This window comes from Pongo abelii, chromosome 19, assembly GCF_028885655.2.
Source record: "Pongo abelii isolate AG06213 chromosome 19, NHGRI_mPonAbe1-v2.0_pri, whole genome shotgun sequence".
Classification (NCBI taxonomy): Eukaryota; Metazoa; Chordata; class Mammalia; order Primates; family Hominidae; genus Pongo; species Pongo abelii.
The window spans coordinates 27,142,132-27,430,489 of NC_072004.2; the positions used below are offsets into that span (position 1 = coordinate 27,142,132).

At 47.6% G+C, this 288,358-nt stretch overlaps 2 protein-coding genes and 1 long non-coding RNA gene across 4 annotated transcripts; 2 read left to right on the top strand and 1 right to left on the bottom strand.

The window, feature by feature from the left end:
• Positions 1-12,258: 12,258 nt before the first annotated feature.
• LOC129051304 (uncharacterized) lies at positions 12,259-42,176 on the bottom strand. Its single transcript, XR_010138144.1, has 4 exons — positions 42,055-42,176; positions 37,008-37,142; positions 25,698-25,816; positions 12,259-14,826 (listed from the first exon to the last, which is right to left on the bottom strand). It is a non-coding gene; the product is annotated as an uncharacterized LOC129051304 (long non-coding RNA).
• A 17,632-nt stretch (positions 42,177-59,808) lies between these two features.
• LOC129051290 (tensin-3-like) lies at positions 59,809-217,565 on the top strand. Of its 2 annotated transcripts, XM_063718488.1 has the most exons (17): positions 59,809-61,691; positions 93,839-93,950; positions 115,720-115,757; positions 141,404-141,442; positions 169,379-169,431; positions 171,769-171,940; positions 174,103-174,153; positions 176,011-176,133; positions 183,010-183,074; positions 187,259-187,342; positions 196,287-196,399; positions 197,497-197,557; positions 199,684-199,759; positions 210,744-210,873; positions 211,201-211,266; positions 214,743-214,847; positions 215,784-217,565. In XM_063718488.1, exons 1-17 carry the CDS (start codon positions 61,293-61,295, stop codon positions 216,035-216,037), a joined length of 1,941 nt encoding a protein of 646 aa, XP_063574558.1. In that variant the 5' UTR covers positions 59,809-61,292; the 3' UTR covers positions 216,038-217,565. The 2 variants fall into 2 exon arrangements, with proteins under 2 accessions (XP_063574558.1, XP_063574557.1); XM_063718487.1 differs by lacking the exons at positions 93,839-93,950; positions 141,404-141,442; positions 169,379-169,431; positions 176,011-176,133.
• Positions 217,566-245,878: 28,313 nt separating this feature from the next.
• On the top strand, positions 245,879-265,568 carry LOC134759408 (protein FAM182A-like). Its single transcript, XM_063718489.1, has 3 exons — positions 245,879-246,078; positions 257,352-257,451; positions 264,253-265,568. The coding sequence occupies exons 1-3, from the start codon at positions 246,004-246,006 to the stop codon at positions 264,639-264,641; spliced, it is 564 nt and encodes a 187-aa protein (XP_063574559.1). The 5' UTR covers positions 245,879-246,003; the 3' UTR covers positions 264,642-265,568.
• The last annotated feature ends 22,790 nt before the right edge of the window (positions 265,569-288,358 follow it).

The window sequence follows — 288,358 nt, forward strand, 5'->3', positions numbered from 1 at the left end:
TATATATATATATATATATATACACACACACACACACACACACACACACAATTTTGAAGCAAAGTTTCAAAATCAATCAGTAAGCACCCCCCGAGGTTTATCCTTACGTAAAGTGCCCCCTCTGCACATGCAGGATTAAATGAACCTTGAAAATATGCTAAGTGGAAGAAGCTAGTCACGAAATATCACATGTAATTCCATTTAAATAAAATGTCCAAAAAGCACGAATGCATAGGACAGAAAGTAGATTAGTGGTGGCCCAGAGTAAGGAGAGTTTGGGGAAATGGAGGGATATGGGGTTTACTTTGGGGTAATGAAAATGATCTAAAATTTATTGTGGTGATGTTTGCACAACTGTGCAAATATACTGAAATCATTGAATTTTACACTTTAAATGGGTGGCTTCTGTGATATGTTAATATTTCTCAATAAAACTTCAAGGAAAAGAGTACCTGTGTGCCTCCAGAGTCCACATTTTTACACTTGATGAAGAAATCAAGATATTGTTTCTTCTTCTTCTTTATTTTTATTTTATTTATTTTATTTTTTGAGGCAGAGTCTCCCTCTCTTTCCCAGGCTGGAGTGCAGTTGCACGATTTCAGCTCACTGCAACCTCCCAGCTAATTTTTGTATTTCTAGTAGAGACAGTGTTTCACTGCGTTGGCTAGGCTGGTCTTGAACTTCTGACCTCAAATGAGTCCACCACTTTGGCCTCCCAAAGTGCTGGGATTGCAGGCATGAGCCACTGCACCTGGCTCAAGATTTAGTTTCCATTGTTTTAGATGCCTTAGGACCATTTTATTCAACTTTAATTTCTGATGCATCACCTCAGTGGAAAGTTTACATTAGTTCCCAAAGTATTTTACTCTGTTTAAGATTTTATCAGCTGGGTACACTGGCTCACACCTCTAACTGCAACACTTTGGGAGGCCAAGGTGGGAGGATCAGTTGAGCCCAGGAATTCAAGACCAGTCTCTGCAACATAGTGAGACACCTATCGCTACAAAAAAAAAAAAAAAGTTGTTTAATTAGGTGGGTGTATTGTTGCATGCCTGTGGTCTCAGCCAGTAGGTAGGCTGAGGTGGGAGGATCACTTGAGCCCAAGAGGTCGAGGCTGCAGTGGCCGTGATTATACCACTGCATTCCAGAAAAAATATTTTTAATTACATTTTTTTAAGAAAACAAAATATACGCTTAGTGACTTGATACAAATGAATGACTTTTGTAATCTACAGAAACCAAAAAATAACAATAATATAAACCCACAGCCATTCTTCTTATGTGAGTCTCTGGTGTCTCTGAGTTGTAAGAATTGTGAATTATGATTAATAACAAATATGCATGATGAGGACTCAATAAGGGATAGGCATTGATAAATTGCAAACCACACTTACTGAACTAAGCTCTTTAACGTTGTACAAGAAAAAGAAAAGGCATTGAAAAACTGCATTGGCTACCAAAATGCTAAAGTTCACCTAAGTCCATTAATCAGCACACACACACACACACACACACACACACACACACACACACACAATGGATGTGTAAAATGGTCAACACAGTCTCCCGTGAATGTATCCTCTTATTAATAGGTCTGTGAGGATAAGAGATGAGGTTCTATAGATCCTGGAATCAGGGATGGGGAAATTGTGGGGTCCCTGGGGTGAGAGATGAGGGTCTGTAGATTAGTGATGGGTGGTCTTTTGGATAGTGATGAGGTCCATGGAATCAATTCTTGTGGATATATAGGGTCAGTGATGAGGGAATCTGGTGTCAGTGATGGGATGTGTGTGGAATCAATCTGTGAAGGCCAGATTTGTAGTGTCATCTCTCAGGCTGTTGCATCCTGATCTGTGTGTCAGTGGTGGAAATTCTATGGGGTCAGAGTGTGACAGTCAGGTCCCTGCCACTGGGTGTTCTGGGTCCAGTCAAGTGCACAGATTCCCTTACCTGATCCTGGCTGGAGAGGTCCTTCTCACGCACTCCTCATGTGAAAGGTGGGTTGTCGGCAGTTTTTGCTTTTGTTTTGTTTTGTTTTGTGATAGGGCTGGGTGGGTTGGCTTTTTCTTTAGGGTTTGGTTTTGCCTCTTAGAGACCACAGACACATGCAGCTTTTAGGAAGACATTTTTGTCTGGGCGATCTCTAGGTCCTTTGGGCCAAGCCATCTAATGGGAACGAAGCTGACCATTTCCTCAGAGCAGTTCAGATCTAGACGGTCGCTTAAAGGTGTCCACAAGGGGGCCTGCAAGTGGATTGTGGCTTTGAGTGGCAAGTGAGCGGAAAGAAACAACTAAGAAAGACACACGAGCTGTCCTCAGGCTGCATCTGGCGTAGCTGGAAAAACAGCCTCCCTAACCCATCAGGCGCCAATAGGATGTGCCTCTGGGCTGTGTGAGGCTGCGGAGGCGGGACTTCCAGACCCAGAAAGTCTGGGCACAGAAGCCTATTACTGCCAGACACTGAGGCGTTGCCGTGGGAACCAAGGGCCTTTTGAGTCAGATCAGAGCCTTTCTCAGACAATTCTTTGGGTAACTGGAGAGCTACTGTCCAGCGCACTCCCCTGTGAATGCTTATGTGCCCTCTCGGGCAGAGTCTTCTTTGGTCTGAGAGCCACTTGTTTCTTAAATCCCTGCGCTGATCTTGCCGTCTGCTTCTACGTAGCCCAGGCATTTGCTGCATGCTGATCCTTTCTTTCCTGACAGGCGGGCTGCCTCTCCAGCTTCTGGGAGGACAGTTCAAATTATGGAGGAGGGAGAGGTGCAGGGCAGCAGTGCGGAGGGGAGTACGGAGGAGTTGGGGGAGCAGGGGCTCATTATTCTTTGTAGCTCAGATTCCCAAGCCTGTGACTTTGAGAATCTCTGTCTTCCTTGCAACGTTTCAATCTGAGGCTCTTGGGGAGAGGGCAGAGTTGGAGCCGGGTGGAAGAATGGTGGGGAGAGGAGTGGGTGGAGGGAACGTGGAGAATATTTCAGGAGGTGTCTTGATTCCTGGCACCTTACTTTGCCTACTGGAGTTTCCCAGTCTGTTCCAGATGCACTCTCTAGACCCTGAGGGGGCCAGAGGAGGCCTGAGGAGGCTTGTTAGTTGCCAGTGTGTGCTCCCCTGGACTCGATTGGAATTGGTCCCACAAACTTTTTTTTTGAGGGAGTCTCACACTGTCACCCAGGCTGGAGTGCAATGGGGTGATCTCGGCTCACTGCAACATCTGCCTCCTGGGTTCAAGCGATTCTCCTGCCTCAGCCTCCCTAGTAGCTGGGACTTCAGGTGTCCGCCACAACACCTGACTAACTTTTTTCTACTTTTAGCAGGGACAGGGTTTCACAATGTTGGTCAGGCTGGTCTCAAACTCCTGACTTCAGGTGATCCACTGGCCTTGGCCTCGCAAAGTGCTGGGATTACAGGTGGGAACCATCACGCCCCACCAATCCCACAAATTTAGACATTATGAGACATTGGAGCCACCACGCCCCACCAATTACACATATTTAGGCATTATGATATATTGCTACTTTTAGATCACTTGGTTTTTATATTGTGTTTTTTCCCCTCCATTTGTTTGTTTGTTTGTTTACTTATTTATTGAGACAGAGTCTCACTGTGCCAGCCAGCCTGGAGTGCAGTGCACGATCTAGGCTCACTGCAACCTCCACCTCACAGGTTCAAGCAATTCTCCTGCCTCAGACTTCCGAGTAGCTGGGATTACAGGTGCATGCCATCACCCCCGGCTAATTTTTGTATTTACAGTAGAGACAGGGATTCACCATGTTGGCCAAGGTGGTCTCAAACTTCTGACCGCAAGTGATCCACCTGCCTCGGCCTCCCAAAGTGCTGGGATTATAGGCATAAGCCACCGTGCACCGGCATCCCCTCTTTTTCATTCAGGGATTTTAAATGTTTTATTTGCTCCGTCGGTTATGTATGATTGCCTTGACGATTTCAGCTTGAATTAAAATTACATATTTTTGCCTGTGTTTATTAATATTTAAACATATTAAAATAATACATGTTCATAATGAAAATGAAACATTACAAATAAATGCACAGGAAAGGCAGTATTCCCCCTCCAGTTCCACTCTTGAAATAACCAGATAACAAGATGATGAACATCTTTCCATGATGTTCTCCAAGATTCATATAATTATTTGCGATCATCCAATGGCATATATGGGCCAGGTGCGGTGGCTCACACATGTAATCCCAGCACTTTGGGAGACTGAGCCGGGTGGATCATTTGAGGTCAGGAGTTCAAGACTAGGCTGTCCAACATGGTGAAAACCCATCGCTAAAAAAAACACAAAAATTATTTGGGCGTGGTGGCGGGCGCCTGTATTCCCAGCTACTTGGGAGGCAGAGGCATGAGAATCACTTGAACCTGGGAGATGAAGGTTACAGGGAGCCAATATCGCATTACTTAACTGCCACCTGGGTGAGAGAGTGAGATTCCATCTCAATAAATAAATAAATAAAGATAAAGAAAGAAAGATGAAAGAAACAAAGAAAAAAGAAAGAGAGAGAGAAAGAGTCAGAGAAAGGAAGCAAGGAAGCAAGAAAGCAAGCAAGCAAGCAAGCAAGCAAGCAAGCAAGAAAGAAAGAAAGAAAGAAAGAAAGAAAGAAAAAGAAAAATAGAAAGAAAGAGAGAAGTCGTGTGCTCAGGTTGCTAAGATCGATGGTAAGAACAAATCCTTTAATGGTGAAAGTGTAAGAAGGAAAAATAAATTTCTGTTAGTCTTGTTTGTTGCACCCCAAGCTCTAAAAAGTACAGCCATGTGTGTGATAAGTGCTTAGTTAAGATGAAAAAGGCATTAAATTTGTGCGTGGAAATCGTAAACAGAAATGCGCTCTGATTGACGGCAATTGGGTCCATGTGATCCAAGGTTCAGGCATCCACTGCGGGTCTTAGAACGTGTCTCCTGCAGATAAGGGAGGGCTACTATGTAACATTTCTTTCTTTTTTTCTTTAATTATAAAGCATTCTCTTTTTTTATACAACAATTTGCCATTGATATCACTTTAGGTATAAAGGTATTAGGATGTCTTTATAGTAGATAAAAAGCTAACTCATTATTTGTAAGAGTTAAAGTATCTTCAGCTTGACTCAGTTTTAAGAATCCTTCTAATCAATCACTGAAGTTTTGGGATCCCAAAACACAACGTTGTTTCTTCTTTAATTGAATTTTCCATGTTATGTAAGAAACCTATGTGCATAACTGAAAATCCCACACTAAGAAAGAGCTTTCCATGCAGTCTACTCCCCCACCGTTTCTCCAATGCTCCCAAGTCTACTTTCTGAATAATCAAATGTTTAAATTTTCTCAACTATTTATAATCTATATATCTGAGTGCTTATCTCTGTTATATAATAGGTAGATCCTCTTCCTTCTGTTTTTTATTTTTATTTTTTCTGAGACAGAGTCTTGCTATGTCACCCAGGCTGGAGTACAGTGGCGTGATCTCAGCTCACTGCAAGATCCGCCTCCCAGGTTCACTCCCTTCTGCTGCCTCAGTCTCCCCAGCAGCTGGGACTACAGGTGCCCGCCGCCACACCTGGCTAATTTTTTTGTATTTTTAGTAGAGACGGGGTTTCACTGTTTTAGCCAGGATGGTCTCGATCTCCTGACCTCGTGATCTGCCTGCCTCAGCCTCCCAAAGTGCTGGGATTACAGGTGTGAGCCACCATGCCTGGCCCCTCCTTCTTAATATATCAACTTGATATATTACCTGATGGCTTCCTGTTCTGATAGCTGATGACTTGGCTGACACTCACCCCTTAATCCAGTGCCTGAACCACTTTTCTTATGTGGTGCTCTCACTATTTTCTTTTTTCTTTTGTTTTGTTTTTTTTTTTTTTTTTTGAGACAGAGTCTTGCTCTGTCACCCAGGCTAGAGTGCAGTGGTGCAATCTTGGCTCACTGCAACCTCTGCCTCCCAGGTTCAAGTGATTCTCCTGCCTCAGCCTCATGAGTAGCTGGGATTACAGGCATGAGCCACCAAGCCTGGCTAATTTTTGTATTTTTAGTAGAAGCGGAGTTTCACCATCTTGGCCAGTCTGGTCTCGAACTCCTGATCTCGTGATCCACCCACTTCAGCCTCCCAAAGTGTTGGGATTACAGGCGTGAGCCACCGACCCGGCCACTGTCACTATTTTCAATGGCTCTGTTGGTTACCATTCACAACATTCAACAATTAGACATACCTCATTTATTTATTTATTTTTAATTTTTCTATTTTTATGTTTAAGGGGTACATGTGCAGGCTTGTTACATGGGTAAATTGCATGTCACTGGTGTTTGGTGTACAAATGAGATCATCACCCAGGTAGTGACCACAATACCCAATAGTTTTTTGGCCCATAGCCTCATGCCACCCTCCCCACTCAAGCAGGCCCCAGTGTCTGTTGATCCCATCTATGTGTCCATGTGTACTCATTGTTTAGCTCCCACTTATAAGTGAGACCATGGGGTATTTGGTTACCTGATGCTGCATTAATTCGTTTAGGATAATGGTCTCCAGCTGCATCCATGTTGCTTCAAAGGACATGGTTTCTTTTTCTATGGCTATGTTGTGTTCCATGGTATATAATTACCACATTTTCGTTATCCAGTCCACTGCTAATGGGAATAATATATGCACCTTCAAACTATACTACTAGGCTACAGTAACCAAAATAGCATACTAGTGGTACAAAAACAGACACATAGACCAATGGAATAGGTTAGAGAACCCAGAAATAAAGTCACACACCTACAACCATCTGATCTTTGACAAAGTCAACAAAAGTGAGCAATGGGGAAATGACTCCCTGTTCAATAAATGATTCTGGGATAACTGGCTACCCACATGCAGAAGACTGAGTCTGGGCCCCCTAACCAGACACCATATACAAAAATTAACTCCAAATGGATTAAAGATTTAAATATAAGACCTCAAACTATAAAAATCCTGGAAGACAATAGTCTAGGAAATAGTCTTCTCAACATCGGCCTTGGCAAGGAATTTTTGGCTAAGATTCCAAAAAAGCAATCACAGCAAAAACAAAAATAGACAAGTGGTACTTAATTAAACCAAAAGCTGGAGGCCAGGTGGGGCGATCACAAAGTCAGGAGTCTGAGACCAGCCTGACCAACATGGTGAAATGCTGTCTCTAATAAAAATACAAAAATTAGGTGGTGGTGGTGCACACCTGTAATCCCAGCTATTCAGGAGGCTGAGGCAAGAGAATCCATTGAACCCATAAGGCAGAGGTTGCAGTGAGCTGAGATCACACCGCTGCACTCCAGCCTGGGTGACAGAGCGAGACTCTGCCTCAAAAAAAAAAAAAAAAATTAAAGTAAAATAAAAGCGTAAACACAACAAGACAAACTATCAACAGAGCAAAACTACAGAATGGGAGAAGATACTCTCAAACGATGTATCCAACAAAGGCCTAATAATATTCAGAATCTATAAACAACTTAAACAAATGGAACTTAAACAGAACCCTTACTCTGTAGCAAGTTCTGTATGCATAAGCCTCTCTTTGTTCTTATTTTGGTGGCCTCTGTTTATTTACACAAAGAGAAAGGATTGCTATTCCCATAAATCATGGCTTTGAAAATGGTCACAGTTCACTGGGCATCCTTGCTCATGCCTGTAATCCCAGCATTTTGGGAGGCTGAGGCGGGTGGATCATGAGGTCAGGAGATCGAGGCCATCCTGGCCAACACGGTGAAACCCCATCTCTACCAAAAATACAAAAAAATTAGCCGGGATTGGTGGCATGCACCTATAATCGCAGCTACTCGGGAGGCTGAGGCAGAAGAATCACCTGAATCTGGGAGGCAGAGGATGCAGTGAGCCGAGATCATGAGACTGCACTCCAGCCTGGAAGACAGAGTAAGACTCTGTCTCCAAAAACCCAAACTGGTCAGGCTCGGTGGCTCACACCTGTAATCTCAGCACTTTGGCAGGCTGAGGCAGGTGGATCATGAGGTCAAGAATTCAACACCAGCCTGGCCAAGATGGCGAATCCCCAACTCTACTAAAAAATACAAAAATTAGCCAGGCACGGTGGCAGGCACCTGTGATCCTAGCTACTTGGGAGGCTGAGGCAGGAGAATCGCTTGAACCCAGGAGGCAGAGTTTGCAGTGAGCTGAAATCTCACCACCGCACTCCAGCCTGGGCAATAGAGTGAGAATCTGTCCCCCAAAAAAAAAAATAATAAACATGGAGAAACTCCATCTCTACTAAAAATACAAAATTAGCCAGACATGGTGGCACATGCCTGTAATCCCAGCTACTTGGGAGGTTGAGGCAAGAGAATCACTTGAACCTGGGAGGCAGAGGTTTCAGGGAGGTGGAGGTTGAGGTGAGCCAAGATCGTGGCATTGCACTACAGCCTGGGCAACAAGAGTAAAACTCTCTCTAAAAAAACAAACAAACAAACAAAACAAAACAAAGAAAAATACACACAACTTATTTCCTGGTTTGTGATAATCTGTGAAATATATTTTGAAATGAATTGGAATTCAATACAGTACTATTCACACTCCAAATACTCCTAGTATTTCCTTTCCCAGATGATGACCTTGCACTCTTCCTAGGGCTTGGCTTCTCCCTACAGGTCCCCAGTACAAGTATTTGTGATTCTGAGTCAATTCATTGTCTACATGTGTGACAATGCAATGCTCTTGTTGTAGAGTACCAAGACGAGTCAGGTCCAAACTGCACATTTGTAGAGAACATAGTATATGTGCAATTGAACTTGTATGTGGTTGTGATACTGAAAACAATACGAACATAGGCCAGGAGCAATGGCTGATGCCTGTAATCTTAGCACTTTGGGAAGCTGAGGCATGGAGATCACCTGAGGTCAGGAGTTTGAGACCAGCCTGGCCAACCTGCTGAAACCCCATCTCTACTAAAAGTACAAAAAATTAGCTAGGCATGGTGGCAGGCACCTGTAATTCTACCTACTTGGGAGGCTGAGGCAGGAGAATCGCTTGAACCCGGGAGGTGGAGGTTGCAGTGAGCCAAGATCACACCACTGCATTCCAGCCTGGGTGACAAGAGTGAAACTGCGTCAAGAAAAAAAAAAAAAAAAACCACTGGCTTTGGGTATTTCTTTAGGTTTGCTCCTGTGTTCTATTTATAGCATGCCTTTATCAGGGGGTTGGGGTGTGGGACTAAATCCCAACTTTCTGGCACCATAAAGTGTTTTGATTCATCTGGTATTTTCCCTGACCCAGATGTGGAATAAACCATTTATTAAAAATCCTTGGTTTCTTTTATTGAAAAGTATTATTTACAAAGCACCAAAATCTTGGGCTGGGTGAGGTGGCTCAGGTCTGTAATCTCATCACTTTTGGAGGCTGGGGCAGGAGGATCCCTTGAGGCCAAGGGTTTGAGACAAGATTGGGCAACACAGTGAGACCCCCGTCTCTATTTTTAAAAACAAAACAAAAACAAAATCACCAAGATCGGGGTGACACGTGTGCTCATTGCTATGGGTGTGTCATTGCTTCTAGGCCCTCTTAGTGAGCAGAACTAGGAAATATATTGTACGTATACTAACACACATGCCACATGCCTAATTTGTATATTTATTTAGCCTTACTGGAAGCATTCTTTTTTTTTTTTTTTTGTTTTTGAGACAGGGTCTCACTCTGTCACCTAGGCTGGAGAGCAGTGGCATAATCTCGGCTCAATGCAACCTCCACCTCCCAGGTTCAAGTGATTCTCCTGCCTCAACCTCCTGAGTAGTTGGGACTACAGGTGCATGCCACCATGCCTGGCTAATTTTTGAATTTTTAGTTGAGACAGGGTTTCACCATGTTGGCCAGGCTGGTCTGGAACTCCTGACTTCAGCGGATCTGCCCCCCTTGGACTCTCAAAGTGCTGGAATTACAGGCATGGGCCTCTGTGCCTGACCAAGCATTCTTAATGGGAGTGATATTGCCCCTAAGAGGGTGAACATTGGTTATTGAAGGTAAAATGAATTATAGTTGTTGCAATGGTTTGTGGCCTTCCACAGTTTTTTTTTTCAGAGATGGAGGCTCACTCTGTCACCCAGGCTGGAGTGCGGTGTTGCAATCTCTGCTCACTGCAACCTCTGCCTCCTGGGTTCAAGCGATTCTCCTGCCTCAGTCTCCCAAGTAGCTGGAATTACTGGCATACACCACCACGCTCAGCTAATTTTTGTGTTTTTTGTAGAGATGGAGTTTCACCATGTTGGCCAGGCTGGTCTAGAACTACTGATCTCAAGTGATCTGCATGCCTCAGCCTCCCAAAGTGCTGGGATTACAGGTATGAGCCACCGTGCCTGGCCTATTGCACAAAATTTTACTCCTTGGTATTTAATTTCTCTCAAATATTAATAATTAATATTTTATGGAAGCATTAATCATTTTATGGAAGATAAAAAATCCATGCAAGATCAGGCCATGCACAGTGGTTCACACCTGTAATCCCAGCACTTTGGGAGGCCAAGGAAGGTGGATCACTGAAACTCAGGAGTTCAAGACCAGCCTGGCCAACATAGTAAAACCCTGTGTCAACTAAAAATACAAAACAAATTACCCGGAAGTGGGGGCACCTGCCTGTAATCCCAGATACATGGGAGGCTGAAGCAGGAAAATCGCTGGAACCCAGGAGGCAGAGGTTGCAGTGAGTGGATCGTGCCACTGCCCTTCATCCTGGGTGACAGAGTGAGCCTCCACCTCAAAAAATAATCATTGCAAGATCAGTGCTACAAAATGATGGCAAATTGATGGCTATACCTGGAAGACTTTTTCTTAATTGAATGCTCTATCCCAAAGTTATATGAGAGGTGGTCTGTGTGTGTCTGTTGGCTGCCTTGTGGATAGTATTTATGATTGATCCTCAGTGCTTTGGGAATTATGTAAAATAGTTTATATTTTATATTGAAAGCATATATTATGAAATATATACTTTATTTCATATTATGAAATAATTTGAAATATTATTTTATTATGAAAGTAATTCAACCTAGCATTAATTGTTTTAAGTGTTGAAAATGAAAAGAGTTGACTACATCTGAATGAGTGAATATCTGGCCAGCTGGTTTTGTTTTTTGTTTGTTTGTTTGTTTTTGTTTTTAGAGATGGAGTCTCACTCTGTTGCCCAGGCTGGAATGCAGTGGCATGATCTTGGCTCACTGTAACCTCCACCTCCTGGGTTCTAGCAAGTCTCCTGTCTCAGCTTCCTGTGTAGCAGGGACTATAGGTACATGCCACCACAACCAGCTAATTTTTTGTATTTTAATAAAGACGGGGTTTCACCCTGTTGCCCAGGCTGGTCTTGAAATCCTGAGTTCAGGCAATCCACCCACCTCAGCCTCCCAAAGGGCTAGGATTACAGGCATGAGCCATGGTGCCTAGCCTAGCTTATGGTTGTATTGAAAACCCCATTTAACTCAAAACAGCTTGTTTCTTATGAATAATAGCTTTTATTTGTTTGTTTTTTGTTTGTTTTTACAAACAGGGCTATGAAATCATCAAGATTTGTGGATCATCAAAAAAAGAAACATCCTGATAAAGTCGAGAAACAGAATATTTAAAAAGTTTAAAATAGAATTTTGAACTGTAACACTGTTACTTCTTATTTAAGAAGGACAAGCCGCGGGGTGTGGTGGCTCCCACCTGTAATCCCAACACTTTCGGAGGCCAAAGTGGGTGTATCACATGAGTCCAGGTGTTGGAGACCAGCCTGGGTAATATGGTGAAATCCTGTCTCTACTAAAAACACAAAAACTAGCCGGGCATGGTGTGTGCACCTGTAATTCCAGGTAATCGGGAGGCTGAGGCAGGAGACTCGCTTCAACCTGAGAGGCGGAGGATGCAGTGAGCCGAGATGGCAGCACCATGCTCCAGCCTGGACTATACAGCAACACTCGATCTCAAAAAAAAAAAAAAAAAAAGGATAAGCAAACAAATTATGATGAAATAATTGCCTTATAAAATTGCAGAAATAGGCCAGGCGCGGTGACTCACACCTGTAATCCCAGCAATTTGGGAGGCCGAGGCAGGCGCATCACCTGAGTTTGGGAGTTTGAGACCAGTCTGGCCAACATGGTGAAACCCTGTCTCTACTAAAAATACAAAGTTAGCCGGGCGTGGTGGCACACGCCTGTAATCCCAGCTACTCGGGAGGCTGAGGCAGGAGAATCACTTGAGCCTCGGAGACGGAGCTTGCAGTGAGCTGAGATCATGCCACTGCACTCCAGCCTGGCTAACAGAGCGAGACTCTGTCTCAAAAAAAAAAAAGAAAAGATTACAGAAATCATTGTAAAACTCCATAGTGCTTTATACTTGCTGAAACTGTCATAAGACTCACATTAGAGACGGTAACTTCAATAGTGATGTAACACATTGCCACTATTTCACAATCACTCCTATTGAGCAATAATTCAATTCAAAGATGCATTAATGAGATGTCAGGTAATACCAAAGAGTAGCTGATTAATCAAGTAAGTTTCCTATTCAGATCAATGAAATCAGTTACTGAGAGTAAGGCCTGACAATAGGATTATGTTTGTTATTTCAATAATGACTGCAAACTAGAAGAAGAGATATTGTTTGTAAAATCTTTAGACGCTGACCCTACCAGAACATCTATTCTTGCTGCTATAAAAACTTGGTTTGGGGCTGAGTGCAGTGGCTCACGCCTGTAATCTCAGCACTATCATTTTCTCATATGAATTGGAAAATGCCGACCTCTGCATCCTAAATCTAAACTAATTTCCCACTCATTTGCTAAGCTTCAGTCACACCAGGCTGCTTTCTGTTTCCGGAACGCTCCAAGTGCTCTCTGATTTTTCAGGGTCTTCAGTGTAACTGTGCCTCTGCTTGGAATACCCTTCCACACTGCTGGCTCCTCACCACCAAAGCTCGAGGGTTCTCTCTCAGACACCCGTCCTATCAATGCTACGGGAAGTATCCCTCAAGTTACTGCTTATACCACCTATTGATTTATTTCATAGTATTTATCACAATATAAAATTACTTCATTTTCCCCTTTTAATTTAAAATCTTTTTTTTTTCTCCAGACTAGAATGTAAACTTCACGTGGGCAGCAGACACGTCTGCTTACTTTTTTTTTTGAGTCTCGCTCTGTCACCCAGGCTGGAGTGCAACGGCGCGATCTTGGCTCACTGCAACCTCCACCTCCCAGGTTCAAGCGATTCTCCTGCCCCAGCCTTCCAAGAAGCTGAGATTACAGGCGCCCAGCACCAGGCCCGGCTAATTTTTGTATTTTTTGTAAGGGAGCAGTCGGGCTCTGGACATTTCCCGGAGGATCCCGCAGGCCAACACCAAGTCTCGCGAGATTTCGGCTTCCTCTTAGCCAGGTGGCAGAATCTTTCGCTGGGCGCAATTAGCTGCTGCCGCGCCTTGGAGTCCGGAGTCACTTGGCCAGGCTGGCCCCGAGCGGAACTAGAGAAAGCTGAGGATGAGGAATCCCGCTCCGGTCCTTTTGTGTGTGGAGGGCTGAGGAGAGGAGTTTGCGTGTGTGATTGCGATGGTTGTCGTGGGTCTTCGTGGTCTGTGACTGTGGCTGTGTGGTGCTGACTCTGGGTGATCAGGTGGGCGCTTGTGACTGTGCGCGCTCGTAGTGGATGTGTGTGTCCTGGACGAGCCGCGTTGTGTATGCGGATTGGGACAACCGGTGACTGTATGGTTGGGGCTGCGTGTCCCAGGGTGGGTGTGTAACTTTGCGTGTGTGCAGTACTGTGTGTGCGTGAGTTGCAGGTCTGTGCAGGTGCAACTTGTGTGGCCCCGTGGTCTGTGTGAGAGAGGAGAGTGTGATTGGCTGTGAGGCAGAGGGTAAGTGGATGTGGGGAGGCATGTGTGCGATTGGAACTTTGTGTGTCCCCTTGAGAGAAAAAACCCTTTAGGGAGTTAGGGTGGGTCCTTGGTAAAACTCCTTTAAACAGAGAAACAGCCTGAAAAATCAGGCTGCAGGCACAGAGAAGGAAAACTAGCAAAGGGGGTTGTCCTAAAGACATTCTTCAGCTGCATTGATAAGGGACCGAGGCCCACCATAGAAATGCCTTTGTCCTTTGTGTGACCAGCGGGCTTCCAGGAAATAGTAGCTTTTTTGTGGGCATGTATACGGTGAGCTCTGTTAGATTTTGAAGGGAAGGTGAAGGTTAAAGAAAGAGAGAGTTGGCGGCTCTATGGAGGGAACCAACTAAATGCCAGAGCCCACTGCCGCTTACAGCCTGGAGTAATTATAGGCCTGGGCAGGAGGGGTCTGGGCAGTATGGCTTGTTGCCTGGGAGAATGTTGATAAGGATGTTTCTTGGGCCTTTTCCCAGCAGGATGTGATAAGGAAGTCAGGCGGTTGGGGAGGATGTTTCTCGCAACCCAAACCCCAGTGGAATGTTTCCCTCTGACCAGGGTCTGTGAAATGGTGGGGGCTTACAAAACGGTGCAGCTTGGATTAACAGGTTCCGGCGGCCACTTTCCTTTTCTGGACATGCTTTGGACTGTGAGCTGAACCTCAATGAATCATCACTTCAGCCCCTGATTGGTCCTGGGCCCAACTTTCACTTAAGCCACTGATTGGTCCTGGGCCAAGCTTTCACTTCAGCCGCTGATTGGTCCCAGGCTAAGGTCCCGGGCCCAACGAAGTAGTGCTTTCTCCAAGACAGCCCACAGACCAATGAACACATTCTTCCCCTTCCCAGTTCACAAAACCCCCAGATTCAGCCTCTTAGTTGGCAACCCTCTTTCGGGTCCCCTCTCCGCTGGGGAGAGCTTTCTTCTTTTGCTTCTCAAACTTCTGTTCCAACCTCATCCTTTGTGTCCTCCTTCCTTAATATTCTTGGCTGTGAGAGAAAGAAGGCAAAGACAAGAGTCTTTATCCTAACAACTCAATTGCTGGAGAGAAGATTCGTGCATATTCTATGTGGCATCACACGCCATAGCCCTGGGATTGAAATCCATGCAGTTTATGGGATGGTGCTAATCTCAGTCCAAATAGGTAATAAGATCTTTCACTTTGCTGTATTTTAGGCGTAGGAATGAGATTGGGAGTTTGATCAATAGTTTGTACCCACAGGACCAGGGATTTGCCCAGTCATCTGTGAGTAAATGCTTGGGCCAGTTTCCATGTCTGTATTGAATTAAATACTCATACGGTTCTGTGATTTTGTCAAATACAGATTTGGTCTTTGTCCCAATTTCCTGGCATACAACTCCTAAAATCCTTGGAATGTCCTAAGGTCTTGCTTTTTTTGTTGTTTTTTGTTTTTTGTTTTTTTTGAAAACGGAGTCTTGCTCTGTCACCCAGGCTGGAGTGCAGTGGTGCAATCTCCACTCACTGCAACCTCTGCCTCCTGGGTTCAAGCAATTCTTCTGCCTCAGCCTCCCGAGTAGACTACAGGCATGTGCCACCACACCCGGCGAATTTTTGTCTTTGTTTTATTTTTTAGTAGAGACGGGGTTTCAACATATTGGCCAGTCTGATGTCAAACTCCTGACCTCAAGTGATCTGCCTGCCTCAGGCTCCCAGTGTTGGGATTACAGGCATGAGCCACTGCACCCAGGCTTTGGCTTTTTATATGTTAGTGATTGAGCAATAGCTTCAGGATGTGGGCTGGTCATCAGAAAGACCAAGGCAGGATTAGAGGGTTAGGACTTTCAGCCCCTACCCTCCCACCCCTGGGGAGTGGAGGGGACTGAGGATTGAGTTGATGGCAAGTGGTCAATGGTTTAATCAATCATGCCTACGTAATGAAGCCTCCTTACAAACCCAAAAGGAGTGGATTCGGAGAGCTTCCAGAGAGCTGAACACGAGGTTCCTGGAGGGTCGTGCCCAGGGAGGGGATGGAAGCTCTGTGCCCCTTCTCCTATACCTCGTGCTAGGCATCTCTTCATCTATATCCTTTGGAATGTCCTTATAATCAAACAGTAAATGTGTTTCCTTGAGGTTTGTGAGGCATTTTATTCTAGCAAATTAATCAAACCCAAAGAGGGGGTCATAGGAACTCCAAATTAAACCCATCAGTCATAATTTCCAGAGGCTGGGACTTGTGACTGGTGTCTGAAAGGGGGGCAGTTTTGGGGGCTGAGCCCTCAATCTGTGGGGTGACACTATCTCATGGTAGATAGTGTCAGAATCGAATTGGTAGACACCCAGCTGGTGTCTGCTGCAGAACTGATTCCTTGCTTGCTGATAGGGAGAAATCTCATATTTTGAGGCCACAGAAGTCTTCTGGGTTGATTGTTGTGGTTTTGGTGTGAAGCAGAGGAAGAACACAGGTTGAGTTTTTTCCAAACGGGTACACGTTGGGGGTCTTCAAACTCAAGTCCATCAACTCCATCGCTGAATTTTTATTCATGTATTTATTTTTATTTTTGAGGTAGGGTCTCACTCTGTCTCCCAGGCTGGAGTGCAGTGGCACGATCTCAGCTCATTGCAGCCTTGATCTCCTATGCTCAAATGATCCTTCTACCTCAGCCTGCCAAATAAGCTGAAACCAGAGGCACACACTAGCACTGTGGCGTAATTAAAAATAATTTTCAGTAGGGAAGAAGACTTACTATGTTGTCTGGGCTGGTCTTGAACTCCTGAGTTCAAGTGATCCTCCCCCTCTGCCTCCAAAGTGCTATGATTACATGCATGAGGTGACTCACCTATCACTGATTTTCTTTTTCTTTCTTTCTTTTTCTTCTTTCTTTCTTTCTTTCTTTCTTTATTTTTTATTTATTTTATTTTATTTTTTTGACAAAGTCTCACTCTGCCTTGCCCAGGCTGAACGGCAGTGGTGCAATCTCGGCTCACTGCAGCCTCCGCCTCCCAGGTTCAAGTAATTATCCTGTCTCAGCCTCCTGAATAGTTGGGATTACAGGTACCTGCCACCACACCCAACCAATTTTTGTATTTTTAGTAGAGACAGGGTTTCACCATATTGGCCAGGCTGGTCACGAACTCCTGATCTCAGGTGATCCACTTGCCTCAGCCTCCAAAAGTGCAGTGGCAGGATCATGGAATACTGCAGCTTTGACTTCCAGGGCTGAAGGGATCCTCCCTCCTCAGCCTCCCAAGTAGCTGGATTGTAGGCGTATGGCACCATGCCGGGCTAATATTTGTAATGTTTGCACAGACGGGGTTTTGCCATGTTGCGCAGTCTGGTCTTGAACCCCTGAGCTCCAGCAATCTTCCCACCTGAGCCTCCCAAAGTGCTGGGATTACAGGGAAGAGCCACTGCACCCAGCCTATCACTGCATTTTTAAAGGGAAGGAGGACTATAGTGAGATTCACTAAGGCTTACAGAAAATGTAGAACCCTAGATAGATTTAAAGACAGAGATTTTAATATCCTTGAGATGATAATATCCAAATTTAGCTTTCATAGATAGGGAAATTTGAAGTACATCAGACTATAAGGTGGCATTTTGTGCAACTAATTAAAACTATGTTTGAAAGGGAGCAATTGCATTTTCATTACTAATATTAAGCAACAATGAAAAAAGTAGAAATAACCAAGAAATTGTTATATTTAAATCCTCCCTCCTTTTTTGGAAAGACAAGTATTGATATTTTTAGATTCTAATCAAAACTTCTCTTTTAAAAAAAAATTGATGATTCTATGGAGATGGGGAAGGAATAACCTATGTTTATTGAACACCTAATATTCCACTTACCCGAATGTCATTTATTCTATATTCTAGTTTTTTTGTTGAGACAGGGTCTTTCTCTGTTACACAGCCTAGAGTGCAGTGGGGTGGTCACAGCTCCCCGATGTATACCACCATGCCTGGCTTATTATTTTATTTTATTTTTGCAGAGACAGTGTTTCCCTATATTTCCCAGGCTTGACATGAACTTTTGGGCTCAAGCGATCCTCCTGCCTTGGCATCCCAAAGTGCTGGGATTATAGGCATAAGCCACTGTGCACAGCCAATATTATAGTCTTGATAGTAGAAGTGTCTCAGTGTACTGGAAAACTTTGTCTAAATTTTGAAAAAATATTTAAAAACACGTTGGTTTTATTTAGCCAATAGTGATTTCTTTGTTCCATCATTATTTATTGGCTTTATGAGCCTGTTGACTTTCAATTTCCTTACATCTCTTTCACTCCATTTCTTTTACTTTGTCCCCCAAATAGAAATTCTTTTTTTTTTTTTAGATGGGTTCTCGCTCTTGGCTCTTGTGACCCAGGCTGGAGTGCAGTGGTGCAGTCTCAGCTCACTGTAATCTTCACCTTCCAGGTTCAGGTGATTCTCCTGCCTCAGCCTCCTAAGTAGCCTAGATTACAGGCATGTGCCACTACACCCCACTAATTTTTTGTATCCTTTTCTTTTTTGAGATGGAGTTTCACTCTTGTTGCCCAGGCTGCAGTGCAATGGCACAAACTCTGCTCACTACAACTTCCGCCTCCCAGGTTCAAGCGATTCTCCTGCCTCAGCCTCCCAAGTAGCTGGGGTTAGAGGGTGAGCCACCACATCTGACTAATTTTTGTATTTTTAGTAGAGACAGGGTTTTGCCATGTTGGCCAGGCTGGTCTGCAACTCCTGATCTCAAGTCATCCGCCTGCCTCGGCCTCCCAAAGTGCTGGGATTACAGGCATGAGCCACTGTGCCTGGCTTTTTTGTATTTTTATATTTATTTATATTTTGGTAGAGAGTCTCGCTCTGTTGCCCAGGCTGGAGTGCAGTGGCACAGTCTTGGCTCACTGCCACCTCCGCCTCCCAGGGTGAAACAATTCTCCTGCCTCTGACTCTCGAGTAGCTGGTATTACAGGCACCTGCCACAATGCCTGGCTACCTTTTGTATTTTAATTAGAGACAGGGTTTCACCATGTTGGCCAGGCTGGTCTTGAACTCCTGACCTCAGATGATCTGCCCACCTTAGCCTCCCAAAGTGGCCTTGCTTGAGGCCATGAGTTTGAGACCAGCCTGGCTAACATGGTGAAACCTGCTCTCTACCAAAAATACCAAAAAAAATTAGCGGGGTATGGTGGTGTGTGCCTGTATTCCAAGCTACTTTGATGGCTGAGTCACAAAAATCACTTGAACCCAGGAGGCAGAGGTTGCAGTGAGCTGTGATCACCTCACTGCACTGTAGCCTGGGTAACAGATTGAGACTTGTCTCAAAAAAAAAAAAATCTTGGCAGGATGTGATGGCTCACACCTGTAATCCCAGCAATTTGGGAGGCCAAGGTGGGTGGATCACCTGAGGTCAGGAGTTTGAGACCAGCCTGACTAATATGGAGAAACCCCATCTCTCCTACAAATACAAAATTAGCTGAGCGTGGTGGTGCGTGCCTGTAATCCCAGCTACTCGGGAGGGTGAGGCAGGAGAATCGCTTGAACCCAGGAGGCAGAGGTTGCAGTGAGCAAAGATCACACCACTGCACTTCAGCCTGGGCAACAAGGGAGAAACTCCGTCTCAAAAAAAGAAAAAACTTCTTTACTTTGGATAAATACTTAGAAATGGAATTTCCAGGTCAGCCTTTAGATATTATTAATGGATTTAATATGAAAAACCTTTACTTGAGGATGTATAAAGCTTTAAAAGACAGGGTCCCTATTCTTAAGTTATAAATAAAGGAGCATTTGTAAGGTAATATTCAGAAAACATCAGATAATATCCTATAAAGTCCTCCTGTTCATGCTGATGACATTGGATGGCCAGTTAAGGATGACACTCCATTCTGTCCCCTGCAACCATGGTCCTGACATGTCTAAATGATACTGGCCCTATGAGAACACTGCGGATGTGAAAGCATTTCCTCAAGTTATCTTTTTGGCCTGTTGGTTTTAATCTAATGATGGGATATTGAAAGTGAATCTAATGGAGTAACATGATTGTCCATCTGTTAGGGGGAATGAGAGACAGCTAGAGCAAGGGCAGAGCTCTTGTCTTAAGAGCTGAAGCAAGCAGCAGTGTTACTAGCAGAGCTACTGCACATCTGTACACATGGCTCCAATGGCTCTGACCTGTTTTTTTCCCAGTATGAACCTGATACATGAGGCAAGTTAGAAAATCAGAGTTGGCCAGGCATGGTGGCTTATGCCTGCAATCCTAGTACTTTGGGAGCCAACGTGGGTGGATCACTTGAGGCCACGAGTTCGAGACCAGACTTGGCAACACAGTGAAACCCCATCTCTACTAAAAATACAAAAATTAGCTGGGTGTGGCAGCAGGCACCTGTAATCCCAGCTATGGGAGACTGAGGTTGCAGTGAGCCAAGATCAGGCCACTGCACTTCAGCCTGGTTGACACAGCAAGACTGTCTCAAGAAAAAAAAAAGGGAAAGGAAAGAAAATCACAGCTTGTTAGCCACTGGCAGCTAAACACATATGCACAAAAATTATTCAGTAAAAGCAAAACAGTTTTGGTGTATTTTGAGATTTTGTTTTATATCCAAAGGAAGACAATATCTTTTATCTATGAACTACTGTTTGGAAAATGCCTTCTATATAACAAATGTTATGGTTTTCTTCTAATTGGATCTTGAGGTCTCTCAGGAGAATGGCTATAAACTCTACCTCACTCTAATGGAGCTCTAGGGGAGGGGCCTGTGGGTCTTTAGAGTAGCCTTTCACCAGAAATTTCTTTTTCCTGGCCCACAGCCTAATGCTCAAGTGTCTGACCCATGACCAGGTGTCTCACAGGAAGCTTGTTTATACTGTCAGAGGCCCTTGTAACTTTTGTCTGACCTGTGTGCAGTTTATTCCTACCATGATACCCACACTTTTTTTTTTTTTTTTTTTTGAGATGCAGTCTCGATCTGTTACCAAGCTGGAGTGCAGTGGCACGACCTTGGCTCACTGCAACCTCCACCATCTGGGTTCAAGCAATTCTTCCTGCCTCAGCCTCCTGAGTAGCTGGGACTACAGGCACGCACCACCATGCCAAACTAATTTTTGTATTTTTAGTACAGTCAGAGTTTCACCATGTTGGCCAGGATGGTTTTGAACCCTTGACCTCATGATCTGCCCTACTCAGCCTCTCATAGTTCTGGGATTACAGGCGTGAGCCACCGCGCCTGACTTTTTTTTTTTTTTCTTTTGAGACAGGATCTTGCTCTGGTGCCTAGGCTGGAGTGCAGTGGCAGGATCACAGCTCACTGCAGCCTTGACCTCCTAGGCTCAAGCAATCCTCCCATCTCAGCCTCCCAAGTAGCTGGGACTAGAGGCATGTCCCACTACATCTGGCTAATTTGTATATGATATATATTTTTGTAGAGATAGGGATTTGCCATGTTGCCCAGGTTGATCTTGAACTCCTGAGCTCAAGCAGTTCACCTGCCTTGGCCTCCCAAAGTGCTGTGATTACACGTGTGGGTTACCACACCCAGCCAATGTACATTTAATTATCAAAGTACTATCTATACTATTTTATGGAAGTACTAATTATCAAAGTGCAATAGAGGTTTTGTTGTTGTTGTAATTGTTGTTTTTCTTTTGAGACAGAGTTTCACTCTTATTCCCAGGCTGGAGTGCAGTGGTGCGATCTCGGCTCACTGCAACCTCTACCTTCCAGGTTCAAGCGATTCTCTTGCCTCAGCCTCCCAAGTAGCTGGGATTACAGGCATGTGCCACCACACCCAGCTAATTTTGTATTTTTAGTAGAGACTAAAATGGTCTCTCCATGTTGGTCAGGCTGGTCTCGAACTCCTGACCTCAGGTGATCCATCCACCTTGCCCTCCCAAAGTGCTGGGTTTACAGGTGCAAGCCACTATGCCTGGCCAATAGAGGTTTTTAAACTTTTTGTAGATATTTTTGAAAGATCCTGTCTTCCTTTAAGAAAAGAGACAAGGCTGGGTGTGGTGGCTCATGCCTGTAATCCTAGCACTTTGGGAGGCCAAAGATGGATTGCTTGAGCTCAGGAGTTTGAGAGCAGCCTGGCCAAATGGCAAAACCTCGTTTCTACTAAAAATACAAAAAAAAATTAGCTGGGCATGGTGGCGCATGCCTATAGTCAAAGCTAATACAGAGGTTGAGGTGGGAGGATCACCTGAGCCTGGGAGGTTGAGGCTGCAGTGAGCTGTGATTGTGCCACTGTACTCCAGCCTGGGCAACAGAACGAGACCCTGTCTTAAAGTGAAAACAAAAACAAAAAAATGAAACGAGAAAAAAAAACAAGAAAGAAAATGGTAAGGGGGAAGTGCCTATTTATTAAGCTTTTGTTGTAAATAGTAACTTGCATATCAGATGTTTACTGTAATATTCTTGAAGCTTTGCCAGGCCTACAGCTTGCTGTGTGCTTTTCAACTCTATTTCATTTATTTGGGAAATAATATTATATATCAATGTACTTTATTCATTCTAAGCTCTAACCATGGAATACTGGGAATGTCCCATTCTATGAAGGAGGTTTGCTGGCCACAACAGGAATATTCATGAACACGGAGGTACTTTGTTGAAGTTACACTAATTTTTTTACTCTTCCCCACTCTCAGCCTAGCTGGTCCACTCACTATATTCTCTCCATCCTTCAGCACCTTTCCATCTCTTCCTTCATCTTAAAAACCTTTCCTTTAATTTCAACAGTGCTGCCTAGGTTTGTCATTTCAGGGGTTGGGCATGTTCCAGGATCTGTCTATAGACTTCTCTCAGGAGGAATGGGAGTGCCTGGACGCTGCTCAGAAGGACTTATACAGAGATGTAATGATGGAGAAGTATAGCAGCCTGGTCTCACTAGGTAAGGATGTCTATCCCCAAAGAACTCATGAATTTTGGGTGTAGCTTTCACTTCTCTGGGTGACTTTTCACCTGCTGCCTAGGGAATTGTTTTATGTTTTGTAGATTAATAGATGGGGAGCTCTTTGGGGTCACTCCATCTTCTCCATGCTTCAGAACTTTACACCTTTCTCTAGTCCTTCATGAGTACTAAGGGACTAACTGAATTCAGGTACAGCACGAGTATGTCTTACTTCTTTTCTTTCTTTCTTTTTTTTTTTTTTTTTTTTTTGAGATGAAGTCTCACTCTGTCAGCCAGGCTGGAGTGCAATGGCGCGATCTCAGTTCACTCCAACATTCATCTCGGGTTCAAGAGATTCTCATGTCTCAGCCTCCTGAGTAGCTGGGATTACAGGCAACCGCCACTAGGCCTGGCTAATTTTTGTGTTTTTAGTAGAGACGGGGTTTCACCATGTTGGTCAGGCTGGTCTTGAACTCCTGACCTCAAGCAATCCACCTGTTTTGGCCTCCCAAAGTGCTGGGATTACAGGAGTGAGCCACTGTGCCTGGCCATCTTACTTCTTTTCTTATAAACAGGTCTCTCTGTCCAAAGCCTGAAGTGATTTCCTTACTGGAGCAAGGGAAAGAGCCCTGGAGGGTTTCAAGGGATGTACTGGGAGGATGGTGCCCAGGTGAGTAAGGACTGAGAAGATGGGGAAGGCACTGCTGTTTAGAACCCAGCCCATCAGGGAGGCAGCACCGTAAAGGTATTGGTTGAGGAATCTCTTCCGCAAGGTACCATGTAAGAGTTGTGGCCTAAGACACATGGAGAAAATCAAGATACCCCCACCACACACACTTTTTAAAAAATTTTTTTAATTTGAGAGAGAGTCTTCCTCAGTCACTCAGCCTGGAGAACAGTGATGCTATCTCGGCTCACTGCAACCTCCGCCCCTGGGTTGAAGCAATTCTCCTGCCTCAGCCTCTAAAGGAACTGGCATTATAGGCACCCACCATGCCCAACTAATTTTTGTATTTTTAGTAGAGACGGGGTTTCACCATGTTGGCTAGGCTGGCCTCCAACTCCTGATCTCAGGTGATCCACCTGCCTTGGCCTCCGAAAGTGCTGGTATTACAGGTGTGAGCCACTGTGTCTGGCCAAGAACCCCCTTTTACCTCCACCTCTTCAGTCTGTGCTACCCTCTTGTCATAATTTCTTTCCATTTCAAAGAATAATGTTCCCTTTTCAGAAGCCATCCTGTTTCCTCTATCTCGGAGCTACTTCTTTCCCTTTAAAATTTAAACCCGTGTTGTTGCTTTAAAAACAAATCTTTTAAAATATATTTATTTTTCATACTGATCCTTGACTTTTTTTTGCCTTGTCTTTTCTTGGCTAGTTTTCCTTTAATGCAGCCATTTCATGCGTCAATGGATATTCATTCACTATTTTTTTTTTTTTTTTTTATACAGAGTCTCACTCTGTAGCCCGGGCTGGAGTGCAGTGGCGCGATCTTGTCTCACTGCAAGCCAATAAGAAGCTCTTGGGGATGACCTGCCTACAAGCGCAGCAAAACCTTTCCTGCGCATTTCTGCTCTGGAACGCCTACCCGCCCCACCAAACCAAAACTTTTCTATCACCCTTAGTGCCGTTTCCTGCACTTTCTTGCAGATTTGTACCAGGCACTGGAGACCCTCCCACCTGGTTCACGCCCACCGCCCGGTGAGCACCCAGACCAACCTTGAGCACCGCCAGTCTTGTTATCAACAAACAGGCTAGTAAATTATAAAAAATAAAATGAAGGAAATGTAGCTGGGCATGGTGGCATGCGCCTGTAATCCCAGCTACTCCGGAGGCTGATGCAGGAGAAGAGCTTGAACCCAGGAGGTGAAGGTTGCAGTGAGCCGAGATCGCGCCACTGCACTCCAGCCTGGATGGCAAGAGCGAAACTCCTTCTCGAAATAATAAATAAAATAAAGGAAATGGGGCTGGGTGTTGTGGCTCACGTCTGTAATTCCAGCAATTTTGGTGGCCGAGGTGGGCGGATCACTTGAGGTCAGAAGTTCGAGGCCAGTCTGGCCAACATGGTGAAACTCCGTCTGTACTAAAAATAAAGAATTAGCCAGGCATGGTGGCGGGCGCCTGTTATCCCAGCTATTTGTGAGGTGGAGGCACAAGAATCGCTTGAATCCCGGAGGCAGAGGTTGCAGTGAGCCGAGCTCGTGCCACTGCACTCCAGCCTGGGCTACAGAGCAAGACTTCATCTTAAAATAAAATAGGCCGGCCGAGGGTGCTCATGCCTGTAATCACAGCTCTTTGGACGCCGAGGCGGGTGGATTGCCTGAGCTCAGGAGTTCAAGACCATCCTGGCCTACATGGTGAAACCCCATCTCTACTAAAAATGCAAAAATTAGCCGGGCATGGTGGCGCATGCCTGTAATCCCAGCTACTTGAGAGGCTGAGGCAGGAGAACGGTTTCAACCCAGGAGGCAGAAGTTTCAGTGAGCCGAGACCACCACATTGCACTCCAGCTTGGACAAGAGGATTGAAACTCCGTCTCAAAAAGACACAAGTAAACAAATATAAAAGAAATAGACAAAGCAGACCTTAATGCATGAACTCAAACAAATGCTTTCACTGCCAGACTCCATCTTTGCAAAACTGAACCTAGGACAATGTGCACGTTTCTAACTAGCAATTCTGGAGGACAGATCAGGGAGGCAGCGTGAGCTTGCTTTTCTGCAATTTAATTGAATGGTCAGTAAAGTCAGTGTTCGCAGGCATTTTCGATGTTCTGTAGTGGGCTTCAGTTCCTATGGCAGTGTGGCAGGCCAGGTTTCCAATAGCAACCGGAACAGTTTCTACTAACCCTTTACTATAATTTTGATGAATGCATAAGTTAACGTTAAAGAAATGAAGAAACTGGTGCCTGAGTATCAGGGATGGAATGTGAAAACCAACCCATTGAGACCCCACCTGGGTTTTCTCCGACCCTAAATTCTGAATAGAATAATGATAGCATTCTTACACATTCACCTGGGCCTGTCTTAAGATTCAGAAACTTACCAAGACTCTAGAGAAATCTTTCCAGACGCTAGACCCGAGTTAAAAATTAGCTGCTGATTGAATGAAACACTCCTGCTTGTAGGTGCAATCCCACGTGGAGCTTAAGAAGTATATAAGCACTAGAAAAAAAAAAAACTTGTAACTTCGAGTTGATCTGGTGAGTTACTCGGTGCTTCTCCCTGTAAGTGGCTGCAGAAATAAACTTCCTTCTTTCCCAGTCTGTCTGTGTCTTGTTATTGAACCATTGCGATGGACCTGCCCAGCAAAGTCCTCTTTTGTGTGGTTATCTGGGACTCCTTTTGGAGGGAACATTTAAAATTTTCCATTTCAAAGCATTCTGTTGGCACTCTTCCACTGTTTTTCTCTGCCTACCCTGGGACCTGTGTTCTCCTGGACTTGAATCTCCAGCCACAGAGCCTAGAAGCCCATTCCTACACATTCTGTGACTGTTCCCCAAACACAGGGAGAATTTGTGGAAAATAAGCCTAAAAGTCTTGCCATTCTTTGCGATAAAACCCCACATTACAAACTGCTGAAAACAGGATTTTAGCCTGAATAGGTTTTTCCTCTATTTGAAACCAATCATTTCCCTTTAGAATTTTGGAGGGAAGTTTCCAAATCAATCAGTAAGCACCCCCCATCCCGGGTTTATCCTTATGTAATGTTCCCCCTCTGCACATGCAAGATTGAATAAACCTTGAAAATATTATGCTAAGTGAAGGAAGCCAGCCACAAAGGACCACATGTTATGTAATTCCATTTAAATAAAATGTCCAAAATAGACCAATACATAGAAACAGAAAGTAGATTAGTGGTGTCCCAGGGTTAGGGGAGTTGGGGGGAAATGGAGGGATATGGTGTTTACTTCAGGATAATGAAAATGATCTAAAATTTGTTGTGGTGATGTTTGCATAACAGTGCAAATATGCTGAAATCCATTGAATTTTACACTTTAAATCAGTGGCTTCTGTGGTATGTTATCAATATTTCTCAATAAAACTTCAAAGAAAATAGTGCCTATGTGTGTTTTTGTGTATTATTCCTCCAGAGTCCAGTCCATATTTTTTACATTTGATGAAGAAATTAAGATTTTGTTTCTTCTTCTTTTTTTTTTTTTTTTTTTTTTGAGACAGAATCTCCCTCTATTGCCCAGACTGGAGTGCATTGGCACAATCTTGGCTCAGTGCAACCTCCAGGCTAATTTTTGTATTTTCAGTAGAGACAGTGTTTCACCATGGTGGCTAGATGGTCTCAAACTTCTGAGCTAAAGTGAGTCCCCCACCTTGGTCTCCAAAATTGCTGGAATTAGAGGCATGAGCCACCGCACCCAGCCCAAGATTTAGTTTTTGTTGTTTTGATGCCCTAGGGCCATCTTATTCTACCTTAATTTCTGACGCATCATCTCAGTGGAAATTTTACATTAGGCCCCAAAGTATTTTCCTCTTTTTGAGATTTTGTCAGCTGAGTATAGTGGCTCACACCTGTAATCTCAACACTTTGGGAGGCCAAGGTGGGAGGATCAGTTGAGCCCAGGAGTTCAAGACCAGTCTCTGCAACATAGTGTGACACATATACCTACAAAAAAAATTTTAGTTAGGTGGGCATATTTGTTCATGCCTGTAGTCTCAGCTACTGTGTAAGCTGAGGAGGGAGGATCACTTGAGCCCAGGAGGTTGAGGCTACAGTGGCCATGATTATACCACTGCACTCCAGCCTGGGTGACAGAGTGATACCCTGTCTTAAAAAACATTAATTGGAATTTTTTTTTAGAAAACAAAGTATACGCTTAGTGACTTGATACAAATGAATGAATTTGATAATCTACAGAAACCAAAACAAATAAATAAATAAAAACCCAAAGCCATTCTTCTTATGTGAATCTCTGGTGTCTCTGAATTACAAGAATTGTGAATTACGATTAATAACAAATATGCATGACAAGGACTCAATAAGGGATAGGCATTAATAAACTGCAATGCACACTTACTAGAGTAAGGCCTTTAAAGATGTACAAGAAAAAGAAAGAAAAGGCATTGAAAAATTGCATTGCCTACCAAAACGCTAAAGTTTACCTAAGTCCATTAATCAGCACACACACACACACACACGCGCGCAATGGGTGTGCAAAATGGTCAACACAGTCTCCTATAAATGTATCCTTTTATTAATAGGCCTGTGGGGGCAAGAGATGAGGTTCTATAGATCCTGGAATCAGGGATGGGGAATCTGTGGGGTCCCTGGGGTGAGAGATGATGATCTCTAGTGATGGGTGGTCTTTGGGATAGTGATGAGGTCCATGGAATCAATTCTTGTGGGTATGTAGGGTCAGTGATGAGGGAATCTGGTGTCAGTGATGGGATGTGTGTGGAATCAATCTGTGAAAGCCACATTTGTGGTGTCATCTCTCATGCTGACACCCTGATCTGTGTGTCAGTGGTGGAAATTCTATGGGGTCAGAGTGTGACCGTCAGGTCCCTGACACTGTGTGTTCTGGGTCTGGCCAAGTGCACAGATTCCCTTGCCTGGTCCTGGCTGGAGAGGCCCTTCTCAAGGACTCCTCACATGAAAGGTGGGTTGGTGGTGGGTTTTGTTTTTGTTTTGTTTTGTGGTGGAGGTGGGGGTGGGCTGGCTTTTTCTTTAGGATGTAGTTTTGCCTCTTAGAGACCACAGACGCATGTAGCTTTTAGGAAGAATTTTTGTCTGGGTGGTCACTAGGTCCTTTGGGCCAAGCCATCTAATGGGAGTAAAGCTGACCATTTCCTCAGTGCAGTTCAGATCTAGATGGCCGTTTTAAGGTGTCCTCAAGGTGGCGTGCAAGTGGGTTGTGGCTTTGAGTGGCAGGTGTGTGGGAAGAAACAACTAAGAAGACCCAGGAGTGCTCCTTGGCTGGATCTGTCACAGCTGGAAGAACAGCCTCCCTAACCCATCAGATGCCAATGGGAGGTACCTCTGGACTGTGAGAGACTGGTGGAGGTGGGACCTCCAGACATAGAGATTCTGGGCACAGAAGCCTGTTACTGCCAGACGCTGAGTCATTGCCACGGGATTCAAGGGTGTTTCTGGTCAGATCAGAGCCTTTCTCAGATAATTATTTCGGTAACTGGGGAGCTCTTGTCCAGCGCACGCCCCCATGAAGGCCTAATGTGCCCTCTGCTGCAGAGTCTTCTTGGGTCTGAGAACCACTTGTTTCTTACATCCCTGTGCTAATCTCACCATCTGCTCCTACATACCCAAGGCATTTGCCACATGCTGGTCCTCTCTTTCCTGACAGGTGGGCCATCTGTCCAGCTTCTGTGAGGACAGTTCAAATTATGGAGGAGGGGGCAGGTGCAGGGCAGCAGTGCTGAGGGGAGTACCGGGCAGTTGGGGTAGCAGGGTCTCATTTTTCTTTGTAGCTCAGATTCCTAAGCCTGTGACTTTGAGTATCGGTGTCTTCCTTGCAATGTTTCAATCTGAGGTTCTTGGGGAGAGTGCAGAATTGGAGCCCGATGGAAACCTGGTGGGGAGAGGGGTGGGTGGAGGGAACATGGAGAATGTGTCAGGTGGTGTCTATTCCTGGCACCTTACTTTGCCTGCTGGAGTTTCCCAGTCTGTTCCAGATGCACTCTCTCGACCCTGAAGGGATCTGAGGGGGGATGTTGGTCGACAGTTTGTGCTCCCCTGGACTCGATTGGAATTGGTCCCACAAAGTGTTATTTATTTATTTATTTATTTATTTATTTATTTATTTGGAGGGAGTCTTGCTGTCACCCAGGCTGGAGTGCAGTGGGGCAATCTTATCTCACTGCAACCTCTGATTCCCAGGTTCAAGTGATTCTTCTGCTTCAGCCTCCCTAGTAGCTAGGACTACAGGTGTCCACCACCACATCTTGCTAAATTTTTTATTTTTAGTAGAGACAGGGTTTCACAATATTGGTCAGGCTGGTCTTGAACTCCTGACCGGTGATCGACCCACCTTGGCCTCTCTAAGTGCTGGGATTACAGGTGGGAGCCATCACACCCTGCCAATCCCACAAATTTAGGCATTATGGTACTTTGCTACTTTTGAATCACTTATTTTTTACTTGTGTTTTTCCCCCTCCTTTTATTGATTGATTGACACAGAGTCTCGCTGTGTCACCCAGGCTGAACTGCAGTGGCACAATCTCAGTTCATTGCAACCTCTGCCTCCCGGGTTCAAGCGATTCTCCCGCCTCAACCTTCCAAGTAGCTGGGATTACAGGTGCATGCCATCATGCCTGGCTAATTTTTGTATTTTCAGTAGAGACAGGGTTTCACCATGTTGGCTAAACTGGTCTCGAACTTCTGACCCCAAGTGATCCACCTGCCTTGGCTTCTCAAAGTGCTGACATAGGCATAAGCCTCCTTGCCCGGACTTCCCTCCTTTTCCTTCAGGTATTTTAAATGTTTTCTTTCCTCCATCTATTTAACTATATATGATTGCCTTGAGGATTTCAGCTTGAATTAAAATTACATATATTTACCTCTCTTTATTAATATTTAAACATATTAAAATAATGCATGTTCATAATGAAAATGAAACATTACAAATAAATACACAGGAAAAGCAGTATTCCCCCTCCAATTCCACTCTTGAAATAACCAGTTAACAAGATGATGAGCATCTTTCCATGATGTTCTCCAAGATTCATATAAGTATTGGCCAGCAAACAACAGAACGTATAGGCCAGGCATGGTGGCTCATGCCTGTAATCCCAACTCTTTGGGAGACTGAAACGGGTGGATCTTTTGAGGTTAGGAGTTCGAGACTAACCTGGCCAATATGGTGAAACCCCATCGCTATAAAAAGTACAAAAATTATTTGGGCATGGTGGCGAGCACCTTAATCCCAGCTACTTGGGAGTCAGAGGCACGAGAATCTCTTGAACCCGGGAGTAGAAGGTTGCAGTGAGCCAATATCACATTACTTCACTCCAACCTGGGTGACAGACTGAGATTCCATCTCAATAAATAAGTAAATCCATAAAATAAAGAGAAAAAAAGAAAGATGAAAGAAAGAAGAAAGAAAGAAAGAAAGAGGAAGGGAGGAAGAAAGAAAGAAAAAGAAGTCATGTGCTCAGGTTGCTAAGATCAATGGTAAGAACAAATCCTCTGACGGTGAAAATGTAACAAGGAAAAATAAATTTCTGTTAGTATTGTTTGTTGCAACCCAAGCTCTAAAAAGTACAACCATGTGTGTGATAAGTGCTTAGTTAAGATGAAAAAGGCATTAAATTTGTCCGTGGAAATCATAAACAGAAATGTGTTCTGATTGACAGCAATTGGGTCAATGCTACCCAAGGTTCAGGCATCCACTGCGGGTCTTAGAACACATCTCCTGCAGATAAGGGAGGGCTACTATATAACGTTTCTTTCTTTTTTCTTTAATTATAAAGGGTTCTCCTTTTTTAATATAACAATTGCCCACATATATCACTTTAGGTATAAAGATATTAGGATACCTTTATAGTAGATAAAAAGCTAACTCATTCTTTGTAAGAGTTAAAGTATCTTTCATTATATGAGCATTTTAAGATATTAAAGTACTTTTGCCACCAAAAATAGCGCTTCTGTAAATATTCTTCTACTTATATCTTTATTAATTTTTACTTCTGCTGAAACAAATTGCATGAGGAAACAACTGTATGTGTATAAAGTGTAATATAAGTATATATATTTAATATGTGTATATACAACTTAATATATACACATACATACAATAACATACAATTTTTTTGTTTTGTTTTTTGAGATGGAGTTTTGCTCTCTCATCCAGGCTGGAGTGCAGTGGTGTGATCGGCTCACTGCAACTTCCACTGTTTGGTTCAAGTGATTCTCCTGCCTCAGCCTCCTGAGTAGCTGGGAATACAGACATCTGCCACCACATCCAGCTAACTTTGTTTTTTTAGTGCAGATGGGTTTTCACCATGTTGGCCAGGCTGCTCTCAAACTCCTGACCTCAAGTGATAAGCCCACCTTGGCCTCCCAAAATGCTGGAATTACAGGCATGAGCCACCGTGCCCGGCCTAACATATACAATTTAATGTATATACAAATATAGGTTGGGTGCAGTGGCTCACTCCTGTAATCCTAGCTCTTTGGGGAGCTGAGGTAGGGGATTGTTTGAACCCAAGAGTTTGAAATCAGCCTGGGCATCATGGTGAAACCCTATCTGTACAAAAAACACAAAAATTAGCTGGGTGTACTTGCAGGTGCTTGTGGTCCCAGCTACTCAGGAGACTGAGGTGGGAGGATAGCTGGAGCCTGGGAGGTCGAGGCTGCAGTGAGTTGTGATCATGCCACAGCACCCCAGTGTGGGTGACAGAGTGAGACCCTGTCTCAGACAAAAACAAAAACAAACCAAATATAATGTTTATGTGCTACACACTTGATTTCTTTCCAAAGGGTTATATAACACTGTACTTTCACCAGCAATATATGCGAGTAATCATTTCCTACATACTATCACTTGTGTGCAGTCAAGGAAACTTAGTAGGCCTGAACTGCCCAAACCTGGCACACTCCAAAGAAAGATTTGGCTCTAATCTAGCTCCCGGGAAATAACCTCTAAGTCCTTGGAATCTTCTGCTTATCTGGGAGTTAACAACGTGATTTATTATGGGGACCTTGGACCATGCAGTGTCAGCTTGACCTTGGGAAGGGTGGAGACAGAGAAACTAAGGTCATCCAAGTGGGTGCTCTTGTCCATGTGACCAACTTCCAGTAAAATGCTCAACACCAAGGCTCAGGTAAGCTTCTTGTTGGGGAGTATTTTCTGTACTTTTTGCCACACATCGCTGGGTGAATTAAGCACTGTCCACACGATGTCACTGGGAGAGGACAACTGGAAGCTTGTGCTTTGTCTCTCCTGGACTCTGCCCTGTGCACCTTTTTTTGCTGCTGATTTTAATCTGTATCTTTTTGTTGTAATAAACTATGAGTATAACAGCTTCACTCGGTTTTGTGAGTCTTTCTAATTAATCACTAAACATTTGGGACCTCAGAACACAGTGTTGTTTCTTCTTTAATTGAATTTTCCATGTTATGTAAGAAACCTATGTGCATAATTGAAAAATCACAAACTAAGAAAGAGGTTTCCATGCAGTCTACTCCCCCACCCTGTTTCTCCAATGCTCCCCCGTCTACTTCCTGAATAATCAAATGCTTAAATTTTCTAAACTATTTCTAATCTCTATATCTGAGTGCTTATCTCTGTATTATATAATAGGTAGATCCTCCTTCTCAATATATCAACTTGATATATTACTTGATGTCTTCCTGTTCTGACAGCTGATGACTTGGCTGACACTCACCCCTTACCCCAGTGCCTGGACCGCTTTTTAAACATGGTGCTGTCACTATTTTCTTTTTCTTTTCTTTTCTTTTCTTTCTTTTTTTTTTTTATTTTGAGGCAGAATATTGCTCTGTCACCCAGGCTAGAGTGCAGTGGCATGATCTGGGCTGACTGCAACCTCCACCTCCCATAATCAAGTGATTCTCCTGCCTCAGCCTCTGGAGTAGCTGGGATTACAGGGGCACACCACCACGCCTGGCTAATTTTTGCATTTTTTGTAGAGACGGGGTTTCACACTCTCAGCCAGGCTGGTCTTGAACACCTGACCTCATGATCCACCCATCTCAGCCTCCCAAAGTGCTGGGACCACACCCGGCCACTCTCACTATTTTCAATGGCTCTCTTGGTCACCTGTCACTCGGGAGAGTAGCTGAGGCAGGAGAATCACTTGAACCCGGGAGGTGGAGGTTGCAGTGAGCTGAGATGGTGCCATTGCACTGCAGCCTGGGCAACAAGAATGAAACTCTGTCTAAAAAATGAATAAATAAATAAATAAATAAATAAAACAGAAAAGGAAAGAAAAGAAGCTCTTCCTCCATATACCTGTAAGGATCTTTGTCTTAATTTTCTTCATGTCTTAATATCATTCTTGTCTTGTCAGAGATCATCCTATCTGAAATTGAAACTATTTACCGCTTCCCTTTTTTTCCATAGCACTTAAAATTTCCTTTTTTTTTTTGAGATGGAGTCTCGCTCTGTCACCCAGGCTGGAGTGCATTGGTGTGATCTTGGCTCACTGCAACCTCTGCCTCCCAGGTTCAAGTGATATCCTGCCTCAGCCTCCCAAGTAGCTGGGATTACAGGCATCAGCCACCACGCCTGGTTAACATTTTTTTGTGTGTGTGTGTTTTAGTAGAGACAGAGTTTCATCATGTTGGCCAGACTGGTCTTGAACCCCTTACCTCAGGTGATCCAAACCACCTCGGAATCCCAAAGTGTTGGGATTACAGGGGTGAGCCACCACACCCAGCCCTGGCTAATTTTTGTATTTTTAGTGGAGACAGGGTTTCACCATATTGGCCAGGCTGATCTCGAACCCCTGACCTCAAGTGATCTCCCTGCCTTGGCCTCCCAAAGTGTTGGGATTACATGCATGAGCCACTGTGCCTGGACTGATTTTTGACAAATCATCTCTATTCTTCTATTATGTCCACTAGAATGTAAACTTGATGACAGCAGGAGATATTGTCAGTTTTGTTCAATGCTATTTGTCCCTAGAGCCTAGAACTGTACCATGCACATGGTAAGGAGACAAATATTTGTTGAATGAATATATTGAGCAGCTGTTCTCAGACTTTTTGGTCTCAGAAATTCTTTACTCTCTGTTTCTTTACTCCCGACCTCAGGTGATCTGCCCACCTTGGCCTCCCAAAGTGCTAGGATTATAGGAGTGAGCCACCACGCCCAGCCGCCCAACTAATTTTTGTATGGTAGTAGGCACCGGGTTTTGCCATGTTGGGCAGGCTGATCTTGAACTCCTGACCTCAAGTGATCCCCCACCTCAGCCTCCAAAAGTGCTGAGATTACAGGCATGAGCCACCGCACACGACTAAATAAACCAAAAACTTTAGATAAGTGAATTTGGAGGAAATATTTATAACAGATAAAATGGACTAACAGATAATTCTAATTTACTGTCTCTCTGACTTAATAAAATATTAGTCAATACCCTAAGAAGAAAGGAACAAAATCTAAAAATTCACCTTTCACAAACACAAATAGTTGGAAAACAAAGTCAAAACCTAAGAACTTGTTGACCACTTATCTCTCCGTTGAAATCAGCTCTTGAATGTTTTGAACTAGGATGGACTTCAGATTAGGAAATTTTAAAAATATTTTTTAAAGTTTCACTTTTTGGAATTTAAAATTAATCCAAATTATGTAATATACAACATTTGGAATTTACCAAACAGTACTCTATCATTTTATTTTTCACTCTTCAAATAATTTCTTGTTCAAGAGTTTAAAATGCTTTTAAAATTAATAGCTTCTGCAGGCTATAGTCTGTAGAGACTGTCTCTACAAAAAATAAAAATATATATACTTTTAAAAATATATAAATTATATATTTATTTAAATGTATATGTTTTAAGTATATAAAATATATTTTTAAAATTTCATTTTTTTGCTGGATCGTATGGTAAGCATATGTTTAGACTGGCAGGAACTTGCAAAACTGCCTTCCACAATGGCTGTCCCACTTTGCATTCTCAGCAGAAATAGAGATGAGTTCCTGTCACTCCATATCTTCACCAGCATTTGGTGTTGGTATTTGCATTCAAGCCAGTCTAAGAGGTGTGTAATGGTATCACATGGTTGTTTTAATTTGAATCCGCTTGTGATATATGGTGTTGAGCATCTTTTCAGAGGTCTAAGAAATGTGCTGGGCATGGTGGCACATGCCTGTGGTCCCAGCTACTCAAGAGGCTGAGGCGGGAGGGTTACTTGAGCCCTGGAGGTTGGGGCTGCATTGAGCCATGATTGCACCACTGCACTCCAGCCTGAGTGACAGAGATAAAACCTGTCTCAAAAAGATAAATAAGGCCAGGTGTGGTGACTTATGTCTGTAATCCAAGCACTTTGCAAGGCCAAGGTGGGTGGATCACGAGGTCAGCAGATCAAGACCATCCTGGCTGACACAGTGAATCCCCGTCTCAACTAAAAACACAAAAAATTAGCCAGGTATGGTGGCTGGTGCCTGTAATCCCAACTACTCTGGAGGCTGAGACAGAAGAATCGCTTGAACCCGGGAAGCAGAGGTTGCCATGAGCCGAGATCAGGCCATTGCACTCCAGCCTGGGTGACAGAGTGAGACTCCATCTCAATAAATAAAAATAAATAAATAAATAAATAAATGACTTAATTTTTAGAACAGTTGTAGGTGTACAGAAAAATAGAGCAGAAGGCATACTGAGCTCTAATATCTACCTCCACCATAGTACACACACTTCCTCTATTATCACCTTCTTAGTGTGGTAATTTGTTATGCTTGATGAGCCAATATCGATATTATTAAGTTCATGGCTAATATTAAGATTCACTCTCTGTGTTCTACCATTTATGGGCTTTGACAAATGCTTAAGAACATATATCCACCATTATAGCATCACACAGAAAAGTTTCACTGCCCTAAAAATCTTCTGTGCTCCACCTATTCATCCTTCCCTCTGCTCAAGCCTCTGGCGACCACTGAACTTTTTATAATACCATCTGCCTGGTTTTGCCTTTTCTAGTATTCCATATAATTGGAACTCTATACTATGTGGCCTTTCTGTATTGGCTTATTTCACTTAGAAATACGTGTTTAAGATTCCTCCATGTCTTTTCATGCCTTCGTAGTTCATTTCTTTTTATTCATGAAGAATATTCCATTGTATGAACGTTTCAGAGTTAGTTTATCCATTTGTCTATTGTAGGATATCTTGGTTACTTCCAGTCTTTTTCAGTTGTGTATACGCTGCTGTAAACATTCACGTGCAGGATTTGAGTGGATATAGGTTTTCAAATATTTGGGTATATACCAAAGAATGCAATTGCCAGATTGTATTTAAACATACAAGGATGCAGATGCCATACACACAAATATGTATGTCTATGTCATACTCATATACAATTTTAAATACATATATATGTTCTATGGATATGTAAGTATTTCTCTATTTTCACAGAAATGTTACTCTAAATCAGTACCTAGGGAGGGTCATCATTTTCTTAATCTACAAATCAAGACACAGTATGAGTGGCTGCACCCTAGTTTAATAAGTCCTCTATTATTGAGGATGTTTTCCTGTTTCCTTTGTCATTGTTGTTGTTGTTTTGTTTTGAGACAGAATTTCACTCTTTTGAGTCAAGTGGTGTGATCTCAGCTCACTGTAGCCTCCTGAGTAGCTGGGATTATAGGTGCCCACCATCACGCCCAGCTAATTTTTGTATTTTTAGTAGAGACAGGGTTTTACCATGTTGGCCAGGCTGGTCTTAGCTCCTGACCACAGGTGATCCATCCACCTCAGCCTCCCAGAATGCTGAGATTACAGGCATGAGCCACCACGCTTGGCTGCTTTCACCATTTCAGACTGAGCTTGGAGAAGAACCTGAGGAAAAACATGACTTTAAAATTTTGATGAATGGAGAAATCTCTTTCCATTCACCTTCCTTTCCTCTATTTCATTCTTATTTTAAAATATACAAACAAAGATATGGATACATCGTTATTAAATAAACATCTGTGTGATACCTATCCTGGTGAAGAAATAGAGCACTATCACCACGAGAAGTCCTCTGTATGCTCCTAACTGATCCTAAAGTCTTCCTTCCCCTTATTAGTAACAGATATAACAGATATCCACATTACCTGTGGATATCTGCCATCCTCTCCTTGGTTCTCTTTATAATTTTATTATGTATTTTATATCTTTTTTTTTTTTGTAGATGGAGCCTCACTTTGTCACCCAGGCTGGAGTGTAGTGGCATGATCTTGACTCACTGCAACCTCCACCTCCCAGATTCAAGCGATTCTCATGCCTCAACCTCCCAAGTAGCTGGGATTACAGGCATGGGCCATGTGCCACCATGCCTGGATAATTTTTGTATTTGTAGTAGAGATGGGGTTTTGCATGTTGGTCAGGCTGGTTTAGAACTCCTGACCTCAGTGCCTGGCCTTATTATGCATTTTTTATATGCCTAAAGTAAAGTCTGATTTTGCCTGGTTTTTTTCTTATATAATTGGAGTAAAAGTCTGTATCCTGGTGCATCTGGCCCCTTTTACTCAATATTAAGTATTTAGGATTCACAGTTAGCATTGTTTCTGCATTCTATTAAAACAGTACACCAGCCAGGCATATGGCTCATGCCTATAATCCCAGCACTTTGGGAGGCCGAGACAGGCAGATCACTTGAGGTCAGGAGTTCCAGACCACCCTAGCCATCATGGTGAAACTCCACCTCTACTAAAACTACAAAAATTAGGCCATGTGGTGGCTAATGACTGTAATCTCAGCACTTTGGGAGGCCAAGGCACGTGGATCACAAGGTCAGGAGATGGAGGCAATCCTGGCGAACACGGTGAAACCACATCTCTACTAAGAATACCAAAAATTAACCAGGCGTGGTGGCACATGCCTGTAGTCTCAGCTACTCAGGAGGCTGAGGCTGGAGAATCACTTGAATCTGGGATGCAGAGGTTGCAGCGAGCCGAGTTTACACCACTGCACTCCAGCCTGGGTGACAGAACAAGACTCTGTTAAAAAAAAAAAAGATTAGCCAGGTGTGGTGGTGTGTGCCTGTAATCCCAGTTATTTGAGAGGCTAAGGCAGGAGAATCAGTTGAACCTGGGAGGTGGTGGAGGTTGCAGTGAGCCAAGATTGTGCCCTGTACTCCATCCTGGGCAATAGAGTGACAGTCTCAAAAAAAAAAATACCCAGGCGCAGTGCCTGCCACCTGTAATCCCAGCACTTTGGGAGTCTGAGATAGGTGGATTACCTCAGGACAGGAGTTTGAGATCGGCCTTACCAACAAGGTGAAACCCCATCTCTAGTAAAAATATAAAAATTTACGAGGAGTGGCTGCATGCACCTGTAATCCCAGCTACTGGGGAGGCTGAGACAGGAGAATTGCTTGAACCCGGGAGGCAGAGGTTGCAGTGAGCCGAGATCACACCACTGCGCTCCAACCTGGGCGACTAAGTAAGACTCTGTCTCAATAAATATATACAAATTTATATTTGTATACATAAAATAAATATAAAAAAATAAAAATAAAAATACAGTACACCAGTGTGTATCCCTTCATTGTTGGTGGACATGTGGGTTGTGTTCATTTTTGTCAGTTACAAATGATGTTGTTGTGAACATGTTTGTATTTCTATTTGGTTACCATTAGTGAGTATTTATGTACAGTATAAAGCAAGAGGTGAAACCATAGGTTACAGGGTAAACATATCTTCAGTTTTACTATGTATTATTGGTTTCATCTCAATGTTAACACACCAACGGACAGTCTTACAATATCTGATAATTCCCAAATCTTTGCATTCTTCTTGACACTTAATTTTGTCAAAATTTTAATTTGAGTCTTTTGGTGGGTATGTGGCAATGATTGTGATATTAATTTACTTGGCCTTTTCTTCTCTGTAACAGGCCCTGTCAAGATACATGTGTGGCGTGGCAGGGGTAGGAGCCCCTAGAGGTAGCATGGGCTCTGGAATCCTTAATCATCCTATGTGAAAAAGTTGGTGGGGCTGTGATTTTTTTTTTTTTTTCGAGACAGAGTTTAGCTCTTGTTGCCCAGGCTGGAGTGCAATGGCACTATCTCAGCTCACTGCAACCTCTGCCTCCCAAGTTCAAGTGATTCTCCTGCCTCAGCCTCCCAAGTAGCTTGGATTAGAAGCGTGTGCCACCACACCCAGCTAATTTTTTGTATTTAGTAGAGATGGGGTTTCACCATGTTTGTCAGGCTGGTCTTGAACTCCTGACCTCAGGTGATCCACCCACCTCAGCCTTCTAAAGTGCTGTGATTACAGGCATGCATCACTGCACCCTAATATTTCCTGTGTGCAATGGTGTAGCCAGGGTACAAAGCCAGTTCTTAATGATTCTGTCATCCAAATATTATATCTTCTCTATTCCCCTTGAGATATGCTCATTCCTCCATACAATTAAACAATCTCAATTACTCTTTAAGGAGCATAAAATCCTCCCTGTCTAATCATGGGTCCTTCCAAATGATTTGTTGGCTTGTGTTTAAAATATAAAAAACAGAATGTAGATTTTGTTTTCTTCTTTCTGCTTAACCTGAACAAAATGTCATAGATACCTCTTAGCCTGTTGCTAAACCAAGAAGAGTCACTTGAATAATGAACAAGACTGGAGGGAAACCACATGGATAATTTATCATTACACTATCATCACATACATGGAATGCATCAATGAAGCTTATGAAAAAAATTGAGTCATTTGTGGAAAAGTGTAAAGAGAATATAGGAGATGTCTCAAGTGAAGAGAAAAAAGCTGCAGAAAATAATTACAAAAAAAAGAGTGTTAAGATGTAAATACAAATTCAGAGATTCAGGAGCATGAAGGGCTAAGTTTAGGGAAAAAATAGTTATCAATATTTTCTTATTCATTATGGAGAGCAGGATGAATTCTTAAAAGGTCAAATAATTGTGAGTCTGATATATCTGATGATAATTTGTATTTTGTATTTCTAATGTTGTAAATGGTTATTAATTCACAGTCATTATTCCTATTTCCTTTAGACTAGTGACTATGGGTTTGATTGACAAAAACCCATTGGGTTAGTATCGTTATCTATGTGTGTTCATCATGCTATGTGTTAAAATAAGTCCATCAATTTTTGTCTTGTGTTTGCTTTCATTTCATTTTAGTTTAGTTTCTTTGGACAGGGTCTCACTCTGTCACCCAGGCTGGAAGTGCGGTGGCATGATCAAAGCTCACTGCAGCCTGTATATCTCCAGGCTCAGGTGATCCTCCTACCTCAGCCTCCCAAGTAGCAGGGACTACAGGCATAAGCCGCCACCACACTTGACTAATTTTTGTATTTTTTGTAGAGATGGGGTTTTGATATGTTGCTCACGCTGGTCTCAAACCCTTGGACTCAAGTGATCCCCAGCCTGTTTTTATTTTATTAATTGGCTGATTCATTCAGACACATAATTATCAAGTCAAATCTCACTCTTTCCTTAGCATTTCCCTTCAGTTTAGCTGAGAAAATCTATTCCTATTTTAAAACCTATAGGATTATTCGAGTGTGGTGGCACATGCCTGTAATCCCAGGTACTCAGGAGGCTGAGGCAGGAGTATCACTTGAACCCGGGAGTGATATAGTGATTATATATAGTGTATAACTATATAGTGATTATAGTTTATAATTTTAACTATATCATGTCTCCTGCCTCATAAGTACCACTGGACAAGGTCCCTTTTATTTACTCAGCTTCTGTAAGAAGTAAGTGTATTTTGAAGTGGAGAACAAAGATAAGTGCAAAATTGTCATGGGGAACTAAAGTAATTATGAAAGTTCCAGATACAAAGAGAGAGGGCTCAATATGCCAGCAGTTCTCTACCAATCCATCCTAGCATTCTTCTTTTAGGATTGCCTAAATAATGCAGGAGATGGGTGCAAGACACACAAGTGTTCCAGAAACATGTAAACAAGGTACAGAGAAGAGGATAAGATAAAATAAGATGAGATAAGAATATTAGGAATGTCTTGTTCAGAAGATTGCCTACAGAGGCAAAAGGGACAGTTTCATTTTGCTGAGGGAAACAGGGTGGTAAGAACCCTCCTGGGGAAGACGCCCGCTTACCCTGATACAGAAAGAAGGTGTAAAATATCGTAATGGGAGAGCATCAGGCTGAGATAGCTCCCATGGCCTGGGTTTCTACATAGACAAAATGAAACAAGCTTAGCCCATCAAAAAGTGGCCCACTGAGTATTAGCTGTGTAATGAGAGACCTACCATCAGGATAGTTCAAATAATGCAACTGCCCAAATTTTTGCCAATCAAATAATTTCTCTACTCTACTTCTATATTCACTCTATAAAAGCCTTCCATACAAACACCTCCAGTAGATCCTCCAACCACTTTCAGTTTGGTGCTACCTAATCCATGAATCTCTGTTTGCTCAAATAAACTCTTTAAAATTTTATAGGCTTAAGTTTATCTATTTTTTTTCTCATTTTTAAAAATTGAGATGGAATCTTCCTATGTTGTCCAGGCTGGTCTTAAACTCCTGATCTCAAGGGATCCTTCTGCCTCAGCCTCCTGAGTAGCTGGAATTATAGATGTGTGCCTCCACACCCAGCTTACATTTATCTTTAAAGAAGGGTTTGACCGCTTTCTGAAATATATATCTGTGAAGACCTGTACCCTCAGTGACATGGCAGGCTCATTTTAGACCATGGAGCACTTTTTTCTCTGGACCACAATTTGCCCTTTGTGACCTGCTCTACTAAGAAATTCAAGTGTAATTCAAGTTAGTTTACCCTCTGCTGATCAGGGGAGATTGCTCTGGGTGCAAGTTCAAGACAGGCACTCACATCTTCATTGGTACCCAAAATCTCAGCATCACACAATACACCCATGTAATAAACCTGCACAGATTCCCTCCGGAATCTAAAATGAAAGTGGAAATTCATTAAAATTTTAATTTCACCTTATTACAAAACAAAGATAAATTTACTTCTTTCCAATTTTGATATATATATTATACTGACGTACACTCTGTATTCTATGATGAATTATACTGATTGAGTTTCACATTTTAAACTAACACTGAATTACTTTGAAAAACTCTATTGGGTCATAATGTATTATGTTTTTAATATATTTTAATACAATTTGCAAAAATTCTGTTTTGAAATTACATCTATGTTCCATAAATAAATAAATATGTAAAAAATAATAAATGTATTATTCAACTGAAGATTATAGCAATATTTTTGAATATCTACTTAAACTCAACTAGTTTTAATTCAGAAGTAGCAACTCCATAGAAATTCAACTTATTACTACCTTATTACTCATACTTGTCTCCTTGAAGAAGCTTCATTGCTATCATCCGATTTAGACTGGGATGCCATAAATCTCTAGACTGAGTAGTATAATATTCACTGTTCAAATAAAGTCAAATTATTATTATAATGTTATGACACCTCCAAATACAAAAAGCAAGCCCATGGATGTCAGGTTAAGGTATAGAGACAAGTATTCCTACTTACTATCTTTTAGGGCAGACATATCCCAGCCAAGCTGATTGCAAAATGAAATGGACACCATATGGTGGAAGGGGACTTGGGACTCACAAAGATTGGATTTTCATTCCAGCACTTACATACACAAGCTGCATGACTCTGGGTAGATTGCATATTCTCTCAGAGTTTTAATTTCCTCATTTGTGCAATGGCAGTTAATGCCTATGGGCTATGGCTGATGTGGGGATAAAAGAACCAACATGGATGCATGAGCAGGGCCTGGTCCATAGAGCAACTGGCATCAACAAATGGAAGACCCCTTCCCATCTTGTCTTTGCATGCCCTACAAAATCCAGAATATGTGGGTATAAAAAGTACCTTTAAAGAGACAGAAATGGGAACTCTTGCAAAAAGAGATTGGAAAGGTGTCACATCTTGTGGCATGAGGAGTTGTGGGCATACACTTGAACTTTGTGCTGTAAGGTATCCACAGAAATTCAGTAGCTTCAGAGAACAGTTTAGATGTCATTTTATTCATCTACCATAGAACTTCCTCTTCTTTTTTTTATTATTATTATACTTTAAGTTTTAGGGTACATGTGCACAATGTGCAGGTTAGTTACATATGTATACATGTGCCATGCTGGTGTGCTGCACCCATTAACTTGGCATTTAGCATTAGGTATATATCCTAATGCTATCCCTCCCCCCTCCCCCCACCCCACAACAGTCCCCAGAGTGTGATGTTTCCCTTCCTGTGTCCATGTGTTCTCATTGTTCAATTCCCATCTATGAGTGAGAACATGTGCTGTTTGGTTTTTTGTCCTTGTGATAGTTTACTGAGAATGATGATTGCCAATTCCACCCATGTCCCTACAAAGGACATGAACTCATCAATTTTTATGGCTGCATAGTATTCCGTGGTGTATATGTACCATATTTTCTTAATCCAGTCTATCATTGTTGGACATTTGGGTTTCTTCCAAGTCTTTGCTCTTGTGAATAGTGCCGCAATAAACATGCGTGTGCATGTGTCTTTATAGCAGCATGATTTATAGTCCTTTGGGTATATACCCAGTAATGGGATGGCTGGATCAAATGGTATTTCGAGTTCTAGATCTCTGAGGAATCGCCATACTGACTTCCACAATGGTTGAACTAGTTTATAGTCCCACCAACAGTGTAATAGTGTTCCTATTTCTCCACATCCTCTCCAGCACCTGTTGTTTCCTGACTTTTTAATGATCGCCATTCTAACTGGTGTGAGATGGTATCTCATTGTGGTTTTGATTTACATTTCTCTGATGACTAGTGATGATGAGCATTTTTTCATGTGTCTTTTGGCTGCATAAATGTCTTCTTTTGAGAAGTGTCCCTTCATATCCTTTGCCCACATTTTGATGGGGTTGTTTGTTTTCTTCTTGTAAATTTGTTTGAGTTCATTGTAGATTCTGGATATTAGCCCTTTGTCAGATGTGTAGGTTGAGAAAATTTTCTCCCAATTTGTGTTTAATTAGATCCCATTTGTCAATTTTGGCTTTTGTTGCCATTGCTTTTGGTGTTTTAGACATGAAGTCCTTGCCCATGCCTATGTCCTGAATGGTAATGCCTAGGTTTTCTTCTAGGGTTTTTATGGTTTTAAGTCTAACATTTAAGTCTTTAATCCATCCTGAATTAACTTTTGTATAAGGTGTAAGGAAGGGATCCAGTTTCAGCTTTCTACATCTGGATAGCCTGTTTTGCCAGCACCATTTATTAAATAGGGATTCCTTTCCCTATTGCTTGTTTTTCTCAGGTTTGTCAAAGATCAGATAGTTGTAGACATGTGGCATTATTTCTGAGGGCTCTGTTCTGTTCCATTGATCTATATCTCTGTTTTGGTACCAGTACCATACTGTTTTGGTTACTGTAGCCTTGTAGTATAGTTTGAAGTCAGGTAGTGTGATGCCTCCAGCTTTGTTCTTTTGGCTTAGGATTGACTTGGTGATGCAGGCTGTTTTTTGGTTCCATATGAACTTTAAGGTAGTTTTTTCCAATTCTGTGAAGAAAGTCATTGGTAGCTTGATGGGGATGGCATTGAATCTATAAATTACCTTGGGCAGTATGGCCATTTTCACGATATTGATTCTTCCTACCCATGAGCATGGAATGTTCCTCCATTTGTTTGTATCCTCTTTTACTTCATTGAGCAGTGGTTTGTAGTTCTCCTTGAAGAGGTCCTTCACGTCCCTTGTAAGTTGTATTCCTAGGTATTTTATTCTCTTTGAAACAATTGTGAATAGGAGTTCACTCATGATTTGGCTCTCTGTTTGTCTGTTATTGGTGTAGAAGAATGCTTGTGATTTTTGTACATCGATTTTGTATCCTGAGACTTTGCTGAAGTTGCTTATCAGCTGAAGGAGATTTTGGGCTGAGACACTGGGGTTTTCTAGATACACAATCATGTCATCTGCAAACAGGGACAATTTGACTCCCTGTTTTCCTAATTGAATACCCTTTATTTAGACTCCCACACAATAATAACGGGAGATTTTAACACCCCACCGTGAACATTAGGCAGATCAACGAGACAGAAAGTTAACAAGGATACCCAGGAATGGAACTCAGCTCTGCACCAAGCGGACCTAATAGACATCTACGGAACTCTCCACCTCAAATCAACAGAATATATATTTTTTCAGCACCACACCACACCTATTCCAAAATTGACCACATAGTTGGAAGTAAAGCTCTCCTCAGCAAATGTAAAAGAACAGAAATTATAACAAACTGTCTCTCAGACCACAGTGCAATCAAACTAGAACTCTGGATTAAGAAACTCACTCAAAACCACTCAACTACATGGAAACTGAACAACCTGCTCCTGAATGACTACTGGGTACATAATGAAATGAAGGCAGAAACAAAGATGTTCTTTGAAACCAACGAGAACAAAGACACAACGTACCAGAATCTCTGGGACACATTCAAAGCAGTGTGTAGAGGGAAATTTATAGCACTAAATGCCCACAAGAGAAAGCAGGAAAGATCCAAAATTGACACCCTAACATCACAATTAAAAGAACTAGAAAAGCAAGAGCAAACACATTCAAAAGCTAGCAGAAGGCAAGAAATAACTAAAATCAGAGCAGAACTGAAGTAAAGAGAGACACAAAAAACCCTTCAAATAATTAATCCAGGAGCTGGTTTTTTGAAAGGATCAACAAAATTGATAGACCGCTAGCAAGACTAATAAAGAAAAAAAGAAGAATCAAATAGATGCAATAAAAAATGATAAAGGGGATATCACCACTGATCCCACAGATATACAAACTACCATCAGAGAATACTACAAACACCTCTACGCAAATAAACTAGAAAATCTAGAGGAAATGAATAAATTCCTGGACACATACACTCTCCCAAGACTAAACCAGAAAGAAGTTGAATCTCTGAATAGACCAATAACAGGAGCTGAAATTGTGGCAATAATCAGTAGCTTACCAACCAAAAAGAGTCCAGGACCAGATGGATTCACAGCCGAATTCTACCAGAGGTACAAGGAGGAACTGCTACCATTCCTTCTGAAACTATTCCAATCAATAGAAAAAGAGGGAATCCTCCCTAACTCATTTTATGAGGCCAGCATCATCCTGATACCAAAGCCAGGTAGAGACACAAGCAAAAAAGAGAATTTGAGACCAATATCCTTGATGAACATTGATGCAAAAATCCTCAATAAAATACTGGCAAACCGAATCCAGCAGCACATCAAAAAGCTTATCCACCATGATCAAGTGGGCTTCATCCCTGGGATGCAAGGCTGGTTCAATATATGCAAATCAATAAATGTAATCCAGCATATAAAGAGAACCGAAGACAAAAACCACATGATTATCTCAATAGATGCAGAAAAGGCCTTTGACAAAATTCAACAGCGCTTCATGCTAAAAGCTCTCAATAAATTAGGTACTGATGGGACGTATCTCAAAATAATAAGAGCTATCTATGAGAAACCTGCAGCCAATATCATACTGAATGGGCAAAAACTGGAAGCCTTCCCTTTGAAAACTGGCACAAGACAGGGATGCCCTCTCTCACCACTCCTATTCAACATAGTGTTGGAAGTTCTGGCCAGGGCAATTAGGCAGGAGAAGGAAATAAATAACCTCCTCTTCTTTTCTGAGATTTCCAGACAGTAACTTTCACAGCTCTAATAATGCAGTTCTTCCCAATTGTTTGGACTATTCTAGTATGTACAAAGCAGTATTTCACCAGCAGATGCTACTGCAGTTCATATGATGGTTTCAAACTGAGAATCCCTTTAAAGTTATGCAATACATTTTTTGGAAATAGGGTGAAAGTAGTTTAAGTTTAAAATCCTATAAAATAGATTTACAGTAAATAATTACTTGTTGCAATATCTATCATACTATCTTATATTCACACATGTATTGGTGTCCTAATACATATGTATGAGAGTGAAAGTTACCTGAGGTCAGAGACTGTGCCATATGTTCCCTGCACCACTGGTGCCTACCTCAGCACATGATATACAGTAGATGCTCAAAAAATACTTTCACTTAAAAAACGCACTAAGAATAAATCTTATTAGACATCAAAATATGTATGAGTACAATCTGGGGACATGGTCAGAAGCTCAAAATTCAATCTTATTTATTTTTTATTTGGAGACAGAGTCTCACTCTGTCGCCCAGGCTGGAGTTCAGTGGCATGATCTCAGCTTACTGCAACCTTCCTCTCCCAGGTTCAAGTGATTCTCCTGTCTCAGCCTCCAGAGTAGCTGGGATTACAGGTGCACACCAACAGCCCAGCTAATTTTTTTGTATTTTTAGTAGACACAGGGTTTCACCATGTTGGCCAGGCTGGTCTCAAACTCCTGAGCTCAGGCAATCTGCCCACCTTGGTCTCCCAAAATGCTGGAATTACAGGTGTCAGCCACCACGCACAGCCACAAAATGTTTTAAAGTAGCTTCAAAACCCATTTGCAAATAGGTGTATTCATAACAAGATGAAAATAAGAAAACATTGAGCTTCATATAATAGAAGGGTTCTGCCTGGATTTGCATGTGGCCCCATCATTTGCTGTTGGGCCGTGGTCAGGTTACTTAGCTGCTCTCTGCCTCCACACAGGCTTTATGCCTGTGCATCCCTCATCTATAAAATGGGAATAATAAGAATATCTGACAATTAGAAGTGGAGAAAATATATGTAAAGGCCTTTGAAAAGAGCTTGTCAAAGCTCAATAATTGTCCTCAATAATTGCTCTCAATAAATGTCAGCTATTATTCAATAATAATCATAATCATAAAAATGTATGACTCAAAGAAAGATTCCTACCTCATATCCAGCTTCCCAAAAGAATATCAGTCATTGGACTTGTGAAAGGAATGACACTGAGACGTATTTTCACATTGCTAAGTTGGTTTTTTCTCTTTGCCTTTCAATTTCTGCAGTCCCTACTCTAAGCCCATGGTCCACCTTTTTATTTTTCCTCCTAAAATGTCTTCCCTTCTTGTGAGATTTACTTTTCCTTAAAAAGGGCCCTTTTCATCTACCCACTCTTTTGCCCTTCCCAGAAGTTGGTTAATGGGCACAAAAATACAGTTAGATGGAAGGAACAGAAGAATTTCTAGTGTTCAATAGCATAGTAGGGTGACGATCATTAACAATAACTTATATATTTCAAAATGACTAGAGGAAAGATGGGGGATGTTCTCAACACAAATAAATGATAAATGTTTGAGGTGATGGATATGCAAATTATCCTGATTTGATCACTACACATTGTATGCATGTATCAAAATATCACATGTACCCTAGAAATATGTATAATTGTCATGTATCAATAAAAATAAAAAGGCCTATTTCTCTTTCCTTCCTCCCCGCATTCCCTCCTGTCCCAGATATGTGTTGTTCCTGGTGCTCTCCTGCCCCATATTCAGCCAGCACTGAGCCAGCAGGAAGGATCTCACAGGTCATATCCTGAGATCAACCCTCCACTCCTTCAAGTAACAATCCTCCTGCTTTTAGTCATTTATATCCTTTGGTTCATAGATATTTTGAGTCAAGTGCCTTCTAACTACTGACCTACATAGCATCCCTTGGTTTTTAAAGATAATACAAAGGGGATTTTAGTAACAATATTGAGTCATCACAGAAGCTAATGAAGATGACAATGAAGTTTACGCATTGACTGACTCTTCTTCTCACAAAAGATTTCACTGCAGCATGCTATGCAGTTTGGTAGCACTTTACCCACAGTAGAATTTATATCAAAATTGGAATCAAGCCTCTCAAACCCTGCCACTCCTCCATCAACTAAGTTTATGGAATATTCTAAGTCTTTGTCGCTTTTTCCACAATGCTCACAACATTTTCACCAGTAGTGGATTCCATCCCAAGAAACTACTTTCTTTCCTCATTCATAATAAGCAACAATAATATATTATTTTATATGTATTATATATGTATTATTCTATAATATAAATTCTATTATATATTAATTATATTAAATTATATATTGTAATATATATTATATTATTATATAATATAAAATATATTATATTACATTATTATATATTATAATATATTATATTACATTATAATATACAATAATAGTCTATATTATAATATAATATATAATGATAGTCTATATTATAATATAATATATAAGATTCTATATTATAACGAAATATGTAATAATATTCTATATTATAATATAATATATAAAAATATTCTATATTATAATATAATATATAAAAATATTCGATATTATAATATAATAATATATTATTATATAATATAGAATAATATTCTATATTATAACATAATATATATTATAAGAGTCTATATTATAATATTCTATATTATATTATAATATTCTATATAATATTCTATATTATAATATAATGTATAATAATATTCCATATTATATTACAACATTCTATATCATAATAGAATATATATTACAACATTCTGTATCATAATAGAATATATATTACAATATTCTGTATCATAATAGAATATATATTACAATATTCTGTATCATAATAGAATATATATTACAATATTCTGTATCATAATAGAATATATATTACAATATTCTGTATCATAATAGAATATATATTACAACATTCTATATCATAATAGAATATATATTACAATATTCTGTATCATAATAGAATATATATTACAATATTCTGTATCATAATAGAATATATATTACAATATTCTGTATCATAATAGAATATATATTACAACATTCTATATCATAATAGAATATATATTACAATATTCTGTATCATAATAGAATATATGTTACAATATTCTGTATCATAATAGAATATATATTCTATATCATAATATAATAGATATTACAATATTCTATATCATAAGATAATAAGTATTATAATATTCTATATCATAAGATAATAAGTATTATAATATTCTATATTATAAGATAATATGTATTATAATATCTATATCATAATATAATATGTATTGTAATATTCTATATCATAATATAATATGTATTATAATATTCTATATCATAATATAATATGTATTATAATATTCTATATCATAATATAATATGTATTATAATATTCTATATCATAATATAATATGTATTATAATATTCTATATCATAATATAATATGTATTATAATATTCTGTATCATAATAGAATATGTATTATAATATTCTGTATCATAATAGAATATGTATTATAATATTCTGTATCATAATATAATATGTATTATAGTATTCTATATTATATAAGCAAAAATGATATCTCTTGGTTTTTAAAGATAATACAAAGTGGATTTTAGTAACAATCTTGAGTTGTCACAGAAGCTAAAGAAGTTGCAGATTCCATGAAGCCATCCAAGCATATAAAGCCCATTTCCCTGAGTCCCTTTTCCTTAGCTCAAGGCCACAAAAAATCAGAACATGAATTCCAGACCTCATTTGCAGTATGTCTAAATAATTATGAGTTACAAATAAAGCTAACAAATAGTTAAATATGTTCCATTCTCCTACTTTGATAAATATACTGCCATAATAACCCACAAGGTCAAAGTCGAGTGTAGAAATCTCTGATTCCTTGGTGCCCTGCAAGCTAATGTGGTAGTAAAGGGAGAGCTGATCCTGAGCCCCAGGCTAAACTTTTTTCCATCTAATTCCATTTATTTCCATTAAGATTGCAGCAATTTGGCCGGGTGAGGTGGGTCATGTCTGTAATCCCAGCACTTTGGGAGGCTGAGTCAGACGGATCATCTGCGGTTGGGAGTTCGAGACCATCCTAACCAACGTGGTGAAACACCGTGTCTACTAAAGATACAAAATTAGCTGAATGAGGTGGCATATGCCTATAATGCCAGCTACTCAGGAGGCTGAGGCAGGAGAATCACTTGAACCCAGGAGGCGGAGGTTGTGGTGAGCCGAGATCGTGCCATTGCACTCCAGCCTGGGCAACAAAGAAAAACTCCATCTCCAAAAAACAAACAAACAAAAAGATTGCAGCAATTCACTCACATCTTCGGGCTCCACTTATAATTCTAGTTCTCTTGCTATCTTCACCACAACTGTGGTTCCTTCCTCTGCTAAGGTCTTGAACCCCTCAATGTCATTTATGAGGGTCGGAATCAACTTCTTCCAAACTCCTATTAATGCTGCTATTTTTACCTCCTCTGGTGAATCATGAATGTTCTTAGCGGCATCTATCATAGTGAATCCTTTCCAGAAGGTTTCCAATTGACTTTGCCCAGATCCATCAAAGGAATCATGACCTATGGCAGTAACAGCCTTATAAAATACATTTCTCAAATAATAAGACTTGAAAGTCAAAATGATGCCTCAATCCATGGACGACAGAATAGATGGTGTGTTGGCAGGCATGAAACCAGCATGTGTTTCCCTGTACATCTCCATTAGAGCTCTTTAGTCACCAGGCACATTGTCAAAGAGCTGAAGTATTTGAAATGAATCTTTTTTTCTGAGCTGTAGGTCTCAACAGTGGGATTAAAATACTCAGTAACCCATGCACTAAGCAGCTCTGATATCATCCAAGTGTTGTTGTTAAATTTTTAGAGTACGGTTAGAGTAGATTAAGCATAGTTCTTGAGAGGTGCCCTAGGATTTATGGAATAGCAAATGAGCATTGGCTTGTAATAAGAAAGTCAGCTTGTCCTTTAAATCTTTTTTTTTTGTTGATATAAGGTCTCACTCCATTACCCAGGCTGGATTGCAGTGGCATGATCTTGGCCCACTCCATACTTGACCTCCTTGGCCCCACAATCCTCCCACCTCAGCCTCCTGAGTAGCTGGCACTAGTAGCATGCACCACCATACATGGCGTATTTTTATTTATTTATTTATTTATTAATTTTTGTTAGAGACAGGGTTTCACCATATTGCCCAGGCTGGTCTCAAGCTCCTAAGCGCAAGCCATTCTCCCACTTCAGCCTCACAGAGTGCTGAGATTATGGGCGTGATCCACTCAGTCTGTCCTCTAAATTCGTGTTATGGAGACTCATTTTCATGGTTAAAATGTCCTGAATTGACTGTGGCCTGTTGAGAGGTGGGATGGAGGAAACTACTTATGGAAAATGAAGAAGAAAGGGAAGCACACCAGAAGCAAGAAAGTGTCATCAATTTTTACATCAAGGACTCCATGATAAAGAGAAAGTACAGGTGGCCTGTTATCATGGGTGACCATTGGACTGTGGACTGCAACTGCATGTACCAGGTTCTTCTGGATAGTCCCATTTTTAAATTTTTGACCTGATATTCATGAACATAGTGCTACTGGTCAGACCTTTGTCCAGGTTTAAGCTTCAGAACATAATGCCTTCATGCAGTGGGAGGCCCGGTTAGGGTTATGATTCTGCCCTAGGGCATCTGCCCCTTCTGACCTGGAGGTAAACTTGGCATCTACCACTTACCTCCACACTTGAACAGGCAAGGATGGGCTGAGCACAGAGGCTCACATCTGTAACTCCAGCACTTTGGGGGGCCAAGGCAGGAGGATCACTTATGGCCAGGAGTTCAAGACCAGCCTGGGCAATATAGTGAGACCTCGTCTCTGTAAAAACAAACAAACAAAACTGAGGATGGGTGGGTGACAGGGAACAGTTCAACATGGGAAACCATTAATCTGAGAGCTGGAAGGACCCTTAGACCAGCCCCCGCATTAACAGAGGAGACTCTGCCCTGAGATTATAGCCTAAGGTAATGCATTGAGCTTTTCTAGAGATTAGAAAATAATCAATCCTAAAACCCCCAAGCATACTGCTACTGTTTGCTATTGAATAATGTTTTCTAGTCTGGGTGTGGTGGCTCCTGCCTGTAATCCCAACACTTTAGAAGGTTGAGGCAAGTGGATCACCTGAGGTCAGGAGTTCGAGACCAGCCTGGCCAACATGGTGAATCCCCGTCTCTACAAAAATACAAAAAATTAGCAGGCCAACCTGTTGTGCGCTGGTAATCCAAGCTGCTTGGGAGGGTGACACAGGAGAATCCTTTGATCCTGGGAGGCAGAGGTTACGGTGAGCTGAGATCACACCATCACACTCCAGCCTGGGCTGCAAGAGTCAAATTTCATCTCAAAAATAATGATAATAATAATGTTTTCTACAAGCAAGGAGTTACTTTGTACTGTGAACTAGTGTGAAATGATCCGCCATGTGTAAGCTTTTGGATTGATGACAGTTATTTCTAGATCACAGAGGTGGGAATGCTTGTTGATCATCTTCTATGTTGTTTGTTATATTGATTGATTTTTTTAAATTAGCATTTTTATAACAATAAGGTCATAAAAATAAGTAATTAAAATAAAGTAAAGTAACCTAAAAAGGTCAAGCGTGGTGGCTCACACCTGTGATCCCAGCACTTTGGCAGGCCGAGGTGGGTGGATCCCTTGAGGTCAGGAGTTCAGGACCAGCCTGGCCAACGTGGTGAAACCCCATCTCTACTGAAAATACAAAAATTAGTCAGGTGTGGTGGCAGGCACCTGTAATCCCAGCTACTCGGGAGGTTGAGGCAGGAGAATCGCTTGAACCCAGGAGAAGGTGCTTGCAGTGAGCTGAGATTGTGCCATTGCACTCCAGCCTGGGTGACAAGAGCTAAACTCTGTCTCAAAACAAAACAAAATGAAAATCTAAATGTAATTGAGTTGAATATTTACACTTTTAATCGACATTTCAAATTAGATTCTAATTCCATTTAAAAAAGCATGTTATAGAAGTAAATGTACTCAATTATATTAACTCTGTGGTTTCATTTAAGCAATTTGTTTTATGAAGGGACACAAATCCAACCAGATTTTAACAGTGTATAAATATATATATATTTATTTAATTACAATGACAATACTCTCAACTCCCCATTTGAATAAAGGAGAGCATCTGATCTGTGTTCTGGGACAGTGTGCACTATAGGTGTGTGGAAATACCGATGCCCTCAGCTGTGTGGCAGGCTCAGGGGGACCTGGAGTGCAGGAGCCCCTGGGCCATTCACCTCTGGCCACAAAAGTCATTGTTCATTTACCCCCACCTGCTATAGAAATACTATTTTCAGTGGTTGTTATGATGCAAAAGAAAAGAAGCAGGGAGATTTATTAAACGTTTACGTAAAAGATATGTTGGTAAATAAAGTCTACTTTCTTCTGGCTTGACTAAAAATCTATACTAGTATTTATGCCTTTTGGAAATTAGAGATGCCAATTTAAATATTATGAAGCAAAGCAACTGAGTATTAGGTAAGACAGCCAAGTACAACTGCAGAATTGGAGAGGTTATGGGTTACATGTATAAGAATATTTCATAGCAGTAATCTTTTAGAACTCTGTGAAAACACTCCACAGTGAAGCAGAAATTAGAACAGAATTAATAATACTGTGTATGCTCTCAGTCCACCAATTTATCAAAACCAGCTTCATGATTCAGGAGGGTGTCTGCTCTTTTGCAATTGGAAGAAAAGAAAGAATATTTTATTTTTTGACTCTTTAGATTTTCTTCACTAACAGTATTTCCAAGGCTATGTAAGGGGGTTGCAAGTAACACCAAGAGAAAAAACCAGTCTTGAGCAGCTTTTTAAAAATGGTCTTTAAATATGGAAAATGAAGCCAGGTGTGGTGGCTCACTCTTGTGATCCCAGCACTTTGGGAGCCTGAGGTGGGAGGATTGCTTGAGGCCAAATGTTTGAGACCAGCCTGGGCAGCATAGCAAGATCCCCATCATTGCAAAAAATAATAATTTTTTAAAAAATTAGCTGGATGTGGTGGTGCATGCCTTAGAGTCCCAGTTACTTGGGAGGCTGAGGTAGGAGGAGCTCTTGATCCCAGGAGTTCAAGTCTGAAGTAAGCTGTGATTGCACCACTGGCCTCAAGCCTCGGCAACAAAGTGAGACCTCTCTCTTTCTCTCTCTCTCTCTCTCTCTCTCTCAATATACATATATATATATATATATATATATATATAAACACACATATGGAAAAGGGAAGAGCCAAGAATATCAAAGACATTGAAGAAGAGGAAAGATTTGTCCTGCCAAATATCAGAACTTTTATAAAGCTACAGCAATTAAGACAGGGTGGTCCTCACTGATAAACTGACTAATGAAACAGAATAGAGAGCTCCCAGGCAAATCTACATAAATTTAATCTTCGATATGTGATGTAGGTGACATGGCAGATCAGCAAGGAAAGAAAGGACTTTTCAATAAATAGAATAGAAAAATAATGGTTATTGATATAAGAAACAAAGTGAAATTATATTCCTACTTCACTCTATATACAAACGTTAAATTCCAAATGGACAAAGACTTACATGTCAGAAACAAAACTTTAAAACTTTTAGTAGAAAATGTAAGTGAATGAGACACAAAAAGCCCCTTAACCATTAAAAAAGATTAGACATTTTGACTATCACAAAATTAAGAATTTTTTACATCAAAAAATGGAAAGATAGGCTGGGCACCATGTCTCAAGCCTGTAATCCCAACAGTACATCACCTGAGGTCAGGAGTTTGAGACCAGGCTGGCCAACATGGTGAAACCCCATCTCTACTAAAAATACAAGAAATTAGACTGGCATTAGTGGCAGACACCTGTAATCCCAGCTACTTGGGAAGCTGAGGCATGAGAATGGTCTGAACCCGGGAGATGGAGGTTGCAGTGAGCCACTGCACTCCAGCCTGAATGACAGAGTGAGACTCTGTCTCAAAAACAAAAAATAGAAATTAAAAAATAAAAGTAAAAAAGTCAAAAGATAAACTATAAATTATAGAAGATATTTGCAGTACCTATAAGCTACAAAAATTAATATCATATCAACTAAGTATAAGGAGCTCCTGTGAATTAATTTTAAAAATAGTAACCCAACACAAAATTGGGAAAAGACATTAATACGGATTTCACGAAAGAGAAAGCCTGCAAAACACATAAATTTTCTCAACCTCATTAGTAATCAGGGAAATGCACAAGATACTACCATCTATTCTCTCCAAAAATATTAAAAAGATTGACAATACCAAATGTATTAGTCCACATTCACACTGCTGACAAAGACATACCCGAGACAGGGAAGAAAAAGAGGCTTAATTGGATTAAGGGATCCACATGGCTGAGGAGGCCTCAGAGTTATGGCGGTGGATGAACAGCAATTCTTACATGGCAGTGGCAAGAGAATATGAGAAGGAGGAAAAAGAAGCAAAAGACAAAGCCACTAACCCATTAGATCTTGTGAGATTTATTCACTATCACAAGAATAGCATGGGGAAGACCAGCCCCAAAGATTCAACTACCTCTCCTGGTTCCCTCCCTGAACATATGGGAATCCTGATCAATACAACTCAAGTTGAGATGTGGGTAGGGGCATAGACAAACCATGTTATTCTGCTCCTGGCCCCTCCAAATCTGATGTCCTCACATTTCAAAACCAATCATGCCTTCCCAACAGTCCCCCAAAGTCTTAACTCATTTCAGCATTAACCCAAATGCCCGCTGTCCAAACTCTCATCTGAGACAAGGCAAGTCTCTTCTGCTTATGACCCTGTAAAATCCAAATCAAGCTAGTTACTTCCTAGATACAATGGGGGTACAGGTAATTGAGTAAATACAGCTGTTCCAAATGGGAGTAATTGACCAAAACAAAGGGGTTACAGGCCCCATGCAAGTCCAAAATCCAGCAAGGTAGTCCAATTTTAAAGCTCCAAAATGATCTCCTTTGACTCCATGTTTCACATCAAGGTCATGCTGATGCAAGACGTCAGCTCCCACAGCCTTGGGTAGTTCTGCCCCTGTGGTTTTAGAGGGTATAGCCCACCTCGTGGCTGTTTACATGGGCTGATGTTGAGTGTCCACAGCTTTTCCAGGCTCATGGTGCAAGCTGTAAGTCAATCTACCATTCTGGGGTCTGGAGGAGAGTGGCCCTCTCCTCACAGCTCCACTAGGAAGTGCCCCAGTAGGGACTCTGTGTAGGGGCTCTGACCCCACATTTCCCTTCTGCACAGCCCTAGCAGAGGTTCTCCATCAGAGCACCACCCCTGCAGCAAACTTCTGCTTGGATATCCAGGTGTTTTCAAACATCCTCTGAAATCTAGGTGGAGGTTTCCAAACCTCAATTCTTGACTTCTATGCATGTGCAGGCTGAACACAACTTGGAAGCTGCCAAGGCTTGGTGCTTGCACTCTCAAGGTCATGGCCTGAGTTCTATGTTGTCCCCTTTCAGCCATGGCTGGAGGGGCTGAAATGCAGAGAAACCAGGCCCTAGACTACACACAGCACAGTGAACCTGGCCCAGCCCAGAAATCCATTTTATCCTCCTAGGCCCCGGGCTTGTGATTGGAGGGGCTGCTGTGATGACCTATGACATGTCCTGTAGACATATTCCCCATTGTTTTTGGGATTCACATTCAGCTTCTTGTTACTTATGCAAATTTCTGCAGACAGCTTGGATTTATCCTCAGAAAATGGGATTTTCTTCTCTACCACATTGTCAGGCTGCAAATTTTCCAAAACTGTATGCTCTGCTTCCTTTATAAAACTGAAGACCTTTAACATCACCCAAGTCACCTCTTGAATGCTTTACTGCTTAGAAATTTCTTCCAGCAGATACCCTAAATTATCACTCTCAAGTTCAAAGTTCCACAAATCTCTAGGACAGGGGCAAAATGCTGCCATTCTCTTTGCTAAAACGAGAGTTACATTTGCTCCAGTTCACTACAAGTTCCTCATCTCCATCTGAGACCACCTCAGCCTGGACCTTATTGTTCAAAACACTATCAGCATTTTTGTCAAAGTCATTCAGCAAGTCTCTAGGAGGTTCCAAATTTTCCCACCTTTTCCAGTGTCCTTCTGAGCCCTCCAAACTATTCCAACCTCTGCATGTTGCCAAGTTTCAAAGTCACTTGCACATTTTTGGGTATCTTTTCAGGAGCACCCCACACCACTGGCATCAATTTACTGTGTTAGTCTGTTTTCACACTGCTGATAAAGACACTCAATTCTGAGAAGAAAAAGAGGTGTAAAGAAAAAGAACTGTAATTGGATTTACAGTCCCACATGGTGGGGGAGGCCTCTGAGTCATGGCAGGAGGTAAAAGGGACTTCTTACATGGCAGCAGCAAGAGAAAATGAGGAGGAAGCCAAAGCAGAATCCCCTGATAAACCCATCAGATCTCATAAGGCTTATTCACTATCATGAGAATAGCACAGGAAAGACTGGCCTCTGTGATTCAGTTACCTCACCCTGGTTCCCTCCCATAACATGTGGGAATTCTGGGAGATAGAATTCAAGCTGAGATTTGGGTGTGGACACAGCCAGACCATATCACCAAATATGGAGAGACTGAATCAACAAGATCATCTCAAACTAATACAGGAGGTGAGAGTTTAAATTAGAACAACCACTTTGGAAAGCAATTTGGATTATCTTATAAATTTGAACATTCTCATATGTTATGACAAAGTAATTCCTCTACCATAGGCCCTGGAGAAACTCTTGACAATATGTACCAGAAGTAGTTAAAAAAAAATGCTCATGTAATGCCATTCATAACAGCAAATATCTGCAAATAAGCCAAATGTTCATTAATAGGAGAATGGGTAAATTAATAGGAGAATGGGTAAATAAATTATACCCTTAAAAACTAAATAATATGTCATTTAGGGTAATCATATGTATGCAATAAAACAATGTTTTCTTTAAAGGAAGAGAATCCTAAACATAAATTCAGGGTAGTAGTTACCCTCGGGCTGAAGGGTGAAAATCAGGAAAAAGGACAGAGGAGGAGCAGATGTTAGGGTCAGAACCCTAGTTCTTTGGTTGTGTTGTGGGTTCACAAATGATTACCATATTGTTCAAATACATTTACACAGAGGCCCAGGCACAGACAAGGATGAAATAGGAGCCAAGGTGTGCTATGAGCCAAGGATTATGATTAATCCAATTTTGTGCACTTTAAGCCGTTTGAAAAACAGAAAAGCAAAACAACAAAATAATTTTTAAGAAATTGAATATACGGTGCTATGCTCTGAATGTGTCCCCCTAAAATTAATCACCAATGTCATAGGATTGGGAAGTAGGGCTTTTAGGTAGTGATTCAGTCATGAAGGGAGAGTCTTCATGAATGAGTTTAGGATCCTGACACAAGGACTGGAGGGAGTGGGCTTCCCCTGTTTTGCCCTTCCACCTTCTGCCATGTGAGGACACAGTGCATCTCCTCCTGAAGACACAGTGCACAAGATACCATCTTGGATGCAGAGACCAGGCCCTCACCAGACACCAGTCCTGCTGGCACCCTGATCTTGGACTTCTAGCCTATGGAACTGTGAGAAATACATTTCTGTTCTTCAGAAATTACCCAGCCTAGTGTATTTTCTTATATAGTAGCACAAACTCATTAAGGCATAATGCCTCTTATCATTTTCTTCTACCATTTTCTTTGTTGCCTCTTTAGCACTGGGTCATTTTATATTTGATCCTTCATAATATCTCTTACTTTTGGTTTTTCACATTTCTGTTCCAAGTGTATTCTTAGATATATATTTTCCACGATTAGTATCCAGGTCAGAAAGTCCAGAATATGTTCTTTTAAGGGTTCCATTTCTGCAACAATAAAGTATTAATGCCTCCTGTAAACTAGGTATTTCCTTTCCAATTGTAACTGCCATCTGGAAGCAAAGTAGAATTACAGTCCATGAGTGTGGAGGTGATTTTTCAAGTATCTAGAGTATGGTTAAATGCTGGTTTTTAATGACACAGATACATTGATTGCTTGGCACACTAGGGTATCAGTTGCTAGTTATCTCTGTATTTATCTATATTGTTACAGAGGGAAAGTACAGACCGTGAAGTTGGACCAGCTGTCATACCCACAACATTTGGGGAGCTTTGATTTTTTTTTAACCTTTAGCTGCTTAACTGTAACACGTAGCAGCTCAGGTGAAAAGCATCTTTATTGTGGGGACTTTCCCTTAGTGCTCTGTGGCACAAAAGTGCAGACCTATGTAGAAGCATTTAAGTATTTTGTGCATCAACAGGAAAATTAAAGGAACAAATTCTTATTGTATCCTTTAGTCCCTGAAGACAAAACCACAGTGACAGTAACTGGGTCATGGCATTGTATTCAGAGAGGGTCAGCCTTGGTCTTTGAGAGAGAAACCCCTTTACCCCACTATCAAGACTCACTGAGCAGATGGGAAAGTTCAGGTGGAACATGCAGTGAATAGCAAACATGGTGACAGGGGCTCACTGCCATGCACTGCCATGCCTGCCATGGTCAGCAGACCTGTCTTCTACTTGACAACAGGCAAGTGAGAAACATTTTCTTGGAGATTTTCTTGATTCTTCCCAGTTGTGGCAGGATGGACTGACTTAGAGGAGCTCAGGAAGGTTGTTAAACAACACAGAAACACAAGACGAATTGTACTCCTCATCACGCCTATGTTAGAGCAGCAGGTCCTTGAAGCCTCAGCCACTCCTGGACACAGCATAATGCCCCTAATGATTTGAAATTTGGCTGCTAATCCCTGTATCCAGGGACAAAAAGAGACATAAACAACAAAAAGTTATAAAATAAGTGTGCCTAACATCTGCTTATTGTGGGAGGTAGGGATTTAAGATATAAGAATTTAGCTGCATGTGGAAGCTCACACCTGTAATCTCAGCACATTGGGAGGCCAACGCAGGAGGACGGCTTGAGCCCAGGTGTTTGACATGAGCCAGGCAACATAGTAAGTCCCCATTCGTACAAAAATATTTTTGAAGAAGAGTAGTTGAGTGTGCGGGCACATACCTGTAGTCCCAGGTACGTGGGACGCTGAGGCAAGAAAATTGCTTAAGCCTGGGAGATTGAGGCTGTAGTGAGCTATGATCACAACAATGCACGCCAGCCTGTGAGTCCGGAGACCCGAAACGGCACCCTCAAGCAGGGTCCACCTCCACCAGTAGAAATCGGCTCAAGGAGGTCCTGAGGACAGGACTCCCGGGGTCTTGCCCTGGGGGGCCGGAAGCCCCCACTCCCACAATGCCCCCTACTACATCCCCGCTCCAGCCACCACCGCGACTGCCACAGAAACCCCCGTCCACGCATCACAGAACCTGTTTAAAAGGGCCGCAGCCAGACCTTGAAGAGCAAACCAGGCGTTGCCCTGGGAAATGCGCATGCGCGAGGCGCGAGCCCATTATCCTGTCACAGTTACTCCAACGGTTGGCTGAGGACGACTCCCTGAACCTTATCAAAGCAGGAGCCCTTCGTGGCAGTGAGTTGGTGTTGAGGCTCCAGCCTGACCAATCCTGTGGGTCGACAAAACAGTTTCAGGACACCAGAATACACGGAGAGTCGACCACGATGCAGAAAGAGCAGAGGGAGTCCAGGGAAAACAGCTCAGCCTCACAGCCTCAGGCCTGCACGGACAGTGTTCAGGTGAGTGCCCCCAAAACAGCTGCCCCCCGCGATGTCGAGGACAGGTCAGCCTATGTGCCCGTGGGCTGCACTCCACCCTAGGGTCGTACTCCTGAAGAGCAGAACCCCGCAGCCTCAGGGATTGCCTGGGGGTGTGCGTTTCTCGGCCACTGCTCTATGTCTGTGGACCTGTGTCTCCCACTCTCTCTTCTATGTCTCTCACTCTCTGTCTGTGTCTCTTGCTTTCTCTGTCTCTGTGTGTGTGCCCGTGTGTGTGTGTGTGTGTGTGTGTGTTGGGAACAATGTGCCCAGTGAGCTACGAAGAGGTTTCTTGCATGTCAGCGTGTCTTCATGCAGCCTCTTTCTGCATTTCTGCTTGGCTCATGTTGTCAGTTGTCCATCGTTTCCGGGGCGGTTCCACATTGGTTTCTGAAGGCCTCCACGATGTGAGGAGATGCGTCTTCCACAAAGACATTGAAATTTCATACCGATCCTGAGCTACCTCTTTTCTACGATCAACATGACCACACTATAGGAAAACAACAACAACAACAAAAGCCTCACTGGAGCTACTTGTCTTGCAGGAGGGGAGCAGACCGACTTGAAAGGAGACAGTGCTATCTCCTTGTGGCTCTTCTCTGAGAAAAGAAGCCCCACACCGAAATCTTACAGAAGTTGAGAACGGGACATGGCAGGATTCCGGTCAACGGAATCCTGGCCTCTAAGGACAAGTAACCCCTTTGGCACTCCTCCCCTTATGCGCGTGGCGGTGGTTTCCAGGTGTTCTTTGTCTTTCCCGGGGATTGATGGAACGGTCACCTTTACCCCCCTTCCAAGGGGCACATGCGTGGACACCATTGTTGGTTTCGCCATCGCACCGTATGCCCCGGTGACACACATTCACACCATCTGCTCTGGGATACACTAGTGCCACGCGTGATCGCATTGTCTCCACCTCGGATTCGCCCCGTCCCTGTTTGAACCTGTCTTAAAGCGGTGTCGGCTTGCAGGAGCACCAGGGCTTTTAGAAGTGGGGCACGCCACTGCTCTTTCAAAGGAGGAGGGAGGCAGAGGGATCACGGTTCAGTGAACTTTAAGCTGACGCCATGCCTTGAGGGCCATGGGATCATTCTGTGATGCAGGGAGGCCCTGTCTGCCTCACCAGATATGCTGAGCCCATTCTTTCTCACACGGAGGGGTCCAAACTCGGATCTGAAGAGGAGTTCTCAGAACCCAGCAGCCGCCCTGAAGCTCCCCTTCCATCGGTGGAAGTCGGCTCAAGGAGTACCTGAAGAAGGGACTCCTTGGGGCTTGGCCCTGGGACATCCGCGGCCCCCTCTCCAACGCCTCCCGAAACTGGACCCCGGATCCAGCCCCAGCCACAGCTGCAGCGGGAGCCCGCCTGCCGACGCGCAGCCGCCGTTATTTAAAGGGGAGGCACCCTGACTGCCAGTAGCTGAGCGCGAGTCGGCCCAGGCAGTGCGCATGCGCGAGGCGCGAGCGGCTTCTCCCGTCACAGTGCTTCCCACGGTTGTCTTAGAAACCAGTCCCTGAGGCTTGGCAAAGCAGGAGCCCTCCGTGGCAGTGCTTGGGTGTCGGGGCTCTGAGGCTCCGGCCTGACCTCTCTACGGGGTCGACGGGAACGTCTCCGGATAGCAGGAGTTGCAAAGGGCCGAACAGGATGAGGAAACCCCAGGCAGAGTCCGTGGGAAGCAGCACGGCATCTCAGCCTCAGGCCTGCCCTGACGGTGTTGTGGTGAGTCTCCCCAAAAGTCCTGCCGCCGTGATCTCGAGGACAGGTCGGCCTGCGTGACCCTGGGCTGCTCTCTCACCCGAGGGTCGTTCTGGTCGAGAGCAGAATCACGCAGCCACAGGGGTTGCCTGCGGGTGTGTGTTTCAATGGCTCTGCTCTATGACTCTGTGTGAGTGTCTGTGTGTGTGTGTGTCTGTGTGTGTGTGTCTGTGTGTGTGTGTGTCGTTTGTGTGTGTGTCTCCCATTCTTTCTTCTCTCTGTGTCTCTCAGTCTCTGTGTGTTTCTTTCCCTCTCTCTGTCGGTTTGTGTGTGTGTGCGCCCGTGTGCGTGTGTGTCTTTGGCCGAAAGTACCCTGTGCGCCACAAACCGATTTCCACCATGTCGGCCTGTCTTTGGTGAGCCTCTTTGTGCGTCTCTGCCTGGGTCATGGAGCCGATTGTCAATCGTCTTCGCCGCCGCGGATCCGCTTTGGGTGTGTGAAGACCTGGTCCACGTGAGGAGATACGTCGGTCCCGGAGCAATGGAAATCTCATCCCCGTCCTGAGCGGCCTCTTTTCTGGGATCAAGATGAACACACTGCAGCCAAGGACAAGATCCCCACAGGAGCTCTGAGAAATGAAGCCACACCACCATACAGTCTGGAAGAGGAAGCCGGGAATGGGAGATGGCAACTATCCCTGTCACTGGAACGCTGGCTTCTCTGGACAAGCCACCCTTTTGGGACCCCTCCCCTTATGCCCGTGGCGGTGGCACGGTTCTGTATCCTGCCTGGGCTCTGGGCTCTGGCCTCGGTTCTGTCCTCCCTCTTGCTCTGCCTCCCCTGTTTCTCAGGGGCCCGGATGCCTCTCGCTCTGGCCACATGTCTTCAACAAAGATGACTTCCCAGTCCGTCAGGGAGACACTTCCTGGGGATCCCTGTCATGATTCTTTCTCTCTCCAGACGTGTTTCTGCTTCATTGGTCAGGTCTCATGACCCTGAAGCTCTTGGCTTCCATACGTGTCTCAGACGGGGAAGCTTCCTTCTTCTCCACGATTCCCCTCATGGGTGGGTGGATTGCCTAGAATGAGCGCTAGGCGACCGTGACTGGCCTTGACTTCTAGGACAGGTGGTGTCGCGTTTCCTCTGCACTTCCTGTCTCATTCTGGAGGGACATCCTCTCCTCTGCTCCTGGGTGGACTGACTTCCTTGATGTTCGGGCCGAAACGAATGTCAGGGAACCAAAGGGACTAGGCTGGGGCTGGGGCTGGGGCTGGGTGCATGGGAGGTTTCGTCGGGGCTACCAGGACGGTGGAGGGTTGGGGATGGGGCGAATTTTGCAGAAACCTCTTTGCTCCTCTGGTAGGCATTTGAAAACGCGGCTTGGGTCAGGCACAGGCACCCCCACCCCCGCGGTTCCCAGGCGTTCTTTGATTTTCCTCGGCATTGATGGAAAGTCCCTTGTTCCCCCCTTCCACCGGACCATGCCTGGACTCTACAGTTTGTTTCGCCGTCGCCCCGCCCCATATGCCTCCGGTGACACACGTTCACACCGTCTGCTGTGGGATCCGCCAGTGCCACGCGTGGTCACATGGTCTCCACCTCTGAATCGCCCCTGTTCCTGTTTGCACGTGTCCCGTAAGGCGCGGTCGGCTCTCCGGAGCCCCAGGGCTTTTAGAAGCGGGGCAGGCCACTGCTCTTTCAGAGGAGGAGGGAGGCAGAGGGCTGATGGATCAGTGAATTTTCAGCTGACACTACGCCTTGAGACCTATGGGATCATTCTGTGCTGCGGCGAGGCCCTGCCTGCCTCACCAGGTGTGGTGAGCCCATCCTATTTCACTCGGAGGGGGCCGAAATCGGATCTGAAGGGGAGTCCCGGGGACACAGCAGGCGTCCTCAAGCTCCCCGTCCCTCGGTGGAAGTCGGCTCAAGGAGATCCTGAGGACAGGACTCCTGGGGTTTGGCCCTGGGACAGGACACCCGCCCCCTCTCCCACGCCGCCCCAAACTGGACCCCGGATCCAGCCGCCGCCGCGCAGCGGTGGCCTAATTTAAAGGGGACGCAGCCTGACTGCCAGGAGCGGAGCGCGAGTCGGCCCAGCCAGTGCGCATGCGCGAGGCGCGAGCGGCTTCTCCCATCACAGTGCTTCCCACGGTTTTCTTAGAAACCAGTCCCTGAGGCTTGGCAAAGCAGGAGCCCTCCGTGGCAGTGCTTTGGTGTCGGGGCTCTGAGGCTCCGGCCTGACCTCTCCACGGGGTCGACGGGAACGTCTCTGGATGGCAGGAGTCGCAAAGGGCCGACCAGGATGAGGAAACCCCGGGCGGAGTCCGCGGGAAGCATCACGGCATCTCAGCCTCAGGCCTGCCCTGACGGTGTTGTGGTGAGTCTCCCCAAAAGTCCTGCCGCCGTGATCTCGAGGACAGGTCGGCCTGCGTGACCCTGGGCTGCTCTCTCACCCGAGGGTCGTTCTGGTCGAGAGCAGAATCACGCAGCCACAGGGGTTGCCTGCGGGTGTGTGTTTCAATGGCTCTGCTCTATGACTCTGTGTGAGTGTCTGTGTGTGTGTGTGTCTGTGTGTGTGTGTGTCGTTTGTGTGTGTGTCTCCCATTCTTTCTTCTCTCTGTGTCTCTCAGTCTCTGTGTGTTTCTTTCCCTCTCTCTGTCGGTTTGTGTGTGTGTGCGCCCATGTGCGTGTGTGTCTTTGGCCGAAAGTACCCTGTGCGCCACAAACCGATTTCCACCATGTCGGCCTGTCTTTGGTGAGCCTCTTTGTGCGTCTCTGCCTGGGTCATGGAGCCGATTGTCAATCGTCTTCGCCGCCGCGGATCCGCTTTGGGTGTGTGAAGACCTGGTCCACGTGAGGAGATACGTCGGTCCCGGAGCAATGGAAATCTCATCCCCGTCCTGAGCGGCCTCTTTTCTGGGATCAAGATGAACACACTGCAGCCAAGGACAAGATCCCCACAGGAGCTCTGAGAAATGAAGCCACACCACCATACAGTCTGGAAGAGGAAGCCGGGAATGGGAGATGGCAACTATCCCTGTCACTGGAACGCTGGCTTCTCTGGACAAGCCACCCTTTTGGGACCCCTCCCCTTATGCCCGTGGCGGTGGCACGGTTCTGTATCCTGCCTGGGCTCTGGGCTCTGGCCTCGGTTCTGTCCTCCCTCTTGCTCTGCCTCCCCTGTTTCTCAGGGGCCCGGATGCCTCTCGCTCTGGCCACATGTCTTCAACAAAGATGACTTCCCAGTCCGTCAGGGAGACACTTCCTGGGGATCCCTGTCATGATTCTTTCTCTCTCCAGACGTGTTTCTGCTTCATTGGTCAGGTCTCATGACCCTGAAGCTCTTGGCTTCCATACGTGTCTCAGACGGGGAAGCTCCCTTCTTCTCCACGATTCCCCTCATGGGTGGGTGGATTGCCTAGAATGAGCGCTAGGCGACCGTGACTGGCCTTGACTTCTAGGACAAGTGGTGTCGCGTTTCCTCTGCACTTCCTGTCTCATTCTGGAGGGACATCCTCTCCTCTGCTCCTGGGTGGACTGACTTCCTTGATGTTCGGGCCGAAACGAATGTCAGGGAACCAAAGGGACTAGGCTGGGGCTGGGGCTGGGGCTGGGTGCAGGGGAGGTTTCAGGCCTCAGGCCTGCCCTGACGGTGTCGGGGTGAGTCTCCCTAAAAGTCCTGCCGCCGTGATCTCGAGGACAGGTCGGCCTGCGTGCCCCTGGGCTGTTCTCTCACCCGAGGGTCGTTCTGGTCGAGAGCAGAACCCCGCAGCCTCAGGGGTTGCCTGCGGGTGTGTGTTTCAATGCCTCTGCTGTATGACTATGTGTGTGTGTGTGTGTCTGTGTGTGTGTGTGTGTGTGTCTCCCATTCTCTCTTCTCTCTCTTTCTTTCAGTCTTTCCTTCCCTCTCTCTGTCGGTTAGTGTGTGTGTGCCCTTGTGCGTGTGTGTCTTTGGCCGAATATGCCCTGTGCACCACAAAGCGATTTCTGGCATGTCGGCCTGTCTTTGCTGAGCCTCTTTCTGCGTCTCTGCCTGGGTCATGAGGCCGGTTGTCAATCGTTTCGCCGCCGCGGATCCTCTTTGGGTGTGTGAAGGCCTGGCCCACGTGAAGAGATGCATCGGCCCCGGAGCATTTGAAATCTCATCCCCATCATGAGCTGCCTCTTTTCTAAGATCAAGATGACCACACAGCCACCAAGGAAAAAAGCCCCAAAGGAGATCTTTGTCCTGCAGTAGGGGAGCAGAAGCACATCAGAGAAGGTGGTTGTATCTTTTCACGGCTCTTCGCTGAGAAATGAAGCCACACCACGATACCGTGTAGAAGAAGAAGCCGGGAATGGGAGATGGCAACAATCCCTGTCACTGGAACGCTGGCCTCTCTGGACAAGCCACCCTTTTGGAACCCCTCTCCTTATGCCCCTGTCGGTAGCACGGCGCTGTATCCTGCCGGGGCACTGGCCTCTGCTCTATCCTCCCTCTTGCTCTGCCTCACCTGTTTCTCAGGGGCCTGGATGCCTCTCGCTCTGGCCAAATGTCTTCAACAAAGATGACTTCCCAGTCCGTCAGGGACACACTTCCTGCAGATCCGTGTCATGATGGTATCTCTCTCCAAACGTCTTTCTGCTTCATTGGGCAGGTCTCATGACCCTGGACTTCTTGGCTTCCATACGTGTCTCAGACAGGGAAGCTTCCTTGTTCTCCATGTTTCCCCTCATGGGTGGGTGGATTGCCTAGAATGAGCGCTAGGCGAGCGTGACTGGCCTTGTCTTCTAGGACAGGTGGTGTCGCATTTCCTCTGCACTTCCTGTCTCATTCTTGAGGGACATCCTCTCCTCTGCTCCTGGGTGCAATGACTCCCTTGATCTTGTGGCCGAAACGAATGTCAGGGAACCAGAGGGACTGGGCTGGGGCTGGGGCTGGGGCTGGGGCTGGGGCTGGGTGCAGGGGAAGTTGTGTCAGGGCTACCAGGGAGGAGGAGGGTTGGGGGTGGGGCGAATTCTGCAGAAACTTCTTTGCTCCTCTGATAGGCATTTGAAAACCTGGCTTGGGTCAGGCACAGGCCCCCCACCCACCGAATCCCAGGTGTTCTTTGATTTCCCTTGGCATTCACCGAAAGGTCACTTGCTCCCCCCTTCCACTGGCACATACCTGGACACCACCGTTTGTTTCGCCGTCTCCCGATATGCCTCCGGTGACACACATTCGCACCATCTGCTGTGGGATACGCCAGTGCCACGCGTGGTCTCATGGTCTCCACCTCGGATTCGCCCCTGTTCCTGCCCGCACGTGTCCTGTAAAGCGCGGTCGGCTTTCCGGAGCCCCAGGGCTTTTAGAAGCGGGGCAGGCCACTGCTCTTTCGAAGGAGGAGGGAGGCAGAAGGCTGATGGATCAGTGAAGTTTCAGCTGACGCTGCGCCTTGAGACCTATGGGATCATTGTGTGCTGCAGCGAGGCCCTGCCTGCCTCACCAGATGTGGTGAGCCCATCCTATCTCACTGGGAGGGGGCCAAAATCGGATCTGAACGGGAGTCCCCAGAACACAGCAGGCGTCCTGAAGCTCCCCTTCCCTCGGTGGAAGTCGGCTCAAGGAGATCCTGAGGGCGGGACTGCTGGGTGTTTGGCCCTGGGACAGGGAAACGGCGGCCCCCTCTCCCAAGGCGTCCCAAGCTGGACCCCGTACCGACACGCCGCCGCGGCTGCAGCGGGGGCATTATTTAAAGGGGACGCAGCCTGACTGCCAGGAGCGGAGCGCGAGTCGGTCCAGCCAATGCGCATGCGCGAGGCGGGAGCGGCTTCTGCCATCACAGTGCTTCCCATGGTTGTCTTAGAAACCGGTCCCTGAGGCTCGGCAAAGCAGGAGCCCTCCGTGGCAGTGCTTGGGTGGCGGGGCTCTGAGGCTCCGGCCTGACATCTCTACGGGGTCGATGGGAACGTCTCCGGATGCCAGGAGTCGCAAAGGGCCGACCAGGATGAGGAAACCCCAGGCAGAGTCCAGGGGAAGCAGCACGGCATCCCAGCCTCAGACCTGCCCGGACGCTGTTGGGGTGAGTCTCCCCAAAAGTCGTGCCGCCGTCATCTCGAGGACAGGTCGGCCTGCGTGCCCCTGGGCTGTTCTCTCACCCGAGGGTCGTTCTCGTCGACAGCAGAACCCCGTAGCCTCAGGGGTTGCGTGGGGTGGTGTGTTTCAATGCCTCTGCTGTATGACTCTGTGTGTGTGTGTGTGTGTGTGTGTGTGTCTGTGTGTCCCATTCTCTCTTCTCTGTCTGTCACTCAGTCTCTGTGTCTTTCCTTCCCTCTCTCTGTCGGTTAGTGTGTGTGTGCCCTTGTGCGTGTGTGTCTTTGGCCGAATGTGCCCTGTGCACCACAAAGCGATTTCTGGCATGTCGGCATGTCTTTGCTGAGCCTCTTTCTGCGTCTCTGCCTGGGTCATGAGGCCGGTTGTCAATCGTTTCGCCGCCGCGGATCCTCTTTGGGTGTGTGAAGGCGTGGCCCACGTGAAGAGATGCATCGGCCCCGGAGCATTTGAAATCTCATCCCCATCATGAGCTGCCGCTTTTCTAAGATCAAGATGACCACACAGCTACCAAGGAAAAGAGCCCCAAAGGAGATCTTTGTCCTGCAGTAGGGGAGCAGAAGCACATCAGAGAAGATGGTTGTATCTTTTCACGGCTCTTCGCTGAGAAATGAAGCCACACCACGATACCGTGTAGAAGAAGAAGCCGGGAATGGGAGATGGCAACAATCCCTGTCACTGGAACGCTGGCCTTTCTGGACAAGCCACCCTTTTGGAACCCCTCTCCTTATGCCCCTGTCGGTGGCACGGCGCTGTATCCTGCCGGGGCACTGGCCTCTGCTCTATCCTCCCTCTTGCTCTGCCTCACCTGTTTCTCAGGGGCCTGGATGCCTCTCACTCTGGCCAAATGTCTTCAACAAAGATGACTTCCCATTGCGTGAGGGACACACTTCATGCAGATCCGTGTCATGACTGTATCTCTCTCCAAACGTCTTTCTGCTTCATTGGGCAGGTCTCATGACCCTGGATTTCTTGGCTTCCATACGTGTCTCAGACAGGGAAGCTTCCTTGTTCTCCATGTTTCTCCTCATGGGTGGGTGGGTTGCCTAGAATGAGCGCTAGGCGAGCGTGACTGGCCTTTTCTTCTAGGACAGGTGGTGTCGCATTTCCTCTGCACTTCCTGTCTCATTCTTGAGGGACATCCTCTCCTCTGCTCCTGGGTGCACTGACTCCCTTGATCTTGTGGCCGAAACGAATGTCAGGGAATCAGAGGGACTGGTCTGGCGCTGCCACAAACCTTCAGTTTGTTAAAAAAAAGTCTCAGTATCTGCAAAGTTCAATAAAGCAAAGCACAATAAAACAAGGTATGTCTGCCTGTTTGTGTCTTGTTGATTTCTGCAACGGAGGCAGAGAGTGATTTTTTGTTGTTATGTTTCTTCTTCTTTCTCCAGGCAAATTGTTTCTAGCCTTCACTCATGTGCCATGCTCTAAACGGCTTCCTGGCTTGGCAAGATTACTTTTAACGCATCTCTAAGCATCCCTTTTATTTGTCAAATCCCTGTTATTCTCTTAGAATCTATCTTGCAGCCAAAATAGCCTCAGGAGAAAAATAATGAAAAAAAGAAATGAATTAGGTGTGCCAGAAGAATGTGATGGTCGTGGGGAGGTTTATGCAGATAAATATGGTGGGTAAGAATGTCGCTCCTTTTCCATGTCTGTTTAAATGTTTCCATTTTCCTTGTAAAGGCACTCTAACAGAAGAAGTGCATTTGCAGAGAGGCCAAGGATCGGTCCCCGTGGACACATGATTTTGTAGCCTCCTTCCCCACCCCACCCCTGCCCCGCTCCAGTTGTGCCTTAGCAGACGTCATTCCCTGTTATTTCAGTCTCTGCAAGTGCAAGAATTTAGGGTGATAACAACCATACTTCCATTCCACGAATTTGCACACTTCTTACTCTCCACTCATCTAACACTTATGTGCACAGTGTGAACCTTGGTCTGTTGACTTAACTTTGCCTGTCTGGGATGTTGTTTCTCTCCTGTCTGTGGACACTTATCGAGTTTAGATTCACAGGTGTGGAAAGAGCGAGGTCTGCAGTGCAAATGTTTTCGTAGTTCTCATTGTAGACTGTCCAATGACTTTTCAAAGTGCTCCTCAAGGCATGAATTATTCCACTGGGGGTCTCCTTGCCTGTAGTTTTGAACCCTGGCCTAGCCAAAGGCTCGCCTGCTCTTGGTGGCTATGCTGGAACTCTAGTTCCTTCCCTTTGGCCTGAGGTGGCCACACCCAGGGCTCCAGCCACATGACGTTTTGTGCCCTCACCCACCTCCTCCATGGTCTCCCCATTTGCTTAAGGAAACACCTGGATCGAGACAGAACCATCCAGTCCGTGGCTTGGCCCCACTGGGCCTCCACCTTCAGGACGTGCCCAGGGTCTAGCCACCTGCTCGTGCTCTGTTCCCGAGTCCAGCGGCAGGAAGTGGACACCAGGCCAGCCTTCTGCCCGGGAGCTCAGTTGCTAAAGCTTGTCTGCCCTCTGTGTGGCAGTGAGCCCAGCTTGCCCATTTGAGAAAGAAGCAGGGGCACTCCGAGGAAAAGCTTCCTGAAGGAACCGGGTGTTTTAGGAAGATCTTCCTGGCACTTCCCGCAGGTCTGGTGAATGGTATTCACCCAGGCTCCCAAGAGGCTGAGCCCCTCCTCACCTCTTTTCTGAGTGAGCTCATCTTCCTTGGCTGGGTGCAGACTTGGGAGATGTGCTCAGTCACTCCACAGCAAAATTCTGTCTCTTTGGGGTGGCGTGAATCCTCAGGAGTGGGATAAGACTGTTTAGGAATGACCAAAACTTAGGTTTGTTTTGTTTTGTAACTTTGTTAATATCCCATGGGTGTTTTCCGTATAAGTGAATATGGATGTGATTATTATTTTTAGTGACTTCATAGTATTTGAATCCCATTCTATGTTAGTACCATAAAATGACCAGAGCCCAGTTGCTGGCTATTAAAACTGCTTCCAGCTTTTTTTGTTGTGCATAATTCTATAGCCTGCCCTTCCACGTAGATCTTTCCAGGCATGGTCATTGCCTTAGAACACATTCCTTGAAGGAGAATTGACCATTGTGATAAGTGTTTTAAATGAGATCATAGAGATTTTGTTTGCATGTGCCTTGCCCATTGAGACCCTGCTGCAAATGTGTCTTTGTGCTTCTGTCTCCTGGTCCTAGCTGTCTTGCTGTGGGACAACTAGGGACAGCATAGTTGGGAAGGTGAAGGTCAGAGGGGCAGCAAGTCAAGGTTACTGCCTTCCAGGACAGATCCTATGGTCTGGTTGCTCACCCATTTGTTCTACAAGTTTATCTTTTGCAAAGGGCTGTGCAGTTCACCAAGCCCTCTCCATACATCCAGGCTTACTGTGGACATTGCTGGCCATGGAACCATGGGGCTGTGTTTCTATTCCTATTTCCCTTCTTCCTTCCTTTATTAATTCAGCAAACAGGCATGGGCCCCTTCTCATGTCCGGGCCTTGGATAGATGAAGGGCAGGGTGAGGGTGCAGGGTTTCTCTGTGATGTAAGAACTTTTGTGTGGCCCTGAGGCCTGGGGCCAGAAGACCTTGCTTGATCCTCCCTGAGAAGGCCTTGCAAGGGAGACCTCAGTGTTGCATTTGGGGACCAATGCTCAGCTGAGTGGGGATGGGTGGGAGGGATGGAAGAGGGGAAAGGAGACCAAGGCATGGGTCTGGCACCCCTGTCAAGAGCCAGACAAAGTAACGAGGTTGTGGGGATGGGGGTGGGAGGGCAGGGACGTGGGTAGAGTTGATATGGCAGTGTTCTGGTCAGAGCATGAAAAACCTGGAATGGCCCAGTAGGCGGTCTGTGTGCCAGGGACCATCAGGAGTATCACTCATTCATTCAGCAAATCCTTAGCTGTGTTCTAGGCAGGGGGATCTCTGTGAACTGGGTGGACAGATGGACTAGAGTTTATGCCCTCTTAGAGGTGAGTTTTTCATAGCCGATGACTATAAGACCAAGGTGGATGGACTTTTCCCTAGGGCCTCATGCAGGAGTGGCATAAACTGAGCAGGGATCTGGGGGAAGTGAGTCCCGTGTGCAAGGAACAGCAAGTGCTAATGTCCTGAGGCAGCACCTGGCTGAGGAAGTTGGAGAGCAGGCCAGAGATTGGCAGGGGCTAGATCGCGTTGGTCTGTGGGCTCATGAAAAGAACTTTTTTTTTTTGAGACGGAGTTTCCCTCTGTCGCCAGGCTGGAGTGCAATGGCGTGATCTCAGCTCACTGCAACCTCCGCCTCCTGGGTTTGAGTGATTCTCCTGCCTCAGCCTCCTGAGTAGCTGGGATTACAGGCACCCACCACCACACCTGGCTAAGTTTTTTTGGTATTTTTAGTAGAGACGGGGTTTCACCATGTTGGCCAGGATGGTCTCAATCTCCTGACCTCGTGACCTGCTCACCTTGGCCTCCTAAAGTGCTGGGATTACAGGTGTGAACCACCGCGCCTGGCCAAAAGAACTTTTCTTTATTTATTTTTTAAGGGTATAGATTCTAAAAGCTGGGAGAGGGTTTTGTGCTACGTTGTCATGTCCTGATTCCTGTCTTAAGAAGCTCCATTTGGTTGGCCTGTGGATGCAGACAGATGGTCAGTTCAGTGGTGGATGGACCAGGATGGTGAGAGTGGAGACCGGGGAACTGGGCCTTTTTGGGGCTTTATTTTGCGGGGCTTGCTGACAGATTGGCTGTGTGCTGTAAGAGAAAGAGAAGGAGCCCGAAGGTTGAGACTTGACTGTGTGGGGAAGTGGGTGCTATTTGTGCAGACAGAGCAGCAGGGAGGACATGTTGGGGAGAAAACTGGGAGTTCTTATTTGGAGGGTTGAAGTGAGCAGTGCTTCAGGGATGGCCCAGTGAAGGTGGGAGCAGGTGGTGCTCAGGACTCAGCAGGTCAGGGGAGAAGAAGCCTGGAGCGGTCAGGACCGTCAGCCGGCAGACAGGTGGTGGGAAGGGTGACAGCCCGCCTAGGGGTGCATGCACATAGAGGACCTTTAGGTCAGAGCCCAGGCACCCTGAAACTTAGAAGTACCCAAGGGGATAAGACCCTGCAAAGGAGACAAAGGCAGGACCAGTGAGGTAGGGCATGGGGTCACAGCAACCAGGGAAGAAAATGCGTCAGGAGATGGTGTGTTCAAATGCGGCTGGGATTGGAATAAAGTGAGGGACAAGTGTCCCTTACTGGGTCTGACAGGCTATGGCTAGGTGGTGACTTATGGAAAGTTGCAGTGAGATGGGTTGAACATGGATTCTGGAGCCCATGAGCCTTTGGGTAAGGGGCAGTGACTATAGTCAGCCTTTGAGGAAGGCTTCCTGTAAGGGGAACAGCAGAGAAACAGGCCAGGTATGGGAAGGCTGGGTGGGCATCCAAGGAGGGTTGTGTTTTCAAAGATGGGATGTGTTACAGCAGGCTGTATGCCACTGGGAAAGTTGGCACAGGCAAGAAAAACGTGAAGGTTAGGAGCTGGGGGGGCGGGGTGGGTGGTGACTCACCCCTATAATCCCAGCACTTTGGGAGGCCAAGGCGGGTGGATCACCTTAGGTCAGGAGTTCGAGGCCAGCCTGACCAACATGGTGAAACCTCAACTCTACTAAAAATACAAAATTAGCCGGGTGTGGTGGTGCATGCCAGTAGTCCCAGCTACTTGGGAGACTGACACAGGAGAAACGCCTGAACCTGGGAGGCAGAGGTTGCAGTGAACTGAGATCACGCCACTGCACTCCAGCTAGGGCGACAGAGTGAGACTCCATCAGGAGTTGGAGAATGAGAGCCAGGGTGGCTGGGGACAATGCTGGAGCCCACTGTGCATGTGCATCTGGGTTTGGCACTGGCAGCGATGCACATGAGCTGGTGAACTGCAGTGGTCTCCACTTTCTTCTGGGCTGAGGTTTGTTGGGAGGCTTTAGCTTGCGTGTCTTGCTGCACAGAGCAGCTATGCACTGATGAGTAAGGACTGTGGAGGGGTGGATGGCGGCGTAGACTCAGGGCCATGCTGAGGGTTCCTGGAATACGGTGACCTTGGCTTGCTGTCCCTCTGACCTTCATCTTCCCGACCTCATGCAGGGAAGATGCACAATGTGGACCTGCCCAGCTGATGGAACTATAGGATTGTCCCCAGTACCTTGTACTGGTGACTAACAGTGGACACCTAGAGGGCTGGGAGGAGCAGCTCCCGGAGCCGCATTGATACAAGTGTCTTCGTGTCCAGTGTGTGCTGCTGTCCCCTGCAATTTCAGCAATTTCAGCAGAAGCATGCGTGCAAACCTAATGTCCCCAGGGCTCCACTGAGTGCTGGTTACTCCTTCAGGTCCCACCCACGCTTGCCCTCCACTCCCCGACACAGGCCCCTTATCTCTCTTAAATTCTTAGTCCAGTTGAAGTCAACACAATTCTTCGCTTTGCCCTCCACCCCACTCCACCCTTTGCTCCTGAGCCTCTGCTTACCTGTTTTGGGCAAGGCCCAGTCTACACTGGAGCCCGACACACACTGCCTCCCTCCCTCCTCACCCTGGAGGGTCCACCGCCTCCTTGGCTTTATCTTCTCTCTGCTCCTTTCTAGGCTAGAAACTCAGGAATGAATGAATGGACAGATGAACCCTGCCAGTATAATTGTAAACCATCTAATCAGAAACTCAAAGGGCAGCAGATAGGAGGCCACAGCTCAGGGTGTTCCAAAGGCCCAGCCCAGGGCATGACTGAGGGGTGTGGTAGTCAAGTGGGTGACCTTAAAACGTGGCGTCTGACTTTGTTGGTTTAGCCATTCCATCCGCAGCGCCTTTTGAGTACAGCCGTGTCTTACCAGGCGGGTGCTGAGCGCACACACTGAGAGACCATGGTCTTGGCACACGCGTAGTTTATAGTATGAGTGGGGTATGCCGCAAGGCCATGTCTGTTCCCTGCTAGCCTGGGTGGACAGTGATGGCTGTCACTGCAGACACAGGATGAGAAGCTTCAGTGGTGAGGTGGGACTTGAACTGCCTTTTTCTTTGCTTGAATAACATTTAAAAACATTTTTTTTTTAATAAGGAGGATAAGAGGATTGTGAGTACTATGCTGTAAGTATACTTTAGTGATATTTAAAAAAAATTATGACAGCAATACATCGAACCTTTTAGGAAGCTGAAAACAGATGTGTAGAAATTGCCACAGGCTCCCAGCCTCAACACCTCATTGTCCTGGGCCACCTGGTGGTGGGGGAGGGGGTTTCCTCAAGCTCTTATGCAGTAGATGTGCACAGGGCTGGGACGCAGGAAGACTGTAAGGAAGGAGCTCTCCTGCAGTGATGGCAGGTCCTGGGAGCTCAGTCCAGCTCCAGAACAGCAGTGCTGCTGTGCGGTGACTGTATGCGAGGCCAGGGGGTGCCCAACGTGGACGCCATGTGAGACAAGTGGCTCAGGTAAGATGCTTAAGGTCTGAGCCTCAGCCCCTCATTAGAAGCTTTTGAGGTCGGTTGCAATTTGATCATCCGCTTTAGCAGATGAAGAAACTGTGGCCCATAATAATTAATAATAAACCCGCAGGCAGTGAGTAGAGGAGTGGGGTCAGGGTCCGCCGCAGCTCTTGGCCCACCTCGGTCCAGGCCTCCTGGGGGAGGCTCCAGGCTACAGGAGAGCAGGGAACTGCCTCTATCCCCAAATCTCATGGCTCTGTGCTTCTTAACCCAACTACAAATCAGAGCCCCTGGGAAGACTGTGAAGAAATATCACTGCCTAGGGTTCCCCCAAGTCTGTGGTGTCCCCTCACAGTGGTGTAAGTGGTAGGGGTGGAGTTTGTGTGATGTTGGTATGTTTTTAACCAGCTACTGCAGGGGATTTGAGGAGCAGTGTTGGCTGAGAACTGCTCAGGCTGCCCCCAGGGGGGATCCCCTAGGGCTTCATTACCCACAGTTCCAGATGTGGTCCAGTGGTCATTTTCTGATCTAAGTCAGGGAATGTTGGGGCATTTTCAGTCAGGAAGAAACCGGGGAGGTGTGAAAGGATGGGGGTCGATTAGAGAGGTTTCCGAAAGGACACTGGTAACTGAGATGGCTATCTGTGGGTGACCCGCCTCCCACTGCCCCAGCCTCCCCATGGGAGCCCCCCAAGGGAGGGGAGACCAGGCTGGGTCCTCTTGCCGCCAGCACCCTTTTTAAGGATCTGGCACAGGTTTTGAAGCTGAGCAGGTTGTTAAACTTGCTAGAGCCTTGGGCACCTTGTCCACATCAAACGGAGTAACAGAGATTTCTATGGGAGGGGAGTGTAGAAACCCCTCCCCTTTTGTGACCAGTGGCATGCACTACCATCTAGCTCTTCCTCAGTGTTCTAGAAAAGACCAGTCTGGCCAATATGGTGAAACCTGTCTCTACTAAAAATACAAAAATTAGCTGGGCATGGTGGTACATGCTTGTAGTCCCAGCTACTCGGGAGGCTGAGGCAGGAGAATCGCTTGAACCTGGGAGGTGGAGGTTGCAGTGAGCCGAGATTGCGCCACACTGCACTCCAGGCGACAGAGCGAGACTCCATCTCAAAAAAAAAAAAAGAAAAGAAAATGCCCTCTTATACATCTCAATGTATTATCACAGAAGAGTTTAAAAGGCCAGGCACAACACCAACAACTGCGTCCTTTTTCTCCACCCCCCTGGAGGAAGTGAACATACCTCTCTCTGATTTTAGTGTTCGAGGTGCTCAAAGTGGCAGAGTAAGTCCTAACACCGTGGATCTGGTCCAGGCTTTTCGTACAAACTAACTCAGCAGGGTTCTTCTGCTTGGAGTCAACTTGATGGTGAAGAAATGCTTGGCAAGGAGTGGAAAAGTAAAAAGTAAATCATGATGTCCTCAGCACAGGGCACCTCTTAACTAGACAGTTTCCTGTGTTCTCATTTTCGGTTAGAATAGGTGGGGCAGCTCATTTGACAGGAGGAAACTGGCCTGTCGGAAGTGCGGGGATGCTCTACTGATCCGTTCCTGGGTCCTGGGACACCCATTGGTAGCAGTAGGTCTGTAAGCTGGACCTGGGGACTTGGGCTTGTGGTTATTTAGCTCTGCGACCTCAGGCAGTTCTGGAAGCTATCACAGTTGGAGGCTGGAAGTCCAAGATCAAGGCTCTGGCAGATTGTCTGGTGAGGGCTGGCTCCTGGTTCATCCAAGGCACCTTCTGTCTGTGTCCTCCCATGGCAGAATGGGTGAAGGGTCTTGTGGGGTCCCTTTTTTAAAGGCATTAACCCCATTCATGCAGAGTCTCCCCTCATGACCTAAGCACCTCCCAAAGGCCTTACCTCCTAATATCATCACCTCGTGGGTGAGGATTTCAGTATATGGATTTTGGAGGCACACAGACAGCCCATTAGCTATGGGGGTCCGTTTTACCATGAGAAAGGCGTGCTCTGTGCTAGTGAGGGGTGGAGACAAATGGGCCCTTGTTTACCTCTCTGGCCGGGCACCCCCACCCCCGACCCATGGGTAGGTGAAGGAAGGAAGATGCTCCTCTTGGCACCAGCCCCTGACTCTTCCTGCTCCTCTGAAGGGAGGGAAGGGGGCAAAATCCTACCAGGGACTTAGCTGGAGGGGGCTGGGGAGCCACTTTAATTTAACAGTTTTTTTTGCTCTCCTCTGCACAGTCTGTAATGAAACAGCTCTGTTTTGAGCAAAGAAGAGGGAAGAAGCACCCACTGGAGGTGAATTTTGTAAGGAAAGCATTTTTTATTTACTTCTCAAAGTCGGGGGAAGGAACTCTGTGATGAGTCAGAGCAGAGGGAAACGGAGAACAAATGCTAGTTTCCCCAGGGCAGGCAAAAACACCATGCAAAGGATGTCAGAAGTCACCATCTGTTTGTCAGAAGAAGCCCCGAAGTGTGGCAGTCGCAGAATGACATTTCATTGACAGCCTGAGCCTGCACACCCCAGGGGACTCCCATGGGTGGGGACAGGCTGCGTGCCCGGGAACTTTGTAGCCAATGGAGATGTTTTGGTTAAACTGGTGGAATACATACACTCTCCTCTGTGGCCAGTGGACTCTCATTCATCACATATCTACTGAGTGTCTGTGTGATTTTCATGAGAAACAGTGTTGTGTAAAGGACAAAGCAGTACTGCTTTCAAGTGCTGCTTCCACCCGAGTGGATAACTCCGGCTTTGGACCATCTTGAGGGTCAGGCACTTCACAAATGGCATCTTTGATCATTAATACCACTCTGGGAGTTGGACTCCTCATCCCCTAGGATGTTGCTGGGTCAGTAAGAGCCTGGGTGAAAGCCCCCTCACCGCAGGGACTGGAAGCCAGCTCCCCAGCTCTCCAGTATTTCAGGTGCCCCATGCACATATCCTGAGCCCCTGGGACCTCATGTACCCAAAAGTCCTCTGCTGGTCTTCCTCCTCCCGCATGGTCCTGGGGAACAGGTGGGAAGATGTTTGCTGGATAGGTGAGATGCAAGTGTGCCTGAACACTTCCTGAATGTCCCAGAGGGTGAGTGCCCTGGGAGGCACACTGTTACACTGTCCCTTCTGGATTTCGGATGGAGCACAAGCTGGCTGCACAAGGAAAGAGACAAGAGGGAGGATTTTCCCAAAGTCTGTGTTTGGACAGGGCCCAGGTACAAGACCTGCCCCTAGAGACAGTGTCTGGGACTCCTGCTGCCCAGGGACCAGTGTTCCTGCCTTTGGACAAGGAGAGAGGGCCAGGCTCAATTTCTGCAGATGAGAGCTGGCAACAACTTGCTGATGTCAGAAATTCCTTAAACTGAAGGCAGTCTTTTTCAATATCCGAGGCAAAGTGCTTTTTTTTTTTTTTTTTTTGACAGTCTTACACTGTTCCCTGTGATTGGAGTGCAATGGCATGATCTCGGCTCACTGCAATCTCTGCCTCCTGGGTTCATGTGATTCTCCTGCCTCAGCCTCCCAAGTAGCTGGGATTACAGATGCCCACCACCACACCTGGCTAATTTTTTGTATCTTTAGTAAAGAAGTGATTTCACTATGTTGACCACACTCGTCTGGAACTCCTGACCTCATGATCTGCCCTCCTCAGCCTCCCAAAGTGTTGGGATTACAGGTGTGAGCCACCGTGCTCGGCCGTAAAGTGCTTTTAAATGTGCTTTAGGTGGCACATAGGAACTCCCTCACACTCGAACACCTTCAAGCCATGGAGCAGAGGGACTGGCCGTGTTACATTTCGTGTCGACGCACATGTAGTGGGTAGAGGAGAGCTGGGAGTCATCTGCCCAGAGTATCTGGTGGCCCCAACTGCAGAGCACTGAGGCTAGGAATCAGGAATCAGGGCTGGATCCTGCCAGGGCAGTGGCTCTGTGAGCACACATCAGAGGGACTAAGGATTTGGACTCTCCACCCCTCACTTGGGTTGTCTGGCCAAGGTGTGGTGAGGATTTGGTTTAGATGATGCCTCTCTGCAGAAACACCCAGTGGTAATGCATGTTCTCCTCTCTGAATCACAGGTGGTACCAACCATGGCTTGTCCCATCCAAGGTCATGGTCACCTTGACCCCTTGATTAGGTGGAGACTGAAGGCTTCTCTGTTGTTGACTTACTCTTTTCCCTTTTATAGTAAATAAAGGAAAATATTTAGAGACTATGTATTCTCTCTAAAGATCAACCAGTGACAGCCCATTAGATTCTGTCTCTCCACTGCACATAACTCCCGAGTCTCCCATCCCACGACGCATGGAAGCTGAGACCTTTACTCTTCCTAATAACCTGCTCTCAGACCTCCCATTGCCTCTTGGAGACTGTCTCTGTGGTCATTTGCTTTTTTTTTTTGAGATGTAGTCTCGCTCTGTCACCCAGACTGGAGTGCAGTGGCGCAATTTCGGCTCACTGCAAGCTCCGCCTCCTGGGTTCACGCCATTCTCCTGCCTCAGCCTCCCGAGTAGCTGGGACTACAGGCGCCCGCCACCACGCCCAGCTAATTTTTTTTTTCTATTTTTAGTAGAGACGGGGTTTCACCCTGTTAGCCAGGATGGTCTCCATCTTCTGACCTCGTGATCCACCGCCTCGGCCTCACAAAGTGCTGGGATTACAGGCGTGAGTCACTGCACCCGGCCTTGGTCATTTGCTTCTATCAGTAGGGACTCAAAGAGTCTTGGATTCATATTGTATTCAATGGGTCGTAATCCAATATTATCACTATTTTGACGTCCAAGTCGTTTACAGTTTGCCTGGTGGGAGCCTCTTCAGGCTGGCCCCTGTGTCTTTTTGTTAAAAAACCCATTGCTCTGTGAGCGCTGTCTTACTTTCTGGCTAAAAAGAAGAGATTTCAGGCTCATTGGGGGTGACTGTTGCTATTGGAGCCTCCCCACCCTCCAAGGACAGATCTGGGAGTATCTCTGTGAGTGTGTGCATGTGCACTGGTGCGTATACACACATTCACATCTACTTTGATTTCTAGATGTATCTACGTCTCTAGATTGGAAACTCTGAGTCACACCAATACCTGATTCCTGTCTCCCAACACAGGGCTTAGTATAATGTTCCCCTTTCTAGACTAGCAAGCTCCTCCCCAATGGAAAGGAAGGTGGCTCCCATTTTTGTTCTCACAGATCCTTATGCTCAATCTTCCTGTGCATGACCAATCTCCCGTCACCTCTCCACTGCTATGGCCGTCCTCTCCCCTGTACATTTATCTGTGTTTCTAGGGCTGTTGCCCAAGGCTGAGGTTCTCTTACCTAGAGTTTCCATGTCCACTCCTGCTTTCTCCTGAGTGTCCTCCCAGGACTGCCAGGGGTCCTCCAGGATGAACATACACCTGTGATGCTTTTTCCTTTTTTCCAGTTATAGCTCCCTGTGACGTTGGAGTCCAGCCCAGCTCGGTACTGGGGCCTCCTTCCTTGTCACTGCTTTGTGCAATCCTGCTCACCACCCTGTCCTTGCTTCTTGAGCCCTGTCTACCCTCAGTGTCCCAACACAGCTGTGCATTAGCCACCCAGCCTTTGGCCAGTTCACCAAAAATATGGCGCTTTACCACCCTTGCCTCTCTTCACCTCTTTTCCTGTCTGGAAAGTGTCTGCTTCTGCTTCAAGTCACAGCCCATTCATGGAGTTCTTCCCATGATCTGTGGACTCCGTGCCCCCTCCTAATGCTGTGTGTAGATCGTCCCTCTGGAAGGGGCGGAGTGAGCCAGCCGCTGTATTTCCTCTGACATCGAGCACACACGTTGTTCACATATCTGTGGTTGAATACATGATCGTGTGAGGGAATGGACACATAGAAGCAGCCTCCAGTTTCCAGTGACAAAACAAGGGCACGAGTGGCCCCTCAGCTCTCCCCCAGGGAACCTTGTACTTGGTGTTAAAGTCTGACTCATGGAGGGGCTCATGTCCCTAGTTCCAGCGGGGTTTCCAACCCAGGTTGAGATGTAGCCTCTCTTCCTGATGGCTGGTTTGCTGATGTCTGCCTTAGCCGTCTGGAATTCATCCTCCCTGGGAAGAACCTCATTTTGTTCCTGGGAAGAACCTTGTTTTGTTCCTGGGAACCAAGTGCAGTCAGAAGCTAGGGGGAGACAACCCGGCGAGTATAAAGCACAAAGGATTGTGGCAAAGCACGAAGAAAATTGGAAGCTGGGCAGCAGCACAGAGCTCGCTGTGGCCTTAAGATGGAGTGAGGCCAGTCTGCCACCCAAGTTTTGAGGTGAGGGTCTGTGCCTGGAGGAGTCTGTGCCCTGGCTTCTGAGTCTCTTCGCATCCCCAGACCCTCAGCTACAGCTTACTTCTGGGAGGACTCAGAAGGGTGTGGTCTGAGACAGGCAGTGAACACCAGTGTTGATGTGGTGGAAATACAACAAAGCAGAATGTTTTCATTCCTGCACCAGTGTTTATTGCTCCTGCTTGGTGCTGTGTGTAGAAAATCCCAGACAAGGTTAGGACTTCCTATTGGAGGCACAAGACTTATGACCACACTAGAGTGTCAGGGCCCCAACCATCCTTGGGTGGCTCAGCCATGGAGGATGATAAACCAGTCTGGGAGGTCCGATGGGAGGCAGATCTTCAACTGAGCCTAGGACAGCGGTTTTCAGCCAGAAAGGAGAATGGGAAACTGCCTTGGGAGAAACCCCAAGTGAGCCCAAGGGCGCAGAGCAGAAGGACCCTGGAGTGTAAGAGCCTAGATTGCAAGCCTGGCAGGAGGCGGTCAGAGTGGCGGGGCAGGGAGAGGGGCTGGAGAGGTGGCCTGCTGATGAACGCAGATTCGCCTTAGGATTGAGCACTGTTTCTTGCCAGTGAAAAATCAGTTTGTTGTCCTCACCGGGGAGGTTTATCACATGCATGTTATTTGTTACTAGTAATGAAGTGTGGGAGTTTTCTGAATGGCTACTCTTTTAAATAAGTAAGAGCAGATTCAGGGTATCCCTGTAATAAAAAGCCACCTTCAACCATTTGCCTTCCACTCTGGCTTGCATAGGCAGTGGGCTGGCCTGTGCTCCTGGCCATTGTTCCTGGGTGGACCCCAGAGAGTGTGAATCCTGGTACTCAGGTTGGAGGATTTTTATCCTGCTGGGGGCTATCTGTTCATTGCTGAATTCAGATTTCTTTGGCCGGTTCCTGTGGGCACCGTGGTAAGGGCGGTGGTAGATCCAGCTGACCTCTGGGCGTGTTTGCCCTGGGTAAACCATGACAGCAGCACATCTTGTTCTTAGCTGTTTGTAGGCACTGCTATGTACCTCGTATTGTGTCAGATGTGAAGGAATCTGGAATGAATACGATACAGATGTGTTCTCAGGGAAGGATGTTTGAAAAGACTAGAGTTTGGATATGCTATAGGAAAACAATGATGAACGAATACAGAAAAATAAATGAAGGAATGAATATAGAAAAAGGTGAATAATAGTGTCATTTGAAGGACAGGGGGAAATAAGAATGCCTGCTTGTCTGCCAGGTGATGATTTAGTGAGGAATTGGAACCCAGAATGGTGTGTTCTAGGAGGAGGTTTTTTGCTTTGTAGTTGAAAGTTGAAGAGCAGCTTTACTCTTCTACTGCAGAAGCAGAAAGATGGATATTTAGTGCCGGAACTTGAGAGGTTAACGTCGGCCAGTTGAATTGATGGCTGGAATTTGCACATATGTCAGCCATAAAGGCCACGACTTAGCCCACCCAGACTGCTCCCCACATCCAAGGCATGTGGAGTTGCAAGTGGAGCTGTAGATCTGAAGTTAGGGTGTTGGAGCCACAAAGGCTGAGCTCTGGGACACTTCCCCTAGGCTGGGCCTGGAGTGAAGGCCAGTGGTAGGAGTACAGGGTTAGCTGGCCTGAGACTAGAAGGCCCCCTATCCTGCTCTGAGGCAGGGGTCTCTTCCGCTGCCCCCCGTAGACCACAGGTAGTGGCTTCATCTTAAACATGTTCTTTTAGTTTTAGACTTGCCACAAAGCTTCTTGTAGACAGCCAAGATCCACTGCCCCGGGAAGGCTGGTGAAGTCCGACAGGCATTGAAAGGCGGGATCTGCCTGTGGATCTTGCCCGCCTCTCCTCCTGGCGTTTCTAAGTGACCCTTCCTTCAGGATCCTGGCTTGTCCATCTTCTGCCATCACCCTGTCATCTTCACCTCCTGAACTTCGGGTTTCTAATTTCCTTCTAAAATCGCAGACCCATAAAGGAAGAAGGCACTTCAGATGTGTTGTGAATTGTCCTGATTTGCCAGGAGCAGGATGGCGGGGGGTGGGGGTCGGGGGGGGTGAGGGAGGGATAGGCTGGGAGATAGGGAGGGGGGCAGGGAGGTGCAGCCCAGCCCCGAGGTGTGCAAGGCCCCGGGCGGTCCTGTGCTTTGACTTTTGCTTGAAATCCTCACCTGGTTAGGCGTGTCCCTCTCTGCAAGGCCAGGCTCCTAGTTTTTCTTAGTTGAAGAGGCAAATTAGAAAAAAAGCCTTTCTGCCTCGGTGTTTCCCTGCTTTCCACTCCAAATGCCCTGTTTGCTAGTTAGATTATCAGGGTAGTGTAGATTACTGTTCATTACAGATGCAGAGTTGACTGGATAATAATCAAGATTTAGAAATTCCGAAAGCCAAAGAGCTTGCTCGGTTTTGATTCTTTTAAGCACCTAGCCAGCGTTCTCGGAGCGGTTTGAAATCCTAGTAAAGCTGAACCCTGCGCCAAGCGCGGCGCGTCGGTAATTCCAGTCAGATGGCGGCTGCAAGACCCCGCTCCCCCCGCCTGGAAGGCGTTTCTTCACCCACTTTCCCAGTGTTTGGCGGCTCAGCCTGTGCCTCCGCGCTTGTTCAGAGCTGCGGTTGGGGCGGGCGGGGGAGGGAGGGCTAATTCGTGTCAGATGGAGGGACGCCGTGCGGGACCGTGCGCTCGCGCCTGGCTTTTGTTCCCGGCGTCTGACTTCTGACGGGCAGGAGTGGCTGTGGAGGCGGCGGCGCGCGGCTGGGACCTGGGCCGGCGGCCACGGAGAGCCCTTGGCCCCTCCCGTGTTGGCCATTTCCTGGGACTTGTGTCCGCAGGGGACTCGAGAGGCATCCTCCCCCCACCGATAGCCGCTGGGGAGGGGTCAGCGGCCGTCCTCGCCTGGCCGGACCCGGCTCCCCGCGGGCGGCAGGGGCGGCCATGCGGCTGCGCGCCCTGACCCCCAGGCCACCGGGAGGGTTCGCGCGCGGAACCCGGTCGCGCCAGCGCCGGCGCCAGGTGAGTGCAGCCCGGAGCTGGTGTGCAGGGCCAGGGGCGCGAGGCACGGGCGCCTTCAGGGCTGCATGCACGTGGGCTGCGCCGGGTGTGCACTGGTGCCCGTGGACGCTGTGCCGGTGTGTACCCGCTTGTGCTCATGTGTATGCGTGTGCCCTTGTCAGTGCGCGTATGTCGGTGTGTGTTTGTGCACCCCGTCTGCACGTCCACGCGTGTGTGCTTGTGAGCGCGCGTCTGTGTGTGCAGGCATGTGTGCGCTGGTCCGTGCCTGAGTCCTGGTGGGTGCGTGTGTACCCTTGTGTGTGCGCGCGCAGGACAAGGAGCGAGAGGGCCAGTGGAGCTTTGCCTAATGGGGGAGTCTTCTGGTAAGCGTGGAAGAGGGTTGGGGCTTAGCTCTTTCTAACCCAACTGCCTCTTGAAAAGGCTTCTTGGGTTCCTTTCCCTGCAATGGAATTGGGATACTGGCCATTGCGCAGACCTGCTATCCCTCGCGTGTTTCTTGCAAAGGTAAAGGGCATTTGAGCTCTGCAATGACGTGGGGGATGCGCTGGGATGTAGGAATCCTTACAGGTTCCCTGGGGACCGCATGGGTTCCAGCGGTGCTCTGTGGTCCACAAGACGGCCCTTCACGGTGTTTGAATTAAACAGAGCAGTGCTAGTTGGCTCCCCGCTAGGTTCAGCCTCCCTTTCCCCAAGTCATTGCATTTGTTTTTCTGAAACTTTTATAAGGTTCTGTGGAGTGAAAAACTGTCAAAATTTCAGCTGGTTACTTGAGGTGTACTGCGTTCCCTTTTAAAGTGTAGTGGTCAAACGCTGCTGCCTGGAAGTGTGGGAACAATATGTGCTGGATGTGGAGGGTGTCCCTCTTGCCCCAGATACCGCCCCCCTGTGGGCTGGGAAATATCCCCGAGGCCTGGAAGTGTTCCTGGCTGTTTAACATCAGAGTGAAGTTGGGCTGGGAATGTGTTTTTGATCAGTGTCTGCCTCTCCAGAATGCCTCTGAAGGTTTCCCAGGTGCCTGAATGCCCACCTAAATCCTCTTACTATGGTGGAGCTGAATATTTCCTGAAAGGAAAACGTAGCTGGGATTGTGCTGATGCAGCTTTGCACTTTTGCGTGTGTAACCATTTTGCCAGGGCGACCTTTAGCCGGGAGAACCTATCCGAGAGGTCCCTGCGGTTTTGCATTTCGGCAGAGTGGAGCATTCATGTGGAGCACCTCCCTGTTCAATTTTGCAGAGATTTTTCTTTCTCAAAAGAGACCTCACAATCAAGACCAGCACTAATTACTGTGTCCCCCTCAGGGAGTCCTTGTGGAACCAGCAGCCTGCTCTCTACCCTTCCAACATTTTGTTCCTAACAATTAAGTGCAATTTAGATTCCTGAACTGAGCCTGCTAAATGCTTCAGCATTGCTGCCTCCTCTCCCCCTTTGGGAGAAATGAAAGCACAGTATCAGGTGAAAACAAGGGCAGTCTAATCCCGTCTGGTCTCATTTCACAATAGAGATGTTATGTACAGATGAAGCGTGAGCAGATGTTATTACACTATCTTAAATGAACTCCTCAGGGATCCAGCAATTCAAATGGCTGAGCCCTCGCAACAGTGCTTATGCTGTTTCCCTCTTTAAGTTTTCTAGCTGTGGACCACTGGTCAAGAAAGCTGCAGGAAAACAGTGCCTCTTTCTCCCTGGTTGGAATAAAGGTATTTGTAAGGAATAAAAGGTCACAGTATCTTTCCTTGGCCCACAGACTGTGGCTAATTCATTTGGTCAACACGTATTAATTGAGGGTCCATGGTCCACTGTCTGCCAGGCGCTGGGCAGGGCCCTAAGAGGACAAAGGGGAAAGAGCCTGGTGTCCTGCATCTAGGAAACTGCAATCTAGCACAGGAGAGAAGGCATATAAACAAATAACTGCAATACGAGTGAAAAGTAAGTACCAGCTGCTGCATTGCAATAGAGAGATGTGTTTGTTAGGTGTTTGAATGCTACTCTTGTCTGAGCGTGAGACTGGGGCTTGAGGCATATGGGGCCTGAGTCCCATATGCCTCATCCATTGGCTGTGTGGTGCTGCATCTCGGTTTTGCATCTCACCATCACGGTTTGTAGACTAGTGGTGATTACAGTAATGACACAGAAGCACTTGGCTAGTGTTACCAACTGCATAATTAGCAGCATCATTATCCTTCTTTTGCAGAGCATTGAACACACAATCTCTGTTATCAGAAAGGATGCAATCTCTTTGAAAAAACCAGATACCGACATAGGAACAACTACATAACAACAGTGCCTTAAATGTATATAGATACTTATAGTATAGTCTGTTATATACAGTGGTGATTCTGTCTTGGCCGCAAATTGGAATCACGGGATGGAGTTGGGGTGGGGGGTTTGACAACAGTCCAGTGTTCTGATTCAGCCTCCAGGTAATCTGATTTAATTGGTCTGGGGTGGAGCCTGGGTCAGCTGTTTTAAAAGCTGCCCCAGTGATTCTTATGAACTGATAGATGGTATAGCATTTGGTCATTTACAATAGCTGTTAAGAGACAAGAGGGGGAGGATATCTTTTCTATTTAAGAGAGGTTGTGACTTGTCCTGGGCCACAGAGCTTGTAGTGTAGGTATCAGAACTTACATGAAGGCTTCTGCTTGGTTCAGGACCCTTTCCCTTAGTTTATTTATTTTTTCTTTTTTTTTGAGATGGAGTCTCACTCTGTCAACTCAGGCTGGAGTGCAGTGCCATGATCTCAGCCTACTGCAGCCTCCGACTCCTGGGTTCAAGCGATTCTCCTGCCTCAGCCTCCCGAGTAGCTAGGATTACAGGTGCCCACCACTGCACCCAGCTAATTTTTGTATTTTTAGTACAGGCGGGGTTTCACCATGTTGGCCAGGCTGGTCTTGAACTCCTGAGCTCAAGTGATCCACCCGCCTTGGCCTCCTAAAGTGCTGGGATTACAGGCATGAGCCACTGTGCCTGGCCATGAAGTTTTTTATTAGGTGATTGTATTAGTATATTTTCATGCTGCTGATGAAGACATCCCCAAAACTGGGCAATTTATACAGGAAAAAGGGCTTAATGGACTCACAGTTGCAAGTTCTGGGGAGGCCTCACAATCATTTTGGAAGGTGAAAGGCACATTTCACATGGCAGCAGGCAAAGAGAGAGAGCTTGTGCAGAGGAACTCCCTCTTATAAAACCATCAGATCTCATGATAATTATTCATTATCACGAGAACAGCACAGGAAAGACCTGCCCCCATGATTCGGTTACCTCCCACTGGATCCCTCTCACAACAGGTGGGAATTCAAGATGAGATTTGGATGGGGACACAGTCAAACCATATCAGTGATTAAATGTTTAGGATTGTTTTGTGTTCTTGATGAATCAGTCCTTTTATTGTTATGAGAGGACTTTCTATATCCTTGTTAATGTTCTTTGATCTGTAGCCTACTTTGTCTGATATAGCCACTCCAACTTCCCTTTGATTAACATCAGCAAGGTACCTCTTTTTTTTAGCCTTTGTCTTAAAAAAAAAAAAAAAAGACCAGGTGTAGTGGCTCACACCTGTAATCCCAGCGCTTTGGGAGGCCAAAGCGGATGGATCACGAGGTCAGGAGTTTGAGACCAGCCTGACCAATATGGTGAAACCCTGTCTCTACTAAAAATACAAAGATTAGCGAGGCATGGTGGCGGTTGCCTGTAATCCCAGCTACTTGGGAGGCTGAGGCAGAGAATTGCTTGAACTCGGGAGGCAGAGGTTGCAGTGAGCCAAGATTGCGCCACTGCACTCCAGTGTGGGTGACAGGGTGAGACTCCGTCTCAAAAGAAAATATACTTATATAATCTGATGACTTTTGTTAACTTATAATTGAGATATTTAGACTATTTACATAAATATGATTATTAATATGGCAAGGTTTGACTCTGTCATCCTGCTACTTGTTTTCTATTTCTCCTACCTATTATTTGTTCTGCTTTTCTTTTATTTCCTTTTGCCATTTAGATTAATTGAATAGTTTTTATTATTTCATTTTATCTCTCTTGTTTGTTTATTACCCACAATTCATGATTTTAGTGGTTGCTCTAGGGTTTATACTATACCTCTGTAACATCACAGGCTACCTTCAAGTGATATTATATCCACTTCATGAATACTATGAGAGCCTTATAATAGTCTTATGGAATCTTTGGGGTGTCCAATTTCTGACTGGAAACCTCTGTGGCCAGTGGCACCTTTGCCTGAGTTCTTGTCCTGTGTCCAGGAAGAATGAGATACGCAGACAGGGGAAGGGTGAAGAAGATGAAGATAAGCTTTATTAAGTGTTAAACAGCTCAGAGGAGACCCACAGTGTCCTCTCTGTAGGCAGGTCATCCCGAACTCTGCTGCTCTCAGCAGAGAGGAGGCCCTGGAGAGGGTGGTTCCGCTCTGCAGCTGGAAGTCCCAACATCTCTGCAGGTCTCTGAAGCTCTCGGCAGAGAGGGTAGGTCCTCTGTGCAGCTGGTCTCTTGTGGGCTCTCCATTCTCTCTGTCCTCTCTCTTGCTCTGGCTGAACATGGAAAAGCCCTTGGAGGGGAGGAAGTGCCTGCTGATTGGTCCATGGGCAGCCATGGGTGGGCTGGAAGAGGCACCATGAGTCCCCACTCCAGTCTGTGGGACTGGCAGCCCGTCCCCAGCCTACAGGCCCTCCCTTGCCTGAAGGTGGGGCCTTACTGAGGACCCACCCCGTTCTGTCCAGGACTTTGCCTACTGCTGCCATTCAAGGCCCTGGAACTTGTCCCCAATCCCGCTCTGAGATCAGAGGTGGGGGGCCGGGAGAGGAGACAGGCCAGGCAGCCAGAACAGACACTCCTGAGCCAGCAGGGATGGTGGGGTGGGGGGGGGCTTCCATGCCCCCGAGGGTGCAGGCCGCAGAGATGCCTGGGTCCTGTGCCTGGGAGGGTGGCTGCAGCTGCCTGCACTCAGGGAGCTCCTGCTTTTCCCCAGCTCCCGCCTGCTTGGAGTAGGAGGCCCAGGTCTGCAGCCGTGGATGGTGGCTGCAGCTGCACCCCGGGGGACAGATCCTGCCTGCTCCTGGCCCCACTCAAGAACACAGGGAGGATTGGATCTACAGCTGCAGTTTGGGCAGCTGCAGTGGCACCCAGGGAGTTCCCACCCCAACTCAGAAGAGGCGGCGCTCCCACCGGCTCCATGGAGAGTGCAGCCCCAGCCGCACCTCCCTGCTGCAGCCAGTGTGATGTAGCAACCACTGTCATCAATAGTATATTTCCTTTTCTTCTTTCCTGAACTTTGTGCTATTTTATCAGAAAATTTACTTTTAGATATGTCATATGTCACATTACACTATTGTTTAAACAGTTAATTATCTTTTGGTGAGCTTTAAATAATAAGAAAAACTCATAAATTTACCTGTGTAATTAGCATTTCTGGTGCTCTTCATTTGTTGGTGTAAAGCCGTAATTCCATCTGCCATGTCCTTTTTGCCCAAGCACTGTCTTTAATATGTCATATGTGTCAGCTGGTGATGATTTTTTTGGGGCTTTAATTGTATATCTTTTTTTGCATATTTTAAGAAGTTTTTGGTTCACTTTTATTTTTAAGAGCTATTTTTATTGGGTACAGGATTCTAGATTGACACATTTTCTTTCAGTTTTTTGTTTTATTTTATTTTGTTTATTTTTTTAACTTTTAGGTTCAGGGTACATGTGCGGGTTTATTATATAGGTAAATTTTGTGTCATGGGGGTTTGGTGTACAGATTATTTCCTCCCCCAGGTAATAAGCATAGTACTCGATAGGTAGTTTTTCAATTTTCACCCTCCTTCCACCCTCCACCCTCAAGTAGGCCCTGGTGTCTGTTCCCTTCTTTGTGTCCATCTTTCAGTATTTTCTATTATACTGCTGTCTTCTCACTTATATTTTTTAAAACAATGAGAAACCTGTTATCCTAATGGTTGGTTCCCTGCATGTAATGTGTCTTTTGGCCCTGTGGTTGTTTTTAAGGTCTTTCTCTTTGTTACTGGGTTTAAGCAATTTGATTATTGTATGCCTTGGGGGTAGTTCCTGTCACATTTCTTGTGCTAGAAATACATATATATATAGATGGAGTTTCACTCTTGTTGCCCAGGCTGGAGTGCAATGGCACGATCTCGGCTCACTGCAACCTCCACCTCCTGGGTTCAAGCGATTTCCTGCCTTAGCCTCCCAAGTAGCTGGGATTACAGGCACCACCGCCATGCCCAGCTAATTTTTTGTATTTTTAGTTGACACGGGGTTTCACCGTGTTGTCCAGGCTGGTCTGGAACTCCTGACCTCAGGTGATCCACCCGCCTCTGCCTCCCAAAGTGCTCGGATTACAGGTTTGAGCCACCGTGCCTGGCCAAGAAATTTCTTGAGTTTCTTGGATCTGTGGGTTTATAGTTTTCCTCCTGGTTTGAAAAAGTTTCAGCCATTATTTTTTCAAATATCCCCCCTTCCCTGCCCTTCTCCGTCAGTCTCCATTACACATATGTTATGTTGTTTAAAGTTCTCCCGCAGCTTACTGATGCTTGTTTATTTATTTATTTAGGTTGTCTCATCTCTGTGTGCTTTGTGTTGGGAGGTTTGTACTGTGATGTCTTCAAGTTCATTCACCTGTGCTTCTGGCAGGCTCTAACCTGCCCGTAATCTCATCCAGTGTATCTTGCATCTCATATTCTTACATTTTCCTCAATGAATGTTTGATTTGGATCTTTTTATGTTTTTCAGGTCTCTACTTAACCTTCCAGCATATAGAATAGTTATTATGATGGACATTTGGGTTATATAAAGCTGTTATGACCATTCTTTCTCTTGTGGACATAGGTTTTTATTTCTCTTTAGTGTAAATAAGAATGGAATTGCTGAGTCATAGGACAGGTGTGTGTTTAAGTTTATAAGAAATTGTCAAACCATTTTCTAAAGAAGTTGTACCATTTATTCCACATTCTAAATACCATTTCATCTTTTCAAATAAATTTAATTATTCCAGTGGGTGAGTAATGGCCTCAATGAATCCATATAGATATTAAGTACTGATGGAATACACGGTCACATATCAGCAAATAGATATGATTAGTGCTTGACTCTAAAAGCAAATTGAATTCTTACAAGGTTATCATATAGCTGGGAGCCTTGGCTCTACAAACATGAATAGGTAGCCGAGGGGTTAGTTTTTCCAAGTGCTAATGCTTGTAATTGTGTTTGAAGAAGAACCACATGTGTGTCACAGGCTGGACTGTCTCTTCTTCTGCAGGAGAGCTCAGAGAGGCTCAAGAGCTTAGTGGTGATTCTGGAACACCTTTGAACCAGGAAAGCCAGTTGACTTCCTCATAACATAATTGTGCTGTTTAGCTAATTACTTTTTCCAGAAGAAAAAAGGGTTGAGAGTCTAGAAGTGTATGTGGATTACTTTTTCACAGAAGTAGGTGGCTCTACGGCTCAAGTCTGGAAGGGAGTGCATTTTCACATAATGATGTTGGTTGATGTGATGTTTCTAGGCACCCCATGTGGTGATTGATGAGTTGGGTGAAAGTGAACGTCCGTCTAGGACTCTGGAATTGGGAATGCTAACAGGGTATCCGTGGGTCGTCTTGGGAATTTTAGCATCACCAAGATGGTTTCTTGTTCTGTGTTTGCTTGGTAATATTCCTGTTTTTGCTCTTTACAAATTCCACTAGATTTATTATCTCCCGAAAAGGAAAAAGAAACAAACTATGAGATGAAACGTTGACAATTTCTTCCTTTACTTTTTCAGCCAGAAGAATTAACCTCGAGTCTGCACACTTTTAAGAACAAGGCCTTTAAAAAATCCAAAGTGTGTGGAGTTTGCAAACAAATTATTGACGGTCAAGGTATTTTATGCCGAGGTAAGTCTGTGTTTATGATTCTCTCGCCGATTAATCCAAGGCAAAACAAACAAAAAACAAAACGAAAACTTTTTTTCGGGAGTTTCCGAAAGTTAAATCATGGAATTCCCCTTCTTAGTTTATATGTCCCCCAACCCCCCACCCCCTTACTTAGCAGGGGCCAACCGTATTTACACAGATAAGTGCTCTTGAGGACATTTTTACAGAAAGAGCAGAGTTCCCCGATGGGAGAGGAGGCAGCAATTTGTAAATTAATCATTTATTCTCGGGTCTGCTCTGAAGTGTCAGTAACTCAGGTAATTTAGTTTGACTTTCAGATCTCTTACTCAAGTTTGCGAATGAAATGTTTCTATCTTTAGAATTCAGGTTCATTTTGGTATGGCCCCTTTCAGATCCTGTCACTAAACTAAGCCACCAGCTTGGGTACTAGATATTTAGACGTCAAGTAATGAATGGAACTTGCCAATTCTTTTGTGACTGCACATTAATAAATCTAGTAAGAGATGTGTGACTGTAATGAATGTGGGAATGGTCGGGGGGCAGGGACTGCTGGGCAGACCAGTGGGGTAACCACACAGAGGGAGTCACTAGGAGGACCAGGCCCTTGGAGAGTGCGGGGGCTGCTCTTTGGCATCATTTCATCTGCGGGGTTGGGGATTTCCTCTAGAAAATGTGCAGAGTCTCAGCCTGTGGGCTTCTGTGGTGTTAGGACCTCCCCCTCAGTGCCTCCTTCCCTGCAGACCCCCAGCAGGTGGTCCCTGATGGCCACTTTAGACTAGGGTGCCTATGATGGAAAGATGCATGCAGTCAAACCTTAATGGGTTGAGGATGTGACCAGGGGCCTCTAAGGGGCTCTTGGGATTCTTTTACAGTTCAAAGGCCTGAGTGTGGGTGAGAAGACTGGGGTGCCCCTCCTCTGATTCGGCCCCTTGGAGAAGTCAGTGCTAAAGAATGTGTTGGATGAGTGGTGGGTACCGGCCACCCTGGTCGCTAAGTAGAAGCCAGAGACCAGGGAGCCATTTGTGTAATTCATCTAGATCGGCATCCAAGGCAGAGAACATGGGCTATAGTGTACTCTGAGCCAACTGATAGGACATCCTGTGATTCAAAACTTTTTTTTTTTTTGAGACAGGATGTCGCCCTGTCATCCAGGTAAGAGTGCGGTGGGATGATCAGGGCTCACTGCAGCCTTGACCTCCTGGGCCCAAGCCATCCTCCCACCTCAGCCTCTCCAGTAGCTGGACTATAGGCATGGGCCACAGGCCCAGCTAATTTTCTTACTTTTTTGGAGACAAAGTCTCATTCTGTTGTCCAGGCTGGTCTGGAACTCTTGGCCCCAAGTGATTTTCCTGCCTTAGCCTCCCAAAGTGCTGGGATTACAGGTGTGAGCCATTGTTATAAGCCCATATTTGCAAATGGCACTGCACTGGGTGATGTCTTGGTCATCTGTGAATGCTGTGGCCTGTCACTGGCCATTCCCCTGCATAGCTTGTCCAGTTCAGGAGGGCCATGTCAGCCAAATGTGGTGGCCCTTTGTGTTTGGGGCCTGCAGGTATAAAGTGATGAGAAATTGCACTGATGCTCTTGGACAGGCGTCCTCCATCAAGCTTGCTCTAAAATGTCTGTGGGCAAACATAGCAGCCCCTCTGTGTCCCACATACCCTACAGGGTCCAGTAGGGGCTTTGTGCCTTTCCAGGAACATGGCAAAAATAGAAGCCCAAGGAGTCTCCCCATCTTTGAATGTCATTCTCATAGAAATGCTCATATTTTTTTTATTTATTTATTTTTGAGATGGAATCTTGCTCTGTCACCCAGGCTGCAGTGCAGTGGCACGATCTCGGCTCACTGCAAGCTCTGCCTCCCAGGTTCACGCCATTCTCCTGCCTCAGCCTCCCCAGCAGCTGGGACTACAGGTGCCTGCCACCATGCCAGGCTAATTTTTTTTTTTTTTTGTATTTTTAGTAGAGATGGGGTTTCACCATGTTAACCAGGATGGTCTCCATCTCCTGAACTTGTGATCCGCCCGCCTCGGCTTCCCAAAGTGCTGGGATTACAGGCGTGAGCCACGGCGCCCGGCCAGAAATGCTCATATTTTAAAATTTTGGTCTCTAACTTTGACTCTCAAGTGTGAAAAGAAGGAAAAGGAAAGTCGTGGTTGAATTGGAACCATGAAACCAGCAGCCCAGAGAGCCTGGGAATCAGAGCTATAAGGGCCTGGTGTTGATCCTAGAGCCCTGGTCCTGTGCCAGCGGAGCCACTGGGCGATACTGGGAGAGCTGTCATGAGCAGCATGGCACCAGCAGGGACACCCTGGGCTTGTTCTCGGCTTCCTCATCCTGTGATGACATCTCAGGCAAAGCTGCAAACCAAAGGTTCCCCATGAACTGACTTCTGCCTGTCAGGTGCTATGTGGGGACAGGTCTGATTTGGGAGCAAAGGCGGAGGTCAGACAGAGCTGGGTCCTGGCCCTGCCCCTGACATGGGCAAAGTCTCCTCACTCTGGGTCTAGGACTTAGGGCTGTTCCAAGGGCAGAAGTCAGGCTTAAAGTGCACAGCCAGCGTTGTGGCACTTAGTTTTGTTATTGGTGTTAGGATTGCTCTGAAGGGAACCCACTGTAGGTAGCTCCATATGGCTGATGCCGCATGTGTGTTTGGTTAGCCTCTGCACCACACATCCTTGAGCTGTAATCCAGTGGGGGAGCTGCTTAGACACAGAGGCCTTTTGCACAACTTACCACAGTGGCTTGGGCTGCACTAGGTTGGTTATACTGCTTGAGGAGTAATTTTTCCTTCTTTGTATAAATGAAAACTGAGTTTACTGAAGAGTTATCTCAGACATCCTTTTTAGTACTTCAGTATTCTGTTCCTGCCATTCAAGTAGCATTGACTATTTTCAAAGTAAATGTAACCAATGAAAGAGAAGAGCTTGAAGAAAGCACGGCCTCCAGCTGTGAAACACGCAAGCGCGTCTTGGTCGGCGGGGAGCTGTCTTCTTTCTTTATCTGGAGGATCATCGTCTTAGTGCCTTCCCTGGGTTGGGACTTGTGTCTCTTCCTCTGTCCTGCAGTTGCACACTCAAAAGGGCCAGGGAAGGACCCCAGATTGATCATCTGGTTCCAAATGAACTCTGTTTTGTGGCATTTTAAATATGTGGTGTGTGAAATATTAGGGAGGGGTGAGGAGGCCTGCCAGAGTGGTATGTGCCTGAGTGTGTGGGTGCACATATGCATGGCTATGTGTGCGGTGCATGCATGCATGATTGAGTTCATGCATATGAGGACAAGCAGTGCACACACCTGTGATTGCATGTGTGTGCATGCGTGCATGCGTCTGAGTGAATGCATTTGCTTGAGCACGCAGATATTCCACATTGTGAGGGAACATGTGAGAGCATCCCTTCTGTTCAGACCACTTTGTAGAGTTCAGCTGCTCTACGACGTCCATTATCTTATCTTGAGGGAGACAGAAACAGAAAATGTGCATGCGCACAGGAGCAGCTTTTGTTCTTGAAAGAGAAGAGAGGGAATAAATAGTGCCCTATCTGGACAAGATGTTCAACAGGCTTATCTTGCTGTGTGTCATCTGGTTGTTAAGGAAGATGAAGTAAGGCATGCTATCTCCAGATAATGGTTTAAATTTCACATGCTTCTGGCAACATCCAGGCACTCATGAGAACAAGGCCCAGTGTGGTGGCCCCACAGCCCATCTACTGGTTTCTGTTGGTATTGATGCTTTCCCACCTCCTCTTGGAACTCTCTGGAGTTCTGCTTCGATGTGAGGCAGCGAGACACCTAGAGCATCACCTCTGAGGATTCAAGGCCCACTTTGGCCTGGAGGACCCCACACATACCCAACATGGACAAGCAATGGGGCTGCCAGCTCTGTCCTAGTGCAGCATTATCTTCTGTCCTGTTTGGCTAATGCTCCTCTACTCCAGGGAACCCAGTATAGCACTGGTTTTTCTCACTGGTGAAATAGATTCTTGGTCAGTGGAGGTAACAAGGGGAAAAAAAGCCATATACATTTTTTTATCCCTTGAAGAAAATCACTCATGGACAGGTATGATGTTAGGTGACTTCACCCCTCTTCTCATGCCTGGTTTATCCCTTTCTTCTTTACCTCCTCCTCCCCCACAGCTTACTTTCCACCGCAGGGACACATTGCTGCTCTCATTGCCTTTTTAGGCTGGTTCCTTTCCAGGGGCAGCCAGGGTGCAGGTATTATGGGCACACAGGCACCTGCTCCCGCTGTGTCCCTGTCTGTGACTCTGGGCCCCTCAGCTAGGATAGGATATCTTGTCTAGAGGCAGTAGAAAGAGATCAGGATGTGGGGTCAAGTTCTGGCTGTGCCACTCTCACTCTGGGCAGTTTTAGACAGTAGGCTTTTATGAAGCCCATTTTCTCAACCCTAAAATGGGCATGAAAATGCAGATCCAGTGGTGCAGAGCTGGGACTCAGGGAGGGGTGTACGTGAAAGGGCCTGGTCTGCCAGGCCAGTGAGGTGCAGGGCAGGACCACCACCTTCCCAGGGGACGGCTGCTTCGTGCTGGCAGGCAGTGCTGCACTGCACCCTGGATGTGATGCCTTTCAGAGGGCGCTGGTTCAGCCTCTCCCCAAAGAGTTGCCATGAGCTTGGTGGCTGTGAATCCTGGGGATGGTGTGTTGAGTTGTGCACACCTTTCCAGCCTGGGTGCCTGCAGTGCATGCATGTGTGTTCTTGTGTGTGTGTGTGTGTCTGAATTCCTCCCTCACTCCTTGCTCTCCTCTTAGCGGTCCCATATGGTGAAGCTCTTCTGCCTTGAGCCCTCTGGGCTGGTGGGCTTCAGTAGGGTCTGTCCCCATGGTCCCTGGGTCATTTCTTTGTGGTGGGTGATGGCAAGCACACAGCTGCTTTTTGCAGAGAGAACTGGCAGAAGCTGAGGATGTGGTAGGCTCGGGAAGCTGCATGTCCTGTTGAGTTCATGGCAGGAGGCCCATTATCAGGAGAAGGAACCAGGAACTGGCCCAGATGAAGGAAAACCTTTGCCTTCTGGAGAAAGGAGGGCCACTGCCCTTCAGGGAGCACTTGCAGGCTCCATCCCCGAGGAGGGACCCCCACTCAAGGCGCTTGGTGGAGGCATTGGGAGGAAAGAGCAGCCATGGGCACCGTTGGAGGCAGAGGCATTCTGACTCAAGGGACGGGCCCACCTCTGGTTTCTGGTGCTGTTGACTTAAGCACGTGGTGAGTGTTGTGCCCTTGGGCATGTGTGCACTGAGATCTTGAGGACTTCCGTTAGAGAAGTGTCTGTCTTCTTTCTGTGGGATAGTTTTTTGGAACTGCCTCACGTGTGCCCTGTGTTACGGTCAGAACGTTTGTGTCTCCCCAAAATTCCTATGTTGACATTCTAACCCTCCATGGGATGGTGGCATTATGAGGTGGGGCCTTGGGGAGGTGATTATGTTTTGCGAGTGGAGCCTCACGGGTGGGATTAGGGCCCTTATGAAGGGGACCCTAGAAAGCTCTCTCACCCCTTTGGCTAGGTGAGGATGCAGTAAGGAGACGCCATCTATGAACCAGGAAGTGGGTCCTCCCCAGACACCGCATCTGTGGTGCCTTGACCTTGGACTTGCAGCCTCCAGAGCTGTGAGAAATAAGCAACTGTTTATAAGCCACCTAGTTTAGGGTAATTTTTAAATAGCCCAAACTGGAGGAGACATTATGTTTTTATGCACATAGCTCTAGGAATTATGTTAATAAACAATAGAAACTCTTTTTTTTTTTTTTGAGATGGAGTCTCACTCTGTCACCCAGGCTGGAGTGCAGTGGTGGGATCTCAGCTCACTGCAAGCTCCACCTCCCGGGTTGACGCCATTCTCCTGCCTCAGCCTCCCGAGTAGCTGGGACTACAGGCTCCTGCCACCACACCCGGCTAATTTTTTTGTATTTTTAGTAGAGACGGGGTTTCACTGTGTTAGCCAGGGTTGTCTCAATCTCCTGACCTTGTGATCCACCCACTTCGGCCTCTCAAAGTGCTGGGATTACAGGCGTGAGCCACCGCGCCCGGCCTAGAAACTCTTTTTAAAAAACATACAGGATTCCATGTTTCAGAAGTCTTTTAGACATGATTGTTTTCATTAGCTTTTTCAGTTATGTTAAGTTAATGTGTGTGCTAGAGACCAGGAGGTGTTCGGGGATGCTCCCAAGCCTGAGGTGACAGGGGTGCTCCCAAGCCTGAGGTGCCATGGTCTGTTGAGGCCAAGACGCCCTGTGGACAGGAGGTGTCATGGTGTAGGCTGAGGCGGCTGAGATAAGCCCCCATCATCAGAGCAGGAGTACTGGGGGATGGGAAGTTACGTGGAGGCCATGAAGCTGGCCTGGGGGTGTGGATGGGACTACCTTCCAGTGCAGAGGCTTGGGGCTTAGAGGTGGGCAGATCTGAAATGCCTTAGGGAGACACACCAGGGAATGTCACCCGTTGAGAGCCCTTGGCCTGCAAAAGCTGCTGCTGCACAGAGGCTTTAGTTTTCTAACTTAACGCAAGCAATAAATCTATGATCCTGCTTGCCTCTGAGGAGGCAGGGGGATACGGTGTCCCCACTTTTGGGGGGCAGGCATCCCATCCCTGCTGATACCTGGGACCCAGATCCACTGAATGGGAGAGCCCCGGCCAGGCTCTGGCCCCCAGCCCTGCCTGCTGCTCCACCCTTGCTGGCCTTCTTCCTGGAGGCTGGGCCCCGGTCTCCATCACCCTGCAGACCTCCCATTCCTCCTTCCTAACCCGGCTTCCCTGGATCTGGCCCTTTGTCTGCCCAGGCTGGGATGCCCTTGAGATTCACTCTCCTGTTTGCCTCTCCGCTCCTCTCCTGTTTGTACTCAGAGAACGGCTCTGGGAAACTGTAAACCATCCAGCGGGAAGAACGTGTGCCTGCATCCTCATGGTGGCCCTTTGAGGCTGTGCCTGCCTTGTTTGGTCTCTCCTGAATCCCCCAGGTGCTTTGAGAGGCTGGCTGCACAGGGCTCATTTTTGACCTTTTGCTGGACTGTGCTGCTCTGCCTGCTGACCCTCATCCTTTAGGTTTCCGCTCAGCACCAGGTCCTCAGGAAGCTGCCTCCCTGCCCTGCCACTGTGTCCCCTAGCATCTGCCCTTTTCCCTCCAGAACTATCCATGGCCAGTGACTAGCCAGCCATCTGGATGTTCACTGGGGCAGTGATTCTCTGCCCTCAGCTGGAGCCCAGGAGGCATGAAGGGCTGGCTCTGTGTTGTTCACCAGGTGCCTGTGCACAGGGCAGACACCTCCGTCCCAAAGTGGAGTGCTGTCTTGTCTTGCAGGGTGAACCCTCACCAGCACACTTTTACTGAGCAGGTGCGGCGTCTGGTGCATTGCGATGCCCACAGTGACCAAGGCTTCGAAGGGCTCGGAGTCTAGTGGGCTGGAGCAGTGAGCACGAACAGGATCCCGTGTGAGGAGTGCTTTATCAGAGGTATTTGCAGCCGCCCTGGGAGCACAGAGGAGGGACAGGAAATTCTGGGGAGGTGGGTTGGCAGGGAGTGTGGGCATTGTCAGGACGATGGAGGAACTGCTGTATTCTGATCATTTGTTTATGAATGTATCTGCTCCCCTGGGCCGACTGCTCCCACTATGATGTGATGCACTGCTGTTACTTGGGTATCCTGAGTCTCAGCAAAGGGCCTAGAGCCCAGTAGGTGCACAGACAATGTAAGTTGCATGACAATCCAGATGAATTTGTGCAGATAAACACCTGGCTCATTGATCTGCTCTTGTCTGGCAAATCCATGTGAAATGGCTCCAGATGTTATTTCCAAAGTTCTTTCCAGAACAATTGGAGGTGGTGAGTCTCCCACCCTGAGGCCAAGCCCAGCCCCACCGTGGGGTTGACTCCCACCGGGGAACTGAGCTCAGCCCTCCCATCAGACTTGCCCCATCCAGAGAAGTGGCAACACGACAGAATCTTCCAGAAGCTCCCAAAGGGGAAGGAGGCACCCAGGTCAAATTTCATCTGAGTAATTTCTGGTCGGTGGTGGTTATCCCATGGGAAGCAGCACTTCCCTGCCTCTAAATTCTGCTCCTCTGTGGCAATACAAAGCCTTTCTCAGCCGCCTCCACACTGACTTTACTCTTGGATTTTGACTGAAATCCTTCCTGTTTTCTAACTCTGTGGCTGGGAAGAAGGCCTGGACCCCTCCCAGATGTTTCTCAACGGTCTGGGTTGTCAGGATTTGGGGTTTCTGCATGCCAGGGACGTCTGGGATGTGTTAGTTGATTGTGCTGGTGGATTTTGATTCTTAAAACTCACTGAGTAATGTAGACAAGCTCATAAATCCAAGTATTTGTTTTGCAGTAACTGGATTCCAGTAACTGGAATTTTATGTTAAGTTGTGGGGTTGTTTTCTGTCGGTTTATTCAGATGGATATAATGCTGCTCTCTGGGTGTGCAAGGTCTGCCTAGGTGTGGCAGGGGGACAAGGCCAAGTGGCAACTTCTGATTCCACATCCTCCAAGCCAGGGAAGAGGCAGTGCTGTGCTTCACGGAGCGCACGTGGGTATCGGCTACCCTGGGACACTAGCAGGCCTGAAGTGTTAAGAAATGTGAGGAGTGGCCGGGCGCGGTGGCTCACGCCTGTAATCCCAGCACTTTGGGAGGCTGAGGTGGGCGGATCACTAGGTCGAGAGATCGAGACCATCCTGGATAACATGGTGAAACCCCATCTCTACTAAAAAAAAATACAAAAAATTAGCGGATGTGGTGGCAGGCGCCTGTAGTCCCAGCTACTCGGGAGGCTGAGGCAGGAGAATGGCATGAACCCGGGAGGCAGCGCTTGCAGTGAGCCGAGATTGCGCCACTGCACTCCAGCCTGGGCAACAGAGTGAGACACTGTCTCAAAAAAAAAAAAAAAAGAAATGTGAGGAGCTCTTTTCCAGAGGATCGGGTCAAAGCCTGGCCTCTGCATGAGTCAGCCAGATGGCCCCTAACCTAGGGTGAGCATGGACAGGCAGGCTCCCCTATCACCCTCGCCCCTCCAACCAGCTCACTGTGGCTAGCATGGGTCTAGGAGGTGCCTACTGTGTCAGGTGCTGGCCACCCACATACAGGTGGACATCTGCCACCAGGCTGCTGGGCTATTGAGGGACAAAGAAGTCCTGGACAGTCACACCCATGTGTGTGGGGGACTGGGGTTCTTGGGAGGGTGCTCTTGGTTTACATGGTGATGAGTGGCCCCACCACTTGGGTCTGCTCACACACAGAGTGAGGTGGGGGACTTGTTTCCTTCCAAACGTGTATTTGAAGTAGACAATTACTAAGAGGGTTTCCTGAGTTAGACTTAAGATGTTTTTGAGGGATTGGTACCATCTTCTCTCTTTCCTTTCATTTTGCAATATTCTATATTATGATCCCTTTGAATATCTGATGGAGATGCAGAGACATTCTCCTTTGCACCTGTGCCTTGTGTTGGGGGGGATATCTTAAATGGGGGGCAGGTTGACAACAAGGTAAAGAGACAACAAGGTACGTCCTATACATAGATTATGTAAGTAATGTTAGGGATGGGAGCTGGCGCCCCGAGACGAAGCAGCAGGTGGGGCCCCAGCGGGTCTCACTGACTCTGGGCTTGATTCTCTGGACTGTGAAGTGGGCAGTAAGGCCTGGCTGGCCCTACTCACAGGCTGTTCGGAGGAACATGTGAGTCAAGGGACGTAAAAGGACTCTGTCAGCTCCTGAGTGCTTCATCAACATTAGTCAGTGCCACAGCTGATTCAGTGTCCTATTTGTGAAGATTAAGTCCACCTTGATTGATTTCTGAGAGGCTCAAAAGTTAAACCTGTGATCTCCAGAGCCAGGCTGATGTGAATTCAGACCTCAGCTCCACTGCCTCTCTGTGCTTCAGTTTCCTGGTCTGCCACATGAGGACAATAACTGAAACTCATCAAGGGGTTGTGTGAGGATCAGATTCATATCTGAGCACGTGAATCATGCCCATACGATAAGAATCCCTTGAGGGAGATAATGATTTATTTATTTATTTATTTATTTATTTACTTACTTACTTATTTATATTCTTTCTTGTAGAGATGGGGGTCTTACTGTTGCCCAGGCTGTTTTCCAACTCACAACCTCAAATAAGCCTGCCAACTTCGCCTCCCAAAGTGCTGGGAATTCAGGCGTCGGCCGCTGTGCCTGGCCCCAACGATAATTTTTCGAGAAAAGAAAATCATTACATGGAAAGAATGAGAGAGAAAGAGTAAAACTGAATATCTGGGGATGAAAACTTCAAGAGTTTTTAGGGGCTGTTGTCTTGAAGTGTGGTTCAGTGTTCTTGGGCAGATCTGGCGTGGGGAGGTGAGGATCTGTGAAGAGAGTGAGAACAGCAAATAGATAAGAGCATGGAGATGGCCGCCCTCTGACATCAGCGGAGGGACCATGCAGCGACATCGAATCCTACCTGTGCCACACGGGCACACAGAGACGGCTGCTCTGGCTCGAATGGGAGCATCTTGAGCCTTATCCCCATTCCTGAGTTCATGTTCAACAGAGGATGGTCTGGAGGGTTTAACTTCCCTTTTAGGAGGCACCTGGCTGAGGAAATGGTGCTGTGGGAGGCAGTCTGGGTGCAGCCAAGAGCCTTGGGGTCTCCGCAACCCCAGTCGACCTGCCACAAAGGCCTGTGCAAATACTGGAGTTTGTGAGAGTGACTATCTTGGTTGACTGATTCTTGATTGATTGATTATTGATTGTTGACTGATTCTTGATTGATTGATTATTGATTGGTTGATGCCCTCAACAATTAATTTTATAGCGCCTTTTGGGTGCTGGCCTCCCTGAGGCTGTTTGACCCAGCTCCCTGTCACCTTCTCACCCATTTGCTGCTATTTTTCTTCTTGTCTCTTCAGACTTTTCTTGACCCCTGATACAGAAATGAGTGTGGAACCCTCCCTCTGCCTTTAGGCTCCCTCTGCACCTTCCTGGAGTTACTTTCCTGTACCTCATGTCATCCTGATTGGATCTACGGTTCCTGTTGATTTTCCTTTCCTCTTGCACTGCAGTGTACATTCATGAATGTTTTCTGTGTTCCCAATTGTATCCAGGGCCAGATCAGTTTCTGCCCTGTTGTAGGTTTCCAGGACATATTTATAGGCTTACAAAATGTTTCAGCTCTGGGTATTAATGAATACCGGTGGAACTAATGAGGGAATAAAAGGCAGAAGTATTTAGTTTGGTGAGTATTAACTTGTGGTTAACTTTGCATCTTTACAAACATCTGGTTTGTTGGAGGTGGTGAAGGTCCCTGCGGGTGAGCTCTTTCCCTTCCCTTTCCCGATGAGACTTATCTGAGGCTTGCCCTGTGGGTGGCTTTTGCGGGTAAAGATTGGTAATGACACCTTTCCTCTAGGTTTCTTTTGTCAAGCATGGGGCTGCAGGATGCTGTGGCTAGTAGCCCTGGTAAGATGAGTGTGATTTGAAACGGGGCTTGTGGAGACCATCCAGGAAAACAGCACAGCAGGATTTCTATTGCAAGGTTGGACGTTCTTGTCTTCAGTCAACATTGGCCAGGCTCCAGTAGGACCATAGAATTGGCACGCCCCATGACACTGTGAAGGAAAAAGAGCCTGTGTAAGTACACCAGGCTGAACTGGGATACAATACATGAGCTAGATTTTTGTTTGTTTGTTTGTTTTTGAGATGGAGTTTTGCTCTTGTTGCCCAGGCTAGAGTGCAATGCTGTGGTCTCGGCTCACTGCAACCTCCGCCTCCCAGGTTCAAGTGATTCTCCTGCCTCAGCTTCCCAAGTAGCTGGGATTACAGGTGCCCACCACCACGCCCGGCTAATTTTTATAGTTTTAGTGGAGGTGGGGTTTCACCATGTTGGCCAGGCTGGTCTTGAACTCCTGACCTCAGATGATCCACCCACCTCAGCCTCCTAAAGTGCTGGGATTATAGCCGTGAGCCACTGCACCTGACCCACATGAGCTAGATTTTTATTTGTGTGTGTTTGTGTATCTTCACAGGAAATCATTTTAGCCCTTGCTCTTGTCAGTGTAGTAGGAGGAGGATGGACCTGGCCCATCTCCTTAGGTGCTGCCGCATGTGTAGATGGGGCATTAGCAGGGTAGGGGATGCTGTTTACTGAGTTGGAGCCGGGAGCCGGGCACAGTCACTGTGGGTGTAGATGGGGTAGAGGCAGGATGTGGGGATGCTGCAGCTCACTGAGTTGAGATGGGGTCCTGATAGTCACTGCAGGTGCAGATAAGGCAGAGGCAGGATGGGAAGATGCTGCTCACTGAGTTGAGATGGGGTCCTGGCAGTCACTGCAAGTTTAGACGGGACAGAGGTAGGATGTGAGGACTCTGCTCACTGAGTTGAGATGGGGTCCTGGCAGTCACTGCAAGTGTAGATGGGAGCCTGGCAGAGTCAGGGATGGGCTGCTCCACAGGAAGCTGTGGCCCTGGACAGTTGCACCCTATTTCTGTTCCTCAGTGCCGTGATCTTTACAATTTGTACATTAGAGTAGTTAATCTCTAGGATTTTCTCTTTCTTAATAGACTATATAGAGACCACTCCACAAATAGACAATTTCATAGTGTTCTCTAGTAATAATTCACATATGTCATACACTTTTGCATTTTGATCCCTTTGTGTACATGCTACCTGGAGACAACAAGGTATTCCCTTTACATAGATTATGTAAGTAATCATGCATCACAGTGATGTGACGTTTTGGTAGAGGTGTTCTTTCTTTGGCTTATTTCTGGGGAAGCAGTAGAGCATGGTGGAGCTGAGGTGGATGGTGGAGACAGTCTGCCAGCATTCCTGCTCTGCCTCTTTCTGCTTAGAGTCATTGTGAGGAATAGCAGGGTAAATACACATGAAACACAAACACTGAGGAGCTCCAGAAAGTGTTCAATGGTGTCAGTAATGACGACGATGATGATGATGTTGTTAGTGATGGTGATGAGGGTGACAATGGTATGCCGATAATGATGTTGTAATTGATGGTGATGACGGTAACGATGATGGTGATGGTGGATGGTGGCATAATTGATGATGATGGTATATTAGTGATGATGGTGTTGATGGGGATGGTGATGATGATGGTATGATGTTGGTGAAGACGGTGATGGTGAAGATGATCATGATGGTGATGGTGAGTGGTGATGGTGTAATTGATGGAGATGATGATGGTGATGGTGTGGTTGATGGTGACAGCGGCACTAGTGATTATGTAGACATGATGATGGTGATGGTGATGATGTTGATGAATGGTGACAATGATGGTGATGATGATGGTGAAGACAGTAATGATAGTGCTGTGACTGGTGATGGTGATAGTGGTAGTGTAGTTGATGGTGATAGTAACAATGGCAATGGTAACGATTGTGATGATGATGCTGATCGTAATGATACTGATGGTGATGATAGATGGAGAAGGGTTAGGGGCATATTCTGTGATGCAGGCCAGTATTTCTACCATTCCTTTTCTGGCTCATCCTTGGACTTTCAGGTCCCTGACTTTCACATTTTAACCTCCTATTTACATGCAAATTTCATGTGTGGTTAAGTTGAAAGAAAACATTTCATGTTTTAAAAACTGTTATGTTAACATGTAAGGGCCCTGTTATCTCTACTCTTGGAACTTTAAGTAAGGGAAAGAAAAGATAGAAATGACATTGAGCAATGGGGTTAAGTGTCCAGTTGTGGTTTTTCTTACACTGCTCAAAACCTTGCTGGTGTGCTCATACCATCAGTTAGGACTCTGAGGCAATCCGTTCTCACTACATGTCACTGAGTTCCCTTGGGTGGCCTAACATGGTCCAATTGCCACTGATATCCCAAACTGGTTGTATTTCACAGAGGACAGAGGAAGGCGCTGTTATGGGTGAGTCTCGGCATTCTGGAGTTGAGTAGATTCAGCCCCAAAAGTTACAAGTTTTGTGGGACTTGGTCCCTGGAAGAAGGAAGATCCAGGGAGGATCCAGGGTCAGACCACGCATAAATGCTCCCCATTTGAGAGATGGTTTTCTGGGATCTAATAGTGGAATCAGCGAGACTATCATGGAATTAGACAGGATGGCACAGAATAAAGAAGTGCTGCAACAAGAGAGACAGCTGTAGGGAAGGCCTAAAGGAGATGAGAGTTGAGAAAGGAAGCAAGGAGAAAGGAGAAAAGAAGCAAGGAGAAAGCTGAGAAAGGAGAAAAGAAGCAAGGAGAAAGCTGAGAAAGGAGACCAGAGGGAAAATGGGATTAAGGGAGTTTTGTAAGAAAGATTTGGTAATGGGTTATTCCACACGGTTAACCCAACATTATTAAGCACCTGCTAGGAGAGAAAGATGAGAGTTTTGTGTCCTGTCTTTGAGTCTGACAGAGTCAGCAATACACTAAGTGATTACAGAAAAAAGTTTGGAGATAGACGGGCAGGTCGGTAGGTGTGTGTTTTTTGCTTTGGGCCAGATGCAGTATTAGGACTCCAGGAGAACATGGTAGTTATTTAAAACTAACAAGGCAACAATGGGATCATGGGGTCGAGCAGTGAATGTGACTGCCTTGTCTGGCGGTCCCCCGCTGTGGGTCAGTCACTCCCCTCCTGCCTTGTGGAGCCTGTTACTGGGACACAGAGAGGCTGGCAAACTTGACAGTTGATGCTAGGAGAAGCAGAGGGTGACTCACAGGCTTGTTTATAACTTGGTCAATATGTGTCAAGTGTATAAAAGATTCTGACAACCCTGTAAGACAGTGGCCTGGATTCCCAAGGCTCGTGGAGACGTGAAGAATAGCAGTTCCAAGACAACATATAAAAATGTTGGGCGTTTGCAAGCCAGACAGCTCTGTGCTGTAACTGCTGTAGCGGGAGCCAGGATTCTTAAACATGAGTCTGGAAACCTCGTCTGACAAGGGAACTGATGTGTGGTTTGCAGACTGTCAGCTGTGGAGCTGAGTGTTCAGGCAAAGCCATGAGAAGGGGCCTGCCACACACCAGCTCAGATGCCAGAGGGTAAGCTGGGCTGGAGGAGGGACAGGCTCCTTACAGGAAAATGCTTTTGGTGGCGCCTACTTGCATGGAATGTCATTGACTCTCACTTGAGATTTTTCAGCTTTTCAGTTTTGCAAGTTGATGGATGAAAAGTGATGTCTCCTTTTTATTATGTTTTTCATTCATCTGGTGATTACATGAGGTTGAACATCTAAAAAGATACAGAAAAGCTGCCTGCAGCATTTCTGTTTACTTAGCAAAGCAGCCTTTCAAATCCTTTGCTCATTGCTTATTTAATAATTAGATTATTTTAGGGCGTGGTGAGGTGGCTTATGCTTGTAATCCCAGCATTTTGGGACGCCGAGGCAGGAGAATCGATTGAAACCGGGAGTTCGAGACCAGCCTAGGCATCAAAACAAGACCCCATTTCTACAAAAAATTTAAAAATCGGCCTGCACAGTGGCACGCGCCAGTGGTCCCAGCTACTCTAGAGGCTGAGGCAGGAGGATTGCTTGCACCTGGAAATTTGAGGCTGCAGTGAGCTGTGATCATGCCACTGCACTCCAGCCCGGGTGACAGAGTGAGACCTCATCTCTAAAAAGAAAAAAAATAAATAAATAACATTTTGAAAATTAATAAATTTAAAAATCATTTTTTTAAATTTCTAAGACTTCACTATATTATGAATACTAAATCTTATCTGTGATATTAGGCAGAACTTTTGCCAATTTCTGATGACATTTGTCCTCAGAAAAGGTCAGTTTCTTATCTTTCCACTTTGTACATTGCAAACATTCCAGTCAGTTGCTTGTCTAAGTTTGTTTGTGGCCTGTTTGTCACACAAAAGTTGTAATGTTTGGTTTGTTCAGATCTACTCATCTTTTCATTTAGTTCATACTCTTGTTCCTTGTTTTAGAATGCCTGCCCTTCTCCAAGGTCACAAAGATGTTCTCTGATATTTATTCTAATATTCATTTCAGCTTTTCCAATTCCGAATCAGTTCCATGATTGATGCATCTAAAATTCATGGTATTTCTGTTATTATTATGATGATGTTTTTCATGGAGTAACCAGTGTTCCCAGTTTTATTGTCTGGCTCCTCCTTTCTTTCTGAGTTGTGATGTGTCTCTCCAGTGTCATTTTCTCTCCTATGGATGAGGACACCGCATATGTCCGTCTGTCACAAAGTTTATTTCATACAATACAGAGTGCTGTATATCTGTTAGTCTTGCCTTTTATAAGAACTCTCACATGTGAAATAGTTTAAGATCATAATTTTTCAATAGCTACCTAATATTTTGTTTGTATATATATGTTATTTTATCTTTTTATTGCTTAGGTAAACTTTTCTTTTCATGGCAGAGAGGAATCTTGGCTATCACCCTGTTCTACTCCTAATTACAGAAGGGGAAATGGGTGCCAGAGGAAATGGAGAGGGACTGGAGTGAGCATGTGAGTTCAGACTCCTGAGGTCCCTGGACACCTGCTCCTGGTCCTGGTGTGTAGCTCATGGTGGATGTTTGCTTTAGTGGGCTCATGCATATGGAGCCCCAGTTTTTGCACCAGGCACAGAAGAGCCTTTGCACACCAGCTCACTGGCTGTTCCAGTCCAGCTCTGGGAGGTGGGCTCTGCCCACGTAGAGCTGGGCTGGCAGCTGATGTCACTGCTTAACCTGCTCTGTCACCCAGGGCAGGCAGCTTCTGCTCTGTGCTGCAGTTTGCTATTCGTACAACGGAGTGAGAATGTGCCTTTCTCCTGGTCCCCATGGGAACAGGTGGAACAAGGCGTCTAAAGTACATGGAGCTTCGTGGAAGGCACCGTAGCAGCCAATAACGGGGCTGCATGGGTGGAGCCTCTCCCAGCCAGCAGGGCATGTGTCTTCTGCAGGGGGAGGTGCGGCGGCCGGCGGGCTCCAGGCAGTGTGCCTGGGCCCCGGTTCTGCAGCCCGAGTTCTCCAGGTTCTTCCTGTGGGTCCAGCTCCATGCTCAGAGGAGGAGGTTCCAGAGGCTGAGGCATTTTCCTTCTCTTGCTTCGTTCACAGGAGTGGGAAGGTCTGCGCCAGAAGCCCCTGGGAGAATTCACTTACCTTTCTGTTGGTCAAAATTGGGTCCTTACCCCATTCTGAGAGCCTCAGGCAAGGAGAATGAACAGGGTTGCCCTCGTGCTGCGGGTCTCGGGCACCCACTGCTAGGGTCCTAGAAGACCCTAAAGGGCTCCTGTCAGTGTGGTTTGTATTCATCACGATTTACCCTATTAGAAATGAGAAACTGATGAGTATTTAAAATATTTAAGCCAGTTAAAAGCAATGGTAATGAACCAATTATATGTTAAAATGAACATATGCTTAATAAAAAATAACTGTATGTTTCAAAACAACAAAATGAGAGGAGGGGCATTTTTTTGTGATTCTGTTACGCAGCCTTAATCAAGAGGCTGGTTCCCCCTGCATGCAGTCTTCTGCAATGTTTGGTTTGAAGCATTGAAAACAATCTAGCACCATAAACATATCTACTTGGAAAAGGAAGCATTTTAATAGGCTTTTCAGGCCATTGTAGATAATCCATTTTGATTCTACACCAGAACTCAAGTGACAGTTGCTTGAAGTTCAATTTCACTGTGGAATCTGAAATTGTATCAGTAGAGTTTTTCCTACTCTGTTTTATTAAAATCCACTGGCCTGTCTTGCACACCAAGTGTATCTTTTACCCGGTGTGGAACACCATGCACTGGACATTTGGAAATTATTGGTTCACTGACAATTTCGCAGAACTTCTAATTGTTGACATATTTGTTATACAATCTCAGGAAAATCCCCACATTTGTTAATATTATTGTTGATTTTAACAGAAATATCCTAGGAGTTGTTAGGCCCTGGTGACGGGTACAAGTCTTTTTTTTTTTTTTTTTTAAGACAGAGTCTTACTCTGTCACCCAGGGCATGATCTCGGCTCACTGCAACCTCTGCCTCCTGGGTTCAGGAGATTCATGTGCCTCAGCCTCCCAAGTAGCTGGGATTACAGACATGCATCATCATGCCCAGCTAATTTTTTGTATTTTTAGTAGAGATGGGGTTTGACTATGTTGGCCAGGCTAGTCTCAAACTCCTGACCTCAAGTGATCTGCCCACCTCAGCCTCCCAAAGTGTTGAGATTACACGCGTGAGCCACCGCATCTGGCCTGGGTACTAGTCTTCTAAAATTCTAATTTTCACTTGAAATCTCAAATTTTGACATTGGTTTATGATGACAGACTCACTTCATTTTTGAGAAAATGACAAGCACTTGAGTCTGAATAACCGCATTTTGTCTGCTAGGAGTTCTTTGAAATAAAAATGACATTCCCTGAGAAGGTGGCTGGTTTAGCTGCCAGCTCACACAAGTGCTATTCCAAAAAGGAGGCAGGTCTGCGTGGCTGAGGGTCAAAGTGACCTGTGGCCTCTTCTGGGCCTGTGTGCTTCAGAGATGGATTTTGGTGTGAAGTTCTTCTGCTGTTTTGGAGCCTCCCTTGTGGCCAGCACCTTCACAGCCCCAAATCCCTAAGTGGTGATCAGGTAATGAGGTCTCCACAGCCTGTGGGCCTGTTGGCTATGGGCTTCTGAAAGCAGACCTGGAACAGGTCAGGATTGGGACACAGTTGTCCAGCACATGAATCCTCAGTCTCATGCACAAACCCCAGTCTCACATTAGTAAAACAGGTGAAGATAGGTAGCTTCTTTCCAGGGTGTGGTGGAAATTTGGTAATACCCATGCAGAGCAAGCTTTTAGGTGCTGAGTGTATCAGCTGCCTGTCACTCCTGTTAGTGCTGCTATTGTGAGACCCTGGTCATGCACCACAGAGACGCTGTCGCTTGATGAGCTTGCAGCCCATCAGGAGAGATGGACACAGGGAGATCATCATGATGTGACAAGCCATGATGACCTGCCATGATGGGTCAGTGGCACAGAAGGGTGTGAATTCAGGAATGGAGGCAGCTGAGCTGGGCCCAGGAGGTGGGTGCAGGATGGCGTGAATGAGGAGCTGAGGTTGGTATGGGCAGGGTTAGGGCAGGCAGGGGTAGGGCAGGCAGGGAGCTGTCTCCTGTGGGTGGCAGGATAGGAAGCTGGGCCTGGGCACTGTTAGATTCATATTCTGTAATATGTCAGAAAGGCAGGGAGAGTATGGGTGGATGAAAACACTGAATTTGATGCGCAGACGGGCTGGAGTCCCACCTTCATGGACCACGGCTGCCCCCTTGGCTGAGTCACCCTTACAGTTTCTCCCCGAGAGGTGCTTACGAGGAGCAAGTGCAGTAACATACGGGAAAGTATCTTGTATACTGCCTGCTGCGGTGCTGACCAGAGCTGGGCCACAGATAGATTGACGGTGGACTTGCTACTCTGAGGATTACCCATACTGCTGGCAATTGAGTGTGAAGTCCTAGTCCAAACACATGTAAAACTTTGAGGGTCACTTGTCTACGTACCAGCAACAATGGCCCTGCCTCTCAGGATTGTAGTCTTGGCTCATGGGCAGTTTATATGATTTCACTACAATAATTGAATTTAATGATTTTGCCCTACGGTGCCGATGGCTGTCTGGTGGCCGAGTAGGCCACCCACCATGGATGTATCATACCAGTGCCACCCTTGCACTGACCAGGGCCATTTTTTTGTGTTGAGTTGGAATGTTGCATGACAAATGATTCCCAAAGTTAGTACCTTAGCATAACAGTAAGCATCTGTTATCTCCCACTGTGTCAATGATCAGAAATTTGGGACATAGGTGACTGAGCAGTTCTGGCTCAGGGTCTCTGGAGAGGCTGCACCATCTGAAGGCTTGGTTGGGGTTGGAGACCAGCTTCCGAGGTGGTGCACTTCTGTGGCTGGGAAGCTGGGGCCAGCTGTTGGTGGGAAGCCTCAGCTCCTCTCCATGGGGGCCTCTCCATAGGGCTGCTTGAGTGTCCTCACAACATGGCGTCTGGCTGTCCTCAGAATGAGTGATCCTGGAGACCAGGACAGAAGCCATGATGCCTTTTAGCCACAAAAGTCACACACCGTCCCCTCTGCCAGGTTGCACTGTCACACAGCCCAGCTGATTCACTGTGGGAGGGGGCTATACACCGGCATGGGGGCCAAGAGATGAGGTCACCCAGGCCATCTGGAAGGCTAACTGCTGCATGATGTCGTGGTCTTGTGACATGCTGCTAAACGTGTGTGGGCAGAATTCTTTGCCTGACTCTAACTCAGCCAGAGGCCAGAAGCCTGCCCACCGCCCTTCTCCTTATCTCAGTCCTTTGTGCTGGCCTCTGCCAGGGGTGGTTTCTGTCTGAACTTTTAATCTTGTGTGGAAGCCCCTTGTTTCCCAATGGCAAGTCTCTCTTGATTTGAAAATCACTGATCACCTTTGTGTGTTTTGCCCATTAGAAGGTGTAGGATAAATACATGTCTTTGTGAATAATCTTACAAACCTCAAGGTATAGAACGACAATTCAGCAATTCAAAAACATAGATCATACAAAGATAACAACCTAGCTGTAACTACTGGAGTTCTAATAATTGCCATGCATGGGCAAGTGACCTTATCTGTTTCATCCTCATTCAACCCTACTCAAACCTTTTTGACTTTGATACGTCATTGAAAACAGAGTGCAGGAGGGGGAGTCACATGGTGTCGACACGCAGAGCTGGGATGTGGGGCCCCTCTCCCTGCCTTCCGAGGCCTTGGTCTTCAGGTCCCACACACTTCTGCATGTGGACATTGCTTTCTAGTTTCAAAACAGGGTCCTTTGAAGGATTCCATTTGACCCATGATAGCTCCGTGGGAGGAAACAAAGACCCAGCTAGAGGGGCAGAGCCTGGATAGGAGGCTTTGGTCACTGTTCCCCAACCCAAGTCTCTTTCCTTCCTCCCACAGCTGTCCCTGTGGGCTGGCAAACATGGGGAAAGGAGGGCATGTACCCGACGCTCCCTTGGAACTGGTACAGGAGGCTGTGTTGGGATTATTAGGTGTGCTGCTTCATTTCTCTTTCCCTATCCTGCAAGGCCTGCCTGCAGCATGCTCGTGGTGCTCGTGGGGAGGTTTATGCCTCATCATCACAGCTGCAGCCTCTGGGCAGAAGGGCCTGTGAAATCCACATTAGTTCCAGCTCCGCATTGCATTGTTAGGGCCTCCAAAGGGACACAGGACTCGAAGGGACACAGGACTCAAAGGGACACAGGACTTGCTCCGTTCTCACAGTGGCCCCTCTGGAAGGATTCTCCTATAGGAATTTAGACATGAATTTATTCTGACAGTCAGTTCTCAGGTTGGCAGGAAGTGGGAGCACTTCCGAAATCCAGATGCACGACTTTCTCACAAATTTAAAGACTCCAATCCGGTCTTTCATGGACACTTTAAATTCTGATTCTTAAGGGGCATTTTCCAGTTTCTCTTCTTTTTTCAGGGATCAGCTATAATTTCTGGGCATACATGAATGCTTTCTGCTGCTGAAATTCTTCTTTAGGGATCCAGTTTGGCTGGACGTACATACCCCTTGAAAAACCAATCTGCTCGTGACCCTGCTCCCAAGACATTCCTACCTGAGCCACCTGAGCTGTTGCTAACAGACAACAGTTGTAACTCTGCTCTTGCACACCACATCCTCACTGCCTTCTGTCCACACTGCCGTGTGTCATAAGTAAAAATCTCCCTCGTGCCAGAGAGAGACCACCTATGGGATCTTCAAGCCAGAGAGTTTGAAGGATTGAGAGGGTTTGAAGATGTAAGAATTCTTGCTAGAGAGACTGCTCGACACACATTCTTTCTCTCTTTTTTCTTTCCAGCCTGCAAGTATTCCTGCCACAAGAAATGTGAAGCCAAGGTAAGCATTCCGTTGCTTTCCCATGGGACTTTTTATAGCTGACTTGGCCTTCATTGAATGATATGTGTGGGGGGGCCTCTTTGGACTGCAGCCACGGAAAGAAAACTCTTTAGGAAAGCCAGGGCTGGGATACGGTGTATACCTTTCATCTCAAGGATAAACCAAAGAGCTTTGAAATCCACGGTTTTAATTATGGAAAATAATTCTTAAGAATTTGATTTCAGATAAGAATTCAACAGTTGTCCCCTGGCCACATCAACGGCTCCTTCTCAGTGGCGCACAGTCCCTGGTTTCTCACTGCCTTGTCATACTGCCTCTCAGCGGAGAGAGGGCAGGAGCAGGGATGTCCAGGGCATTCCCCTGGCCTGGGGACTTTTCTGCCTCATTTTGGAGATAGTTGTGCATAGATGGATTGGGGTTTTCAGCTGCCACGGAAACCTGGGAACCCTGGAGTAAGGTTTAGTGATGTTCACTGAGGTTTGTGAGTCTCTGGAGAGGTTAAATTGCCCGAAGACCTCTATGACCAAAGGAGGCCTGGCTATGTCCTGTTGGGCTTAGGGTTTTGGTGAGTGGGGAAGTGAGGTGGCCTGGAAGTGCCATGTGGGAAGTGACAGACACCCCAAGGAAGAAGCACATGGTTTTCTACCTTGTCTTGGTGCTCGCACCTTCAGATCTCCTGGGGATGGTGGCTGTATTTACGGAATCCCCAGGTATGATTTGGGTTTGCAGTCGGGGTGTCAGCAGTGTTTTGCCCTATCTACTGTTTGGCCCTGCCTATGGGGGCTCCGTAGGTGTCCTGACAGGTTGTCCCCATGGCTGTAGGTCCAGGGAAGAGGAGTTTTAGAGTCTTGGGATTTTGCTACTGTTACAGACCTTATGGGGCAGCTGTTTTGATCATTTCCAGCCCTGCCTTGGGCTCCGAGTGGAAGGCTGTGCTGGAAGCTGACTTCATGTTACCATGAACTCACTGCGTGTGGGTCTGCTTTCCATGTGAGGACTAGGGGGGTTGGTTTCCCCGACACTCCCGATCTCAGGCATACACAAACACACACATGCATAAATACGCACATGTGTGTGCACATAAATACACACGCACACAAACACATTTGTGCTCACACACACACATGCATATGTGTGCACACAAATACACACACACACACACAAAGTTGGAAGAACCAGACTAGTATAGCTCTATTTCTTTTCTCCCAAGAGACTTTTTAAAGTTTTCATTATGGAGAATGCTGAGCACGTGCAGGAGCAGAGAGGATGGCACAGGGCCTTGCTGCCCGCTTCCTGAACCCCAGACCAGCAGCCCCTGTGACCTGGCCACACCTCCTTGCTGGCTGTCTCCTCCAGATGTCACGTGGGGTGCACTTCTCGGGCCTCCTGGGGGCTGTGTGGAGTGCTTCTCCTCTTGCTTTCCACCCTGCTCTGGAGAGGGCTTCCCCTTTTCCAGAGGAGTAGGCGTTTCTTGTTCACACACTCTTAGGTGTAGCTGATTTCTGACCATGGTTTATTTGAGGTTTTTTGTCCACAGATAGGCTCCTTTCCTGGGGTGCTGTGCACCTTCAGTGGTGTGGGAGCAGTGCTTCTGAATGCAGTGGTGAGTGGGAAGATTGCACCTTTGGGGGAGCATTTCAGACTTGGAGAGCTTCCCCCTTCTCTAGGAGGACTGGGATGTGTTGTCCCTTAACCCTGTTGTGTGGTGCCTTTGTCCTCATTGCTTGCATCTCGGGTCAGCTGCAGAGTAGGAGGAGGGGGTGGGCTGCTTGTCCTGACCCTGTTGTGGGCCCAGCCACCTCTGAGCTGCAGCCGCAGAGATGAGCCTGCTGTTGTTCCTTCCATTTCTTAAATGAAGCCTGTCGCCGGCTGCTTAAGGGATTGAATTCTTTCGTTCAAAGTGTATTCCAAAATCCTTAACTATCACTGAATATGGAATTTCTAACGGCAACCATTGGCAGTTTGCTGAGGGATGGATAAGCTCCTATTCCTATCAGATCACAGTGCGGGGAAATATATCCATGTTCTTTTTTTTTATAATACAGCTTTGAACCGCAGGGGAGAAAGCCACTGGCAATAACAAAGCAACTTCTCATTTCAAAAATATAATGCCATCGTTGTTGGGGATATGAGGGCCATAACTCCCCAGCTGCTCCTGCAGGGTACTCGGCTAAGGGAGCGGCTCGGTCTTCCAGGAACTGAATATGGCTGTGGCTTCTCCCACATTATTGCACTCGGCTTTTGAGTCCTTGATTACTGTGTTTACATATATCGCCCAGTGGGCTCCTTAGACGCTGCACTCAGATTGCTCAGGCAAGTATGAAGCCTTGGTTCAGCTTATAGGCTTTGTCTGGCATCAGACCCGAGACTGGGTGGTAGTGTGTGCTGTGTTAAACCCCCTCGATGGTGTTCCCCTCTGTGTGGGAGCACTTGCGCCTGTGTCTACAGGCTCCACCCATGCCCTGGAGCATGTGGCTGGTGTGTGGTGGTGCTAAAGGCCACAGCTGTTGATCTGCTGCTGTCAGTGACATTGTCACAGGCTCCTCCTGTCCAGGCCCTCAGAGCCCCTTCTGTGGCACTGACGATGTGGAGGAACCATCCTGCAGAAATGGGGACCGAGACAGCAGTTGGGGGCTCAGGCAGGGAGGCAGAGCCATTGTTGGGACATTTTGAGAAGCCCCAAAAGACTGCTGTCACTCTCTTCTTGAGCCATTGGACAGTATGTCCTCTCAGGCCAGGCCATGCAGCTCAGTGGGTAGATGGAGGCAGACACCTGGACTTGGATCCCAGTGGGGCTTTTTGTCTCCCAAAGCCTTTCTAGTTCCCCTTGCTATGGTCTTGATGTTTGTGTCTCCCCCAGAGTCCTGTGTTGAAACCTGATCCCCAAGGTGATGGTAGCTGGAAATGGAGGCCTTTGGGGAGATGATTAGGTCGTGAGGGTGGAATGTCTATGAATGGGATTAGTGCCTTTATAAAAGGGACCCCAGAGAGATCCCTTACCTCTTCTGCTATGTGCATACATGGCAAGAAGGCATCCTCTATGAACCCTGAAAAGGGCCCACATCAGACACTGAATCTGCTGGTGCCTTGATCTTGTACTTCCCAACCCTAGAACCTTGGGAAGTATATTTCTGTGTTTATAAGCCTTCCAATATTTTGTTATAGCAGCCCATGTGGACTTAGATAGGCCCTGAGCCTCACTTTCTTCCTGCATAAAAAAAGTGAATAATAGTTTTCTATAATAAACAGAAAAATAGCTTTCTCTTAGCTGTTGGTTATGATAATACTTAAGTTTCAGGAAAGTCAAATAATGTATGTACAATCACTTGAAAGTTTGGGATTTCAACTATTTTGCTTCCTGGAATGCAGTGCTTATTCATGTGAGCCACATGAGCTGTGTGGGCATCATGACTTGCTTTTTTCCTGGCTGTCACTTGACTTACCGGCAAGAGTGAAAAAAGAAGTACGAGAAATGAAGCAGTTGTAGGAAAGCAGATGTTGGGGAGGGGAGAAGAGGGAGGAAAGGGTGGCAGGTGGTGCCCCACTAAAGGAAATGAAAGGGAGGTTCTGTGGAGCTTAGGCAAGCAGATGGAGGCACGGGAATCCTATCCTTGAAACCTGCAGCCTGGCATCATGGTGAGATGCCTCTTCCGCCTCTGCCCACTTGCAGACACATTTGCTCCTTAGAGTTGCACTTTGTGTAGGGTATTGAGTATCATCTTGAATCATCAGAGGAGAATGTGTAGGGCATTGAGTATCATCTTGAATCATCAGAGGAGAAATAGACCTGCAGGTAATTTTTTTGTAAACTTAAGACCCCATGTAGGGACCACATGCAGGAGTTAGTGAGGGGAACATGTGCAGGAGTAATGTTGGGGAGACGCCCTGCAGAGGGTCCCGATGCGCAGCTCCCCCTTTAATCCAGGAAAAACACAGAACCTCCTGCCACCTGGGCTCCAATGCTCTCAGACCCCCTGGCTCATCCTCAGCCTTTGCAGCCTGGCTGCGAAGGTCCAGCTTGCTGTTTCTCTCTCTGCACGTGCCTCGGTTTGCACCCTTCTTGGATATAAAATACAGGAGTGCTGGTGTTGCCTCCTTGCTGAGTCTGTAGAAGGAGAATGCAGCAAGAGGAGAGAGGTCCCAGGCTCTGTCCAGCCTCTTGGCTCCTGCAGGTGGCCTCAGCGTCTTCTTCCACTGTCCTGGTGCTCCATCTGGGCAGTTGCCAAGCCAGGAGCCTTTCCCCGCTCTCCAGCTGGCTGCCTGAGGGAGAGAACTTTGTGATAGGCTTGCTGCTCTTTTTAAACTGAGGCTACAGGAGGTCCTGGGGAAGTCAGCGGAACCTCCTGCTGCCCTCATTGCCTGCTGCCCTGGGGGCCTTTGCTGGGCTCTCCTATCAGGGATCCCCATGTCCTGGCTGTGGCTGATGCAGGAGCTTTGTCACTTCCACCAGACAGGCCCAGGGCAAAGACTTGATCCTCTGCCATGGAAAACACGGGACCTAGAGTTTATGGCTTCTTCAGAAACTGTCCCTAGACATTCATCCTGGGCGTCAACAGACGCTCAGTGGCCTAACTGATAAGTTTCAACCATTAACTTCTGTCTGGCAGTTAACTTTCATCTTCAGATCACTCCTTTTCTCTGCATGCTAAGAGCCGCAGCTGCCGTGCAGTAGGATACGGGCCTGCTGGGTCCCAGGGATTGACCTGTCCAGCCCCCTCTCCCCACTGTCTGATGAAAAACCTCAAGACCCCAGGGAGGTGAAACAACTTACCTGTTGTCACCTAGCTTCTGAGGCCCAGAATTCATGGGTGTTGCATTTCAAAGCTCTGATTTTTGCTGTTCCATGTGTTCTTTTTGGTGCTTTGCCATCTTCATGTATCAGAAATGGAGCTGAGGTTTGTGTGGGTGACTTTAGCCTACCTTGCTCGTATGCCTACAGAACCTACTATGCCTCTTGTGAACTCCAGCTCCAGGGCCAACTTCTCTAAAACACAAGATGAGCGTCTCTCCCGCTTGGCTTGGGGCTCACTCCTCCTGGGCTGCATTTCTATTTCTCTCTCATGAAATGATGCCTGAGAATTCTCTGACACCCGCATGGCTCAGGGCTCTTCTTCCCCGTGAAGGCTCTGCTCATACATCCATGGCATCTTGTCCGAGACTCCCAGTCCTCCCACAAGACAGTGAGCAGGGGCAGTATCTCTCCCCAATTCCCATAGCTCTTTGCAACCCTGCAGGGGCCTCAGCTGTCGCAGCTGTGTGTTTCTGTTTTGGACCTTCTCACCCGTGCACAAGGAGGGAGGCTGTGGGAGCTGCTGTTTTGCTGACCCTGAGCTCTCGGTTACTGCATTCTCTGAGCCTGTCTCACCTTCCATGTCCAGACCTTACCCTGTCTATGGCCCCAGAGCCTCCACTCTCCAGCATCCCACCAGCCAGCTCTGCTCTGCTTAGGGCAGGGGCCTGTCTTTCCTGCCAGGACACAGGGCACGGAGGCTGCAGACTCTCGTCCCCACCTTCAGCAGGGTTGGTGCTCCCTGGGCTCTTGGTGGAGGACGGAATCTGGTTGAAGCTCATTGCCACAGATTTTAAGGTTGGGGTGTCAGCTTTGACCTCCCCAAAAGTTGTAAGTAGTGGCCTTTTTTCATATGGTCTTCACTAGGAACGAATGATCTGAATTTGTTAGTAACAAGGCCTAATAAATTCTTTCTTTCTCTCTTTCTCTCTTCCTTTCTCCTTTCCTTCCTTCTTTCCTTCCTTCCTTTCCTCTCTTCCTCCCTTTCTTTCCTTCCTCCCTTCCTCCCTTCCTCTCTTCCTCCCTTTCTCCTCTTCTTTCTTTCTCCCTTTCTCTCTTTCTCTCTTTCTGTCTTTGTTTCTTCCCTCCATCACACGGGCTGAAATGCAGTGGTGCGATCTTTCACAGCAACATCCACCTCTTGGATTCAAGGGATTCTTCTGCCTCAGCCTCCCAAGTAGCTGGGGTTATAGGCGTGTGCCACCACGCCTGGCTATTTTTTTTAGTTTTTATTTTTAGTAGAGACGGGGTTTCACCATATTGGCCAGGCTGGTCTCAAACTCCTAACCTCAAGTGATCCACCCACCTTGGCCTCCCAGAGTGCTGGGATTCTAGTGTGAGCCATTGAGCCCAGGCAGGACCAATACGTTTTTCATAACCAAAAGGAAAATCCCCGGCCCTGCGTGTAAAAGCTCTTTTGTTGTTTGTGAGTTCATCTCTTTCCTGCCCCTATTTGTACCCTTTACAATAGCTTCAGGAAGATGGCTACTCCCTCTGAACTCAGCTTCTTCATTTGAGCATAGGATTTTTAGGGATGTCATGAGATACATCTCTCCATGTCCAGCCTGTGCAGAAGGAATGCCATTCAGTCAGCATTGTTGAGGGATCTGCAGGACCCTGCTGAGCGCTTTAGATATGCTCTGTCATTTACTCCTCACACTTCTCTCTGAGGAGGCTTGTTCTGCTCCCTCTTACAGGTGACAGGGCTGGGACCGAGCAGTTGCACCTCTTGCTAAAGCCTGCAATGGTCCTGCCCCAACTCACGCGGCCAGCACCGGCTCTTCCTCTCTCTGCCGTCTCAGTAAATGTTTACATGGGCGTCCCTTCTCCTCCCTCCCCACTTCTTGCTCTAAGGGTGGAGGCAGTTAATTTTTAAGCCAGCCAGCTCAGCAGACATTTCCTGAGTGTAGCTCTCGGCTGTGCACAGAGCTGGACCCAGATGCAGCATGCTGTCCACAGGGAGCTTCTGTCTGCAGCCCCACAGGGTGAAGTGAGAGTCCGATTCTGCCAGATGATTGCAGGTCTCCACCTATGTTTGCCAAGTGTGTGTGTGTGTGTGTTTTAATGTTTGACAGCTTTTAAAATGGTTTTTAAAATTAGAAGATGTTATTTTTAGAGCAGTTTCAGATTTGCCACAAAATTGAGGGGAAACAACCGAGGGCTCACACACACATGCTTACATGTTCACACGCATGCATATTCACGCACAGAGACACACACTCTCCTGCCGTCAGCATCGCCGCACCAGAACAGCACGTTTGTTAGAATTGATGAACCAGTATTGATGAGTCCACAGTCTACGTTAGGGCTCACTCTGGGTGTTGTACATTCCATGGGTTTGGACAGGTGCATCATAAGTCACATCCACCATGACAGTACCGTATGGAGTAGTTTCGCTGCCCTAGAAATCCTCTGTGCTGCGCTTCTCTCTCCTGCACCCCAGCAGCCGCTGACCTTTTCACTGTCTTCATAGTGTTGCCTTTTCCAGAATGCAATAGGGTTGGAATCATACATGTGTAGCCTTTTCAGATGGGCTTCCTTCACTTGATAATATGCATTTAAATTTCTTCCCTGTCATTTCTTGGCTTGATAGCTCATTTCTTTTCAGCTGAATAACACTCTGTCGTCTGGATGTGCCACAGTTTACCCTCTGTTCACCTACTGAAGGTGGGTACTGATCGGTGGCTTCCATATCTTTCTTTTTTGCTAGTTGTCACTACTGTCAGAAGAACCATGAAGCATCCTTAAATTCTGCTCTTTTTGAGGACACTTTTATTCCTTTTCCTGTAAGATCCCTTTTCTGGTAGGCTGTCCTCACCAATCTTTTTTGACTCATTTTAATTAGAAAGTCACTTTACACATTAACACCTTACTAGAGGCATGTTTATACCTGTGTCTCTTTTTCTACTGGGAACTATTATTCCTGACTCCCAGAGTCTGGGAAGTGGCCCCACTGTGTGAATCCCGCCAGCCAAAGCCACGGTGTGGGCTCAAGGCTCACTCTCAAAGTCAGCAAGTCATGTTTGGCTTTTCATGTCAGCACAGTTATACTTTGTACAAAAGAATTAAGGTTTCTAAATCCCTAATAATCTAAGCCTCAATCAGAGGCATTGATTGTGGACTTCTAGGCCTTTCTTGGACTCGAAGGCGGCCAGCAGGACCAAGCCACTGTCAACTAAGGAAGTGCGTCAGCCGGGCGACACCAGCTGCCAGCAGCTCGGGGCCTTGCCCTGCGGGGCTCTGCTCCTTGCACCGTCTCGGCATCTGCGGGGCTTTATGGTGACCCTGCTGGCATTCCACAGGCTGGGAAGTCACTGGGTTCACCATTTTACACCAGAGGAAGCAGGTCTTTGAAACTGGTGGTGACCTTTGGCCGGGCTGACGGGACCATGTTGACTGTCTGGTTATGAGTGTAGTTCTCGCCCTGCGATGGCAGGTTTGTTTTTTAGTGTGGCATAAGTGTAAGCTATATTTGTGTAGGAAGTCCTAGCCCTGCCCCAAAAAGAGGCCAAAAGAGAATTATAATCTTTTGAAACAAGATATTTGTTTTAAATAAATAATATAATTTTAAAATGTATCCTGTGTTTTCTCTGAATCATCAGTTTTCATTCCATATTGTGTTGTAACAGATGAAACAACACACACCTGGAATGAATCTGCACCTATTTGCCACATCATTTTAACTACATGGCCAGTAACCTAATTAGCAGACCTGCAGCCAGCATCTGTATCTGTCTCCTGGGCAGGAGGCTAGAAGGTGCAGCCGGAGGGAGAATGTGGGTCCCTGCGTCCTGCACGTGGCTCAGGCCAGGCCTGTCTGTCTTGACTCTCGGCATCTGTTAAATGAGGGTAACTTTCCATGGCACTGTGGTTACATGAGAGCGTAAGAGGCTGTTGGCAAGGGCACCCCGTGGCTGCAAGTGTGTTTTATTGATTAAACTAGGGCTTTTGAGGTGCCCTGGAAACCTTCTTCTGAACCCCACCTCTGTGTCTTTTGACCAGTTCTAACCTGAGAAAGAAGCGCTCCCTGCAGACCCTCCATTACTTGAGAAATAATTTGGGCAAGTGTGCTGTTGGTTAAGGTTCACTCCCCACCTCCACTCTGTGGGATGTTGTTGGGTGTCTGTTTACCAGGGGTGTCATGGAGGAGAGAAGGGCCAGCTGACCTCATGCAGCCAGGCTCTGATGACAGAGTGGGACACCCAGAGAAGATGAGGCCCCTGAATTCAAAACAGATGCCACTTTCATGGTGACAATAATGAATGTTTGAGTGACTGCCCTGACTGGGTCAGACAGACCACGGTGGGGAACCCGGTCCTGGAGGGAGCCCCATATAGCTCGAGGGGCAGGGGACAGAGCAGCAAGGCCAGGCATCCATGGGCACACGTCGCTCCAATGTAAACAAAAACAAAAGAAAAGAGCACGCGGTGAACATTTCCTGCTCTGTGTGTGTGTGTGTGCGCTCCATACGTGAAACTCTGTACTAGGTGATTACTTATTTTCTCTTGCCTGGCCTCTTTGGGAGAGCAGAAGAACGAAATGGAAATTTGCATGTGTAGCTCTCAGAAGCAGCTTCTGAAACTGTGAGGACTCATAAAAGAGAAGAATGAATAACAGACCTGGGTCTGGATCCTGACTCTGCTTTGTCTTACCCATGTGACCTTGGGCTTCAGTTTCTTCCTCTGTAAAACAGGAATTAACCCCTACTAAGAGGACTGCTGAGAACTGAATTCAACAGCTCCCCAAGCACAGGGCCTGGTGGCTTCTGCAGGAGTGCTCTTTTCCCTTTTTAATACCTTAATCTGCATCATTGTATTAGGAATCACTGTAGATGTCTACAGTGTCAGTTGCTGGAAACTACTCTGTCTGCGGTTGTGGTACTGACGCTAGTAGATTTATTTCATGAAATGTTGCCTACCGCTAGCATAAATCACTATGCATTTTATTTATTAACTGTTAAACGACAAGAAAGTATATATATTTCCTAAATTTTCTTCTGAGAATGGGATCTGCTCTTTTAAGCAAACAAATTCCATTTAGTAGGCTTAATTAGTGCCTCAGACTTAGCCTGGGCCCACCTGAAAGTGGTTCCATATGGCTAATGGCAGAGCCGTGGGCTTAATATTTTCTGACACGGGAATCCAAGTGCCTCTTGCTCAATGCTGCCTTGGTTCTGGCCAGCTCTGTGACCTTTCCCCTAACTGGCTGCCCTTCTTTCTACTCCCCCCAGCCTCCTGCATTTGCACAGGCTCACCCTGCCTTGGCTCACCCCACGGAGGACTTCTGTAGTCCTGGCCCAGATCGCTGCAGCCACGGTGTCTGGGCCTAGGGCAGAGCTGGGTGCTGCAGGTGTCCCTGCCTGCTTGGTCTTGGGCTTCTGATGTGATTTCCCACAAGCCCCTGATGAGCAGGTACAGATGCAACCCCAGCCCTCCGCCTCTCTCACCTGTGTCTGGCGTTCTGTACTGCGTGTGCGTGGACTCTCCCACTCAGCCTCTGTTTGCGTTGGCCACCATCGCTTTTACTCTCGCTTCTCTTGAAACAGGTTCTGGCCAGTGGTGTGCAGATGAGGGTTTATACCCTGCTGGGGGTGCAGCGGGCTGATTGGCAGCCTCTGCTGATTCCTCTGGTGGAAATACACCCCCTCCCCCGGCCTGCTTCCAAGCTACCAGCCTGACATTAATCAGCTTGAAACACTCCTGCAAATGCCCTGTTCGGCTCCAGCACCTCCTGCCCATCAGCTCTGGTCACAGGCGAAACGTCCCTCCTTCCACACGTGTGGCCCCAGGCGCTCTTTCTGCTGACTCTGGCTGCCACCTGCAGGAGCCCTTGGCCCCTTTCTAGAAGACCCCAAACTCTGTATTCCCCTGTGTGAGCTCACATCCTGTTCAGTGATGTCCTTTTTCTGACGTGCTTTTCTTACTACCCCTTTTTTCAGACCACCATTCAGTTTGTGAACTGCTCAGAGTCTATAACGTATGCTTCCTCCCATTATCCTGTCACCCCGCCTCCAGGCTCACTGGGGTCCTCTGCGCTCCTCAATCCAGGGCCTCTTCACCTCTGGGCTTCTGGGCTGGGCGGCATCGGGGCCTCTCCCCAGCCCTGTGGCACCGTGTGCTCCTTTTGAATCACAGCTCTTCTTCTCTGACCCTGACTCTGGCTCTGTCCAGGTTAGAAATCCACTTGTCATAATGTGTGTGGTTTGGTCCACTGCTCTCCTGAGTGGTCTGTCCTTACCCTTCCCTCTGCTGAGATGGAGGAGGAAGGTGTGCTGCAGTTGGGGAGCTGCAGAACAGCCTGTTCTCTTTTAATGTTTAGACACCATATGCAGTGCATCTTTTTAAAATTTCTACTACGGTCATTATTCCACATGGATGCCACCCACCCTGGCATCTAGCAATGTCATCTCTGCAGAAGCTTATCTCCGGGACTTTCTGGCAGTCCTGGGCCCTGGCTCTGGCTGGGAGACTGCATTCTGGCTCTGAGTGTAGGTTCTGGCTCTGAGTGTAGGTTCCCAGTGGGATCTTGTTCCTGAGGCCTCTCTATGGCCCGTTCAGACTCAGGTCTTCCAGAGCCTGAGTTCAGGCTGGGAGAGGTGCTGGAAGCCCGCCCCTGTTGGGACATAACCATCCCTGTCAGGCAAGGGGAGACCTCTGCAGGCCTCGTCCTCAGGGTGGGGGCTGTGGCCCTGTGCGCACCATACTTCCAGACACCCCACTCTGTCTTGTGCAGCCCCTGCCCCAGACACTGCCCTCTCATGTTGTCAGCATGTGTGTCCGTGAGTCTCAGCCTCCTAGACCACAGGACAGGCACTTAGTTGATGTGCGGCACTGAAGCCTGTGCTCTCTGGCGACCGCACCAGTGTTGCTGTGCATGTGCCTTCACGCCTCTCGTTGAGACATGGCTTCATGTTCCATGGGGAGGAGAACGTTTCTCATCAAACCTCTGGCTTTATTTTTGTGGGGCTACTTCTGAAGGATAGGTTTCCTAGTAAAGCCCCCATTTCTTCTCTTTTTCAGCCACATTTTTATCAGCGGGGCCAAAACCCATAATGAAGTATTCAAATCCCCACCTCCAGATTTTGAATTGTAAAATAAAACTTGTTTCACCATGGGTTTCCCCTTCCCCCCTTTTGTAAAGCAGTTAATTTTAGGCAGGGATTCAGGAAGTGCCTGCTCCCATTTTCTGCCAGGCACAGAAATAGCTCGCGGGGCGCCCTCTCTCTGCCTCCCGGGAGCAGCTGGCGGAGTTCAGTTTTGTGTGTTTCTAGGCATTTCAACTCCTGCCTTTCTGCGCACTGTGTGTGTGTCCGTGCACCCTCAACTCCAAATTACCCTGGAACTTTCCGAAGCCCGCAGGCTTCCCTTCTGTTCTTAATAAAGCGGTGTGCAAGGATCTAGCTGTTAACCCTCCTTTATCACTGGAAACCGCCCCCTGTTCAGAAGGTCTTTAGAATAATAAACTCACAACTGCGTCTTTCAGGGGAGGTGGAGTGGATAGAATGGCTGAATGGTTGCAATACTGTGATGTGAGAAATTCTGCTTTCAGAATCTTTATCTAAAACCTTTTGATTTTTCAGAGGTTTCTTTACTTCTAAAAAGCATTTGGAGGGGAGTTGATTGAACCTTGGGAGGTTGGTTAGAAAGCTTAGCGCTGCCCAGCAAGAGCTGGGGTGGCCCAACCTTGAACAATAGGTGGGGTCAGTAGGAAGTAGACTTGTGGGCATTTTAAAGGTAGACCTGTTAGGATTGGCGTACCCACCCGGTGGGTCAGAGGCACGGCTCGTGAGTAATCCTTAGGTTTTGAATTTGAGACACCGGGCAGAGAGGAATGCCATTGGCAGGATTTTGTTAACATGGGTGGAAGTTTAGCTTTAGACCTGCAGGAACCAGTTTAGTTTTCATGGAATATGTTTATGTGGACATTAGAGTTAAATGGAATGCCATTATCAAGATTTTGTGAACAGGGGTGGCAGTTTAGCTTCAGACCAGCAGGAACTAATTTGGGTTTCATGGAATATGTTTATGTGGACATTAGAGTTGGCCAGTTGGCCATTTGCAGCCCAGTGCTTAATTTTAAAAGATTCGATAAGTTGTGAACTCTTAGGGTTTCTCACGTTTTCTTTTCTTGTCAGCTTTCTTTTTTTTTTTGTTTTGAGATGGAGTCTCCCTCTGCTGCCCAGGCTGGAGTGCAGTGGCTCGATCTCGGCCCACTGCAAGCTCTGCCTCCTGAGTTCACGCCATTCTCCTGCCTCAGCCTCCCAATTAGCTGGGACTACAGGCGCCCACCACCACGCCCGGCTATTTTTTTTTTTTTTTTTTTTTTTTTGTATTTTTAGTAGAGACAGGGTTTCAGCGTGTTAGCCAGGATGGTCTCAATCTCCTCACCTCGTGATCCACACGCCTTGGCCTCCCAAAGTGCTGGGATTACAGGTGTGAGCCACCGCGCCTGGCCTCTTGTCAGCCTTCTTTAGATCAAAGGACAGTTGGTTAAACCCAAACTGTTCATCATGTGATTCTTAAACACTCTTGCCAAAATGTATTTCAGGGAAAATTTCTCTGGTGCCTACCTTTGTGGAATTTACCATTTTCTTCCCTGAATAACTGTTGTATGTTTGTACCTTTTCTTTCATTTTAAACTGAATTTCGAAGACAACTACTAATTCTTTCTCATCTCTGAGTGCCCTGAAGTGTGATATTTGATATGCCATTCTGCAATGAATGAATGAATAAGAGGTTGAGACAACTGACCCAAAGTTTGGAGAAGTGACCAGCTCATTTATTTGTGCTATTCCTTTTCTTTACGGATGACCACTGAACATTGACTGTCAGAGCTCTGCGCTTCACTCTGGAGGGTGGTTTTATTCCAGATCCTGCGATCCCCTCCCTAGGGGTGACCACTTGCTCTGCCTTGTCATTAGCAACAGGTCAGTGGAAGCCAGGGCTTGATGTGAAGAGCCTGCTATTGATTTCATATGGAAACCTCAGATGCTACAGACCCCCAAGAAGTAGGAGCTGGGGGTGGCATTAGCTGATGTCATCGCCCGAGGCTCTGCTCCCTGTGAGCTCAGTGCCGTTCTGATGAACGGGCCTCGGCTCTCAGGGGCAGTGGGAGCTCCTCCTGCTCCAGAGCTCCGTGACCGGAACCCCGCCTTTCTCAGCATGAGGCTGGTGTGGTTGAAAATACAAACACCTGCTTGCCTGCTCCCTGGTGGATGTGGGGCCCACCCCTCATTTTAAAAGCCTCTGAAAACTGTGCTTTGTTTTAGTGTTACTGCCTCCTTGGACCTTTTCCTTTGAAATAAGAAGAGGGTATTACAAAATCACAGGAGGGAGGGTCATAACATTTCTGTGCTCGTCTCTTGAAGCAGAAATAAAAGCACATCTTACTTGTGTGTCTCCTGAAGAAGGGGCCTTGCCACTGGGCCTTGAAGCACAGGCACCTGCCCAGTAGGAGGTGGGCAGGTGGTTTTCCAGGCAGAGGGAGCAGCCTGGGCTGAGGCTCACAGGTGGGAGGTGGGGTTAGGCAAGGGAGTTGAGCCTGGACTATGTTGTCTGCAGGTGAGGACAGAGGAGAAGAAGAGATCAGGTGTGGGGAGCTGACAGTGCCAGGCCCTGGAATCTACCATGCGGCAAGCGGGGCGGCCTGCCGACGTGCGGCTGTGTCCTCCATGAAGGCCTGCGCACCAGGCACATGGGCCCCAAACCCAGCCTTCCTGCTGCTGGCCAAACAGAGAGCTGTGGTGAGGGGCTGCCCCCACTATGGGGTGGCCAGAGCCACGACAGAAAGCCAGCATAGGGTGGACATGAGATGATGACTCCCTGTCATTCGTGAGTGGGATTAGGAGTCACTGGCACACAGTTGGAAAGGGAGCCATTTCTGGTGCCAATAATTAAGGTCCCCATTCAGTAGGCTCATACAGCTTCTTCAGAGTCAGGTATTTTAACTTGTATGTTAAACATGAATAAATCAAAGCAAAATCAAAAAGCGTTCCTTCATTTGCTTAGACTACCAGTTGAGTGTTTTAGAATGTTCATGGTGTCAGGCATGGCATCCGGACCCGTCCTTCCAGGAGCCTGTAGGATCGCTCTCAGAACTGGCTGTGATTGATGGGGCCATGCACACATCAACATGAACCCGGGGCCATCTCTGTAGGACATGACTCTCGGGTTTCATCATCCCAGTCAGGCCTATGGTCTTGGGCACTGGTTCCTTCCTGCCTTCCTTCAGGTGAACAGGGTGGGGCGAGGGACATGTCTGTTTTGCCCCTGGTTAAGTATTATCATGAATCAGTATCATTGCTGCAGCTTCATCATCAGAAAATTGTCCAGGAAATGCCTAGTCTGAACAATATGGAGTTTGTGTGTCAGGAGAGAGGCAAAGTCTGTATGGCCGAGATGGCCTTCGGTCACTATGTGTGGTCTGAGATGGCCTTCAGTCACTATGCTGCTGTCTTTGAAAGGCCGTGGGGTCCCTTTCACCCTCACTCCAATCTGACAGTGTATATTTGATATAGTCCCACTGTCAAGACTTTGCTATGAGCTTGAGGTTCACATCCACCCCACGACGTCGTATTATCCCTATTTCACAGATGAGGAGGAAAATTGAGTTCACAGAGGACAGTCTCCGTAAATTCATCAGAGCCAGCTGGGAGAAGCGGAGGTCGTGCCCTAATTTCAGTCTCTGGATGCAAAGACAGAGCTTTTTCAGCTCTGTCCAGTCACTCTGGGGCTTGAAACAGTATATATATGGTTTAAAATACATGTTTGTTTAAACCCGAAGCTTACATTCAAGAACACCACATACCGTGCATGTTCAGCCTGATGCGTTTTTTGGTGAATCACAGTGTAGATGGACGAGAAGCTGCCCCTCTGCCTCTCCGCCCACTGGCTGGTGTCCTGGGTCATGTCTGCCCGCCTCGTGCTGAAGCCACAGCCGCGCTCTGTCAGCCTCTTGCTCCCACCATCGGTGGCTGAAATCTCCTCATCTGTGACAGCTCATGGCCTCATTGCTGCTGTTGGCTTTTTCAAGTGCTGATTTTGAGCCCCTTTCCTCCACTTCCTGACACACAGCACTGAAGGATGGCATTCTGGTGCCCAACACACTCATCTGGGCATGCTGGGGATGTGCGCATTGCTGGGCACACTATTTCTGTTCCCTGTTGTTGCCTAACAAATCCCCTGTACACTCAGTGGCTGAAACCAACAAGCTGTGATGGATTTGTGAGCTGGCTGGACAGTGCTTGCTTCATGTGGCGCTGACAGGGGGACAGGGGTGGCCAGAAGGTCACAAATGCCCTCATGCCCATTTCCAACGATTGGCACTGGACCCCTCGGTGCCCCCTTGTAGGTGTCTCCGTGCGGCTCTTCAGGCTTCCCTTCATTATGGGGGCTGGGCCCAAGAATGGGATGCTCCGGGCGAAGGCGGCAACTGCAGCTGTCTAAGGCCAGGCTTCAGAGTTCTGCCATATTCCACCACTCACAGCAGGCCACAGGGCAAACCCAGGACGAGCCCAGACTCAAGAGGAACAGGGACAGACTCTACCTCTTGATGGGGGAATGGCAGAGTTCCTTTACAGAAGACCCTGTGTGATGCCACCATCTTTGAAAACACAACCTACTAAACTTACTCAGGCAATAGCATGCAGGGATGTTATTGTAGAGGTAATCATCAATCTCTTCTGATGAATTAAAATGTAAATTACTCACAAATGTCAGTGTCAGTACTTTATTACTTTATTATTAATTATAGGTGGCCAGTGAGAATTATAGGCTGATCAGATGTAGCTAGTGAGGAGTACATGAGTTGGGACCTGGATTTTCCTTGTGGAAGTGGATCCAGTAATGTTGATGCAGTTAAATCTTGGTCCTTGGCATTATAATGCTCTAATAAAAAGACCATTCAACAACTCAATACTGCCTTTTAATCTTTCTGCAATTAGGTTGGATTTATGATTTATGAGTTTTTCTTCTTGTTTTTTTTGCAAGCCATTAGCATGTTATCAATCACCAGATGTCCTCTTTCTCTTTTTAAAAAGTTAAGGCGTAGGACTGTGGTAAGTGTTGGCCTTCAGGGGTCTGTGGACCCCGATTCTGCTTCTGCAGACCTCAGCTGCACCATGAGACGCTTGGCCTCCCTGCTCAGCCCTGGTCTTGTAAGACAGACTCACTGCAGGCAGGTGTTTGGGCCCTCGAGCGATCCTGTCCTGTGCCCTTTGCTGGGACTCGTGTATACAGCACGCAAGGGATCCTGAAAGTGCTTTTCAGCCACTTGAGAATCCTCTGGACATTGTTCCAACAAGAGGTTCACATTTGATTTCTGATCTGAGACAAATAATGGTGACATAATGGATACAGGATACTATGCTTTTGCTTTAAATCTATTATATTCCCTACCAGTGGTAACTTGTTTGCCTGAGGCCAGGGAAGGCCTGGCCCTGCGTTGTGGGCCATAGGCCTCAACTGGGTAAAGGTAGCCAATGTCAAACAGCTACACAGCCTAAGTAAAGAATGAAAAAGAAGGTTCCAATAGGTTCAGCTAAGCCCATCTGGGATAGGGGCACAACTCTTTTGTCTAAAAATTATTAGATTCCATAGAGTTGGATTGAAAGGGGAAACTGAGGCCCCCAGAGGTGAGGAGAGCCGAGACCAAGCCAAGATCAAGGACTGGGAAAGCCTGAGCCTTTCTTTTTTTGTTTTACTATGCCACAGACATGATCTTCACTAGCTGCTTGTTAACTGTAAGGAAAAATATAATGACCTGATTCTGGGAATTTTCCTTCTCTTTCTCTTCCGCTCCTGTCCCGTTCTCGGCCCACAGGCTGAGAAGGTTTAATTGCGTCTGCCGGGCGGGTGTTTTCTCATGGGGATTAGAGCAGACTAAATTGGGCTTTTACGCTTAGTGGGATAACAGAGCTTCCTGAGGAATGTGAACCTAATTAGGGATTCCAGGGTCAAGCCTGACAAAGGAGACACAGAAGCAAAGTTAGGGCGAGCTCTTGAAGGCAGCAAAGAAAGTTAATAAAGTCTCAAATGTCCTCATTTTGTACTGCCATTCTTTGTATAGATCTGCTGTTGTTTGCAGGCTTGTGTTGAAAGTCTGACCCTGGGCCTCTCTTCAACCCTCTACGTAGCCCCCTGTCCCCAGGCACCATTGGAAGAGCAGGCTTGAATGATGAGTAAGGCCACCTTTGGCATGTCAGGAGCCCCCGGCCTCACCTGGGGGACCCAGCTCCTATTGGTGTGCCCAGAACGTTCTGTGTCGACCTGACGTCTCCACCCGTCCTATCAGACCTTTGTTAGTGCTGGGGGGTTGCATTTTGTTCCTGCAAATTCAAATGTTGAAGTCCAAATCCCCAGGACCCCAGAATGTGGCAGGATTTGGAGATAAGGTCTTTAAAGAGGTAATTAGGTTAAAATAGGGTCATTAGGGTGGGCCTAATCCAGTATGACTGGTGTCCTTAGAAAGACTGGGACACAGACACACACAAGGAATGGCCACGTGAGGACACGGGGAGAAGGTGGCCATCTGCAGGCCCGGGAGAGAGGCCTCAGGAGGAACCACCCTGCCCACATCTTCATCTCAGCCTCCTAGCCTCCAGGACTATGGGAGGATAAACGGCTGTGGTGTCAGCTGCCCATTCTGTGGTATGTTGTTACGGCAGCCGCCCCTCACTCAAGCTAAGACTGTTGGTTATTTAAGCAGATAAATACTTTGGTCAGTGTCAGCACTGGGAATGAGGGGACTTTCCTTCTGTGATTATTCTCCTTACCTTGCCCTTATAATAAATGATAATAATGGTAATACAAACACATGAACAGTGTATCCTTTTTCAATCTTAACTAATGGGTGAATTATAGATCTTGCTATTTTATCGATCAGTAACATACAATGTAAGAAGTCAAAGCTGTGGTATAATAGAAGTGGTCCTTCGTAAAAGCTCCACCCTCCTTGCAACCAGGCTGCTACTCCGTGTAGAGATTAGAGAAGAGTCCCAACCCCCAATTGTATCGTAAGGTCCTGGTGGTCAGCAAATATTTGGTGTCCGTATCTGTTTTTCCCTGGCTAGTTCAGGGCCTCAGAGGTAGGTTACCTCTGACTGTTTTCATGACTTAGGAAAGAAAGTACTGCCATCTTGGCGTCATCACGAAGTTTCTTTAAAAAGAATTGTTTTTGTAAAGATAAAATAAAAGTAAACTTCATTTCTGAGTCTTTGCAACTTATCTTAGCGTTAAAACTATTATGATTAAAGTAATTTTATGTATGATAGAACTTGTGCATAAGGTGATGTCTCTGTACTTGGCTTAACTCAGTGAATTGCTTTCTCCCTTGTCTGCAAGGTTTGGCAAGGTCAGTGGCTGGCCCGTTTGTCTCTACTCAGTTTCCACTTGTTTTGCACCTGAATGCTGGCCCAAGGATTGGCATTCGGTGGTGTGTGGTGTGTGTGCATTTGTGGAACGCATTTCATTGCTGTGAGTTGGTAGTGTTGGGCTGATTCTCCCCTCCAGAATCCTGACATCAACAAGGTTTGTCCAGGCCTGCTTGTTACCAGAGTAGAGCAGAGACTTCACATGTGGGCAGAATGATCTGGAGAACTAGCAGGAAGAAACGGTTAGAGAAGCCAAGCATCCGGGCTTTCCCTGTAGCTGCCGGATGTGTAAAAGCATGCTTGATACTTGAGGGTGCTCGCTTCGGTTCTTTTTTTTTTTTTTTCTTTTGAGACAGAATCTTGCTCTGTTGCCCAGGCTGGTGTGCAGTGGCACGATCCCAGCTCACTGCAACCTCCCAGGTTCAAGTAATTCTCCTGCCTCAGCCTCCCGAGTAGCTGGGATTACAGGCACGCGCCACCATGCCCTGCTAAGTTTTGTATTTTTAGTAGAGACGGGGTTTTGCCTTTTTGACTAGGCTGGTCTCGAGCTCCTGACCTCAGGTGATCTGCCCATCTGGGCTTCCCAAAGTGCTGGGATTACAGGCTTGAGCCACTGTGCCCGGCCTCTCTTCAGTCCTTACTTCATGTTTCTGTGAGGTTCTAGGAAGCTGATTCACGTGACCCACCATGACTGGAATTTTTGATGATTTGGAAAAGATAGAATTGAAATTTACGTTTATTCTCTTTATACAGAATATGCATGTTTATAGAATATGTAGTGCATCAGTTATACCCACAGGATTTTAGAGAAACTGATGGAAAAATGTCACTTTCCATATGGCTGTTTACAAAGCGAAATTTAATAAGAAACAATAATAAAAGCTGAGTTTGGAGTTTTATTGTGTTCATCAAAAGGAAAGCAATGTCTGTCAAGCACGAGGAGAACTGAGTTGTCCTTTATTTCTCCCAGGACTTGGATCTCCCAGAAGTAAGCAGAGAGGGATTGGTTCAGGTTTGAAGAGTTGATCTCACTCCTTACTGAGGAAGATCTGCACCCAAGCCCTGTGTCTGTCAGCACTGGGGGTAATGGTGGCCGGGCCGGTACACCTTGGGTGAAAGCACTTTCTAAGGCAGAATGTGCTTGTTAGCTGAAGTGCTTTCATTCACCTTGGGGGATGGAACTGCAGGGCTAAGCTTTGTTGTGTGTGCACACACACAAACACACAGGGACACATACAGGTATATACACTCACACACGGAGACACACACAGGCACGCTCTCACATCGATACACTCACATGAGGCAGGGTATACATAGAAACACACGCAGACACACTTAACAAAACTCAGTTTCAAACATGCACATTCATACATTCTCACAAGCACACACACTCACACTCCCCCTTTTCTCACAAGCACACACGCTCACACCCCCACTTTTACACTCCCATGCACATAACCACTGACTCACCCACTCATATGCAAACTCACAACACTCTCAAACTTAAACACATTCACACAAAAGAATACATTTGCAGATATCCACAGCAAAATATACCTAGTCAAACACCGACACCACCACATATAGTCACTCTCACACACACAGTCACCCACACTCACCAACACACCCACACTCACACACCCACACTCACACACCCACACTCACCCACACTCACACACCCACACTCACACTCACCCACATTCACACATATGCTCACTCACACACTCACATTCCCAAGGACACAGTCATGACTTGGTGGCAAGCCCTTGTCCCTCTGCCCCTCTCTCCTGTGGACCTGCTGGCTTGGAGACAAGGTTATTGATGCCAGCGTACCCAGGCACCCACGTAGCCAGGTGTGGGGCAGGCACAGCAGTGTGTGTTTGTGGTTTCCTTAGGAACAGTAGATTAGGATCCCAGGATAGCTGAAAGAAGGCAATAAAGAGGCTCCCAAACAGGCTTCTCAGAGGGGCCCTCACCTCCACCAGGGGAGGGACGGATCCCGGGGTTGCCACAGCCCATGGCTTTTGGCCCACAGCCCATGACCCACTGCCTTCTCTCCAGCCTTCAGTAGCTGCTAACGGGAGCTGCTCTGCCCCCTTCCTTGTCTCACTGTTGTCACCTCTTGTCACCCTAACCCCTGAGGGAGCTGCTCATTATGAGAGAGGGTGCAGCTCCTATCAGGAGAGGAGCCTGGAGCTGGGGCACCAGTTGGCGTCGTCTCTGTGAGAGTTCCCATGGCTGGCCTGGCCCTCTCTGAGATGCAGCTTCACATACACAGAGTGGGGGCTTGCTGGCCTTATTGTGAGGGCTACAGAGAAAGACCTGCAGACAGGGCACTGTTCCGTTTTTATCCAGCTGATTCGAGTCCACACATTGGATGAGCCGTGGGCCTCCCCAGGAGTGTGCCTTGATACAGGGAACGCTGCCTGGTTTTTGTCTCATCCTCTCACACCCCTGCAGCTCACTTAGCATCATGTTACAGAGCAGGCAAAGCGCAAGGCCAGTGGGTGCCCATCTAGACTCCTGGCCATGCCACCGCACACATCCCAGCCATGCTGGCTGTGCACTGATGGGGCCAGGCGCAGCTCAGAGGCTTCTGGTTGGTGTCTGCAGGACAGTCTCAGGGGATGCAGTGCACCGGGACCCTCCCAGCCCTGCAGCGTTGGGTGGCTGCTCTCTCTGTAAGTCAGACTGGCATGTGAAGAACATAAGTGCTAAAGAAGTGTCAGCTTCTTCGTGCCGAGGAAGGCCAAGCCCACCTGGAGTTGGCCCCAACCCACAGTGCTTCCCTCTGTCCAGTGAAAACAGTGAAAGAACCCCACAGTGCCGGGGAATATGTGATCAGAGCTGGAGTTTGAGGTGAGGAGAGCAAGCAGGTGTGCCTCACTCCCTTACCTGGCTCCATCCACAGGAGATACCCTCCTGATGCATGGGAGGCAGAGCAGCCTGTAGATCAGTGGAGAGCTGTGTGCGCTCTGGCAGGGATGCAGCTCTGTGCACGGAAGCACTGTGCTTCTGCTTCTGCTAAGGCCGAAGAACTGCAAGTGACACCTGACTGTCCAGCAAATGCAGCTGATCGCACCGTCGCACAGTCCCCATAGGTTCCTTGGTGCTGAGCAGGCCGGTGTGAGCATCCCTAGCCTGGCCGCCTCGTCCTGTGGTTCTGTCTGTGGTCAGCTTACCTGCCTTAGTATAAGGGAGGAAAAGTGTGACAGAAATACAGTCTCTTTTCAGGGACTTCCTGTCCTGGAATCTGGTTTTAGCCACATTGAAGGAACAAGTGCCCTCTGTGTTCACTTGGTCATGGTTTTTACTAAATAAGATGTTTGTACTTATATAAATGATGAGTTTTCTCTTTATCAACAAGTGACTCTTTGCCTCTAGAATGTCCCTTTTTCTCTGGTTGGTGCTCCATGTGCATTTTTATTTGCAAATCCACTCCCACAAAAGGTCTTTCCTGAGACATTTTTGTCTGCATTTTCAGACAGTAGGGCCTGTGACCGATTCTCTTGGAAGAGAGAAGCAAGTTCAGTAGGATGTGAATGTGGAGGCTCAGGGCCAGGCTGCCTGCCATTTGCTCTGCAGAACCTGGGAGCTGCTCACTCCCCACTGTTCCCCAGCTCGCTTTCTTAAAAATGATTCATTTTATGCAGTTTCTATTACGTGAGCCATAAGCTCTGTGGGGTTGGGGACCAGTCTGCTTCATTTCCAAGTGAAGTCCTGGCAGGAGAAGGCTGTCAGTGAAAATGTGCGGGACAAGTGATGGATGGAGTTCGACAAGATTGGGCGTGCCAACTTATCGGGCGAGCCCGTTAGCCATATAAGCCGTGGATGGTCTGGGGCGAGATGGGATTCGGGCAGTCACGGCTTACAGAGCTCACCTCTCCTTTTCTGTAGGACACCCTGGGGCCAAGCCAGGTGGTGGGCAGTTATTGCACCCCATCTGGCCACAGAGGGATGTGGGAACACACAGACCTGGCTTCTGGACCAAATCCTTAAGTGGCTGCCATCTTTAAAACTCAGGTTTCTGACATTGCACAGGGCTTTTCTTTTCATTGTCTCAACAAATGTGTGCTTCCAGACAGTGAATTTAAAAAATGTATTATAGACTCTATTTTTAAGACAGTTTTAGATTTATACAAAAATTGGACACACTCAGGCCCGGCGTGGTGGCTCACACCTGTAATCCTAGTACTTTGGGAGGCCGAGGCGGGTGGATCATGAGGTCAGGAGATCGAGACCATCCTGGCTCACACAGTGAAACCCCATCTCTACTAAAAATACAAAAAATTAGCCAGGCATGGTGGCGGGCGTCTGTAGTCCCAGCTACTCGAGAGGCTGAGGCGGGAGAATGGCATGAACCCGGGAGGCGGAGCTTGCAGTGAGCCAAGATGGCGCGACTACACTCTAGCCTGGGTGACAGAGTGAGACTTCGTCTCAAAAAAAAAAAAAAAAAAAAAAATTGGACACACTCTTCTTCCTCTTCATATATAAACATTTTCCATTCCTGCGGTACATTTGTTGCACTTGATTAGCCAATATTGATACAGTCTTAGTAACCAGAGCCCTTGGTTTACATTAGGATTCTCTCCTGGTGTTGTACATTCTGTGGGTTTAGACAAATGCAGAATGACATGCGTCCATCCTTATAGTATCAAGCAGAATAGCTTCATGACCCTAAAGAGTCTCTGTGCTCTGCCTGTTCCTCTCTCCCTCCTAATCCCTGGCTTTCACTGACCTTTTCACTGTCCCATAGTTTTGCCTTTTCCAGAATGTCACAGAGTTGAAATCATACAGTATGTGACCTTTTCAGAGTGGCTTCTTTCACTTAGTAATATGCATTTAAGTTTCCTCTTTTTGTTTTCCTGCCTTCATAGCTCATTTTTTTTTTCGTCATGCTTGACATGCCATTGCAGGAATGCTGGTAGTGAGTTTGAAAGGCAGGGGCCCTGATTCTTCGCACATTTCTTGCCTGCATGTCACATGTGGAGTGAGGCAACAAGATGCATGTGTGCATTGAGTAGATACCGTGCTCGGGCGGAGATAAGTCACACCGCTCTGTTAACCATGGGGTCTCCTTGTCCGGCTGTTTCCACCATCCTGTAAGGTTTTGTCTGTGACTCCTTCTGTTTCCAAAGCCGTTTTTGTTTTGTTTTGCTTTACATTTATTTGTTTACTTATTCTCTCATCCATTCATCAAACTTTAAAGGGGCCCTGAGAGAGGATCCCTGCCCCAGACATCCGTCTGAGTCAGAGCCATGGTGGAGTAATGATGTGTCCCAGACACAGGAACGGCCATGTGTCACATACTCCCTGAGGACTGGACTGCGTAAGATAAGCAAGAGGCTATAAATAGTTGTCCTGGTAAGGGCCAAGGTAACGCCGCCGCCCACCCCAAACCACAAGTACAATTAGTCAGATCTCTGAGATTCTCTACGATTCTCCTTCCTTTGCACATTTTCAGACAACTCTATGAGAAGGCAGGTGCCAGGGATCTGGAGGGGGTAGTGCCAGAAGAAAGCTAAGGAGTGAGGTCACTCACCAGGAACTGAATCCTGTTTGCTGGCGCCTGGCTCCTGAGCGGCCCCCCAGAGCAGCGCAATGCCTGTCTGGCTCCCTTAGCCCTTGACCTGTGCCACTCTTCTGAGCTCCTCACGTGCCATCTCTTAATTCTCACCGTGAACCTGCCTGGAAGGCACTGTTGTTACCTGCAGTTTTCAGATGTGGAAACTGAGGCACAGAGAGATTAAAGGCCAAGGTCTTGTGGCTAGTAAGTGGTGGAGATCCTGCCCAAGGTGAGGTCTTTGCCCTGCAGGACTGGTGGCTCCCTGTGCCTGTTACTAACTGCCTCTCCTGACTGTGTTTGAACCGCCTCGCCTTCGTTACTTTCTTTGTCTTTCCCAGGGAGCTCTCGGTCTTCAGAGACTATGGTGGAGCCAAAGTCTCCTCTCCCCGTCTCTTGTGCGGAATGGAATAACCACGTTGACATTGCCACATTCAGACTCTTCAGTTCTACTTGTAGAAATAGTTCTAGAAAAGGTGGCCCCTTGTGTAGAGAATGCATGCCCCTGGGTGAGGATGGGAGAAGTGGGGGCTTGAAGACCACCAGGCAGAGCCTTCCACCTCCTTCTCTGGGCCCTGCTCCCAAGCTCCCCAAGCACAGACCGACTCAGAGGTTTCCATCCTTGAGGTCTACCAGTTCTTTGTGAAAGTGGGGGCTAAATTTTGTATCTATGCGTGATTTGCATTTTTCTGGAAGGGGAGGCCCCATGGTTTCCATGACATTAGCAAAAAGGACAGGGACTTTCCAAAAGTGAACAAAACTCTGGACTCTCTTAACCCTAAATCTTGTCAGTCTTGATCTGCTACAGCTTTGTGGCCAGAGTGAGGTTAGAGACAGTTTCATGCCTTTGGGAACCTGGCTTGATTATTATGCTAATTTTTTCCTGGAGAATCCATTTGCTTATCTGTTTCTTCTCTCTTTGAAAGGTGGTGATTCCCTGCGGTGTGCAAGTCCAACTGGAACAGGTAAGCCCTTTGCATTTCTTTGGCTCCATTGTTCCATCCTGTGGGACTAAGTCCTTTCTTGAAGCTGCGCCCTCTTTGGGGATCTTTTAGCTTCCTCTAAGATCCATGCCCTCCCTTTGACCCGTAGCTTGCATTCACAAGGCTCTCTCTGAGGACCTTTGACCATGCTGCACTGGCCATTTGCATGGTTTTTTAGAGAAGAGGATCCGCTGCGCCTTTGCGGGAGCTGCCTTTCTATCAGTAATAGTTACCTTCGGGGCGAATCTCCCTGAGCCGACTTTCCTTGGCTATAAAGTGAAGACAGCACAAGTCTGTTGTCTTAGTGATAAAAACCTGGACAGTGAGGGTGCCTGGGTCGCCAGGTGGCTGTGGACAATGTAGTGCAGTGGTTTGTAGACTGACATCCAGCTCTGACAAATACTGGGTGTGTGTGTGTGTTCAAATCAGATTGAAGGTAAACACAATAGCACTTTCTCTTTGGCTTGTGATTAGGCAAATTTAAATTGCTGTCTGCTTTTCAAATGCAGCTCCTTGGAAGGTCGTGGTACCTCCTGGTGTTTTCTTTGCTTCCACCCTTTGGAGCTGAGTGGGTGAAGCTTTGTTTCTGAGGGCTTATTAGCAGCTTGCAGGATAACTGAAAGGCTCACTGTGCCTAGACAGCAGGACACAGGACCCTCTTCTCTCACTGCAAGTCAGAAGCGACTCCCTGGGAGGCAAATGGGAAGCTGCCTCTTGCTGCTGGGGAAGTGTGTGCAGGACTGGGCCTCCCCGGTGGGGTAAGGAAACAGGTGCACCCTGTGGTTCCTCCTGGGCATCTGTCAGGTGTGTTGTTCCCTGTACTTCTCAAGTAGGGCAGGGCTTTCTGCCCTTGACTCCCCCTAGCTTCACCATACACAGAATCTGGGGTGTTCTGCCGGAGATTTGGCAGTCTTTCTGGGTTGTGAGCCTGGTGGCCTCCAGACATGGAACTGGCTAACTGGCTCTATCTTGTGGTGCAGTAGGACATCCTTCCCTAGGCTCGGCCAGCGGCGCCCGTGTGGCAGCTTCCCTGCTTTGATGAAGTCAAGATCAGATCCTGGCTCCAGTGGTTGGGCCTTGCCCTTGCCCCCTGCCCACCTGAGCCTTGGTTTCCTCCTTTACCCAGTGGGTGTGGGGGTGGCTCTCTAACCTCATCACTTGAGTGGCCGGGCCATGCCCTCGCCCCTGCCCAGCTGAGCCTCGGTTTTCTCCTTTATGCGATGGCCATAGAGGTGCTCTCTAACCTAGCTGCAGATGAGAGAAGAGGGACTATGGGGTCAGGCCTGTCACAGAAGCCTGGCCACAGGTGGGGTGCCCTTATTATGCTCCTTTTAATGCTGTCGTGTGGTGTGGTCTCTTTGCTTATGGAAGAGCAAAGTATGCATTTGAGGTCATAGGAACTTTAAAAAAAAATCTCACCCAGAAACCTAAAATATTGACAAACTGTGAGAAACATGTTGCAGCATCAAGAGCTGAGGCCATCCGGGGCGGGCGCCTGCCCGGCCGTCCTTGCTGGCCTCAGCCGTGTCCCCAGGCCTGTGGTCCACTCTCACTCCATTCCTTCTGTGGCACTCACCGCCGACAAGGGGGTGGAGGAGTAGGGGGCGTGGGGGGACTTGGGGGCATGTGTTTGTAGTTGGTTTTGACAGGCTGCGGTTTGTGACTGATTTCCTCAGGCTTGTCATAGGCCCCAGGAGCCAGGGGCTGAGTAACTGGGATTATATGCATGTGCCACCACGCCTGGATGATTTTTGTATTTTTAGTAGAGACGGGGTTTCATCATGTTGGCCAGGCTGGTCTCAAACTCCTGACCTCAGGTAATTCTGCCTGCCTCCTAAAGTGCTGGGATTACAAGTGTGAGCCACCATGCCCGGCCTAATTTTTGTATTTTTAGTAAAGATGGGGTTTCACTGTGTTAGCCAGGCTGGTCTTGAACTCCTGATCTCAAGTGATCTGCCTGCCTCAGCCTCTCAAAGTGCTGATTTTTTTTTTTTAAATGTCTGCAGTTGGAGAGAAGTTGGCATGTGACAAGGAGGCGTTACAGATTCCAGGTCAGAGGAGGCATTTGATTGGTGCATTATTTATATTACCTGAGTGTATTTTACCTGCAAAAGGGATACTCATGTAGAAAACCACACACAACAACATCTCCAACCTACATCCACTTGCGGGACAGCCAGCGTGCTGTGGGAGGGAGCTGACTTGGTCCAGGAGCCAAGGTCTAGGCTCAGGCCCCTCCCGTTATATATGGCCTTGTTTTCTAACCTGTTTTCTTATCTTCAAATATGGGGGTTGCTTGGCTATGAATCTGTGGTCTCCTGTGGCTCAATTGTCCTGTTTTAGAGAAGCAGGTGCCATGGCGGTTTCCTCAGGTCACTGAAGGCATCTTGAGCTTTTTGGGCAGAAACTTGACTCATACTGTGTGTTGCTGGGGACTCAAGTCTGGGTGTCAGTCTGCCAGCATCAGGGCAACTGTTGGCTTCAAAATCTGAAACTTCATGGGCTCCTGGTCCTCATAGCTGCTGTGATAATTGTCTCATTCTCATAACAAGAAACTCATAACAAGTTTCTTTTGTGCACTTTCCCGAGAGTATCAGGAAACAATTTTTGTTAAAAAATTAAAAAAAAGTCCTCCTGGAAACCTTGTCATATTTGGAGGCTCAATTGTAAAGAAAGAATAAGGAGAAACATGTTTAATTGGATGAGTATTTTCTGCTTTAGTGGGAAGTTTTTCTCTATTTAACTAACACTTCGTTTCCCAGCATGATGACCACTAGCACTCCCCATCCCGTCCTCTCTGGCCCTCTGGCCGTCAGGCCCCGGGGTAGCCCCATGGCCTGTCTTTCCAGAAATTATAGAATTTGAAGAGAACCTGGGGTCATGGAAGATGAGGGACTTCACAGGGGCAGGCTGTGCTTGCATCCAGGTTGTAATAGCTGTTAGCTTTGTACTTTGGACACATATGTAATTTTCTAACGTATGCAACAGACTTTCAAAAGTACTACTTACACCATCACCACCACCATCATCACCACCATTACCACGGTCATCACCACAGCACTCACTAGTTAGTTACCTTTGGGGGATGCTAGGGAACCAACTCATTCTGATTTGGTAAATAAAGAGAAGCAATAGAGCATTTAACCTTTGGGAACTGTTCTTTGGAGTTTCCAAATAAAGGAAGAGGGAAAGTTGTATTGAAAGAGGAATTCCAGCTAATAAACCTTGAAAATGTGATAGGGTTAACATAGTGCCCTTTCCAAACTCCTAATAAATGACTGTCTGGCTCTAGGCTCTGGTCCTCTGTAACCTGCACTATCACTATCACAAAAGGGGAGTTAGACCACGGGTCATAGGGTTGTAAGCCTCCTTGCAGGAAGTACACGGCTGAGTCCTCACCCTAGCCAAGTCCTCACCAGAATCAAACCAGAATCAGACCCAGCCTCAGATCCATCTGCAACTGACAGGAAGTCCAGGGGCCAGGACATCTGTGAAGCCGTACTGCAGGGCTCAGCGAAATCCAGGGCAGAGGGAATTCTACTGTGTAGAAACAACCCCAGTCTTTTTCAAATACATTGCAAAAAGAGGAGAAAGAAAAAGGAACTGGGTCGGGTGCTGTGGCTCACGCCTGTAATCCCAGCACTTTGGGAGGCCGAGGCAGGCGGATCATTTGAGGTCAGGAGACCAGCCTGGCAAACATGGTGAAACCCCGTCTCTACTAAAAATACAAAAATTAGCTGGTCTTGGTGGTGCGCGTCTGTGATCCCAGCTACTTGGGAGACTGAGGCAGGAGAATGGCTTGAACCCAGGAGGCAGAGATTGCAGTGAGCTGAGATTGTACCACTGCACTCCAGCCTGGGCGACAGAGACTCCGTATCAAAATAAAAAAGAAAGGAACTGAAGTGACATATTAAATAAACATCGTAAGACTTTATTCAGACTATAACTTAGACTATAAAAATAAATCCAGACAACCCCAAAACACTTATGGCAGAGAAATTTGAACATGAATTAGATATTTTAAGGAATTATTCTTCACAATTCTGGCAGTTTGTTCTACATTTTAAAATGTTCTTGACTTTCATTTTTTTAAAATTATTATTTATTTATTTATTTATTTTTAGGTGGAGTTTCGCTCTTGTTGCCCAGGCTGGAGGGCAATGGTGTGATCTCGGCTCACAGCAACCTCCGCCTCTTGGGTTCAAGCGATTCTCCTGCCTCAGCCTCCTGAGTAGCTGGGATTACAGGCATGCACCACCACACCCAGCTAGTTTTGTATTTTTAGTAGAGATGGGGTTTCTCCATGTTGGCCAGGCTTGTCTCGAACTCCTGACCTCAGGTGATCCTCCCACCTCAGCCTCCCAAAGTGCTGGGATTACAGACGTGAGCCATTGTGCCCGGCTTGACTTTTAAAGATATGTACTGAGATATTTATGGATGAAGTGATGTGATATCTAGGGTTAGCTTTAAGTGGCACAGTTGGGTGGGGGGTGTTGGTGTATGGATGCAGTTCATCTGGGGACAAGTTGGTGACTGGAAACAAAGTGGTGGGACCTGGGGCTCCTGATCCATATGTCTCTACTTCACAGGAGCATTGTGCAGGGCGCAGATGATGTGTTCAGGCACAGAGCTCAGGCTGGCTGGTCACTGTTTTTATCACATGACACACCAATGTTTTCCAAGCCAGCGTCCTTTCCCCATCTTGCAGTTAACTTCCATGACCTAATGGCTTATGACTTTCCCACAAGTCTCGTGTGTGGCATTGAGCCGTTGACATCTGGGTGATATCCCCTCAGCAGTGCTACAATGTGTCTTATTTGATGAAATGTTTCACTGAAAACCCACTGGGTTTGTCGACAACATGGCGCAGAGTTCACAGGCTGCTTTGTAAAATAGTAACACTTGCTTTGTAAAGCCTCTAAAGAAATCATTCTGAATAAAGGGTTGTTTCACACTAGCCAGGTACATTTTTACTTTTTTTCCCCTGGGAAAATCGTACAACTCACTCACCGGGGAGATCAGCCTTGATAGGTTTTGTGCATGGAAGGAAATAGGGCCAAGGCGCAGGCATCCAGTGAGCACAGATTGTGATTCAAGAGAGCGAAGCACTTTGGAAAATTAGGGGAGTTAAACATGGACTTGGACTTGTATGAGGTCCTGAGCTCCCCATCATTGGTGCCATTTAAGAATTGGCTGGAAGTTATGTTGCCATATTCCTTCTTAGGGTGATTGGGAGACTCAGTGTGAATGATGGCAGAGGATGCAGTAATGTAGCCCGCATTGTACGTGGTGACAAGGTCGTTAGTATAAACCACACTGATGTACAAATATTTTAGGTCAGTGGATCACAGAGTGTCATCTAAGACCAGCAGCATCAACATAAACCTGGGAATTTAGAAATACAAACTCTTTGTGCCCACTCAGACCTGTTGAATCAGAAATTCTGGGATACGATCCCTAAATCTCTCTCCTAATGTGCCCTCCTGCTGGTTCTGATGCAAGCTGAAGTTTGTTCAGCCTGTTCTAGGAGATGACTTGCTGGGGTGGGGCTGCCACCCGGGACCACCTTGAGCAATCCTGGAGGTGTTGAGGGTGCTCGGGGCATAGGGTTACTGAGAACTCGGAAGCCTCTGGGGTTTGGGTGACCTGACGTTTATGATTTCCTTCCATCTGGGAAACTTGCATTCTCTGATGCCTTTCTCCTTTCCATCCCGGGCAGATGACTATTGGCTTCTGTCATACGTGCTCCAGAAAATATTCTGATGCCAGATTCCTCAATGTGTTTGCCTAGAAAATACTTTAAGCTTCTCAAGGCAAGGCATTGCCAAATCAATAGAGGTCCTCAGGTAGGGAACATAAATCTGGAAGAGAAATGCACGTCTTTAGAAGGCATCCGCAGCATGAACTTGCCACCCTGGAGCTTCCTTGTCAGGAGGAAGGATTCCTCGAAGGCTTTGCTTTCTGTAGCAGCATGAGGCATCCTAAGAATAAAGAAGTAGAGTCAGGTAGATAAAAATTATGGGTGGACTAGGCTGTGATTATGGCCCTTTTAATAATGTTAGAGTAACAGTGTATTAAGTAGGGGCATTAGAATTAGAAACTGGCAAGTTTCTAGCAATTTTAAATCTACAAATTTAAAGATTAAATTATAGTTGATTTTCATTGCTTGTGGATTCCATATTTGCAAATTAGCCTCCTGGATACAATTTATTTGTAACCTCAAAATCAATACCAAGGACAATTTTGTGATCATTTGAAGACATGAGCAAAAAGACTCAAAATTCGGGTTGTCCACCTGCATGTTCCCGTCTGACACTGAAAAAGCAAAACTCTTCCTTGTTTGAACTCATACTGCAGACAGGCATCCTTTCCACAGTCTATTTAGTGCCACATTTCCCCCTTTTTTGTGCTTCTGTTGTTGATTATGCTGTTTAAAATGCAAGTGCATTGCTGATGTGATGTCCATTGTCCCTAAGCACAAGAGGACTGTCCTGTGCCTGCTGGAGAAAGCACATGTGTTAGACAGTCCTTCCTTCAGGTGTGAGTTACAGCACCAATGGCTGAGAGTTTCATGTTAATGAATCCACAGTATTTATTAAATTAGGGTCTCTCTTTGTCACTCAGGCCAGAGTGCTGTGGCATGATCTCTGTTCACTGCAACCTCTGCCTCCCAGGTTCAAGCAATTCTCATGCCCCAGCTTCCCGAGTAACTGGGATTACAGGCATGCACGACCACTCCCGACAATTTTTCCATTTTTAGTAGAGACGAGGTTTCACCACATTGGCCAGGCTGGTCTGGAACTCCTGACCTCAGGTGATCCACCCGCCTAGGCCTCTCAAAGTGCTGAGATTACAGGTGTGAGCCACTGCACCCGGCCAAGGTTATGCGTTGAATCGGTTGGTGAAAATGCTGTGACTAGAGCTCGAAGGACCCTAACCCTGTATTTCTCCTAGAGACAGAAGCTCAGTGTTGGTCAAATCAGTGTTTGCAACGACTTTATAGAACACGACTACCTGCAATAACGAAAATCAACTGTAATTGATTAGGGTCCATAGTAGGACAGCCCCACTGTCAGGTTTTCACTTAATGGTTCTTTCCCTGAGCTTACTATCTGAGAGAACAGATCCAAGCCCACTTTCTGGCCGCCTTCTGTGAACCTATGATAGGCAATTTGCTTACAAACTGGAGAGGCAGGGAGAAGAGAGGCACAGTGGGGAGGAATCAGGGCAGAGGGCTAACTATTCTTGGCTGTGGAGTTCTAGGGAGGTAGGAAAGTCGGTGGTCTCTCGTGGTGGAGTGAAAGCTAAGACAGACCTGGCCTGTGTCCTAGCACTCCCCTCGCTGCAAATGGCCTCAGGTGGCCAAGCCTGGTCCTGGGTTTGAACTAGATGAAGTGACAACCTGACAATGGGGCTGTCTTACTATGGACCCCTAGTCAATACCTAATCAATTACAGTAGATTCTCATTATTGGTGGTAGTCGTGTTCGATAAAGTTGCTGCAAACACTGATTTAGCCAACACTGAGCTTCTGTCTCCAGGAGAAATAAAGGGTAGGGTCCTGCGAGCTCTAGTCACAGTGTTTTCACCAACTGATCAACACATAACCTCGGCCAGGTGCAGTGGCTTATGCCTGTTTGAAAGTGGGGATGATAAGGGTTCCTTGCTCAGCAGGCTGCTACAAGGATGGAGAGAGAATACAAGCAAATCATGTTGCATTATGTCAGGAATAGAGTGGATGTGGAATAACTTGCTGTGACAATGATCGTTACTGGTATTAATACAGGGGCAAAGAGGAGGGTAATTGCTGCTTGCATGTCACTTACTATGCATTTGGCTTCACATCCAGGCAGAACCTCTCATTTAAAGGGATCAGAATTTATAAGTGATTATTGAACTGAAATATCAGTTAACTTGCAGAATCCTGAACTTTTCACTTTAGCATTCCATTGTGTCTGAAAACTGGTAAAAGTAGCCACCTGTCTTTGACGTACCATCCCACCCTGTCTTTGAGTTCTCTCCAGGGTCTGGGGTTCCCTGTCCTGTTTTTACATAGTGTACATCTACAATGAGCCATTGAAATTTCCCATTTGGGGTTCCTCAGAGTGTAAGAAAGCTTAAAGATACTTAGGAATAATCGGAGCATAGAAATCCTCTGGACTCTGCCCCAGCTGCCTTACAGAAACTTGATGAGTTTTACTGACTGCCTCACGCCAGGCTCTCAAAAACCTCAGTGTTTGCAGCAGTAACAAATCCTTTTTTGCTCACATTTCATTGATTTCTGCAGTATTTTATTAAACTCTGCAATTACAATAACTGGTACAACCGGCATTTGTAGGGTTGGGAGCAGACGCAGTGGTCATTTGGTCAGCTTTTGAGTTGACAGAAGAAACACAGTGCGGGACTGCAGAGCCCAGCCTGCTGGCTCCAGGCATGCAGTGGGCATGCAGTGCCCGGCTCCTCAGTAGTAATAATGATGTTCCTGGACAGGGGTGATGAGGAAGGCCCTGGGCCCCTTCGGTCTTCATCTAGTTCCTACTTCTGCACTGCTAGAGTCTTGGCTGACTGAGCCCCTCAGTGGGAGCGGGGACAGCCAATTCTCTAGTGCTCCATTGTGGAGCCCAGCCAGCTGGCTCAGGCCATGCATTCCATATTGTCTCACAGAACGAACAGGGAGACAGCAGATCCATGGCTGGTGGGAAGCCTGTAGAGGTGGTTTTGGAGTGACCTCATTTATGTGGTTCTTGGAGGGCAACATGCAGTTTCATTCTAAGCAGTAAGCAGAAAAGACTCACACATGAATGTGGCTTTGCTCTGCCTGGTTCAGCTTCCAATGTACTTATTTCTCGACATACAGCACTTAATGCAGGGCTCACTGTCTTATGTTTACACCTGCCTGTGTCCCCTCATCTCACCGTAAGCTTCCCAAAGGCGGGAATATTCTCTTTCCCGTTTTTTTTCAACTCCAGCATTTTCAGTGAGGCTGGACACATTCTAACAGCTGGAAAATAAATTTTGAAGTTAATTGCTCAATAAACTTATTTTCTCATGGCGGGATCTATAGATCTGTAATATTAAGTTATATGATGCACATAAAACCTCTCTGGTTTAGAGCACATCCTCCTTCAGCTTTATTGGAAGTTACTAGGTAGAGGAAGCGCCGAAAGTAGTTGGATATCTTGTGTCTTGATGCTCCTGCTGTTCCTCCTCCTTCAATATTTTGGCACGTCCATCAAATTGTCCAATCTTCCTAGTTACGTTAACCAGTTTAACTTACTGGATTGTTTTCCCCACTGCCTCTCCCTTTTATTTAACACATTCAGAAGGAGGAGGCAATGTTTCCACGTGTGGCTAGGGGCCATTCCGGCCCCACACCTTACGCCACTCCTTGCTTTATTGCTGCTGTTCACAGTCAGCCTGGCTTCCTGCCGAGAGAGCGTGAAGTGAGGGGAGCGCAGGGTGGCAGGTGAGCATCTCCAGGCCACCTGCCCATCCTGGGAGCTGAAGGTTGCTCCTGGCAGCAGCATTTCCCAAACACCCACCAGACATCTCAGAGCTTTCAGATGGCGTCTTAGTCAGCTTAGGCTGCCAAGACAAAGCACCACCGTGTGGGGTGGCTGCAGCAATGGGCGGTTATCACCCTCAGTCCTGGAGGCTGGAAGGCTGAAATGAGGGTGTCTGCAGGGTTGGATTCTCCTGAGAGCTTTCTCATTGGCTTGTAGGTGGCTATTTTCTCCCTGTGCCCTCACATGGCTGCCCCTCTATGTGTGTCTGTGTCCTAATCTCCTCTTCTTTTTTTTTTTTTTTGAGACGAACTCTCGTTCTGTCACCCGGGCTGGAGTGCAGTGGTGCGATCTTGGCTCACTGCAAGCTCCGCCTCCCAGGTTCACACCATTCTCCTGCCTCAGCCTCCCGAGTAGCTGGGACTACAGGCGCCCACCACCATGCACGGCTAATTTTTTGTATTTTTAGTAGAGACGGGGTTTCACCGCGTTAGCCAGGATAATCTCTTCTTTTTATAAAGACACCACTCATACTGGATTAGGGCCACCCTAATGGTGTCATTTTAACTTAATCGTTTCTTTAAAGATCCTGTTTCCAAACTGTCACCCTCTGAGGTCCTGGGCGCTAGGACTTCAACATATGGATGTTTGTGGGAATGCATTTCATTCATTAACAGATGACACCAGGCATTTTGTCAGTCTCCAATGGGGAGGAGGACGGTGCTACCTTTGCCAGATATGGTGGGTAATAAATCATAAACTTGAAGTTATGGTCTTGATTATGGAACAGATGAGTCCTCTCTTCCACTGCCCCTCCTTCATTAATCAATCAGTTTATAAATATTTATGTCCTGGGGAACCTCTGATGCACCAGGCACTGGGCCCTGTGTGGGGATATGGAGGCCTGCCGTGGTTCTCTTGTGGGGGAATTTACATTCTAGGACACTCCAGTGGCATAGTCCACTTGGGGCCTGAGACTGACCTGGGAGGGGATGAAGGTGCTTGCAGAGAGGGTTGGAGGTGCCGTTTTCTGCTCTGCTCTGTTCTGTGGGACACTGGTTTCATAACTATCCAGACACTTCAAGTCCCTTTACCTTTGACAAGATAGTTTCTTTTTTGGAAAGGGGATAAAATATGCTTAAATAGAAAAAGATGGAATGGGTTTCATGTTTTGTATGTTTCCTCTTCTCTAGGATGATGCATGTGGTCCTGGAAGTCACAGCACTTTCTAGAGGAAGTCCTAGCGATGTGGACCCCAAGGCACATGGCATCTCTGGGTGTTTATCCCGAGGCAGCCACTAAGGATGTTAACATTTTAAACTATAGAATGTTTCTCATAGCCTCATTCATAAGAGTGGGAAATTGGAGACCAAAAAACATGCTGTTAAAGGGGGATTCGGTTCATCTGGACAATTGAGTACTATGCCGCTGTTAAAAATTGCAGTGCAGAAGAAAATATAGTGATATGGACATAAAGCACCATTTGGCTTTTAAATAAGTATGGGCGGAAGAAAGTCGCCCATACTTATTTAGGGGTCCATCCTATTTGGCTAAAGTTGGTTATCTTGGGGTATGGGAGGGAGGGAGAGGCTGATTCTGTCTGCTTCTTTTTGTATATGTCTACTTTCTGAATTTTCTGTAACAAAGTAACTTTTATCATAAGAATGAAAGCAGGTGGTACTTGTTATTTAAAAAGCTGGTTCTCAGAGCTAGCCTCTCAAGGGCAGTGAGGCCCTGCTCTTCAGCCACAGGGGTCTACACAGGCTCCTCAGATGGCCTGGGGCCTGCATGCCTGGGGTCTGACTCCCAAGCTGCAAGCTTGAATCTGCGGGAAGGGACTGCTTGTTCCTCACGCAGAAGGCTTCGTCTGCGGTTGGCTTCTGCTCACAGGAGGCGGCTGGAGCAGCCCCATTTTTCACAGGTCATCCCAGCGCAGCCTGATTTTATTTCATCTTGTTTTATATTACATTTTATTATATTATCATTTTCAGATCCAATTTGTACAGGACATCTAATCTCTCTGAGATAGAAATGAGGGGGAAAAAAGCCTGGGGCATCCAGGAGGCACAGCCGTTCTAAACGTGAGCCACTGACTCATGAGGCACTTCCAGATGGAAGCCTCAGAGGTTAGAGGACACATCTGTCCCCGTCTTTAAAAGGGAAATGGATGCCCTGTGCTCAGCTAGTGAAGCTGCCGTTTGGCAGAGCCCCAGGTGACTGTCCCATGGCCTGTGTGTGGGAGTTGGGAGGAGCCGTGGGCCTTGGCCTAGAACACTGATCCTGGGCAGATGTGGCCTTAGCTGACTAACCAGATGACCTTGGACGGGCCAGTTAGATACCAAGGACATTATTTCCTCACCTGTAAGAAATTGAGTAAGATGACCCATGTTTCTGTGTAGTGTAAACTTCATGTATGTGGCATATTGACATTATTTTGGCATGAGACATATTGTCTCAATAGATTTTAGAATTGACCTGAGCAGATATACTTCCTTTTTGGTGCCTCAGACTATGTCCTCTTCCCAGAGTCTCCTGATAGACTCAAGCTTCTGCTTGTGAGCTGCTAGGAACAAGTGCAGGGTGCACCTCAGGATAGTGCTGGGTCCCTGTCATTGTCCCCCTTTTTACAGATGAGGACACTGAGGCGACAGGGCTCACTGACTATCCGGAGTACCCTGTCTGTAGGGCAGAGCTAGGATTTGAGTCGGGCTCCCTGCCTCCAAGTCCTTTCCCATGGTCCTTCAACTGTAATACGCTCTGCGGATGGCGGAGGATGGATGGAGGGCACCATAGTGTGTAGTGGTTGGAGGGGACTGATTTGGAGCTCTATAGAAATAGGCAGCATTCTAGGTGCTTGAGTGGCAGGAAACCATGGTCGTGATGGGTTTTTGATAGCTTGGGTTTCAGAAGTGGTAACGAAGTTAATTTAGTGGAGAAAGTGGGAAGATGAAAGGGAGAGTGATTAGGAGGAGTGGCCTCTTGGAGGCTGTTGAAGCTATTCGGAGTGACAAGGGCCTGTCTCTGAGATAGGTTGCCTATCCATGACATGTGTGTGGAAGTGGGGAGGAGCTGTAGGCCCTGGCCTAGAGCACTGATCCTGGCCATATGTGGCTTCTGCTGACTAACCAGATGACCTTGGACAGGTCAATTAGATATCAAGGACATCATTTCCACACCTGTAGAAAGAGAACATTTTAGTGAGGAATTGAGTAAGATCACTCACACATCCCCACTCCGTCTTCAGGGGAATTACCCAGATAGCTTAGAATGAATCACGGCGGGAGTGTTTATACCACAGGAATGGACAGAGGATACATCGAGGTGGTTGCCTCTCCCCTCCCCTCCCCTCCCCTCCCCTCCCCTCCCTTCCCCTCCCCTTTACCAGCACACCTCCAGGGAGAATGATATGGGAAGAATTGAGCCCACATTGAATATTTTAAAAGACATTTATAAAGAGAGGTTATCATTTTCTTAAAAGAAAGGGGTAAGGTAGGGAGGAAGTTACTATGATACTGAATTGTCCTACACAATGAGAGTCCTTGGAAGACAGTCTTGTTAATGTCATTCACTAATACTCATAACCTTCAAAAGGGCTGAGAAACACTCGAGGAAGAAGAGCTGAAAGCATCCTTAAGGAATGGGGACCTGTTGTTGCCCAGTTGGTTCTCACTCTTGGAGCTCCAGATGTGGAGGGAGTTGGCTGAGGTGAGCAGCAGGTGTGGGGCAGTGAATGTCTCATGGGCTGTGTTTTGTGTGTGCTTGCCAGGCCTGCACCTGTACGTGCTGGTCCTTGCACGTTCCCTGTTGCTGTCTCAGCATCATTTACCTCCTCAGCTTCAGGGGACCTGGTTCTGTTGGCCTTGTCTTCCTTCTCCTCACATCCTGAATGGATGCCCTCCTGGCCTCCATTGACTGCCCCAATAGTAATGATGTAACATAGTAGTAAAAGCTGGCACGTGTCGAGCATGTGTGGTGTTCCAGGCACAGTATTAAGCATTTTGCATGCTCACCTTGCTTGATCTTCCTAGAACTCTGCATTATGTGCCATTTCCACCCCCATTCCCCAGGTAGGGAATCTGAGGCTTCTAGAGGACGAATATCAGGGGGTTGCTGGTGAATGTTTAATAGAGGCTTTCCAGGTAAAAGCTCGGTCGGCAGTGTTTGGTGATTTCTTTGGTATAAATACTCCCCCCATTGCTGATTTCAACCTCCAACCTGATGTCTGGGAAGTGCACCCTGGGCTCCTGGAGCCTGCTGGAGCCACTCCTGATGCCACTAACAGATGAGGTCCAGGTCAGCAGCTGTCTGCTCTTGGGCCTGACATTTCCACCTATCTCGTCACTGCCCAGTGTTCCCCTTATATTAATCTTGCTGCTGCTACCACTAAACCTTGTTAAAAACATTGGGATTGTGTCACTCCCCTATGCAGAAACTTCTGACACCTTTCATCGTCATGGATTTATCACCTGGCATTTGGGCTCCTTGAGCCCGGACTTAAGCCTCTTTCTCATGCATCCTGTGAGCATGGTGTGTGTCACTCCTGGCTGCCCCCACCCACTACATGCAGTGTGTCTCCATTTCTCTGCCCAGACTCTGTCCTCTGAAGGAATTTGCTCCTCCTGCCCCGCCTCTGCCACAGGCGCTCACTTTGTATCAGTTGCTTTCTAGCCATCCTGGCCTATCCCAAGAGCTGCCCTGATGGATCTGCAAAGTGGCCATGGTTTCTAGAGCTGGAGACGAGCTCTTCCTCTCCCAGGTGCCCATCACCGCCACCTCTGGCACTGCCTTCTCTCTCCTTTATGGGGTCTTAAATGTGTACTTATCCAGCACCTCCAGGACAGGATTCTCATCCATTCAGTTTTCAGTCCATCCTGGTCTTTCCCTTCTGTCACACCTGCATTCTCCCTGCAGTGCCTGAAATGGGCTGGCCCTCCTGCAAATACGTGTTTGCATTCGTGGATATGAAAGGGAAGCAGGGCTGCTCAGAGCCCTCTCTGCTTGTTCTTTCCCGGGTTATCCATGTGAATCTGATTATTGCAGGATAAACTCCAGATTAAGGCTGCTCTGTCAGTGTCAGTGCAATTCGTTAGCTCTTCATTCTAAAGCAAAAGCCCTACTGTGCCCTTCTGGGTGTGGAGGCAGGTATGGTCCTGGCCTGAGTTGGGGTGATCCTCTCAGCATTCTCTGGGCAGCCCCTTTGCCCATCAGAGTTTGCCAGGCTGGGGTGGGTGAATTAGGCCCTTCCCTCAGCCTTGCAAACATTGAGCTATTGTATAGAACCAGCTGGCTGCAGGGCCAGGGACCTATCTCTGTGGCCCATGGTGGCCAGCATCTGTGGGTCTTGCCCCCCTCAGCACCGCCGACGTCCCATGTGGACAGGACCAGGTGTCTGTATGCTGGGGGTTTGGTGGGGCTGTCCATGGGATGCCTGTGCTGTGCCCTGAGGGGCTGGTTTCCAGGCTCTCTGCAGGGGGATCTGTGTGAGTTTGGGTGGGACATCTAACAGGACAGAACACAGCTCTGCAGGGCACTCTCCAGAGTGGACTCAGCATACATAACCCCTCCCACCTGCTGCAGGGCACTTTCAGACTCCCGAGATGACTGACATTAACACGGGCTCATTAACAATGTTGTCACCTTCTAGAGAAGGCACTTCCCTCCCAGGCCGCCCTTGCTGACTTTCTCGCCTATGGATGGGAGCCCCTTGCCTGGCTCTGCCTGGCTGGCCGCTGCCTGCGGTTGAGGACACTCCCATTGGGGGTACTTTGGGAGAGCTGGCTCTCTAGGGCTCTGCCTGTTTTCTGTCACCATGAAGTAAGGAATAAACTGGCCTGTCCTCAGGGTGCCACACCCTGCCCAGCTGTTGCCCCCCAGAGCAGCCCCTCTCCATGACCTTTCCTCCATTGTAAAATGCGGGAGTGGGACTGGAAACAACACATGCAACCCTCCTCTCTCCCCCAGGGCTGATGATGAGTGCTGCTGGCTTGGGCTTGGTGCCTTGAGGCATCTTCTTAGTCCCCACAGAGATCCTGGGAGGCTGGTGGTGTTGTCAACTCATTTGCTCGGAGGAGTTAAAGTCCTGTTTAGTGTCTCCGGGTCTGAGGACTGTGGCCAGTAAAGGGACAGGTGGTCCTATTTTGACCCCCTGCTGTCACTGCTCTGTCTGCCCCTGCCAAATGGTGGGCAGGTGGCAGGAAGCACAGGCTGCCCTGTGGAGCTGAGCCTGGTCTGAGCAGTGCACCCCTGGCTAGTTATAAACTGGGGCCCCCCATTTGTGTTCAGCCTGGAAGGAGACACCACGTGGTTTCCAGTGGAACGGGCGCCCCCAGAACACCCTGCCCACTGATAGGGTTATGCTGGGGGCCCAATGAGGCCCTCCCCACCTCCCCTCCCTTGGTCCACTTTTCTATGTGAAGAAATGTTTTCGTTATGAAATAACTGATAAAAATAAAAGAATGTAAGTGTATGTAAGATGTTACAAAAAAGCACACACAAATCTCCCTCAGTTAAAGGGACGTGACTGACCATGTAGTCATGAGATCAGTGAGATCAGTTTAAACAGCTGCCTGGGTGAGTCTAACAGCTGAGGACATGACGTGGCCTGGGCTGGCCACCCTTCCTCTTAGCTCTGAGTGCTAAGTGAGGTAATAAGCCCTCCTCAGGCAGGTCTGGGACTCTATGTCACCAAGATCTGCCATGTATCCAGCCTCCATCTCCCGTTTTGTAACTCAGAACCTGTCTGGTGCCTCATTCCCATAATTGAGGTTTCGCTGCATACCTTTCCTTCTCTCTGGCCCGGCCACTCTGTCTTTAACCCTGTTTTTGTGCTTGTTTATTGGTTTGGTTTTTATTTTAAAAACTATTTAATTATGTTCAATTCATTCGATGAGTCATCTCAAATTCTATTTGGAATGAAGTGGAGCAAAAACAAACTAAGGAAGGAAGTGGTAAAGGAGAGAATGGGGTTGGGGGAGAGGAAGGAAAGAGGGAGGGAGGAAGGCCAGTGGGCATCAGGCATCTGTTACCTGGGATACAGAGGTGAGTAACCTGCCCTCTCAGCAACTCAAAGTAGGTTTTGTTTTTCCAGGGGGAACTTTTGAGAGGCGGTTCTCCCTAGTGGCTAGTCCCCAGGAAGGCACAGCCACTCAGCTTCCTGGTCAGAGGGTTCTCCCGGAGAGTGCTGTTCTTGTTCCTGTCCCTCAGGCCCTTGGCAGGCTGGCCCTCAGCCCCGGGCGGACATTGTCCTGTGAGCTCCGTGCCTGCATGCTCACCGTGGGGCCGGGCACACCTGCCAGCTGCTCCTGGCTGTGGTCCTGGGGATTCCCACACTCACCAGGCTCTCCCACCTGGTGGGCTATTCCAGCTGCCTCCTTTATGCCCAGAGCTGCTGAGACATTAACATGAAGAGGGGTGTGCTTGACTAAAGCAGGGGAAGGAGCGAAACGTAGGAGGAGCTGTTTCTGGAAGGGAAAAGCAGCCCTGGCCGGTGGTCCCTGCCCAGGCCCAGCACAGTAAGTTCCCAACTCCCCAGGTGCCGCCTCTTGGCTGGGCTGGCACTGGGCACTTTGTCTGTCCCTGGCCACCCTCCTCTGTGGCCTCCGGTACTGGCTGCTTTGCAGTGAAGGGGCATTTCCAAGTCATTTTTCCCCTTTCACTTCAATGCTGCAGATGTTCGGTGGGATCTTGTGTCCTAAGAACCGTCCGCCCCATCTGCCCCTTCTTGGGAAACTTATCTGTGAGAAGAGCAAAGGGGAGCTTCCGACTTCTTTGGAAATGCTGACATCTCTGTGTCCTCCCCGAGCGTTGCTTACCTCTCCCTGCTGCCAGTCTTCCTGAGATGCCTCTTTCCATATGGTTCCAAACCAGCCTGAGCTCCTGGCCAGGGAGGCAGGATCCTGTGACTATTTGGTTACAAATAAATAGAGATACAATCTTAGTCTGTTGTTTCTCATAGTTGAATGTGAAGGTAAAATGACAAGATTACTTTATTTTAGTTTCCCACCCTCCATGGGGTGTACTTTCTCTGGCAGTTCTTAATGATTGCTGCTTATGTTTAAAAGCATTAAGCAGAAAATCAAGTTGGGCAATCCTGATAATTAATTGGTTCCTGGTATTCTTGTTCTGGAAGGGAAAAAATGTCTTATTAACCCTGTGGCTTTGGGAAAATCACTTACCCTCTCTGAGCGTTGTTTCTCCTACTGTTAAATGGGCATTGTGGTCACAGTTAGTTTTGTGATCTAAGGGGGATCCCACAATGCACTTGTGGATAAAGTGCATTTCCAGGGCCTCACACAGGCCAGACACAGAAATAAGATAATGGAATAAGTAGCTAATATTTCTTTGGCACTTATTACTGGCCAGGCACTGTTCTAAGCCCTATGTTTATGTTTCCTTATTTAATCCTTCCAAGAATGCTGTTTCTGTCTCCCTTTTCCAGATGAGGAAACTGAGTCACACAGAGGGCAAGTAAATTCCCAAGATCAGATGGCTTACTCGAGCAGTAGAGCTGGCTGCCTACCCAGGCATTAGTATTCCAAAGAGTGTGCGCTAAACCCCCAAATCGTATGTGCTGGATGGTGGAGGAATCAATGAAGGATGAACAAATAAATGCCTTGAAATTTGCCAACTGAATGTTGTTCAGGTTGTTGCCTTTGAAAAAGATTTTACATGTATTTATTCTCCATTTGCTTGGTGAAACAAAAACAGAATGTGCAGAGGTGTCTCAGCCCAACCTGTTTAATTGTCCCCACCTCACACATAGCCCGGCAGCTGTGATCTGTGTCTCCCGTCACCATGCCCTTCATAGTCCTGCTTCCTTGCGGATTTGTCCATTGCTTTTGTTTCTTTTGATTTATTTATTTGTTGGAGATGGAGTCTCGCTCTGTTGCCCAAGCTGGAGTTCAGTGGCACCATCTCGGCTCACTGCAATCTCCACCTCCTGGGTTTGAGCGATTTTCCTGCCTTAGCCTCCGGAGTAACTGGGACTACAGCCACATACCACCACACCTGGCTAATTTTTTGTATTTTTAGTAGAGACAGGATTTCGCCATGTTGGCCAGGTTGGTCTTGAACTCCTGGCCTCAAGTGATCCACTTGCCTCCACCTCCCAAAGTGCTGGGATTACAGACGTGAGCCACTGTGCCTGGCCTTTTGTTTCTTTTTACAGAGCTGTTTACATTGCTAGTTTTCAGGGTGGGTGAGGCTGCTAGGAGCAGCGCACAGGCCCTGGGGACAACCAGGGGAGCTGATATTCTCACTGCAGGCTTAGGCCTTGCTGGGATTCCTAACATGACGTCCATAAAAGGGCTTCTTTTTCTTTTTTTTCAGACAGCGTCTCAGGCTGGAGTGCAATGGCACGATCTCAGCTCATTGCAACCTCCTCCTCCCAGGTTCAAACAATCCTCCTGCCTCAGTCTCCCAAGTAGCTGGGTTTACAGGCACCTACCACCACACCTGGCTAATTTTTATATTTTTAGTAGAGACTGGGTTTCACCACGTTGGCCAGGCTGGTCTTGAACTCCTGACCTTGTGATCCCCTGCCTTGGCCTCTCAAAGTGCTGGGATTACAGGTGTGAGCCACCATGCCCTGCCAAGGGCTTCTTTTCTTTCCTCTTCACCAAAAGCCAGTGAGGACAAGGAGAGGCAGGGAACGGGGTGCCATGTTTAACCGACCCTGGCTCAAGGATCCTGGCACTGCCCTGCACCCATATTGGCCCGTGGGTAAGCAGGAGCGAGGGCCAGTGCTAGTCACTGCTTCTTTGGCCAGCCTGGGCTGTAGCTAGAGGCCTGGCAGATAGTGGAGACCTGCTTTCTGGCAGTGGTCAGAGCCCCCCTGGGAAGAGGGATGGTCACCTCCACTCCAGGGTCTTGGGTCTTAGGGAGGCAGAGATGCTAAGGGGACTGCTTCTTAAAGGGTAGTCTTGGGGAATTACATGAGAAAGCACTTAAAAAATATGTATTACCGTTTTCAGTACTTGAGTAGGCACAGGATACTGAGTTCAGCTCAGTGGGTGAGAAAAATCCGTAGTTTATAGTCATGTGTATCCAAGTCACAATATTAGCTTTTACCCAGCTGTCAAGCTGATACTTAACCACATTGCTATTCTGTGGGCACTGTCTTCCTAAATAGGCCCCAGTTATTCCATGTTATAACCTTGGGAAGGAGCAGATGTCACTGCTTTTCATCCTACTCTTCTTTTAGATAAGCCTGTTAAAGTCAGTGGGTACATTTATTTTTGTTAACCCAAAACTAAAGCTAACTAGCTGTCTGTTATTGAAATCTAACAACAGCATCCTCATGCCTCTTCAGATGGCCAGATGACTCCACAGCCACTTTGGGATTAGTGGTTCATTTCTTCCTTTCTTCATTCTACAGACTGCTGTGCTGGGTGGCTATTGCGTGCAGAGTGCCACCCGAGAGGCTAGAGATACCTCTGGGAGCTAGACTGCCAGTGCCTCTGCTGGATCTGCATGGGAGGGGGCTGTAGAGCTCAGACAACAATTCACAGTTAGTTGTTTTCTTGTAGTTGTGGTCGACACAATAAAGTAGACCAGGGCTGGACGTGGTGGCTCACGCCTGTAATCCCAACACTTTGGGAGGCCGAGGAGGGCAGATCACCTGAGGTCAGGAGTTCAAGACCAGCCTGGCCAACATGGTGAAACCCCATCTCTACTAAAAATACAAAAATTAGCCAGGTGTGGTGGCAGGCACCTGTAATCCCAACTACTGGAGGCTGAGGCAGGAGAATCACTTGAACCCGGCAGATGGAGGTTGCAGTGAGCCAAGATCACCCCACTGCACTCCAGCCTGGGCAACAGAGTGAGACCCTGTCTCAAACAAACAAACAAAAAAACAAACAAAAAAAAAAACAAAACAAAAAGGAGACCAAAGTAGAAAGAATATATTAATGGCATCCCGACTCAGGTCGGGTAGGGAGATCAGATTATGCTTTGCTGGAAGTTGCCATCTGAGCCAAGTGCTTTGAGAAATCACAGGAGTTAACCAGGTAAAACTGGGATACATGATGAGGAGCATTCTAAACTGTGTGTGGTATGTGCAAAGAACCTGGGGCAGGAGGAAGCAGAGCGGGTAAGGTAGGGACAGGGAGTGAGGGAGGCACACGAGGAGGCAGGGGCTGGCTCACCCAGGGCTCTGAGGACCAGGCTGAGCACCTGCCTTTCACCCCATGGCAATGGGACGTCAGTGAAGGATACTCCATTTGAAATGCCGCACTAGCATTAATTGCATGACACAGGCTTGGTTTGCTGCAGCTGAGCTCTACTCTTCAGACTGCCTTCCACCTGCAGGATACGCACCCATGCCAGGTGCACAGTGCTGAACGTCGAGCAGTGACTTCCCTGGGCAATGGAGATTCTGTACAGTTTAACTGGATGCATCGGCAACATACAGTGCAAGGCTCAGGGACAATCTGCAGTGAGCAAGGCTAGCTTGTTAGTCTCAGGCAGGCATTGGACTTTTTTGTCTTTATTCTATGAACAGCCTGACAAGGCAGACATCATTATCCCACTCCACAGATGGGGTCACTGAGGCTCATGAGTGCCCTGGCCCAAGATTCTGTAGCTGGCAGGTGGTGTGGGACTCACACCCAGGTCTGTCTGATGCCAGATTTCATTACTATACTGTGAGGTTTTGGAAACTTTTGATTTGTTCAAACAAGCAGTCGAAGGACATAGGTTCAAAAAGAACCAAATTCTGGCTGGGTACGGTGGCTCACGCCTGTAATCCCAGCATTGGAAGCCGAGGTGGGTGGATTGCCTGAGGTCAGGACTTCGAGAGCAGCCTGGCCAACATGGTGAAACCCTGTCTCTACTAAAAATACAAAATTTATCCAGGTGTGATGGTGGGTGCTTATAATCCTAGCTACTAGGGAGGCTGAAGCAGGACAATCGCTTGAACCCAGGAGGTGGAGGTTGCAGTGAGCCGAGATTGTGCCACTCCATTCCAGCCTGGGTGGCAGAGTGAGACTCTGTCTCAAAAAAAAAAAAAAAAGAAAATCAAATCCCCACCAGAGTTGGGCTCTCATTGATTACAAGCTTGTCTCGAAATTAACCTTCCTGTCAGGTGGGGGCTCCCAGATCCTCACCTGTGGAGACAAACATCAAACCAACTGGAATCCCATCCTGCCTGGGGAGGATCCCATGTCTCCCTGGGACGTCGTGGACTTCAAGGAAGCTTTGTTGTAGAGGGAATGGGGCCTGTGTCTTTCACTCTTCCCTCCTCCCTGTGCTCCCCCTCTGCATGCCCCACATGGGTGAGTGCAGAGGAGGCTGCTGGCTTTCTGGTGAGTGTGCTTACTCCTGCCCGGGTGGTGGCCATGGTGTTGATGTGACAGCCAAGGGAGCAGCTCCAGGGTTGGCTGCTCTGGAAATGTGCTTTGGCAGTGGCCTTGGGGAATCTCCAGTGGCCTTTTCAGTCCCAGCAGTCCACGGCCTCGCCTCCTTCCGCCAGGGCCCCCGGCCTCCTGCTGTCTTCTCTGCCTTCATTAGGTGGATTTGCTTGGCTCTTCCCTCGGTCTGCTCCCAGATGTGCAGAAAGACTCTTTGAAGCTCAGGTCTTCCTTCTGATCAGGCCTGTCCTCCTGAGCAAGAAGCCACAGTTCACAGTGGAAAGCATGGTTCTCATAGAGATACTAGAGCGAGCATCACCACATGTTCTAGAGTTGTCCGCTGGTCTTGGCAAATGGCACATGGTGGGGTGGGGCGCTGTGGGATGAGATGAGGCTTTAGGGTAGGGTCTTTAGGGTGAAGCCTAGGGTGTGCTAGGATAGCGTACTGCAGGATGGCGCCCTGCAGGAGGGCACATTGGGACCGAGAACTGTAGGGTCACTGCAGGACCATGTGCCATAGGGCCACTGTGAAAAGCAGGTTTGCCCTAGTGTGCCATGCGGGGATTGCTAACTCCAAGGTGAGATCGGGACATGAGCACACAGTCCTGGCAAGAGGAGGGAGATGAGGCTGAGGCGAGTGGAGGACCTTTCCTAAGGCTGCAGGTGCCAAGCGGTGGAACCTTAACTTGGACCCAGACTGCCTGATGTGGAGCCTGTGTGCTTTGCCATGAGGCTAGGCTGCTTTCTCCCAAAAGAGGTGTTTTTGCCTTCCTGCCGCTTAGTCTGCTCTCACCCACTGCGTGTGACACACTAGGAAGTGCTCTGTCCTGGGCAACAGAGCGAGACTCCATCTCAAAACAAACAAACAAACATATGTGGAACCAGAATGACCCTCCAGGCAGTGCATCTAATTCTTTATCTGAGGAATGCCTCTCCTCCCTTTTCACTCACTGACTCAGGGAGTCCAGGGCTGGGATGACCTCCAAGTGTTTGATCCACAGCTGTCATTTTACCAGAAGAGAAAGGGAGTTTAGTGACCTCATTGAGTCCATGGGGCCAGTTTGTCACATGGCCAGGATGAGCTCCAGGACCTGTAGAAGGAAAATGCTTCTAAAGAGCAGTCTGGCCGGGCACGGAAGCTCACGCCTGTGATCCCAGCACTCTGGGAGACTGAGGCCAGTGGATTGCTTGAGCGTCAGAGCAACCTGGACAACATGGCGAGACCCCCATCTCTACAAAAAAAATACAAAAATTAGCCGTATTTGGTGATACATGCATGTAGTTCCAGCTTCTTGGGAGGATGAGGTGGGATGATCACTTGAGCCCAAGAAGTCACTGAGAGGCTGCAGTCAGCCGTGATCACGCCACTGCACTCCAGCCTGGGCGACAGTGAGAGCTTGACTCAAAAAAAAAAGAAAAAAAAAAAAAGCAGCCTGGAACAGGGCGGTCTTTGCAGGCTTACCTTCTGCAGGTTTAACCTTAACCACAGATTCTACCTGGGCCCCCCTTTTCCCTTTCTCTTATTTGGGTGTTGAAGGCTGTGGTAAGAGCATGCCAACAGGGACACAGGTGAGGGAGGCATGGGCTGGGCAGAGGCTGGGTGGGAGGCTTTGCTGTCTGGGTTTTTTCACCCTGGAAAACAAGAGAAAAAAAGAAGCAACTTGTGTTTCTATCTCATGGGAACTCTAATCACGAAGGGCTTGGATTTGATCGCCATCGGTGCTAGGGTCCAGAAGGAAACCACAGCTTGGGAAGGCTTCTGAGGACGTGAGCGGGCAGCTCTCTTTTCAAAACACCTAGAGAGTGGAACCCCGTCTCTACTAAAAATACAAAAAAATTAGCTGGGTGTGGTAGCAGGCACCTGTAGTCCCAGCTACTTGGGAGGCTGAGGCAGGAGAATGGCAGGAACCTGGGAGGTGGAGCTTGCAGTGAGCTGAGATCATGCCGCTGCACTCCAGCCTGGGTGACAGTAAGACTCTGTCTCAAAACAAACAAACAAACAAACAAACAAACAAACAAAAAACACCTAGAGATAGTGAGTTTGCAACACAGATTTGCAGGACTGGTGCCTACAAGTAGAGAGAGATTTTTAAACCTTGTATGAGGTTAGGATTTCGGGTTTCTCAGGAGCCAGGTTTAATAAACCTATAGCAAGTTAGTTTCTCAGTCATCCTACAGTCATGAAATGCATTATTGTGCACACACAGGGTTTAGATTTGTGCAACCCAAGTGTAGGTATATTGTTTACTTTCAAATAAAGACTCAAAGGGACATCATATCCCTGAGTCTCCTCTTGACAAGCACAGTATTTTGGAAACTCTTGGCAGTAGTTCCAGTTCAGTATGGGGCTTGGTTCTCATTTTAGTCCAAGTCAAAGCAGCTGAGGGGGTTCTACCCCAGTGTGTCAGGGGGACCTGTCATAGGCATGTCCTCTACTTGATTCCAGATTTAACCCCTGAATGATTCAGGGGGATTTTAGTGCACATCAGATCTCAGATGCTGACTTGGAAGTGACGGAAGGGCCATAGTTTCTCTCCCCTTTTTGGCACAGGGCTAGAACAGCTCCCCCAAGCAAGAGTCTTTTATCCTCACTGATGTTCATGTGATTCAGGGGCAGCCTGTGCAGGAGAGGGTGTGGACCACCCAAAAGCCAGGAGATGGAAGAACAGAGTTTCGGCATCAGAAGGTGCTACTGCAGCTTAACTGTGGGATTCCAACACGCCCGCCCACCAAATCCTCGTTTCCTCATCACCATCCGTATGTTACCATCCTGTAACATGTAACATAGGGATGGTGATGTCTGCTTACTGGGGTTTCTGCTGGGCTCCGTGCAATGCTCTTCAGGGTTGTGCTATGGAAGCTGCTGAGCACCACATGCCTTGGAGGTGGCCAGGCCTGGGTTTGCACATCTGGAGGCATGAGGTGGACAGATGCGGGTCTGGGGCTGGGGATTCGAGTGGGTGTTGAACTCTCTGTGTTCTTGGAGGGTGGCCCTGAGATGTGCTGGGTCTCGCCTCGATTTTAAGTGGATGTAGACTTACATAGGAAATTGGGCATGTTGGGGGACGGGCTGAGTTCCTCCTTCCTACCCCTCTTCCCAATACAGAGGTTAAGGAAGGAGTGTCTCTGGGCAATGCTGGGACACTTCACAGGAACCCTGCATTTCTGAACACTTCATGGAAGCAACTTTGTGCAATTCAACACTTTTTCTGACTTTTCACCAGCTCAGGTGCTGGGGCCTCCCTGTGGTGATAGCACAGATTACAGTTTCCTCCATTGGCCTTGACCTTAGAAATTATGTAACTATTGATTTAAAAGGTTTTTTTTGTTTCTTTTTTTGGCAGTGGTTGCAATTTGTATGGTTTCCGGGTTTGAACATTGGAGTTACTGTATCAAGGCGTATAATGCTGAATTGGATTCAGAGATTATTGGATTGAGAAGATCCCGTGGGTCTGTCTGACCTGCCCTTCTCACTCTGCAGCTGAGGAAATGGGCCCTGGGTCCCGTCAGGGACAGCAGAGTCCTCATGCCTTCTGGGACCCTTCCCTCCTTCCCTCCTGCCGTCAGGGCCCTGCCTGAGGGACAGTGACACTCCTACCCCATCACATTGGTGCCGGCAGTGAGCAGTCACGTATTTGTGTGGTTGTCATCTTGGAATGATGTGCCATGTGAAAGTTAAATAGCTTTGCCCAATGAGTTATATAATGCTGTTTGTATGTTAAGTTGCATGCCAGGCTTTCACGGTCAAATGATAAGCGTGACATAGGGTCTGAAGCGACAGCCCACTTGTAGGAACTGGGCCAGTGTACTCCAGCATGGCATTGCAATGGGAGTCACTGTATTTTGGATGTGTGGTCTGGTCAAGATGTGGGACACATATAGTCAGATCCTGGTGGGTTCATATAAGACCCAGGACCATGGTCGGTCAAACTCCTTGCTGTTCTCCCCTGAGATGTTGGCTTATTGAACACTTTTTTGAAGTAAATGGGACCCTGGTTAAGCTGAATTTCCCTTTGATGGGATTGGTTCTATTAGGATTGCATCTGAGCTGCTTGAATTTGAGTCTTACATGTACAGGTTGTATGAATTAACCTAAACGGGTTTTTGATGTATCATTTCCTTACTTTTCGGAGACTTCATTTTAGTGCATTCAGTTTGCTTCTGGGATTGCATTCTAAATACTTTTTTTTTTTGTTTATTTGTTTGGGACAGAGTCTTGCTCTGTTGCCCAGGCTAGAGTGCGGTGGCACGATCTCGGCTCACTGCAACCTCCTCCTCCCAGGTTCAAGTGATTCTTGTGCCTCAGCCTCCTGAGTAGCTGGGATTACAGGTGTGCGCCACCACACAGGCTAATTTTTGTATTTTTAGTAGAGACGTCGTTTCACCATGTTGGCCAGGGTGGTCTTGAACTCCTGGCTTCAAGTGATCTGCCCACCTCGGCCTCTCAAAGTGCTGGGATTACAGGTGTGAGCCACTGTGCCCGGCCGTATTCTAAATACTTTTTATACACACTGACAAGTTGTCCTCTGAAATCTTGCATCTGTTTATATTTCACCAAAACTTTAAAAAATGTTTTCAAGATTTTTATTTTTGCTGCTCTACTAGGCAAAAGAGTAGTCTCCTGTTTTGTAGCTGTCTAGTCTGAGCTGTGAAAGGCTTTGGGTTAGGGCTTTGAGAAGATCAGAGGAACATGTTTAGAGCCTCCTGCAGCTTTGTGGGCACAGGGGATGAGCAGGGGGTGCACCTCAGAAGTCAGGGTGGGCGGGGTCTGGAGACCACGGGACTTCACTTGACCAGGTCTGCCCAGCACGGGCAGTGGCCATGCGGTGCCAGGCTGGGTTCCAAGCCATTGACAGAATTACCTCAGTGAATCCCTGGACAGCTCCATGAGACTGGCCCTGTCTGTTACTATTCTCACTTCAAAAGGCAGGAGACAAAGAAGTGGAGTGACCAAGGGGCTTGCCCAGGGAAAGCAATGAGGAGGTGGACCCAGGGCTGAGCTCACCAGCACCTTGGTGTAGAACTCAAGAGCACACCCCTAGATCCTGCCCCTGTCTTGGGAGGCTGAGACGATGATCTCTGCTGTTTTGGAATTGGTACTAGGCTTTGCATTGCTATGATTTCAGGAAAACATCTGTATTGTTGGTCTCCGAAATATACATAGAATTTGTTTTCTGTTCATTTCTTGCCAAAGGAGTCCAGGTGAGCTGCACCTGCCTGAGTGGGATCCCAGGTGTGATCGGGGGTGTTGATACCTCTGATGGTGGTGTCTGTGGGCCTGCTTTGATCGGGGAGCAGGAGGAGTGCTGGAGGCTCTGTGTCCCCCCAGCTCGGGGGTCTCTGGGCTCATGTGTGCAGCATTACCTGGCTTGGGCCAGAAAGAGACTTCGAGGGAGCCCTGTAGGGGGTGTCTGGGTTTCCCCATTCACCTCTGCCATCTGACAAGATCGCTTCCCTCTTTGAGCCCCAATTTCCTCACTTCTGAAATATTGGAGAGCCTTCTTACTCATACAGTTGCTGGGCATTTTTCCTGAAATAGTAGATCTCTGTCACCATAGTATATAACAACCCTTATGCACAAGGAAGGGTTATATAACTGTAAAGTAATTATAACCCGAGTCTTTTCTCTCTGTTGAATAGGCTCTTTAAAAAAGAGTAGGTATGACTGACAATTCCTGAAAGTCACTCATTAATTGGTTCTTTCAAGTAAATAATAGCAGCCATGATAGTCATAGTGCTGGTGTCATCTGGCACCTCCCGTGTTGGATGGCAGGGCACTGTTTGCACGCCAAGTGATGCCTACCTTGCCCTGACTGGAGGGTGCCCTCACTGGCTCCTGTGGAAGCCCGTCCTGATGCTGGTTAGTGGCATTGCGTCCTCTGGTGAGCTGAAGCACACAACATGGTGTAGACCCTTCTGAGGTGATAAGGTGAGCTAGCAGTTATGATTGACTTGCAGTTTATAATTAAACTATGGGACAGCTGTCATTGTTCCCTCTCAGTGGTGTCTGTGTCATGTAGACTGGCAGGAAAGGAAACTTCAAAATGACCCTTGTTTTGTTATTTGCAGGCTCCAGGGAGTTCCACACTGTCCAGTTCTCTCTGCCATGATAAACCTCTGTGGTGAGTGTCTGTGTGGGTCATGCATTCCTGTGTCTCTGGCTGTAGGTCAGCTCTCCACAGAGGAAACTTGGGCATGGCATCATTTTATTCTGTAGAAATCATAATTTCTGTTTTGGTTGTAAACATTGCCAATCAAAGGTGATACAGGCCACGTTTTCTATCCGTTTCTAAATGCTGTGTCAGGGTCAGAAGCCCAGCTGGTAGAAACACCTGTGATTGTCTTTGAATAAATAATTGCGCTGCTGAGGCCTGATTGTGCAAGTGTCACTTTTGGGGGAGACTCCAGGGTGTGCTGGCAAGAGCCCCTTTAGAGCAGATGATGGGGGCCCTGAGCCAGCATTTTCTGGAGAGGCACTCACTGTGGATCCTCATGACCGTAGGAAGCGCTTCATTTCTGTTCTAACAGTGTTCAATTTGACTTGGAATTAAATCCATGTCTGATAAATAAGGTAGAGAAAACAAAATCCTTGGGAATTGTTTGGATGCTGATTTGAACAAATCAACCTTAAAAAATAAATGTATGGGCCGGGCGCAGTAGCTCACGCTTGTAATCCCAGCACTTTGGGAGGCTGAGGTGAGGAGACCATAAGGTCAAGAGATCGAGACCATCCTGGCCAACATAGTGAAAACCCATCTCTACTAAAAATACAAAATTAGCCGGGTGTGGTAGTGCATGCCTGTAATCCCAGCTATTCGGGAGGCTGAGGCAGGAGAATCCCTTTAACCCGGGAGGCAGAGATTGCAGCAAGTCGAGATTGTGCCACTGCATTCCAGCCTGGCGACAGAGTGAGACTCTGTCTCGAAAAAATAAAAATAAATAAAAATAAAAATAAATGTATGGTATTGGATGTTTGATGTTATTATTTCTTTTCAAGGTGTGATAATGGCATTGTAGACATTTTAATCAAAAAGTGCCCTTATCTTTTAGAAATCAATACTGCAAGATTTATAAATGAAATTACATAGTATCTGGGATTGCTTTAAAGCAATCAAAGTGGTGGAGGAGATTGCTGGGGGTATTGATGGACAAAGGTTAGCTGTGTGTCGGTAATTTTGAAGTTAGGTGATGTGGGTACATGGAGGTTTGTAAAACCATTTTATATGGTTTTGAATTTTTCTAAAATTAAAAGAAAGAGAGGAACACATAGGAGTAGTAAAAATGAAAACTCCAAAGCTGGTGGCAGCACTTTGGAGGGACTTAAGGACACGTCCTGTGGACCCATGCCTCTGGCTTTACCTCATGGGGGCACCGATTGGGTTTGACCTCATCCCCTCTCCCTGGAACCTTTTCCACCTCCTCCTGGATACCACCCTCAGCCCTAATGTTAGGAGCCCTCCTGGGAGGGGCTCAGGCCTCCCTGGGAACCACAGGGCTGGTGGAGAATCTGTGGTCTGTGGGAGGCCCTTGTCTCCAGTCACATTGGGTGCCTGGCTCCCACACTGCCAGTCCTGCCCACGTCCTCAGGCTGCTGGCCATGACATGACCATTTCTACCCTCTTCCCTCTTCCCTCCTCCACAGTCTTCATCTCACACTTGGGGACCTGCCCTGGCCACCTGGGCCCCTGGCTGGGTGGCCAGCCCCACATTCTACTCTGCATCCACCTGGCCTGTGGTTAGCTGGGTGGCGTCCCAGCGGGGCCCCATGGAGCTCTTAGCCTTCTGATAGGAGTCTGCTGAGTTGCTGCTCAGTAGATGAAAGGCCGCTTTGATTATGCCCCAGCTGGTCCCCTCTCCACGTGAGGTCCTGCCTCCTTCTTGGGCCTGCAGGGTCCTCCACGACCATAGCTGGCCACCTCACCAGCCTCATCCTTGGCCGCACCTGCCCCAGGATGCCACATACGGACACGAGGAGCTGCTTGCTGATGTTTGGCTTCTGCTCACACCATCTCCTCTTCCTCCCGGCCCCCTCCCGGTGTCCCCTCGTGCCGACCTTGATACCTCGGAGCAGGGTTGAGGCTCCCTCTCCAGGAGTCCCACCTGGAACCCTGTTCCTGCTCCCAGTGAAACCACAAAAAGTCCTTCCCGCCTTCGTGCTTTTGCATCTGAGCCCATGTGTCACTGCTCTGGGTTGCTTTCTCTTTGTGCGTTCCCTGGCTGCAGCTTGCGGTACCCTGTCATGCCCTGCTAGGAAAATTCAATCTTGTGCCCCTCCCCACACTGCCCACCGTTATGGGAACACAGCGCAGAGGCTGTGCACACTGTAAATTCCCGTAGCTGGCCGCCCAGGTGCTGGTGTGAACACCCAGGGGATGAGTGTCCGTCGTCTTCACCTTTTTCCTAGGGGATGTCTGTTGTCTCCTTACCCTGCTTCTGATCTGCCCACTGCTCTCTCGCAGGCTCGTCATCCTGAGTCCCACCATGGAGGAGGGCCATGGGCTGGACCTCACTTACATCACGGAGCGCATCATCGCCGTGTCCTTCCCCGCCGGCTGCTCCGAGGAATCCTACCTGCACAACCTGCAGGAGGTCACGCGCATGCTCAAGTCCAAGCATGGGGACAACTACCTGGTGAGAGGTGGGCAGCTCCGGGAGCCTTTGGGCAGGCTCTGCAACAGGCACTGTGTAGGGATGGGCACTCACAGAACACTGGTTTACACATGAGGGAGAAGCTCAAGGGCCTGGGCTCACACAGCTGTCCATGTCGCCCTCGTCCTGTGTCTCTCTGCTGCCACGCCTGGGGAGGAGCCTTATGTGTCTCTGTAGGTAGCTTTCAGGGACACACGACTGCTGACCACAGGGATGGCTGTTGCTTCGTCCTGCACTCATCAGTGAGGCTGGCTCCCCAGTGCCTTGGGACATGTCCCCGGCCAGCCACCCCTGCACTCCCATGCTGCATCCCTGGTATCAAAAGACAAACTTGTGACTCTCCTCCTGAGCCAGAAATTAGGAAGACAAATTAGGTGGGCACCCAAGAAACCAGGGGCTGCCCTGGAGACAAGGAGACAGCTTGATTTTCAAAACACACGTGTCGAGTTGATGGTGGAGCCACATCTGAGGAATAAATAATACAGAACAGCTTCTCACCATCTCTCACCCTCTGACTGGCCCCTTGTTTTCTGTTCCCACGGTTGGTAGCCCAGGTGGAGGCTGACTTCCTTCTGCTGTCAACAGTCACTAATGGGATTGAATGACAGCTCCCTGGCACCCTCTCTCTACCTGCCTTCTTATCTCTAGTAAGGAGGCCTCCTTATCTGTGGTAAAGCTAATCTGCCCCGCAAGCCTACAAGGTGGTCATTGTCTTCCTTGTTGGTCTGCTCCAATGACTGGGGCACCAGTGGCTGGGAGAGGTGGACCCAAGTGGCAGAGTAGGATGTGGCCTCCGTCTGATGCCAGAGCAGCCCTGGCCCGGGTGCTTCCTGTGTCCTGACCCCTCCCCAATCCTTGATTCACTCAAGCTCCTGCCTCTTTCTCGTCTTGAAGCCCATCTTGTCTGTGACCTGGCAGTGGACAGGAAGTGGTGGCCAAGCCCCATCTGATGGTGGTGCCTCTCACCAGGGGCCCTCTTCTCCCCAGGGCTTCCTCCTTCATCACTGAGGCAGTGTGCTCTGCAGGACCATGGCTCCTTCCTTTGGAAGCCACTCCCAGGCTGGTCAGCACATCCCGAGTCTCCTCTCTGGCCATCCTTCCCCTCTTCCCCAGTCCACCTTCCCCAAAGAGACCATGCAGAGGGCCTGGAGCCCTGGCCAGCACCTGTCTGTGGGGCCTTGTCAGGGCCAGAGCTCTCCCTGAAAAATGGCTATGGCAGGGATCTTTTTCTTGTGCAGGGTTAAGAAATGAACTGTGGGTCTCAAAGCAGCGCCCCCCCTTGTCATAAACAGGGCTTGCTGGGTGACCAGGACAAGCCCCCACCCTTCACTTTCCTCACATCTCTGACTCTGAAGTGAGAGGGACGTTTAGTTAATTTTTAAGGCTCCTTGTTGCTGGAACATTATTGTTATTATTTTTTTCATTTTGAACTACTGGAGTATTTAGCAAGGTTCCACAAATGGCTGTGATTTTTTCAGTGAACTTAGGCCGTGGCTCTTGGCTGGGCATGAACTCAGCCCTTTCCAGGCCTGGGGCCACCAGGCCATAGAGGAGGGACTGCCTTCCCCACCATGTGCCACCTCTCTATTGGGTCAGTTTGTGTTGTCAGGAGCAAGACCATGGAATTTATTTTATATATATATGTATATATATTTTATATTATATATTTTTTTATGTGTGTGTGTGTGTATATATATGTGTACATATATATATCCTGTATGTTGGGATATTTTGTAGCCATGAGAATTAAAAAAAAAATAGTAACACGGTAAATTGCCTGGTTTAATACTAGTTAACGAAGTAGAATATAGACTTTATGTGTAAGGGTTCTGTATGCCATCCTTATCTTATTTATTTTATTTGTTTTGTATTCTGTGACCACACACGTCTATATTTTTCAATCTTTTCTGATCCTCAGTACCTGGAAGGGAAACATCATGTAAAAATGCAGTGTGTTTTCTCCTTTCATCTCTGATGTCAAGGATTTGTCTAAAAGCTTTTTATCCCCCAATTTGTGAGTGTGAAGATTTTAGATATTTTTTTAAAAAATTAGTATTAATTAAAATTAAATAAAAATTAAAGTATTAATTTTTTAAAATATTAAAATCTATTTTACGCAAGGCATTTTTTTCTCTCTTTTATAGGTATTGAATCTTTCAGAAAAGAGATATGACCTTACAAAGCTTAACCCAAAGGTATGGAGTTCATCCCTTTATATTCTGCATTTTTGAAAAATGTAAACAATGCTTATTTTGTGCAAAAATAATTTGCTACTAGTCTTTGTGGAATGTGACTTGATAAGGAGTATTAGGAATTGTTCATATCAATTGTTTTAATTACTTTTTTTTTCAGTTTGAAATAGTTAGAGATTCATAGGAAGTTGTGAAAATAGTACAGAGATCTCCTGTACTTCTCACCCAGTCTTTCCAGTGGGAGACTCTTACAACACTAATAGTAAAATATCTAGGTCAGGAAGTTGGCATTGGTATAGTCCACGGACCTCACTCACATTTCCCTGGTTTTGCGTACATGTGTGTTTCTCGGCATCGTGTGTATAGATGATAAATACTACATATATATGTATAGAACAAATCTATACATGTGATGCTTCCTCCTCCCGCCTCCTGGGATCTTTCATATATACTGCATATATATATGCATGGAACAAATCTATAACAAATATATGTATAGAACAAATCTAAACTGCATCATGTGTATAGATTTGTTAAGCCACCACAAACAAGAGACAAAACATTTCCATCAGCATGGGGCTCTCTTCTCCTAGTATCTCTTTATGGTCATAGTAATCCACTCCTTTCATGATAATTTTCATTTTTTAAAAAATTGTTAAAATTTTTTCAAATTTTACTTTAAGTTCTGGGATACAGGTGCAGAACGTGCAGGTTTGTTATATAGATATACATGTGTCATGGTGATTTGCTGCACCTATCAACCTGTCATCTAGGTTTTAAGCTCCTCACGCATTAGGTATTTGTCCTAATGCTCTCATTCCCCTTGCCCCTCACCCTTCATGATCATTTTCAATAGCAAAGCTTGGGATAATTTTAAGACTCAGTCAACATAAGTTGTGGTAATATATGTATGTATATTCTATATGTTGAAATATTTTGCAGCCATTAGAGTAACAGAGCGGAAACATGATAAGTTGCCTATTTTAATACTAGTTATCAATAGTAGAGTATAGAATTTATGTATAATGGTATCTCAATTATGCTAAATGTATATGGAAAAGAGACTAAGGGATTCATGAAAACATTGCAGTGGTTATCTTTGAGTGGTGGCAGCGGTAGTGACTTTTCCTACTTCCTGGCAGTTTTCTGAAATTTCCAACAATCTTACACTATTTCTACGACTTTCATCGTAAGATAGAGCCCCTTGTCCTCACCCTACTGACAAAAGGAAATCAAAGGAAAAGCAACACCCCCATGTGGCCACAGGCCACTGTGGACTTCTGTGTGCCTCAGGATGCTCAGAGCTGCAGTTCTGTACCGAGTCACTGTGTCTTTAGCACATGGTGGTGATTTTCTTTGTCCAAGCACCAAACTTAATCAGGGTTTTGAAGGTGCTTCCTCCTTAAGTCCTGCCTTTCCAGCAGATTGTCTCTGAGGTGTTGTCTGCACAGTGTGGGAGATGGCTGGCTGCACTCTCCAAACTGGGATTTTAACCCGAGTCAGGAGATTTTGGCAGCAGCTTGGGCCTAGGACTGCTGTTTGAGATCTCACTGGACTGCAGCCCTCTTCACACAACCTGCACCATCGGCAACTCAAAGACCTTTCTAGAATTGTCACCCCAGCTGCAGAAGAGCAGATGAGCCCCTAGAGGAAGAGGCATCACGTGGGCAGTATAATGCTTTATTTTTTCTTCCCAGTGAAGGAAGTTGGTCCTCGTGCTCACTGAGTTTTAGGAAAGGGTCACCCAGCATGTTCTTTACTCCCAAATGAAATGTATCGATGATGAAAGAAGTCATTGTGAGATGGCCTCAGAAGGTTTCAGGAAATGGAAACTGAGGGAGCTCCCCTCTCTTGTTGCACATCATGGATGTGGGCTGGCCGGAGCTCCACGCACTGCCCCTGGATAAGATGTGTACCATATGCAAGGCACAGGAGTCCTGGCTGAACAGCAACCCCCAGCATGTGGTCGTCATTCACTGCAGGGTGAGCGCACCCCCTCTCACATTTGGGGGTCTGGCTAGGCTTTAGCCTTTGGAGTTGAGATGGAGACAACTGCTGCATATGAGCACATTTCCGCTTTGAGCTGGTGTGATGCGCTCCTTATGGGTTTGTCTTTAGGTTTTCCTACTTGCTCTTAAAGAAGGAAACAAAGAGTTATCACACCTCCCCAAGTTTGGCCTTAGAATTTATAGGATTGTGGTCCCTGAATGTGTAGCTGGACATTTGAAACTATTGACCCCAAATTGACCACAGTTATGAGAGCAAATCGTTTCGTTTTTATTAAATTTTATTTTTCATGGAAAGCCCTCCTTTTCAAAACAGCTATGCCCTTTTCAGATGGACTGTGTCAGACTTTCCATGCCGTCTTGAGTTATGGTAATCAGTTGATAGACTAGATGATGGCATGATGCCATTGCAGTAAACATGTCGTCCTTTCCATGTGGAGCCATTGCAGTGCAGATGTGGCCTGTGCATCTTCACAGAGTGGCTGGGACTGTCTGTGTGTCAGCCCCAGCAGGCTTGGTGGATGCCGGCAGCCCAGGTGCATAGCTGGTGGGCACTCCTCCTCCTGGCTGCATCGGGTTCCTTCCATGCTTCCTCCTCCTACCTCCTGGGATCTTTCCTCTTAATTCCCAGTTTTCTCAGCTGCTTTGCACTGCTCCTCAAATGTGATTGGTGTTGAAAGGGGTTGGACTGAAAGCAAACTCACTGAGGGGTAAGCGTGTGAAGCTTAACCCTCCTGCCAGAAACTTACTATTAGAGAAAAGCTCTTATCCCAGTCACACCTTGAGTCAGGGAGGAATCCTTTGGGAAAGGATGTAGCCAGGGGGCTGGGGTCGCTGTTCATTAATGGGCAGCTCCCTGTTTTGTGTGTTTGACAAAGCATTCTTAGGACCATCAAAGTATCTAGGAAGTGTTGACGGTTCAAGATAGAAGTGTTTTTTTTTTCTTCCGGACTCTTTCACACTAAAAAACTGCACAGAAATCCATTGTATTATGGAATTTAGTTTGAAAGAAGCTTCCATTTGAGTTATGTTAGACTCTCAGTATATCTTTCCCGCAAAGGCACTAGGTAGGCCGGCCTGTGGATGCTGTTTACAGCTGTAAGGCATTTGATGACCATTCGATGTGCAGAAAACTTCCATCAGGGACACACAGATGTTATTTGCTTCTCTCTGGTATTGTCTCTTTCCTCACATCTAACTTGATCATATTTTCCCCCCAAATGGACAGGCACACCCATTAGGACCACCAAATCGTCTATGATGACCTGATCTTTTCAAGTATTATGTTAAATTATGGATCCTCCACCCAAATTGTGTTTTGGTGCAAACTAAGAGAGAGAAAAAGAGAGAGAGAGAGAGAGAGTCAGACAGACTTTTAAATCAATGTAATTCTTGTTAATTAAAACAACCTATGCTTTTCAGGCTTGGTGTGGTGATCTTGACACAGTGAGCCTGATATTGATGGATCATCATTGCCCAGGATCACGTAGCAAGCTGTTCTAAGCAGCATTCCTGAGCTGTGAGCCTGGGCCCAGCAGCAGCACCTGTGGAAAGTGCAGGTTCTAGGGCGCACCCAGACCTGCTGCCAGCTGCATTGTCAGAAGACTCTTGGAGTTGCTGGACTTGAAAAGTGCCATCCTTGGCCATTTATTCCATTTTAGTTGTTGTTCACTTCAATTTTTTAGATGAAATTGAAAGAAATGATGAGATTATTTAAAACATATGGGTCCTAGTGGGGACCACCTAGAGCTTTCTAAAATTCATCATTTTGCTAAGCAACTTTAGGCTTTCTGGACAGCTCTTGTTAGTGGAATTCATGGGAACATGTTGAAACTTCTCAGAAGTGATTTGCTAATCGCTTGCCCTCTTCTGGTGCCATGTAAATCATTTTTGAAAAGCTTAGAAATTGTGCCCTGAGAGATAAGCCCTCTTTTAATTTGAAATTGCTGATGTCGATGTTAACAGAAGTTCATCATCATCACTGCAGGGGTGAAATCGCTGACATTTGGTGAAATCCGCCTGCTTTGCAGAATGCGCGTATCCTTCCACACATGCCAGGAATTTCTAGCATAGCTGGGCGTGTCTCAGCCTGGGCGGGAACAGAGTGAGGGTCAGTCCTGCTATGCTTCCCATTCTGCTGTGTGATGCAGAGGCTTGTGTTTGTGTGGGTGTGTGCAGTCTCCTCCTCACCCCTCCACATCCTGGTTATTGACTGACCAGAAATGGCCTGCAGTTCTTTTGGGAGATTTCATCCACACCATGCCTTTTGTTTCTGAGTCCATGGTGAAGAATACCCATGGAAAATTGTGCAATTAGTGATTCTGTGATTTTTGTTAAGAACAGTTCCAAGTCCAAAAGAATGCAGCTTGCACTAAAACGTAACATTCCATGAGCCTATCGTGCCCTCTTGTGTTTTCTACATCCTGTGAGCTAAGAGCTTTATTTACATGAACATTACATGAAGATGTCCTACTTCAGTTCCATACGTAGTTTGAGTGGAACATGGCCACCTCCATCTGTTCACGTACATCCATGGCTGCTTCCACCCACAATGCAGGGGTAGGTTTGAATGGTTGAAACAAGACTTTGCAGCCTGCAAAACCTTAAATACTTACTATTGCATTAAGAAAGACCTCATATCAGGGTACTGCTGGCCTTGTAAAATGAGTTTGAAAGTGTTTGCATTTCTTCAGCTTTCTGGCAGAGTTTGCAGTAGTCTGTTTTCTGTTACTTATAACAGAATATGTGAAACTGGGTAATTTGTAAAGAAAAGGAATTTATTTCTTATATTAAAATTTATAGGAGCTGAGATGTCCAAGCTCAAGGGGCTGCGTCTGGTGAGCGCCTTCTTGCTCTTGGGGACTCTGCAGAGGTCCTGAGGCTGCACGGGGCATCACATGGCGAGGGGGCTGAGGGTGCTAGCTCAGGTCTCTCTTCCTCTTCTTAGAAAGCCACCAGTTCCGCTCCTGTGATAACTCGTTAACCCATTAGTTAATTAATCCGCAGATGTATTAACCCATTCATGAAGGCAAGGTTCCCCATGACCCAGTCATCTCTTAAAGGCCTCACCACTCAATACTGCCACATTGGAGATTAAATTTCAACATGAGTTTTGGAAGGGGCTAATATTTAAACCATAGCAAAGTTTTCTCTTTTTTTCGATGATGGAATTCATCAGTTAAGTGATCAGGTCCTGGGCTTTTCTTTGTCGGAGAGTTTATATTACTGATTCAATCTCCTTACTTGTTATTGTTTTGTTCAGATTCTCTGTTTCTTCATGATTCAGTCTTAGTAGGTGGTATGTGTCTAGGAATTTATGAGTTTGTTCCAGGTTATCCAATTTATTGCTATGTAATTGTTTGTAGTTTTTTGTGTTTCTTTGTGTCTAAATGGCATCAGTTATGATGACTGCTCTTTCATTTCTGATTTTGAGTTTTCTCTTTTTATGTTAGTCTAGGTAAAGATTTGTCAATTTTGTTAGTCTTCAGGAAACCCAACCCTTAGTTTTGTTGATCTTTTCTATTGTTTTTCTAGTCTCTCCTTTATTTGTTTCTGCTCCAACCTTTGTTTTTTCCTTCCTTTGCTAATTTGGGGTTTAGTTTGTTCTTTGTTCCTTCAGGTGCAACATTAGGTTTTTTGTTTTGTTTTGTTTTTTGAGACAGAGTCTCACTCTGTCACCAGGCTGGAGTGCAGTGGCGTGATCTCGGCTCACTGCAACCTCCAACTCCCTGGTTCAAGTGATTCTCCTACCTCAGCCTCCCTAGTAGCTGGGATTACAGGCACGTGCCACCACAATGAGCTAATTTTTGTATTTTTAATAGAGACGGGGTTTCACCATGTTGGCCAGGATGATCTTGATCTCCTGACCTCGTGATCCACCCACCTCGGCCTCCCAAAGTGCTGGGATTACAGGCGTGAGCCACCGCTCCCGGCCTAACATTAGGTTTTTTTATTTGAGAGTTTTTTCTTTTAACATAGGCATTTATTGCCATAAACTTTCCTCTTACAACTGCTTTTGCTGCATCCCATAAGTTTTTGGTGTGTTGTGTCTCAATTTTTGTTTCTCCCAAGATATTTCTAAACCTCTCTTCTGACTTTTTTCTTTGACCCAGTAGTTATTTAGGAGTATGTTGTTTAATTTCCATAAACTTGTGAATTTTCCAAGATTCCTCCTGTTATTGATTTCTGGTTTCATACCACTGTGGTCAGAAATGATACTTGAGGCCAGGCGCGGTGGCTCATGCCTGTAATCCCAGCACTTTGGGAGGCCAAGGCGGGCAGATCACCTGAGGTCAGGAGTTCGAGACCAGCCTGGCCAACATGGTAAAACCCCGTCTCTACTAAAAATGCAAAAAAATTAGCTGGGCGTGGTGGCATGCACCTGTATTCCCAGCTACTCGGGAGGCTGAGGCACGAGAATCGCTTGAACCCAGGCGGTGGAGGTTGTAGTGAGCTGAGATCTTGCCACTGCACTCTAGCCTGGACGACAGAGGGAGACTCCATTAAAAAAAAAAAAAGAAAAAAAGAAAAGATACTGGATATGATTTCAGTCTCCTTAAATTCGTTAAGGTTTGTTTTGTGGCCTAACGTGCCATCTATCCTGGAGAACCTTCTGTGTGCACTTCAGAAGAATGCATATTCTGATGCAGTGTTCTGTATATGTCTGTAAGGTCTGTTTGGTCTAAAGTGCAGGTTGAGTACCCTGTTTTCTTATTGGTTTAGGTGATCTGTCCATTGTTGAAAATGCGGTACTGAAGTCCCCTACGGTTGTGGCATTTCTATCTGTCCCTTCAGATCTTTTAATATTTGCTTTATAGGCCGGGCGCAGTGGCTCATGCCTGTAATCCCAGCACTTTGGGAGGCCAAGGTGGGGGGATCATCTGACATCGGGAGTTCGAGATCAGCCTGATCAACATGGAACAACCCTGTCTCTATTAAAAATACAAAAAATTAGCCGGGCATGGTGATGCATGCCTGTAATTCCAGCTACTTGGGAGGCTGAGGCAGGATAATCACTTGAACTTGGGAGGCGGAGGTTGCCGTGAGTCGAGATCGTTCCATTGCACTCCAGCCTGGGCAACAAAAGCGAAACTCTGTCTCAAAAAAAAAAAAAAAAAGAAAAAAAATACTTGCTTTATATATCCATAAATAGTGCCACAAAAGCGATTGGTAATGGGGTAAATGTTACCGCCATGTGTGCCTGTTTTGGCTGAAGTGTTGTTTCTTTGTAGGTGAATTGCTGTCAAATACAGTTTTATGCAAGAGGCATACTAGTAGCCATACTGTTAATAATTTGCACGTGCCAGGATTCAGCTGCAAAGAGTGTATCAAGTGCCCGCATTGAGTACCTATAAGGCATGCTCTTGACTTTCACTGACAGAGAGGATGCTCCTGGGTGACATTCATGTGTGACTGGGCTTATCAGAATTGTGACTTGAATTTGATCAGTAGTTTCTTCTCAAGAAGTTAGGGAGCTACATATTAGAGGCCCTGCCTTTTTGGCTTTATATGATTCCAGATAAGGGGTTGGCAAATATTTTTAAAAACAGCCAGATTAGGCCGGGCGCGGTGGCTCACGCCTGTAATCCCAGCACTTTGGGAGGCTGAGGCGGGTGGATCACGAGGTCAGGAGATCGAGACCATCCTGGCTAACATGGTGAAACCCCGTCTCTACTAAAAACACAAAAAATTAGCCGGGCGTGGTGGCGGGCGCCTGTAGTCTCAGCTACCTGGGAAGCTGAGGCAGGAGAATGGCGTGAACCTGGGAGGCGGAGCTTACAGTGAGCCGAGATTGTGCCACTGCACTCCAGCCTGGGCGACAAAGCGTGAGACTCCGTCTCCAAAAAAAAAAAAAAAAAGAGCCAGATTGTATTTTACGCTTTTCAGTCCCCGTGGTCTTGCTGCAAATACTCAAACCTACCCCTGCAGAGAGAGTGAAAGCAGCCCTGGATGTAGGTGAACAGATGGGAATGGCCATGTTCTAGTCAAACTTTGTATATGGACAACTGAAATCTGAACTTTTCACATGGCGTGGAATCTTCTCTTTTCAAAATTTTTTCTTAATAGTTAGAAAATGTAAAACTACTCTTAGCTCACAAGTTGTGGGAAAGTAGGTAATGGGCAGAAGTAGCTCCTGGGCTGTGGTTTGCAATCTGCTGTTGTAGGTTGTAAGAGTATGTTCTTCTAGAAGGTGGCACTCTATGGCCCTGGGTGAGGGTGGCCTGTCCAATACTTTCTGCTTCTCCTGCTGGTGTTGCTGGTCTGTGGGCTGGGCTGTTGGTGTCTGTGGTTATGGTTTGAGTGGGTCCTTTTCCAGAACTTCTGCCTGGGACAATGGTTCCTCTATGTGTAGTGAGGGCGGGCTACGGGGGTGTACGTGGAACTCAGGTGCTGGCAGTGCTGCCAGTGAGCTGGAATCTGTGTCCCATCATGCTGAGCTGTGTTTGCAGCCCTGATCGTTGTCAGCCCGTTAGCAGGCAGGCGTTCACTTCTGTCTGACCTGGATAATTAAGTCATGCTAATTGCTGCAGCTCCTGGCACAGTTTCTTCCAGCCTAATTGGGTAAAATGACAGGCAGCTGCTGTGTTGGTCTGCCCTCCTGGGCTTCTACGGCTGCTCCAGTTAGCACCCGCTCTTACTGTTTGCACCCAGCATGCAGGTTCGGTTCCCTGTTGCAGAGACTCCAGTTGCACTGGGTACTGACTTTCCCAGACAGGAAGGCTGTGGGTAATGCTGGCCTTACCTCCAAGGCAGGCTCTCTATTATTTTGTCCACTAGTGAGTCTTTTCCTGTTCTAATTACATCTCTGCTGTGGGATTTCAGAGAAAATCAGCTGATCTTTTGTCTCCTGCAGGGCGGGAAAGGATGCATAGGAGTGGTCATATCATCCTACATGCATTTCACCAACATCTCAGCCAGGTAGGATGATGTCAGCTCGCTGTCTTCAGGTGCTAAAAGCTGAGCCTGCATGGGGCTGAAGGCTGTCTGCGCAGGAGCTGTTCTGGATACCAAGGGCTTGGCTGACCTGTGTTTCCCATCCCCCAGTGCTGGGGTGGTCAGTGCCTGGAAACCCAGTTTCCAGTTAAGCGTTTACACTTGTGAAAGTGGCATTTTCCAGGTTGGGTGACTGTGTATGATTGATTCTAAGTACTTCCATGGAGGCATTAAAAAAATAAGTGGCCCCACTGTCCCTTGTTCTTTAATAGAGAATTCTCTAATAAAAAATAACAGAGATAAAAGTCACGATTATGAAAAGAACAGAGTGGTCTCACTAAATCAGCTCATACCTTGTATATAATGATGGTGACAGCCACCTCTTTTGCAGGCACTGGGCCTCTGGGAAGTATACTGAATATTTTCCTTTTCTCCCTGAATTCTCCTAACTAACCCATGAGGCAGTTAGTATCATTCCCATTGCATGGATGAGGGAGGTGAGGCTCAGAGGAGCCAGGCAGCTTGCTCATGATCCCACAGCCTAGGAGTGGAGAGCCAGGTCTGGGCTGGTTTCCATAAGATGGAACTGTAATCATGGAGACTTTGGAGGTGCCACTTGGGTCCCCTTAGCCAGACATGACACAAACACGGCAGGGCCACAAGGACCTCAGCCCTATGCCCATCCTCCTGGCCTTGGGCAGCTGTGGTGTACACCTGAGCCCTTCCCAGAGTGCAGATCTTCACTCTCGCTGAAATGCAATGCAGAAAATATCATTATTTATGGGGTCTGCATTTGCATCTGCCCTGTCTTCTCCATGGCCTCTTTGTAAAGCCTGAGCTTTCCATTCTGAGGAAATAGAAGCCTATTCATATCAGCCGATAAACCTTTTCCTTTCTAGCACCAAGGAGTGAAATTTGACTTTCTGAATGTTTTCTCTGGAAACCAACTGGGGAGTTGGTGTCTGCCAGGGAGGAAACCAACCCCCAAGTGAAAATCAGATACCCTCTTGGTGAGAATAATCATCGGTGTGTGTGTGTGCCAGGAAAATCGAGATTCCTGGGCACATCCATCCCTCAATGATGCCAAAGACATTTGGTTGGTAACTAAACATAGCCTGGCTGGTTCTGGACAGAGACCACCTGAGCCTGAGCACTTCTGTTTTTGTTTTTGTTTTTTTTTGACAGACTCTTGCTCCGTTGCCCAGGTTGGAGTGCAGTGGTGCAATCTTGGCTCACTGCAACCTCCGCTTCCCGGGTTCAAGTGATTCTCCTGCCTCAGCCTCCTGAGTAGCTGGGATTATAGGTGTGTGCCACCATGCCCAGCTAATTTTTTGTATTTTTAGTAGAGACAGGGTTTCACCATGTTGGCCAGGCTGGTCTTGAACTCCTGACCTCAGGTGATTATTCGCCTCGGCCTGCCAAAGTGCTGGGATTACAGGTGTGAGCCATCACGCCCAGCTGCAACTGAGCATTTCTATCCCCAGCAAAGTAGTACTGCCTGAACCGAAGTTCCATGCACTGTGGGTAGTCCTGGATTTTTTGGGAAGGGTAGATGTCTTAGGGCTAAAAACACACCTTTGACCTCTTGCTACAAATTCTGTTTTCTCTCAGTAGTCAATATGTATTTCATCTGCATGTGTCAGGCAATTTACATGAATCTCTCTAAGCCTCAGCATCCTTACCTGGAAAATGATGGTAGTCCTACTTCCCGGAATGTTGTGACAGTTCAACATATGTTACACAAAAAGCACTTAGAACAGCATCAGTACTCAGGTATTGGCTACCATTAACGCTGCTGTGATTAGTAGGAGTAATAGTATTAAGTGCCTTTCAATTAAATGGGCTGATACCACATGCTCTTTGTGACTTGCTTTTCTACATTAATATCATTTTATACGCATCGTTTCCCGACATCATTTCAGTGGCAGCATAGCACTTTATTCAACGGATATGTTATGTATTTAAGCATTTGTTGATTTTGCCTATCCAAGTTGCTTCCAGTTTTGTCAGTTTTGTGTGTGTGTGTGTGTGTGTGTGTGTGTGTGTGTTTAAGACGAAGTCTCACTCTGTCACCGGGGCTGGAGTGCAATGGCGTGATCTTGGCTCGCTGTAACCTCCACCTCCCAGGTTCAAGTGATTCTCCTGCCTCAGCCTCTCAAGTAGCTGGGATTACTGGCACCCGCCACTATGCCCAGCTAATTTTTTGTATTTTTAGTAGAGACGTAGTTTCACCATGTTGGCCAGGCTGGTCTTGAACTCCTGACCTTGCGATTTGCCCACCTTGGCCTCCCAAGTGTTTTTTTTTGTTTTTTTTTTTTGTTTTTTTTTTTTGGTAATTAAGGTTGCTTCCAGTTGTTTTCTACTGCAAAGCTTGCCATGATGAACACATTCTTATACAAACATCTTTGATCATTTCTACAATGTTCCCTCTTAGATTATATTTCAGAAGTAGAGTAATCCCAGATAGCACAAGCACATGTTTGAGATCTTTATCACAAACTGCAAACAGAAGAAAACAGAAACTTCAAGTCACCAGAGAAGAAGAACATTCTTGTATCAACACCATAAAAATAAGAGTTATAAAGACAAAACCAGTACTAATATTATTACTACTACTAATATTACTATGGAAAATAAGCATTGGTCAAAATGTATTCTCAGCATTTAATAAAACAAGTAAATTTCAGAAAAAGGAATGCTTAAAAGTCACTGGGAGGCTATGGAGCTGCATTCTCCTGCTCAGTATGTGATGGACTCGGTGCTAAAGTGGGCCCTTCTGTTTGTAACTGCGCCACCAGCACAGCCCCTTGCCTAGTAAATGCACGTAGCAAGTTGTCCATTTTATAGCATTCTGTGAAAGTCAAATCACACTCAACTTACTTTTGAGTATGTTTCTTTCTCCTCCTGCCTGTCTCTCTACCGGTATTTGTATGAAGTCCACAGTGCTTATGTACGTCATTTTTCTAGAGGGGCACAGACACGTTTTTCTAAGTAAGGGGCCCACTTTATCAGGTGTTGTTGTTGTTGTTGTTGTTGTTTTGAGATGGAATCTCACTCTGTCACCCAGGCTGGAGTGCAATGGTGTGATCTCTGCTCACTACAACCTCCGCCTCCCGGGTTCAAGTGATTCTCCCACCTCAGCCTCCCAAGTAGCTGGGATTATAGGCACCCACCATCATGCCCCGGTAATTTTTATTTTCGGTAGAGCCAGGATTTCACCCTGTTGACCAGGCTGGTCTTGAACTCCTGACCTCAGGTGATCCGCCTGCCTTGGCCTCCCAAAGTGCTGGGATTACAGGTGTGAGCCACCACACCCGGCCTATCAGGGTTTTAAGGAAGCATTTGGCCCAAATGAGTTGGAATTGTTAAGACACTGCACTCATATTCCAGGATTTGTGCTGAAGTCATATCAAGAAATCCCACGAATGCCCTGCTGTGAGATTTCTGGAAGTTTCTGTCAGACACTAACTGTGAGCACTGTGGACCTGGCATTGAAGGTCAACTATATTGTTGAAAAGCAGGGTTACTTTCAATCACTTCAAAAACAATGCTGCAGCCCTGAGGCCTCAGATACATTTCCAACCCCGGTGCCCTGCAGTGTTCTCAAGCCCAGTCCTGGGAGTGACATACTGGTGGGGCACAGGCTGGCCCACTTGTGTCTTGAGGGTGCCTCTTGGGACTTCATGGGGGGGTCCGTTGACTCTCCTGCCCTGGGTTGCTCCCTGCATCCTTGTGGTCCTGAGACTTGAGTCTGCCTGCTTGTCTTGCACAGAACCCACTTAAAATGGTCTTTATTTAGGACGTAGGGTGGCCAAGGGACAGTTTTGGACACCAGCCCTACCACTTGCCTGCTGAGATGCCTCAGTTGGTTCTTCTGCAAGCTGGGTATTCAGCACTCTTAAGAATCATATCTTTAGATAAGGAGCTGTTATTTCAGATGAGAATTCTGACCCTGCACTATGGCTCCCACTTTGAGCACAGTATATTCCTGCAGGGGAAATGAAGTCTAACAGGAGACAGGTGGATTGGGTGTGCACAGGTGCAGCAAAGGGTGAAGCCCCCTGTGGGAGCTGGTCACTTTCAACAGCCATGAGACACATCCCCCATCACGCACCCACGTGGTGTGAGCTCCATTGAGTTATCTCTCTCTCTCTCTCGTTCCCCTCCAGCGCCGACCAGGCCCTTGACAGGATTGCAATGAAGAAGTTTTATGATGACAAAGTTTCAGCTTTAATGCAGCCTTCCCAAAAACGGTATGTATACATCCCCAAAGCCAGAGTGAAGAGGTGAATGAAATTTTACATATAAAAATGTGAAAACAGAAGAGGCATCTCTTCTGTCCCAATGCCTAAATGGTATTCTTGGGTCATGCCAAAGACTGTGAAGGTGGTGGGGAGGCTTGTCCCTCCCGGAGGTTAAGGACCTAGCCATCCTGTGTGTCTGTGGTGAGAGAGAGCCCCCTATGCTGCTGGCTTGCACTGACAGGTAGAGGGAGGACTTGCTCCAGTTGGCATTTTCCTCTCTTGCAGTGAGTGTGTTTTGATTTCCATTATTATGTTGGAACTTGGTTCTATTGGCTAGACCAGGGGTCAGTGAACTCTCTCTGCAACAGACTAGAGAGTGGATATTTTAGGCTTTGCAGGCTGCAGGATCTTTATCGCAACTGTTCTAACATGAAAGCAGCCCTGGGCAATATGGAAATCAGGAAATGTGGCTATATTCCAATAAAACTTTACTTACACAAACACATTAGCAGTTGCACTTGGCCAATTCTTGTAGCTCATCAGTTCCCTGAGGCCACGGAGTATTTTTCTGTCATGCTGCCCATCTCTCCCTTCTCTACTTCTGGGCATGGCCCCTGGAATGTGCTCAGTAAGTGGTGGGGAATAGCCATGGTGGGGTGCAGAACTTTCTCCTTTTGCTACCAGCCCCAGCAGGCTGAGGTCAAGAACCTGAGCAGGGCTGGCTGAGAGGCAGTGAGAAGGACCCACAGCTGGCTCCCCATCCAGGTGCACTTCCTCCACAGATGGTGACACCTAGAGCTGACCAGGTAGCTCCATGGCATATTTCAAAGCCCACAGTAGGGAATTTGTAGGAGAATTGCCAAGGTGATTGCCAAATGGTGTTCCGTTTTGGAGACAGGTAGTTGCACACCCGACCTTGTGTATGCAAGTTTTGATGCCTTGTATGTTTTCTCCAGTGCAACTGAGGGCTATGTCAGCAGACATGGGGGTAGACGGGCAGAAAGGGATTTCAAGCATCACCAGAGGCACCTTTTCCTTTTGTCTTGCTATTTCCAATGGCATGGCTCTGTTTCTCTTGAAACCGGATGTGTTGGAGGAACATGGGCTAGGGTGTGGGACCGTGGTCAGCAACAGGGCCCACATGCAATGCAAGTTGCGTGCAGAAAACCTAGCATATTTTTTTTCAGAAAACCTAGCATTTTATAAAATATTTTAGTTAAACAGTCACTTGTGGTTTTTTTTTGGAACCATTAAATGTTATTTCTTTGTTGAACAGTTTCCAAAATTGTGACATTCATATGACCTCCTGCATGGAAAATGAGGTGTAAATAGGGAGTAACTCATGCAGAATGCTTGGCACACAGGAAGTCCAGCTGTCGTCTTTCCTTTTTTTTTGTTCTTATTTCTTACAGCACCAGCAGCTTGTTTATAACATTAAAAGAATATGGGTAAAGGGAGAAAATATCTCCTCATTTTCTTTTTTTTCTTTTTTTGAAACAGAGCCTTGCTCTGTCACCCAGGCTGTAGTGCAGTGGTGCAATCTTGGCTCACAGCAGCCTCAACCTCCTGGGCTCAAGCAATCCTCCCACCTCAGCCTCTTGAGTAGCTGAGACTATAGGCACACATCACCATGCTCAGCTAATTTAAAAATTTTTGTGGAGACAGTGTCTCACTGTGTTGCCCAGGCTGGTCTTGAACCCCTGAGCTTGAATAATCCTTCTGCTGTGGCTTCCCAAAATGCTGGGATTGCAGGTGTGAGCCACCGTGCCCTGCTCTTCTCACGTTCCCATGCCCAGGGATTTCATGCATCCTTCCCGTCGTTACACATTTGAAGCCAGAGCATTTGCATTGTTTAATGTTTGCTGGATTCAATTTTACATACCATGGTTAATCCCTCTGCTCCTGAGATTAGGGAAATGCCCCTTATTCCTTGCTCTTTTCTTTTTATCTTGACCAGAGCCTCCATGAAAAGATGCTCACCAAATGGTAATCGAGCATGTAAACGAATGAATGCATAAGATAGATCTGGAGGAAAGTTTGAGACCAGAAGAACGTGTGAGGACAGCTTGTATGGGAATAGGCTCTGTGATGGGAGGTTTCTCTGTTGTCCTGAATGGCCTGGGAAGTGGGATGGGTGCGCTGCAGGCTGTTTTAGGACTGAGCTCAAGAAATCATTTTAAAGTCAAACTCGTTAATAATCACTCTTGAGAATAATTAATTAGCAAGGAATTTGTGACTGGGAAGCTCAGAAGTCTCAACAGCAACTCTGATGGGAGGTCAATCTTTGTTACCTTGTTTGTTACACTAAAACACCATGGAGCAGTTGGCCCGTGGAGCTGACCCATAAAACTTACACGTGCCCATGTAAGTTTTCTGTTTTTATACCTTCCTTGTCTTCAGCAAATCATGAGAAGCAGCTTGTTGACACCCCGGTGTGGCCTCCTGTTGGTGCTCATGACCACCACTGTGTTACTGAGGCACCCCTGAACTTCCTTCCCTAAACTTGGAAGCCTTCCTCTTTGAGAAGTAGTTAAAAAGAAATACTGGGTGTGGCACAGTGACTCTAGCCTGTAATCCCGATTCTTTGGGAGGCTGAGACAGGACAATCCCTTGAGCCTAGGAGTTTGAGACCTGCCTTAGCAACACAGGAAGACCCCATCTCTATCAGAAAAAAAAAAAAATTAGCTGGATATGATGGCACACACCTGTAGTCCCAGCTACTCTGGAAGCTGAGGTGGGAGGATCCCTTGAGCCCAGGAGTTGGAGGTTACAGTGAGCTGTAATTGCCCCACTGCATGCCAGCCTGGATGACAGAGCTAGACCCTGTCTCCTCCTACCCCCCAAAAATCCGGGTATAGTTTTGGTTTATTATCAGCATCATGGAAAAATATTAAAATTATTAACGTTTCTGACATCTCTTTTCTTTTCCGCCTTTCCTTTCTTTCTGAGAGAGTTGAGACAGCAGCACATGTTTCTTGGCCCCATCACTGAGTTAATGGGGAAAATCACAGGTAGCCAGTTGTTTCTTTGGGGAGCTGATCTCTCCTGCGTGTTGTCTACCAAGGTGACCCTGGGAGGCCCCACATGGGAGTCAGACCTAAGGCCATCAGTCATGTTGTCTATGCACATTTGGGTGTCCCTTTGAGGTAAAGGGAAGACAGACCAAACAAATGTCTTGGCATGCAGAAATCAGGATGTCCTAGAAATTATCCTATATAGTGTTACTGGTGGAAGGTATCCGAGTTACCAGCAGTGAATCCATAATTGAGGTCTGCAGCAACCTCAATTCTTGCCTGCTCAGAAGAAAGAATTTGACTGAGGGGCATAAGGCAGAAAAAGGGACAGAGACAAGTTTCAGAGCTGGAGTGGAAGTTTATTTTATAAGGCTTTAGAACAAGAAAGAAAGGAAAGTACGCTTAGAAGAGACCCAAGTGGGCACATGAAGGTCAAGTGTGGTGTTTACCCTTGGTCTAGACTTCATAGGCTGGCCCACTTCCCATGTCTTGTGCCCCTTTCCCATGATTCTTCCCTTAGAGGGGGCTGCCCGCATGCATAGTGCCCACCTTTTGCTTGGGAAGTGAGCACATGCAGTATGTTTAGGAAGTTGTACGCATGCCTATCTGAGGGTTTCTTCCCTTTTCTGGTGGTGTACCCTGAGAAGGTCATACTCTGCCATTTTTTTCTGTTAATGCACGTGCCTGAGAAGTTGTGTCTCCCTGGGGCCTGCATTCAATTAACAGTGCAATAGGCGTGGACCATCAGGAAATGGCCTCCTCCTGGCACCGGCTGCCAGTGTATCACTTTCAGAGAGGCAATGTGATAATTGCCGAACCATTACCCGACATTCTCCTAGTGGGTGCAGAAAGAGCCCACTGCTGCCCTGCTCATGCCTGTCTAACTACATGTAAAAATGGCATTATTTGATTTTTGATATTTCTGTCATTTTTGACACAGTACCTCAGGTGCCTGAAAGAATACTTTAAAGATACAAAGGGAGTAGTTTTCCACATTCTCTAAAGGATGAGGCTCCTCAGGTAGTCTCTGTAACCGACAAATGGGTTCATTATTCAGTGCCCAGATAGAACCGATTTACCAAGACGGGAATTGCAGTAGAGAAAGAGTTTAATTCATGCAGAGCTGGCTGAACAGGAGACCAGAGTTTTATTACTACCCAAATCAGCCCCCTGGAAAATTTGGAGGCTAGGGTTTTTCAAAGGTATTTTGGGGAGAAGAGGGTGGCTAGGGAATGGGTGCTGCTAAGTGGTTGGGGGTGCAATCATAGGGGAAAATGGCCCTCTTGCCTCTGAGTCCGCTTCTGGGTGGGTTGCCAGAGAACAGTTGGCAGGTCAGGTAGAGCTGTCAGTTGTCAGAAATGCAAAAGCCTGAATAGACATCTCAAAAGGCCAATCTTAGGTTCTACAATGGTGATGTTCTCTCTAGCAGTAATTGAGGAAGCTGCAAATCTTGTGATCCCCAGAGTAATCTTTTAAGTCTATACCTGGGCAGAATTCAAGCTGCGTTCATCCTCCCAATGTGGTAGTCTTGCATTAGTTTTACAAAGGTGGTTTAGTTCTGGGCTATTATCACTTAAACTATAAACTTCACTTTCTCCTAAAGTTAGTTTGGTCCAAGCCCAGGAATAGCCAAGGGCAGCTAGGAGGTTAAAGGCAAGATGGGAGTTGGTTACATTAGATCTCTTTCACTGTCATATTCTCTCACTGTTAAAATTTTTGCAAAGGCTATTTTACTTCATGCCCCTGTGGCCCTTCCCTGCACGTCCTCCTTGCTGCCCACAGCCTGCGGAAAAAGGGTGACCATTCCTCAGGGAGCCACACACTTTGCCTGGGCCCGGACATCCCCTCTGAGTCACCAACTCTGTGGACCAAGCCACCTACACTCTGGCAGCATACCTCAGGAGAGCAGAGGCTGTGGCAGATGTGTTGTGGTCTACTCTGACCCTTATGTCCATGCAACTGACTCATCTTTGCAGCAATTCCAATGTGTAGGTCTCATTATTCTCCCCATTATATGAGAGGGAAGGGAATGCTCAGCAGAATGTTAAGAAACAGCCCAGTCTTGGCTGACACCAACAGGTGGCCCAGCTCACCTTTCCTGGCCGGTTGGTGCTGCCCCTGCAGCCATGGCTGACTCTGTGAGTGCTAGGAATGTAGAATGAGTAAGCTGTTGGGAAAGATGTCCTGTGATGATGGTTCCTGTTGCTTGGAAAAGTAACATTTGAATGCTGATTTTTATGCACCCACTTTTCAGACAGATTTAAGCTTACGTCTACTGCAACTCAAATGTTTAGGGAGATTTATGGAGATTCCAAATGGAAGTTTTTGCTGTTAGAAGTGACTGTGAATAATGCAAGGGACAACTGAAAATTTCAAGCTGCTTTTATGTTCGTTTGCTTACAAGTTAAAAACAATCCTTTAGTTTTTAAAATGTGCTCACTGGTTTGAGAAGAAGCATGGAAAACATCATCTCCAGGGAGTTATTGCCTAAAAAGAAAGAAAAGATAGCAATGGGAAAATAATGGAGCTGTTTTTATAAAGTAACTGGTTTCTACTCTTTCCAGCTCTGAAAACTGTGTTGACTAAGTAGGAACATTTTATTTTGGATAAGGCTGTTGGGATGGTCTTCAGAGAGCATCTGATACCCTACAATTGATTCATTTATATCTACCTTTAATGCCACAGATAAATACCATGTATACGAAGTTAAAGTTGATCCTTTCCATAGTCAGCGGGATGAACTAATTGTGCAATTCTGTCCTGTCATGTTCGTTTCCCCTTCTTTTCTTTTTTTACTTTGAGACAGGGTCTTGCTCTGTCACTCAGGCTGGAGTGCAGTGGTGCAGTCTAGGCTCACTGCAACCTCTACCTCCTGGGTTCAAGCGATTCTCATGCCTCAGCTTCCTGTGTAGCTGGGATTACAGGCGCATGCCACCATGCCCAGCTAATTTTTAAAATTAATTAATTAATTAATTAATTAATTAATTTTTTTGGTAGAGACAGGATTTCAGCACGTTGGCTAGGCTGGTCTCAAACTCCTGACCTCAGGTGATCCGCCCACCTCAACCTCCCAGAGTGCTGGGATTATAGGCGTGAGCCACCGTGCCTGGCCTCCCTTATTTTCATCCATACCTGAATGTTCTTTTCTTTGATACTGATGGTGGTTCTCTAGGAAGTCACTCACAAACTCAGTGCTATCACCTATGCTTGGCTATCTTTCTGCAATCTCATAGCATTCACTACAGCTTATATTTGCAGTGAACTTCGTTGTTTTTATAAGGCATTGCTATTTTTTAAATGTTTTTTAAAGGCATGCTTTTATTTGGGATTTTGAACAATATGTTGGGTTTTTTGTTGTTGTTGTTGTTAATCTTATCTTATTAAGAAAGCATGTGAAGGAAGAAAAAAAATTACATTTACCTTAGCATTTTATGTCTTTAATTTACCTGAAAATATGATGCATAAAAAGTTGTTTTCTATAAAGGACAGATGAGAATTATATTCCAAGGGGTTACTTTTTGATTGGTTAAGCTATCACCTGAGCAGCCCTTTGTAGACTGACCTGGGAGGTGATGACTGTTGAGAACTGGTTTTGGGGAGAGGACTCTGGAGTCCTGGGTCCCAGGCAGTGACAGCCTCCTTCCCTTCCCCTCTGACCACCCCTGGGCTTGTGGCCCTGGACTTTGGCCTTCTTTGGGAGCCCGTGGCAAAACAAAGTGCTTCTGCTGTCAGCTTGGCCCTCCTCATCTGAAGGAAATACTTCTTGTGCTTTGTCTGGTGTCAGGGGCAACAATTCCAGCGAGGCCACATCAGCAGAAATGAAGCTCTGTGACCACAGTATGGTACAAGACCTGGGTCAGGGAGAGGCTGTGGTTTCCCGGAGGATGGCTGTTTGCCCCTCATAGGACCTTGGCGCTAACTCTGGGCTTAGCTACTTGGACCCCTTATGCAGCCATGAACAGGAGCCCCTCAGGCCCAGCACTCCAGAGCCTTCCATGTTTGCATGAAGTCATAAAACAAACATCGACTTCATCTAGATGCCTGGTCCGGGTGCACATGGGGCACTGAGAACACCCCCAGGGAACAGGGCCATCTCAGCCACATGGTCACTACAGAACCGCCCAAGCACATGGCCAGACGGTGTAGGACTCAGTGTACCACTGACAAACCGGACAAGCTGAGCTGATTTCCCAGTGACCAGAGCTGCCCCGTGCTGGAGGAAGGGCGGAACTGCCCCAGAGGAGGTGACTCAGGCCTCTCAATCCGGGGATTTGTGGTTCCTCACTTTTACTCAAAACCAGGGAGCCAAAGGACCCATGAAATCCACAATGCATAAAATTTGCATGATTAAAATTACACAATTCATGCATTCCTCTGCGTACATACAACGGAGGGTGAGAAGTCTTGTTGCCAGGGTAGAAAGTACCCTGCAGGGGAGGCGTGTGGGAGCTGCCTGGAGGTCCACTGAAGTCTGATCATTGGCCTCACAGGGTCCCCATGTCTCCAGGCTGAGCGTCTCTGTCCTCTGAGACTCTTGTGAGGTTTTGCCCTGTTCTGAGAGAGCAGAAGAGAAGTTTGCTGCCAGGAAGATGAAAATACTGACATGCCCTGTTTCTCACTATGAATTGTAACTGAACTAAAAGCAAACTCGCTTTTCAAACATTTTCCTAGTGGGTGGACTATAAGTAGGGTTTTCCTTTTTTTGATAATGTTTAACAGAAATCTCTTGTTTAGTTTGTTTGTATACAAATTTAACTGCTTGAATAAGGGACTGGGTGTGAATTGCCAGTGTAAGTGAGAGATTTTTTTCTTAACACAAGATCCGTGATGGCCGTTTCTGGCTTGGGGTAGTATGGTTGTAGGTGCTGGCAACACAGTCACCTGCCACTTCCTGCCTCAGTCTGCTGTGGCAATAGAGAGATGCACAGATTGTTAAATATTGCAGGGTTTTTGATTGTTTGGGTTTTTCTTGCAAAGAGTACAGTACTTTGGTGGAGACAGATATGGAAACACAGATTCCATGAGAGGTGTTGAGGCTAAAGTGGAGGTTGTGTGGGTGCAGTGGCCACGGTGAGGGACCTCAGGGCAGGAGCCACGCCAGGCAGGGCACCAACAGGCAGGACGGGCCAGGGAAGCATCAGAGAGCTTGGCAAGCCTCCGGCTTGTCTTGTGGTCACTGCTGCCATGTCATGCCTCATGAGGACCCCAGCAGTCAGATGCTCCTAGTGTAGGAGCTTCCCTCTTGACCACCAAATGCTCATGGAAGTTGTGTGTGGTCGGTGTTGGAAGCATGAGGCTGATGCCTAGAATTCAGAAAGGCTGACGGCCCACATGGCCTTCACCTTTGGAGCTGGGCCCTGAAGAGAGAGGGACAGCAGGAAGGAGAGCCTCTTATCAGATGTGGCGTGGCAGGCTGCGAGACACGAGGGGAGTGTGGACTCCAGCCTTTTCTTAGGGCTCTCGAGTATGAGCAGAAAGCAGCAGGTGCAGTGAGTGGTTCTGGGCCTGGGTCACGTGACCCTGCCATAGGTACAATGCTAGTGACAGAGCACACACCCACCGGTGTGCCAGGCCTCTGCTTCCTGCTGCTCACCAATGGGGATTGTGATGGCCTGTGGCCTGTGGCCTGGCTTTGCCTGGCGATAGGTTCAGTGGACAGGCACAGAGGCCTTTCAGGTGTGGGATGCTCAAGCCGAGAGGCCGGTTATGCCTTGGTGTCTCTGGTGCCTGGTGCCTGGTGCCTGGTGCCTGGTGCGCTGGTGGGAAGCCCTCAGACCTGTGAGCGCAGCACCATGCTGAGAACCAACCCCAGGCTGTGAGCAGTGGACCGGTTCTCTCCCAGAGCCCCAGACCTAGCCAGGATGTTTCTCCTTGAGTTCCCTTCTCAGCAGGGGCTGAAGATACTTCTGGGAAGTCTAACCCAGCTGTCCGTTTTGCAGGTACGTTCAGTTCCTCAGTGGGCTCCCGTCCGGATCGGTGAAAATGAATGCCTCTCCCCTGTTCCTGCATTTTGTCATCCTCCACGGCACCCCCAACTTCGACACAGGTGGAGGTGAGTGTCCTTCATGATATGGCACCTGCGATTGGCTGGCCCAGACTTGGAGCTGGTCCTGGGCCCCTCAGTTTAGATAAGCCTCTGCTTTCCTTCCGAGAGGGCCCAGGGTCTGCTCCTCTGCCTCCCTGGCGATTGACTGTGTCCCCCTTCAGTGGTCAGAGCCCCATGTTTATGTGGTTGGGCCAAGTTATTTAATCAGGGGAGGGACTGGCAGCCAGCAAGGGGGATCAGAAATACCCCTGTGTATATGCACAGTGACTCGGGCAGACAAGCATTTTCTGGGCTGCAGCCCTGGTGGGTCAGCTGTGCAGTTGGCCTTGAGGTCACAAGCTATGGAAGAAGCCCAGTAAGAGAGGCATGAATGTGACCCAGTCTCCCCTGATGCATCTCATGAGCCCGTCTCCTCCTTCTCCTTTAAAATGACCCCACAGGAAAGCACACAGCATGTAGCTGAGGGTGAGGGCCCTGAGCCCTCCTCCCTGTCCCACTTAGATGAGCGCAGCACATGACTGGGGATCAGGGCCCTGTCCCCACATCCCCAGTTCCCCAACGGTGCACAGAGCATATGGCCGAGGGTCAGCAGGGCCCTATCCCTCCTCCCTTGTCCCATGCAGGAGCACATGGCACATGGCTGAGGGTCAGGGCCCTGTCCTCTCCTTCCCAATCCCGTGCAGACACACACAGCACATGGCTGGGATTCAGGACCCTTGCCCCTCCTCGCCAGTCCCATGCAGGTACTTGCTCAGAGGTTTCTATTGTCTCTGAAGTACATCTATACCTTCAGGTCTCCCGGGTCATCATGGCCAGAGTGACCTTGCCAAGCTGCTAGTTGGTTTTGAAGCAGCTTGGCTTCAATTCAGGAGCCTTTGGCACCCTTTGGATAAAGGTCAAACTGTGTTGCTCTGCAGGCTTCTAGGACCAGGTCCGGCCTTTTCCTGCAGCAACCCTGTGGCTCCATGCACTGCCTTCCCAAACCTCAAAGGCCGCAGGTGCAGTCTTCTGGTCTCCTCGTCCCTTTCTGTCTTTCTGATTGCCAAATTCCTGTTCGTTCTGTACCGGTCATGCCTCTACAGACAGTTGTGCCTTTCTTTCAGTGTGCCGGCCCTTTCTGAAGCTCTACCAAGCCATGCAGCCTGTGTACACCTCCGGGATCTAGTGAGTGCTGCTGCTGCTGCTGCTGCTGCTGCTGTGGGATCTGGATGGCTCAGGGAATTGCAGCTGAGCCTCAGGTGCCTGTCTAGTAGGAAGAGGGTGGGAGGGTTCAGGTCAAAGAATGCCAAGAAGCCAAAGAAGAGTCCAGTGGGGAAAACCCTCTTATGGCATGTGCTCCATCATCACGCCTCGGCCCTCCCTCCTGCCCTGCACAAGTGTCTTTGGGCTGTCATACCAGTTGGCTCCATTAAAGGACATGGGGGCTGGAATTTTGAGGGGAGAGAGGGCCATTTGCTTTTTGGAGTATGGTGGCACCTCGGTTTTCAAGGGGGATTGATTCCAGGAACCCCTTTGATTACCCAAATCCGAGGATGTTCAAGTGTGTTTTATAAAACAGCATTGTCTTGAACTCCTGACCTCAAGTGATCCACCTGTCTTGGCCTCCCAAAGTGCCAGGATTACAGGTGTGAGCCACCGAACCCCTGGCCATCATGGTGAAACCCCGTCTCTACTAAAAATACAGAAATTAGCCAATTGTGGGGTCGTGCACCTGTAAACCCAGCTACTCGAGGTGGAGCCAGGAGAATCACTTGTACCTGGGAGGCAGAGGTTGCAGTGAGCCGAGATCGCACCATTGCACTCCAGGCTAGGGGACAGAGCAAGAATAAAAAAAAAAAAAAAAGGCCAGGCTTGGTGGCTCACGCCTATAATCCCATCACTTTGGGAGGCCAAGGTGGGTGGATCACGAGGTCAAGAGATTGAGACCATCCTGGCCAACATGGTGAAATCCCATCTCTACTAAAAATACAAAAATTAGCTGGACGTGGTGGCATGTGCCTGTAGTCCCAGCTACTTGGGAGGCTGAGACAGGAGAATTGCTTGAACCTGAGACACAGAGGTTGCAGTGAGCTGAGATCGTGCCACGGCACTCTAGCCTGGTGACAGAGCGAGATTTTGTCTCAAAAAAAATAAAACAACAACAACAAAAAAAAACTGGCATTGTATTTACATATAACCCATGAGCATTCTCCTGTATACTTTAAATCATCTCTAGATTACATAACAATACCTAATTCAATGTAAAGGCTGTGAAAATAGTTGTTACAATGTATTGTTTTTTAACTTCTATTATTTTTTATGGTTGTATTTTTGTTTTTTATTTATTTCCCACAATATTTTCTATCCCCAGTCAGTTGAGTCCATGAATGTGGAACCCAAGAATAGGGAAGGTTAACTGTGAGCATATTGGAGAGAGTCCTACGATAGGCTCTCACTACTGTGGTTTTTCTTTCTCGCTCCTTTCCATTTTGTTTTTTATTTTTATTTATTTATTTTTTTTGAGACAGCATCTCGCTCTGGCACGATCTCCGCTCACTGCAACCTCCACTTCCCAGATTCAAGCGATTCTCCTGCCTCAGCCTCCTGAGTAGCTGGGATTACAGGCAGCTGCCATCATGCCCAGCTAAATTTTGTATTTTTGTAGAGATGGGGTTTCACTATGTTAGCCAGGCTGGTCTCAAATTCCTGACCTCAAGTGATCCGCCTGCCTTGGCTTCCCAAATTGCTGGGATTACAGGCATGAGCCATGTCCGGCCTCCTTTGCATTTTAAACAAAAGGTAGCCACACATCCCCCAAATTTGTATATATTTCTGAGCTTTCTTTGTCTTTTTGGATGTGGACAGGCATTTTATGAAAAGTCAGTAAAGGTAACAAATCTCACTACTCACAAAGAGCTGTTGTCACATTTCTGGGTTTGCTGTGGGCCCTGTGTGCACTGATGTCACTCTGGAATTGCACCCGCAGTTTGTAACTGAAACTGTGGCTGTGCCCACCCTGGGCCCCTTCGTCTAAGGCTGTATGGTCGTCTCCAAGCTTGGGCCTCTGGAGTTGGACCTTAGTCACTTCTAGTCAGTCACTGACCGTGATGATGCTATGAGGACCCTCCATGGCCTGGGAGCTTTCTTTACCTTTTTAGATTCATTCAGATTCTCAGGAATTAGATTCTGGGCTGATTGGGCATTCTGTGTAATTTCTGAGTTTTTGGTTGTAGGGTTGCTTTTCTCTACATGTATTCTTCCCACGAAATTATGAAGTTGCATAATGATCTGCCTTCTTCTTCATCCCAAAGCAACGTTGGCCCAGAAAATCCCAGCAGGATCTGCATCATCATCGAGCCGGCCCAGCTTCTGAAGGGAGATGTCATGGTGAGTGCCCGCCGTGGCCGCAGATGTGTCTGTGTCCCCACTCTCCCAGTGGTGATGACTTGAAATCATGATTCTGTGTTAAAAAAGTAACCCCCACCCCCCAAAAAAGTACCCTGTAGGAAGAATGAAAAGTAGCTTTTATCTTAACACTGGGGTCCCCCACCCCCGGGCCGTGGACCTTATCGGTCCGTGGCCTGTTAGGAACTGGGCCTAGTGAGCGAGCAGGACCACCTGAGCCTCCCGTCAGATCAGCGGTGCCATGAGATTCTCATAGGAGTGCGAACCCTATTGTGAACTGTGTGTGCGAGCGATCTAGGTTGCACACTCCTTAGGAGAATGATGATCTGAGGTGGGTAAAAATATTGAGGCGCCGTTAGCATGGAGAAGCGGATAATTCAGCCATAGTTTACATCTCAAGTGATGTGGGCGGTTGATGAGAAGGCGGTTGAAGCGTCTGGTGAGTAGAGCATGGTTAGGAATAGCCCTGTAATAATTTGAGCAGGCGCCAAGAAGTGAGCGGAACAGTTTGATCCTGAAACCATCCTCCACCAGTCCATGGAAAAATTGTCTTCTGTGAAACCAGTCCCTGGTGCCAAAAAGATTGGTGACCACTGCCTTAAGGCATTTAGTTAACTTTCTGAATAAAACTATTTTAATTAAAGGGACAGAACAAATCTTCATTCTTGATTCTCTTTCATTCTAGAGCCCCTTGAGATATATAACCTGGAAATTAATGTCCTAACTTGGCCACTCACTTCGGAGAACCCCTGTATTCTGACTATAATTTGCATTCTTCAAATGATCACAGGCCTCCCAGAGTGTGGGTGCAGAAATAGAATATTTGTGTATCATTAATAGCCGAAGTGTGAAATACAGCTGGTGCAATTACAGCTTGATTAATGGTCAAAACAATGATTTCTCCAGATAATTTTGACTCTTGGGTGTGTTGGTTCTTGGAGGAGATTAGCCATTACATCATTACATTTTTGCCTTTTATCTTTCTTGAATACAGACAATTCATACATTTAAAATAATTTTAGGAAAGTTTTTTATCTGAAATAAGGTAAGCTTTTAAGGCATATATATGACTTTCAGCATGCATAGAATCATAGAATGTAAAGATTTCATGGCCTTGGAAGACCCACTTCTATAAGGCAGTAGGGTGAATTGAGAATTAGCTTTTCATTGTATTATAAATGCCCTGTACAATGTTTTTGAGGATATTCATTAATTTCCCCGTAACCCCTAGATTGTAAAATCTTAGCTTAGTGGGTGGTGAACTCCCTACCTTGCTGGTCCTGAATTCTTACAAAAATCAAATCAGCGAGGATCAAAAGTGGAGAGGATTGAAGGTGGAGACCGTCTAAACCCATCCATGCCAGCGGGGTCCCTCTGGGGCCTCCAGTTCTGTCCTGTTTCACATGCTCACCACCTAATTGAGGGGTTCTTCAGGCCTGGAAGGCAGATCTGGAACAACAGCCGGGCCCAGCCCTTTTCAAGGCATTGAGTAAGCACTTTATAAACATCTTGCCTCCCATTTCATAGGCAAGAAAGCTGAGGTTTGGGGTGCATCATACGTTTTTATAGACGCGTTTCCTTAGCTCTCTGTTCTACTGTCCTAAGGAGGAGGACCTGGGCTGGAAGTCTGTCCTCAGCGGTGCTGTGCTGCAGCGATGGTGCAGCATCCCTGTGGTTGGAAGTGAGAGGGAGGACCAGGAGGGGAGAGAGACATCCGCTCTGGTGTTCTCTCACATCCTGTGGTCCAGAAGGCAGCCCTGGGCTTGTTTCCTAGGAGACTTCACCCTGGAGGCTACTTCTCCCAGGACACTTCCTGGGATTGCTGGACAAAGGGCCTGAGTCTTTATTGAGCACCGGCTATGTTCAGCACTTTACTCCTCCACCCACTCTGGAACTGGGTCCAGTGTTCCAGCTTTAAAGAGGAGGCCGGGCTGGGTGCAGTGGCTAACGCCTGTAATTCCAGCACTTTGGGAGGCTGAGGTGGGTGGATCACGAGGTCAGGAGATCGAGACCATCCTGGCTGACACGGTGAAACCCCATGTCTACTAAAAATACAAAAAATTAGCCGGGCATGGTGGCGCGCGCCTGTAGTCCCAGCTACTCAGGAGGCTGAGGCAGGAGAATGGCATGAACCCAGGAGGCGGAGCTTGCAGTGAGCCAAAATTGCGCCACTGCACTCCAGCCTGGGCGACAGAGCGAGACTCCGTCTCAGAAAAAAAAAAAAAATAGTAGGCCAAGAGAGGCTGGGGGCGATGCTGGTAGGATTTGCACCCGCCCTCATCTTGTTTGCATAGTGTTCTACCTGCCCTGGGAGGCAGCATCTCAAGGGCGGGTGCTCCCCGAACCAGATCTTCAGTGATGAGTAGTTATGGCCCCATGACCCAGTCCCTTTAAGATGACTCATGGGAGGCAGCTGAACAACTCAGTCATGGAGGGTGACCCTGAGGCTAAGATGTGGCTTCCCCCCTACCCTCCACCAAGAGCATGGGACAGCCCTCTCCCCTGGGCTGTTTATGGGCTGGTAACTGCAGGGTCTTCCTGAGACCAGGCGGATGGGGCAGTCTCCTGGGAAGTGCCTGGCTCCTCTCCTCTCTTCCAGCTACCTCCTCCTCCACCTGCCTCCTCCTCCTCCTTTCTCCCCTTTCTTCTCTCCCACCCCACCTTTACATATTTCTCCCTCCTCCTCTTGCCCTTCTTCCTTTTCCTCCTCCCTGCTCCCTCCCTCCTTCCTCCTCATTATTTTCTGTGGCCCCTTCTTCCTACTGTCATTCATGCAGTAGTCTTTTTTTTGAATGTTTTGTGCTTTTTGAGTCCCTGTGCTTGGCTCTAGGCCCATGAGTGAAGTTTTTGCCCTAGGGATCCTGTTAGGGACATGGGCTTTCTGGCAGGAGGGAACCTGCTGCTACTGTGTAGCCCACAGAGGCCTTGATGAGACGGGGTGGGAGATGTCACAGGAGGACTCAGATGGAAGTGTCCTGTGAGTTGGCTCCAGGTTGGAAGGGGTGTTATTATACAAACAGAGATGCAGCATCCCAGTCTTGAGGCACCCACAGAGGCTGATGCTGTTGTTAGGATGTCTGTCTTGCAAGGAAAGTCGTTGTCTTGGAGGGTTGAAACGAGATTTTGTAGGGCTTACATATTTGCATATTTTGTTTTGGGAAATGTTAGACCTCTGCCCAGTGAAGACCATACTTAGGGTTTGTGAGGATTAAATGTACTCAGTCGCATAAGTCTCCCAGGACAGCACCTGGCGGAGGATGAAACGGCATCGATGTGACCCTGCGGCATCACCAGGTCACTTTCCTCTATCAGACCAGACTGTGGCTTAGTCTTTGGGGCAGCCACTGCCTCTTCCCTCTGGAAGAACCCCCAGCACCCCACCCACCCCACAGGCCCTCTCCCCATGGTGCTGCCTCCTATCCTGTCCCACCCTGTAGTGGGCACCGCAGTCCAAGCGTGTGGTCTGAGTAGACATTACATGCATCTCTGTTGTAGCAGTTGGAATGAGGCTTTGCGTGGGTGGCATGGGTGGGACTTGGAAGGTGTGTGGTGGAGGTGTGGGTTTGGCACTTGATAACTGAGGCAGGCCCAGGAACAGGGTGGGGCGGGGTGGAGAGGGGCCGTGAGTGGGTGAAGGAGGCAGTGGCCTCCTTTCCTCAGCGTCCCACCTGCAGCCCTTGGGAGTCTTCCCACTGGCCTCCAGGCCACCGTGGGCTGGCGTTCTCCAGCCTGACATCTCCTCCTGGTCCTCTACCTGTTGCTGGCTCTAACCTGCTTGGCATTCAGACTGTGTGTCCCTCAGGCCACTAGAACCCGCCAGCCGCCTCATGCTGCCCCAGCTGATCCCGCCATTCTGTCCCCAAGCCCTGCTGATCCAGCACTGTCCACCCACCCTGGCCCTGATCGCTCAACTCAGGCTTCACCGTTTGGTCTCAGCTTAAACAGCAGAGGTGATTCTCCCACAGTCCTGGAGGCTGGGAGCCTGAGATCCAGGTATGGGCAGGGTGGTTTCTCCTGAGGCCTCTCTCCTTGACCTGGAGGTGGCTGTCTTCTCCCTGTGTCCTCACCTGGGCTTCCCTCTGTGTGTCTATGTCCTCATCTCTTCTTCTTACAAGGACACCAGTTATCATTCATTCGGGCCCAGCCTAACGACCTCATTTTAATTTACCTTTGTGAAGACCCCATCTCCAAACACAGCCCTATGCTGAAGTGCTGAGACCTTCAACCTATGGATTTTAGAGGGACACCATTCAGCCTGTGACAACTCTGTTTATTAAATAAACCTCTCTTAGAAAGTTTAGTAAGATTACTAGTGCAGTCAGGTGCCATTGACAGCCCGGTCCATGTGGCTGTGGTTTGTCAACAGCCTTTATCCTGAGCACGTTCAGCGTGCGGCCTGCATGAGAGGATGTGGTGGACATGAGAGTGGGCAGTGCAGGGCTCCTGCTCCCAGGAGTCTGGGTCCTCCAGGGAGATGAGCATGCAGATAGCTAGGGCAGGTGGAACTGAGCATGGCAGAAGGTGTGCCGTGGCAAGAACTGAAGGTTAGGTGGGAGAGACGATTTCCAGCGTGTCAGAGAAGGCGTGGCTTCACAGCAGAGCTCACATCTGTGGTCGACCTGGAGAGTAGAAGCCCAGGGTGTCACTGCCAGCGCTCCCATCAGAGTCGGGAGTGCATCTTTTGCCAAAGCCCAGAAATCTCAGTGCTGTTGACTCCCTCTGAAAACGATCTAAGGGAACAACACAGGAAGAAAAAAATGTGGTTGCACGTTTCTCATTATTGGCAAAGCATCCCTAGAGAGGAGCGGGAGCCATCCTCTCCTCCTGTTCACGCTTCTTCTGGGTGTTCTGAGGGTGTGCAGTGCAGGAGTAGCGCCGGATTCATCCTCTCTAGCCTCTTCCCACCTTCCAGTGACCCACTCTGCCATGCTCAGCACAGGATGCCCACGCCGCCTTCACTTTGCCCTTCAGTTTTTCCCTGTGACTGCTTGACGTGCCCTGCTGCAGATTCACTGAGCACACCTTAAGTTGAGAAGGCTGCAGTGGGGGAAGAAGTTACAGGGCCTTTTCTGTGTAAAGTTCAGATACGCAGGTGGTTTTATTTCTTTTGGCAACAGTCATGGCTTGGAGAGGATCCTAAGGAGCAGAAAGCATGTGCATAGATTTACACCCTGAAGACTGCAGATGTCTTGGTGCTCTCAGTCTGGGTGTTTTCTGAGGCTGTCTGTGTACTTTTGAAGGCGGAAAGTGGCTTCCCAGGCGGGCTAGCCATCCTTCATCCTCCTCCTTCGAAAGGCCTCTTGTCCTCTTTGAGTTTTCCCCTCCGTGGTTCTGGTGTCTGCCTTGCCTGCAGGGACATCTGCCTGGCTTTCCTCATGAGGGCCTCTGCACTGGGACTTACTGGCAAAGATCACAGTCATCAAGTTCACAGAGAAGGAAGGGCCAGAGTCAAGTCTAACTGCAGAAAGTGACTTGGGAAAACAGAGCCCCACTTGCCACTCCCTGGACTCAGTTACTAGCAGGTGGAGCTGCTGCAGGCAACAGCAAAGCTGACCGTGACTCGCCGTCTGCCTTCGCCTCCACACAGCCAGCCCATCCCTGCTCAGCCCCTCCCAGTTGCACACCTGACCCGTCCCATCTTTGCAACGTGCTTTTCGCCAAAAGTCAGATTCTTAAGCCTGCTCCTTTCAAAAGGGCAGAACCTCAAGAGGTTTAGTAAATATGGCATTGTCGGGCAGTGCCATGGAGAGGGCAGCCGAGGCCTTGTGTAACCCTGTTCAGGAATTCATGCGGGCCCATCAGGAGTCTGGCAGGGCTCCAGGGGCCTGATCCGGCTTGCTGCCTCCCTGATCTCGGCTCTCAGGTCCAGAGTTTGTAAACACATGCTTCGTCTTGCTCCCCCTGCTTGGGCAAATCCACGGCCACTTGAATTTTGTGTTCATGGTTGCTGGCTCTAGAACCTTGCTCCAGTGACCCGACTTGTAAACAAAGGTGTTGCCTGCTCAAGAAGTTTTCACAAACAAACAGTGCTGTTGCTGGTTGTTTCTTACCAAGGGCACTTACATAAGGCCAGGGAAAATGAAAGTGTTCTCCTGAGACTCTGCCCCAGGAGAGGTTTCTACAGATCTCTGTTGGACACACCACAGCATTATTTTGTGATTGTCTTTTCCTCTCGCTTTTAGACTGGGCTGCGTCTTAATCCATGCTGTCGTCTCAGCATAGTGGACTTGGTTGTGTTTTCACTTGCAGCCAGTATTTACCCACCTTTCAATTGCTTTAGGTCATGAATTACAATATTGCGAACATCTGAAATCATTTTCGGCTCCAAGCGAAGAAATCATGGTTTAGTTTTGGCCCTACCTGACTTAAGTCTTTGACCTATGGGGCTTAGCTATCTAACTTTCTACCCTCCAAATATGTGGCTGTAACTCATTCTCTGAGTTCACAGATTCCTTGAGGCCTACGTAGACAGTTGCCTGGGCCACCAGTGGAGCGTTGAGTGGGAACGCTACTCTTTTCTGTTAGGGATGCTTTGAGGGTTCTGCTCTTTTGCTTAGTAAATTTAGGGGAAGCAGATCTGAATAGGAGCTGCCCAGCAACGACTGGCATTGGGGGAGTATAGGAACCTGAGGGCTGACTTCTGAATTGGGGACTGGCATTCCTGGGGCTGATACCTTAAGCCTTGACCCTCTTGGTACAAGGTGCTTTTTCTCTTGTTGATGGAGAGTTTGAAATAAAAATACACTTATGTGGCCTAAAGTTAAGCAAGTCATCAGCGTCTTTAAACACTGGATTGATGGATAACTTCTTTGAGAATTCCACGTGTCTGCCTTCGACTTGGTGTACTCCAGGAGCAAATGAGGTCAAGGCAGGGCTCTGTTCCTGGTCACCAGCAACTTGTCCAGTCCAGTCAAGGGCACAGGCATATTTTTATTTTTATTTTTATTTTTTGAGACGGAGTCTCGCTCTGTCGCCCAGGCTGGAGTACAGTGGTGCAATCTTGGCTCACTGCAAGCTCCACCTCCCGGGTTCATGCCATTCTTCTGCCTCAGCCTCCCGAGTAGCTGGGACTACAGGCGCCGGCCACCATGCCCGGCTAACTTTTTGTATTTTTTTAGTAAAGACGGGGTTTCACCATGTTAGCCAGGATGGTGTCGATCTCCTGACCTTGTGATCCGCCCGCCTCGGCCTCCCAAAGTGCTGGGATTACAGACGTGAGCCACCGCGCCTGGCCCGGCACAGGCATATTTTTACACCACTATTAGAAAATAAATTTTTGCGATGGTTTCTGAATTGCCTCATCAGACTAAAAGAAAGCAAGAGTGCTTACAGGCCTTCCCACTGAGATCATCATTCACCCTATATGTTTTTGAGTACCAAGTGCCCTCTCTCTAGAAGCTTATGCCCTTTAAATAATATATTCATATAAATATAGCATATCATTATTGGATTTATGAATTATATTAATATGTAGTGCTAATTTAATCTTTATAACAACATAGCCAGGTCAATATCATAACACTCATTTTGCAGTCAGAGAATTTAAAGTCTAAAGAGGCTACAACATTCTGAAGATCTGAGTGCTCCCAGTGATTTGTGATGTTGGCATCACACCCACGTACTTTTGTGGTTGGCTCTATGATAGCATGGTGACAGGCCATGCGCAGCCTTTGTTGCAGTGCTTGCTATTTCTTATTTCGTTTTTCTATGCTACAAAATTGTGACTGCACATCTTTGAGTTGTTATTTTAAATGCAGATATTCTAAAATCTGAAGGCAAAGGATCAACATATTCTAGAAACACTCTGGGGAGACCCAGGTAAATAAAGTTAAAGCCGGAGGGATGAAGAGAAAATTATAGACTTGAATCACTCTAATCTTTACGAAATGTTTGCATTACTATTATATCTTAAAGGGAGGCATTTGGGGGCCCTCGTACCAAGTACCATGTTGATTGTTCTTTCTGTTAAGTATTACAAGCATAATTCTGAGCTCTTGCCATCGGTCCTAAAAAGATTTGTTGGTGTAGATAACGCATAATTATTGCACACTATGGAGGGCTCCTGGTTGGTGAGTGGATTTTGTCTCAAGATCTGACCTGCTGTGTTGATGGTGGTTGCTGGGAGCCCCGAGTTAGGGAAAATCCTGTGATTTTCCGTGTCTTTCAGAAGAAGCCGGAGTCAGTTCATGATTTGGTCAGGGGGACTGGAGGGGGTGGTGTTTACCTCCCTTAATCAAGAGGAAAGAGATTTAATATGAAACAGGGAGTGTGTATGATGAGGCCGTTAGGATCTCAAGCCAGCAAACAAAGTTAGCATTAAAATACACAGAGAAACCCCTGAAGGGAGGGCCACGTGATTTCAGGCAGCAGTTGTTCTCTGCCAGTGGGATAGACCGCTGTTTCTTTCACTGTGGAGCCTTAGGAGTATTTGAAAGCTTGTGCTGTGAAAAATAGGAATCTTACAGGAGAATCATATGGGGCCTGGAGAGGAACCTGTTTGGGACAGGCCGATTCCCATCTCCCGCCACTCTGTACCTCCTGGGCACCATGGCCTGCCTTCTCCTCCCTTCTGGTATGTGGAGGGAGCTGGGATTGCTGCGGGAGGTGCAGTGTGTTTGTGTGTAGCTGCTATGAGGAGCAGTGGGGGGACCTGGGGGAGCATCCTGGATTCCTGAAGAGGGAGGGCAGGACCTGGCCTGGAAGGAGGCCCTGCGCTGGGCGGGGCGGTACTGACGGGAGGGGCACAGTGAGCTGCGGTTGGGGAGATTCCACTGTGCCCCTTATGCGGCCTGTACTGGAGCCCACAGCTCCCTCTGTTTTCACCCAGGACACTCCCTGCCTGCCAGGACCGAGCCCACAGCTGCCTCCTGAGGAATTTCCTGACTCCTGTGGGCAGATGTTGGTGCCCATGTCAGCACAGGCTGCGTGAGCTATCAGGTGACATCGTGTTGTTGTTTTTATTTTTTTAAATCTCTGGTTCCCTTAAATATTTATAAAATTTGAGAGCAAGACTGGCTTGAATTGGGGCCTCTCTTTTCCTTTTCCCTTCCCTAACCACTTTTCACTCCCCGTTTGCAAGGCACCAGTGGGAAGAAGGCAGACAGGGAGAGGTGGGTGCTATCATCTCTAGCAGTGGGGACGCATGTGTGGATTTACCCTTGGCCAGAGGGACCTCCCTCTGGGGATCTCTACAATATGCCCCAGGTTGAAGCATTTGAGGGGTGGTCAGTGTACTGAGTGTGGGGCATGCGGAGCTCAAAGGAGGGGCCCAGATACTCTCAGAACATCCTGGAAGGATCCCTGCAAGGGCAGCCTTTGATTGAGTCTTGCTGAGAAGTCAGACAGTCTCAGACAGAGGTGGTAGATTTGTGGCCAACGTGCCATTGGCTGTTGGAAAGCAAATTGAGGCAACAATTCTTCACAATGCCAGTTCTCTCTACTTGCAAACACCCTGGTTCCTGGGCCCCTGGAGGCCAGGCCTGAGTCTGAGCCCCATGTTTACGGCACCCCTGGCCAGCGCCAGGCCGTACAAGGGAGACCCAGTCATGTTTGTCAACAGGGAACATCCTTCTACGGTCTTAATTATATTTTTTGGTTTGTTTACCCGTCCCTTTCCTTGTAGATAGCACAAGGGTAAACATCTTCTGGGTCTGCCTGGAGTCACAGCTCCCTGCCTCCTTGGCTGGGCTTCTGAGTCTTTTGTTCCTCTGGTGGACGTTCATCTGGTTAGGGAAGACAGAGCCCTCCCTGCCACGTTCTCCTGCGTGCTGGTCTGGATCATATCTGCTGCGGTGGCTTCTCATTTACTGTTGTGAGGCATGTGATATTTTAAAGCCATCTCTCTCCAAGAAAAGTCTCTTTTACGGGAACGTGGCTGTCTCTGCTAGTCACTACCCCTCAGCCTCGGGGTGGGGGAGGTGCCCGCCTGTGCACGGTTTGGTCTGAGAGCAGAATCTAGCCTGTCCAGGGCCTTCGACCTTCTGGGGATTTGGGAAAGTGCCACTACCTGGTGGTCCTGCCCCTGATCTCTGAGTGAGGGGTGTCCCTGTCCCTGCAGCTCTCCCAGCTGTGGCCTGAGAACCCTCCCAATGATGCCAGTGCTGCGCACGGTCACAAGAAGCAGGGGGGCCCCAGTTATAAAGGCAGGTCGGGACACTCAGGCGCCTGCTCTGCCCACCGTTCCCCACATGCCAGGCATCTGCAAGGAGGGGCTCTACCCTTTGGCTCATTGGCACAATCATTTAGGGTACTTGAGCTGCACCCTGGGGACCTCATGAACCCTAGCTTGAGTTCAAATCACATCAGGGTGATTCTGAACACTTGTCTCACACGACCCCTGACAGGACCTCTGGACAGTCAGGCATGGGAAGCTAAATGCCAACACCCTCTCTGTCTCCCTCTCTGCCTTCCTCCTTCTTTGTGTCTCTGTCTCTAAATTACAGCATGCACATAATCATTTAGGATAGTACACACAGTAATGACCAGCTGCTTCTTTTTGGAAAACAAAAAGCTTTAAGTTGCAACATGGAGCGTTGAGATCAAAGAAAAGCTATCACAATCAGTTGTTAAAGTCTAGAAAAAAGAGACCATGGAATTCCATTTTTCAGATGTGTTCCAAAACAGGGCACATTCAGGTGGTCTGAAAGGGTTTAGGTGTGGCCTCTCTGAGGACTAGCGATAGTGGTGTTCAGAGCTGTGGTTCCACAGGAGCAGCACAGGGAACACATTGAAGCCTCCAGTGGAGCCCCGCACCCAGCAGCAGCAGTGTGGTGCCTCTGCCTGCACCCCAGCTGTCTGCAGGCGCCTGTCCCCCAGGGCTGAAGTTCCACTCCAAAGCGTGAACTCCCAGCCAGAGTCCAGAGGGGAGGCCCTGCTGTGCTGGCCTCCGCAGAGTGTGTTCCTTGCCGGGAGCATGTGTCCCCGCTGCAGCTGCTTTGTTTTGTTTTGTTTTGTCTCTCTAACCCAGGTGAAATGCTACCACAAGAAATACCGCTCGGCCACCCGTGATGTCATTTTCCACCTGCAGTTTCACACTGGGGCTGTGCAGGGCTACGGGCTGGTGTTTGGGAAGGAGGATCTGGACAATGCCAGCAAAGGTGAGGCGCGGAGCTGGCAGCCCTGTGCTGGTGGGCAGCTGTGGTTGAATCTCCTTGGTTGATTCTTTCACTATCCTCTCTACCCGCTTTCCGAAATTCAGCCTACTGACAAAATTGTTCCCAAATCAGGAGAAAGTGATCACTGATCTTTGGGGGGAAAAAATTATGGATAACCAATGAAACTGCCTATACTTTCTGTATCATGGGGCGTCTTTATTGCAGATTTGCGAGTGGTGCTGCACTGGTTGGAATAAAGGACAAAGTCAGTCCATCCTTTTCCAGTTAATCATCTCCACAAATGTGTTAAAACACATTGTTTTTTTTCAGATGACCGTTTTCCTGACTATGGGAAGGTTGAATTAGTCTTCTCTGCCACGCCTGAGAAGATTCAAGGTGTGTAGCTTGGTGGAATACGGGGAGGTCCTTGTTGACACTGGTGAAAGGTGCATGATGGCTACACTGGGGCTGTAGTACTAGTCTCCTGCCTTTGTGCATATTTGGAGATTTCTGTGATTAATTTTATTTAAATTCAGGATATTGGATAGTGGAACAAGAAGGCCCACTTGTGTCAGTAAGCCCCAGAAGTGGCGTGACTTGCTCACAGCCACTCAGCCAGGAGAGCCTTGGGCATGACTGGCCGTTCTTGTAGGAGTAAGGTGGTATTGCATTGTGGTTTTAATTTGCATTTCCCTGGTGGTTAGTGATGTTTAGCATTTTTTCGTGTGTTTTGTTGGTCATTTGTATATCTTTTGAAAAATGTCTGTTCATATCATTTGCCCACTTTTTGATGAGATTATTTATTTTTGTTGAGGATTTGTTCGAGTTCCTTGCAGATTTTGGATATTAGCTCTTTGTCAGATGCATAGTTTGCAAATATTCTCTCTCACTCCGTGGGTTCTGTTTACTCTGATGATTATTTCTTTTGTGGTACAGAAGATTTTTAGTTTAATTAGGTCCCATTTTCTTGTTTTTGTTCTGTTGCATTTGCTTTTGGGGTCTTAGTCATGGATTATTTGCCTAAGCAAATGCACAGAAGAGTTTTTCCTAGGTTGTCTTCTAGACTTTTTATGGTTTCAGGTCTTAGATTTAAATCTTGGATCCATCTTGAGTTGATTTTTATAATATAAGGTGAGAAATGGGGATCCAGTCTTATTCTTCTACATGTGGCTAGCCAGTTTTCCCAGCACCGTTTGTTAAATAGGGTATTCTTTCCCCAGTTTATGTTTTTGTATGCTTTGTTGAAGATCAATCGGTTGTAGTCAGTTGTATTTCTGGATTCTCTATTCTGTTCCATTGATCTGTGTGTCTACTTTTAAACCATGATGTTTTGGTAACTATAGCCTTTTAGTATAGTTTGAAATCCAATAATATGATGCCTCCAGATTTTTGTTTTGTTTTGTTTTTAGGATTGCTTTGGCCATTTGGGCCCCTTTTTGGTTCCATATGAATTTTAGGAATTTTTTTTTCTAGTTTTGTGAAAAGTGATGTTAGTATTTTGATAGGAATTGCATTGAATCTGTAGATTGCTTTGGACAGTATGGTCATTTTCAGTATATTGATCCTTCCAATCCATGAGCATGGGATGTGTTTCCATTTGTTTGTGCCATTTCTGATTTCTTTCAGCAGTGTTTTGTAGTTCTCCTTGTATGGATCTTTCACCTTTTGATTAAGTATATTTCTAGTTTTTTTTTTTTAGCTGTCTTAAATAGAATTGAGTTCTTAATTTGATTGTCAGTTTGGTCATTGTTGGTGTATAGCAGTGCTACTGATATGTGTACATTGATTTTGAAACCTGATACTTTACTGAATTCGTTTATCAAATCTAGAAGTCTTTTGGAGGAGTCTTTAGTGTTTTCTAGGTATATGATCATATCATTGGCAAATAGCAACAGTTTTAATTCCTCTTTTCCAATTTAGGTGCCCTTTATTTCTTTCTCTTAGCTGATTGCTCTGGCAGTACTATTCCAGTACTATGTTGAATAGAAGTGGTGAAAGTAGGCATCCTTGTCTTGTTCCACTTCTCAGGGGGAATGCTTTCCACCTTTCCCCATTCAGCATGACATTGGCTGTGGGTTTGTCATACATGGCTTTTATTATTTTGAGGTAAGTCCCTTCTCTGCCTAGTTTGTTGAGTGTTTTTATCATAAAGGGATGCTAGATTTTATCGAATGCCTTTTTCGCATCGACTGAAATGACATATGGTTTTTGTTTTTAATTCTGTTTGTATGGTGTATCACATTTATTGACTTCTATGTGTTAAATCATCCCTGCTTTCCTGGGATGAAATCCACTTGATCATGGTGTATTATCTTTTTAATGTGCTGTTAGATTCAGTTAGCTAGTATTTTGTTGAAGATTTTTGCATCTATGTTCATCAGGGATATTTGTCTGTGATTTCTTTTTGTGTTTGTGTGTGTGTTTTATATTCTTTCCCAGTTTTGGTATCAGGCTGATACTGGCTTCATAGAATGAGTTAGTTAGGGACAATTCCTCTTTCTCAGTCTTTGGAATTGTTCAGTAGGGTTGGCACCAATTCTTCTTTGAATGGATGGTAGAATTCAGCTGTGAACCCATCTGGCCCTGGGCTCTTTTTTATTGGCATTAAAAAAAATTATTGATTCATTTTCACTGCTTGTTACTAGTCTGTTCAGGGTTTCCGTTTCTTCCTGATTTAATCGAGGAGGGTTGTCTGTGTCCAGGAATTGACCAATTTTCTCTCAGTTTTCTAGTTCATATACATAAAGGTGTTCATAGTAGTCTTGAATGATCTTTCGTGCTGGTTGTAATGTTTCAAGTTTTATTTCTAATTGAATTTATTTGAATCTTCTCTCTTCTTGGTTAATCTAGCTAATGGTCTATCAATTTTGTTTATCTTTTAAAAATACCAGCTTTTTGTTTCATTGATCTTTTGTATTTTGTTTGAATTTCATTTAGTTCTGCACTGATTTTTGTTTTTTATTTTCTTCTACTAGCTTTGTGTTTAGTTTATTCTTACTTCTCTAGTTCCTTGAGGTTTGACGTTAGGTTGTCAATATGTAATCTTTCAGACTTTTTGATGTAGGCATTTAGTGCTATAAACTTTTCTCTTAGCACTGGCTTTGCTGTATCCCAGAGGTTTTGATAACTTGTGTCACTATTATCATTCATTTCAAGGAATTTTTAAGTTTCCATCATGATTTCTTCATTAAGTAACCAGCATTTTAAAAAGAGAATTAGAAGTATAGTAGGCTGCAAGTATTATGTGCAAAACAAATTTTTTCCCTAAAAAATATATTTCAAAAGAAACCAGTCCCTTTATCATCAAGGTGAATTGTCCAGATCCATCACCAAGATCCACATCCATGGGAGTTTTGTTTCCCTTTTTAATAGCTATGTAAATAATCATGCTTTTTCTATGTTCATTGTCATAGATTTAGGCAAAAACCTTTAAATACATGGCTTGTGTGTTAAAAATCCCCTTGGTGTTCCTAAAAAGACTTGAAGGGAGGAGTGTGGATCTGAGAGCCTGGAGCCTGGATTCAAATCTGTGGGCTCTGAGGCTCAGAGACAGCTTATCGGGCCTCTGTGTCCTCATCAGTGAGGTGGTCTGAAGACTCCTGTTTTGCAGAAGTGTCCAAGCCTGGGACACAGTGGGCAAAAAATCAGTGCTTACTTATCCCTTTCCCCTCGTGGTTTTAACTATGGTTCTATCTGTGGAAAATCCTCCACAGTCTCTGATTAGTGTCGTGGCTCCTGGCAGGAGGGTGGAGGATGGAGTGGCTTCTCTCTCCTGCTCAAGTCAGGCTGCTCACCTGTCCTTATGGTGGAGTCCGGTGGATGGAGGTGATGGGTTTCACTGGGACTAATGTTGCTGCCTGTGCCCTGTGCAGGGTCCGAACACTTGTACAACGACCACAGTGTGATTGTGGACTACAACACAACAGACCCACTGATATGCTGGGACTCGTACGAGAACCTCAGTGCAGATGGAGAAGGTGCGTGTGGTCATCTTGTGTGCAGTTATGGAGGTTAAGGGTGCAGGGAAGACAGCCCACTCAAAGATCTGAAGTGTTTTGCAGTCTGCTAAGAAGAAAAAAATCCCTGTTTTCTCAGAGGTCCAGAATCACACCTTTGTGTGACACTGTTGTGAGTTTTGAGGGTCTTCATGAGAATAAGTCATGGTGAGTTTGGGTCAGGGCTTTTCGTGAAGCTGTAACGGGTGGATGAGCTGTCCGTGAAGTTATATCGAGGAGCTCCTTGGCCTGAACTTGTGTGTATGTATAATGCCAGGGACCATTCCCCCTTCTTCCCTCCCTTCCTCTTTGCATATGGGGATGCCAAGCGCTGGCCACAGCCAGCCTAGCTACTGTTATATGGCCCCAAATGCAACAGACATCTTGTTTTAATTTCTGTTTGCTTGTTAGTCTAGTGTTCCTGATTTATGGCTATATCATTTAAATCTCTGTTTTCATGAAACCATCTCACCCAAACATGTCCTCTGTTCACCTGTGGAATACGCACATTGGGTCATAGCTAGGAGCGTGATGGAGGAAAGGAAGGAAGGGGCAGCTGTGTGCTGGAATCTCCACAAGACACAACTGGAGGCTGATTTCAAAGGAGGGGAATTGAGGCTTTTCCTGGCATGTCATGCTGATCTCTTGTCTTTTTCAACCACCGACTGAGAATCAGACTTGCTTTGGGAAAGAAATTAAAACACTTTTTGTCAGATTAGTTACATCCAGATGTAAAATAGCTAAAAGCAAGTGTTGTGGAAAGAACTGCAGTAGCGCCCCATCTTTGTGGCTCGCTGAGCTTCCCATGACTCCAGGAAGGTGGTGTCTGTGGTTAGTGAGAAAGGACACCAATTGTGTGTCCCAGGGCAGCACACGGCTCCTCTCTGTTGCCCTGGGGAAAAGCTTGCTCCTTCATAGGCCTTGTGGGATGGAATTTCAACTCAAGGAATTGTTGCAATGCAAATACACCTGGACCAGAGGTGGAGACCCACAGACGGAATGCTGATGGTAAGGACATTAAAACACAGATGAAATCTGGGGCTAGTGGGCAAGTTGTTGTGGATGGGGAGAGCCTTTCTCTGGCCTGTAAAGTAAACAGAGTATTCTTTGCTGGTGTGAATTATTCAGCACACCAGTCCTTCCAGATAACCAGCACGTTAAAAGAAATGTAGCTGAAAACTCTTGGAAAATGATACATTGTCTCTCAAAAGATCACAGTGCACACTGGAATCTTAAAGCTGTGAGAATAATTTCATAAGATTTATCAAACAACAATTATCAAACTTTTTGATCACAGAGCCCTTTTTCCAGTAACGTCTGTTTGCGTCTGCATAGCTATACTCTGTCTATCACATGGTGATGTTTTCCACTGGAGGAGAGAAGGGTGAAGCGGTGGCTGGTGAAGTGTGTAAATAATCAGCGCAAGGCAAGATGGGGAAAGGGGCTAATTTGGAGAGCTGGATGGGGACTCTGAGGACAGCTGACTTAGCATCCTAAATTCCAGACTGAGGCGAGTAGATTTTACCAGAGAGGTCCCTTGCTGCATGGGAGCCAGTGAACAGCGCTCTGTCCTGAGGTGAAGATTTGGTGGCTGTGCCGAGTCTCCTGGAGAACAGGGAAGCGAGTTGTGGAAAGGTCATTCTCGTGATGCTGGGAGGTTCCTTGCTTGCCAAGGGAGGGGCGAGCCTGGAGGGTTATTGACCATGTGGGAGGCAGGGGTTCTAAAACACAGGTGGGTGTTCTCTGTGCCAATGCCATAAGAGGGGAGCAGTGAAGTCCAGTGGACAGTGTGGAGGAGCCCCAGCTCCTGTGAGGAGCATGCTGTGGAGGGCGGCTCTGTGCTTAGTCCCGCTGTGGGTGCCCCGCTGTTGTCCCCAAGCTGGCTCCCAGCTGAGCCTGTGACCTGCCTGCGGGGCAGACTTTATCCTTCCCATGTCACAACCAGGGAACTGAAAGCTGGGCTCCTGCAGCACGTCACTCACAGGTGGTGAAGGACCTACGTTGATTTTATGTAGAAAACATATAGACAGAAAATCAGTTGAGTGTTCACCATCCTTTAGGGGTTACATGAAACTTTACAGAGAATCTGTGGAATTACGTGTGTGAACGTGTGTGTATAGATCAATATGTTGTAGAGGACTTGCCGTTATCACTGGGTGAAATAGACAGAATTCAGTCTTAAAGACTCAGCCACCTCAGCGTCTCCTGAAGATGCAGAGGGAGATACTTCTTTACTTAGAGGCCCTCTCAGCCCATTCATGCTGCCTTAACAGATGACCATAACCTGGGTGTCTTAAACAACAAACGTGTATTTCTCCTACTTTGAGAGGCTGGGAAGTCCAAGATCAGGCAGCCAGCCTGGCGGATTCTGGTGAGAGCTGTCATCTGGTTGCCAACTCCTGCCTTCTTGTGTCTCCACGTGGTGGTGAGGAGAGGAAGCTCCTTGGGGCCTCCTTTCTGAGGGCATCAATCCCACTTATAGGGGCTCCACCCTTATGCTCTGAGCACTGCCAAAGGTCCTGCCTCCTAATACCATCACACTGGGGATTAGGTTTTGATGTATGAATCTTAGGGGACACAGATATTCAGTCCACAGCAGATACTCAATGCGTGTTTCTTGAATGAATGATTAGAGAAGCAATTTGAACTTTAAATATCTAAGGCCCTGAAATTACAAATCACAATTCTCATTGGTGTATTTTTCAGGCAGCATCTTCTGAGCCAGTGGTGTGAGCAGGCGGAAGACTGCTGTGGACTGTGTGGTTGGAGGTGGTGGAGCCATGCAGGTGATGGTCTGGGCATCCACTTGGGACTCTGTGTCACCAAGAGTTGGGTCTAGGGGCTAGTAGAGAAGGTCTGGCATTGCCATGCAAAGGGTGGAGCCAGTCGGGAGTGGGTGCATAGGAGTTCTGGAAAGAAACTGAGAAAGACAGGGCAGAGTGGGAAGGACACCCTGGAGAGAGTGGTTCCCAGACAGGAGGGTGGGGAGTCGGATAGGGCGCCAAGGCAGCCAGGTACACTTTGCAGCCAGATTCACAGCTTTGTCATCACTGCTTCCAGGCTTCATAAAGCAGCAGAGACCCCCTTTATGGGCAGAGTCACGCCCAGACTCCTCAGGGATATAGTGGGTGAGAGTGCAGCCTTCTCCCAGCGCCTGGTTCATCCCTTGCAGCCTCGATGATATCTGAAGCCCATGAGCACCCCCAGGGAGATGGAGGGACAGGGGAGGACTCAGAGCGAGCTCAGGACTGGTATCCGGATGCTTAGCCCAGAACCCACCACACGGAATCTGAGTCGTCTCCCAAAACTGGATCTCAGCAACCTTCCCTTGAACCACTGCCTGAGCATTCTTGAGAATTCCAGCTCCTGAGTTACAGACAAGCACGGAGCCTTTCCTCAAATCTGCATCCCCTCCTCCTGAATCCCCTCCATCCCCATGTGCTGTCTGGCGTGTCTGGGGTACCTGATTCAATGGAGTGAGTTTTATGCTTTTCTTTCTTTCTTTTACATACATTTAAGATTGTATCAATACTTTTTGAAGATGTAAATTATCAAAAAGAAGGAATAATTACCCCCATCTTACCGTCTAAAGATGAAGCACTCGTCACTGGTGTATTTTCGGCATGATTTCTAAATATCATGTGATTTGTCATAATAGGATCAGCCTGTGCATTGTTTTATAGCCTGAGTTTTTCACTTAACCCACCTCCTTGAGCATCTTTGCACATCTTTAAACTTTTCTTCCCATGTCCTTCTCACTGAGCACACTGGATTCCCTTAGAGGGGCTTCCAAAGTGCGTTTGATGTTATTGCTGCACTCCTGCAGGGTTTCCAAGTTCTGCCTGGGAGACACGAGGCTGCCATCACCACCTCTGCCATCAAAGCTCTGCAGAATCCCCAGGCTTGGGTCCTTTTGAGAAGGTGTTCCTCAGAAAGAGTAGTCACCTGTGGATAGAAAACTCATCCTTGCTGAATTTCCCTCCTCTCTTCCACTCTGCAGCCCTCCTCAGCCTCTCTTTGGCGTGGAGGCCGGTATGCTTCATTGGTGAGCTGTTACTCCAGGCAGCCTTCGCTCTTGCCTGTGGTCAGCAGTGCCTGGCTCGGGTCCCTGGACTGGACGCCACCTGGCGGGTGAAAGGCGGAGTCCCAGCCGCATTCCCACCAGGGCTTTAGTCTTCAGAGCTGTCCAATGCTTTGAGGAGTTAAGGAAGGTTTGGCAGCCTCTGAAACATTCTCTTTTAGCTGGGAAAATGATGTATTGCGGCACTCTCTTTTCCACCCCTGCCCTTGCATTTTCTATCCCCACCCCTGCCTGGTTAAAAACCCCAAAAGTGTTGACTTAAGCCGCATTTATCTCTAGCAGTGGTTGCCGTCCTGGAATGGAGCCCTCTGCAGCTGCCTTCAATCTGGGCCTGTGTTAGGGGAGTGCCTGCTTTGATGTGTGAGCGTAACATTCTGCTTCTATACTCAGAAAAGAGCCGGCCTTGAATCCGTTCCAGTGTGGGCAAGTGATTACAAACGCCCCGTCTTCAGCACAGAGAGGAGCACATGGCCCTGGTCTCCCCGTGGGTCTGTGGTCCTGGCAGATGATGGCTGTGGGGGATGGCAGTCGTGTCAGTGTTCCCTGGGGTGGTTGCTGTCCCTGAGGAGAAGGAAAAATGTCTCACCGCACACAGTGTGGCAGCCTGCCGGAAGCCTCACTATGGTATTTTAATCCTCGAGAGAGCTTGTGAGCCCATTTTAGAGATAAAGAGAGCAGATCCAAAGAGAAATCAGAAGCTAGGCCAGGGACCCTGGTAGCCTTCTGGAGTTGTACACTGTCGGCGATGGCAGCTGTGACTCAGAGTGTGTCTTGTGCTGGAGACCGTGCAGGACAGGGCTCATACCCTTGACTTTCCACTTTGAGACTTTGAGACTCAGTGAGACTGGGCTGAGTCTCACTGGGTGCCCCACCTCCTTGTCACACAAGAGGGCTGTGGGTGGGGGAATTTCTTACCCTAGTAGGATGTACCAGCTTTTTCAGTATCAGACTTGCTGTGATGGTCTAAGGGAATGCCCACAGCAACATATGTGTCCCTGGATTTGTAATGTCACCACCAAGAACGCAGCGTGTAGACAGATCCCACTGCTCCCTCCTCTCCATGGCTGAGAGTGATGAAAGATGGCTTCACTTCCTTTTTCTCCCCACCATTGGGCCTCAGCCCCTCCAGACAGGATTCTCCCCCACAGTACCCTTCAGGGAGGCTCTGCAAAGCCCTGGACCCCCATGTTGCTGAGCCCCATGGAGAACATCTCATTTTCCTCGCTGGACGTCTCTGGAGCATCCGTGTCAGTGGCCACACTCCCCATCGGGATGCTTTCTACTTGCTCTCATAAGCCACATTCTCTTTGACTTTCCCAGTCTGTAAAGTGGACTGTTGTAATTGGATGACTCTAAAGATACCTCCCTCCAACTCTGAGATTTTTGTTATCATACACACCATTTGTCATATTCACACATCTCGTATTTTCTTGGGAATTGCCATGGCTCTGATGCTGGGGTGGGCGCAGGAAGAAACACAGCAGACCCTCTAATTGGGAAGACACAGATATACATTAGTTGTTGCCACAGGGTGCACCGTGTACCATAATTGGGGTATACCAGGAATTAGGAAAGAATTGAAGAGAAACAACCACTTTGCCTGTACAATCCAAGGAGATTCACGAAGAGGACGGCCCTTGCAGGTAGGGAATGCAGACAGGGTATGCCTAGCCCTGGGCATGGGGCATAAGTGAGCAGCACATATTCATGGGGTGGAAGTGTGTTCCGCCTGGCTGGTGTGTGCAGGAGGAAGTAAGAGGTGCTGTGTGTGATGGATCATGAGATCGGGGAACGTCAGCTTCCTTTCCTGAGCCTGGCTCCTTTGCCGGGTGACAGTGAGGATCCCAGGAGCCACATGACTGGAGGATACAGAAAGATAACAAAGGGGCTGGAGGACTCCCTGGGGGAGGCAGAGTCTGGAGAGGAAGGAGAGTAGAGAATGGGCTTCTGGACTCCCCAGCTAAGAACTGACGGAGGCCTGGACTTGGGTGTGGCTCTGGCGATGGAGAGTAGGGGCCTTTAGATATTTAGGAGGTAGATGAGTAAGACTCTATGACAGATTTAGAGGAAGGGTTGAGCAGCAGGGAAGCTTCAAGAATGGCTGAGGGTTGGAGATGAAGGCCTGCTCTGTCACTCTTGTCCTTGGTTTCTTGCCTTGACCTAGGACTTTTTGAGTGCAGCTCAAACTCTTACCAATCCAAGAGTGTGCAGGACGAGGGCTGTGGCATTGCCAGGCCTGGGCTCTGCCACTTTAAGTGGATACCTTGATGAACATTCCCAGAGTCCAGGCTTTGGGGCTCCCATGGGGCTGCTAAAGCAGGCAGACAGAGGAGATTCACATTTGTCTGCAGCCTTCGCAATAAGACACAGTCCTGAAGTGGCCATACCGTGTTCTCAGAATACTGTTCCGAGCTTCAGGAATGGGCTACGATGAGGACATGTTGGGTCAGGAAGCGCTGGCTGCAGTGTGCAGAGCTGGCCGGGAAGTGCCGGATCAAGCTGAGACCATTCAAGTGTTGCCACTTTGAAAATGGATTTGAAAACTTTCCTCCCCAGACGTTATTGGGTTTTAAGATTTGGAAATTGAAGTAAACTTTGACAATTTTAGTGGAGGAGGGGGCCGATGGCACCTGACAGATCCTTCAGTCCTGGCTCTGCTCTTTGCTGAGTGCTTGGGTATACACAGTGCCTTGTGTCTGCAGCCTGGTCCTTGTTGGCAAGATGGGGTGCTGCCCCCCAGCATCCAGAGCTGCTCCAGGGCACTTTGCATGGTGTTCAGCCACCCTGTGACATTTGACTCTGCACCAGGCAGAAGAATATTTCTTTGGGTCTTGCCCCCAAACCAGGCTTTTCTAGGCATTGCTTGCTTGGATAGCTCTAGTGAAAAGCAGCTGTCATCAGGCAACTGAAGTTGTATGAGACAGAAACGGGCCAGATGGGCGTGTAGTCCTGTTCTGAGCCTGAGATTTCCTCCCTCTGCATCTCTTGATTGTGAATTGAGGCTGCAAGCCTCCAACCCACAAACACCAAAGGACCCCCTTGCAGGCATGATCGCAGACCAAACAGCAAATCTTCCTGAATGTCACCTGAGAGAGTGGCCTGGGGGTGCCGGCTTCCTCCTGTCTCAAGTGTGAGAGGCCTACCCTCTGTTAAAACCAGGATCAAGTCGTGTGGGTGTTACTTTCAAAAAATTGATACACTCCATCAGAAGAGTGAGGGTGGCATTGGGGGCAGTCAAAAGAGTTGTTCGAGTCCCTGAGCCGCCATCTCATTAAGTGTTCTTACTTTTCGGATCCGACAGTAATCAGAGGAATTGGCTCAAGTTCTATGTTGTCCTGTACAAGTTTGCAGAAATCAGTCCACGAGAGTGGCCTTAATAGTTAAGTAGCATCACCCCCTGGGACAGTGAAAGAGGTGCTGAGAGTTGGCTGGATTTGTCCTGGGTCCTCAGGGGCCCCCCAACCCCCAGTCGGCACACAAACCTTGGGCCTCCTCTGCTTCCTGGGAGGAAGGGTACCCCCGATATCCCACTGGATGGGGTGCCCTGTGCATGCATACAGAGGTCTACAAGGTGGATGGCTTGTTTGTATTTCTGCAGTTACTGTGTCTTCTCCTTCTTCTTCTTCTCCTTCTTCTTCCTCTCCTTCTCCTTCTCCTTCTCCTTCTCCTCCTCCTCCTCCTCCTTCTCCTCCTCCTTCTCCTTCTTTCTTTCTTCTTTCTTCTTTCCTCCTCCTCCTCTTCCTCCTCTTCTTCTTCCTCTTCTTCCTCTGCTGCTGCTGCTGCTTCTGCTGCTGCTGCTGCTGCTGCTGTTGCTGCTTCTGCTGCTGCTTCTGCTGCTGTTTCTTCTGCTTCTTCTGCTTCTGCTTCTGCTTCTGCTTCTTCTGCTTCTTCTTCTTCTCTTCTCCTCCCTCTCTCTCCCCTTCTTCTTCTTCTTTTTCTTTTTTTTCTTTCTTTGAGAGAGAATCTCACTCTGTCATCCAGGCTGGAGTGCAGCGGCCCAATCTTGGCTCACTGCAACCTCCACCTCCTGGGTTCAAGCAGTTGTCCCTGCCTCAGCCTCCCAAGTAGCTGGGACCACAGGTGCCTGCCACCATGCCCAGCTAATTTTTGTATTCTCAGTAGAGATGGGGTTTTCACTATGTTGGCCAGGCTAGTCTTGATCTCCTCACCTCAGGTGACCTGCCCACCTAACCCTCCCAAAGTGCTGGGATTACAGGTGTGAGCTACCGCGCCTCGCCTACTATGTCTTCTTAGAGTCCAGAGGAGCTGTGCTTCTTAATCGCTTTTCACTTTCCTCTGCTATTTGTGGTCAGTATCTCCATTGCTCTTTGGTGACCCTGCCCACTTAACCAACATGCATGCAATGATTCATGCCCCTGTCCTGCATTCCTTCCCCAAAGCTGCAGATCTTTGGACTCTAATTCCCACCTATGGGGACTACAACCTTGACTGTTCTTCTGTTGGTGGATTCCCTGAGACGTGAACCTGGAAGAGGGCTCCATCCCCACAGTCTTCCTGGGACCCTGAGCCACGAAGCTTCCCACACCCAGCGTGAGCAGCAGTGTGTGTGTGTGTTTGTGTGTGTGTGTGTAGACCCTGGTGTAATGAGGGTTTGGTCCTTATTCTTCTTACAAGGCCCTTGCTGCCACCTCTTTCCAAGTCACATCTCAGTCAAGCCCCTCTTCCCAGATGTGCTCTTCTGCCCATCTCCTGGTAGGAGTAGGGGGCCAGAATGGCACTCGATCAAACCTGCTGAGTTTCCATCTGTGTCTTCCTTGGGTAAAACCTTTCTCTCCATTGCCTGGAAGAGTCAGGGCTGCAACTTCATTTTGCCTCTCTGTAAGAGCCTGCAATTGCACTTGTGCCAAGTCGGGGAAAGAGAGCACCTGCTGACTTTAAGTATTTGATAAACAGAACCAAAATGTGAGAGAGAACGAGGCTGGGACGGAAGAAAAGCAGAGTCTCTTCCTCACATGCACACGCTTCTGTGTGCCCAGCCCACAGGGTCATCCTCACCATCTTCCTCAGCCCTTGGCTGGAAGAGTAGAACTTGTGCGTGTTCTGGCTCTTCTCTTTCAGGCTTAAAGGAATGTCTGGGGAGGCCTTTTAGATTATGCATGCAAGACTGTCTCATCTACTCCTTTCTTTGGAAAGTGCTGCAAGACAGAGCTGCCAGTGCTTCCTAGGGGAGGGAAAGGTTGTGGATGACTTAGGGGAAAAGGGAGGTGTTCATACAAAAGAGGCAGCTGGGACAATCTCTTTGACTTGGGTTTTTTGTCCTTGTGGGGCCAGGGACCCTTACATGGAGGTGCACCCTCACGGCCTGCATCTCTGACCCCATTCGGCCATCTGGGCTAGGAGACCACCATCCACATGCACGCTCCCTTTAAGGAAATGATTCTCCTGCCTTTTACGGTGATGTTCTTGGTGCTGGCATTGACCTTAGGAGTAACAATATTCTTGGGGTCAACAGCTTTCAAACTCTATGCCTGTGGCTCCAGGATTCCAAGTTGGTTATTAAGGAGCAGCCCCAGCCTCTCTCCATCCACTCCTGTCAGAACCCTCCGCAGCCCCAGCCCCACCTTGATCTTTTTCTGTTTTTATATTGGGTTTCTGCATAAAGATTTGTTTGAAGATCAAGTTCTGCTATTGAAAGTTGGGAACTCTGGCCTTGTACTGTTGATTCTGGGACTTTAGATAGTTAAAGTTGTGTTTAAATGTTGACAAACAAGCTACTTGATGTTAAACACGCATTCAGTTGCATGTAAATTGTCACTTAATCTCTCTGTAAGTCCAAGGACAGAGGGGATGCAGTTGTTGTATTCCATTACTATTATCTAAGATGCCATGGAGGGCAGGGCATGTGAGTAGAAGGCATAGGTGTCAGAGACTAGTGGGTGTGTTCCTTACTTAAATTTTTTAACATAGCACAGATTGCAGAGGATATTTTATGTAAAACATCCAGCTATTTCTTGAAAAACAGGTTGACATAATGGCAGCTTGTGCTGTTATGTAAGAAAAGCGAGCTTTAATGGTTCTTCAGACTTGCTCAGTTTATCTTGCTGATAGGAGCAATTCTGACCTACTTTGGGGATGAAAGCTGGTTTCCACAGCACTCCTTTCCCCCTGCAGACACTGTGCTGGGTGGGGACGCATGAAAGGCCGAGCAAAGCTGAGACTGCCTCAGCTTGTTGCCTCAGCACAGCCATATACCTAGAGCCTGGCTGTCTGTCGGGGAGACCTGGCATGGAGGTCCATGGATCAGGGTAAGAGACAGGGTAACCACTTTGCTATGTGAGCCAGGAGTGTGATTAGAGCATGTCACAGAGAGGGAGCCAAGGTCAAGGCCTGTCAAGGGTGGACACCCAGTGACAGTTTCTCTGGCTGGAACTGGGAGCCCAGATTTAAATTCCTAGGGCCCGAGAGACTGACGCAAAGTGCAGGGAAAGCCATTGACCCCAGGAGCTGGGAAAACAGGTTTCTGTGGACAGGAGGAGGGCGTCCCCAGCAAATGTCCTGTGTGTGCTCTGCCTGCACCTACCTGTTGTGGATGTGGGGGGACCCCCTCTAGTTGATAGGGCCTAGGCGGAGAGTACAACTGTCCCCAGGAAGTTTTCTTCCACATAGCAAGAGCCAGAGATGTGTTTAGTGTTTCTTTATAAGTGCATAGTGATGATTTCTTAACAAGGAAAATATACCCTTTGACATTGTGTTTTTTCAGACTTCACCATGGAAAGTTGAATTAATTTACGATTCATGATGGTGACAGTCTACGGAAAATTATACTATGAAAATTCAATAGTATTTGTTTTTGTCAGTGTGAATGTGAGCTAATTTGTGACCTGGGATATATTCTCACTGAAATTAGGCCAAATGGTTAGAGCAATAGCAAGATTTGGTGTTGATTGATTGAGGGAATTCTGCCAAGATCTCAACAGCTGTCCTTTGGTGGCAGCAGTAGCCGTACATTGCCCCTGAACTCGTAGCAGTGAGTCTGGGATGCTGCTGGGCCCCTGACTAGGATGAGGCAGAAGGAAAAGCAGCGGGGGAGCCACTGAGTGATGGGCACTATCGGTGCTTTCCCAAGGGTGGGAAGAGGCTGCGAGGAAACCATCTTTCTCGTAGTATTGGGAGTTCATTCTTTATTCCTGTACACGTAAGATATTGCTCTCTTGTTAATCATAAGTCGGAGGATTCCAATAGGTCACCTGGAAAGTGAAGACAGAGTGTCACCTTCTGGGAAGCTCATGAAAGAAAACCAGAGGCCACGTGTGCTTGTCAGGCAGGCTCTGTAGGATCCAGGATGCAGTCTCCATCTCCTCCCTGCCTCTCTGAGCATCGGCAGTGCTGGATACTGCAGATACAGAGCTGAATTGGATGGCACAGCTCCGTGCAGAAGCCAGGACAGGGCTGGAATGGCTAATGGTTGTTGTTGTCAGAGCTCACCCTTGCTGAGTGCTGCTTACGAGCTGCACAACCTTCTGAGCATGCAGCTTGCATTAACATATCAAATCTTTACCACACTGAGGGGTCAGAGGGCTAGTTGGTGAAGCCAGGAGTGGGGGCTTGGTCGCCGGCTGTGAATCTCCTTCTGCTGATGTGCTGAGCTCATTTCAGTCAGGGACTGGATTGACAGAGGCAGGAGGCTGAGAGCACCATGAGTGTGTCCAAGGCAGGGTGCCTGGTGCAGGAGCCAGGATGCAGAGAAGGGTAGAGAGCAGACTGGGAATGAGTTCACTGGCTGTGGCGTCACTTGACCTGTGCAAGGCAGGTGAGGTTGTCTGCTGGGAATGGACAACAGTCTGGGGAGTGGAGGTGTTGAGAGCTGGGACAGCTTGGAGGAGCTTCCCCTGGCAACAGGTGGTTGTTGGTGAGCAGTGTGGTGTGTTCAGTGATGTGTGGACGCCACACTGGTATGGCCTCTGTGATTTCAGAGGCATGCACATCAGCAGGGGCATGGACATGGGCCACAGGCGAGGGAGACAGCAGGCCTTGTGGGTCTAGATGGGCTAGGAGAGGAAGCACCATGGATCTGTGTTGCCCTCGATGTCTTAAATTTGGTGCTGGAGTTAAACATACATTGGCTCTGACTCCACTGTGCTGAGGGAAGGGCTGGATACATGCAGAGAAGAGCAGGAGCCAGGGAGCTGTAGCAGCTGCTAGAGAAAGGAGAGGCCTGGCCACCACTCCTGAAGAGCTCAAGGCTTTCAAAGTTTGGTGGAAGTTGAGGGTATGTCATGAGAAATTCTAAAGTCAAACCAAAGAAAGTTATCTAAAGTCCAAAGAGTCAAGGCCAGGGCCCCAATAAAATGTTGATGGTTTCCCAGGAGAAGCCACAGAAATGCCTGTGATGAGAGTGTTTGAACCTGGACCAAGGGAGGCATGGACGTTTGGGGGATGGGCTGGGAAGTGAGGGGCAATGGCAGCCCACAGGGCTGGAGAACGCTGTAGCCAGGGGTACCAGTTTCCAGAGAGAAATGAGTTTTGGGTGAAAGTGTTCTGAAGTGGAGTGCAGGAGGCATAGGCTGCCCCTTCCCGACCTCTGGGCACATAGCTGCCCCTCCAGAGATCCTCTGGGACAGGCCTGTCTGCCTAGGTGGGTGGGGAGGGGCCTGACATTGGAGCAGGGATCACACAGGCTCAGTGTGGTGGACAGGTAGGGATGTCAGCTCGGGAGGACGAGTCCTTGGAAAGAAAGTTGGGAGAGGAGCAAACGGTAGAGACAGTGAGGGGAGAATGGGTGGTCAAGGGCTAGAGGGACCTGCATTTGTTGAAAGTTGGTGGTGTCATGTTTTCAAATCAGAACTTTCTACCAGAAGCTATGTGAATTTACATGTCACTTTCATGTGTCTCTCCTCATGAGGAGGAACTTCACGGGAGGCCCTGCGTGTCACTTTCTGACCTGCAGTCCAGGTAATGGCCTCCTCAGAAGCCACACCCTGATCTGTCTAGGTGGGCAGCTTTCTTTCGGCCTGGAACCCTGCACTAGAGGGTGCAGTGTGTGATCACAGCATCGGTTTCATTCCATTGACCAGCGCACAGAAGAGTGTCTTCTGTCTCCTTGAATGTTGTGTGCTCCAGGCTCTGTTGCAGAAATCCCCTGTCTACCTGGTGTCAGAGCCTGCCTCTGTCCCCAGACGCTTTGTATAAAACCTGAGTGCATGTGCGAGCCTCGGGCTGGTTGCCGTTGCTTTCTAAATATGCTCTTGTTACCATGTGGTTTCCAGCCTGAGAATGTTCTTACTTTTTATTTATTGAGATCAGATTCATAGCACATAAATTTACCATTCTAATCATTTTAAAGTATACAATGCATTGATTTTTAGTACGTTCACAAGGTTGTGGAACTGTCGCCATTATCTAATTCCGGAACATCTTCATCACCCCAAAAGAAGCCCTGTACTCATTAGCAGTCACTCCCAGTTCCTCCTTTCCTCAGCCCCTAGCAACCGCGAAGCTACTTTCCTTCTCTCTGTTTCCCATTCCAGACGTCTCACTCAAGGGAGTCGTGCAATGAGTGGCCTTCTGTGATTCGCTTCTTTCACTCAGCCTGTGTTCCAGCTTCATCCTTGTTATGCTCCATCCTTTCATGGCTGTGGTGTGCCACTGTGTGGACACACCATGCTCTGCCTATTCATTTGTCAGCTGGTGTGCATTTGGGCTCTTAACACTTTTTGTCTAGTATGAATAACGCTGCCCGTGAACATTCTTGTCTGTGTTTTGGCCCTAGGATATTCTTATACCTCTAATCTTTCCCACTACTTTTTGAAATTTCCATGTGTTTTCTCATCCTTCTAATTGGTTTCCCATTCTGGAATTTTCTTCTGCCTTTAGGGAGTCCCAAATAGGAGTGGCACTAAACATACTGCCAACCTTCTGTCCCACTTGCTATTTTCAGAGATATTTGGGAAACTCAACAAGTCTTTTCTTCATTAGCTACACAGTGGTCCCTTGAATGATAATTGAACTGTGCGAGTCCACTTATATGCAGATTTTTTTCAGCCAACACACAGATGGAAAATACAGTGTATTTAGGATGAGAATTCTGTGTATATGGAGAGCCTACTTTTCCTATACTCAGGTTCCTCGAGGTCGACTGCAGGATTTGAGTATGTACAGATTTGGTATACTCACAGGGGGTGATGGGGGCCTGGGGGGTGCTGGTGTCTTGAAACCAATCCCCCGCATATACTAAGGGTTGACTGGCCAGCCCCCTGCACAAAATTACAACCCTTCAGGGTGAAAAGGCTTGGGGCCTTTCAAAACACTCTGAGCCACAGAACTGCCTTCTGGCCAAACATCAGCAAAGCTTCAAAAGACCGCGTTGTTTCAAGAAAAGTTAATACTAACAGCCTGAACAGGCTCCATGTAATCAAGACCCATTAGCAGGGAACGTGTAGAAAATGAGAGTGTTCTGATCCTGCCTGCTCAGTGGCCGCCAGCTACATAAACAAGATCTGAAGACCGGTGGGTGCCTGTTGCCATATATTCACAAAGGCTTATGGCAGCCCGTTTACAAAGCTGTCATCCACATGAAGAAAATTTGCCCTCAGCCACCGAAAAACAAAACAACAAAAACCCCAGCCCCACCCAAATCAAGCCCAACCCAGAACAACATGAAAGGAGACACTCCTTTTGAACATACAGCTAATCCTGCCACCTCTTTCCATTAGAAATGGATAAAGGTACCTTGGCCTATGCTTTTCTTGCACAATTTTGTGATGCAATGGTCTGATTTTAAGATTTGTATCCTGTAGGAGGCTGGGACCCCCTAGCCATATCTAGACATACAGTTAGCTACAGTTTGGCAAGACCCCGGTGCTCAGGAGAGACTCGGACATACATTGCGTTCTATTCACTACTTCTAATCTCTTTTCTTTTGATGTGTATTCGTTAAAGCAAACTATTTTGTGATAAATTAGTCACTGCCTTTATTGCAGTGATCACGTCATTTGCAGAATGGTAACAATAATTTCTGTTCTCTTGATAGGAAGGTGGGTTAGCCAATACCCTTTAAAGAATACCAAATTTAATAGAACTTTTTGCACAATAAGTGCATTATGTCTCATCATAAAAGAGATTGTTTCTCCCAAGGGTGCGCTGAGTTTTACCTTAACCTCCTGTAAGCGACATATGCCAATGTGGCCATCTCAGGTGATTTAAAAGACTTGTTACCCTCTGCGTGCGCTTACAGCCCAGGTATGTCCTGTCTCCCCTGGATGGCTGATTGGTGATTTTTAAAAGGGTTTCCATTGTGCTGTGGGAACCTAAAGGCATCAGAATGGGCTTTTGCTTGTTTGCTGTGTCATATTCTGTTTATTTAAAGAGTAAAAGTGTGTGGTTGGTGTTGTGGCCCATGTTGAGCCAAAGCAAAGAGTAAGCCACTGGCTGAAGCCCACCTACACTGAATGTAAAGAGGCTGAGATGAAAAGGATCTGCTACACTGAACACAGAACGTGGAGGTCTGGGCTAACCACACAAAATATGCTGTGTGCAGTGAACATTCACGCTGTACTCTTAGCCACCTCCCGCACAAAAGACAGAGAGACAGCTCCCGGGAGATGGAGCATGTGTGGCAAAGATTTTCCACCTGGTTACCTTGAAGAAAGCAAAAGGAGGCTGAAACTGTGCTTTGTAAGCTGCGTGGGTTGGTGCTGGCTCCTGGACATCAGTTCAGAATGCTCAGGAGTGAACACAGAAACCTGGTGAGGGACTCCCAGGAGGAGCTCCTTTCTCCACCTCCTCAGCCTCCGGAGTTCAAATTTCACTCAACCTGAGTGCACCAAACCCCACCCTCGTGTTTACATTGCCCTGGCCTGTTTGGTGGAATCAAAGTCCCTACATAGCCAAGGAGATCTTTTACCTTCTATGCTAGTGGGAGGCCAGGTGCCTGGGAGGGAGGTGGCATGCACCCGCCCTCCCCTGGCATGCCACTGTCCTGCTGTGAAAGCCTGTGTCAAGGAAAACTGGGCTCAGAGGTGTAGACCGAGAGAGCCGCTGGGCTGTTTTGAAGGAAGGTAAGCAGAGAGCTTTTGTGTGTGCGTGTGTGTGTGCGTGCGTATGTGTGCATGTGTCTGTCCCTGTGTGGTGAGTGTGTGTGTGCATGTGTGCATGTGTATGGCTTCTGTAATGCTACAAAAACCTGAAACTGAGCTGTGTGCCTGCTGAGATTTACCAACTCGCCAAGATTTCCAGAGGGAAAGAGCTGGTGCTAGCCAGGAGGAGAGGGCGTTATGGAGTGGAATAATCAGCAGAACGGATGCTTTAACCCGGTAAGAAGGAATGTCGCTCAGGATTTGTCCAGGAATGCGTTTATTGGTTTGCAAGCTGGAGGAGTCTTAACTTACCGACTTCTTTTTGGGGAAGAGTTCAGTGATGGTCTGACATCTTGTTAGCAAGCTCTCTGGCCGCCTCTGTGGCCAGCCGGCTTGGGTGGCCTCAGATAACGTCAACAGGACCTCCTCTTTTCTTCTGGGCTTGGGCCCCCGTGTTTTCAGTTAGGAGTGCCCAAAAGGGAACTGAGCTGCCCAGTCAGAGGCCTGAGATTGGCGACTGCTGAATGCTGAGCCTGCACGGGCGTGCTAGTGTGAGAGGTCTGCCCGGGGAGCCGCCCTGGCCTGCCCTGCTGTCAGTGTGGATGTGGTGGCACGCTGGAGGCGTCTGGGACACGCCTGCCACAGCCTCACTCAGAGCACAGTGCTCCTTTATCGCCACATTCCAGAGCCTCACCCAGGAGACCACGGGAGCGCTTGGAATCTGGCCCAGCTCCTGAGTCGTTCCTGTTCTGCAGTGGGATGCCTTCCCTTCCCAGAGAGGAAGTTTGTGGCTAGACAGGCGTTTCCGGAGGCCAAGAATCCCAAAGGGCCGACCAGGATGAGGAAACCCCAGGCGGAGTCCGGGGGAAGCAGCACGGCATCCCAGCCTCAGGGCTGCCCGGACGCTGTTGGGGTGAGTCTCCCGAAAAGTCGTACCGCCGTCATCTCGAGGACAGGTCGGCCTGCATGCCCCTGGACTGTTGTCTCACCCGAGGGTCGTTCTCGTCGAGAGCAGAACACGCAGCCTCAGGGGTTGCCTGGAGGGGTGTGTTTAAATGCCTTTGCTGCATGACTCTGTGTGTGTGTGTGTGTGTGCGCGCGTGTGTCTCCCATTCTCTCTTCTCTCTCTGTCTCTCAGTCTCTGTGTCTTTCTTTCCCTCTCTCTGTCGATTAGTGTGTATGCACCCTTCTGCGTGTGTGCCTTTGGCCGAATGTGCCCTGTGCACCACAAAGCGATTTCTGGCATGTCGGCCTGTCTTTGCTGAGCCTCTTTCTGCGTCTCTGCCTGGGTCATGAGGCCGGTTGTCAATCGTTTTCGCCGTCGCGGATCCGCTTTGGGTGTGTGAAGGCCTGGCCCACGTGAGGAGATGCATCGGTCCCGGAGCAATTGAAATCTCATCCCCATCACGAGCTGCCTCTTTTCTAAGATCAAGATGACCACACAGCAACCAAGGAAAAGAGCCCCACAGGAGCTCTTTGTCCTGCAGTAGGGGAGCAGAACTACATCAGAGAACATGGTTGTATCTTTTCACGGCTCTTCTCTGAGTAATGAAGCCACACCATGATACCGTGTAGAAGAAGAAGCCGGGAATGGGAGATGGCAACAATCCCTGTCACTGAAACGCTGGCCTCTCTGGACAAGCCACCCTTTTGGAACCCCTCCCCTTATGCCCGTGGCGGTGGCATGATGCAGTATCCTGCCGGGACTCTGGCCTCTGCTCTATCCTCCCTCTTGCTCTGCCTCACCTGTTTCTCAGGGTCCTGGATGCCTCTCACTCTGGCCAAATGTCTTCAGCAAAGATGACTTCCCAGTGCGTCAGGGACACACTTCCTGCAGATCCGTGTCATGATTGTGTGTGTGTGTGTGTGTGTGTGTGTGTGTGTGTGTGTCTCCCATTCTGTCTTCTCTCTCTGTCTCTCAGTCTCTGTGTCTTTCTTTCCCTCTCTCTGTCGGTTAGTGTGTGTGTGCCCTTGTGCAAAGATGACTTCCCAGTGCGTCAGGGACACACTTCCTGCAGATCCGTGTCATGATTGTATCTCTCTCCAAGCGTCTTTCTGCTTCATTGGGCAGGTCTCATGAGCCTGGATTTCTTGTCTTCCATACGTGTCTCAGACAGGGAAGCTTCCTTGTTCTCCAGGTTTCTCCTCATGGGTGGGTGGATTGCCTAGAATGAGCGCTAGGCGACCGTGACTGGCCCTGTCTTCTAGGATAGGTGGTGTCGCATTTCTTCTGCACTTCCTGTCTCATTCTTGAAGGACATCCTCTGCTCTGCTCCTGTGTGGAATGACTCCCTTGATCTTGTGGCCGAAACGAATGTCAGGGAGCCAGAGGGAATGGGCTGGGGCTGGGGCTGGGGCTGGAGCTGGGGCTGGGGCTGGGGCTGGGTGCAAAGGAAGTGGCGTCAGGGCTACCAGGGAGGAGGAGGGTTGCGGGTGGGGCGAATTCTGCAGAAACTTCTTTGCTCCTCTGATAGGCATTTGAAAACCTGGCTTGGGTCAGGCACAGACCCCCCACCCACCGAATCCCAGGTGTTCTTTGATTTCCCTTGGCATTGACCGAAAGGTCACTTGTTCCCCCATTCCACTGGCACATACCTGGACACCACCGTTTGTTTCGCCGTCTCCCGATATGCCCCCGGTGACATACATTCACACCATCTGCTGTGGGATACGCCAGTGCCACGCGTGGTCACATGGTCTCCGCCTCAGATTCCCCCTGTTCCTGCCCGCATGTGTCCTGTAAAGCGCGGTCGGCTTTCCGGAGCCCCAGGGCTTATAGAAGCGGGGCAGGCCGTTGCTCTTTCGAAGAAGGAGGGAGGCAGAGGGCTGATGGATCAGTGAAGTTTCAGGTCACGCTGCGCCTGGAGACCAATGGGATCATTCTGTGCTGCAGCGAGGCCCTGCCTGCCTCACCAGATGTGGAGAGCCCATCCTATCTCACTGGGAGGGGGCCAAAATCGGATCTGAACGGGAGTAACCAGAACACAGCAGGCGTCCTGAAGCTCCCCTTCCCTCGGTGGAAGTCGGCTCAAGGAGATCCTGAGGGCGGGACTGCTGGGGGTTTGGCCCTGGGACAGGGAACCGGCGGCCCCCTCTCCCACGGCGTCCCAAGCTGGACCCCGTAACCACACGCCCCCGCGGCTGCAGCGCGGGCCTCGCTGCAGCCGCGCAGAGGGAGCATTATTTAAAGGGGACGCAGCCCGACTGCCAGGAGGGGAGCGCGAGTCGGTCCAGCCAATGCGCATGCGCGAGGCGCGAGCGGCTTCTGCCGTCACAGTGCTTCCCACGGTTGTCTTAGAAACCGGTCCCTGAGGCTCGGCAAAGCAGGAGCCCTCCGTGGCAGTGCTTGGGTGGCGGGGCTCTGAGGCTCCGGCCTGACCTCTCTGCGGGGTCGACGGGAACGTCTCCGGATGCCAAGAGTCGTAAACGGCCGAGCAGGATGAGGAAACCCCAGGCGGAGTCCGGGGGAAGCAGCACGGCATCCCAGCCTCAGGCCTGCCCGGACGCTGTTGGGGTGAGTCTCCCCAAAACTCCTGCCGCCGTCATCTCGAGGACAGGTCGGCCTGCGTGCCCCTGGGCTGTTCTCTCACCCAAGGGTCGTTCTCGTCGAGAGCAGAACCCCACAGCCTCAGGGGTGGCCTGGAGGGGTGTGTTTCAATGCCTCTGCTGTAAGACTGTGTGTGTGTGTGTGTGTGTGTGTGTGTGTGTGTGTGTGTGTGTCTCCCATTCTCTCTTCTCTCTCTGTCTCTCAGTCTCTGTGTCTTTCTTTCCCTCTCTCTGTCGGTTAGTGTGTGTGCGCCCTTGTGCAAACATGACTTCCCAGTGCGTCAGGGACACACTTCCTGCAGATCCGTGTCATGATTGTATCTCTCTCCAAGCGTCTTTCTGCTTCATTGGGCAGGTCTCATGACCCTGGATTTCTTGTCTTCCATACGTGTCTCAGACAGGGAAGCTTCCTTGTTCTCCAGGTTTCTCCTCATGGGTGGGTGGATTGCCTAGAATGAGCGCTAGGCGACCGTGACTGGCCTTGTCTTCTAGGATAGGTGGTGTCGCATTTCCTCTGCACTTCCTGTCTCATTCTTGAGGGACATCCTCTGCTCTGCTCCTGTGTGGACTGACTCCCTTGATCTTGTGGGCGAAACGAATGTCAGGGAGCCAGAGGGAGTGGGCTGGGGCTGGGGCTGTGGCTGGGGCTGGGGCTGGGGCTGGGTGCAAGGGAAGTGGCATCAGGGCTACCAGGGAGGAGGAGGGTTGCGGGTGGGGCGAATTCTGCAGAAACTTCTTTCCTCCTCTGATAGGCATTTGAAAACCTGGCTTGGGTCAGGCACAGGCCCCCCACCCACCGAATCGCAGGTGTTCTCTGATTTCCCTTCGCATTGCCCGAAAGGTCACTTGTTCCCCCATTCCACTGGCACATACCTGGACACCACCGTTTGTTTCGCCGTCTCCCGATATGCCCCGGTGACACACATTCACACCATCTGCTGTGGGATACGCCAGTGCCATCTTTGGTCACATGGTCTCCACCTCGGACTCCCCCTGTTCCTGCCCGCACGTGTCCTGTAAAGCGCGGTCGGCTTTCCGGAGCCCCAGGGCTTATAGAAGCGGGGCCGGCCATTGCTCTTTCGAAGAAGGAGGGAGGCAGAGGGCTGATGGATCAGTGAAGTTTCAGGTCACGCCGCGCCTGGAGACCAATGGGATCATTCTGTGCTGCAGCGAGGCCCTGCCTGCCTCACCAGATGTGGAGAGCCCATCCTATCTCACTGGGAGGGGGCCAAAATCGGATCTGAACGGGAGTAACCAGAACACAGCAGGCGTCCTGAAGCTCCCCTTCCCTCGGTGGAAGTCGGCTCAAGGAGATCCTGAGGGCGGGACTGCTGGTGGTTTGGCCCTGGGACAGGGAACCGGCGGCCCCCTCTCCCACGGCGTCCCAAGCTGGACCCCGTAACCACACGCCCCCGCGGCTGCAGCGGGGGCCTCGCTGCAGCCGCGCAGAGGGAGCATTATTTAAAGGGGACGCAGCCCGACTGCCAGGAGCGGAGCGCGAGTAGGTCCAGCCAATGCGCATGCGCTAGGCGCAAGCGGCTTCTGCCGTCACAGTGCTTCCCACGGTTGTCTTAGAAACCGGTCCCTGAGGCTCGGCAAAGCAGGAGCCCTCCGTGGCAGTGCTTGGGTGGCGGGGCTCTGAGGCTCCGGCCTGACCTCTCTGCGGGGTCGACGGGAACGTCTCCGGATGCCAAGAGTCGTAAACGGCCGAGCAGGATGAGGAAACCCCAGGCGGAGTCCGGGGGAAGCAGCACGGCATCCCAGCCTCAGGCCTGCCCGGACGCTGTTGGGGTGAGTCTCCCCAAAACTTGTGCCGCCGTCATCTCGAGGACAGGTCGGCCTGCGTGCCCCTGGGCTGTTCTCTCACCCAAGGGTCGTTCTCGTCGAGAGCAGAACCCCACAGCCTCAGGGGTGGCCTGGAGGGGTGTGTTTCAATGCCTCTGCTGTAAGACTCTCTGTGTGTGTGTGTGTGTTTGTGTGTGTGTGTGTGTCTCCCATTCTCTCTTCTCTCTCTGTCTCTCAGTCTCTGTGTCTTTCTTTCCCTCTCTCTGTCGGTTAGTGTGTGTGTGCCCTTGTGCAAAGATGACTTCCCAGTGCGTCAGGGACACACTTCCTGCAGATCCGTGTCATGACTGTATCTCTCTCCAAGCGTCTTTCTGCTTCATTGGGCAGGTCTCATGACCCTGGATTTCTTGTCTTCCATACGTGTCTCAGACAGGGAAGCTTCCTTGTTCTCCAGGTTTCTCCTCATGGGTGGGTGGATTAACTAGAATGAGCGCTAGGCGACCGTGACTGGCCTTGTCTTCTAGGATAGGTGGTGTCGCATTTCCTCTGCACTTCCTGTCTCATTCTTGAGGGACATCCTCTGCTCTGCTCCTGTGTGGAGTGACTCCCTTGATCTTGTGGCCGAAACGAATGTCAGGGAGCCAGAGGGAATGGGCTGGGGCTGCGGCTGGGGCTGGGGCTGTGGCTTGGTCTGGGGCTGGGGCTGGCGCTGGGGCTGGGTGCAAGGGAAGTGGCGTCAGGGCTACCAGGGAGGAGGAGGTTTGCGGGTGCGGCGAATTCTTCAGAAACATCTTTGCTCCTCTGATAGGCACTTGAAAACCTGGCTTGGGTCAGGCACAGGCCCCCCACCCACCGAATCCCAGGTGTTCTTTGATTTCCCTTGGCATTGACCGAAAGGTCACTTGTTCCGCCATTCCACTGGCACATACCTGGACACCACCGTTTGTTTCGCCGTCTCCCGATATGCCCCCGGTGACACACATTCACACCATCTGCTGTGGGATACGCCAGTGCCACGCTTGGTCACATGGTCTCCACCTCGGATTCCCCCTGTTCCTGCCCGCACGTGACCTGTAAAGCGCTGTCGGCTTTCCAGAGCCCCAGGGCTTATAGAAGCGGGGCAGGCCATTGCTCTTTCGAAGAAGGAGGGATGCAGAGGGCTGATGGATCAGTGAAGTTTCAGGTCACGCTGCGCCTGGAGACCTATGGGATCATTCTGTGCTGCAGCGAGGCCCTGCCTGCCTCACCAGATGTGGAGAGCCCATCCTATCTCACTGGGAGGGGGCCAAAATCGGATCTGAATGGGAGGAACCAGAACACAGCAGGCGTCCTGAAGCTCCCCTTCCCTCGGTGGAAGTCGGCTCAAGGAGATCCTGAGGGCGGGACTGCTGGGGGTTCGGCCCTGGGACAGGGAACCGGCGGCCCCCTCTCCCACGGCGTCCCAAGCTGGACCCCGTAACCACACGCCCCCGCGGCTACACCGGGGGCCTCGCTGCAGCCGCGTAGAGGGAGCATTATTTAAAGGGGACGCAGCCCGACTGCCAGGAGCGAAGCGCGAGTCGGTCCAGCCAATGCGCATGCGCGACGCGCGAGCCGCTTCTGCCGTCAAAGTGCTTCCCACGGTTGTCTTAGAAACCGGTCCCTGAGGCTCGGCAAAGCAGGAGCCCTCCGTGGCAGTGCTTGGGTGGCGGGGCTCTGAGGCTCCGGCCTGACCTCTCTGCGGGGTCGACGGGAACGTCTCCGGATGCCAAGAGTCGCAAGCGGCCGAGCAGGATGAGGAAACCCCAGGCGGAGTCCGGGGGAAGCAGCACGGCATCCCAGCCTCAGGCCTGCCCGGACGCTGTTGGGGTGAGTCTCCCCAAAACTCGTGCCGCCGTCATCTCGAGGACAGGTCGGCCTGCGTGCCCCTGGGCTGTTCTCTCACCCAAGGGTCGTTCTCGTCGAGAGCAGAACCCCGCAGCCTCAGGGGTGGCCTGGAGGGGTGTGTTTCAATGCCTCTGCTGTAAGACTCTGTGTGTGTGTGTGTGTGTGTGTGTGTGTGTGTGTGTGTGTGTGTGTCTCCCATTCTCTCTTCTCTCTCTGTCTCTCAGTCTCTGTGTCTTTCTTTCCCTCTCTCTGTCGGTTAGTGTGTGTGTGCCCTTCTGCAAATATGACTTCCAAGTGCGTCAGAGACACACTTCCTGCAGATCCGTGTCATGATTGTATCTCTCTCCAAGCGTCTTTCTGCTTCATTGGGCAGGTCTCATGACCCTGGATTTCTTGTCTTCCATACGTGTCTCAGACAGGGAAGCTTCCTTGTTCTCCAGGTTTATCCTCATGGGTTGGTAGATTGCCTAGAATGAGCGCTAGGCGACCGTGACTGGCCTTGTCTTCTAAGATAGGTGGTGTCGCATTTCCTCTGCACTTCCTGTCTCATTCTTGAGGGACATCCTCTGCTCTGCTCCTGTGTGGACTGACTCCCTTGATCTTGTGGGCGAAACGAATGTCAGGGAGCCAGAGGAAATGGGCTGGGGCTGGGGCTGGGGCTGGGGCTGGGGCTGGGGATGGGTGCAAGGGAAGGGGCGTCAGGGCTACCAGGGAGGAGGAGGGTTGCGGGTGGGGCGAATTCTGCAGAAACTTCTTTGCTCCTCTGATAGGCACTTGAAAACCTGGCTTGGGTCAGGCACAGGCCCTCCACCCACCGAATCCCAGGTGTTCTTTGATTTCCCTTGGCATTGACCGAAAGGTCACTTGTTCCCCCCTTCCACTGGCACATACCTGGACACCACCGTTTGTTTCGCCGTCTCCCGATATGCACCCGGTGACACACATTCACACCATCTGCTGTGGGATACGCCAGTGCCACGCGTGGTCACAGGGTCTCCACCTCGGATTCCCCCCTGTTCCTGCCCGCTCGTGTCCTGTAAAGCGTGGTCGGCTTTCTGGAGCCCCAGGGCTTATAGAAGCGGGGCAGGCCATTGCTCTTTCGAAGGAGGAGGGAGGCAGAGGGCTGATGGATCAGTGAAGTTTCAGCTGACGCTGCGCCTTGAGGCCTATGGGATCATTCTGTGCTGTAGCCAAGCCCTGCCTGCCTCACAAGATGTGGTGAGCCCATCCTGTCTCACTGGGAGGGAGCCAAAATCGGATCTGAACGGGAGTCCTCAGAACACAGCAGGTGTCCTGAAGCTCCCCTTCCCTCGGTGGAAGTCGGCTCAAGGAGATCCTGAGGGCGGGACTGCTGGGGGTTTGGCCCTGGGACAGGGAACCGGCGGCCCCCTCTCCCACGGCGTCCCAAGCTGGACCCGGTATCCACACGCCGCCGTAGCTGCAGCGGGAGCCTCGCTGCAGCCTCGCTAAGGGGGCATTATTTAAAGGGGACTCAGCCTGACTGCCAGGAGCGAAGCGCGAGTCGGTCCAGCCAATGCGCATGCGCGAGGCGCGAGCGGCTTCTGCTGTCACAGTGCTTCCCACGGTTGTCTTAGAAACCGGTCCCTGAGGCTCGGCAAAGCAGGAGCCCTCCGTGGCAGTGCTTGGGTGGCGGGCCTCTGAGGCTCCGCCCTGACCTCTCTGCGGGGTCGACGGGAACGTCTCCGGATGCCAAGAGTCGCAAAGGGCCGAGCAGGATGAGGAAACCCCAGGCGGAGTCCGGGGGAAGCAGCACGGCATCCCAGACTCAGGCCTGCCCGGACGCTGTTGGGGTGAGTCTCCCCAAAACTCGTGCCGCCGTCATCTCGAGGACAGGTCGGCCTGCGTGCCCCTGGGCTGTTCTTTCACCCAAGAGTCGTTCTCGTCGAGAGCAGAACTCCGCAGCCTCAGGGGTTGCCTGGTGGGGTGTGTTTCAATGCCTCTGCTGTATGACTCTGTGTGTGTGTGTGTGTGTGTGTGTGTGTGTGTGTGTGTGTGTGTGTGTGTGTGTGTGTCTCCCATTCTCTCTTCTCTCTCTGTCTCTCAGTCTCTGTGCCTTTCTTTCCCTCTCTCTGTCGTTTGGTGTGTGTGTGCCCTTGTGCAAAGATGACTTCCCAGTGCGTCAGGGACACACTTCCTGCAGATCCGTGTCATGATTGTATCTCTCTCCAAGCGTCTTTCTGCTTCATTGGGCAGGTCTCATGACCCTGGATTTCTTGTCTTCCATACGTGTCTCAGACAGGGAAGCTTCCTTGTTCTCCAGGTTTCTCCTCATGGGTGGGTGGATTGCCTAGAATGAGCGCTAGGCGACCGTGACTGGCCTTGTCTTCTAGGATAGGTGGTGTCGCATTTCCTCTGCACTTCCTGTCTCATTCTTGAGGGACATCCTCTGCTCTGCTCCTGTGTGGACTGACTCCCTTGATCTTGTGGCCGAAACGAATGTCAGGGAGCCAGAGGGAATGGGCTGGGGCTGGGGCTGGGGCTGGGGCTGTGGCTGGGTCTGGGGCTGGGTGCAAGGGAAGTTTCCTCAGAGCTACCAGGGAGGAGGAGCGTTGCGGGTGGGGCGAATTCTGCAGAAACTTCTTTGCTCCTCTGATAGGCATTTGAAAACCTGGCTTGGGTCAGGCACAGGCCCCACACCTACCGAATCCCAGGTGTTCTTTGATTTCCCTTCGCATTGACCGAAAGGTCACTTGTTCCCCCATTCCACTGGCACATACCTGGACACCACCGTTTGTTTCGCCATCTCCCGATATGCCCCCGGTGATACACATTCACACTATCTGCTGTGGGATACGCCAGTGCCACGCGTGGTCACATGGTCTCCACCTCGGATTCCCCCTGTTCCTGCCCGCTCGTTTCCTGTGAAGCGTGGTCGGCTTTCTGGAGCCCCAGGGCTTATAGAATCTGGGCAGGCCATTGCTCTTTCGAAGGCGGAGGGAGGCAGAGGGCTGATGGATCAGTGAAGTTTCAGCTGACGCTGCGCCTTGAGGCCTATTGGATCATTCTGTGCTGTAGCGAAGCCCTGCCTGCCTCACAACATGTGGTGAGCCCATCCTATCTCACTGGGAGGGGGCCAAAATCGGATCTGAACGGCAGTCCCCAGAACACAGCAGGCGTCCTGAAGCTCCCCTTCCCTCGGTGGAAGTCGGCTCAAGGAGATCCTGAGGGCGGGACTGCTGGGGGTTTGGCCCTGGGACAGGGAACCGGCGGCCCCCTCTCCCACGGCGTCCCAAGCTGGACCCGGTATCCACACACCGCCGCGGCTAAGGGGGCATTATTTAAAGGGGACTCAGCCTGACTGCCAGGAGCGAAGCGCGAGTCGGTCCAGCCAATGCGCATGCGCGAGGCGCGAGCGTCTTCTGCCGTCACAGTGCTTCCCAAGGTTGTCTTAGAAACCGGTCCCTGAGGCTCGGCAAAGCAGGAGCCCTCCGTGGCAGTGCTTGGGTGGCGGGGCTCTGAGGCTCCGGCCTGACATCTCTGCGGGGTCGACGGGAACGTCTCCGGATGCCAAGAGTCGCAAACGTCCAACCAGGAAGAGGAAGCCCCAGGTGCAGTCCGGGGGAGGCAGCACGGCATCCCAGCCTCAGGCCTGCCCGGACGCTGTTGGCGTGAGTCTCCCCAAAACTCATGCCGCCGTCATCTCGAGGATACGTCGGCCTGCGTGCCCCTGGGCTGTTCTCTCACCCAAGGGTCGTTGTCGTCGAGAGCAGAACCCCGCAGCCTCAGGGGTTGCCTGGAGGGGTGTGTTTCAATGCCTCTGCTGTATGACTCTGTGTGTGTGTGTGTGTGTGTGTGTGTGTGTGTGTGTGTGTGTGTGTCTCCCATTCTCTCTTCTCTCTCTGTCTCTCAGTCTCTGTGTCTTTCTTTCCCTCTCTCTGTCGTTTAGTGTGTGTGTGCCCTTGTGGAAACATGACTTCCCAGTGCGTCAGGGACACACTTCCTGCAGATCCGTGTCATGATTGTATCTCTCTCCAAGCGTCTTTCTGCTTCATTGGGCAGGTCTCATGACCCTGGATTTCTTGTCTTCCATACGTGTCTCAGACAGGGAAGCTTCCTTGTTCTCCAGGTTTCTCCTCATGGGTGGGTGGATTGCCTAGAATGAGCGCTAGGCGATCGTGACTGGCCTTGTCTTCTAGGATAGGTGGTGTCGCATTTCCTCTGCACTTCCTGTCTCATTCTTGAGGGACATCCTCTGCTCTGCTCCTCTGTGGAATGACTCCCTTGATCTTGTGGCCGAAACGAATGTCAGGGAGCCAGAGGGAATGGGCTGGGGCTGGGGCTGGGGCTGGGGCTGGGGCTGGGGCTGCGGCTGGGTGCAAGGGAAGTGGCGTCACGGCTACCAGGGAGGAGGAGGGTTGCGGGTGGGGCGAATTCTGCAGAAACTTCTTTGCTCCTCTGATAGGCATTTGAAAACCTGGCTTGGGTCAGGCACCGGCCCCCCACCCACTGAATCCCAGGTGTTCTTTGATTTCCCTTGGCATTGACCGAAAGTTCACTTGTTCCCCCATTCCACTGGCACATACCTGGACACCACCGTTTGTTTCGCCGTCTCCCGATATGCCCCCGGTGACACGCATTCACACCATCTGTCGTGGGATACGCCAGTGCCACGCGTGGTCACATGGTCTCCACCTCGGATTCCCCCTGTTCCTGCCCGCACCTGTGCTGTAAAGCGCGGTCGGCTTTCCGGAGCCTCAGGGCTTATAGAAGCGGGGCAGGCCATTGCTCTTTCGGAGAAGGAGGGAGGCAGAGGGCTGATGGATCAGTGAAGTTTCAGCTGACGCTGCGCCTTGAGACCTATGGGATCATTTTGTGCTGCAGCGAGGCCCTGCCTGCCTCACCGGATGTGGAGAGCCCATCCTATATCACTGGGAGGGGGCCAAAATCGGATCTGACCGGGAGTAACCAGAACACAGCAGGCGTCCTGAAGCTCCCCTTCCCTCGGTGGAAGTCAGCTCAAGGAGATCCTGAGGGCCGGACTGCTGGGGGTTTGGCCCTGGGACAGGGAACCCGCGGCCCCCTCTCCCGCGGCGTCCCAACCTGCACCGCGTATCCACCCGCCGCCGAGGCTGCAGCGGGAGCCTCGCTGCAGCCGCACAGAGGGGGCATTATGTAAAGGGGACGCAGCCTGACTGCCAGGAGCGGAGCGCGAGTCCGTCCAGCCAATGCGCATGCGGGAGGCGCGAGCGGCTTCTGCCGTCACAGTGCTTCCCACGGTTGTCCTAGAAACGGGTCCCTGAGGCTCGGCAAAGCAGGAGCCCTCCGTGGCAGTGCTTGGGTGGCAGGGCTCTGAGGCTCCGGCCTGACATCTCTACGGGGTCGATGGGAACGTCTCCGGATGCCAGGAGTCGCAAAGGGCCGACCAGGATGAGGAAACCCCAGGCGGAGTCCGCGGGAAGCAGCACGGCATCCCAGCCTCAGGCCTGCCCGGACGCTGTTGGCGTGAGTCTCCCCAAAAGTCGTGCCGCCGTCATCTCGAGGACAGGTCGGCCTGCGTGCCCCTGAGCTGTTCTCTCACCCGAGGGTTTGTCTCGTCGAGAGCAGAACCCCGCAGCCTCAGGGGTGTGTTTCAATGCCTCTGCTGTATGACTCTGTGTGTGTGTGTGTGTGTGTGTGTGTGTGTGTGTGTGTGTGTGTGTGTGTGTGTGTGTTTGTGTGTGTGTGTGCGTGTGTCTCCCATTCTCTCTTCTCTCTCTGTCTCTCAGTCTCTGTGTCTTTCTTTCCCTCTCTCTGTCGGTTAGTGTGTGTGTTCCCTTGTGCGTGTGTGTCTTTGGCCGAATGTGCCCTGTGCACCACAAAGTGATTTCTGGCTTGTCGGCCTGTCTTTGCTGAGCCTCTTTCTGCGTCTCTGTCTGGGTCATGAGGCCGGTTGTCAATCGTTTACGTCGCCGCGGATCCGCTTTGGGTGTGTGAAGACCTGGCCCACGTGAGGAGATGCATCGGTCCCGCAGCAATTGAAATCTCATCCCCATCATGAGCTGCCTCTTTTCTAAGATCAAGATGACCACACAGCAACCAAGGAAAAGAGCCCCACAGGAGCTCTTTGTCCTGCAGTAGGAGAGCAGAAGCACATCAGAGAAGATGGTTGCGTCTTTTCACCGCTCTTCTCTGGGAAATGAAGCCACACCACGATACCGTGTAGAAGAAGAAGCCGGGAATGGGAGATGGCAACAATCCCTGTCACTGGAACGCTGGCCTCTCTGGACAAGCCACCCTTTTGGAACCCCTCCCCTTATGCCCCTGGCGGTGGCACGGCGCTGTATCCTGCCGGGGCTCTGGCCTCTGCTCTATCCTTCCTCTTGCTCTGCCTCACGTGTTTCTCAGGGGCCTTATGCCTCTGGATCTGGCCAAATGTCTTCAACAAAGATGACTTCCCCACTTCCTGCAGCTCCATGTCGTGATTGTATCTCTCTCCAAAGGTGTTTCGGCTTCATTGGGCAGCTCTCATGACCCTGGAGTTCTTGGTTTCCATACGTGTCTCAGACAGGGAAGCTTCCTTGTTCTCCAGGTTTCTCCTCATGGGTTGGTGGATTGCCTAGAATGAGCGCTAGGCGAGCGTGACTGGCCTTGTCTTCTAGGATAGGTGGTGTCGGAATTCCTCTGCACTTCCTGTCTCATTGTTGAGGGACATCCTCTCCTCTGCTCCTGTGTGGACTGACTCCCTTGATCTTGTGGCCGAAACGAATGTCAGGGAACCAGAGGGACTGGGCTGGGGCTGGGGCTAGGGCTGGGGCTGCGGCTGGGGCTGGGTGCAGGGGAAGTTGCATCAGGGCTACCAGGGAGGAGGAGTGTTTCGGGTGGGGCGAATTCTGCAGAAACTTCTTTGCTCCTCTGATAGGCATTTGAAAGCCTGGCTTGGGTCAGGAACAGGACCCCCACCCACTGAATCCCAGGTGTTCTTTGATTTCCGATGACATTGACCGAAAATTCACTAGTTCCCCCCTTCCACTGGCACATACCTGGACACCACCGTTTGTTTCGCCGTCTCCCGATATGCCCCCGGTGACACACATTCACACCATCTGCTGTGGGATACGCCAGTGCCACGCGTGGTCACATGGTCTCCACAGCGGATTCCCCCCTGATCCTGCCCGCACGTGTCCTGTAAAGCGCCCTCCGCTTTCCGGAGCCCCAGGGCTTATAGAAGTGGGGCAGACCATTGCTCTTTCAAAGGAGGAGGGAGGCAGAAGGCTGATGGATCAGTGAAGTTTCAGCTGACGCTGCGCCTTGAGGCCTACGGGATCATTCTGGGCTGCAGCAAGGCCCTGCCTGTCTCACCAGATGTGGTGAGCCCATCCTATCTCACTGGGAGGGGGCCAAATTCGGATCTGAACGGGAGTCCCCAGAACACAGCAGGCGTCCTGAAGCTCCCCTTCCCTCGGTGGAAGTCAACTCAAGGAGATCCTGAGGGCGGGACTGCTGGGGGTTTGGCCCTGGGACAGGGAACCGGCGGCCCCCTCTCCCACGGCGTCCCAAGCTGGACCCCGTATCCACACGCCACCGCGGCTGCAGCGGGAGCCTCGCTGCAGCCGCGCAGAGGGGTCATTATTTAAAGGGGACGCAGCCTGACTGCCAGGAACAGAGCGCGAGTCGGTCCAGCCAATGCGCATGCGCGAGGCGCCAGCGGCTTCTGCCGTCACAGTGCTTCCCACGGTTGTCTTAGAAACCGGTCCCTGAGGCTCGGCAAAGCAGGAGCCCTCCGTGGCAGTGCTTGGGTGGCGGGGCTCTGAGGCTCCGGCCTGACATCTCTGCGGGGTCGACGGGAACGCCTCCGGATGCCAAGAGTCGCAAAGGGCCGACCAGGATGAGGAAACCCCAGGCGGAGTCCGGGGGAGGCAGCACGGCATCCCAACCTCAGGCCTGCCCGGGCGCTGTTGGGGTGAGTCTCCCCAAAAGTCGTGCCGCCGTCATCTCGAGGACAGGTCGGCCTGCGTGCCCCTGGGCTGTTCTCTCACCCGAGGGTCGTTCTCGTCGAGAGCAGAACCCCGCAGCCTCAGGGGTTGCCTGGAGGGGTGTGTTTCAATGCCTCTGCTGTATGACTCTGTGTGTGTGTGTGTGTGTGTGTGTGTGTGTGTGTGTGTGTCTCCCATTCTCTCTTCTCTCTCTGTCTCTCAGTCTCTGTGTCTTTCTTTCCCTCTGTCGGTTAGTGTGTTTGTGCCCTTGTGCGTGTGTGTCTCTTGCCGAATGTGCCCCGTGTACCACAAAGCGATTTGTGGCATGTCGGCCTGTCTTTGCTGAGCCTCTTTCTGCGTCTCTGCCTGGGTCATGAGGCCGGTTTTCAATCGTTTTCGCCGCCGCGGATCCGCTTTGGGTGTGTGAAGGCCTGGCCCACGTGAGGAGATGCATCCGTTCCCGCAGCAATTGAAATCTCATCCCCAACATGGATTGCCTCTTTTCTAAGATCAAGATGACCACACAGCATCCAAGGAAAAGAGCCCCACAGGAGCTCTTTGTCTTGCAGTAGGGGAGCAGACCCACATCAGAGAAGATGGTTGTATCTTTTCACGGCTCTTCTCTGAGAAATGAAACCAAACCACGATACCGTGTAGAAGAAGAAGCCGGGAATGGGAGATGGCAACAATCCCTGTCACTGGAACGCTGGCCTCTGTGGACAAGCCAACCTTTTAGAACCCCTCCCCTTATGCTCGCGGATGTTGCATGGTGCTGTATCCTGCCTCGGCTCTGGCCTCTGCTCTGTCCTCCCTCTTGCTCTGTCTTCCCTCTGCTCTTTCTTTTCTCTTGCTCCTTCTGAGCTCTCCTCCCTCTTGCTCTGCCTCCCCTGGCCTAGATGCCTATCACTCTGGCCAAATGTCTTCCCTGTCTGTCAGGGACTTCCCAGTCCTTGACTTCCCAGTCTTTCAGGGAGACACTTCCTGGAGATCCCTGTCATGATTGTTACTCTGTCCAAACGTGTTTCTGCTTGATTGGGCAGGTCTCATGACCGTAGGGCTCTTCGCTTCCGTAAGTCTATCAGGCAGGAAAGCTTGTTTGTTTCCATTTTTCCCCTCATGGGTGGGTGCAATGCCTAGAATGAGCGCTAGGCGACCGTGACAGGCCTTGTCTTCTTGCCCGGATCGTGTCGCATTTCCTCTGCACTTCCTGTCTCATTCTTGAGGGCCATCCTCTCCTCTTCTCCTGTGTGGACTGGCTCCCTAGATCTTTTGGCAGTAACGAATGTCAGGGAACCAAGGGGACTTGGCTGGGTCTGGGGCTGAGGCTGGGGTTGGTTCTGGGGCTGTTGCTGGAGCTTGGTGCAGGGGACGTTTTGTGAGGGCTACCTGGGTGATGGAGCTTTGGCGGTGGGGTGAGTTTTGCAGAAATCTCTTTGCTCCTCTGGCATTAATTTCAAAATGTGGCTCCAGTTAGTCGCACCCCCCCCCCCCCCCGTTCCCGGGTATTCTTCAATTTTCCATTGCTGTGATGGAAATGGCACTTTTTCCCCGCTTCCACTGGGCACATGTCTAGACACCACCGTTTGTTTTGGTGTTGCCCCACATTCCTCTGGTTACACACATTCATGCCATCTGCTGTGGGATGGGCCTATGCCACGCGTCATCGCATGGTCTCCACCTGGGATTTGTCCCTTTTCGTGTTTGCCCGTGTCCTGTAAATTGCTGTCGACTTTCGGAGCCCCAGGGCTTTTAGAAGCCGGGCAGGCCAGTGCTCTTTCAAAGGAGGAGGGAGGCAGAGAGCTTTTGAATCAGTGAATTTTGAGCTGACGCCACGCCTTGAGACCCATGGGATCATTCTGTGCTGCAGCGAGGCCCTGTCTGCCTCACCAGATGTGGTGAGCCCATCCTATCTCATTCGGAGGGGGCCAAAATCGTATCTGAAGGGGAGGCCCGAGAACCCAGCAGGCGTCCTGAAGCTCCCCCTCCCTCGGTGGAAGTTGCCTTAAGGAGGTCCGGAGGACAGGACTCCTGGGGGTTTGGCCCTGGGAGAGGACACCCGCGGTACCCGCTCCCAGGCTGCCCCAAACTGGACCCCGGATCCAGTCGCTGCGGAGGCTGCAACAGGAGCCTCTCTGCTACCGCGCAGTTGCCATTGTTTAAAGGAGCAGCAGCCTGACTTCCAGCACCAGAGCTTTAGTCAGCCCAGCCAATGTGCCTCCACAAGGCTCTCCCCGCGTCTCTGACTGGCTTGTGTGGCCGGTTGTCAGTCATTTTTCCGGCGGCTCCAGTTTAGGTTTGTGAAGGTCCAGATGAAGTGGGGAGCTGCATCTCTCTAGTAAGAATTTAAATCACCTCCTCACCCTGAGAGGCCTCTTTTCTAGGATTAAGGCCTCCACCCCACAGTCAAGGATAAAAGCCTCACCGGAGAGGTCATTGTCTACCCGCAGGAGCAGTGCGGAGCGACCTTAAAGAAGATGGTTCTCGTTCGTCTCTCTTTCATTTTCTTGAGAAATCTAGCCACAGGGTAACGCAGGTTTTGAGAGGATGGGAACGGGACGTGGCAAGGATCTGTGAGCGCGCAGGCTGTGTTTCACATATCATTAAACATAGTCTAGTGAGGGTTCTGCAGATAACTGGCGTTTAAGTTTGTTTTATTGAATCAAGGAAAAGAAAAAATGCTGAGAAAATAATGACACATCTTGCCTGCCAACCCATCTGACTGTTACAAATTTAATAGTAATTTTAATTTATCTTCAATTGTAAAGGTCCTTGGCAGTAATACCTAATTTCCTAACATAGCCTTGCTTCATATTGTATGATTAAGATGTCATGCGTATCAGAGTATCTGGAAATTCTTCCCAACGTCCTTGACATAGGTGATTAATCACATTCCCAAAATAACATACCAAAATGAATAACAGAAAATCATTTTAAGTTGTGGTTGCTTCATGCACAAAACATTTCATGTGTGTCTGGCACTCTTCCGGGCACAGATTTCATCTTAACTTAAGTATTGAAATGCTTGTGCCCTTTGATTAATTTTTCTATTACTTTGATAATAAGCTACATTGAGGCCGGGTGCAGTGGCTCACACCTCTAATCCCAGTTCTTTGGGAGGCTGAGGCCAGTGGATCACAAATTCAGGAGATCAAGACCATCCTGGCCAACACGGTGAAACGCTGTCTCTTCAAATATACAAAGAATTAGCCAGGTGAGGCCAGGCTCTGGCTTATGCCTGTAATTCCACACTTTGGGAGGCTGAGGAAAGTATATCACCTAAGGTCAGGAGTTCAAGACCGGTCTGCCCAACATGGCAAAACCCTGTTTCTAATAAAAATACAAAAAATTAGCCGGGTGTGGTGGCAGGTGCCTGTAATCCCAGCTACTTGGGAGGCTGAGGCAGAAGAATCCCTTGAACCCAGGAGGCAGAGGTTGCATTGAGCTGAGATCATGCCATTGCACCATCAGGCCTGGGTGACAAGAGTGAAACTCTGTCAAAAAAAAAAAAAAAAAAAAAAACCTGATCTATACTAAAAATACAAAAATTAGACCCTGAAGGTCACGTCCAAATGAGAAAGACATTGTTTGGCTCAAATAGTCTGACACTAAGGAATAGTGCAGACTGGACAAGTGAGGTGACTGACACCTGTAATCCCAGCACTTTGGGAGGCCGAGGCTGGTGGATTACCCGAGGTCAGGAGTTGGAGACCAGCCTGACCAACATCATGAAACTCCATCTCTACTAAAAAAAAGGTCATGAAAATTAGCCAGCTATGGTGGTTCATGCCTGTAAATCCCAGCTACTCAGGAGGCTGAGGCAGGAGACTCGCTTGAACCCGGGTGGCAGAGGTTGTGGTGAGTAGATATCACACCACTGAACTGCAGCCTGGCAACAAGAGTGAAACTCTGTCTCAAAAAACAGAATAGTGCAGAGTAAGAGCAGATTTATGTATGTATGTATGTATGTATGTATTTTCAGAGAAGCAGGGAATCTGGAATTTTGGGTGAAATGTCTGTTTCCAGAAACTGAAAATGCTCTCAAATGGAAAATTCAGGCTAGCCTCTATCAAGCTTCTCCTTGTTCTATGTGTGAATAGCATGGGACAGAGGGAACAGCTTGAGCCAAGGCAGGATGGTGGGATGGGACAGATGGCCAGGGCTGCTGCACTGGGTGCGGTGGTGGAGGATTTGGCTGGAAGTGCAGGTGGGACCAGACCATGAAGAGTCTCAAACACAGACCTGAGGACTCTGACCTTTATCCTGGGGGTGGCAGGAAACCATGTTAGGTGAAGGAACAAGGCTGTTTCTCCCTCAGCACTAGTGCAAGGAAAGGCCAGGGAGGCCCTCAGTGGAAGCTTGCTGCTGGATTTGTTGATGTGCCTTTTCTCCTGCCTGCAGTAGGGTCAGAATGGCCTGGAGTACTGCACACATCCTGCCAGGAATAGAAGGCCCCACAGCTATAGCACCTCTCTTCCCTTTAGTTCTTTGGAAGGATGAGCACACTATTCAGCCTCTCTGAGCCTCAGTTTTCTCATCCATAAAATGAAGACAGTACACCAACCTCGCAGGTCACAAGGATGTTATGAAATTTGGTGAGCACAGCATAGCAGGTGTATTTTTGGGTCCTATTATTACATGTGAACCAAGTTGCCTTGTAGAAAAGGCACAGGCTCAGGGGACCTGTGTTTCAATCCCACTATACCCCTGTAATGCCCAGCTCTCAGGGATGATGGAAACATTAAATTCACAGAGATGATGCTTGTGCAACATCTGATACCCAGCAGATGCCTAAGAACCTAACCTACCACCCACTTGAGCAAGTACAAGCAGTCCTGCTCCTCCTGCAAGCACTGGGGATGCTGCCAACCACCCACCTTAGAACACTGCTCCTCCTCCCTCTCTGCAGGGGGCATTTTGTAGGCCTCAGTCGCTGGGCTTGCTGTCCTCTCACCTGCCTCTCAGCACGGTGCTCAGAGCAGGCATTCTTCACCTTTGCAAGAAGCTTCTCTATGCATCCCTGTCCCCAGGCTTGCTGAGTGCATTCACCTATTGTATTCTTTATAATCAGGACAGAGTTGCTCCCCAATGTGTAGATGAGGAAATAGAGACCTAGAAAGGGAAAGAAAGACCAACACTTTGAGCACCTTCAATGTGCCTGAGGCAATGTACCCATTAGCTCTGCTTCACAGCAGCCCAAGAGGGAGGTATTATTCTTCCCCTGTGTAAATGTGGGTGTTGAGGCTCAGAGAAGGGCAGTGACTTGTCCAAGGTCACATAGCAAGCAACCGTCAGTGGCTGAGGGAAACTCAGGTCTTTCTGACTTCAGAGTGTGGGATTTAGAACAAACATTTCCAACGTGAGATTGACAGATCCATCTCCCAGTGCTGTTCCAAGGACCAGATGGGGTCATAAGTGTGTGAGTAGCTGACATGGTGCCCAAGGACTGGGAGTAGAAGCAGAATCCCATCCACCTCCACCTAATCATACAGAGAAAAGAGACAGGAGCCCAGGGAGGGCAGTGCTGTGCCCAAGCTGTCAGCAAGCAGTAGGCAGAGCCCAGGCCCCTGCTTTCCCGTGCCCATCGCTTCCCAGTTCAGGGCAAGGCCACCTCTCCAGGGCCTTTCCCTCCCCTAGAGAGGAAACTCCCCAAGTTCCTCTGACCAGGCAGGAGAGTGAATGAGAGCAGAAAATTCCACTTCGGCACACACAGGTGGAGCCTGAGGCTGAAAGCTGGAATCCCAGACTTTGACACTCAAGAAGCCACCTCCACACTCTTTCAGCACCTCCACCTGGGACATTCGTGAGCACTTTGCTTCCCTCCCAGGGTAGAGGGGGTGTCCCGGAGACACTGGGGCCCTTAGAAGGCACTATGAGTTGGCAGTGACTACAGCAGTGTGGTGGGATTGCGGGTGGTGTAGGAAGCAGGGGAAGCAGATCACAGAAATCAGGATGGCCAGAGCCAAAGGCATCAGAGTCCTCTGCCCTTGCTCTGCAAAAAAAAAACCCACAGCATATTCCCCTCCCACTCCACACCTCCCACGGTCAGCAGTCGGTCCCAGAGGAGGAGCAGCGAGGCCTCAGGAGGACAGCAACCACGGCTGGCAAGGCGTTGGTGTTCTCCTGTTGAACTGCACAGGTTGTCAGCATCAGACAAGGTCGCTCTGTGACCATGATGGGTCAAGACAAAGCAAGGTCACTTGGTAGCTATCATGGCTCAGCTCATGCAAAACATGCACAAAAATGACCTCACACCCCTTCCCCTGTGTCTATGTCATGACCACTACCTCCTTGTCAATTGCAGCGTTAGCTTTGGTCTCGTCTTCCTTCCTTCTAGGTAAGATTGGGGAAGATGCCAGGTGATAGAATCCACCCTGCCTCTGACAGCATCCAATCTGGAGCAAAGGCTTCTTTCAACCCTCCCCCAAGCTTCCAATACAAGCCCAAATTCTGAAACAAGTCCTTTCCAACACCTCCTTCAGAAAAGCTCCCTGGCTCCAGGCAGTGCTTGCTCCCCTCCCTGCAGCAGGAAGCCCAGCTTGCAAGCTGCAGGTGTGCTCCAGGTGGTCACTGGATGCAGGGTATTGACAGATGGATCCCATCGATACCCCCACTGCATAACCATGTAAGCACATCATCCCCCACTTGCACATGAGGAAACGGAGTTCCGCAGGGTGGACAAGGGAAGACATAATTTGTCCTTCAAATGCGATACCCGGTGAGATGTGAGAGGCAGTACCCCTCATAACTCAGTGAGGCAGTGGGCACACCAGGACCCTCCCAGGCAGATCAGGTGTGTGGTCGCCCCCATGGCATAGCATGGGCGGAAGTTGGGGAGACCACACATGGGTCTCGCCACCTCTCCACTGGCCCGACCTCCCTGCAGACCCCCAGGACAGAGTCAGCATGCGCTTGCTGGCAGGCCTGGCCACCAGGGGTCTTTGCTTATGTCTAAGGTCCCTGTAGTTGTGGTTCACAGGATGGGGGCTGCTCCTGAGATTCAGCACCACACAGGCACTGCACAGCACTGTGCCATGGTGGTGGGCACTCCCTTTCCAGATAGGGCCCATGTTGCCAGCAGGCATGATGCATCATTTACCCTACGCTGAGTGCAATAGGTCATTTTATAGAAAAAATCGGGCCAGGCGCGGTGGTTCACACCTGTAATCTCAGCACTTTAGGAGGCCAAGGCGGGCGGATCACAAGGTCAGGAGCTCAAGACCAGCCTGGCTAATATAGTGAAACCTTGTCTCTATGAAAAATACAAAAATTAGCTAGATGTTGTGGTGGGCGCCTGTAGTCCCAGCTACTCGGGAGGCTGAGGCAGGAGAATCGCTTGAACCCAGGAGTCGGAGGTTGCAGTGAGCCAAGATCATGCCACTGCACTCCAGCCTAGGTGACAGAGCAAGACTCCATCTCAAAAAAAAAAAAAAAAAAGAAAAGAAAAGGAAAAATATTTGTAGATGAATGAAGGTGACTCCTTTGAATATTGGAAATGATTTTATTTTAGCCATTGGTCTGGCAGTCATTCTGATGGGGTGACATGTGTCCCTGCCTTAGTCAGCAGAGCACAGGAGTGTGCTACACCTCCCCTCAACTAAGATTCAGCCCACGAGCAGGAACGCCTGTCTTAGTGTCATACCAACAGAGAGGATGTATCTGGTTTCACCATTCACTGCAGAGGCAGAAATTACCCAGAAAGAAGAGACAGTCTGTTCCCAAGAGTGTGTCCTTTTGACTCAGCATGGGGGTCATCTCCCTTCCTTGGCCAGGACCCCCAACCTGAACACAGAGGCAGAGAACATGTGAAGGGCTCCCATTCCCAGGTGGTCCAGGGTACAAGCTCTGAGCCTGTGGTCCTGGTCACTACCCTTTTCTCCACAGCATGGCTGCCACCATCCTGAGCTGGGGCACAGAGGGGCTTTGCAGAGATCAGCATAACAAAAGCATCAGTGAGATGCTGCAATTGCAAACAGTGATACATTCGTGGGCTGCCAAGGCAGCCTAAGCTATTTGTTGCTGCACTCAGTGTCCCCAGACAGCTGTGTGGCTGTCACTGCCTCTGGTATGTCCATTTTACTTCTCTCCTCCTGCCTGAGCTTCTGCTCTGAACTCTGTCTCTAACTTACAAGAAGTCAAGCTCACTGGATTCTGAGATCTTCAGGGTCAAGGACTGTGTCAGTAGTTCATGTCTCTTTCTAGAGATCACAGCTTAGTATCTGGCACAGAGCAGATACTCAGCCAATGCCAAATGATTCATTTGCCAGAAAGCTGAATTTCATCCATAATCCTAGTCAATGCAAATACATTCTGCCGGTGGTGTGTGTTTGTCCTCTGAAGGCGTTTTCCCAGGCTTTGTAAATACATACAGGCCATTTAGAAATTTGAATTTCAAAGAATAAAGGAGCTTAGAAAGTAAACATTGGAGAAGTGTGGGAGGGTGGTATTATTTGCAAGACATTCCTTGGTCCTTGTGAGTTCTATACACCCTCGATGAGCACCGAGTCTGGGCCAGGCCAGACACCCAGCTGGACTCAGGAGATACTGAGGTGAGTAAAGCCAAAATGCCTCCCTTCAGCAAGAGGCAGGCAGTCACACCAAAGTGATAAAGGCACAAAACCCAGAGGCAGCAGAGGAGCAAGGACTACCTTGTTCCTGGACAGTGTGACCTCAGGGAGAGCTTTGAGAGGAGGATATCTGTGCAGGGCTTGGAAGGATGAACACAAATTTGCTGAGCAGAAAAGGGAGCCAAGGAAATCCCGATGGAGAACAGCTTGGGTGAGAGTGTGAGCCACGGGATTGAGGGGCACAGGCATGGAACTGGAGGAGCAGAAAGAATGAGGAGGTCAGCAGAGGTCAGTCACAGAAGGGTTTGAATCCTGGTGAGGGAGCAGTGGGTGCTGCACAAGGGACATGGGCCTGGAGGAGATGCAGTTAGCTCTGAGTGAAGATGCAGCACGTCATCCACTAGGGAACCACAAGATGCAATAGAAATAAGAACCCTGAGAAGCCTGCACAAAGGATGAGAGGCCCAGGGGTAGCACCAAGAAGGTCCCTGTCAGAGGCCAGCTTTGAACGGAGACAGAAAAGACTCTTGAGGGTCTCAGCTGCTGCAAACCTCCTCAACAAATCATATTTTACCTTCAAATATTTGCTAAAGAATACTATTGGAAGAGCAATGGTCCATTGATAATAATTATTCCCTCACTGTACATTTTTTACAATTCTCAAAATGCTCTCGGTCCGGTGTCTCATTGGAACCCCCATATAATCCCATTTTACAAATAGGGAAATGAGGCCATGTGATGTCACACCGAGGTTTGCAGCAGTTCCAGGATAGAAAATAGGGAGCACTTTCATCTCAGCCCTGGGTATAAGTCTCAAAGTTCCTTTTCTGGGAGCGGGTCCTTGAGGCCATCCAGCAGCCCATAGTCCAAGTCTTCTTCTTCCTCCTTGGGCTTCTCCACACCTGTTTCCAAAGCCTCCTCCTCCTCCTTTGTTCTCAGGTACCACTGCCAGCTATTGGGCAGGGAGACCTCCTGCTGCTGCCCATCCTAGGGTGCATCCTCCAACATGGGTGTACCGTGGTTCAGCCAGCATCTACACCACCTGCAGCCCAGGTCTCCTGTGGTGGGCCTGAGGTTCCTCCCTATCAAATGGAGATGTGCTGGGGTTGCTGCCTTTGCTGAAGCCCATGTCCAGGTCATCTTCGGGGTGGCCCAGGGTACAGGGCTCTGGGGACAGGCCAGAGGGCTGCAGGGGCAAAAACCAAGAGGATGAGGGGATCTCTGAATCAGACCGCCTGGATCTGCATCCCAGAGACTAGCTGCAAGGCCTGGGGAAGACTGGTTCACCTCTCTGGGCATCAGTTTCCTTCCCTGTAAAGTGGGAGGTATAACAGATTCACTCCTACAGTTGTCTCTGAGCTTTACAGCAGGTAATGTGTGCAAAGTACTTCGCACAATGCCTGGCACATGGTAGGTGATAATAAACAGGGTTACTAGGATATCATCATCTGAGCTAGGTCACTCATGCACTTCTTCAATGCTTCAGGGTTCCCCTCCATCCCTCACACGGTAGCAGCAAGTGAAAGGGCTACCCCTGGCCTTGAGGAGCTCACATCTTCTCATTTCACAGGGGTCTCCGTCCAGTGACCACACACGCCTGGCATGCAATAGGCGCCTCATCCACATCTGGTGACAGAGTGGAAAGCAGGTCATTATCATGTATTGTTTGGCACAGAATCTGCAGTAGGGGACAGAGAAGTGAGTGACTGTAGTTGTCCTCACCAATTCCTGTCCCTGAATTTTCAGGGATCAAGAGGCCTTAGCAAGTCTAGTACCAGGGAGTGGGCACTGTGTTGTGGGGCAGGAGGCAGCTCCTGAGAAAGGCAGTGAGGTGAGGAGAGGAGCTCTGCCTTTGAGGTCTGGGAGATCCTTCACCAGGACCTCACCAAAGGCCCTGGGCAGGTCATCCCTCCTCCCAGAATCTCTCTATGCTCTTCTGTATAATGGGGCTAGCCTGGAAGAGATACTTGCGCAACCATGTTCAGAGCAGCATCATCCACAAAAACCAAAAGATGGAAGCAACCCAAGTGTCCATGGATGGATGGACGGATCAAAAAAATGCTGTCTATGCATACAGTGGAATAGTGTTCAGCCTTGAAAAGGAAGGAGATTCTGATGCCTGCTGCATCAAGAATGAACCTTGAGGACATTAGGCTGAACAAAAGAAGCCAGACCAAAAAGGCAAATGCTGTACTATTCCACTTTTCCAAGGCACCTAGAGTAGTCAAATCCACAGAGACAGACAGGAGAATGGTGGCTACCAGGTCCTGGGGAGGGTGGTGATTGGGGAGTTGTTGTTAAATGAGTTACAGAATTGTAGTTTTACAAGATGAAAAGCATTCTTGAAATTGGTTGCACAACATTGTGAATGTAGTGCCACTGAAATGTAAACTTAAACATAGTTACACAGTAAATTTTAGTTTATTTTACCACAGTTTTTATAATGGGGTAGTTATGCCTGTCTTCTTGTGTTGCTGTAGGATTTCATGAGATAACATATAAGGAACCACCCAGCATGTTGCCTGGCACATAGTAACTGCTCAATAAATCACAACTGGATGTTATTGAGATAAAGTTACCTGATTTCTCTGAGGCTTGCTCTCTTCAGCTGAAAATTCTCCCAAAATATATTAAATGAGACCCTACTGTAGTATACTGGGTTCATAAATACCACTCCCCCTTTTCCCTTCCCACAGAGTGCAGTGAATAGAAGACACTTCTCTGCACCCCAAAAGCTCCATGCTGATTGCGAGAAGGAAATGCTGGATGGAGGGGTTCCTGGAACTACTGTGAGGGGTGAGCTTTCCCCAGATGTCTAGAAATGAGGCAGAGGCCCGACATCTTCCACCCCCACTAAGGTTGCCTTGCAGTTCCCAGCTGGCTCTATACTTCCTAGAAACGGCCACTTTTCTGCCTCCATTACCTCATAGCCCAGTCAGCACCATTATCATCATCACCATGATCGCCATCACCATCCTTACAATCACCAACACTATCATCATCGCCATCACCATTCTTATCCTCACCATTCTCACCATCATCAACACCAGCATCTTCACCATAACTATCACTATCGTTATCACCACCTTCACCATCACCATCCTCACCATAATAATTATTGTCACCCTCCCCATCCTCATAATCATAATCATTATCAACATTGCCATCGCTATCATCGTCACTATCACCATTCTCACCATCATCATCCTCATCATCATCACCATTATCCTCACCATAACTATCGCTGTTATCATCACCACCTTCACCATCACCATCCTTATCATCACCATCACAATCACCACCATCACCATTCTCACCATCACCATGTTCACCTTTACCATTCTCACCATCATCATCACCTTCATCATCCTCAACATAACTATCACTTCATTATCACCACCTCCACCTTCACCATCACCATCCTCACCATCATCATCACCACCATCACAATGATCCTTGCTACATGGAACCATGCATTCTGGGTAGGAGGGCTCTTGGGTCAGGGCATCTAACACATCTCGTAGGATAGAAACCCAGCCCCTCAGGGTCTCACAGTTGGTGATGTAACTGATTCTTGTGAGGTCATGTTCCTCTGGGTGATGTGGGATGTCGCAAGACCAATAAATATGGGCTGAAGCCCATCACATCACTTCTTTTTTTGTAAAATAAGCTCCATCATCAGTAGTAGTTGTATGATAGCAGAGAATAAGAACTCAGCAAATGTAAATAATTTGATGCTATGAGAAGCATATGAAGCGGAATCCATATTCCGATATGCATCTATTCCAGTGACGGCAATTCTTTACCACTTCCATGAAGGAAAGGAGAAAATATTATTACAACATTACCAGAAATCTGTCCGGTCTAGGCAAGGCAGTTCCTCTTTCCAGGGTCTCAGCATTGCTCATTGTCGGCAGTCAGGGCACTCATCTGGGCAGTGGGCAGCACTGCTGCAGGGAAGTTCATGTTATTGGAAACATGTAGCATCTTCTCCCGCTACCATCGCCACATTGTCCATGAACCCACTGGGCAAACGATGAGGAATCTGGGAAAAGTTCTCATAACCAGAACATAATCATCCATATCAGGATATCAGCATTCACCCAACACTGCTGTCCAATCAACAGCTGCTATAATCTCATCCAAATTTTCTCAGTTGTGCCCTAAATACATTTTTTTTTTGAACTTTGTAATCCAGGATCCAATCCAGGATTTCCCATTGCATTAATTGTCATGTCTCTTAAGCTCCTTCAACTTCAAACAGTTCCTCTGTTTTGCCCTATTTTTCATAACCTTAAGAGTTTTAAAGAGCATAAGCATTTATGAAGGATGTGTTCACCTTTTTCCATCTGATGTGTTTCCACATCCAGACTTAGGTCATGTATCTTTCACAAGAAAACCACAGAAATACTGCTGTGGTCTTCCTAGGACATCACAGCAGGAGGCACATGATCAAGTTTTTGCCAGATTTCTCCACCACAAAGTCATCATTCTTCCAACTGTAATTGAGAAGTATTTTATATGAAGATATTAATTACACATACACATGAATGTATATTTATATGTAAAATATATACAAAATATTATTTCAATGTCTAACCAATATAAAAGTTATTAATTAGATATGTTTAATTTTATTTCCTACTAAGTCTTCAAAATCTGGTGTGTGTTTTACCCTGACAGCACATCTTAGTCCAGCCTAGCCACATTTCAAGTGCTCGATATTCACATGGCTGTGGCTACCATATTTGTCAGGGCAGCACTAAGCACTAAAGAACTTCTTCCTTGGAGAAGTTCTAAGCTTTCAAAATGTTTGGCAAATACATTTTATAAAATTCTTCAGAATCCATAAATAGGCAATTACACATTCAGTAAGCCATAGAATCCAACATGACATTAAAAATGAATCCCTCGACAAAAAAGAAGGTAGGCAAAATTTTCTTCAGACCAAATGGACAAATCGATTATGATTACCTAACATGCCCATTATTACTTATTAACATCCTTCATTAATACCCCCAAACCCCATCAACAGGTAAATGAATAAATGCATTCAGGCCTATCTGAACAATGTCCCAATTCCTTACCATTCTTACTTCTTTTGCAAGCAGAAAAGACTCATTATTAGCAAAGACTATTCAGATAGTTTGTTCTTATGCCAGTAGTTGTAATTTCCTGGAGGTCTATGTGATATCAATTATGTACTTCAATACCTCTCACAAGTACTTTTCCTGTTTGGCCATTTTCTGCAGTATATCCATGCTCCCATTTTCTGTATTCTTTTATTTCTATCCTAGACTTTTCTTTCATCCTATAATTCTTTATCCTAAAAATATTAATTTAATAATAACATCACAAAATAGTGTATTTCTTCAGATGATACTTCAAATTGATACTTAATATACGGAAATGACTATCATGGACTTAACCCACAACATGTGAAATGTATGGCTCGTTCTACTGACATTATAAAGGAAAGTTAATGACAACTGAATTTCTGGTCATTTTCCACCCAACCAGTTGCTTATAAAATGGCAAGGAATTGTAGGTATGTACACAGTGGCTATTTTTTGGTGGGGTGTTCAGCAACTCTCCTCTTGAGAGCCCCCCTTTTCTTTGAGGACCATTTCAATGAGCACCAACTGGGCCTGACCCAATCTACCAGCCCCAGCCCTAGAGGTGATCATGATGCCCAGCTCTGGCAAAAAACTCTACCCTTGGATCATAGCAACTGTTTCAGTACTTTTTTTTTTGGAATCATAAGGAAGGACTCTTGCTTTTTCTACCACTGTGGTCTGCGAGGACAAAGTAAAGTGGGTTATTTGTCACACTATCTCTTGCTACAGAGAGAGAAGAGAGTCATCTTCAGAAGGAAAAAATGAGGCTAAAACAAAAGGAAAAGTGTCGAGAGAAAGAAGGAGAACATTTCTTGACGAATTTATATAAGCCCCTGGGTCCAGCTATGCATGACAGCGACTTGGGTTAAAGCTCTGTCACTTATAGGACCATTGACTTAAATATAAAATAAAGTATTGAAAGCTTTGAACTTTTAGATGAAAATACAGAAAAAAAATCTTTGTAATATTCAATTAATCAAAAGTGTCTTAGATGAAGCCCCAAAAACCAAATGCACAAGAACAATTAATAAATTGGACCCCATCAATATTAAGAGCATCTGCTGTTTGAAAGATAGTGTTATGAGAACAAAAAAGAAAACTCAAGGGGAAAATACTGGCAAGTCTCATATCTAATAAGGGATTTGAATCCAGAGTATATAAAGAAACTATTAAAATTTAATAATGAGAAAATAAGCAAAGAAAAAAACAAAAAAGGAAGAAGCAAAAAAAATGTGAACATACACTTTACCAAATATATACAGATGGCATGTAAGTACATAAAGAGATACTACATATTATTAGGCATTATGGAACCACAATAAAATACTATTGTACACACATGAAAATGTCTAAAACTTTAAAAGAAGGCCCATACAAAGTGTTGGCAAGAGTGTGGAATTCTTATATACTGCTGATAAAAATATAAAATGGTACAACCATTTCGGCAAACATTTTGATGGTCTATTAAAACTAAACCTAAACCTATTAGCTATTACAATCCTAATATTTACTCAAAGTTATAAGAACTTATGTACATGAATGTTCATTGCAAATGTATTTGTGTAAGTCCCAAACTGGAAGCAATGCAAAAACCCACCAACAGGCAAATGGATATATAAGTTGTGACCGATCTGCACAATAGAATACTACTCAGTAATAAGATTAATGACCCATTGATGCCTGCAATATAGCTGAATCTCAAAATAATTATGTTGTGTGAAAGATGCCAGATCCCTCCAAAAAAGGGTCCATACTACACTTCATTTATATAAATGTCTAGACAAGGCAAACTCTTTTATAGTGACAGATTGGTGATTGTCAGGGAGAGTGGTAAGGTAGGAAGATACAGAAAGTTTGGGATTATAAAAGGGCAAGGGGAAACTTTTATGAGGGCTGGATATGTTCATTATTTTTATTTCGGTGATGGATTTGCAAGTACATATAAAAAATAACACGCAATGGAAGTAGAAACAGTATTTTTGTTTCTTTCTTAAAAAAGCACAATTTACTTACTAATGGGATGTGTGTGCCTGTTGGGCACAAAGCACAACTTTTCAAATCTTAAAATCGGACTGGATCTCAACCACTGGACCTTATTCCTATTCTACACTGACTTTAGCACAATACTTCCTTTCATCGCGGTAATTAACAACACCCACCTTAAAGCTAAAGAAATGCACTTCTAACTACTTTTGAAACTATGAACTGCCTCAGGCTAGTAGTTCTTAAGGTCTGCAGCAAATGTTGCTTTGTTTCCCTCAAAAATATACAGCCTGGGCAACATGGCAAAACCCCATCTCTACTAAAATTACAAAACTTAGCCAGGCATGGTGGTGCTTGCCTGTTGTCCCAGCTACTCAGGGAGGCAGAGGCTGCAGTGAGCCTAGACCTCACCACTCCACTCCAGCCTGGGGGACAGAGTGAGACCCCCATCTCAAACACACACACACACATACACATACTCACACGCTATCCGCTGCTGCCCCTGTCAGTTAAACACAGCATCTCAGGGCACCTTAGCACACAGTGTGAGAGCCGTGGTCCTAAACACTTCAATTAAAAGTGAAACATCTCTGGCTGGATTTTTAGAATATTCACTTTTTAATGTTTTATATTATATTTAATTTTTATGTTTTAATTAATTTATCTGAATACAATAATCCAGACATTTGGAAGTAAAACAATGGAAAACATGCCTGCAAACACTAATCAGCACAAAACTCATGTTGCTATGTTATTATTGACAGTTTAGACTTAAGCCAAGAAATATTGCTAAGATAAAAAGGATTTTACGATGTCAGTCACCAGAGAAGTATGCCAATTTTAAATATGTCTAAATATAAAATATCCCTTCAAATTATTTACTACAGAAACTGATATAACTAAAAGAAAAATGGACTAATCTACAATATAGATTTTAACATACCTTTCAATTACCGGTGGAACCAACAGAAAAAAATCCATAAGAGAAAGGGAGATTTGATGAACACAATGAACAAACTTGACATAAACTGACATATACAGAACAGGACACTGAACGACTACTGAATACACGTCCTTTTCCAGTGCACGTATCATATTTACCAACATAGATTATATGTTGGAATTTAAAGGGACTCATCAGTCATGGCATTTTGCCTAACTTGTCTGGCCTTCAACAGGGTTCAAATACAGTTAAATTCTTATTTCATCTAAAGAGTCCTATCCTTTTTTTTGGAAATTTTACCGCAACAATCTAAGTTTGCATAACAACTGAACCCAGCCCTTGGAACTTGAAGTTTATCCTAGCCGAAGGCAGATTAAATCGTCTAAGTAATAATGTCCTTCAAATTGTTGTCCCCTGCTCCAGTAACAGAGTATAGCTCCAAGAAGCTAACAGACTGTTTGTCCTTCATGGTATACATTCTATGTTACATCAAAACACGGTATAAAGCCTTGAAATCAGCAGCAGAGAGAAAAAGATCAACAACCATCTAGCTGTGACCTCACTACTTCGTAATTACACTTTTAGCTGACTCCTTTACTTGATTCCTAACTGCTTATTTCTGGCAGGGTAGCACTAATCCCTGACCAAGCTGACCTTTTAAGAAGTGAGCAGAATGAAGACTCTACCACCAGTGATCAGTTTAACAAGCTGCAACACTGGTCAATGGCTGCAACTCTAGTCACTGGCTGCAACTCTAGTCACTGGCTGCAACTCATATTGTGGGTTTTAAGAGCTCAGAATTAACATGGAAATACTATTGACTCCAAAAGAAACCCAGAAATCTCTGGGAATCCAGCAAAGATAGAAAGGGTCCTCTCAATAGTCACCACTCACACTTTGCTTTGTTTTGGTAACCATTTTATTACATACGGAGAATATCAAAAAAGTATGCATTTTCCTCATTGTTATTGCTAACCCTAAAATGGTAAGGCTCTTGCAAGTTGAAACCCCCAGGCTCTCACTGGCCCTTCAACAGAAGGCAGTGAAGTCACCTGCAAGAGTGATCACCCAAAAGCTTCCAGGCTGGACAAGTTGGGACTCAGTTCTTTCAATTCCCAAATTCACAGTTCTCTTGGGATATGGTTATTTATGGAGCTCCTGAAGATGAGAAATTCCACCCAGGAAGTTCTGTTTATAAAAATTACTCACATCTAATTATCTCAGGAGACATTAACACAGCAATGTTGAAAATTTTCCATTAATTGTTAATCCATGGAGAAAAACTGGACAATTATTTTTTAAAATATGGAAAGCTTCATATAATACAAATTATACTACCACATGTGATTCAACTTCTATTCATTAATGCCAGAGAAGTTAATAATTACGAATTGACAGTGGTTGAAAAAAAAAATCATTCATCATTGGAGAAGTGCAGAAGGTTTAAAAGAGATAAGAATTAGTTTTTGGCTTTGGGGCGTTTTACGCTTTCCAAAAGATTTTGCTCTTTTTTTGCTCATGGCTTTTTCTCTCTCTCTTTCTTTCTGATTTCAGTTTCTTTTGATTTCTCCTGCTTAGAAATGGTGAGAGAACTTTGGATGTGGAACGTGGAGGAGGAACACGAAGTGGGGATCTGCACTTGGGGTGCTCAACACTGCGGATGCCCAGCAAAGGCACTGCCTGGTCCACCTCCCGGAGGGGTCTCTGTGCCCCAGTCGGCATCGCAGATGATGGTGAAACTTTTGGTGTGGCAGAAGAGTGTCCACAAACTTTGGAAGGTATCCGCTGCATCCTCCATGGCCGTGTATGCCTGCCGAGGGCGATCTTCTCGGGGAGCGGAAAAGTCTCGTTCGTGGGCCAGGGCTGGCTGGCTGGAGCCACTTGGGCGGCGCAGCCCTGGCAGAGGTTCAGGCGGCCCCGGTGTCGCAAGCGGCTGTGAGTGATGCCTCTTTGGGGCCGGAGGGGTCCCAGGAAGGCTGCAGACCAGGGCTGACCAGCGGGCAGCATGGTGGCCGCGATGGAAGGTGACGGGGTTCGCAGCGCCAGGGGGCCCAGCAGACCCCGAGCCCGGGCATCCCGCATCGCCAGCAGCACCGCGGGGAGGCCTGGCGCTGGTGACGCGGCGGCCACTGCACGAGGCCCACGACCCAGTCCCAGAGGCCAGCCCATCGTCAGCTAACATCAGGAACCCCAGGCCAGCTGAGGCCCGGGCCCCAGGGGCAAGACAAAGGGCAGAGGCTCCGCAGGCGGGGCCGAGAGCCGGCAGCGCAGGCCTGGCTCCACCGCCGCGGAGCTCGCAGGGCGCAGCAGGCACCAGGCAGCGACCAGGGCTTCCAGAGGAGGCTGTGCACCCCCGCAAAGGCTCCTGCCCGGCGTCCAGCCTCTCCGCGGGGACTCCACGTGCACCCCCTCCTCATTGTCCTTGTCTAGGGCCTAGGCAAGGTCCTCGCTCCCATGGCGCGACTCCTGGGGCGCAGGAGCCTAGGCTGAGCAGGTGGAGTAGGGTGAGCACCGCCAAGAACCCAACGAGAGTGGCGCCCCAGGGCGGAACAGGAGGCCGCATTTAACGTGTCAATCATCTCAAAGATTTTATGACGTCTTCTTTTTTTGACATCTTATAATATCTGTAATGTTTATTATATCTTGTGATATAATTATTAACACCACTTCATTGTGATTATTATGATTATTTTTATACCAACACATCTTCAATTATTAATATTCCCAGTTGCTAAAGAAAAATGAAAACGACTAGTTTTGAAAGCCTTACTTCTGCCAATGGAAGCACATTCCAGCATGTCGCCAACGCAATCCACTTTCCACCACTTTCACAAGAAACGTTACTGCACAATTATACTATCCTACCCTTATATACTTTGTGTGTGTGTACTTGTATGTATGTACATTATATATGTTATATATATATATATATATATATATATAAAGTATGCCAGAGATGAACAAGTATTAGAAAATTAAATGCACACAGGTCATGTCAGTGCTATGTATAATGTGGTGTACTAAGTATAGATGTTCAACAGTGTGGAATCTAGGCTGGAACAAGACTTCTAGTCTTAAGCAATTCTTTCTAGGTTCAGTCTCTGCAAATAATGCTCTGTATCAAATGTGCGAGAAAACTAATGGGTTTTAAAGACTATTCTATGTCAACTATAACATTTCATTTGGGGATTTCTGTCCCTTATATTATCTACCTCATTTTGGATGGATTCCTTGAGGCCTGGTTTATTTTTCTTTTCCTTTCTACACATCGCTGCTTAGAGTGATGAATGGAGTTGTATTTTGAATAAAATAGTTAAGCAGCATTTTGTGATCAAGGAGCATGATGGTACTTAGACCTACCATTTCTCGTTATGGTGGTTATGGTTACGGTGGGGCTGGTGTGTTTACCTGGAGCCTGAATGTCCACTGGGACATGATACCCACTGGGATTTTTTTGTGTCAACCTGGTCTCTGATGTCCTCCTGGGGATTGGGTATCCACCTAAGGCCTGATGTTTACCTGGAGCCAGATGTGCACCCGAGGCCTGATGTCTATCTGTGGCCGTATGTTCACCTGGGGACTGATGCACACCTGAAGCATAGGTTTTCACCTGGGGCCTGATATCCACCTGTAGTGTGGGTGTCAACCTTGGGGCTGATGTTCAGCTGGCGTCCACTGTCTACCTGGGGCCTGGTGTACACATGGGGCCTGGGCATCCACCTGAGACTTGATGTTTAATATGGCCTAGAGTTCTTTTGGGGCCTGTTGTACCCTGGAGCCTGGGCGTACACTTGGAGTCTGGTGTCCCAGCTGGACACCTGGGTCCCAGCTGGACACCTGGGTCCCAGCTGGACACCTGGGTCCCAGGTGATCTTCAGGCCCTAGGTGAAAACTCCAGGCTCTAAGTGGACAACCAGGCCCCAGGCTGATGTTTACTGGGGCCAGATGTCTACCAGGCCCCAGGTGAAAACTCCAGGCTCCAAGTAGACAACATGACCCCAGGTTCCAGGTAGACACTGGAATCCAAATCAACACCAGGCCCAAGATGGACACCCAGGCCTGTGGTGGACATCAGAATCCAGAAGTTCATCTGGCTCGAGGTGGATATCAAGCCCCAAGTGGATACCTACTCCCCAGGTGGATATCAGGCCCCACTTTAACACCAGTCCCTGGGTAGATACCTAGGCCTCAGGTGGATATCCAGTCTCTAGCTAAGCATCAGGCTCCAGGTGGACCCAGGCCCTAGCTGACTGGGGACTAGTGTTCATATGGGGCCACATGTCCATCTGGGCCCTAGGTGTCAACTTGTTGCCTGATGTCAACCTGGGAGCTGGTGTTCACCAGAGGACTAAAGTCCTCCTGGTGCCTGATGTCCATCTTGGGACTTTGTGTTCACCTGGAGACTGATATGCACTTGGGACCAGATGTCCAACTGGAGCAAGATGTCCACCTGTAACCTAGAACTTCACCTAAGGCCTGACGTTCCCCAGGGCCTACAGGGCCTGTGTATCTACCTAGGGACTTGTGTCCAGGTGGGGCCCAAGTTCCATATGGGGTCTGGAATTAACCTGGGACCTGATGTCCACCTGAGGCCTAGGTGTTCTTCTGGAGACTGATATCTATCTGGGGCCTGGGTGTCCTCCTGTGGTCTGATGTCCACTTGTAGGCTGGTGTCCACCTGGGGCCTGGGTGTCCACCTAGGAACCTGATGTATACCTGAAGTCCAGTATCTACCTGGGTACTGATGTCTACCAGGAAAGTGATATAAACCTGGGTCCTGATAGCCACCTGGGCCCTGAGTGTCCACATATGTTCTGATTTCCTACGGCCTGATTGTAGGGCCTGAGTGCCACCTGGGTCCTGATGTTCACCAGGAACCTAGGTATTCACTTGAGGCTTGATGTTCACCTGGGGCCTAATGTCCATGTGAGACCTGGTATTCACCTAGAGCCTGGGCATCCACCTGCAGCCTGATGTTCAGTTGGTGACTAGGAATTCCACTAAGGCTTGATGTCCACCGGGGGCATAAGGAACCACTTGTGGCCTAGTGTTCCCCTGAAGCCTAGGTGTCAACCCAGGGCATAATGTCTTCTTGGGGCCTGCTGTCCACCTGCAGACTGGTGTCTGCATAGGGCCTGGTATCCATCTGGGGTCTGGTGTCTGCATGAGGCCTAGTGTCTACCTGAAGACTGAGTATAGACCTCAGACCTGATGTATGCCTGGGGCCTATTTATCCACCTGGGGACTAGCATTCATCTGGGGCCTCATGTCCACATAAGCCCTGGGTGTCAACCTGGTGCCTAATGGCCACCAGGGATCTGTGTACTCACTTGGGGCCTGGTGCTCCCTTAGGGCCTAGGTATACACCTGGGGAATGATGTGCAGGTGGAGGTGGATGTCTTCCTGGGTGCTGGTGTTCACCTGGGGACAAGGGTCTCCCTGGGGACTAGTGTTTATCGGGAGCCTCATATGCACCTTGAACCTGCCGTCTACCTAGGGCCTGATGTCCATGTTAAGGCTGGGTGTCCACCTGGGGCCTGCTTGTCCACTTGGGGCCTAATGTCCACCTAAGACCTAGTGTTCACCTAGGGCCTGGGTGTCCACCTGGATCCTGATGTTCAGCTGGAGATGCATCCACCCGAGACCTAGGTATCCACCCAGGGTATGGTGTCGAACTGGGTCCTTATGTCCACCTGGGGACTAGATATCTACCTGAGGCTTGATGTCCACCTGTAGCCCGATATCCACCTCAGAGCTGAGTGTCCACCCAGGTTCTGGTATCCACCCTGAGCCTGGTGTCCACCTGGGGCCCAGTGCCCACCTGGAACCTGGGTATCACCATGGGGCCTGGGTGTCCACTTGGAGCGTGATGTGCACCTGCGACCTGAGTTTCCACCTAGGGCCTGATGACCACCTGAGACCCAGGTGTCCTCCTGGGGTCTGATGTCTACCTGAATCCTAGGTAACCACATAGGGCATGGTGTTACCTGTGCATTGATTTCCACCTGAGCCTGGTGTACACCTGGGGCCTGGGTGTCCATCTGAGGCCTAATGTACACTTCAAGTCCAGTGTCAACTTATGGCCTGATGTCAACTTGGAAGCTGATATCCACCTGGGGACTGATGTTCTCCTGGGGCCTGATATCCAACTGGGATCAGATGTTCACCTAAGGCCTAGAGTTAATCTGGGGCCTGATGGTCACCAAGGTCCCAGGTGTCCACCTAGGGCCTAGTGTCCAACTAGGGCCTGATGTCCACCTGGAATCTAGTATCCGCCTTGGCCCTGATGCTACTTGAGGCCTAGGTGTCTTCCTAGAACCTGAGTCCCGAATTAGGCCCTGATGTCCACATGAGGCCTGGTGTCCTTATAGGGCCTGATATCTACCTAAGGCCTGGGTATCCTCCTGCAGCCTGATGCTCACCTGTAGGCTGGTGTCCATATGGGGCCTGGGTGTCCACTTGTGAACTTGATGTACACCTGGACTCCAGTGTCCCCTTGGTTACTAATACATACCAGGAAAATGGTATATACCTGGGGCCTGATATACACCTGGAGACTGTGTGTCCACTGGAGCCCTGATGTCCACCTGGGGCCTTGTGTTTACCTGGGTCCTATATCCACCCACTACCCAAAGTCAAGTTGGGAAAAGGGCCCAGCATAGGTTAGGAGCACAGAACAGGGACCTCATTCAAAAGAAAATCTGCTGTAGAATGGGTGCTCTAAGCTCTTAAAACAGCCTCTGCCTCAGGAAAGACTGTCCAGGGCATAGGAAGCCCACACACAGGGTGGGATGACAAGTTTGCATCTGGCACTGCTGGGAGCCCTGGGGGTCTCTGCCCTTTTAGCCACGTTGTCTCCTGCCTCTTAGGGTGGTGGGATTCTGGGCTCTGATTGCAGCAGGTGGATTCTCTTAGCTCTCCTCCCCTTTTAGCATTACTGTCTTCTCTAATAAACCTCTCACTTTGATCTGCCAGGCTGTCAAATGCTTTGATTGCCCTCTCTGTTTTGGTCCAATGGTTCATCAATCCAAATATCCACAATAGAAGGACAGATTTTAGTCTCTTCATACAGTGGGATATTTCACAGCTATTAAAACAAAATAAATGCTTGTATATTGATAGGCAAAGTCATCCCACATCAATAACTTTTAAACACATTTTATGATCCCACATCTATATCTATACATAATGTTTGCCACTGCTTAAACAAAACAACATCTAAGCTTTAGACTCCAAATGGAATTACAGGGGAGTCTTGATGTCTGTGTTCTGCAGTTCTGCCATGTTTGAAATTGTCAAATAAACATGGTGCCTTTGCGGTAGCCACTCAGAATTCCTCCTCTCTGTCCACAAAGCATTGTCACCATCCCTGTCCCATTTGCCCCAGCCCCATGGAGCTTGCTGAGCTGGCACCATCATCTCTTGTAATAGACAAAGACATTGAGGACCAGAGAGGGGAAGCACCTTGTTGACATCCCACAGCTCTGAGTCAAAGTGGACTTGGACTCCCTTACTAGCTGTTTCCTAAAGTCAGGGAGCCCTGGAGGCCCAGGAATGTAAGGGCTGGAGCCGGGGGCTTTCTGTCCTGAAGTAGGGGAGGTGGGGCTACAGCACACGGCTTGAGTGCATTTCCTCTCAAGTACAATAAGGGCTGCTTTGTAAGATAAAAAATATAAATGGCTGCCTGCAAATTTGTCAGGTAATGTGTTTGTCTCCCCAATGGGACTGTAAACTTGGTATAAGCAGGGACCTGTCTGAATCACCCTAGTGTCCCCAGCAGCAGGACAGAGCATGACATATAAAATGACTGACTTCATTGAATACCAACACCTTCTAGGTGCCAGGTACTGCTCCAGATGCTGGAATCTGCAGTGAATAAGTTACCCAGAATCCCTGACCCTGTGTAGCCCTCATGTAGTAGAGCAGAACAGATGATGAATAAGTAAGCATGCAGGGTGTGGGATGGGTGGGAGAGCTGCATTGTGGAATCGGGCAGTGTGCAAAGCAGACACTCAGGAAAGAACCTGAGGGTTGAGCTGTGGATATGATGGAGAAAAGCCTCCCCTAACATGAGTGCAGACAATCCAGCTACAATCAAGCGCAGGTGGAGAAGGAAGCACAGAGGCAAGCAGCTGGGGAGATGTGAGGGTGGGATCCAGGGAAGGTTCTCTCTTTATTGCATCTATTTTCAAATTGAAATAGGAAGCAAGGAAGCAGGTGTAAGGAAGGCTGGGGAAGGTTTTAGAGGTTTAAGGAGGAAGGAGAAGGCACGATACTGTTGCTTGGGGACAGGGCAGCACTTCCAGAGCTGGGTGCCTGGGCTCCAGGGCAAGTCACTTCATCTCTTCCTGTGCCAGCATCTCCTCAGCTGTGAAATGGTGATTATTATAGAACAGATTCATAGAGTTTTATGATAATTAAATCAGTTGGTATTCATAACATGCTTAGATTATATATATTTTTATTAAGATAACACATAAAGAAGTCTGGCAGACTTATGGACTCAGGAAATGAGTGAGTTTGTAGGACATCATCCAGGGCCCCCTGGAGGTTTGGGCTTAATGATTAAATGAGAGCAAAAGGCATGTGTGTTTCTCTCTGGCTGTGCTCAGTCACCTGAGTGCAGGAGCAGAGGGAGCGGGTGGCTGGTTTTCAGCAGAGTGCAGTTTTGCCCTGGGAGTACAATCAATTGTAGGGCAAGAGAGTGGAGAGTGTTAGAGAGGGTGGATGACAGGCTAGACCGTATAGTCTCAGCTGGGAGGAGGGGAAATTTACAAGAAAGTGAGTGAGACACAAAAGTGAAAATTTGGAGTCATTGAAGTGTGTTGGAGTTGGGAGGCAGTGGGAAAAAGGAAAGTGGTGGTCAAAAAAAGGGTGTTTGAAATTGAGGGTCTGGAGTAGCTACAGTTTCTGCAGTGACAAGGACACGAATATACAGGTAGGAGTGGGTGACTCAGGGAGGGTGGAGACAAGGTCTCTAGGGGTGGAGGGACCAAGAGCCAGAGCATGAAGAGGACTCTCTATGTGCATGTTGCCATCACCTCAGCAGGAGAAAGTGCCCATGAACTGGGAGATAAGTCTTCATTGCATAGGGATGTCGTCCTGGGTACAATCTGAGGGCAAGAGCTTCAATACTGATTCCTTTCATGTGTCACCATGTCCTTGGGTAATTTTTCTTTGGGCGAACGTCACAGAGTGTGCTTACACACACCTCAATATTGTACCTACTGTACACCTAGGCTCTATGGCACAGCCTACTGCTCTCAGGCTGCACACCTGGGCACAGGTTACTGCAGTGAATACTGTTGGCATTTGTAGCACAATGGTCAGTACTTGTGCATCCAAACATATCATGAAAAGTACAGTAAAAACATAGTATTGCACTATATAAAAATATAGTATGGTACCTAGACATGGTGCACTGGTCTAGGACACTTACCATGAATGAAACGTGCAGGGCTGGAAGCTTCTCTGGGTGAGTCAGTGAGTGGTGAGTGAAGGTGAAGTCACAGGGCATGACTGTGTACTACTGTAGATTTTATAAACACTGGACACTTAGGCTACACTACGAGATATATATTTCTTTTTCTACAGAATTATAAATCTTTTTTAATAAGTATATTTTTAAAGTAACTGTGCCATAACGTTACAATTGTTATGTCACTGGTCTAGGCAGTAGGTGTCTTTCAGCTCCATTATAGTTTCACGGGTCCACCACTGCACATGCGGCCTGGGTTGATGGAAACATCATTTTGTGGCACATGAATGTATTTTTATGGGAGAGAAGAATGATGAGCTGAAAGAGGGAGGCAATGAGAAGCAAGGAGGACCTATCCTTCTCAGGCTCAGGGAAGGGCTGGAGCAGAGGACAGCAAGGCAGCAGTGTCTTCAGGGGATCGGGCCTCTTACTCACAGCAAGGAAGAAAAGGAAGAGTTCCCTGAGGCTGCTGAAAACCAGGGGGCTGCTGGTGCTGGAGCAGGATTTTGAGGACATGCAAAAGGGTTTCAGCAAGGGAGGGAGGGAGGAAGGAACTGGGGAACGAGGGTCAGCCCAAGATAACCAGGCCTCTCCCAGGAATCTTCTGGCCACTCAGAAGCAGTGGTCACGCCCAGTTGAGCCCACAAAGGGCACCCAGTGCCCAGCATGAGAACCTGGGCTGCCTACTGCCCAGCCCTGACACAGCCCAGCCATTGCTGGCACCTGCTGTAGCCCCTAAGATGGATCAGCCTGGCCCGGTCCTCAACAGCCCTCACTGACGCAGGTAAAAACACAGGCACCTGTGATAAGAGGCAGGCAGAGGCAAGTCACATAGTAGTGGCAGACCAGGTGCTGCAGGAGCCCAGTCTGATGGGCACTGAATCCAGGCAGGCTTTCTAGAGTCAGTGACTCAGGATTTGTGTTCCAGTTGTGATGTTGGCACATCCATGAAGCAGCGCATGGTCCAGCTGGGCACATTGGGACTGGAGGCTGTTTTTTTGTTTTAGTTTTTGAGACGGAGTCTCACTCTGTCTCCAGGCTGGAGTGCAGTGGCATGATCTAAGCTCACTGGAGGAGGCTGGTTTTAATGAGTCTTGAGGCCAAGGCAAGGGTCATGACCAGGGTCCAGCCTCAGTAATGCATTCACCCCTTCACCCTGGGGCACTGCTGCAGGCCCACCATCACCAGCCTGCATTTGCTCCCCTCCTGCCCTCTCTTCCCAGGAAGCCCCTCATCTGTCACTTCATGAAGAATATGGAAGCCAAGGAGGTGTTCTTCAGGCATTCCTCTCCACCCATGCACTTCCTCCCTCCCTGCCAGCTTCATAGGAATTCATGTCCAGAGAGACCCTCCCCAGTTGCCCCACCTTTCCATCAGCCTCTTCCAGGAACTGTCCTCTGACATCTCTCTGTCTACGTCTCCCTGTCACTCTTGTGCACACCAAGACTGTTCTCCCTTTTCCTGTCAGCCACTGAGTCCACTCAGATATCTTCTGCTTCCCAAAATTAAAATTACAAACCAAAACAGAAAAAGCTTCCATGACCTTACACATTGTAGACACTTGGCTACAGCAGTGAATGACATAGACAAAGTCCATTTCCTCATGTAGACCTCATGCTAGTAGAGTGAAACAGGTAATAAATAAACTAGTCAAATGTTCAGCATGTGAGTTGGTGATGAGAGCATGGTGCTTCATGCCTGTAATCCTAGTGCTTTGGGAGGCCGAGGTGTGAGGATGGTTGAGGTCAGGAATTTGAGACCAGTCTGGGTAACATAGTGAGATCCTGTATCTACAAAAAATAAAACAAAATAAAGGAAAAGTGAAGGAGTATAGAATGTATCAGTGAGAGAGGGGGATGGGAGAGCCACATTTTAGACAAGGTGGTCCAGGAGGGTATAGCTCCAACCACTATTCCTCTGGCCCATTCCACATCTATTCCCATCCCACCCCCTTCACAGTGCTTGGGTCAAAGTCTCTCAGTCCTGCTTGTATTTCTCCAAGAGTGCTCCAGGGTCTAACTGCATCAGAACTGTGGGGTGAGGTCACAGCCCCTGCCTGTGAGAAGTGTGGATTCCTCTGCCTGTACCAGAATCCCTGGGAAATGGACCCAGGCATTTCCCAAGATCTCTGGGGGACTCTGAGACAGCCCAAAGTATGGGAACTGCAGATTTCCTCCTGAAAAGGGAGCACTGTCTCAAGGGGTCCAGGTACCCAGCTCTACCTTGTAGCCACCAGACCAGTCTGAGCCTTGGAGAATGCTGCTCTTTCCTCCTGAAATGCTCTTCCCAGCATTCCTTGCCTGGTAACTCTTGCACAACCCTCAAGACCCAACTCAAGGGCCACCTCCTCCTGACGTCACTCCCTGAACTTTCTCCTGTGTTTCCACTCTCCTCTTCACCAAGTGATGTTGACATTTCTATGGGACCATCTCTCTCTCTAGACCAGAAATGCCTACAGTTGCGGCCCCCTGTAGTGCAATTTGTGTCAGTCTGGGGAGAGTGGATTTGGAGCCCAACCACCATTGAGGAAAATCCATCTGATGGACATGGTGGGTTCCAGCCCAGACGCAGGGGTCAGCGAGGGGTGGTGTGACAGTGAGCACAGACCCTGGGTGGTGGTGACACTGGCTGTCATGGGGAGGAAAGGAATGGAAAAGGGACCTCATGGGAGCAGAAAGACAGGCCTTAGCGGCAGATGGGCCAGGACCCCGCCAGGAATCCAGAACACGCATCCTAATCCCAGCTCCGCTATAAGTCCACAGCGGAACCCTGGCAACGACTTTCCCCTTTCTGAGCCTCAGTTTACTCATCAGTAAAATGGTGACAATAACTCCAACTTCACCAAGGAGATGCAAGGCTCAGTGAGATGATGGATCTGAAAACGCCTTATGTTTCATGGCACAAAGGAGAGAGATTCCTGACATGCTACAAGCACAGGGAGAGAGGAAGGATAGGGTCTGTAAATGGCCAGGTGGCAGCCCCACCCCTCCACACACAAACACCCACAGTGTCACCCACACTGGTGATTTTCCCAGGAGGTCCCCCGGCCTGGAAGTAGTACTGCCAGGTGGGCAGGGAGGACTGCAGTCCCATTACAGGGGTGAGGAAACAGGCTGCGGATGGTCCCACAGGGAATAAGGAGCAGGGTCTAGCTCCCCACTGCAGGCAGGGAAGATTGAAGTTGCTCCCTGGGAAGAGGAAGGGAGGCATTGACCGGCACTCCGTGATTTAGATGAGAAGCCCAGGCTCAGCCCGGTGACTTGAGCTTCCTGATGTAGAAGGTGAAGGATGCAGAGGAGACAGAGGGCAGGAGGAAGAAGATGAGGAAGGAGAGCAGCAAACTGGAGTCACTACAGGACACTAGCTGCTCCAGGCTGCTCTGTCCCATTCTAAGAGAAAAGGAAAAGTGGGAGAGGGGATCACAGATCATGTCCAGATTTCTCACTGGCATGGATGCTGCTATGGAAACATCCCTGATGGTCCAGGTTTGTGGTGGGAGAGATTGCAACCCTCTGCTTCCTGGAAATCTGTGTTTAGAGCCAACACAGTTACTGCCCAAGACAGCCCCACCTGAAGATCCCAGAGCTGCCCCAGCTTGCCAGGCTTCCCCTCCTCCTGTTATCACCCCATGCTGCTGAGAACCTGCCTGGCAGGCTGCCCAGCCAAGGCCGGGGCCTAATCTCAAGTGAAACTGACATGTCCTTGTGAGGGCTGAGGAACATCCTCTCTCCCCACGGAGCCTCACTCAGGTTCTCATCTACTTCCTTGGGGTCTGTCCCACCTCTCTCAGGAGATTGGAACCACATACTCTTCTGGAGGGGACCTCTCACTGCTGCAGAACCTGTCCTCCAGGATACCCACAAGTGTTCTTCTCGGTCGTGGCTAATGAACGTACCATATGGTAGTGAACTACCTTCCGGGGCCCCAATATTCTGTTTATTTTTTAAAAATAAAATTAGTACCATTGTTTATTTTCTGAATGTACAGAAATATTTGTCTGATTATTATTTACATGCCCTTTGGGAAAACTTTGTAAAATAGAAAAATATGAAGGAGAATCCTACCACACAGAGATAATCACTTTAATTATTTTTCTATTCATATTTGCACATACAAGTATATATGAGATCATGCTCTGTATCTGTTGGGAGTGCATTAATCTGAAAGTTCAGTCACTTAAACAGAGACAGGTTCATTTTTCTTACATAGTTAGAGTATCTATGGTTCCTGGCTATGGTTCACTGGTTCAACAATGTTAGGCCCAGCATCTTTATGAGTCTATTGGAATTTAGCTCATGGCTGTAAGACAGCTACAGCAGCTCCAAACACTACATGAGTTTACAAGGCCAGCAAAAGCAGTCACTTCTGTATTCTTATTAGAAAGGCAAGAACTTCAGAGTTGACCCCCAGAGGATTTGTCTTTAGGTCTGGAAATCTGTGTTTAGATTGGCCAGAACCTTATCTCATGACCATCCCTAGCAGTAGAGAATAGCATTGTCATGATTGACTTTCGATCAATCATAATTTATTGACTGAGAGTGGGCATGTGATCCCCCAAAGAAGATCAAGAAAGGTGGGAATTTGCAGTGTGTACCACAGCATGCATGCTGCTTTATAATCTGCTCTTCCTCTTAATTGCATGTTTCAAACATCCTTCCATACTAAGAAATATAGATTCAGTCATTCATTTAACAACAAATTATTCAGAGTGTACTGTGTTCCACGAACTTAACGTGGCGTGGAGGACACAATAATGAACATAGTATACTCCTTGCCTCCATGGAGCTTAGCATCTCATGAGGGATACAGAAATTCATCAAAGAGGTTCACAAAGAAATGTAAAATTATGATTGTAATTTGTGTTGAAAAGGAGGGAGGTGTGTGGTGTGTGAGAGCAGTGACAGGAGATTTGACTCAATCAGGAGGGGCTGTGTTCTGAACAGCCATAAGCCAGCCCCTTGCCTAGCTGTAGCACAACTATTTAGCCAAAATCTGTTGCTGGTTATTTACATTCTTCCCACATCTTACCTACTATGATCAATGCAACAATAAATACCCTTCTCTAAGTACCGCTTGGCACACTTGTCTGATTATTTCCTCAGGATAAATTTGTAGGGTAAAGCCAGGCACCATGGTTCATGGCTGTAATTACAGCTACTCAGGAGGCCAAAGTGGGAGGATCACTCGTGGCCAGTAGTACGTGGTCAGCCTGGGCAACATAGGGAAGTCTTGACTCAAAAAAAAAAATCCTAGAAGAAATGAACAATTCTTAGATGTCGAATTGCCAAATCAAGGGGTGCACCATCACCATCCCCATATTCACCATCACCATCCTCATTATCATCATCAGTCTCACCCTCACCATTCTCACCAGCATCAGCAGCAGCATCCTCACCATAACTATCACAGTATCGTCACCACCTTCACCATCACCATCCTCACCATCACCATCATCATTATAATCACCACCACCATTTTCATCATCATCATCCTGACCATCTCCATCATTATCACTTCATCATCACCACCATTACCATCACCATCACCATGCTCACCTTCACCATTCTCACCATTATCACCATCATCCTCAGCATAACGATCACTATCATTATCAACACCTTCATCATCACCATCCTCATCATCACCATCATTATCCCCTTACCATCAGCATCCTTATCATCACCATCACCATGCTCACCTTCACCATTCTCATCATCATCATCATCCTCCTCAGCATGACTATTACTATCATTATCACCATCTTCACCATCACCTTCCTCACCATCACCAACATTATCACCATCACTATTCTCACCATCATCCTCAACATTACTATCACTATCATTATCACCACCTTCACCATCACCATCATCACCATCATCACCATCACCATAAGCACAATTATGAAAATCTTGGAGGAAAAGGAGAGGAGGTAGCCTATTAAAATACAGGTACTTTGATGAGGAGGAAGAGGCAGAGTTGAAGCTGGAGAGGGGATATCAAACAATGGAGACCCCCAGAACATAAAACTAAGAAGCTCAGGCTTTGCCCAGAATCAGAGGCATCCTTGAAGATTTATGAGCAAGAGAATATGCAGTCAGATTTGTGTTTAGGCAGAACATTGAGCAATCCTCAGAAGGAAGAAGCAGAGGGAGGGAAGCCCACAGAGGAGACAGAACCTTCAACACCAACCAGGGTCCTGGTCCTGGGTCCAGCAGATCTGGCAGGAATGAGGAATGGGAGGCTGATGGGTAAAGGCTGCAGCCAGGCAGGGAAAGGCCTCACTCTCCCTGCCACTCTTTTCCCTGCTCCCCACTTTCCTGTCCCATCTTTGCTAATAGGCTCAGCATCTGCAACTGCACCCACCCACTAGATTTGCCCCAGTTCCTTCTCCTCTCTCATGCCTGAGGCCCAGATGGCTTCCAGAGATGACCAGGTCTACTTTAGAATTTTGAAATAACCTGGGTAGAAGTGCTGGTGCCCTGCCAGCCACAGCAGGTACTACACATATGGTAAACTGGAACTGTCTTCTCAGTTTCTACAGCCTTGGGTTCAAATTCTCCCTAATTCAGATGACCATCATCTCTCACCTGGGCAGAGAAGCCTCCCATTGGTCTCACTGCCCCAGACCTTCCTCTTTCCAGATATCAGCCTGATAATTTTCTCTAACTGCAAACCTGGTCATGTCCCTCCCTCGTCCCATCAACTAAAGGGTAAGATCCAAATTTCTTAGCATAACACCCCAGGCACTGAGGAGCTGAGGCCCCTCCATTTCCACCTTGACTTGTTCCCCTCCCCCTCTAGTAGCATTGCTGACCCACTTGCCTTTTTCTTTCACTACAAGGCTTTGATCACATTGCTCTTCTGCCTAGAGCATCTTCCTACATCTTCTCTGCCTGGTGAATTTCTACTTAACCTACAAAGCCCGGCTCACCTTCTCTGTGAATCCTACTTCCTTCCCATCATGCCGCAAATTGTCTCTCTCACTAGACCTCCAGGCCCTAAAAATCAGGGACAGCTTAATGTATGTTGGAAATGGCTACTCCTAACTTAATTACCCTAATTAGCTAGTTGTATTGCCTTATATTTATGTTTCCCCATTTACTGAAGCTTTCCACAGGCCAGGCACTGAGATCCAGGGGAGGACCCTGAGGGTAGCACAAGCACGAGCACTGAAGGCTACAATGGCACAGGCACCAAGAGACCATGTGGGGTGCAGGAAGCCTCATCTCTAGAGTGTCTTCCTGGTTTACCATGCTCTTTCCTCCCTTCCCTTATTGGAGTCACCTTGTGCTGGTTTTGATAGCCTGTGTCCCTGAAACATGCACTCCCACACACACAAACAGACCCACACCTATCCACATGTACCTGCCCATACGTACACAGACCTCTCTGTGTATCCCCCAGAGCTACAAATGCTAATCTTGAGAATGAAGATTTTGCAAGTGCTCTGTGCCAGGCATGATGCCAGGTCCCCAACAATACAAGCCCCTTCTGGTTTCTCCCACTCAGCTGTGCAAAGTTTGGGGTTGAGGAGCTCCCCCTGCCAAGGTCACAGACGTGGAACATGAGGTAACAGCTATTTGAATGTAAGCCTTTAGGTCACCAAAACATATGCCATCTGCACCCCACCACAGTACCTCCACGGCACATGAAGACATGAGTCTATCAACTGTGACTCATCAGTACCCAGCAGTATTTCCTCCTCCAATTCGCTTCCCACTGCCACTCCAGTATCCCTGCCCAGAGCCCCAGAGCCACCTCTGCTTAACGGGGAGGTCAGGACAGATGCTCTCTTCCACCCCATGCCATCTCCCAGGGGGCAGCCTCCTCACGGGGAAGAGGACTACCATGGCTAGTGGTGACACGGGTGGCTCTGGCCCCCACGACTTCTCCCTGGGGCCTCTGCTCAAGACATGGCACGGACAGAGGTGAGGCGACCATCAACTGCCTGGGAAATGACTACAAACCAGCTCAGACCATTCCAGCACCTAACACGCTGACAGCCCAGGGTGGGCCCACAGAAGGGGAAGGGCTAGGGAGTCCAGGGCCACAAGAGTCCCCCCTCCCTGAGCCCTTGAGCACAGCCACCCATGTGTAAAGGACAATATGGGGGTTCTGGGGATTCCCAAGCTTGGGCCCTAGAGGTGAGTTCTAGCAGGGCCGCCAGATAACCTCCCCATCCATCCCCTCATCCTGTCTCACATATTGTATAAACAAGGAAACTGAGGCCTAGAGAGGGAAGGGGATTGAGCAGTCTCCCAGGCAGTTAGAGACAGAGCCCAAGTTAGAATCCATCTTTCTCTCATTTTATTCTCCTAGGTCTGTCTCTGACTAGCTACGTGACCTTGGAAGAGTCATTTCAGCTCTCCGGGCATTGAAGGTTTGCAACTTCTGACATGTTCATTCCAGAGGGTTGTCAGGACCTGACAGCCCTTCACCTAAACAAAACACTCTACAGTCTACAAATATTCATATATCTCTTCTCTTCTCTGACCTCTGTAATACCCCTATGAGGCTGTGAAAATTGGTGCTTGTGTCCTATTATGCAGATGCAAATACTGGACTCAGAAAGACAAAGATCACACAGAAAGTTTGGGACAGGACTGGAACTAGAACCCAGGTCTCCCAAAGCAGGGTCCTTCCCATCACCAAGGCTAGGAATACATTAAGACTCCAAAATATGGAGAGTTGCTCAATGCATGCCACTAAGGTTAGAGCTGACCAACCCCAGAATGCTCAGCAGCTCTGGGACCCTGGAGTGGAGGACTCAAGGCAGAGGGTGATGCCTAAGTCATACATCTGAGCTCCAATCCAAACTCCACTATGCAGCTGTGTGACCCCACTTTATGAGGCTCAGCCTTCTCTACTACAAAATGAAACTATAGAAGGCACCAAAAAGCTCAGGATGAGGGGATAACTGCACCCTGAATGCAGGACTGCCAGGCAGGTGGTAAGCACTCATTAACTTTTGTTTCAAGCCCACAAATCATATGTTGTTTTTCATCATGTCTCCCCATGGTGTCTGGTCTGTGGCTCCTGAACCAGGCGGCTTCTGATCAATCCTTATGCTAAACGATGGACAGACAGGTGGATGAGTGGTTGGAAGGTTAAATGGATGGATGCATGGATTGATAGATTGATGCTGGGATGAATGGATGGATGAATAGATGGATGAATGGATAAATGAATGGATGGGTGCTCAGAAGAGAAGACATAATAAAACAGGGAGTCAACATGAAAAGAACAAGATGATTGAAGGATGGGGCTGATACATGGAAGAGAGGTACAAGATCCAGCCTTTCTGCCTCCACTAAGCCCCACAACCATATACCTTGGGGTAGCACTGGCATATGCTCCAGATTATACCCCTGGACACCATGATGCTGCTGCAGAAGGTTTCATTGAACTGGGGCCAATCATGGCTCAGGAGGAATATACTGAGAGCCAGGAAAAGACCCATACATTGAAGCTGACGCAGAAGGTCTTCTCATCTGCCAAGGTCTCCTCACCTGCCATGGCTGCCAGCCAGGCCCTGGCCTGTGTACCCCTGCCAGAAGGGGCCCATGCCATCCAGCATAAACATCCAGACAGGCTCACAGGAAGAAATGAAGCTCTTGTATCACTGCAAATCAAGGCTTAAAGGGAGGGCAAGACTCCGTCAGGTCCAGGCCCATTCCCTGGACCCACCAGTTCAGCAGAGCTGGAGGCAGCATGCTTCGGTGGACCAGTGAACCCACTCCCCACCCTCTCTCCTTCTCTTGGGGCCCAGAAGGCCGGGAGTGCATGTGTGAATCTGGGTGAGGGAGCATGCAAGGGAGGGACAAGGGGAGGTTACAGGGGCTGGGCCCCAGGGAAGCCTGTGACAAAACCTTCTTTGCCTACTTTGGGGCTGAACTGAGTAAGCAGCTGATCCCACACCTTCTAGCCCCGGGAAGCAGGGTACAATTCTGCAGCCAAAATATGGTAGAATGCTGCCAGAGGATTTCAGGATCCCACTGCCAGGCATTTCAGGATCCCAGATATTAGACCCTTCAAGGATATGTGTCCATCCGGGATTCAGGCATGGTAGCCCATATGTACTGGATGGTGACGATGTGCATGACAACATTCTAAGCATGTTACAGCTATTAACTCAATTAAGGGACTCCATGAGGCAGGTATTGCTATACGCACTATGCAGAGGACACTGAGCACAGACAAGTAACATGCCCAAGGTCACATAGCTGGAAATGGTAGAGAAGCTGGAACATGAACCCAGAAGCTGTGACCCTGGCCACAGGGCAATCCTGCTTAACGGCAGCACGAGGTTATGGGTGAGAGCTCTGATGGCAAGGCAGGCTGCCTGGGTTTAGATCCTGGCTCCTGTACTGTGGGGCAGCATGGTCTTGATCACATTACCTGCCTGTGTCTGTTTCCTCCTCTGTAAAATGGGAATAATAACAGTACCTCCTAGCATTGGCGCTATCTCCAGGCCTAGGTTTCCTGGATCCTTCTGTCCCCTTTACACTCTGTACAGCATCCAGACCTGCTTGTAATGAGCTCCCCTACTGCCCCACCAAAGCTCTGGTGAATTAATGCCCCTGTGGGGTATAAGTGACTGACAGTAACTTCCTGAATCTCCTTGCAGCCTAATCTAAAAAGATACCTTCTGAAAAATGTCATTCTAATGTGAAATTTTAGTCTCGTGAAAGGCTAATGGGAGAAATCAGATTCCTTTACAAGATGACAGAAAAAACAGGACAATGAGTATCTCTAAAAGAGAATGTTCACTTGGAGTGTCGATGGGGTTAGGTGGCTGATACAGGATGAAAGGCTTTCATTTGGCTCCCTGACTTGCTGGGTTTGGGGATTTCCCTGGTCCTGGTCATTACCTCTTTCCTCCTGCCCAGCATGTGCTCACACCAGCCCCTCTGCCTCGTAGTCCTTCCCACAGGCCCTTTTTCTTACATTTTTTTTAGACAAGGTAAGCTGAGAGGGACTTTTAATATGTCAATCGATGTTAATAAAACACAAGTCAAAGACAAGTGCAAACATGCTTTCAACCAACATTAATGAGGAAACAAGACACAAATTCTTTTTCTTTTTATATTTTATTTTATTTTATTTTTGAGATGGAATCTTGCTCTGTCACTCAAGCTGGAGTGCAGTGGCATGATCTCCACTCACCACAAGCTCCTTCTCCTGTGTTCACGCCATTCTCCTGCCTCAGACTCCTGAGTAGCTGGGAATACAGGCGCCCGCAACAACGCCAGGCTAATTTTTTATATTATAGTAGAGATGGGGTTTCACCGTGTTAGCCAGGATGGTTTCGATCTCCTGACCTCGTGATATGCCCACCTCAGCCTCCCAAAGTGCTGGAATTACAGGTTGAGCCACTGAGCCTGGCCCTGTTTGTTCTTTTACATTAACATTACAATGTATTTGTCATGTTTTAAAAATAAATTTAATTGGAATTTTATTGAAATTGTATGAGACATGATTTAGTTCAAGATGAACACACAACATTATTATTACTGTTTCCATCCAGCTATGGCATATTTCTTTGTTTTCTCTAGTTGTCTTTTATATCGTTCAATAAAATTTGTGGCTCTGGTACATTTCATAATCATACATTATATTTCATTATTTCTAATTATTATAATGGATTGCATGTACATTTACTATTTACTATGTACCGGATATTATGCAATATATTCATTATCTCAATTCATGAAACAATCATATGATTTAGTTGGTGTTATAACTAGATTATTACCATTGTACAAGTAAAGAAAATAAAGACAAAAGAAAATCGAGACTCAGCAAAATCAACCAATAAAGACTTAATTAGAATTGTTGGGCATATAATAAAAATGTAATACAACTCAATGAAAGCAAAACAACATTTTAAAAATGACCAGACAGATTTGAGAAGGAGCCAAACAGAAATTCCAGAAATAAAAACATAATTGTTGAAATTAAAGACAGATTTGACAGCAGATTACATATAATTGAAAAGGAAAATGTAAACTGGAAGATAGGCTGAAGAAATTGCTCAGAATGAAGCCCAAGGAAGTAAAAAATAAGAAAGAAACAAGAGACATGGAAGACGAGAGTGATAAGATATTACAACTAACAGGATTTCATAAGTAGAATAATAACCTGTTAGAAAGGTTTTGTAAAAAAGATAGTGGCTTGGAATTTTCCCAAAGTGATGAAAAACTCCACCTTTCATATTCAGGAAGCTCAAGTTGGACAGATTTAAAAGAAAAAGAAAACACATAAATGTATCATCATAAAAATAATGGAACCCTGAAGAAAAGAAAAAAGAATATATTGAGAACAACCAGAGAGAAAATTCACATTATCCGTGAAAGAATATGGATTTAGACCAAGAGCTAAAGTCTTAAAAATAGAAGCAAGAAGACAATGTACTAAGAAAAAATAATCACATACGAAATTACTATATCTTTTAATAAACAGGCCAAATATAAGACAATATTTAAGTCATAAAAACCAAACAAATACTGAATTTGCTAACTAAGAGACCTTCACTAAAGGAAATTCTAAGAGATGTTTTTCAGTAGAAGGGTGCTCCCGTAGATGGAAGACTTGAGTTGCAAGAAGAAATGATGAGTAGGTAAGAAGACAAATATGTGAGTAAATATAAATGAACACTGACTATACAACATGTAGTTTCCAGTGGAGTAAGAATAAGATGAGAAGCAAAACTATAAAACTTCTACAAGTAATATAGTAAAACTACCTTAATAACCCCAGTGGGTTTTCATATAAAACCTAAAGAAATTCTGTTCACCAGAAAAACTGTCAGGATCAAAGACCCAAATATAAGGGGTAAAACTATAAAATTTGTAGAAGAAAACACAGGTATAAATCTGTGACCATGAATTAGGCAGTGGGTCTTAGATACAACACCAAATGCAAGAGTGACCAAAGGAAAAACAAACTGGAGTTCAACAAAATTCAAAACTTTTGAACATCAAAGGATACTACCAGGAAAGTGAAAAGAACCCACAGAATGAGAGAAAATATCTATTAAGTCATACATCTGATGAGGAACTAATGTCCAGAATATATAAGGAATTCTTACAATAACAAAAAGACAACCCAATTAAATGAGCAAATAATCTAAATGGACATTTCTCTAAAAAGATATACAAATGGCCTATCAGCACATGAAAAGATGCTCAACATCATTAGTCATTAAGGATATGCAAATGAAAACTGCAACTAGATACCACTTCACGTCTACAAAGATAGCTATATTTTTTTTAAAAAAAGGAAAATAACAGATGTTGGCAAGGAGGTAGGAAAAAATGGAGCCTCCATACACTGCTGGTAAGAATATAAAATGGTACAGAGACTTTGGAAAACAGATTTGAAGTTTTTCAAAAATTTAAACATAGATTTACCATATGCCCACTCCTAGATATATAAAGAAAATTGTAAAAATACGTCCACACAAAAATGAGTACATGAATCTCATCACAGTACATTATTAATCATAGTCAAAAAATGAACACAACTCAAATATCCATCAACTAATGAATGGATAAACAAAATATAGTATACTTACGCAATGGGATTCAGGCATATAAAATAATGAAGTGCTGACACAAGATACAACATGGATGAATCAGGACAACATGCTAAATCAATGAAGCCAAACACAAAAGGTCACATGTGATTCTGTTTTTTCTGATATTTGGCATATGCTAGTCCATAGAGACAGAGAATAGACTAGTGGTTGTCAAGGGCTAGGGAAAGGGGGAAATGGGGAGTAACTGCTAGTAAGTATGGAGTTTCTTTCTGAAATGATAAAAATGTTCTAGAGTTAGAGAGTGGTGATAGCTGTACAACTTTATGAATACATTAAAAGCACTTATAGCGCCTATAGTCCCAGCTACTCAGGAGGCTGTTGCAGGAGAATCGCTTGAACCTGGGAGGCAGAGGTTGCAGTGAGCCAAGATCGCACCACTGCACCCCAACCTGGGTGACAGAGTGAGACTCCAAATCCAGAAAAATAAAATGGACTTAGTGTACACTTAGAGTGGATACTGGGCTAAAAGTGAAGTTACAGGCCACAAACTAGGCAAATCGTCTATACACATATCTGACAAGGGACTTCAGGGAATCCTAAAAATTTCAATGATGAAATAGGAGACTATAGACAAAAGACTTGAACAATGCACATAAGGAACCCAAATAACCCATAAACAAATGAAAATAAGCTCAGCCTCCTTCCAAACCACAGAGAAGACTATCTCATATCCAACTGAAAAAGTGATATCAAGTAAAGGCAAGAATGTAAACAAACCAGTACTCACATAAGCTGCCAGTGGGAATGTAAAATGGTGTTACTTCTTAGCAAATTTGGTATCATCTATTAAATAGTTCACTGTGCATAATCTTGGGCCAAGCACTGCCATTCCTGGGCACATGCCCTATAAAATCTCTACATGTGAACCAAAAACCAGCACCATTGTATGGATTATAAAAGAAATCAAAAATAGAATGGACAAACAAATTTCACTCTCTACAATCATAGAATCAGACAGTGCAGCAAGGAAAATGAATGAATGTAAGAAAACCACAACAGTAGCAAAAACCAGCAAGTCAGAATATATAAGGCATGATTCCTTTTATGTAAAGTTTCAAAATGTGGAAAACTCAAAAATATCTTCTGTAGGGAGAAAAACATACATTCTTAGAATATATTAGGCAAAGACTTTTACTTGTTTCTTTTTCAGTTTAAGGATCTGCTGTTTTACTTTTGAAATTTCTCGATCTACACGATCCATACTCTCTATTAATTCTTCCTTTGGAAGTTTTGAAGGTGAAGCATTTTGATCATCTCCACATGGTTGCCCTGAAATTGGAGAGGATGGAGCTTCATGTTTGCCTCCGAATGCTGGATCCTTTAGAGAATAAAACCAAGAAAAACAATTTACTTCTCACTGATAGAGTCCAGATTGCCTTAAATGAAAAAGTCAGTTTTAAACCACAGCAGAGCCATGTGTACTATGTGTCTAATGAAACCTTTAGTAGTAACTTTCATATTTACATATATGCAAATTCTCACCTCACTTTTAAGTTTAGATATACCATGTACTATTTTGAAGAGCCTAAAAGCTATACAAAGTCAGGTGAGTTAGTGTTGATCAGCCTCTAGTGTAACAATACAGAAATTATAGAGAATTTATAGGTAAATAATGCAATCATGACAAAGGAAGATACCAACTTCTCAGCCATCTCCTTGCAATGGCTCTTCAAATGGTCTGAACAACTGGCTGGGAAATAGTATTATTCCAGGTAAAACCTGTGTGTCCACCCAACTTAACAACTATAACATGGCCAAGTGTTCCTATCAAAAGTTTTCAGGCTTTCCAAACCAAAACTGAGGTACAAAAGTCAGAGAAGTGACCTAGGAACTTCAGCTGCTACTATCTCTGGGCCTACTTTCATAAAGCCCACACTACAGCATACGTAACATTTCCTTAGCCAAAAACATCCCATTGCACCTCCAAATCAACAGAGCTGTAGCAGAATGAAAGCCCCTTCACCCAAAATCCACTACCCTCCAACACACATCCACACACACCCTATTAATTTCCAGTCTGCTGTAAAGATATAAGCAATATTATAAAACAGATAAATTTTATTGTACTAATTTTACTTAGACTATGAGAAACCTACAATGAGGGTAGCTCACAGGATTACAGAATCCTAAAATGTATTAAATAATGATTAAGGAACTGTGAAAAGTCAATAGTTCTGAGCCAAGAATGCATACAGGAGATAACTGGACAGTTGCTTCAAAACACCTTAGTACAGATATTTCAGCTAATATACACTGAGGAAAAGCCTCATATTCTGTAATAGTATGCACTGAATCTAAGAGGCCTTCTGGGAAAATAAGATTATGGCTATACCCTAAAACCTGTACAATTCTGTAAGGAAAGCACCAATAAAAGCAATAACAATTCTAATAGACTTAATAGAGTTAAAGCTCCAATATCCTTTGCATCTGGCATACAGTCAATCTTTGGCAACTTTAAGCCCTACAGTTTATAATTCCTCTCTTAAGATGTAAATCCGTGAGGTCATTGGCTTCCAAAATAAACCAGTATGTTTCATCTAAATAAAATATCAGTGGCCACGCATGGTGGCTCATGCCTG

What these genes read in the sequence shown, in the direction of transcription:
- LOC134759408 (XM_063718489.1), top strand. Translation starts at nt 246,004, where the DNA reads ATGAGGAAACCCCAGGCGGAGTCCGGGGGAGGCAGCACGGCATCCCAA. An exon ending in CCTGCCCGGGCGCTGTTGGG is followed by an intron (nt 246,079 to 257,351) that starts GTGAGTCTCCCC and finishes CCCTTCCCACAG; the next exon opens with AGTGCAGTGAATAGAAGACA. An exon ending in TCCTGGAACTACTGTGAGGG is followed by an intron (nt 257,452 to 264,252) that starts GTGAGCTTTCCC and finishes TTCTGATTTCAG; the next exon opens with TTTCTTTTGATTTCTCCTGC.
- LOC129051290 (XM_063718488.1), top strand. Translation starts at nt 61,293, where the DNA reads ATGCCCCCTACTACATCCCCGCTCCAGCCACCACCGCGACTGCCACAG. An exon ending in ACAAGAAATGTGAAGCCAAG is followed by an intron (nt 115,758 to 141,403) that starts GTAAGCATTCCG and finishes TCTCTTTGAAAG; the next exon opens with GTGGTGATTCCCTGCGGTGT. An exon ending in TTCACCAACATCTCAGCCAG is followed by an intron (nt 183,075 to 187,258) that starts GTAGGATGATGT and finishes GTTCCCCTCCAG; the next exon opens with CGCCGACCAGGCCCTTGACA.